This window comes from Urocitellus parryii, chromosome 3 (assembly GCF_045843805.1).
Source record: "Urocitellus parryii isolate mUroPar1 chromosome 3, mUroPar1.hap1, whole genome shotgun sequence".
NCBI classification, from domain to species: Eukaryota; Metazoa; Chordata; class Mammalia; order Rodentia; family Sciuridae; genus Urocitellus; species Urocitellus parryii.
The window spans coordinates 67,602,934-67,891,291 of NC_135533.1; the positions used below are offsets into that span (position 1 = coordinate 67,602,934).

The 288,358-nt window shown below is 36.5% G+C and overlaps 1 protein-coding gene and 1 pseudogene across 1 annotated transcript; both read right to left on the bottom strand.

Annotated features, from left to right (window-relative positions):
• Positions 1–18,413: 18,413 nt before the first annotated feature.
• Positions 18,414–172,136, bottom strand: Elapor2 (endosome-lysosome associated apoptosis and autophagy regulator family member 2). The gene is made up of 21 exons (XM_026414568.2): positions 171,933–172,136; positions 90,009–90,129; positions 68,394–68,589; positions 65,686–65,833; positions 62,438–62,524; positions 59,895–60,000; positions 58,737–58,889; positions 58,060–58,148; positions 49,920–50,100; positions 49,285–49,413; positions 43,042–43,132; positions 42,133–42,235; positions 40,410–40,547; positions 38,674–38,937; positions 37,807–37,980; positions 34,620–34,809; positions 33,079–33,175; positions 32,334–32,435; positions 21,885–22,011; positions 19,613–19,791; positions 18,414–18,597 (listed from the first exon to the last, which is right to left on the bottom strand). Exons 1-21 carry the CDS (start codon positions 172,134–172,136, stop codon positions 18,414–18,416), a joined length of 3,063 nt encoding a protein of 1,020 aa, XP_026270353.2.
• LOC113201003 (catalase-like) lies at positions 83,038–89,837 on the bottom strand (annotated as a pseudogene).
• Positions 172,137–288,358: the final 116,222 nt, after the last annotated feature.

Consider the following 288,358-nt stretch of genomic DNA (forward strand, 5'->3'; position numbering starts at 1 on the left):
GTCTACTAAAAAAAAAAAAAAAAATACGGTGGCAATATTAGGTAACTTTTTTCCTATGAAGTTTTTTGTAGGTTCTTGTTGTAACTAATTTAGGATGAGTTTCTATGTTGTATATTAAAGTTACATTACGTGTAACAGATTGTTTTTCTGAGCACAAAATAAAAAGCATCTGTATTAATGTAAAGTTATTGGGAATAAAACCTTCAAGGTTTTCCAGCATGGTGGATAATGGTTTGTCCTTTTTCAATCACTTAATGTAATTTGAATGTATGTATTTTAGGTCACTTTTACTTTTAATGTTGGAACAAATTACCTGCTTTTCTTCATATTCATGCATGCTAGAAAGTTGTGAACAGATCTGGACTTCTCTACAGATAATAATGATCAGAAGTTGATACCATATGCACCTGGGTACTAAAGTGATTCCATACATATTAGTTTTTTCTCTTTTTAAAGCCATATCCGTATGAGAGCCCAGAATTGCTCAAATAGAGCTCTTAGGCAAAGAAAAATTTCCTAAATCCTAATATAGAAACTGGACTGCCAGAAAAATCTGATGACTCTCATTTCCAAACACAAACTTCATTACTAGGAAACAGACTGGAAAGCATCTTGTCCTTTCATGGAAAATCACTCTTACTATTCATAGTGGAATGAAGCAATAGAAATACAGGGTATCTTATTTCCCAATGTTTTCCCAAAGTCCAAGGAACAATGCTCAGGCACACAGGCTTGTCACTAAACTTGAACATTGTATTTTCCTAAATAAAGGAGTGAACAGGAAAAGTATGGGTAAGCTAAAACTGGCTTATTCTTTCCTAATACTGTCCTATTTCTGCCAACCTTGTAGTCCCATATCATTAATTAATGTGGGAACATTTACTGACAACATAACTATCTGCCAGATCCTGCACCAGGTGCCATAGATAGAGAAGATGTTAGTTTCCTGTGGCTGATATAAGAAATCACTACAAACTATGTGCTTAAAAATAATACAAATTTTATTCTCTCACAGTTGTGGAAGCCAGAGGGCTGAAATCAAAGTGTCAGGAGGGCATGCTCCTTCAGAGACTCCAAAGAATTCATTCATTCCACACCGTTTCTAGTGTTTAGAGGTTGCCAGGTTCCTTGGCTTATGGCCACATCATTCCAATTTCTGCCTCCATCTTCACATCACATTCTCCTCTGTGCCTATCTTGTCTTCTATGTCTCTTGAAAGATACAATTAAGGATGTCAAGATGAAACAATCTTGGATAATCTCAGTGGGCCCTAAATCCAATCTACATAAGTTCCTTTGTCTGAATAAAGTTAACACTCTTAGGTTCCAGGGAATAGGATATGGACATATTTTTTGAGGCCACTATTTGGTACACAAAAGCAAGAAAGATGAGTAAGATGCAGTCTCCACATTTAAGAAGCATAAAGACTAGAAAATATTTTAATGAGGTTACCTGTGTCCAAGGAAGATAGTGAAAAGAAAGCAGAGTAGAATCAAGGATATGAGGGACCCTCAAGCTAAATAGTCAAGGCTTGAAATAAGCAAGACACTGACAGTATTTTTAAAACATCCAGAAATTATGAACAGGTGTATAAAAGACAACAGGACTGGCCTTGGAGGAAATAAAGTATTCAGAAGTTAGAAATTCTCTTCCTTCTGAATGCATTTGAATCAGCAACCTAATCAATCAACCCAAAGCTCACAGATACTTGAAACAATAGTGTTCACTAGACCCTGAATTCTCATATTCAAACAGGAACCTGGAATTTGGGTAGTAATTGTGGTAGACTGAGTAAGACATTCAAAACCATTAAATGACAAAAATGAATTCTGCTGTGACTGAAACTAGCAGGAGTGCCAGATAAGTGCACTCTGAACGAGCATCTGTTCAGGATAAAACTGAGGTAAGGCTGATGGGAGAGAAAATAAACTGAATCCACTGATGGAATGTGACAGTCTGCGGAAGACAATATCAGATGGGTTGTGCAGAGATGCAGCTGATGCCTCAAACAATCAAAATGATCACCGACCTTTTAAAACAAGGCAATTGGGCTTGTGTACAAATCATGAGAAAAACGGTGGTTTTGAGGTCTGGGTTTTTATCTATGCTCACTTTATTTCATGCCCTGCCAGTACACTGAAAAGACATTAACTGACATCTCCTGTCATTTTCTCCTGCCTTGCTACATGACTTGTTTCAGATTTGAAGTGCATCACATAACATGTGTTGCCTAGAAATATTTTTTTAATTCCACATATATATGTGGAAAATAGCTGCTATAAAATATTTTTTAACGTAAGCCATGAAAACTTATGTTATTTTGGGGGGTTTTCTTTCTCTACATCAGAAACACTTTGTCCTTCTGTAATATAAAACTGATTGAGACAATCGATCTTTGAAAGACTTCCTAAATTTAGGGAACCTAAGCTAAATGAAACGTTCTATTCATTAAAAAAAATCAGAACCAAACTGTATATTTGATTAGCCATGATTTTCTGAGTATTTACAGATTCTGAGGTGTTCCATGTAACTCCAGTTTCAATAAGAATAGATTTTTCTGACCATCGAAGTTTATAATGATAAAATAAACCAGTTCCTATTTTTGAACTGTGAGGCAAGATGCTTTGTAGACCACACACAGAACAGTTTAAAGAATGGTGAGAAAGGAGGTAATTCAGCCAGTGGACTTTCTCCGCCTTTGACTACACATCTTCTTTCTGCTGGTTCCTGCTGTATCCATCTGCCCTCTGTAAATTTCAAGGCCAAGAGCTTTGCAAAGAAGGTTTGTGAACTTGGAGAAGCTATGAAACTGAAAGGCTGGGAAGCAGGATTATAACCAGAGCTCTAAAGACAAAGGGCCAAACCCACAGATAAGGCAGTTAGTTATCCATCCTGCTCTATGACAGAAGATTTTGATTTGCATAATTCTCACTGGTTTAACTCTTATTTGAAATGCAATCAATGGTCCTTGAAATCAGTTGTCTCAGATAAAAAAAAATTTCCCCCTTCAATCCAAATATGCCAAAACCCATAAGCTCTTTTAGACAGAGCTTTCCTTCTACAAGTTATTAATAAGATGAAGAAAATTCTAGCAATTAAAAGCCTTAATGGAGCATGTTGTACAGGAAAACTTGAAATGAGTTTCTTGAGTCACCAATCATTAAAGAAATCCTGAATGCCTTTTGCAGCTCTATATGTCTTAAAATAGAACTGGGGATGAAGGTGTACCCTTCCTGAATGAATGTAAATAAATTAGGGAACACTCTCCAGTGCCAGGTCTCAAGACTATGCTGGAGCTGTTTTTATGCATCAATATCCCCTATTTCCACATATTTATTTTAAATTAATCTATATAAAGGACTGAATATTATCTTTAAAACTAATTACATGAGCAGTAAATGTCATATTAACCTCATTGAGAGAAAGCTCAAAAATCAACTTTTCTAATTTTCTTAAAACTCATTCTCTTGCTTTAGTTTAACCATTTGCCAATTAATATTCATAATGGAGCCCAGAACTGCAAGAGGAATTCAGGAGAATCATTTGGTAGGTGACTGAATCAGTAAGGGCAGGTGATGGGTCATTTTCTTCATGAACATCTCAGGAGACTTGACAAAATTTAGGTGGTAAGCTCCAAGAAAGGAAAAAGAACCTGAGTGCAGAGTCTTCGGATCAGTTTTGCTTATACTGGTTTGATGTAATCTAAATGAGGGATTAGTAAACCCTAGCCCATAGGCCAAAGTCAGTCACAACCTGTTTTTACAAAGCCTGTGAGATAAGAATGCATCTACATTTTTATATAATTAGAAAAATATCAAAATTGTATTTCAAGACATTTAACAGAAACTCAAATTTTAGCATTCATGAGTGAAGTTTCACTGGGGTGCAATTACACCCCTTTTTTACATACTGTTTGTGGGTCTGTGGCTGCTTTCATTCTGCAATAGTAGAGCCAAGTAATTGCAACATGACCACATGTCCTGCAAAGCCAAAAATATGTACTGGGTAACCCTTAAAAAAATTTGCTGTCCTCTGATCTAGACAATTGCAATAGTAATATCAATCAATAATTCATTCCCACTTGAAAGTTTTACTTCTTTTATTTATTATCCTAAAATGGGCTCACCTCAAAATGATAAACCAAGGGGGCTGAAGTTGTGGCTCAGTGGTAGAGCATTTGCCTGGCATGTGTGAGGCCCTGGGTTCAATCCTCAGCACCACAAATAAATAAACAAATGGAAAGAAGATACACTGACAACTAAAAAATATTTTTTTTAAAAAAAATGATAAACCAAAAGAAATAAAATTTAACAAGAGTATAATCTCAAGCCAGTACTATGAGGGTGAACTCTAATTTAGCTTCCAAAGAATGATTTCGGTGTTGAGATTTATGAAAGTCTACCCCCATCTTATCCTTAGGAACTCTTATTTAAGGCAGCCTTAATTTAGACTTGGGTCTGTAAATATGGGATACTACTCATGACTTACCTAAAATAAAGATGAAGGATTTTAGGTCTTCTGAAAATCTCTTCTACATGTCATTAATGTAAAAAGATAAATATAAACAATATATTGACTTTAAACTGGATAATTAAGTCACATTTTCATCCTATCTCCCAGGAAATTTTACTTTCATGAGGAAAAGAGAAATGATCTATCTACACATTAGCCTCCCATTAAGGAACAACTATGAGCTGTGCAAAGTTCTATCAACAGACATCAAATGATAGTTGACCAAATGGGTCTTGAAGAAGTACAGTTGAGCATGACCTACCACCTGAGGACCCAGAGATCCCAGATGGTAAATGATGACCCAAGCAATTTTTCCACCATAACCGATAAGCCACCTTTTTTCCTTGGGAAGAAAATAATGACAAAGGTCTACACGAAAATAATACGAAATATTTTTAATCCTAGGAAGGATTTGATTATGAGTAACCAAAGGGGGAAAAATCAATAATAATAAAAGTCAGTCTTTTAAATCAAATGAACACATATCAAATTGCTCAACATCATTAAATGGCATGATATAATTTATCCATTGAAGACATGTTCTCATCCCGTGTAAAATTGATTTAAATAGTTTTCACAGAGTGCTAAGAGATGTTATAGGCGACAGTTGATTTAATGAAGTATTTAAGGCCTCAAAACTGGGCCTTTTGGAGAATAACAAATAACACCTTTTTCTACCACTTAGGGGGAAAGGAACAACAAATGTCAATTAAGTCACAGAAACATAATTAATTTGTTTATGTTTTCAACATTTCACTGAGCTTTGCAAAGGCCAGCTATAAAGTGAATTTTATAACCAGAATTGATCTGAATATTTTCCTCATAATATTCTGTCATTTTTCTTCAGCTCTTCAAATAAAATGACAAGCCACTGGAATCCAAAGGAAATAGGCAGCTCTTTCCAAAGCTGGGACTGAGCTGACAAAATCTATTTAGTATCTAAAATTAGAAATAAAATAAATAAATTCTTTAACATCAACTACATTTTCAGAGAGTTCATTAAAAATTTAAGGCATTTTTGACATGTCAGAGATTTTAGTCCAGTGACAAGAGAAGAAAGAAGCTACCTGGGAGCAAATCCCAATTATCTCTATGGCTTGAAACATACATGTTGAGCACAGCAGAAGATGAAGAGAGAGGTGACTGGTGACTGCGGAAACTTTCTGAGTCTGTCCAGTCTGTACAACTTTATCAGGGTTCCTCTGAAAGGGTGCATTTCAAGTGTATTTTCATTCTTCTGGTTAAATTTTGTCAAGATGGGGGAAGGCATACCAATAGTCTGTTAGTGGGATAAAAATGAGTAATGCCAAAATAATTTCTTCTTTATATAAAGATTCAAAAAATTAAGTGGAAAAAAAAGTTTTATACACTGTGATATCCTCTTGAAACCCATAATGAACAATGAAACAATGGCAACTTCCTCTATACCTGTACACAACAGCAGAGCTGTACACAAAACAAAAAATTCATTTAATGAAATCAAATGGTCTAGTGTTTTATCCACCAGTCAAATACACAATTATTCATTTTATCCCATTTTCTTCACAAAAATGACAAGACTGTCTGCAATATCAAAAATTACAACTCATACTTCATTGAAATATCTGGGGCAAAAACCTTATACCTATACCCTGCCTCCTTTAGCCAACACAGATCTTTTTTAAAAATCTGGATTAAGGTCTGTAAAGATAACTGTTTATTGGAAACGAACCAGAGCACCTTAGATCATCAATTGCCAGTGAACCCTCTTGTTTCTCAGTTCCAAAACAAAATTTACACAAAATTGATTAAATCTATCTTCAAACTTCTTTTAACAAATAATGTCCAAGTTGTGCTATGACTAGTAATCCATCATAAGAAATATCACAATTTTCTGGATCAGTTTTGAATAAGAACACTACTTATTTCATAACTGTTTATAGTACAATCACATTCTTATCATGAATACAATATATGCATTTCCAAAATTGAATTCCTGTCTATTGGCTTAGTGGGGGTGGGGGTGGGGTAAGATGCTTCCACCAAAGTCAGAATCCTCAAAATCTTGCAGCAGAAAAATAATCAAACCGCTGGTGCTTTTACGTGAAGGAAATGTCCCACTAACATTTTCTTGATTGTGAAATTATCCCAATACCTCTGTACAGTTATTTGGACTTAAGAAGAAGAAGCCCTTTCTTCTTCATGATTGTGTAACTAGTTTAATAACAAGTTTTCCCACTTATTTATTCTTCAGGCACCAACAAACTGTTTTAAGCCATTTTACTTTTATGATAATACCTGCTTATTTGCATTAATGGAAAGTCAAAGCCTTCTTACCCCCACGTGTTTTTTTTTTTTTTTAATATTCCTTCAAACTTCCAGTCAAGCTCTTCTTACCAATTCCAACAAGGATGGAATTTCAAAGGCAATTATAGGTTTAAATAACCCAAATACATGCTAATTCTTTCTAAAATATTACTGATGACATAAGCTTCGGAAACCAAGTAAAAATGCCCTATGTAAAAAGAAAAATTTATTGTCTTTCATTGCTCACCATTTTTTTTAATAGAAAAGATGTTTAAGGTCTGTTGAGAAAATAAATAATGGGAAAAATAATTATACCTTTAAATTTTTTTCAAATCTTCCCCCAAACATAAACAAAGACAAGACATAAACAAGATCACAAGGCTTATGCTCACATCTGCCCTCCAAAGCACACTTTTTATGTAGACATTATAAAGAATAAAAATTACCCAATAATTATATGGCATGCATCAGCAGTGCACTGGTGGGCTTAAACTTGGTTTTCAGTTATGTGTATATACAGATAAATCTCTTCCTGAGTTAAGTTTCATCTTCAGTTGAGACCCAAATCATTTGCTTTCCTTTGTTTGGCAAGGTACTTGACCATGTGATAAGGCAATCAAGCATTTCAACCTCTTTCTCATTTCAGTGCCAAGGCCTTCCTCTGTGAGATCACCAACATGACAGGTGTGAAGACACACCCTAACACAGGGTCCTGTAAAACCACAGAGACGGTTTCTTTGTTCATTAGTCTGAAGGCTACAGCACTGTCTCTTCATATATTGGGTGATCTTGAGGATTTCAATTGAACAGATTCAAAATGGTCTTCTTTTTCCTAGGGAAAAAATTAACAAAATAAATTTATTGAAATTCCAGTAAAATTTTGGGATCTTTTCCAGAAGGAAAGTTTCAAAAAATCATCTGAATCTATGTACCTGCCACTTGTAATTAGGATTTTACATCTAAGATAAGGTGGCAGACATAAAACAAATAGCATGCCTACCCTGAAGGGTGCTTTTGATGCCCAAGAGATAAGACAGACACATCCAAAATAGAAGCAAACACATGATTGCAATAGATATCAAAAGATGCAGCTGTAATTCCTGTAAAAAACCACTGAGAGCCTTCCTAAGGGCACGCCTGACCTTGATGCTGAAATCAATGACCTTGCCAGACTAATTGTGGGCAAAATAGAACTGACAGACACTAAATAATCTCAGGATAACAGAGACTAAAAAAATAAAAAGGACAGCAGAAACAAAGGAGTCAGAAGATCATTTGAGTTCACTGACTTTTTTTATTGTTTGGTTTTGGGAGTGGGGAGGTTGTTGTCTGTTTGCAGTACTGGGGATTAAACTCAAGAGCATTCTACCACTGAGCTACATAACCAGTCCTCTGTTAATAATTTTTTTTGTTGTTTTTAATTTTGAAACAGGGTCTCATTCAGTTGATTAGCCTGTCTTCAAACTTTCCATCCTCCTGTATCCGCCTCCCAAGTCCCTGGGATTATAGGCATACACAACCACACCCAGCACACAGACATTTTTAAAAAAAAAAATCTTCTGAGTACATGTCTACTAAAGATATTAAACAAGTCATATTAGATAATGCTTCAAAGTTTTAATCCAAATATATCATTGATGGTGCCATGCAATACATTCAAAATGTAGCCTATTAAATTATTTTTCTTTAATGGGTAAAAAGAGATAAAGAAGGTGAAATTTCTCCCAGTCTTAATTATTAAAACAGAGAATGTTTTCTGAAGACTTTTGAAATGAGAAGACGAGAGAACTAGGATTACTTTTAAAATAAAATAAAACAGGAAGTCAACAAGTCCTAAGTGAAAATAAATATGTGTCTAAAGTGGAAGGATAAACATAAGAAAATGACAGGAAGTAGACACTGAATAGCTGTCAGGAAGGGTTTCTGCTTTTGTGTTTGCTTTTACTTGGGGAGAGAAGTCCAAGAGCTTTAGGGTTACAGGGACAGGATTGTAAAAGAAAATCATAGGATAAATACCAACATATTGCTCCTTCCCTGGCTTTGCTGAGAGGACAGGCCACTGGGAGAGTAGACTACAGAGATCCTTAGTGCTTTTGCTGACAGGTTCTAAAAACTTGTCTGGAGTCTAGTGTTTATCAGCCTTGACAATTGTGTAAAATGACTATTGATAATTGAAATATGTATTAAGCTTGCATTGCAGTGTGGGATAAAACTAGACGTTAGGGATATAAAAATGAATATAACAAAATATCTACCCTCAGAGAGATAGGGCATATCAAAGAAAAGCACTTTAGAGTATCAGATATGAACTAACAAGGAAATCTGAGATTTCTGTGGTCATTTCTTGAAAAAAATTTAACTCAATATGTTCTTGAGGAGAGCTGAGCAAATACCTGTTGGTTATCCTCAAGGTTATTTATCAAGTAAAACACTTGAAAACCCTTCATCAAGTTATGTTTGGATCATAGGACTTGAGTCATATCCTCTGTGTTTACACAGGATTTTACTCCTATTGCTGATATGGTAGGGTATATACATAAACACATAAACGTGTGGGTGTGTGCATGTGTGTATAATTAGGAAGTGGCACTAATGGAGTTAACTTCCTGATAGTGGGAACTTTTTTTTTTTTTTTTTTTAATTTGCAAGGCAAGACCAAGGCATCATACATGGTGGATTGTCAATCCGTGGTTACAGCAATGTATTGAAACACCACTTCACATCAGGAAAAATACTAGATTGAACTCCAGAGATGTGAGATGTTCTAATCCCCATCTAGTTCCTTTGTACAAATAAGTGAGCCCCTCTAGGTCTTTGTTTGCTCATGCACAAAAGGATGCCACACAGGGTGGTCTTTTTAAACTCTAAATTAAAAAGCCGATTCAAAAGCCAACTAGTTACAAAAGATTCTCCCAAAAGATTCTCCTTACCTTGTTACTACCTCCGCTACTGCACTCCCTCTCCCCTGTGCTCCAATAGATCCTACTCTTTATTCTTGCCATACTGGAAGATTCTCTGGGTGCTTGGTGATATGTCTTCCCACAATATTCTAGATAGTGTCTGAGATAAGAAACTATGGCTAATTTGACATATCCCCAAAACCTAGCATATCACCTCATATATGTCATAAATGATTCTGGATTAAAGAAATAAAAGAAACAAAAAAATCAATTGAATAATTTTTAATTGCTGGGGAAAATCAAGAAAAATAAACACATATATAAGTATGTTTGTATGTAGTGAACTACTAAGGAAATATGAAGTAAGGTATAGCCTTTAGAACATGAATAAGAATATAAAGATAAAACAAGAATACATAAGATAAATCCTACATGATACGGCAGTTTAAAAAAATTTCTGCTCTCTGGAATCATGCATAAAAAATGTAACACGTAATAAGACTTCCACAATGATATTCACGGCTTTATTCATAGTGAAACACTGTAAATAGCACAGGTATCCTTTAAGAGAACAAAAAATATTATATCCATACAATAGCTTACTATTCCTGTATAAAAAGAAAAACATTACAGAATAACAGAACAAGATAGATGAATCTCAAAAATATATAAAAGAGTGAAAGAAAAAACATGTAATTGCAATTATATAAGATTCTAAAAACTAATCTATGGTTTCAAAGATTGATATAGTAGTTTCCTTTGGGATAAGAGGGATTAACAGCATGCAAAAAGACACAAGGTTAGTTTCAGGGGATGTTTATATTCCATATCTTGTTAGGATTTTTATTTATACTGGCAAATACATTCTCAAAATTCATCAAATTATATGTATATTGTGATATATGCATTCCACCATAAAGAAATCTTAAAATATTGAATTCTAATCAATGATATGTATCTTGAAGTGTTTGGTCATGAAGTATATCAAAGTCTTCAACTTACTTTGAAACATCAAAAAAAAAAAGCAGAGAGACTGTTAAATAGTTAAAGGGATGGACAGATGGATGCATATAATAACAAAGCAAGCATAGTAAAATTTAGATGGAAGTTTCTAAAAATTATTGCTTATTTTTTTCAACTTCTATGTAATAGCTAAAATCTAATTTTAAAGAGTTAAAAAAAGAAAGATTATTATGCTAAAATTGCTATTCAAAATAAAATGCTCTGGTCATACTATAACAACAGGGGAAGTACTGTAATATTAGGAAATACTTTAAAATTTATACATCATTTAACATCTCTCCTCTGAACAATTCCATTTTTTCTTTAAGATTCAGCTTAGGAATTACTTTCTCTTAAACAACTTCCCTGGTACCTAAATATTCCTTTCATTATTATAAGATAATGCCCTTACAAATGGGGACTCACAGGACCAAATCAGTACAGAGAAGTCTAAATTGACACTTGAAGTTTTAATCATGGATTTCTACATATCTTGTGAAGAAGATCACAGAATGCCCCTTAATTTAAATAAACTTTCAAAGATGTTAATACAAAACAAAAACAAAAACCTTGGATGATAGATAATGTCTCCTTTCAAAGCAAAGGAAAAGTTCACTTACTATCCTGAAAGGTGAGACAATGCCTCCCCGTGTGGAGAAAATAGCAAACATACTTACTGCCTATAATAAAAGATTCAGGCTCCACAACCCATGGGTTGCTCTTCTATAATACAATCCATTCTGTCATCTAGTCTTCTTCACTTCACTCTTGTGGGAAGTAAGGTTTGAGGAACCAAAACAAACAGTGATATTTTGTATACTATTGTTATGAATAATAAACTGTTTTATGCTTGAATCAGGAGACTTTTGTTCTCTAAAGGGCACATGAAACCATGGCAGACCAATTTGTTGGCTACAAGTAGAGAAAATTTTCAAAACCTTCAGAGTTCTTCATTGCTTTGCTAATGAGGATGGGTAAACGACAGAGACATGGTTTCTAGAAGAGGAAAGATGATAGCTTCACACCTAAGATTTGAGGGAGGAAGAATTACTTAGAAGCCATAGAAATTGGTAATAGATATGCTGACCAAATTCTGGTCAAAAAGGGCAATAATCGATCCCTCATTTTATTTTCCAATAATGAAGAGGAATTGGGAGGTGGTTGCAGGAAGATGGGAAGCAGACTAACGGGTTTACAGTTCAGCTTCCTGGAAACTGCTCTGAATGTTGTTAATTCTCCTCTGGATAGAAAGACTTCCTAACTAATCAGGTAATTCACCTCAGAAGTTCCCCAAGGAAATAACCAATACTAAAATTTATCCGGATAATAAAATAAGAATTCACTCTTTTAAGATAAAAGTTATAGAGATTTGTACCTACAATGAATAAGAAAGGGAAGAAAATGGAAACCGTTTATGAACAGAAACCTGGTGAATTGTTAGAGTCTTGGCTAAGAGGATATGTCAGGGCTTAATGAATGTTAAGGAAGAATGGCAACAACTAGTCCATTTTAGGTTTCAGCACCTCTTGCCACCTATCAAGCCAAACCTAGATACACTAAAAGTGAAAGATAAAGGGCTCAGAGATTTTGTAGTGGTTCCTGACTATAATTACAGAGCTTTGTTTTCTCTGAGAGGTTTCCTGAGACTAATTTACATAAGAATACTCTGTGAGATACTATTATTTGGACTTTTACTGCCACAATTGAGTTTCCAAGGTGAAATAAGACCACTGAAGAATAGAAACTGACCCAAAGGAACCTAGATAAATTAGTATGGTCAGCTGCACCCTGGAGATTTCTCCTATCCTTTGTTAAAACTAAGCATTAACTTAGATATATGGCAACCCAGCAAGACATATTCTGGATTAGGATAAGTTCTCTTTTAAAGAAGGTTCCAATATATAAGCCAAGTCTAGATCAACAAAAGGACATGAAACCTCCAGTGTTACCCTGAAAGAAATATTGATGTGGTCTCTGAGTCAAGGGATGCCAAAGCTGAAATAAATGATGTCAATAATAATAACCTTAACCCCAAACTCTGAGTAGACAAAAACTAAACCAATTAGTTCAATCATGAGCAGCAGATGTGCTTCTCAAAAGCAAAAGTCATATCTGCTGACACAGAGATTCTTTTTCTCTTTATACTTAATCTTTCCATCTCCATCTATCCTGATTTCAGCGGCTTCAAGAAGAAAGGTGATCAGCAGACAAACCGAAGTTTTCCTGTAACCAAGAGAGTTTAAAAATCATATACATCCATCTGAATCAGCTAGGAAACCTTGAGAGGGGGTTCTCAAATAGGATTCTTTTGATAGCAAGCAGCCAAGTCATCATCCTAACTGAACCTGTAGGAAGAAAGGGCCATACAAATAATGGAATGTGAGCAAGGATCAATAAAGGGAAAACAATGTAACCTGAGGCAAAGTTAAATCTGCACATTCAAAGTACTGTTGTTGCTTCTTTGTCTGAACATACAGTCGGACTTGATCTTATATGTAATAAGTACTCGGTAACATTCTCCTGATCGAGAACAGTCACTTTTAGAGAAGAGCTAGTAGACCACCCCAGTGGCTCTTAACTCCTCTGCATGAGTTAGTGTTTCACACAAGGTTTCATGCCTTCTGATACCCAAGGGGTCACTATTTAATTGGTATCCAATATTAAGCCTCCATCTTAACAATATTAAGCCCTACCTGGGTTATCACACTTCTACTTGAAGAGGAGGCTGATTAATCACGACAAAACTCAGGGACCCAGTAATAATGTTCCTTGGGACTGTGTAGGTGTATTTTGTAATGCTGAATCTATTCAGGAGTCAAGGAAAAATAGTCTAACTCCTGACTTGATTCTTTGATTCTAGAGAGAACATGGGCCTTTCCTGAATATCCTATTTGATCTTTTATATCATTTAACCCAAAAAGTAGCATCCTTTGAATTGGGCCCAAACAGGATATGTTATAAATTGTCCTAAATGCTGGGCCACCCTTTACCTTTGTGACCTTACAACTCTAACAACTTTGTGATACAATTCTCTGTGATTAATGATTTTGCCATTTGTAGACTCTGACAGTGGGAGGCAAACTCAACCCAGAAACCCCCTGTGGGGTTTTAAACTCATCACTCCTTTACATAGATGACAAATACAGTCCTTTTGAAGATCAACTATTAGTTTGTTACTGAACTTTATTTAAAACTTGATATTATTCCCATGCAAACCTTATAACTATATATTGGAATAAGTTTCATTTACAGTGGGACAACTACATGGGAAGGGCCCAATGAGCTTAGATTTTTCAAAGAAAAATGACAAATATTCAAGTGTAGCTGGTCTGTTCTCAGTGACATCCACCTCAAAAGAAAATATGGCAGCAAACCCTTTGGAGGCAATTTTATCACCTATTCTAGTGCTCCAAACAAATCCACTGGCTCAGTGGAACACTTGATTCATCAAATTGCTACTACCTGTCTGGGCCTGTTCACTGTAGAGGTAGTTGACCTGAAACCCAATGGTGTCCACTGGCTGCTTCAGCCTCATATATGCATAACTAAAAACTGACAAGATTGTTCTGTTCAGTGGGTAGACCTCCAAGGCATTTTCTTAAATTTAGATAATACTTCTCTTAATAAACTTCATATGTTTACCATTTCTTGAGCTATTAAAAATGACCTATTTTGTCTGCCACTTGAAAAACTTCAGACTGGCATATTCAAGTCAACCTTTTTTGCAGACACAGACTCCAGAAATAAATCTTTGCTTCTGATCACATCATATATGTTACTCGGAGCTAACCACAGTAAGGATCTATCTTACGAAAAGATCAAATAGAATCAATTTGCTGAGAAAGTCTGCACAAGACAGACTGCCACAAATGCTGTGTAGGTCGTCATCTCACCCTTTTATGGGTCTACTGCATTTGTCATCATATATTGGGCAAAAAGTGAAAGGACTCTATTTTTTTTTTTTTTGATAGAGGGCACCACAGCTTACCAGACTTGAGAATCCAAAATTTGATCAGTTTTTTTCTTGGGTAATTGATTGTATCATACCTTTGACCACTTTTTGAACTACTGGTTGTGCTTCACCACTTATCAGTTAACTCTAACCTTATTATTTTTGCCCTTGAAACAAAACTATATAAAGTTTATTTCAATAGCAATCCTATACTGCCTGGGTACAACCTCTACAGATAGCCCTAGTTCAAAGGGAGCCTAGAATTTTTGAATATAATTATGATTAACCACCACCTGTATATTGTCTTGTTGAATTTTTATGATTCTAGATCAAAAAGATAATGACAAATTATAGAGTATATTGCTTAAGCAGCCTCCCTATTATGGCCCACATGAACAAAAGTGGGGCACACACTAGGTCTCCAAAGTTTTTTTAAAATGCCTTTGTCCTTCTTGAACCTGAATGTTCTGGAAGTTAAATTTAGGTGTCAGTGGAGGATGAGCAGAAATAAGGTGAATCTGTAACAACAGAAATGGGATGGTGGCAGTGGATGGAGATAACAATACAGTCTGATAATGGGGCACTTGGAAGGAGATGCCTTAGACACTGAAAGGGATGAGGAAGGAGTGACACTAGCAATAATCTGGTTTTCAGAGCCATCTTGTCACTGTGCTACAAAGAAAAATGCCCATATGTGGCTCTCTCAAATTGTTGCAAAGAGCTTTAATTTAACTGATTTCTGGATCTGCCATACCCACCATATGCTCTAATCACAATTTGACTGCCATTATTTGTAAAAAAGCTTATTAATAAATCTATTAGATGTAGCAGGGGATGGCCCCAGCTTCTGCTCCAGAATAACATCAATCAACACCTCCAATCCCATAGCCTTCACTCAGTCATCACATGGATCGACAAATGTGATACCCCATTTGTAGTATGGACATGCAGGAAAAGTTGAACTGACTATCCTTAGGCAGTCTCCTGATTGATAATACACACACTTATTTGGGATGAACTGAAAACCCTAAAGTTTATTATTCAGCAAGTTTATATTTCAAGCACTGCCAACCTATGATGCTGGACTGATTTAAGTTCCACTTAGGGTCCCCAACATTTATAAATACAACTTTCCTTCCAGAGGCAGCATACACACCTCCAGGATTGTACTTCTTATGTGGAAAACAGGCATTACCTTATTTTAGCCTAAAAATATAGTGGCTTGTACCTTAGAAATAGTCATATCGAATTTTCATCTTTAGAGAAACATCCACAATAAATCATGTAACCCCTAGATAATTGTAAGAATCTTTCAAAAATGAGTGAATAATACTACTTACACTCATTGAATGGGTAGTTGTTCAATTAGAAAAGGGGTATGAAATTCATCCCTAACTTTGGCAAAAATAATCAATTATATCACCTCATCCATTGAAGGCATTTAGGGCAACATTAACTCATTCTCCATATGTTGTTATGAGAGACAATATAATTACCTTATACCTCCTCCTTGATGACTTGAAACAAAAATCTGTGCAGTCATTAATATAAACTGTTGTACCTGCACTGATATACTTGAATTGTCTTGTTGGATTGCTATGATTCCAGATCAAGAGGATAATTACCACTTAGTTGAGTAAGCTGCTCACTGAATCCCCTGACAGGGCCCATGTAGACATGGGAAGCATACTGGGTCTCTTAGTTTTTGAAACTTCCATCTTTCTTCCACCTGAATCTTTTTAATATTTTTTTAGTTATAAATGGACATAACACCTTTATTTATTTATTTATTTTTATGTGGTGTTGAGGATCAAACCCAGGGCCTCGAACGCTATAGGAAAGTGCTCTACAGATGAGTCAAAATCCCAGCCCCTTCCATCTAAATCTTATGGTGGAAACAACTTGGTGACAGTGGAAAGGTTTCAGGCTAAGTAGAAAGGTCAACCCAAGAGTAGAAAGGTCAACTCTTCTTTCAAGGAGAAAGCCACCTAGCTTTCTAACCTGGACCCTAAAGGTTTATGGCATTTGTTCAGCTAATCAGGTCTGGGACCCTGTGGGTATGAACAAGGTTAATAATTCAAGTTGGCTTCTTCTTGCTTCATGATGTCCCATTGATATTAGCTTTATTTAAAAGTTGTTTGAAGCAAATTGACCAGATTTGGCCTCCATCAGTCATGCTAATCAGAATACGTGGAGTTTCCATACTAAAGGGAATATTCATCAGAAGCCAAGATAGTAGATAAATGAGGTTTGTATTTTGTTAGGAGATAATTCTCCATGGTTTCTTCCATTTCTGCACATCTCATGAGCAAGACACTGGTTTCCTTTTGTTTTAGACTGTATTTTAAGACTCTTTGTATTAAAAAAAAAGTCTTAGAAGATATAAATATTGTCTCCTTTAAGAGTAAAGGGCAGGCTCACTACCTATCTAAGTAAAGTAAAGGTAATAGCCCCCATTGAGACAAAGGATGGGCATACTTACTTACTACCCTTTCTGAAAATTCAGATTTCCAAAGCTTTGGGTTTCTTTCCTGTAATTGAACCAAGTATTATCATTTCCTCTGCAAACAGCCTTGTGGGAACTGGCACTTTGTAAACTGATATCTCTGTCTAGTATCTCTCTGTGAGTACTAAACTGTCTTTTGTCTCTACCTAGTAGTCTTGTGACTTCTTAAGTATTCATGAAAGTCACTTGCTAGTTTACAAATATGGTAAAATTTTCAGTTCTTGGCAATCACTATGTATTTATTATTCCATAGCAATAGTACCTTCCCTAAACTCCCATATAAAAAATTAAAATTAAATAACCATTTGTAGAAAGGGAAAATGGTTTATTTATTATATTGTTAGATAATCCCCTATGTTTGTGTGCCTAAATTAGAATAATAAAAAGAAGATAGTTACTCTAAATGCTCTATAAATGTAATCTTATATGTTTTGTCTATCTTCCTGAAAAATCATTTAAAATTTATTTGCTTTCTTCTGGTTCATTCTAATTTTTAATCTTGAGTGGGTAAATTGGCCATTTGTATCTCTTAAGTCAAGGGTGAAAAATGCCAATAAAATGTGTTTTCACATAATATTCAAGGTTTCACATTATGTTTAGATACAATAGTCATTCCAAATCAGAAAAACATGATGGTATCCTAAACACCTCAGCAGTTTATGTAACTTCTGTTTTCTCCATGTAAGTTAACTTTGTTATAAAATAAACACAAAAATAAAAGTATGGACACAGATGAGATCTTTTATTAACCTAACCTTTTGTTTTTTTAAAATTATAAGATAACACATTATCTTTGTGAAAATTCAAATATTACAAAAAGGTACTACTTCAAAGACTATGTACTCTCATTATTTCCCTAATCTCAAAAAGCAGCTACTGTTATTATGTTTATTATGTGAATACTAACATAAATATGATAGTTTACTTGTTGTTTTTACTTTATCCTGGATCTACTATCAGAAAACATAGACATCTCAATTTTTAACAGCCATAGAGCCATAAAATATTCCATTACTTTGATATATAAAAATTTCTCATCTAACTCCTTATTGATGGTACATAAAGTTGATTCTACTTTGTTGACTAGTTAAAAACAGTCCTGCAGTGAATATTTTTGTATTTACATCATGTACTTCTAAGAGTGTTTCCGTTAGATACACATCCACTGAGAGATAAACATGATGAATGGCAGAACTTTGCTTGAATGCTATTAGACTAATACGGCCCCAATTTATAAATGCTCAGTAATTCCAGTCTAAAATTCTACTCTCACCTTTGTTGCCAAAGATTTGAGTTTTCCCAGTAGAGACTGTTTATTTGAATATACAACTTCCTCTTCATTATCTTCTCCTTCCATTATAGCACAACTGTCTGCAGCTGGGAGTTCACACTCTTTTGAGTTAGTTGTCATTACCAATTTGGAATATTTGTACTCCAGTCTAAGTGGTAGTAAATAAAACAAGCAAATAAATAAATAAAGTAGCCATTTACATCAATAATAAATTAATACTGTATGTGGTTATATAGCAGCTCATTAAATTGTCTTCTTGTACTATCAACAAATTTTCCTCACCTAAAGTCATGGCTTTACGTGTTCTCTTTTATCAACCATGTACATAAAAAATACTTCACAGAATGTCAGAGAATCAGTTCAACACAGTTAATTCTATCACTTACTTTAAATTGACTGAAGTGTCTGGTTATGAATAACATTTGAAAAACAAAGAAAAATCTTGAGGTCTGAATACATTTCCTTAATTTATTAATATGCTCATGACAATTCACTATCACGTTTTCCAAAGTTTAGTTCATAAGGATGAAAATATCAAACAGGCAAATGAGTTGATATTTACCGTCTCCCTGTATCATTCACACCTTTATGCTTAACTTAGCACCTCAGATATTAAGGTTGACCCTAGATGTTAGAATACAGATTTTTCTATAGCCCCACTGAGATGTAAATCATTGAAAAAGATTCAAGTTGTATAACAGATCAATATGCATTCAGGGGTTAGAATCAATATTCAATCCCAGACTCTTGGAGACGTGGGGTAAATAAATGTGATATTTGCCTATATACTTAGTCAGTTTCTTTGCAAATATCCTCCCATAAGAAATTTTAAAAGTGCATCAAGAAGACAGCATGATGTCATAAAACAAAAAAAAAAAAAAAAAAAACAGACTCAGAGGGAAATTCTGCCTTCAAATCTCAGCTCTGTTACAGTCACCTGGATAACTTGAAGCCTCCATTTTTCTGTTTCTTTTTAATAAGAGACTCTAATTCAATGAACTTTAATGTTCTATGATATTTCTACTGTCAGAGTAGAAATAACCACTTCACTAGAAGAAACATATCTCTGAGATAATGTACAAGATTTAATGATTAGGTCTAAAAATTTCACAACACAAACAGACCCTAGAGTTCTTACATGATGATGCAATGAGGATACTTACTTTTGATTCTTCTTCCAGAAGTAGCATGTTAGAGCCACCAGCAAAACGGCTGTGAAAGCTCCCACGCCTGCTCCTACTTTTAGCCAAAAGTCAACTGTTTCACAGGTTGACAGCTTTTTCTCAGGCAAAGAAATTCCTTTAATGCACCATTTAGGTTCATTCCAGACATATAAGGTTTCCTTTTAAAATAAGTAAATTGAAACAGAGATGAGAGAAGAAATAAGATTCAGATTCAGTTCTGAAAGCTAGATGGGTTATTGGGTCAATTCTCATGTAGAAGAATTTATTAATCCTTCATTCATATTAAACTTAGCTCCAGAGAAGGAAGAGATAAAGAAGAAAGTGAATAAAATAACAAAAGCAAATGTAAAAACTAAATAAAGACATGAATTGTCACATCAGAAGGGTGTACTACATGTTGAAAATGAATTCATCTAGACACATCTTTGGGCCATTTTCCTCAAATTTCAATAACACTGACATATTAATTTTGCTTTTAAATGAAAACTTTAGTCATCTAATATAATTAATTAGATGAGATTTTACTTTCCCACCACTTAGGCCCATAAGTCCAACAAGTCTCTCCCTTAAACAGAAGAGAGCCCAGGCCCAGGGCATGTATTTGCACCATGGCTTGCAGACTTGGTAGATGGTATGACAATAGACACACAGACTACACCCTTCTGCTGTGTGCCAAAATAAGAAGAGCATTACTCTGGGTCACCCCTTCCCACACCTGGTACTCTTGACCTCCCAAAGTAGGTGACTTAATTCCTTTAGAACAATGTTTCCCATACAGCAAGTTACACCTAGCCACTGAATAATAAAAGCAATATACTAGATCTCAACCAGGAACTTTTGAAATAAGTAGACCAAATAAGGCATATCAAAAATGAAAATCAAAGTGCAGGGCATGGTTGCTTATATATTTCAACATGTACCACTGACCAGTAGCAATTTGTATGATTATATTCAATGACATTAAATGACACAGGACATTATTGTGCATCCTTAAATTGTATGGCACATGATGATTACTTTATCCACACTTTAACGTAAGAATGACACCATAATTTTTACTTTTATGTCTTATGTGGATAAGCATATTTTTGCAGTAAGCCATGAAGTGATATGCAGAAGAATCTTTTTTACTTCAAGGAAAAGTTTCAATAAAGGTTTGAATAAGAACTTTCTGCCTGTGTTTTAGAATATTAGTGATTGAGGTTTTTTTTTTTAATAGATGATACCTGTGATATTTTCATTAAGCATAGAACAAATAAATTATTTTTTAAATAGGTTACATTTTTATAAGAATGATGAAGTGAAATGCAGAGGTATATTCAAATCTTGCTGCTGCATCTCTAAATGTAAATCAAGACAATACAGAGAAAACTGTAAACTCTAGGGAGCAAACACTGACTACATTTGAAGTGCATTCTACCAAGAAAAAAAGATTGTGCCAGAGTTTATATGGTTTTATAAAATGTATAACATTCAATGAAAATGGCAAGCTCTAATGTCTAGTGGCAGACTTATACATCTTAAAGCTTCAAAATTAAAGACACTTGTAAAACCAGTGCTTAACATCTTAATCAACTCATTAAATACAAAGAAAAAAAAACTCGAGCAATTGACAAAATGTTTTAGTCATTCTGTAACTATTAATTAGAAACTTTGTCCCTTTATCCAATCACATAGCATTGGAAACAAAAACAGCTGACACTGCAGCCAAAAGATTTATTCTTCCAACATGTAGGGATATACTTTGAACAGGATTAAGATAAATTTGATGATAAATCTAAAAATATTTCTCTCAGAGCTAACATGGTATCACTCAAATCTTTACTACTGCATGACTTTAGCTGCAACGCTTAATACACACTTAGAACCTGGGATAGATTTTTGAGATCCAATTTGATAAGAGCACTCTTATCACAAGCTGTACAGCTCTTTTTGTTCATATCAGCTATACAGGCAGGACTTAGATTGCATAAATTTAACTTTATTTTCATCTGCATTTGATATAGTTGTAAAACTGGGGAAGTGCATAAAATGGTCAGCATAAAGTAAAAAGTTATAAAAGACAGAACTGAAATAGTAAGATGATTAAAACTTAAAAGATACTCACTGTAATATTTTTCAGTAACTGTTTTTTTTTTTAATCATGAAGCTGGAACATCCAAAGAAATCCATTCCTATCATTGGCATAATGGAGAACTCAGCAATAAGTTGTAATTTGTCAATGATATCTATAGATTGGTTTGGTCCTTACCTGAAATCCTCTTTTGCAGGCTCCCTCAATCTCATGGAAGTCATGCTCGGTGCACAGAGGGCAAGCTTCAGCACTCTCCCACAGGAAATAGAATGCACATCCATCACAGGTGCCTGCTGGGCACTTGCTGAAATAAAAAATCGAAAATGCATTCCATGCATTTCAATCAACATTTGAGTGCCTACTGCATACTGGGGAGCACAATGTGAATGCTAAGGAAACACATATGAGGAAAAAAACTAAAGGAGCTGAAAACCACAATGAGATAACTCTTGGCACCTATTAGGATGGCTAAAATAAAAAAGATTATAGTAACTGTCATGAGAATGTGGAGAAACTTGAACCTTTATACACTGCTGATGGGAATATCCAATGGCAAAATTGTCAGGAAGAGTCTGGAAATGCCTCAAACAATTAAACACAGAGTGGTCATATGATCCAGCAAGTCTACTCCTAAGTATCTACCCAAGAAAAATGAAAGCATATGTCCATACAAACACTTCTACATGACTATTCAGAGTAGCATTGCTCATTATGACCAAGAGGTGGGAAATACTCAAATCTTCATCATCAGACACATGGATTAAAAAAATGTAATGTCAGCACTTGGAGTATCATTTAGGCATAAAGAGAAGCTCAGTACTGACACATGCTACAACTTGACAGACGTTGAAAATATTGTGCTCAGTGAAAAAAAAAAGTCACAAAATTCCACATGTTATATAATTCTATTCATATGAAAGACCAGGATAGGGGAATCTTTAAAGATGGAAAGTAGACAGGTGGTTGCTTGGGACTTGGAAGAGGACTAAGGTACAGGAAGGTGAGACCAAAAAAAGGTTAAGAGTTTCATTCTAAGGTAATGAAAATGTTCTAACATATGCCTCTACATGACACCACACTGTGAAAAAAAAACAAACATAAAAACCCCTGAGTTATATGCTTTCAATGGGTATATTGTATGGTATGTGAATTCTCTCTCTCTAAAAATCCATTTTTCAAAAAAAATTACAGAGTGACACAGATAATGACAGAAAGAGCTCTGGTAAGGTTCTTGGTAGAAGTGATGTCTAAGCTAAGTCTAGAATATTCAGTAGGAGACAACCTGATGAGAATGGGAGAAAGCAAAGGAATTCCTGCCAAGGGAATGGAATGATATGATGAACCGGTAGGAAATTACATCTGGATTATTGTTGCTGGAGCTTCCAGAGCAAGGTGGTGAGCATGTGCTGGACATGTAGTCAGGAACTAAGTGGTGAAAAGCCTCAGGTGTTAAGGAGGTTGCAGTTTCTATTGAAGGTAACCTGCTTAAGGGAGTGCTTTAAGAAAAAAAATGGCACTCAGGACCATGGTCTTTTAGAGAGTAGGCGAAAATATGATCACAGAAATGTCTAGAGTGAACCAACCAACCAACCATCAGGTCAACATGCAGCCCAGTGAGGCAAATGATTTTGCAGTCCCTGACTTCCTTGACCTAAGGGTTACCTTCACCACTGGAGATGATGGCTCAGGCTTAGACACAGGGGCAGGATGGCACTGAGCCAACCCCCTAGGATGGCCTGAATGGAGACTTTTTGAAATACTGCACTCTGATGGGCAGTTCCATTATATCAATCTGCCTCTTTGATTTTAGGAAGATAAACAGAAAGGTTTAAAATCAACCACCTGTATGTGAATAGAATCATTACTGATAGAAGCTATTTGGAAAGATTCTAGAAAGAATAGATATTTTGTTCATGAATTCATTAAAACTAAGAGAATATTATTAGTTTGTCTACCATGCTTCCAGCTCCCTTAAATCAAGTCTTGTAAATGCAGGCCTTCCCTGAACCTTTAGGGCTTGACTGGTGTTGAGTATGGGTCTCCTAAAACGCCAAATAACAACAAAAAAAGATGGATATAAAAAAATGAGAATGTTACATAATACATCTTTTTTGAGTTTTAATTGCAAATGTCTTTTTAACCATTAAAAAGATACATAGTCCAAAGCCAGGCACATTGGTGCACTCCTGTAATCCAGTGGCTTTGGAGGCTGAGGCAGGAGGATAGCAAGTTCAAAGCCAGCCTCAGCAACTTAGCTAGGACTTAAGCAACATAGCAAGACCTTGTCTCTAAATATCATGTAAAAAGGGCTGGGGATGTTGCTCAGTGTTTAAGTGTCTCCGGATTCAATCTCTGGTACAAAAAAAAAAAAAAAAAAAAAAAAAGATACCTAATCCAAAATTATTCTTATCTATCAGCAAAGTAAAATTTCATACTGTTATTTAATTAAAAATATTCTAAGACACTCTGGAATTGTGAATATTAAAAAAAAAATCTATCCGGGCTCATGTTTGGTAATCCCAGTGACTCAGAAGAACTGAAGTAGTAAGATTCCCAAGTTCAATGTCAGCCTCAGCAACTTAGCAAGGCTCTAAGCAACTCAGTGAGATCATGAAATAAAAAATTAAAAAGGACTGAGGATGTGGCTTAGTGGTTAACCACCTCTGAGTTCAGTTTCTTGTACCAAAATTTTTTTTTAATTTTTTAAAGAATTGATGTGTCTAAAACTTCACCATATTTCATATGCTATTTTTCCAAATGTCTGTGTGCTTTAGACTAAGTAGACACAGGCAGAAGGTAACTAAAGGCAACATTTCCTATAGCATGTTATAACAGAGGCCCAGGGTTTTGCCAACATAAGAACAATGGCAAACAGTGATTCTTTAGAAAAATGGCTTAAATCTTATATGTCTTAATTTATCTATTTGTAAAAAGGGAGCAATTAATATATTCTAACTGAGAACCAAAGAGAGGTTTAAAAAAGAGAAGTAAAAATGAAAGATGAAAACCATGCTACATAAAATATTATCCCTACTTTCCACTTTTTTTAAGAGTAGTAAAAGACTCAAAACTGTTCTTTTTAAAAACTATATAGCCAGTTAGAAAAAACTCTTCAAGAATAAAATTATTAATTTCATAACAATTATTTACAACATTAAAAGTAATATACTTTCTGTTCATGTAGCAAAAAGTACCAATAGGCCCTTCAACTCAAATATCTCCTCACATATTTTTTTCTACTTTATCTTCCCAACAGAGAAATTTTAAGGGAAAAGAAAATAAATTATTTCGCTTGAGAAAACAGAAGGGTAAGTCTATTTAAGTTTGAGAAAAAAGAATTTAGATGAGAGCAAAAAGGAAAAAATAATCAAGTTGCAAAACCTCTGGAAAAAAGACTCAGTTTACAATTCTAACTGGACTTTAAAATGAAAGCATATTTTCCCTCAAATGATTCAACTCCTCCTTTTCTCTGTCTTACTTTTGTAATTTGTTAAAATCAAATATGTGCTATGCTAACTTTACAGCATAGGTTTTTGATGTTGCTGTTTTTCTTGTTTTGTTTTGTTTTGTACCAGGCATAGAACCCAGAGGCACTCAACCACTGAACCACAACCCCATCCCTTCTTATTTTATATTTATATTTTGAAACAGGGTCTCACTAAGTTGCTTAGGGCCTTGCTAAGTTGTTGAGACTTGCTGAACGTGTGATCCTCCTGCTTCAGTCTCCTAAGCAGCTGGGATTACAGGTGTGCACCACCATGACAGCCTATAACATAGTTCTAATAAAATGAAAGAAAAATTTTAAAGCACTGGAAAAATTTAAGACTGTTACCAAGGCACATTACTTTCTGAAAAACTTATAGTTGCTACAGAAACTAAAAAAAAAAAAAAAAAAAAAAAATCAAGACACTGATGTAATTTATAAGACTGTCATTAAATGTCAAAACGCTACAATGCCTATCCTTGGTAGACTTCACTTTTTAAAAGATACTCTTAGGCTAAAAGGAGTTTAGTTCAGAATCAATTACTTAGTGCTTTTAACTCCATAAATTATTTAAAATGTGAAACATCCAAATTTGATCCTTTGTTACAAACCTAAAATGCACAGTTTAAATCAATGACAAGGATATATGAAGCAATAATAATTTCAACAGTGCTTATTTATAGAATGAAAACAGAAGAAAGTACAAGAGAAAAACAACAAAAAAATACTTTCTTCTACCAAGAAAACAAAAAAGCAAGTAGCAAAATAGATAAGTGCATTATTGCCAAACATTTGAAACTCATTTTTCCCTTTATTACCTATGCCACCACCATCTCCCTGACCTCCCCTAACTTTTAAAAGTAGGAATGCAGAGTTGTCATGAATTATGCTTCTTTGATAATCTTTGGGCTACTCAAACAGCACAGAAACCAGGAAGGAAATGTCTAAAGAGACAGTACGTGGTCATGGGTGGCTGGGGCATGTGAGGCCAGGGTTCTGCAGGATGACTACATGTGCTATGAATTCTGGGGAGAGAAAAGACTGATTCAAAGTATGACCAGGTCAGCCAAGAATAGATTTCCCAGTTTTCTTACTTAACCCTGATATTACCTTGTGAATTGGGGTGGCACTGATAATGTATAGGGATTAGGTGAATCTTTGTTTACAAAGGTAGAATTTGGATTCTAAAGTGGGATACATTTCTTGGGGGAATAACTAGAGGGAGAAATTGGCAATTGGTTTCATCTTTTAAATAAATCATCTTACTTAAAGAAGAATATATTTGGTTATGAATTCAGGGAGAAGAATCTTTTTTATGATCTAATAATACTCTATTATTAATTATTTGATGGTTTATAAGTGAATGTAAATTTGTTTTGCCAAAATTCCACTCAGAACCCAGAGTTTTAAAAAAATGTAGTTACCTTGCCAATATTTTTCTGATGATCTGAAAATTACTCTTGGGAGACAGTGGAAAGTTGACAGTCTTGTGCTCCTGGAACATTTGTCATCTGGTGTCAGGGCACTACCATTGCTGAGCATCTTTCACAGGGAGTTTTTGTGGGTTTGTTGGCATCCCCCAAAGCATAGGGGATGCTGTCTCTAACTTGCAGCTGGTAACTCCTCTCAGTTTTGGCATCTCACAAAACTTAGTTTTTCTCTACTAAGGATGTCTTGTTATTGACAGAAGGCCCCCTTGTGTGGAATCCATAAAACAACATCATATCTTACTTCAAATTTGTTTAGCTAAGGCTGGAAAAGTGTAAGTCACTCATGACTGTTTTAGTCTACTCAGGCTGCTATACTAAAATACACTAAACTGAATACATAAATACATCAGAAATTTATTTTTTGCGGTTCTAATGGCTGGGAAGTCCAACCAAGATTAAGGAGCAAGCAGATTTGGTATCTAGTAAGGGCTTGCTCTCTGTTTCATAGGTGGTGCTATCTTGTGACCTCACAAAGCAGAGGTGCTAGTTAGTTCCCTGGGGTCTCTGTTATAAGAATACTAATCACATTCTTATCATGGCATGACCTATTATCTCTCAAACCACTACTTTTGATATCAGCTTGGGTTTGGCATTAGATGCTGCTATTGCAGTGTGTGAACTGAGGAGGATATAAACATTCAGACCCTAGCAGACTGAGTAAGAACATAAGTTTTTTTGCTTTTTTTTTCTTTTACTGGAAGCTCTTTGATATAGGGATATTGAATTATACCAATCTCATGGAAAAAAAAATGTTCCTTTCTAAAGAGACTATCCTGGATTAATTATCTAAAGTCAGCATCTGATGAAGATCTAGACAAACTTAACTGACTGACTGCCCAGTTTTCTTTTATCCACACTTTCTTTTTCTTCTCTAATGGAAAAAAATTAAGTTTTATTATAAGTATTTCAAAATGATTCTAAAACTTTGACTGTCTTGTAATGTCATCATGTTGTATCTGAAGATTACTTGTTAGTGTTTGAACTATACAATTTCAGCAAGTATTGACTTCTCCAATTCTTGATCATAATGGCTTTCAGTTATCACATATGCTCCTAAATGCCATTATATGCTTCATACATTTTAATATTCTAATAAAATATTTGGCTTTAATAATTTGAGATCTATTGCCTTTTTAATTTACCCTATACAGACTTAGACATGTATTGTTTGTCCATAAAGGTTCAAAGGAAACAAGAAAATAAGGAACTCACTTAAACATCTTTCTTGGGCTCTTAACTTAAAATGGATAGACTTTCTGGCTTTAACAATCCTTTCCAAAGACCAAACAAAATACTACATTAGCATCCAATAATTCTGGTTATTTTGCTAAAATGTCTATAATTTAGAACCTGTGAAACACACCTCTGCAGTGCCCCACCTCTGAATAGAACTGTGAAGCAGCCCTTTCATGAGGTACAATAGCCCCAGAGACCACACTGAAAATTAAGATGGATTTGGGATTTGAGAAATATTTTGAAAAACAATTTTAGACTAATTTTTAAGCTACTCAAGCAGCTAAACAAAGTCATAAATTGGGAGGGATGAAGGGAAGGAAAGAGATCAGGATGATGCTTTAACAACCTTATTATAAAAAGGTACCAATATCTCGTACATCAGTTGATAAATATGCCACATGCCTCTTTGCTTAGTGGGATTCTATGCAAATCTCTGCCTATAAGGAAGTGGAAGGGAAATGGCAAGATGAAAGAACATGGAGTGACAAGAACCAGAGAGGCAGTCCGGAGATCACTGCATCGTGACTATGCCACTTCTTAGCCACACAACCTGGGGCCTTGTTTCCTGCTCTGTGAAGTGAAATGGGTTTGACTCAAGGATCTCATTGACACTATGGCAGATCTATTATGAGAGTAAAAATGGTTCCCACAGCCTGCTTTCTAAGAAGGACTTCATATTGTGATGGCAAAACCAAACCTGGTTGTGAAATGAAATTATAAAAACATTATGGTAAGAAACCAATGCCTGGAGAAAGGGTCAGTTCTCCTCCCCTCTTTCAGCCTTTCTCCAGGAAGCCTAATTAACCATGGGACCCTACCTTTTTGCATTGTAAATAAATGCCCTAGGAGTCTGACTACTCCTTCTTGCAATGTAACAGATGCCTGTGAAAAGACCCCTTTCTTCTTATCTGTTTCTGTGAGCATGCTTTATGTTAAAGACCCTATACAAGGCCTTTAGACCCATAGAGTAGGAATTTTTTTTTTTTTAAAGAGGAAAAAAGCCCTAGGGATAGGATGGGTCTAAATGATGCCAAATAACCTATCAATGTTGTGAGAAACTGTGGATGGGGCTCAGAATTTGGAGTTTTGTTTTCCTCTGGGCCCTCCACAATAAAATAGTTTGGAGTTCCCTCCGAGGACTGCTTGCTGCTTCTCAACCAGTGTGTTTCCTGCAACAATATAACCTTTTCACCTTCCAATAATTTCTCATGATTTTGTGAATAGGATGTTTTGTTTGTTTGTTTGTCTGTTTGTAGTACAGGGGATGAAACCCAGGGCCACTTGCTAGCCAGGTAAGCACTTTATACTGAACCACATCCCCAGGACTCATGAGTCCTTTGGACACACACTTAAGTCTGCATTACTCCTAATGAAAAAGGAAGCTTTGGTTTCTCCATGCACCTCAGATCATAACTTAGGTTTAGAAAGCCTGGAGAGACATCTATTTAGGAAGCTTGGAGGTTCATCTAGGGATCTTTATAGTCTATTATGTAGGTAATATATTCTCTACCCAAGGAGCAAACTTCACTACAAAAACTCAAAAGTCCATTCCAACTGTCAGATTGTACAAGGCAGACTCCAGGCTGCTAAATTTTCAACTAAAATGTCTCACACCCTCCACAAACTTTGTGGAATTAGAAACCAAATACATTTGCCAGACAAAACAGACAGGTTGGTGTTTTCAATTGCACAAGAGTAGGCAGCCCAGATGACTTGCTGCTCCTGTGAAGTTCACGTGCCACACAGAAAAAACACCCATTCCCTTTTTCTCACCCAGAGTGAACCCCCATTTCCCTTTCTCTCCACCCCACATTAAGACATTTTCACTTTTCAAGGGCTGAGGGTCTTTCAACAGTTTCCTAGGCCACTGAGATTCAAAATCTCAACCAACATTATTACTGTTAATATCCTTTGATTTGCCAGTATTCTTGGCCAAGAAGGAGAATTCCTGGGGATGGCATCATTTTCAAGCTACCAAGGTCTCCCTCTGAGACTTCTTAGTCAGTACAGTAGGCTTCTCAAGGACTGGGGTCTAGTTAGCATCTCTCAATCTTCCCTGGAGATCTTAAAGCTTAAAAAAAAAAAAAGTGCAAAATAAAATCTCTTAAAAAGCAGCCTGAGAAACCTGTTTGTAGGAAATCTTTATTCAGCCCTGAAGCTAAAAAAAAAAAAAAAAAGAAAAAGAAAAAAAAAGAAAAAAAAAAGAAAGAAAGAAAGAAAGAAAGGAAGAAAGAAATTCAATTATTTCAGGATAAGCTGCTGTTTCTCATATTCTGGTCCCTGAGCTCCCCCTTGTGCCCTGATGGGAAATAGATTCAAGGAAAAACTAGAGGTCAGCACATTTAGACTGTGGGATTTAAGCAGTTCCCTAGAGGAATGGTCTGTACACATCAGGATGCATCACAACTTCAGACAAAGAGCTCTCAAGATACGGTGAAGACTCTACTCTACTCTGAAGACCATGGCATTTTAAATCAGTTTTTCACAAAACCAAGAAGCAAAACTCTGTCTCTGGGGGGAAAAAAGCCATATCTAAAAATGTAAGTTAAGATAAATTATTCTCAAATTTTAATATGCAACATAATCACCTTGCGTTTTTAAAAATATTCCTGTGTTAACCTCCAGACATTCTGTAAGTTCTAGAAATCAGTTTTAAAAATAGAGACCCTAAGGTATTCTGTTGCAGATGATATTGAAAAACCCTGGCAAAGACAGTTAAGTTACCTAAGTGGCAAAGATTGCCAGAGGTGAGAAAAGAAACTTAACTGGTTTTCTCCTCTCAAGGAAAAGTTCAGTTTCTAGATGCCATCATTTAACCCTTTGAGACTATTTTTGTTATTGCATTAAAACATCAAGACGTACCTTAGCAGAGTCAGAGTAATAAATTCTCTTAAGGTGAGAACTATCCTTTAGGAGCATGATTTGTTTGAATCAAAGACCTAGCAGAGGCTTCAGAAGCCATCCAATTAGGCTCCCAGAGGATAGCCCTCAAGAGGTTAGTTGCAGGGTCCAAAAGGGACCTCAGATGTGCTACAGTAAATAGAAGGAGCACCTGAACTCTAGGCTCTCTGGCAGACTATCAGAGAATGATCAAAGACTTGAGCTTTTATCACTGTACCCTCTGAACACATCTTTTCATAAAGACAGTGTGGTTTGCTGCCTGGACTCTGGCTTAGAGGCTGCAGAAGGATCATCTGGGCCTACAGAGCATCTGTCTCTCCCTGCTCCTTTTTCTGTCATTTATTACCTTTTATACTCCTCTCATCACGTTCTTCTATCACCTTGAATAGGTGAAAAGAATAATTAATTTGTAGGTCTGTGAAAACCAGAGAGATGCAGTTGGTGAGATGTGAATGCTGGTATGCCTTTATACCCCAAAAGAAACTAAAAACAATGTGTTTCCACTATAGTTATTTTTAGGATACACAAAATGAAGCAATGCTTAGACTACTAATTTCCTATCCTGATGTGACATAAACAAAATAGCTAAAATTTCTCAGGGGTTATTATGAAATTATCAAAAAAAATCAATCATTTTCTTTTTCAAAATACATGACTTTGCAGTTTAATGGAGAAAAATCTGCAAGTTGAACTGCGATCCAAAGATACCTTAATACAATAAGATTAGAAATAATCTATATACTAAACAAAACATGTGAAAAATAATCTAAACACTGAACAATAAATGTGAAAAATAAAAATCAATAGACACCATGAAAGCAGCCTTTACTTAAGTTGACAGTTTTCTAAACCCAGGAAATTGCTTATGCTCCCCTACTGTGCCCGCACAAAGTGAACTGTATAATCATATCTCTAGACTGTGAAGTGCTGCTACCTCAATGCCAGTCAGTCAGGGAAATGAACTGTATTTTATCCTGTAGGCCAGACTCACCAGTGATTCCCCTATCATTAAACAGAAGTCTGAGGAGCTGTAAATGAATCTTACAAACTCTCCACCTTGGTCCCATCCTCTTTCAGAGAAAGAAACTATAACTCGGAGGTTAGATTACTTAATCAAGATCACCCAACTAGTTAGTTGTTAATCTTGTACTAAATCCAGCTCTCAAGGAAATTTAGATGAAACACTAAGAATAAATACAAGTATACAGTGTAATTAATTGTACCTAAATAACTTTCAAAAGAATTAGATATTCAAGGCAAATGGAATAAGGATATGTCATTAAGGAGATAGGGAAATATTGATATTGACCAGGTACCTATTCTTTCTTCTTCACCCATGCTTAGTATATCCCTCAACAAAAACCTACAGATACCTTTGTTCTCTTTCTGCTTTATTTCCATAAATAATGTTTTAAAATAATATTCTAGGTTTTGCCTCTAAAAATAAGTATGTATATATCTATTATGTGTATTATAAAATACAAATGTGGAACAATCACATATAAATAAGAATACCTGGGGACTGAAATCACGCCCGCTCCAGGTTTAGTAGGATTACACCTCATTTTCACAGCAGTTGATCGGCCATTAATACAGGACGTTGTAGTTGTGGAAGACCTATTATGAGGCAAATAGTATTTTAAAAAACAGAGGTGATACAGATCATGTGTATAATCATTCTCATGCTCTATGAAGAAGAAAAATGTATTAAAGTTTGCTAATTTAGAATACAAATTCAGGTCACTTATTTTGACTATGCAAAGTTGATAACTTTCCCAGGTAAAGTGACAAAGCTATAATCAAGGTGTTTGGTAAAGCTATAGAATTTTAATCAAATTGTAATCAAAATGTTCTTAAAGGGAACAGGGTTCAGACCTACTTAGGCTGATGTTTTGATGTGTGAATTAGAATTACTACCTAGACAATGAACTAGAGTGTCCTTATTGACTAATTTAAAAGTGCATATGTGTGCATGTATACACATAATATATACATTTGTGTGTGTGTGTGTGTATTTGAGAGAAATCACATAAGACTTTTTAAATATTCCAAGTTTCCTTCTTTTTACTAAGTCACGTAATGATCAGTTTTTTTTTTATTATCTGTTCAATTCAAGCTACCATGCTAGGCACCCAGAGGTGATATTATATATCTTCCCAGGAACTTAACAATAGAGAATGGGAAATAAAATCCATATATAGAGATATATATGCGTTCCTTTTGATAAAGAATAGTCAAGGAAAGCAGTATCTTCACTTACTTATAAAAGAAATGCACATCTGGTATTTGGCTTGGTGAAACTGGGAACATGTCTTCTTTTATATTAATGTTTTGCAATGTGGTTTCAACTGTTACGCCTAGATGACATTAAAAAAGAAACTATTAAGCAATATGGGAAAACTAGGTTTATTTAATTTCTGTACATCTGAATAGCAAATAGCTTTACTTTGATAACTGTCATTTCACCAGAAATACTGCATTAAATTAATGCATTCCTGGTAAAAATAAGGAACTTCCCAAACACTCCAAAAGAGAAAAAATCCTACTCCCTGGCCTTGCAATTTAACTTAAGTTACTTAACTTCCCTAGGTCTTATTTTTGGATCTGTTGAATGCATGAAGTAACCTAGATACTCTCTAAAGTACTTTCTAGTTCTAATAGTTCAAAATCTACTTTTTAAAATTGTTATCCTCTGGTGAGTTTTGTCAATATGCTAGGCTATTTTGCTAATATAGCTTCTTGATCATGGTTCAATATACACATATTTGACAAAGTAAATTTTCTGTGCCCAGCCTGCTGCAGCATGCACATCTGTAGTCACAGCTACTCAAGAGAATGAGGCAGGAAGATCACTTGAGCCCAGGAGTTCAAGACCAGTCTGGATAGCACAGAAAGACATATGCCATTTCAAAATACATACACTTCAATATATACATGTGTAAAATATATTTGTAATACATACATATTATATATACATATGTGAACACTAATAACTTCCAGAAAATAACTCTAAAATGTTCTTGATCTAATAAGCAGAAAAGCAAGACTTTTTAATAAGAGGCAAGAAAAATGATGATAGAACTGAAATGCCAGCATTAACAGCATCTTTGCTTCTAACAGAGTTCTGGTGATGAGTGCAAGCCAAGTGATGGGCCTTGACCTGGAATCTGAAGCTGCATGCCTATGAAGAAGAGAGCACGGATTCTCAAATATCGCTGTACATCACAACCACTCATGGCACTTGCTGGATTCCAAACCCTCACCCCAGAGGTTCAATCAAGTTCAATGAACTTGATTCCTAAGAATCACTACTTATAAATCTGGTTTCTTCTAAAAACGTCCCTATAGCTTTCAGGACCCAGACACCTGGAGCACATGGGGAGAAACTCAGCACCTCACATTTGCTACCAGTTTACTTTGGATCTCAGAAAAGATTATGTATATTAGTGGCATATACTATAATTTAGATTTAGATTATGTTTGTCTACAGTTCTTGCTTTGGTTTTTTGTTTTGTTTACTTTCATTTTAAAAATTATTTTGCTTTTTAAACTCTTAGAGAATCGGATGAAAGGCATAGAACATGATTTATCATATGAGTTAATATGTAAATTCAGAATCTTGTAGTCTCGGAGGTTGATCAGATCCCCCACACAAGCTTTTAAATCATTTTACAAAATAATGATTTAGAGTTACCTGTTTGTCTTAATCTTCTGTGGTAATCACCAGTGCCATAACAAATTACCATTACCATAATTTTAGAATAAATGTATTCATGCATATATTAACCATAGGGAACTTACCTAAAAATGTGTCTGCCAGAATGATGGACTGGGATGACAAGGCTGCTCGGAAACCCTTACTTTCAGAAGGGATAATTGTTGACTGGCACACAAAAGCCCCTACCAAGTTGGTGTAATCATCTGATCCTGCCACCATTTCCTTTACTGTAAAATCCGATATGTTATTAGTACAGAGAGCCATCTTCTTCCCCTAGGAAACAAAGTCGCAAGAGGTTTTACTAAAAGTCAGTCTCTAAACTGAATCTCAGTTAGCCGAGCTCTAGGAGAGTATGGCTCTCTCTTCATCACAGAGATTCTGACTTAAGGGATCTGGGGTAAAGCCCAGGCATTAGTGTTTTTAACAGCTCTCAAGGCAATGCAAATGTTCATCCCAGGTTGAGAGCCACTCCAGTTATTCAAGCTCTACTGTTCTTCATTCATGTTGGATGGAAGCCATATAACTAAGTCATCTATGAGAGTCCAGTTCACAGGATATGAAGGAATGCAAAGAGACCAACAAACTGCTGGTAAAGGTTTTAATGCCAAGGAAAAAGGCTTGCCTTGCCTTCTCCTTCACAGGCCTGAGTGTGGCATAAAGATAATATAAAAGCTGAAAAAGAAAGCCTAAAAGTCATATTGCAGCAAAAATCCAGCACATCCAAATTCTAAACAGTATCTTTATTCACCTACTGCAAGTATCTTTATTCACCTACTCTTAGATCCAGTGATGTGAATCTGTTTAACTATAAAATGAAGACAATATAAGAGGTTAATTTTTAAAATTATTTAGACATTAGCTAAAATGCAAAATTTATTTGTAAAAATTGAAAGATGATTTAAACATAGTATATTTAAATATACTGCTGTCCCAATGCAAAGAACTGTAGCTTGCTCCATAATTTCCAGAAAGAAATATAAAAAGAAAATAGGAAAACTATCTCATTTATCTTAGATATATAGACTGTGCACAGAAAGACATAAAGTAGAGCTGGATATGGTGGCACAAGTCTGTAATCCCAGCAGCTCGGAAGGAGGAGGCAGGAGGATCGCAAGTTCAAAGCCAGCCTCAGCACTTTAGCCAGGCGCTAAGCAACTCAATGAGACCCTGTCTCTAATGAAATACAAAATAGGGCTAGGGATGTGACTCAGTGCTCAACTGTCCCTGAGTTCAATCCCTGGTACCCCCCAAAATAAAGTAAAATAAAATAAAATAAAGACATAAAGTATACAGAATTTTCTTTCCTAATGCAATTTGCAATCACGACATATAAACTTTTCTCCCTCTACAAGTTCTTCTCACTCCAATAAGGATTCTATATATTTTTTGCTAATCTTAAATTGTTGAAGCTAAGGCAAAATAATGGAAAAGAGCAGAGAGAACGTACTGAGGAAAGAAAGGGAAAACAAAGGAAAGACTAAAATAAAATGAGTGAGAATAAAAAGAGCCAGGCACAGTGATGCATGCTTATAATCCCAGCAGCTTGGGAGACTGAGGCAGGAGGACGGCGAGTTTAAAGTCAGGCTCAGCAAAAGTGAGGTGCTAAGTGACTCAGTGAGACCCTGTCATTAAATAAAATACAAAATAGGGCTGGGAATGTGTCTCAGTGGTCAAGAGCCCCTAAACTCAATCCCTTGAACCCACTCCCCACCCCCAAAAAAGAAAAAAAAAAGAGAGAAGATGGAAGAAGAGACAGTAGGATAAAACTAGGAAGTGTGCTAGATAATGGAATTAATCTCATTCTGTGCCTCATATAATATCTGACATACAATATGTATTTAATATAAATTTACTGAATAGACTGGGTGACTAACCCATATAGTAAGTATGTTGGATCTCTCCATGTAAAGTCAAGAAAGGATAAATATACATCATGTAAAGTGTATAGATCTGTTGTTTTTTTTAACTTCTGTGTTCATCAGATCTCTATTTCCTTTTAACAAGTTTGATACAGCATTTCATAATGAAGAAAATATTTAGAAGTTACTATAGAAAGAGGCATGGAGGAAATGCCTTATTATATTCTCAAATTTGTTGATGGTATATACATATACATTCTTCCCAGCACCAACTTCATATGTCCATAAAAATATTGGACATATAGATCCACTAAAAAAAAAAGTATCACTTAAGTTTCTGCTTCCTCTGACAAAAATAAAATTCCATTATTAGCAAAGGCTATCTTATCAATTGATATTTGTCCCTGCATATCTCCTTTTTATTTTGTAAAACTTCCTCTTACAATCATTTTTCTTCTGAAGACATCAAACTGACAATATAAGTATGCTGGTTGATTTGTTAACTTGACTGGCTGGCTGAAGGAAAGCCTGGAGAACTGGCAAAGCATTAATTCTGCAGGTGTTTTTGAGGGTGTTGCTGGAGGAGACTGGTGTGTAAGCCAGTGGACTGACTGGGAAGATGCACTTCAAGGCAAGCGGGCACCACTAAATTAGCTGGGGATCCAGATAGAACAAAAAGGCAGAAGGAAAGGATTTCTTCTCACTTCTGGAACTGGGACTCTCCACTTCTCCTGCCCAGGACATTGGAATTTCAGGCTCCCTGGCTTTGGGACTCCAGGGATCACATCAGCAGCCCTACTCTCACCACCCACTCACCTCTGGGGTTCTCAGGCCTTCAGTTTCAATTGAGAATGATACAACTGGCATTCTGGTTTTGAACGTTTTGGACTAGGACTCAGACATGCTGCCAGTATCCCAGGGTCTCCAACTTAGACATAGCTTGTCATGGGATTTCTTGGCCTCTATAACCCCATTAGCCAATTCCCCCAATAAATCCTTTCTCATATAATTTTTTTCCTGTGTTTCTGGAGAACCATAATACAATAAGCAAGAATAAAACTCTCAAATAATAATTGCTTGCCTGAAAAAATAGATGGGGTTTAATAAGCCTCGCCCAATTTTATCAGGAAAAAGAAAAAGAAAACTTTCAATGCACTACACCACAGCTCCAAGTCTTGGGGTTCAGCTAACTGAATAATGCTTTGATGGACAGAGAACCAAATGATGTCAACCCTGGTAAAGAAAGCTGTAAATATGATAAGAAGGAACAGAGGATTTAAGCAATCAAAGCTCAGTTCCTGACATTGGTTTTTAGTTCCCAGGGAGATTTTACTGGTTTACCAACACAGAAAATATCAACTTAATCAGAGCTAGTATACAGCTCTGTCTCTTCTTGATATCTAAAACTCACCTCATGCCCACATAAACTGATATTGAAGAAATGGAAATATTTTGTTCCTTTGGAGGTGAAGCTGGGCCCATTCATTAAGGAACCCACGCTGCTGAGGTTGCTGAAGTCATAATGCAAACTTTGATTTTCTTTTTCATGGTAGAAAAAGCAGTCGCTATAGCAAACTGAGTGATCCTTTATTTAAAGAGAACAAGACACAAAGAAACAATATTGAAATAAAGAAAGTATTAACTACTACTAAAAATGTGTCCTTAAAAGTTCTAGGTATAAAAACTATTTCAGTAATTTTGTCTTTGTTATATTTTACCATCCTAATACAGAAAATTTCTACATTGTAAATTTTTTTAGGCAGAGTTTAGAGGCCTCAGATTCTTTTAAAGTCAGAGTAAAGTTATTCTTAAATAAGTTTCTTATAGGAAGGTACTTTAAGAAATAGTAAAAATTTCCTGTTATGCCAATTTAAAACTACTTTCACTTCCATCTGTAATATAACATTAACCTGTACTTTAAATGTTGTAAGATACACTTTCTACATCTCAGATAATTCCTACAGCCAACCTACAAAAGTATTTTATGTGCTCTACCTTAATAATGCATAAGAAATCAATTCTAACATTTTTTGGAAAACATTTCTTATTTGAGTTCTTTGCTTAACATTTTAAGTTCTTAGTAACCAGCCCATTCATAGCACGCATTCAGTGCTGCCTAAACATAAAAAGAGAGCAAACAGGAAAGGGAATTAAAAACCTCTTTTTTTCCCAGAATAAATAGCAACGTTATAACTTCTAGAGAAACATTAAGGGGAATGCTTGAGTTGACCTATTAAAATATGCTTCTCTGAGAATAACCGAAACACAGCCTACTTACCTGAGTGCTTTTACTCCCAGGCCCACAGGGAATACAAGCCTCCTTGCCATAGACCTGATGTATGGACAGGTAGGTGTCAGGTGGACACTCCTTGCACTGGTTGGTTTCTTTCTCAATGTAGTGGCCTGGGGGGCAGGGGACACACGATGAGCCCGACTGTTCAGAACCAAGGGCACAGGCACGGCATGAAGACGCCACCCCATCAACTGCATTAGTGGCTATGATAGAATAGATCTTCACCATGTCATTGATGAACCGTCTATTCTAAAAAGAAAGCAGAAAGTAATGACTTCTGCCTTGGAGCTTAGTTGTACAACTAGATTACATTTTATGTTGATATCACCAAAACAACTAAGTAGAGTGTTCCAACCTAATAGTTTGTAATTGATGAATTAATATCACTCTTATTTGGTTCTTCTTTTAAAAAATCCTAAATCTTGAATTTGGAAACTTGGAGTCTCACCACAATTGACATGAGATATGTTGTATTTGGTATAAACTCGAGCATATTTATAGACTTTTATGTTTGGAAGAACTGCTGAACTTTAGCAAAGGAACAACTTTTCTCTCATCATTGTTTATTCAGAGCTAAGTCTAAATCTAGTGACACACTGAGGTGGGGTAGAAAACCAATAGACTAGGGAACAGAAAATCCTGGAAGATTAGGACCTCTTGTCCCCACTCAGACACTAGCTGTGTAATACTGATAAAATCACATCACTCCTTTCAGCTTTCCTTCTCTTCTCTAGTGTTTTTTCTCATACAGGTATATTTATTTCTGCTGAAAGGATATGAAATAGGGAGCAAGATCCTGGATCTTACTATATTTTCCTTCTTGTGATATTGGGTTAATTAAGGTCTGGTTTTCATCAAGCAGTGAACTTAGCTCTAGTAGAATAATGTTTATCCAAATGGCTTTTTTTTTCTTTTTTTTTTGTGTGTGTGGGGGGGAACCTGGGCAAAGATAGCAAAGAAGTGAAGAAGTAAGATCCCATCACATGTTCATGACCCACAAGACGGTGATCTGAACCCTCCTGAAGAACAAGTGGAATCAGGTAAAATCTGGAGAATAGGTTCCCCACTGGAAGCCTCAAGGGAAGACAGAAAATGCACTAATTTGCCGCCATAGCATTAAGGCCATTTCTGAACAAGATATTCACCTTGTTCTCATCCTGCTAAGGTCATATGTATGAAGACCCCCAAAAATAACAATGCTACTACCATCAAAACACACAATGGAATTTACTTAGGGCAGCGGGGAATGAGGTCTATCTAGCCAGAAAGATACAAAAAAGGAAATGATCTTGTGTGTTAACCCAATTGTATGTACTGACACATTCCCTAAGAGATAACATCATAGAAAAATCAAACAGCACCAGATAATTCAGACAAAGAAGACAGTTACCAACCTTCTCAAAATCTCAGAAAGCTTTAATAGAGACAAGTTTTAAATAGCTACAAAATTAGATTTTCTCTTAAGCTTTAAGCAACTATAATTAGTTCAGAATTCATAATAATTCAAAGAAATATTGTTATTACATTTCAGACTTTCTTACTCTCAAAAGATAAAATAAGTTACCCATTTTTACACCAATCCATTACTTAGCCAGATAACTGATTCCACATGAATAAAAATCTAAGTCTTTTTCATCCATATTTGCGTGATCTCTTTGTGTACATCTCCACAAGGGGGCACCATCTTTATGTTTTTTTAAAAAAGAGTGTTTGGAACTTACATCTTGACCTTGATTAGTTCTCTGGAATGCCCATGTAAATGTAAATGTGGCATTCTTGAAGATGATGTGGGTGTATGCTTGTTTTTCTTTGGTTCCACCCCATGATTCTACCACATTGGTACTTTTTCTATTAATATCCTAAAAGAGTGGAAAAATATAAAATAAAGCACAAACTCAGTATTAATAGACATATAATATACCTTACAAATATAGACTGCTATGTCTCTTCCACAGAGCTCCTGTAAGTCTAGAATAGGGCCTGGAAATTTGCATTTTAATTTTGACAGCAGCATAGATGATAGACATAACAGCAAAGTAGGAGATTATTGACAGTCTAGTTGAAAGACAATAGTTTGAATTTCAGCAAGGCACCATCTAACAGATTATAGAAATAAAGGAATAGCACCAGAATAACTGAAGACCTATTGGTTATTTGTGGTAAATAGATGATGTATTGAAGATCATCCATAATTTATTTTACTGCTATAAAATCAATATTTTTTTCAGAATAAATTAGTCTCCATTTAAGTAGCTAATAATCACAAAACATTCAAATCTCCACATATCTTGCATATCATGGGGGAAGTCGTTAATGATTATTAACTAGTTAATAAAGGGTTGCTGAGGAAAAGCACAAACAAAAACAGAGCAGATCTATGAAGTCACTATTTAAATGTACTGTTAAGCCAGATGCCATGATGCACAGATGTAATCCCACAACTTGAGAGGCTGAGGCAGGAGGCTTGCAAATGAGATCATCCTTGGCAATTTAGCAAGACCCTACCTCAAAATAAAAAAAATGAAAATCACTGAGGGTGTTGTTCAGTGGTTACATGCTCCTGTGTTTAATTGCCAGTACTGCCCCAAAAAAGTAATGTTAAAATCTTAGCCAGCAATTTCCTAAAATCTATTTGAGGTCTTGGTGAGTTTTGAATTGTTACTTTTCTCAAGCTGGGAGTAAGAAAAGAAACAGGCAAAATTATGACATGTGGATAATAAAGTCCTTTTTCTAAATGTGTTAAATTTAATAAGAAAAATTTTCTTTTTTCCCAGTGCTCCACACCTTCATTATTTTCTGCTCTTACTTATTAATACACTTCTCCTTCCTAAGAATTTAAATTGCTGACTGGTAATTAAGGGAGAATTTTCATTCTGCTGGTGCATATTTTTACAAAGGAATTTTCTACAGGTTAATATTCCCTGGACTTTATCAGTCACCTGGGCCTCTTCACTTATTTCTCCCCAGGAGGAATAAATGTTTTCTTTTTTTTCATATATTACTTTTTAAAAAAAATTTTATTGTTGGTTGTTCAAAACATTACATAGTTCTTGACATATCATATTTCACAATTGGATTCAAGTGGGTTATGAACTCCCATCTTTACCCCCTATACAGATTGCAGAATCACATCAGTTACACATCCACTAATTTACATATTGCCATACTAGTGTCTGTTGTATTCTGCTGCCTTTCCTGTCCTCTACTATCGCCCCTTCCCTCCCCTCCCCTCCCCTCTTCTCTCTCTACCCCATCTACTGTAATTCATTTCTATTTTGCACAATTCTTAATGACTTCTTTAAACATGTTTAAATGTTTTCTAGAAACTTCTAATAATATCCAGAACAATAGGATTCTCATTCCAACTTGCATAAGGAAATTCATACTTGAAAGAATGAATGATAAATTCTAAAATCTGCCTTTGAAAGCTTCTCTTCGACTTACCACCATGAAGTACAGGACACAGTCCGCCGAACAGAGGGTCTCAAAGACAAAGGTTATTCTTCCTAGTTCAGAACCTGTGGCTCCAGTCATAGATGTTGGTGGTCTATTTGACAGATTAAAATTGCAATATTTACATTATGTCCTAAATATAATTTTACAACAAAATTAAGCAACTTTTCCTGTTAAGTTGAAAACTACGTAGTTCTTCTCTTTCCCTATTCTATAGCTTCCTCCAAAGCACAACTTCTTCCTCACTCAGATTCTGCAAGTCCACCCACCTTGTTCTAAGGTGAAGTCTACGCAGCCATGAAAATATGCCTGCATCTCCTGCTGTCTATGCTCCCACTGATCCTAAAGCAAGAATAAAGACCTCTTAGGGCTGGGATTGTGGCTCAGCGGTACAGCGCTCACCTAGCATGTGAGAGGCCCTGGGTTCAATCCTCAGCACCACATAAAAATCAATAAACAAAGTAAAGGTATAAAAAATTATTTAAAAAAATAAAGACCTCTACAGGGAAATCTCAACAAGGGGGACTAAAGCAAAATGAGATTAATCAATTTGTAACATCTTCCTTTACAGGTAGAACTGAGAAAATAAATAAATAAACCAAAAAATATTCCTGCAAACAATTTAGGCTAAGACTCTTCATTAAGCATCCAAGAATAATGGAAGCTTTTGATGTATTATTCTAAACATTTTTAGCTTCACTCCAGCAACACACAACTAAACATTTGTAGTTTCTCAGTCACTGATTCTATAGATATTCCTAAATTTAATACATAATTCTGTGACAGCTTATTTTTACTAAAATTTGCAATACTAATATATGCAATAATGGCAGCCATATTTCTAGAGGGAAGCAGGTGTGAAGATTCTTACAGAAAGGAATCAGAATTGGTTTTCCTTACTTAAATCCTGGAATATGCAAGTTTAAGATCAGGTAATCATTATCAGAACCTCCAGCTCCACTCTGGATATGATCTCCAGCCACCTCCCAACCTGTGAATTTAAAAAAGCCATTTTTATTAGTAAAAATTCCATTAATGATACTCAAAAATCATTTTATTTAAGGTAAAAGTTACAAGGGAATTAGTGTTTATGTTCAAAGTTAGAAATACTCCAAAAGAATTACCTGTTTTTAAGTCAATTGTAAATTGCATACATAGGGAAACTTGTAGATACCAATAAAGATTTTATGAATGTACTGTTCTGCATAAAATTATCTAATGGTAAAACCAACAATAGTTTTCTCACTGAAGCATGATTTTAAAAAAAACTAAACAGTCTTTATTCATTCTAATACACTGAGATAGAAAATCCTAGTCTATAGTAATCAATGTCAATAATCACTACTTCAAGAAGTAGGAGAAAGAAACTAAGGATTTATATTAGTGCTAGATTGGTGATTCAGTAGTTTTTGAAACACATAATCAACAGTTATAGAAAGGTAGCATGTTAAATAGACCTCAATCAAGCTAGTCTTTTAAATAATATATACTAATCTACTGTTTCTAAGTGCTCATTGTTCTGCTATCTAAAGGTTCAGGTGGTTAAAAGAAAAAAAAAAAAAGCAAATCAACTCCTAATGCTAAGAGTTAAATAACCATAAAACAAACTGGTCCAGTGGAAGAGATACCCATGGCTGCAGTGGAGATAATATGAGAGGCTTTTAGGTTTACTGCTATTGTATGGTGAGGGTGAAAAGGAAGACTTCACAAATGCTTCCTAAGAATGCCTCCTAACATTCAGAAATGCCACGAAGAAGGACAGAAGAGCAGGAAAGGACAAAGAAAAGGAAGGATTAAAAGACATATCAAGAGAACAGTATTTGGAAGGGATTACTATAACTGAGAGGAAACATCTCTTGTGTTTCGATATTGCTTATTGTAGAGTCCTCCAGGTTTTCCATGTTCTCTCTGAACTGACCAAGAAATACAGAATTCCTTGACTATCCCATGACCTGGCCAGATGCATGTTTTTCCAGCAAGCTTGAACCCAATCCAGAGGTGGTGACGATTCCCAAGCACTGATACAGTGTTTACACTGTTGCTCAAAACTCTGAAATAAACCAGCCCTGTCCCTAAGCCAAGTTCCTCAAACCCTCCTGTAAACTCTGTCCTAACCCTCAGTGTAGAAAAACCTAGGTAGAACCTTCCAAACTCACTGTGCCTTTGGGAAGTTATGTTGTAACACTCAGTATGTAAGTTTCCCTAAAAAGTGCTTTGGACCGATCATCCTAATATTTAGAGCTTCTTTCTTTGGAATTCCAACTGATCCCACTGTCAGTATAGTTTGGGGCACTACCTTGTGAGAACTCTGCTACTACTCTCAGGGAAACTCTAGCCAAACAGTAGGTCAAACAGATCATTTATTACTATGGTTTGAATCACAGAAAAGATTTGTTGGAATCCTAACTCTCAATACCTGTGAACAGGACCTTATTTGGAAATAGAGGCTTGGCAGCTGAAACAAAGTTAAGATGAAGTCGTTATGATGGGCCAAAACAGCTGGTCCTCAAGAGAAGAGGGAAATAAGGACAAACAGACACACAGGGGACAACACCAAGTGAAGACGCAGACATACACAGAGAAGGAGGAGGGCCAGGTGAAGAAGAGAGGTCAGAGTTAAATTAAACTGCCATAGCCAAAGAGCACCTGGGGGGTCAGGAGCTGGAAAAGGCAAGAAGGGATCTTCCCCTCCAGGCTTCAGAGAACATCACCCAGTAAAACTTTGATGTGTAGCCTCCAAAATATTGAGAATACAATTCTGTTGTTTTAAGCCATCCAGACAGGGGACTCTGTTGGGAAGTTCCCTGGGGAACTAATATGCCCATACCAATTTAAGCAAGAAAGACACCAACGACAGAAAATAAAGAGATCCAATGTAATTAATATAAAGAATTAGCAGACATTTCACTTTTTTCATACTGAAACACTGAATATACTTATGCTTATTTTATACTTGCAGTTCACATCAATTTGAACTAGTCACAATTCAAGTATTCAATGGCCACATGGGGCTAATGGTCACTGTGTTGTATGTACAACACAACTCAGGAATGTTAAACTAGAGCTCTGAAAAGTAGGACAGATCAAAATTGGCAGAAACCTAGGAAGCACTAGCCTTCTACTGTGAGGTAGTTGTCATTTCATCCATTCGCAATCATCACAACTATATGGAACACTATCAGCTAAAATGATCTAAAAAATTTGAAATATTACTCAGTTTTAAAGAAGAGTGAAATTATGGCATTTGTCAGTAAATAGTTGGAGTTGGAGAATATCATGCTAAACGAAATAAGCCAATCCCACAAAACCAAAGGCCAAATGTTTTCTCTAATATGCGGATGCTAATTCACAATAAGGTGTGTGTGGAGGGGGCACTAGGGAAGAATAGCATTACCTTCGATTAGGCAGAGGGAAGTGATGGGAGGGGAGGGGAGGGAATATGGGGATAGGAAAGATAATAGAATGAAACATACATTATTACTGTATGTATATATGTATGTATGTATATATGTATATATGTATGTATGTATATATGACCAATATGATTCTGTTACATGTACACTCAGAAAAATGAGAAATTATATTCTATCTATGTATGATATATCAAAGTACAGAAATGCATTCTACTGTCACATATAACTAGTTAAAACAAATTAAAATAATGTTTAAAAACCATTTACTTTTAAACTAACACCCTAATAATTGTTATAATTTTTAGACATTCCCTTCCAGGTTTTGTCTGTGTGTGCATTTTTACATGTGCAATTTTGTGTTTTTTCTAAGTAAATTCCACACTTTCCATCTTTCTGTATACACTTTATATTTGAATTTTTTGTTTTTTAAAACCATATTTATATTTGCTATAAAAATATTAAGGCTACAAAAAATTTAAAAGATGAAACCTAAAATTACTTATAATCTTATCAGAAACAACCAGCATTAACAATTGAGGTGTTTCTTTTACTGTCTTTCAGTGCATGTGTGCTTTTATACCCCTGAGCTCTACTGCAGATAACCTTGAATATCAGGTTTTATAAATGAATACCATTTCATAAGTATTTTATGTGTACTTACTTCATCAATATGTTAGTAACTACATTAACATTTTATGATCTAGACAGGTAAAATTGATTTTTCACAATTTACCAAATCATTCAATGTTGACCACATATCCATTTTAGCCATTTAGACTGTTTTTGCCTTTAATTAGTATAGATGATAATATAATGAATACATTTGGTGGTTTTTCTGTACTTAGGTATTTCTATTAAAAAGAATCTCAGTGAAGAAATTATCGGGTCAAATGGATATATTTTTCAAGCAATATCTCCTGCTGTTACTCTGATTCTGAAAGCAATATATGTCCATGAGGAACACTTACCAAATGTAGCAAAGTAAACGAAGTAATTTCATACTTCATAGAAACTTCCCACCCCAAGTTATATCCTCAATATTTTGGTGTTTCTCTCAGTGATTTTTCTATTGTATACTTTTCTTTAATACATCTAAGACTTACTATATAATCCATTTTATTTTCTGATTTTTTTCATTTAGCATTATCTATTCAAATCATTATATCAAAAATATTTCCTCATTAAAATTCCTCTTCTAGTTTTCATAACTTAATAATGTTAGATGGTTATTACATAATTTATTTAGCCATACTTGCATTGTTGAAATTTTAGTTTTTGCCTCTTTTCCCTCTTATAAATACTAAAATTAATATCTTTTGATATGATTTCTTTCTTTACATCACATTGTTTCCTTGGTATAAATCCCCAGAAGTTACTATTGAGTTGGAAAATAGGATTTAAAAATTCTTGAACCAGATTGTAAAATTATTTTTATATAGAATCCATACAATGACTGCATTGGAATTCCTTTTAAACATAATTCCAATACACAAAAATTTACTTCTCCATATCTGTTCTAAAACTATGCAGAATTCATACTGAAAATGATGAGCCTCAAAGCATTCCAAGCCACACAGTCAAGTCGGTCAAACCACACCCATTCTAACTCCATCACCATGGGCAGCAACTGTCCCACACAGGCAGGCTATCCACCTCTCACTGGATCCTCCTCAGAGTGCTGCTCCTCACACAAGGTTGATGCTATGACAGCACAGAAACATACTCCACCTTGTTATCTTTGTGTTCTTTACTGTTTACTATTTCGTTATCACACACTAGTACAACAGAGCTTCATGCTTTTAAAATAATTTAACATTTCTAAAACTTAATGGAAATATAAAAAATATACCTTCTAAGTAAAAGAGTAAGCAAGTAAATCAATATTGTCATAGAGAGTTAGAGTAAAGCCTTGGTAAGATCATGTAAAAGTTCTATGTAATCTCATCCACCAAGTGAATACACAACACACACACACACACACACACACACACACACATCTTAGTCCTTTTATAGTTCATTCAATACTCTGGTCCTCCTGATTTTATTTTTTCAATAGGTTTTAACTTCATATACTTAGAATTCAATCACAGCACATATTTTAGGAACATAAACCTTCATGGCCAGATAATAATTGTGATATCCCCCCCCCAGATAAATTCCTAAAACTGGGATTACTGGTTTAAAAAGAGGAATATTTCACATTTGATATATTAAGGTCTTATCTTTCCCTCTTTCACTCATCTGTAATCAATATTAATCAATATTATTTAAAGACATATTATTTGCCAATCTCACTATCCATGTGTACATATCACTTCCTACATCCCAAATGTGTCTATTTGGCAAGGTACTAACTTAAAGCATATGCATTTAAAAAGTGTGCCTTGTGTGAGTGTGCATGTATGTGTGTTTACATAATAAACAAGTATAATATGGAGAAAGGAAAGCTGATAAAAAAATATTAATGAACTGATAAAATTAAAGAATGCATTTCAGTGTGAAGCCCTGGTATTTTTAATACCAGTCTCTAGTGTCAAGTTTAAAAATACATAGGTTGATAATGTGATTCATTCAACCAACAAACACTATGGAAACAATAATATTGAGTAACAGTCCTACAGAACTCAGCCACATTTTCAAGTTTTTGATTAGTGGGGATCATACGTATTTAAATAACACACTCACAGACTCTATGGTTAAGGGAATTTGAGATCATAAATCCTTTACCATGGCACAGTATTGAGCCAAAGACAGAGATGTTGACATATTCCTCTTTAGGGTAAACAACACAGATTTTGTTATGTTGGCAATTCTATACTGGTATTTATAGTCATAAATGGTGATCTTCAATATCTACTTTGAAACTGACTCCAAAAAAAATGCAAAACTAATACATGCTCAGGGCATGTTCCAAGAACCCCAGTGGATGTCTAAAACTGAATAAAACTGAGCACCATAATTTAATGCCTTTCCATCTTAACTGAGCACGTATCATACACTGCAGCTGTAATTTTTGCAGCTTGAAATAAAATAGCAATACTAGAACAAATTTAGTTTTTTCTACCTTCACAATTTCACATCTTAGCAACCTCAGCATGCAACATTTTTCTTTCCTTACTTAGTTGAGAATGTTTACCTTTTCACCTAAAGGAAGCACTTTCTGGCTTCTCTCAAGCACATTTGAACTGCCAGCATCACTACTCAGCACCTTCTCTTTGGCATCCCTGAATTGTCCATATTACGTAAAGAGTTATTTGAACAAACACGTGGCACCTGCACAGTGGCTCTGTTAACTATGATGGCTACCAAGTAACCAGTGGACAGACTGTATAGCTGAACAGCACTGTAACAAGACAAAGGAATAATTCACATCCTGGGTGGGACACAGCATGATGGCATGAGACTTCATCAGCTACTTAGAATAGCATGCAATTTAAAACTCCCAAATTGTTTATTTCTGTAATTTTCCACTTGATATTTTTAGACCACTGCTTACTGCAGGTAACTGAAACTGCAGAAAGTAAAAGTACAGAAAAGGGGGTAACTGCTGCATTTTATGTTTTATATAGGAAGGTCATCTGCCTGTATTTACTGTTTTAATGTGAATCCTGGAAGATGGACACATAGCTGAATAAGACTGAAGTTCCTTGTGCCTATATTTGGCATGTTTTAAAGAGCTGAGTCTATAAAAGAATGGTATCTGCTGCCAAGATGGTGTCTCTGAACTCACCATTCATTCCATCACACTTGGAATTCCCAACATTGAAACAGGAAGTTTTCATGTTGCCAGGAAGGACATTCCACCATTTATATTCAAACCCAAGTGCCGGCTCCGTTCCCGCTGGACATGGTCTACATTCTACAGAAGACAAGTGGGGCAAAAAGAAAAAACAAAACAAAACAATTAAACTGCATCTGGACAACTTCTCATTCCTCTAAGCATCACAAAACCATAATTAGCAGAGAGGGAGGTGGAAAGGGGAGAGATTGGTCCATCAATTTCCTTAGAAATTGGTAAATTTTAAAAAGTGATCTGGAAAAAATTCTGGGTAGAATGTGTTGGTATGTGTATATATTTGGCATTTTTGCTTGCATAGTGGTATACTGTTCTGCAGTGTATGTGTACACATAACTTACACTTATTCCATTGAGAGAGTGTCATACAACATGCCATTAAAACAGATCACTTCATATGTTAAATAAGCCATTGTGGTCTCACAATGCTATTATCTACTTTGGTCTCAATAAGATAAGAAAATTGTCTCTTAAAAGAATTCTTCCATAAAAACAATTTAGAATAAGGTCACAATAGTCCAACAAGTTTATTTTGCTACAGGTTCAACTCATGGACCGCTGACATCCTACCCTTTGTTCCATCTGAAAAGGTCCCAGGAGGGCAGGGTTGACAAGAAGATGAACCATTGTTATAAAATCCAGGGTTGCAAGGTGGACAATCTTTCTTCTCTCCAGAAGGGGGCAATCTAATAGCATCGGTGAGATCTTCCCTGCAGATTTTGGGTTCTATCCACTTGTACATTATCTGCGTCTATAAAAAGTAAGCAAGCATACGTTATCACAAAAACATTATACTGGAGCCTAGGAAATGGGAAAACAGTGGCAGAATAGAAGGGCTAGCTGAAGAAAATCTAAAATATCAATGACAAAATAACAGAAAAAGCAGTTTGGTGGAGAAATGACCAATCCTTATGATTGTTTTTACCCTAAGCTACATACACAGTTTAGGGTCCACATACACAGCAGTTCCTCATGATGAAATCCCTTTTTAAAATATAGATAACCTGATTATTGTCCTTACCCTTCTATCCAGTCATTCACCTTATTCAATAACTGTGGGTTTCTATGCAGTGATTTTATCTTCTCATCTGAGACCTCCACTGCACTTTCCCTATCCTCTAGCCACAGCACATCACACCATACTTTGCACACAGTGATGGCAAAAGATCATTTTTCAAAATGAATAGAAAAGGCTTCCTATTTCAATCCTAATGGTTCACAAATATTTGTTGCTCTCTGGGTCTTTTTCAATAACTTGATGTCTGTCTAGCTATAGCTAAATTATTTTCTCTGGAGCTTCTAGGCCCTGTTTCATGTGTTCTGAATCTAAGGGTTCAGACAGCCTCTACCCTCAGGGAGAACAGTCCTTTAAACACCATCCTTTATCCTCTTCCACACCTGTACTCACCCCACACAAAACAAGATATAAGAAAATAACTAACTCAGCCATACCTAAAAAGCTGTTATCATAAACTTGATAGTCTCACTTTGAAACCAGAAATATCAAATGAATTAGCTATTCTAAAACAAAATCGATATGTTCCAGGGAAAACAATATTCTGATGTAAACAGAAAAATAAAAAAAACTCTTTCATAACAAAATATAGCTTTTGAAAATCAGACTAAACATTTCTCCCATATGTCTAATAATCTGCTGAATATGTTCTTAATCCTTTAAAACAACTTCTGCCATAGGAAGTCTACTACTGAACCAGAAGAATCAAAATTAAAAGCAATTTTCCACAATTATTTCTAGTTAGTAGAAAATTATGTATTGTAAGCCCTTAGGTCCCTCAATTTTATTCTCAAGTATTAGGAAGAGTAGATTGCCCAGTGAACAAGGATGCTTAAGAAAATGCTATAAAATTATATGTCTCAACATGATTATAAACAATATTTTTTTGTATCTCCCTTTTCTCACATTCACTTTATAACTGTATCATGATAAATTTTAACCAGCCATTTCACCCAAAGGCCTCTGTTACCATCTATAAAATAATGGCAACTCCAGCTGGGGCTTCCTAAATAGCTAAAAAAGTTAATTACATACTATCTCTATAATGGGTTCTCAACTTCCCTCCAGAACGGCAATGTAAAATTCAGTGATTCTAAGAAAATGAAACATCATTACATTTCAAGGGTTGGATTTTTTAAATTCTGGCTTAATAACAATAAATTTCAAATTCTGGTCCATTTATTTCCTGATTTATTTCAGCATTAATAAAAACATGAGCTACTATACAGTTGAGAATAGTTTGTAACCACATGCAGGGGATGGGTGTTGATACTGTGCACCACCATATAATCTACACAATCACTTTGTATATTATTTAGAAATGAGGAAACAATCCAGATCATAGCTTTTAAATAACCCACCCAAAAGCCATGTACAACTGGTAAATGGTGAAGTAGAACTAGTCAAGGAGTGACAGTTTGGCAAAGATAAAAATAATAAGATGTAAAAATCCATTTTGAGAAGTCAGCTAACCATATAACTTCCAATGCAAGTAAACTAAATTTTTACAAATTAGAAAATGTGTACTACCTTTAAGCATTTAAATATTGATTAGTCAAATTTTACATTTGACTCTGCAGCAAAAGTTTTATTTACAAAGCCCCTTGCCTCACATGGCAGATTGATTCTCTGCCTCTGTTTCTAATGGGAACAGATGCTTTCAACTTCAGCTGACTAGGAAAGACAATAATTAATATTAATGACACTTAACACCAGATGGCTTATAATGCAGGTGAAAATCAACAATTCATTCTATGATATATAATTATAAGATGTTTTTGTGAAATCACAACCCTAATAGAGTAAAATTTACCAGATTGCCATTAAGATTACAAAAGAGGTACAATGCCCCTGTATATTTCTGTAATTTAAAATACACACACAAATGCGCGTGTGCGTGTGCACACGCATGCATATACACACACACACACACACACACACACACACGAATCTATTGGAAACTGGCTCCCTTATTAAGTAAAGTTCAAGTCCAGGAGGACTAACATACATGCAACTTTTGAGACTGAATTTGCCCATACTAACTGTTTTCTTCTTTCAAATGTTCCTTTGTACTAACCCTTTATAGATTGGCTGAATTTATCAGAGCTGAATTACATGTGCTTTAACAGGGGTCTACCCATGGCCACTCACCTAGCTGCCTTGTGCTCCAGGTTATTCTGGCACAGGAGGTCTCAGCCAAGCAAGTTAATGCTGGCCTCCCTGTCTCTTTCAAACCTTGATATTTCCAGTTGCTAAAGGCATTCATCATTTGTCTCCTGAATGACCCACAAGATGCTGCCAGGTTGTATTTGACTCCTCTTTCAAAATCATGTTCAACATTCACTCCTGCTTAAAGTAAGTCCTCAGTCTACCTAGCTACATGGAAGCCTCTACCTGAATTCCTTTCCTACAAAGCTTTGCTGCTTTTCTGTTTTCCCATAGGGTTATCTCCTTCTTCCCTTTCTAAGCTCTTGACAACCTTGGTGGTCATCTTCCTCAATGACAGGGATTTAACTGGAGGTTCTCATCAGAACTTTAGGCAAGAAAATGTTTTAAATTAGATAATGATAAATATACTAAAAACACCACATTGCATACTTTAAGTGGTTAAAATACTGTCAAGAGCCCTACATGGATTATGTGTGGTGTGGACCGAATGTGCAGGGACGCCCACTGAATAAGAAAATCTGGTATTTGGGAACTTCCAGTGGCAATCGTGCTGGTAAGATTGCCCAGATACATGTGAGTCCTATTCAGCTCTGCCAGGTCCCACATAGCACCAGAGATGGGGTGACCTGCTGTAGCCACACAAGCTCTCAGAGATAGGTGTAACCTGCCAACATGCCAATCAATCTGTTGACTGCAAGACATCATGAAGCAAGATTCCACCCCTGAAACCTTATCCCTGCCTTTGATATACCCTCTTAAGTAACCCATCCAAGCCATTTTTCAATTGGTAGCTCCAGCTCCTGTGTGGGCTAGGCCTATCAGGTGCTCTGCCTTAAATCTATTCTTTCACTCTGTCTTTTATTTCTTCACTAATTATTTCAGACTGTTTTCTCAGGAGGCTTATCCCCTCCTGTGCAGGAGAAATTACCCTGGCAAGGCACTGCAGCCCAATGACAAAATACATTATGTGAGAATTCTCTTTCAATAAGCTGTTCTTTAAAATTTCTATATTTTTTAAAGACTAAATTTTTTATTTTAAACAAGTTCAGACACCCTTGGTTGCTGAGAAGTACCATATTGCTTCCCTACCATCTTAATTAAGCAACGTAGGCTCCAGGTATATTTAACTTGCTTAAATCCTATGTAAACAAAGTCAGATCAAATACTCATAACCATTTATACCCTATTTTTAAAATATCTCTTACACTTATCTCTACAGGATCATTCAGAAGTACTATGTTACAGATATTTTGGCATTTGCAATAATTTGTGCTATCTTTGATATCACAAAAAAAGGAAAGAAAGTACAAGGCAAATTGATTCAAAAATACTAGCAACTTATGATCCACAAACTTCCTGAACTCAAAGGTAAAACAGTTGTGCATGTAAACTGATGTCTACATAGTTTGTGTGTAAGGTGTCCTCCAAAAGCTCATGTGTGAGACAATGCATGAAGATTTAGAGAAGAAATGATTAGGTTACAAAAGTCTTAACCCAATCAGTGAATTAATCCCTTGATGGGGATTAACTGAGTGATAACTGAAGGTGGGTAGGGTATGGCTGGTGGAGATGGGTATTGGGGGCATGGTCTTGGGGTAAATTTTTTTTTGTAATCTGACAAGTGGAGTCTCTCTCTCTGCTTTCTGAACATCATGTGAGCTGCTTCCCTCCACCACACTCTTCCACCATGATGCCCTGCTCACCTTGAGCCCTAAGGAATGGAGCCAGCCACTTTTAGACTGAGACCTCTGAAAACTGTGAGCTCCCAGATAAACTTTTCTTTATCCATAGTTGTTCTGACCAGGTCCCTTAGTCAGAATAGTAAAAAAGCTGACTAAAACACCTCCTCTAAGAAGGCTTCCTTCTAAACCATTCTTCCCTACCAAGAGCTTTTCCACCCTTATAAAAAGTTCCCTATTTGACAAGACATGTCATTTTAGGAGTGGGCAACTATGCCTCTTAGAACACTATTACCTTTGGCTGGAGCTTACCTTCTGTAAGATCACCTGATTAGCCCAAAATTTGACTCATGAAATAACATTAAAAAGTATATTTCTTCTTTCTAATATTTCCCTTACGTGCTTAAAATAACTATTTAGGAAATTTTTCTGTACCTAGATTAGAACAAAGCACAGTGAGAGATTTAAATATTAATAAGACAAGTTGTTTGCTCCAAAAGAGATTATAGACTAATAGTGATGAGAAAGGTTCACAAACTGCTATAATATCTAAAATAAAATGCATGAAAGGGGATACAAAGCACTGGACTTGAAAACAATCTGGGTGAGAATTCCAACCTTAAGACTTTCTAGCTGTTACATTAGGGAAGTAACTTCACCTCAGTGTGCAGTTTCCTCATCAACAAACTGGGTATAATAATGTTTAAAGTGCACAACTGTTGAAATAAACAACTAGAGGAAATGTTTGAATGTGTGGACACACAGATATGAAGAGAGTACATGCATAAACATGTACATGACAGTGATAGTATCTTTTGGTAGTAATGCTATCATTACTATTACTATAATTATTGTCATCATCATCATTTCTAAGAGGAATACAAATGTCATGGGTATCCCCTGAGAAAGACCAAATCTCTGCAAGACAGGTAAGAAATGTCACAAAGATGGACATGATTCTTCCATCCTACTGTCTTTCCCCAACTAAAAGAAATAGCCCCAGCTTCTTCAATCATATTTTATATAAAATATACGGGCCTCTCTCCACTACATTTTGCCCATTTTGTCAAAATTTTTTCAAGCTTTATCCAAAGGACAGAATGTAATACACAAAGTGGTAATCAACATAATCAACATTTATTTACTAAGTCTCTCGTTCATTTGTTTAACATGTATCACTACCTCCTATGTGCCAGCTATTATTATACTAGTTTAGAGATGTTTTTTTAAATGAGTAAGAACAATTCTCTATCTATAGGAAGCTGAGAGATCAGTGGAGAAAATGGTCAATTTGCAATATAGTGATCTGATTTCAAAATTCTATCAAACCAATGATTACCAAGTATCAAGAGAGGCATGCAAAAAATTCTGTAGGAATTCCAAGTATAGACAGGAAATCTTATTAGACCTTCTCATGATATTTAAGAGTATATGCTTTCTATGTGCTTGACAGAATCACTCTTTTTGCAACACAAAAAAAGCATTTTAGCCCTCCAGGTGAGTCTGATGCACGCTGAAGTTAGAAAACTCCACATCTATGAAGATGTCTACATTTTTCTCTATCCTAAGCTCTGCCCTTATCACCCAGTACTCTGTGTGTAACCAGTGCTCAGTATAGATTCACTAAATAAATAAATGAGTAGGCATTCCACATGTTTAGAATGTTAATGAGAGCATCAAGATTAGAATAACTCCAATTACCTATTAGCATTTTTCTGAAAAAAAAATTCCTCTATAGGCAGAAAGCAATTTATTTTGAAATAAGATTAAAAATAAATACAGAAACATATATCCTATAAATTCTAAACTCAGAATATATATATATATATATATATATATATATATATATATATATATATATATATATCTCAACAGCTGCTTTCCTATTTAATCAATTTGATGATCTTCTCCAAGAAAGGAGAAAGAGAGGTCAAAGAGAGCATCACAGGACAAAGAGAACCAAACATATTTTTGAACAACATGTGAAGCATCTTTAAACTACTGGCAAATCATTAGGCTGGTCTCAGCAAAGTCAGAATACCTTTTAAAAATATGAAACTGGAACAAATGAAAGTGCTAGAACAAACAAAAATAGAAAAAATCCTGAATTCACTTCCATAATCTAAGTGTGTGTGTGTGTGTGTGTATCTGTATATTAGCACTGTAGCCACTTATTTCCTGTCTACTTCTGAAGCCAGAAACATTTATCTTAAAATAAGTCTAAAGTCTCTCTAAAAACAAAACAAAATAAAACACTGAATTTATAGAGTTCTAGTAAACTATTTTGTTCTATAAAAATCTACAAAGAACATGTTCAGAGCTCCTCCAGACTCAATGGGAAAACACAATTCACATGCATGGGCATGCAGTGGCAAGTGTGTGTGCGAGTGCATTCTACATGCAATACATTCACATATGCTCTCACTTCTGTTAGGCCCACAGCAACTAGATTTTGTCACGCTGATCATGGACACTGTACTCATTAATAAAATAGGAAATATAACTTTTGTATATTTTTTGTGTTAGCTCAGATAAAATCCTTTTGCATATTAGAATGTATTCAAGTCCCCGTAATGCAGAATTAATGATTACATAGAATAAACTATCTTTGCCTGGCTTATTGTTAAGTTTAGCCAATAAAAGTTCATCTAAAAATACTGTACCAAATCACTCTTCAATCCACTAGTAGTAAGTACTCTTACTCGGCCATTGGTGTAGGGCCACCAAGACCTTATTTTCCAACTCCTTGTCAATTAACAGCTGTTAGTTTGAGTCGCTGTTCTAATTGAAAGTGATATCTGTACTTCTTACCATTTTAAGTTTCCACTAATCTAAACTGGAATGTATTTGGTCTTAAGCATTCAAAACAAGAGTCCTTTTAAAAAATAAAGATTTAAGGGTAAGATAATCAATGTAAATATAAAAAGTACAGATTAGAATTTGGGAATGAAAAATTAAGGGGGGGAGGAATAATTCTTCTGACAATTATGTGTGTTTTCCAAAGTAAGTTTAAAACATGTCATTATTTCAAAGGTACAAATATGTAAGAAACATTACCTAGCAGCCACTTTAATCTCAGTTTCTCTTCTGACGTGGGATTGTATACGTTAATTATTTAATTATGAGAATGGTGAGTCATCTACGTAGCTTTTATTAATACAAACGCTGAGTAGCCAAATAATTAAATAAAAGTTATAAGATATTTTCATCTAGTGAATTGTAATACACATTTGAAATCTGATTTCTTCCTGACATTACTTATGAAAAAAAATATAACTGTTAAAAATAGCAGTCATCAGCTGGGTGTGGTTGTGCATGTCTATAATCCCAGCGACTGGGAAGGATGAGGCAGGAGGATCTTAAGTTTGAGGCCAGCCTCAGCAACTTAGTGAGGTCCTAAGCAACTTAGTGAGACCCTGTCTCAAAATTTAAAAAAATCAAAAATCAAAATGGACTGGAGATGTAGCTCAGTGGTAAAGCACCCCTGTGTTCAATCCCTAGTAGCAAAAAATAAAAAATAAAAATAGGACTAATTCATGGCTCACTAAATGCCAGGAACTGGGTTGGGAACTTTATACTGAATATCTCATGTATTCTCATAGCAGTCTCACAGTATTGATATCAACCCCATTTTACAGATGAAAAAACTGAGATTTAGAGGCATCCAATCATGTACCCACAGAACTAATAAGTAATAGATTTGGAAATGAAAGCCAGAAAGGCAGACTCCAACACCTAAACTCAGAAATCCTCTATAAAATCTCCCTCATGAACAAATTGGAGTGTGTCCAAATTGGGGAAACAGTTGGATAAATATGGGATAGATTTTTCTGAACACTGCTGATACCTTTCCATCTTCATCACATGGAGTATGGATCTGGAAATAGTCTTTTGTGGTACAGGGTGGGCGCTCCGTGCACTCACTGGATCCTTCCTCTGCAATGCATGCATACATACAAAAAAAACCAAAATTCATAAATGCTCCATTGTGACTCTAAGAAAAGGCAAAAATCAGAACAAAATAGAAAAAAGTTAAATAAAAGGTAATCTTACCAAAGCAATTTAGGTTGAATTAGCTAGACCTACAGAAAATAAAGGCCTACATTTTAATTTTCTCTAGAGTAATAAATCTATCCATGATATAGATGGAGCATATCATAGTGCTCCCAGGAGACATTATGTTTTGTTCATTATCATTGAATACTGGAAATTTGGAAAAAAATAAAAGTTTCTCAGTGTATATCTATGCCCACAAATCACCTAAAAGTAAAACATGGGTTAGATTGGTATAAACATAGCCATAGCTCTTACCTATGGAGTGTGGAATGAAAGAAAAACATAGACAAAGGGGGAGAACCCACATAGAAAGAGATGAAATGATAGATGTGTCTTTCTCCATTCAATATTGATTCTCTTTAGAACATTGACATCTGACCCACCATGGCTAGCCTGTGACAGTATACTTGATCAGTATACTTGATCAAGATAAATTTATAAAGAAGAGAGAGAATAAGCCAGCCCTACCTGAAAACTGGGCATCCTCTTTACACCTTATGCATTCTTTGGCCCCTTTCTCAGAATAGGTGTTTCTGGGACACACCTGGCAGTTGAATGAACCTGGCCTGTTGCTGAATGTCCCTGGCTTACATGGAAAACATTCTGAAGTGTAAGCCACCCCTGTGTGGAAATGAAACAAAAAAGGGCATGGAAGGAAGACCCACATCAGCAAGTCAGTCAGTGCCTGTATACTGATTCTACAAAGAAATGAGAGGGAAATATCAATAGTAAGCTCAGCCCAATCCTTTTATTTCATTAATTCATCACTAAGAAAGCAAAGAACTGGGATATCTACTGAATCAAACACAATTAGTACAGCAAACCCTTAAGAATTTTTATTGAAGTAGAGTAAACATATTAAATGATTCATCAAATACAAATCTACTATGTCAGAATGGGATAAACTCTAAGGTCCCCTACAATTCTCTGCTCTTTGTGGGACCTTTCTTCACTACTTATTAAGTAACAGATAAAACCTATAAGATCCTAGAAATGGCTGGTCTTCCAGTTTGTAATTCCAGTGTTGGCCAGCAGATGTCTGTATGACTAATTAGTTAACATCACCGGAACAAGCACAATTAGAACACAGTAAAACATAAGCCAAACTTTAAGAAGAATCACTACTTTAATTAAAAGCACCCCTGGTTGAGCATAAACTATAGTTGGGTTTATTAGATGTGCACCTGGGCCAGAAATGACCCAGATGGTCCAGAGAGGCCCAAGAGGCTTAGTGAAACAGTCTGGTGGAGATGTTTTCAAGATTATTATTTTTATGGATATAGCAGTGACCAGATTATTAACTCCCCAAGTAGGCTCAAAGTCTGGCACAGTAGATATTGAATGAATATAGTCTCCTATTAAGAGAGAAACTTCATTTACAGATACGTAAAATCATCATCATGTTTACGTCTTTACACAGATTAAATAATTCAGTTCAAAGGTATAAGGAAAAAGTAAACTATGAATCAATGAATTTTCTAGTACTAAAACCAGGGTCTCTAGACCTGTATGATACCTAATATAGTTCTCATTCTATGCACCTTCAGCCAGCCAGTACTGGTTAAAATAAATATTTTAACCATAAAACTGGATAAATGACTGCTAAAACAGAATGCTGTGAAATACCTTCAATTGTGATATTTTTCACCAAGACAGGCTTGACAGCCTTAGAACCCATAAGGATGCCTGTAGTTCTCCAGTACAGTATGTTTGTGCCTGATTTCAGCATTACCTGTGCAAAAAAACAACACACTCAGGTCAGATAAGCCAAGCTGTTTCCAATTCCAATCACACACAAAAGCTTCTCACTCACATACTTTTCTATGCATTATAAGGAACACAATTAATTTAAAACCAACAAATTTAAGCCTATAGTTAATTCTGACCTCAGCTCTGAAGAGAACATTTTCTTTAGAAAATAAAATAAAATAGTCTGTCAATCCACAAAATATACTAAGAAACAAGAAGAACCCTTCAAGTCTGAACAAAAAGACAAAATGACTTTCAAACCCTTACATGAAGTCTTATATTTATATTTAAAGAGGATTCATTGTAGAGAGTGAAAGTCACTCGGCCCACTTGCATATTTATAGACTGCCATTCACAAGTACATCTTTAAGCTCTGAAAACAAACAAGCAAGAGAATAAGCTTGCTTCTGCTATGGTTTGTATAGGATCTGAATGTGGTTTGAGTGTGTCCCCTAAAGGTTCATGCATTGGAAATTTGGTGGTGTCAAGAGGTAGTGAAACTTTTAAGAGGTGGGGCAAGTGGGAAGCAATTATACCATTGGGAGCACTGTCCTAGAAAGAGATTACTGCTTGTTTCATAGAGCAAGTTAGTTCCTCCAAGACTAAGCCGTTATGAAAGGGCAATCCTGGATCTCCCCTGGAATCTCTGGCTTCCTGTAAATCACTATCCTGTGATCATTATGCCACACAAAAGCCAAGTAGATGTTGCCACCATGCCCCTGAAACCTCTAAAACTGCAGTCTAAATAAACATTTTTTCCTTATAAAGTACTCAACCTTGGGCACATTGTTATAGCAATAGAAATAGGTTAATACAGCTTGCTTTTTAAATTACTTTAAAACAACACTGCAATAGCAATAAAATAGGTCTGTTCTTATAGACTAACTTAACTCTTACAATTAACTGAACCTCAGTGACACTATATCTAGTATTTGATCCCTTTGCACTGGAAAATTTTTCTAATTATAAATTAAACATAGAAAGAGATAAAATGATAGATGTGTCTTTCTCCATTCAATATTGATTCTCTTTAGCACATTGACATCTGACCCACCACGGCTAGCCTGTGACAGTATACTTGATCAGTATACTTGATCAAGATAAATTTATAAAGAAGAGAGAGAATAAGCCAGCCCTACCTGAAAACTGTTAAGTTTCATGCTGATACAGGCAAGTGAGCCAATTTTAAGGGTTTCTTGTTTTGTCTTTTGCTACTTTTATTTTTGTATGCACTCTTTGGCTGGTCAAATTCAAGCTATGTAAAATTAATCAACCCAACTACTTCATCAGGCCTGAGAGCTAGAGAAGTAAGTGGATTCAGTACTTTCCACGTGTAATCAAAAGTGAAGAAAGCATATCTGTTGCCAAGGGTTACTGTATTTTCAAAGCCCAGCTGACTGGGTGCTTAGATGAGTGAATATTAAGTGGTACCAATATTACTTTCAAACATACATATAAAAAGAAAACCTCTGCAAGGGTACACTGTGTTAATCATTCAAGGATTTGGTAACTGCCATAATCAAAAAGGCAAGAATGGATTCATTGAAACATAACTCAGTCTACATTACAGGCACTATGTGAGTCCCTTCCCAGACATCACCCCATTTAATTCAGCAACACTTTTCCCATTTCTGAAATGAAAAAAAAAATCAGATGCTAAGAGATTAAGCAAATCACTCAAAGAAATACAACTATAAGCCATAAATAGATTTTAAATACTTCCATACTCCAAAGGGTAAGTGCCTCAAGTAATAACAGATTCACCAAATCACATATCTGGTAATCCTGCCTTCAAATATTTAAAGAGATGCCCTGTGAAGAAATAGGTAGTTACTATACTTAATGTAACTGAAAGAGTAGAATTTGATCACTGGAGGCAAATACATATGAAGCAGGTTGAAGCCCAGTGTGGATGAATTTTGTGAAAATCAGAGAGCTGTCCAACAATGGAGAAAGCACAGTGCCCAACAAAACAAGCTTGAAAATCACTTGCAGGGGACACTGAAGAGAAGGTCAGATGAAAGAAATTCAAAGATCTTTTCAATGACAAGTGACTGATGATCATATTGTGTGAAACAGGCACATTTTAAAATTTACATACTTTTAGATTTTGTCAATTTTGTATATTGGTTTTGAATAGACTTCTTTCTTGAAAAGGGAAGAAAGTTGAAATATGATGGGAACAGAAAAAGAAAGAAATATAAGGAGAAAAGAAAATGTAGGAAAATATAACCTAAAAAATAAAAAAAAAATATGAGTTGATGAAACTTAGGAGCAATTTCTTCCCTAAATGGAAATTATCTTAATTAATAAAAAAAATTCTTTTTCTTTTCTTAAAATGAATGCTTAGAAAAGACTGGGAAAAGGAAGGAGGAGAATGGGATTAATAGAAAAGAAGAAGGAAAAACAAAGAGACTTACAGAATGAGAGCCCCATTCTCCATTGTCAGTGAGTTTTACCCACTTGTCTGTGGTGGTATCCATCTCCTGGCACTGATCATTTTGAATCTGTGGATTAAACACAGGGTCTCAGTAAAGATTCTGGAATAATGGCTTTCACTAAATTCCATAGTCCAGCACAGGCTGCAAGAATGTCTTTCTGTACATACTAAATAATGGTGGCCACCAGTAATTCTCAACAACTAAACACACCAGAGACCTCTGGAGACAAAGTGATAGCTGCACACATGGGTGAGCAGTTCTAAGTAAACCATCTCATTGAGACAAAAAGACTAGCCCATGAGGAGAGAGAGGGGAAACAATTATCACTGAAAGTCATTACAAAAAAAAAAATCTACCCAGCTTATCAAAATGTTTTAGCAGCTTGTATTTACCAGGCAAATCCAAGTGTACAAAAGTAAACAAGATGATAATGTGGATTCATGACAGTGAAATTTTAAGTTAGTAAGTGAAGACTGCTTTGTTTTCATTTCCCCAGGACTCAATGTACAATTTAAGTGACCACAGCCAAAATGAAAGTTCCAAATTGTTATTTGGGGGTGTTATGGCTTGGATATGAGGAATCCCCCTGAAGTCCTGTTAATGCAGGTGGTGAGATGATTATTTTATGAGAGATGTAACCTAATCAACAGATTAATCCATTTCATTTGTTTATATTTTGAAAGGACTATCTGGGTGAGGAATGTAGACAGGGTGTGGCCACAGGAACCAGGGTGTGTCTGGGCGGGTGTGACTTTGGGGTTTATATTTCATTGCTACAGCCTCCCTTGCTCTTGCTGTGTCCTGTTCACCATGAGCTGAGCAGCATTTCTCTACCATGACCTTCAGCCATGATGTTCAGCCTCATCTCAGGGCTACAACAATGGAGTCAGGACCACTCCACTGAAACCCTTGAAACCATTAGCCTAAATAAACATTTTCTATTCTAAGTTGTTCTTTCAGGTATTTTGGTCACAGCAACAAAAAAATCTAACACAGTGTAAATGTTAATTATTTGCCATTCCAATTCAAATGACTACAGATAATCTTTAATACCAAAAACCTTGACCTTTCCCCTCAGTTCTTGCAAAATGCTTAAGAGTTAGGACAATACTCTTTCAGGTCTATGTAGAAAACAAAGGTATCCAAAAGTTAGGTCAACATTTCAGTATTGCAAAGTAGTCAGTAACAGAGCCAAGTTAAAATAAGATCTCATTATCTGTACTTCTGCAGAAAGAAAAGGCTCTCTCTCTCTCTCTCTAAATTGTTTTGCTACTTTGGTCATCCTCCTGACTAATTTACAAACATTAAAATTTCTCCAGAAGTTATATTTTCTAAAGGCTTACTTATGAGAAAAGGGATCCCTTTACCATCTAAATACCAGAGAATATATGCTACCCAGGAAATTTACTTTAATTGAATTCTTGTCTTATTTATATCATAAGCATACTGACTCTTTTCATACTTCTTTCATTCGGGAGAGGACATGGGTCCTGAATGTTCCTCTGTTGGGCAGTATATAGACAAGCTGAGAGCTTTTTACAGCTGAAGGCAGACATCATGTGTTACCGTGACGTTCCACCACCGCTCAGATGACCTGAGCTCCATTACTCTTTCTGAAGCTAGTAAAGGTGTAATCTTGGTGCAATCACTTACTCTCTCTAGGTTTCAGTTTCAGCATTTTAAAAATTGGTTGGGATGAATGCTTCAAATTACATGATGCTCACATGTGTAATTGTCAGAGCACAACTATATCTTTCAGCCTTCAAATGCTTCTTTTCTATTAACCAGGAGCATGATGACTGTGAGGTATTAACACTCTGAGTCAATAAATTGCAACCTATAAAGCTGAAGCATCAATAAAAGGAGCATGAATTTCCCATCCCCTTTCAAACTAAAACCAAAAGAACAGAGGCACCATTGAAATGGAAGTAATGAAACATTATGCCCTAAGAGTACCCTTATTGACAGTTCTCAGGGGATTTATTGAGTATACTAAACTACAAAAATACACATTTATTCTAACAATTAGATAACTGTCTTGCCTTTCAACATTATTTTAGTTTTAGCAATACTGTTTAAATGTCCCAAGAAATAGAAAATCATTTACCCGGAGAAGAGTTTTGCAAACAAAATGTAGCTTAAAAGATAAATTTGTTTGAACACTGCTTAACATTTTAAGCTCATGGAAGGATATTAGCGCTAGGAGGCTCCTTCAAGTGTCCTCTCACACAAGGGAATGCCAAGGACCGGAAAGTTAATTCCATTGCTCAAGAACGCACAGTTAACAATTATAGAGACAGGATAGAGTCAGAGTCTCTTGACTTCAAATCTAAGGCTCATAGTTTCCTGGAAAATATCTATTGCCACCAAACTTTTGATGTAAAATACCCATTACCAATGACAATACACATTTGTTTCAGAACTGTTAGTACATTTGTTCCTTAAATCTGGCGCATGAAAACATTTTCCAAGATATTCTCCCATTTACTACTATAACACACACTATTGGTATAAGAAGTCAATCAGAAAACATTTTCTCAAGTGTTTTGAGTCCATGCCACAATAAATATTTGCTAGATTAAGTACAGTTTACATAAAATAGTTACATATCCCTAGTCATTATTCTGTTAATCTATCATAGTATTCTATATTCTATAATCCTATTTAAGATCAAATGCACCAACTATCGAATTCATAAATTTCTTTGGACTGTAAAAATCCACAGAATCAGAAAATATGGTAATTTCTCTTTTTTAAACAATTGCCCATGAAAACATTTAAGTAATTCTAATCAGTAAAAAAAGAATATATATGTATGTGTATAGTTATATATATATATATTTGAAACTATAAAGAGAAAAAATTAATTAAAAACTAAAATTGGCAAAATATATTTTTAACAAAATAGCATTTTCAGCCATAAAAAATTAAGTTAAAATGAATCTTGGGGAAAATATTTGTCACACACAGTCTAAACCAGTTGACTAATGAGTATAACCAGAAGCAAAACAAGCCAATATTACACTATAAGGTGAGAGTGCAAAAATAAACAATATTAAATATAAACTCAAATGCTATAGAAAAAAATTAACTTTTCCTATAATACTTACAGGGTCACTTACACACACAAAAAGGAGAAGGCATATAAAGTGGAGTGCAACAAAGATTAAGGGAAATTTAAAGGAATGTCTTTCAAAAAGTGGAGTCTAGAATATAAAAGGTCTTACGAAGAATTCAAAGAAGATGTTGTTGTCGACATACTGGTACTCAAAGAAGACATAGCCTGACTTCTTAAGGTGTACAGCATAGATTAGAGACACCGTACAGTCATCACGATTAGACTCTATGTAGTTTCCACGAGGGATCCAAGAAGAGCTGTGGAAACAAAGCCAAGATGCATTTTCTGTTAGTTTTCAAAAACCACTTCAGGTCACAAAGCTATACCCCAGATTCAAAAGTAGTTCCATCAGCAAAGCACAGCAGAAAACACCCCGAGCTTTTTCAGATGCTCTAAGGCCAACTCCATTACTGAGGGGAGGTTCATTTCTTGATAGTACATAACTTCCTAAATCATTGAAGGTTATTTGAGCAATTTGCTATGAAGCTGCTATTTTTTCGCCAAAAAAAATTTGATCACCAACAAGATGAACACTAACCCAGTAGCCTTAAGTGGAATTATTCTTTCAAACAACATCTTAAATTTTATTTATAAACATATACACACACACGGCAAATCTATGGAAAGGAAGAAAGAGTACCATGATTGTACATATTTAGATTAATATATAATGTGTATTTTTTTCATATTTTAAGTCATTTAGAAAGTTATACACCATAAGAAAGAAAACTCATCAATAACTGAGTTAGCATTTGAGTTCCTAAATCTTTTTGAGGTTGTGTCAATGACAAATGATTATTTAAAACAATCATTGTATTTCAGAGATTATGTTTCTAAATACATGACAATAGCACAAAAATGAGAGTATAGGTGTAACTACACTCTTATAAAAGTATAATAACTACCTACACTATGATAAGAACACATATTGCAATTTCTAGCCTTCACAACCCAGTGTTAGCAAAGATATAAGATTTAGCAAAACTACCTGTAAGAGATAAAATTGATAAACTATTATTTTTTCAAATTTTAACCTTCATATTATCAAAGAATATCATTAAGAAAATAAAAAAGCAAAAGCCACAGACTTGAAAGCAGTATCACAAACACACATATATGTATCTGTCTTAATATATAGTAAATATTATACAAATATACATGTACAAGAACGCATGTCCATAATATACAAAGAACTCTTTTGGCTTTATAATTAAATCTCCTATATGACCAAACCAAAGAAAAAGTAAACAGAATATAAGATCACCTGGGTGGGAAAAGGAAGGGAGTAGAGAAGGAAAAAAAGCATAGCAATATCAAACTGAAATTTCATTGAGAAAATTATACCAAAAGACACTACTTTGAAAAACCTCTGCTTATCATTGAATTTTTTTGATAAATAAACTATTCCATAGGGTACATGAGGAAGCCGTGTCCATATCCTCTGATCACCAAAACAAAGATATGAGGTTTTGTAACATCCTACTAGTACTCTTCTCTAAGGAAATATTTTATTTAAAACACAGTGTGTGCACACACATTGCTGAAGTTTTGAAGGTGGTTTGTCCCTGCCAGATCCAGACTGAAATTAATAGCCAACTTAAATTGTGCTCTATATGTGTAATAAGGGTTGTAATGCATTCTACTGTTGTCGTGAATTTAAAAAATAATAATAAAATCAATTTTTTAAAAAAGTAGCAGAGCCACAAATAAGTGTTGGGTCATGGGATCTGAGCTCTCATGAATAAATTCATGTTTTTCTCGATATTTCAGGAGGTTGGCCCCTTTTTCTTCCTTTGCATATGACAACATGCATTTTCATTTTCTGCCTTGAGTTGAAATTGTATGAAGCCCTCCTCTGATGCCAAGCAGATGCCAGCACCATGCTCTTAGACTTCTGGAACTATGAGCTAAATAAACCTCTTTTCTTTATAAACTACTTAGTTTCCAGTGTTACAGGAAAAAAAAGACTAACAATTAAACATAAAGAATAATAATATTATGATCAGCGGAGAATGATAAATCAATGTTGTTTGGCACAGTGAGCTGAAAAGAAGAGTGAAGGTAAGAAGGAGAGAAAGAGGAGGGGAAGGAAAGAAGGAAACACATCATCTAGAACAACTAAATAATTGTCCAGCATCCTTAGATCACTGCCAACAGACTAAGAAGTAAAACTTCAAGGTTCTGGAGAAACCCCTCTTATCAGAAGTTAGCCAGGGGCTGGAAGTTTCATTTTCAAAACATGGCCACATAGTTACATAATCAATACAAGAGGACAGGAAAGGGCAAAGCCCAAAGAGAAATATTTGGCTTTTTTTTTTTTTCTGAAACAATTTAACATGCCTCCAACACTGCCATAGGCAAAGCTATAATCTCCCAGGAACTAAACAAAGGCCACATTAGTTATTTAAGCCACTTGCTCTTGCAGGAAATGATCAAGTTTAAATGAAGGTTATAAATTCTTCCTTTTGAAAGGAAAAAAAATTTTTGAATTTACCCACTAAAAATTAGAAAAAGGATAGTAGAAACATCACTGACTTAAGTTTGGTTTTAAATATGAGAAAATTATTTTTTTTCCTAATAGCTTTATTGCATTTTTGTATACAATATCTATTATATCCTGAGGGTAATTATTTTAAAGCTTCATGAAAATTTAGCTACATTATTTGTAATGACTATCCAAAAAATATGACTCTTTGCAATTAGCTTATCTGTAACCCCCATCAGTAGTAAGATTATCCTTAACTTCTCTCTGGAAAAGAGAAACTATACCCTTCTCAAGTACTCAGTCAAGATCCAAAGGCTCCTTTGGATTCTTACTTGTTACAGCCGTCTGGCCTGTTGTCAGAAGGGCCCACCACAGTGTCCATGAATGTTGCAACGTTGGAAAATCCTGCTGGCAATTCATCCCATTCATCAAATTTGATGCCACTGCCCAAGGAGTAGGTGCCTTCGGCACACTTACTGCATACCTGGTTCTTCATCTCTAGATACTCTCCAGAAGCGCAAGAGAAAGCTAGAAGGCAGAAGAATATACAACCCATTAGTCACTGGAATTCTCCATTAATTTTTTCCCTTTATCCCATCACCAGAATTATTTTTATAAAACTGATCACATTACACCCTAAGAAAAGGCTTCTAATATCTGCCTTGTCGATACATACATTGCACAATCTGGCCCTGATTTTATCTAGCTCATCCCCTTGTCTCACCCTCTTACAATCAACAAAATGCATATCATTCCCCAAATATTTCATCCTCCCTCTTGCTGTGATGGTCTTCTTTCCCAGAGATGTTGGCCAACTAACCTACTCTAACTGGTAAATTCTGTTCCCAGTTCAAAAAATGATTCTCTTCATGACTGAACACTTCAGTATACCAGGCAGTCATTTCTGCCTCCCTCCATGCCCCAAAGTACACTCTCCAGAAGACCTCCACGAAAGCATTTCTATCTAGAGAGACCACTTAGCAGGGAACATGTGACCTTCAGCTGGGGGGGGGGGAAGGCCATTATTTTTGGATTCCTAGCTGTATCTGGCACATACCAAGCCTAAATAAAATGTTCAGTTAGGAGTGAGAACTAAATATAAAGGGGCCACAGAAGGGCAATATGATAGCTAAACCAGTTATCTCCATTCTGAAGCCTCAAGCTTATGTTTTCAATGTTCTCAGCACCACCCTGGTCATATCTCCTGTCCACACCTACTTCTGATATCTTTATTCACTCTGAGAACTGCACCTAGAGATGGCAGACATGGGCAATGTAAGAACAGTTAACATAGTTAACAGGGAAAGAGGCAGTTCTTCTGCCAAGTCATTATGCATTCAACAAATGCAAATCAATGTCCCTGAAGCTAAAGGCTCTGGACAGGGTGGTATTAGTGACTCAAACCTAGAAAAGGGCTTTCTAATCCTTTAATCAGGATACCAAAGAAAAAAGAACAAAATAAAATGTCCAAATTATCTGATAAAGAGAAACAAATCTTCCAGCAGAGAGTGAAGCAGCAAAGCCTCACGTTCAGGCAAACTCCTCTTTCAGAATACACTAAAAACTTAGCCAGAGATAAAAACAAGCTAATTTTGAAAAAAACTAATTAAAGAATTAGAGCTAAAACCACATTCATCCACTTACTTATCCACTGAATTAATGTAATGCTTCTCTTCAAAAAACTTAATGCTGTACAATGAACTTTTAACATTCAGGTCAACATCCCCAAATAAGTAAAACATTGGACAATAAGGAAAGGTTAGGCAAAGAATATTGAATACCAGCTACAAGTCCAAAATTATCCTAGGGATGGAGGATACAACTCTAGGACTAGATTATACCTTGTCCTAATTTCATGATCTAGAATGAGTTACTTTACCTCTTTAGGCCTTTGTTTCTGTTCCTAAAAAATGAGATAATTATTACAATAGTTGTCTTATAGGGCCATGCTGAGAAAATAAATTATAGTATAAAGTGGTTAACTTAGTGCCTGGCATATAACAATTGCTTATCACATGTTATTATAATTACTACCAGGACAACCAGTAGAAACCCAGGTAAGGAATTTTTTTTTTTTTTTTAGCAAACTCAGAATCACATGCTATTTCCCTATTATGATAAATGATATCACAAACCAAGTGCCAATATTACAAAATCAAAAAATTTTGAACTATAGCCCACAGGCCAAATCTAGCCTGTTTTTATAGTCTTAATAAGACAGCTATGTTATTCATTTTCATATTGTCTATGACTCCTTTTATAATATAATGGCAAAGTTGAATAGTTGCAAAAGAGACTGCATCGTCCACCACAAAGCTGAACATTTTACTTACTGATAAAGTTACCTTTGAAGACAATTTAGCCTGGGGTTCAAAACTGACCTTTTAATTAATTAATAAGAATATCTTATAATATGTTGTTATAAGGGAGCATAAAAGCTAAAAAGAAGAAAAATTGTGTTTGAGGATCTTGTCTTTTAAACCAGTGATATTATTTCAGAGTGTTTATTGCCCTATTAAAAAGAACATCCTAAACTCTTTCAGAAGTACTGTTGAGTCAGAAGGAAAACTAAGAAAAAGTTGAAAGTGAATATACTGAGTCTTTATAATATACTAAAGTGTTGCACTTGCTACTTTACAAACAGTAAACTATTGTTATTCTTGCTAAATTTATACAGTCTCTGGGAACATGAAATTAGTAAACACTGAGCCACTTTTCCTAGTAAAAATTCAGGGTTAGCCTCTGGTCACAAGATCTCCATTTATTTCTGTTTAAAAATATTTTAGTAAGCTAGATGTGGTGGCACACTCCTGTAATCCCAACAACAAACTAGGGAGGCTGAGGCAGGAGGTTCACAAGTTTGAGGCCTCAGAAACTCAGGAAGACCCAGTCTAAAATTTAAAAAATGAAAACAGTTGGGACTATAGCTCAGTGGGAAAGCATCCCTGGATTCAATCCCCAGTAACAAGAATATCTTATTTAATATATATTGCTGATTTATTAACATTGAACAAACAGACAATAGCCCTACAACTCACTCCTCAACAAGGCTTATAAAATATAAGCCTTATAAAACATTTTCTCCAAAAGGCATATATCAGCCTTCTTTGCTTAGGATAACTATTCAGTACTTTAGCACTATACTTAGAGGGCTATTATAAGTGGCAGAATCTCCTAAGTAAATACTTAAAATGGTAAAATCATGGCAACTAAATGGACCACAAAGGGATATTTGTTTATCATATGAGAGGTCAAATAAGAAGTCATTCACCTTGTTCATGGGTAACTAAAATATCTTACAACTCTGTAAATGACTAAAAACTTTACATGTACTGACTTCAGGGTCATGAATAAATCACAGCAAATGGTCAAATTTGCAAATTCGGGATCCTTGAAAAATTAGGATCAACTGTATTTACAAGAGACCTGTGAGGAAGGTTTTATGCCCATATACCAGATGAGGAAAGTAAGCCACAGGATATTTAAATAACATGATTATAAAGGTAGCCAGTTAATAATCAGTAAAGTTCAAATCCTGGTCTCTCTTATTCCAAAGGTGTTACCCCAAAGAAAATTTAATTCGAGCAACCAACTGAATTCATGATTGTACTTCACGTCATTTTTCATTTCCTGTCCTTAAGTCTTAATCAATGTTCAAATAAATTATAAAGCAATAAATAAATAAAATTTCCCAGTTTTATATTTATTATGGAATTTTTAATGCATGGTACCTAAAACATGCATTTGAGAAATATTTTAGAAGTTACTAACTTCCATAAATCTAATGACTTTGCCTATGAAAGGAAGACCATAATAATAATAATAATAATAATAATAATAATAATAATAACTATCTCAAAGAACTTTGAGAATAAAATACTTCATTTAAAGAATCTCGCAGTGTACCATTCATAAAGACACAATAAATATTAAATACAACTATTAGTAATATAATACTAATACCTACTAGATATAGTTTAGACTTCAAGGGATTGAGTTCAGGGGCCTGGGAAATACATTTTAAAAAGATCTTGGCTACTGGATTGATGATATTGTATTTCTTCAGAACAATTATATGGTCAAAGTTAAGACTAGGCATAGGGCCTTTAATAACACAGGAGAACTAAAAAGTCTAAAGCTTTTCACACTTTAATCATTTGCTTCTCCTCAATATTTTCTTTTTCATCCTCATAGCCAACTTCAGAACCACACCTTCTGTGTTAAAATACAGTCGACTCCACGGGTTTATATCAACAGCACTGCAGACTCATTTGGCAGTCACCAGCTATAGTCAGATTTTCTTCTTCTGATATCTTCTATGTCAGCCTCAGTAATTTTGTTTCAACATTGCTACCTTGGCATTTGGTCTTTGAGTGGATTAAAAGAATCCTTTATTGTTATTTGTTATCTCAGGGACTACATTCTTCATTCAAATATTTTTAGAGTACCACTCAGGACATTTTCAATAGGCAGGATGATAGCTATTATATTATAGCTGTTAACTGTAGAGGGAACTGACCATGTCAATTTAATCAACTAGTCATATCTGAAATACTGTTTTTATTGTTCAAAAACCTTGGAATACTAGAGTAACTTAACTGAAATAAAGATAAGCAAACCCCAAAGTTTTGATACAATAGCAGAAAGACCTTCTTGGTTTAAGATCACATACTACTTAGCAGTGGGCTCAGTCTGGGATTTCACATTCTTTACTGAAGCATCTCATGGAAGAGAGATTTTTTTAAACTCAGCCCTTTGAAGTCGAACTGCAATCAGGAGGCCCTGGGCTGCACTCAACTGTTCTTTTATTCTTGGTTTTATGCCTCTTCTCCCATTATCTATTTCTGCTACTATGAATCTGTAAAGGTTCAAATATGCAGGTGTGAGGAATCAGATATAGAAAAAAGCATTTGTCCATCACCAAGTAGCAATGTCTTGGGCAATTCACTTAATCCTCTGTGTCTCCATTCACATGCATTTTATTGAGAACAACCCTATTCCTTTCTCTCTGGTAGGACTGCTTGTGGTGGTCTAGTGAGAGACAATGGAGCCACTATCTCTGTGGAAAGTAAAGAGTGATATGAAAATCCAGAGCATTGCTATGATCATGCATAGACCAGAACAATGAGCCAAATAAGTTACTGAACTGAATCATTTATGTGCTGATTTTCATCTATGATTTATGTCTAACAATAAAGAGCAACTATTTTTAATCTTTTTATCACAGGGCCTCTTAGATTTAGCTTTTCTTCCTCCAGAGACGTCATGCTTTGAAAGGTTATGGTTATCAATTACATTTATTCATAATTCATTCATTTTGCTATTTTTGTTCAATTTTTATTATTAAAATGTTTTCTAAACAGCAAATTGAAATAATATAAATAAAAGGACTTCTGACTTACTTGTTTAATGAGATGTTGATGATATAATGAACCTATGTAATTTTATACAAGAAAATATCTGGGAACCACACTATATTTAATTTATTCAGCAAAATGTCCTGAGTACCTACTATTTGTTAGGCAAATACTAGGCACTAAGGATATTTTGGTAAATAAGATAGAAATTGCCCCAACTCTCACAGAGCTTCTATGTTAGTCTGGACTAGACTGGTCTTCCTCAAAAGAGACCAAATTTACATTTCTCTAAGCTTAAAGTCATTGTAAAACCCATTTTATTTATCAACCTAAGATAATACCTAAGTACAAAATAATTATGTATATTTATGGGGAATGTTAAATCAATTCCAAAATCAGGAAGAGCCAGTATGTCTATTTTTATTCAATTAATTAGACTCATTTAAAAAGATGAATAAGATTAAAGCCATAGACATTTTGTATTTTGACTGTACGGAGAGGTACTCTTGCAACTATTATATTATTAGTCTCTACCATTAAGGGCAATACAAAGAAGAAATATAATGTGTACTTTGTAGGCCTCAAAAATAATTTTTACTTCTAGCATTCACATAGCCAGTTAATTATCATTATCAGATAATTAATATTTTATGTAGCTGTTGGGTTTATTATCATGATTCTTCTCATAGAAAACAAAAAGAAAGGAGGAAATTGTATCTAAGAAAAGCTGAACAGCACACTATGCCCAGCGAATCTCAGCTCTTCTTCCTTCCCCAGTGCCCATTATGAGGATGATATGTTATTGCTATCTTTTTAAGTTTCTGGTTGTGAAATTATTAATCAGAGAAAAAACATTTTTATCCCCTATTTTGCAAAATGAAAGTGAGACAGGAGGAAGCCAAATGCTACATTACAACAGGCCACTTCTTGCTGATGTTCTCTAATTCACTTCAAACCAGTTTTTCATGGCTTGTGGGAATATTTCTTCCTTTTCACTGGAAAGTTTTTTTAATCTTTTTTTTAGTATTTATTTTTTAGTTTTAGGTGGATACAATATCTTTATTTTATATTTATGTGGTGCTGAGGATCGAACCCAGTGCCTCACGCCAGGCGAGCACTCTACCACTGAGCCACACACAGCCCCCCCCCCTTTTTTTTAATCTTAAGAGGATATTTTCTTGTCAAAATATACAGGGTTGCAAGGAAGACTGGATCTACCATGCTCAATTTAAGGCTGGATGGAGATAATGGAAGGCAACACTGTTGAAATTCTAATAGTGGCAGACACTGCAATGTTCCCACAAGGGTAAATATTAATGAGCATGAAGAAGCTATGGTAGTACTTCCCTATAATTTACACATTATGGGGTTTGAGGCATGATTTTATTTAAGACAGATAAATCTGTGATACACAAATTCTATCAGAATGACCCAATAGGACTTCTGAGTTTATGTGATCCAAAGCATCCCGATTCAGATTTTTAGTTTTCTCATCTGTGTGACCTTGAGCAACTTTGTTTAACTTCTCTGAAATATCAGTATCTCCATGACTTCTCCTGGTACCATGCAACCCAAAGATTGTACTAAGCTGAGAAATCCAATGTGTTCATTTCAAGTGAAAAATAACAACACTAAAAAATCACTCTGCCCCAGAGGTCAAAAGACATCAGTTCTATTCCAGCAGTACCACTGAGCCACATTAAGTGACATGCGGAAAGTACTGTGTAAATTCAGAATGACACAACTAAATTAACAGAGCTGGATTGTTAGAGCTGAATCCTACCAATAACGTTCTGGGATTTTTCACTAAGAACTAGGGATAACGTTGTAAACCACAAAAATGTCACTTCTAAGTTCTTAGTTGTACAGTTCTTATAGAAGCAAGAAAAAATAATTTTCACCTCTCATTTTGCAAAACGAAAGTAAGACAGGAGGTACACAAAAGAACACATTAATAAAAAACAAGTTCTGGCTAACATTTTCTAATTCGCCATTCTCTGAAAAGAATATTTTAGCAAAAGTATTGCCTCTACATCTCTGAAACCTGAGCCTCACATCTGACATCCTTTCCAGTGGGTCCTCAGAGCCCTCTCAGGTAGAACTAAAAAATTACCACTGCACTTCATACAGAGGATGGATCAGTCACAAGCTTCAAAGAATTCAACCCCTGGCAGGGGGTTGAACATCACAGATAATCTACATTAAACTAGCAGAGCCTGTACAAAAAAAACTTTTCTCCTTTTAATAATCCATGCTAAAGTAGTTTTAAACTTTAAAAAAAATTAAAAATACAAATGTATTTTATTGTGGCTTCTTGACATCAATGCTTGATACAAAAGGAGACAAACCCTAGTTCATTGTGCACAGGATAACCAAAGAATGTAGAAAAAAGAAAACAGTGAAGGTCAGGGGGAAAAATATTCAGAATACTTGATGAGGTCACCAAGGGGAACAGATCCAAATACCTGTGAAGTCAGTTCTCTCAACTTCAATTCTGTCCCAAAATTTTGGTTCTTATCATGTTGAATGTTTCCTCTTCCTCAGAAAGTGCCAGTCACCCTCAACTATTCCTGATAGTCTCTCTGACCTCAATTGCAGTTTTAAGGACTCAGTTCTTTAATCTCCCTATAAAACACTTTTTTCAAAGAAGTTTCCTCAACTACAGCTCCTACAAAATACCACAATCAATATAAATCCTGCTTCTGAGCTGTTCCCAACAGTTTTTATCTCATGTCTTAAGGATTCCACTTGTGCCAGCTTTTTAACCACCACTGTGTTACTGAGAAGATTCAACTTCAACACTCTTCCCATCTGCTACTCAAACTCACCAACTAGGCCTATTGAGAATGCGTTGTTAAATAATGAAAGCATATTGTGTATCATTCACCAACAACATACTAGGCATAGACTTCCCAAACTAAGTAACTTCTTAAATGTTATTCTCTTTCTGAAAGTATATACAACTAAGAATAAAATCTATAGAAATAATTAATTTAAATGATCCTGTAAATATATGTGAGCCTTCAATGCCATCTTTTAAAAAGCCCATTTACCTATCAGGATATTAGAGTATCATTTCCATCAAGAAGGTAACGTTAAAAGAGCCTCCAGAAGGGTATGAAGCCTTGTTCAACATGCACATGTATTCCAAAGAGGCAGTGCCCTGGGATCAAGATGGATCCAAAATGCTCAACCTCCTCTTTTCGAATCTCACCTATCACCAAAATATATATTTTTAGGCTTTATTTCAGTTCCTCAACTGTATTTTTTAAGTAAGTAGAGGAGGTAATAAAAATACTTACTTGCATCATCAAATTACAGAACTTTCTTCAGTGTTCACCACAAAGATACCCACAGAATTAACACAAATTGACCAAAAAGTATGGCTGAATCCTAAATCAGGACCCAATTTTGCACATAAACCTTACCAGGGGTCAATTGTTTTCCAAGGTTATTCATCTGGTAACTGATGAATCTAAACTTCAAAGTTATATCTGCATTACTATAAGTTGTCTTGACTCTCTGAGCATCCCTTCCTCCTTGGTAAGATCAACCTTGATAACATAAATCTATCAGGCATTTTAACTCCTATGCCACAATTAATTTATTGTAGTTCTATTGAAATGAAAGGTCCTGAAATTCAGGATTTTTTTTCATTTACTTTGTACCCATCTTGTCAAGAATATAGGAAATATTCAACAAAGGTATATTCAATGAATGAAATAAAGCTCAATAAATAACTGGAATATTTTGCTCAGAAACAAACAAGTCAGCTACAGGAAGGGCTTTAAGCCCAGAGACATACCATACCTGACTACCAACTGTGGGTGGTTGTCAATTGAACAGTGCAAAAGTGCTGCAACTAGAACTCAAAGAAAATACATGAAATTAATTAAATCATAGCATAAGTAACTTAATACAAAAATTTACTAGATTAGCCAGGCATGTATGTTTCTTTTATCTTTTAAATTTGTTATTGGATAATGACAAATTATCATTGCATATTAAGTGTGGTATACAAAGTGATGCTAAAATATATATGTACAATATGGATGACTGAATCAACATACCATTTCAAATACTTATCATTTACTCATCCTGACTAACTGAAATATTGTATCCTTTGACCAACAATATCTGGTAACCACCATTCTACTATCTGCTTTTCTACCACTTCAATTTTAGATTCCACAAGTAAATGATAACATGCTGTATTTGTCTTTCTGTGCCTGACTTGTTTCGCCTAACACAATGACTTTCAGGTTCATTCATGTGGTTGCAAATTATGTAATTCTCCTCTTGTTCAAGGCTCAATATATTCAATTGTGTGTATACCCCACAATTTCTTTGTCTGTTCACTAGTTGATACTTAAATTACTTCCATAATTTGACTATGAATAATGATACAATAAATATGATGGATCAGTTATCTCTTCAATGTACTTATTTAAAATCTTTGGGTAGATGCCCAGATGTGGATTGCTGGATCATGTGGTAGTTCTATCTTCAGTTTACTGAGGAAACTCCATACTATTTTCTGTAATGGCTATATTAATTTACATTCCCACCAATAGTATACAAGAGTTTCCTTTTGTCCACATCTTCATTGATTCTTGTTATCATTCATCTTTCTGATCATAGTCTTTGGAACACATGTAAAATGATATCTCATTGTGCTTTTAAATTAAATTTCCCTAATGATTGCTGATATTTGACATTTTTTCACATACCTGATGATCTTCTTTTGAGAAATGTCTATTCAGGTTTTTTGTCAATATTTTTATTTGAGGTATTTATGTTTTTGCTATTGAGTTGTTTGGGTTCCTTATATATTTGAATATTAATCCATTATCAGTCTAAAACATTTTTTCTTCAATTCTTTTCACTCTGCTGTTTCCTGTACTGTGTGATTTTTCTCACTTGTTAGAATCCCAAAACTGTCTATTTTTTGGCTTCGTTGACTGAGATTCTGGGGTCAAATGTGAAAAGCCAGTGTCCAGACCAATGTTAAATGGTTTTCCCTATGGTCTTCTAGTCATTTCAGGTCTTACGTTTAATAAGTTTTTAGTCTATTTTGAGTTGATTTTTTTATATGGTGTGAGATAAGGGTCCGATTTCATCCTTCCACATGTGCTTATCCAGTTGTTCTAGCATCCTGTATTGAAGACGCTGTTCTTTTTTCATTATATATTTTTGGCACCTTTGTCAGAAATCATTTCACCACAAATGCATAGATCAATTTCTGCACGTTTTAATTCCCTTGGTCAATTTATCTATTTTGAAAGTATATGTATTTAAATCATGTTTTCTAAAAATAATATTCTTCAGAAATTAGCATAAGGGATCCTAATATACATTAGATAAAAGAGTGTATAATTGGGCTGGAGCTGTAACTCAGTGGTAGGCTTGCTTGACATATACAAGGTCCTGAGTTCTATCCACAGAACCAAAAGAAAAGAGAAAAAAAAAAGTCTTCAGTTCTCTGATCAAATACATTTGGAAATGGATAAAATGGAATGCACTTAAAACATATAGGAATGTTCTATAAGTTTCTTAGAAATTTCCTATAAAATTTAAATCTCTTTCTATCAGGGAAATGCAGTATGAACAATTTTCCATATGTTCCAGTACTTTACCAAAGAAAATATTGACACACATTTCTGGTTTACATGAAACATTACTTGGGATTAGTATTCCAGGGAGCAGACTAGGAGAATGATACACAATTGCCATTCAGTGTCAATGTGCCGATAAAACAAACAATGTATTGAATCCTGGGGAAAAAATCTGTGCTTGAAAGGTCTATCACTCTAAGTAGTGTATTTTTTTAAATCTCACCCAGTAAACCAAAATCAATTCTCTTATCGTGGGAATATTTCTCTTCTTTCACTTCCAAACTGGAATAAAAAGCTATTGACTCAAACTGCCACCATAACTCTGCTCGCTCCTTGAAAACAAAAACAACACAACACAAAACCCACTTCATTGACATATAACTTGCTGTATATTGTCAACATACACAGTATGATGAGTAATACACCCATGGAGTCATCACCACAATCTATTCCATAAACCTATAAATCTTCTCCAAAGGCTTTCACTCACTCTTTGTATTTGTTCTTCTTTTTGTATGAAATAACAGTTAAGTGTAAAATCTGCCTTAACAAGTTCTTAAGCATACAATACAATATTGTTACCTAGGCATGATGCTGTACAGCAGATCTCTAGGACTTACTCATCTTGTATAACTGAAACACTGTAGCTTTTGACTGCCATCTACCTATATTCCCCTCTCCTCAGCCCCTGAAAACCATCATTGCACTCTATGCTTCTAGAAGTTTGACTATTTAGACTCATCATGTCATACAATATTTGTCTTTCTATGTCTGGCTTAATTATCATAATGCCCTTCATGTTCATCCATGTTGTCACAATGGCAAAATTTCTTTATAAAAGTTAAATAGTATTCGATTGTATGTGTATACCACATTTTCTTTATCCATTCACCTCTCAATGAACATTTAGGTTACTTCTATATCTTGGCTATTGTGAGTAATATTGCAATGAATATGGGAATGCAGATATCCCTTCTATATCCTGATCTTAATACCATTGAATATACCCAGCAGTGAAACTTCTATTTTTTTGAGGAATCTACATTTGGTTTTCCATAATAGCTGTACCAATTTACATTCCCTCATTTGCATATAAAGGTTCTTTTTCTCCATATCCTTGTGAACATTTGTTACTTTTAAAATTTTTTTGGTCATATCCATTCTAATAAGTGTGAAATGATATTTCATTATGGTCTTGATTTGAATTTCCCTGATGACTAATGGTGTTAAGTTCCTTTTCACATGTCTGATAGCCATTTGTATGTCTTTTTTCTTTTTTTTTTTTTTTTTTTTTTTAACCAGGGGCACTTCACCACTGAGGTGCATCCCCAACCTTTTTTTTTTTTTTTTTTTTTTTTTTTACTTTGAGACATGGTCTCCCTAAGTTACTAAGGGCCTCATTAGGTTGCCAAAACTGGCCTCAAACTTGTGATCCTCTTGCCTCAGTCTCCCAAATCACAGGGATTACAGGCATGTGTCATGACACCTAGAGTATGTCTTCTTTGAAAAAAAAATGTTTATTTAGTTCCTTTGCCCATTTCTATATTGGGTTATTTGTATTTTTGCTATTAACTTACAGAGTTCCATATATTTTAGAAATTAAGGCTTTTTCAGATATCTGATTTACAAATATTTTCTCATATTCCATAGGTTGCCATTGAATTTCATTAATTATTTCTTTTGCTGTGCAGAAATATCTTAGTTTGATGTAATTCCAGTGGTTGATTTTTTTGTTTTCTTGCCTGAGCTTTTGGGTCAAATCCAAAAAAAATCATTGCCCAGACTAATGTTGTATATTTTTCTCTATGTTCTAGTTTTATAGTGTCAGATCTTACATTTAAGACTGTAATACATCTTGAGTTGATTCTGCTTATAAGGGTCTAATTTCTTTTGCATGTGGATACCTGATTATTTTGGAATCATTCTTGGAAGACACTGTTCTCTCTTATACTCTGGAAAATTAGCTGACTATATATGCATGGGTTTATGTATGGGCTCTGTATTCTGTTTCATCAGTCTACTACCTATTTATATGCAAATGCATGCTATTTTATTAGGATAGCTACATAAAATATTTTGATATTAGAAAGTGTAGTACCTCCAGTTTTGTTTTTTTTTCTTTTTGCTCAAAATTGTTTTGGCTACTCAGGATGTCCTGTTTTTTTCTGAATCTATTGTGGTAATTGTGAATCTTAAGGTGTTTTTTCTATTTCTTCTTTAAAAAATGACACTGGGATTTTGACAGGAATTCCATGGAATAAATCTGCTGGGTAATATGGACATTTTAACAATAATTCTTCCAGTCCATGAGCATGGAATATCTTTCCATTTTCTTGTGTCTGCCTTAATTTCTTCCATTGGTATTTTTAGTTTTTCAGTGTACAGATCTTTTATTTCCTTCATAAGGTTTATTCCTAGCTTATTACTTTTGGCATTTTTGCAAATGGGATTGTTTTCTTGTTTTCCTCTTTGGATAGTTCATTGTTAGTGTATAGAAATATAACTAATTTTTATATGTTTATTTTGTATCCTATAAGATTGCTCAGTTCATTTACTAGCTCTATAAATTTTTTGTGTATGGAGTCTTTAAAGTTTTCTACATACAAGATCACATCATTGTCAAAAAGAGATATCTTTACTTCTTCCTTTCCAATTTAGATGTCTTATATTTCTTCTTCTTACCCAACTGCTCTAGCGAGGACTTCTATTATGATGAATAAATGTGACAAGACTAAGCATTCTTGCCTTATGCTGATCTCTAAAAAAAAGTTTGTTTTTTTTACAATTGTGTATAATGTTAGCTGTGGGCCTATCATATATGGCCTTCATTGTGTTGAAGTAAGTTCCTTCTATATCTAATTATTTAAAGTTTATATCATAATGAGTGTTTATTCTTTCAAAATGCTTTTTCTGAATCTATTGTGATAACTATGATTTTTTATTCTTTGTTCAGTTAATGTCATATGAAATTGCATGTGTTACCATCCTTGGATCCTAGGGATAAATCCTATTTAGTCATTGTGTATCATTCTTTTAATGTGCTAAATAAATAATTCAGTTTTCTATTATTTCCTTTATTCTGCCAGCTTTGGACTTAGTAGTTTGGTTTCCTTTTTCTAGTTCCTTGATATGTAATATTAGGCTGTTTGAGATCTTTCTTCTTTATTAATATAGGCATTCATCACCATAAAATTTCCTAAAACTGCTTTTGCTGCATCACATAACTTTTAAAATATTGTGTTTCTGTTTTGTCTTGAGACATTCTCTGATTTCCATTTGATTTCTTCTTTGACCCAATGGTTGTTTAGGAGTATGAAGTTTAATTTCCATGTATTCATGAATTTTTCAATTTTCCATTTTTCTTCTATGTACAGACTTATTGTAAAAATGCAAGCAATTACAAATCAGTCTGTTGCAAAATCAATATTGTATTAGCATAAATTTAATTCCAGGTTTTAAAAAAATGAACCTGATCAATTACAGACAGCAATAAACATTAAGCCACAATGGTGCTAATGTTATCTTCTGCAGACACTGGTATATTAAACGTATTTTCCCTACAAGAACCATAGAAAAATAAAAATTTCTGAGTGCATCATTTTTGCCTTTTCTTATTTTACAATGACAGCCATATTTTTATATAATAAGCTATGTTAACATGCTAATTTCACCAAGATAATTTTCTTATCAAGTAAAATCATATTTCTGGCTAGAAACTTTCCTTGTACTTATTTTAATGAATAATTCAACCATCAAAAGCAAATATATATTTCTTTGAAATGACTGTTAAGCCCTGACCTTCATTTTATCCTAGAGAAATAACAATAAAAATCAGTGTTACATTATTTGCTATAGAAACCTGGATTACCATTTGAAGATATTAGCTTGCATTTGTGCATTTGAATAGGAATCTCCCATCCAGCCATGAGTGGGTCACATCCATCAACATTATGCGTTGTTTCAAAGGCAGACAGCTCCTTGGCAAAGCACTTGGCTCTCTGGCCTCACAGATTAGCTTCCTCTCTTACATCCAAGTAAGACTCAGACTACATAAAAGTCTGAATCATGTTCTCACACTTCTCACTGCTATATTTGTCCAAAACAGCCTGGACATAGCTCCATAGGCATCATGGACATCAGTGAAGTTCTTGACTACTTTCTTCTAGATGAAAAGTTATGTGTCTTCTGATGACCAGCAGTGTTCTCACTCAGGCATTCCTTCTACTCTTCACTCAACATGCCCACATAGAATGGTCATACCTGAGTGGCACTGTCATCATTGGCACTGTCAAAGCACAGAACATCTGCGGAACATTGGATACTCTTCCCCAGGGCAGAAGAGTTGTTCTGGAGCACCAAAGCTATTGAGAGAGTAATCTGGAGAAGCACGCTGATTGTTGTGCATGCACATGGGCACAGGCATATCATCATCATAGATGGCCACTCCAGCACAAAAGGGACAGTTCATGGGTATCCAAAGACATCTGGATTGCAGGTGGTAGAAGTGAATGCCAGGATAGGAAAAGGTGTCCCTGCAGCATTTTATAAGGACTGGGAAGCATGTTGCTTACACAAAGTCCATCTGTTCAATCTCAGCAAAGTAATTAACTGGATTCCAGTATAAGACCAATTTACCAACTGGGATAAAAGGATTATGAGGTCAAACCTTAGTGACATCAAATGGATTAAATGGAAAAGTTTCTGCCTGATTAAACAACATGACCAAGATGTAAAATTTCAAGAGGAGGAACTGTGGGTGGTAGTGGTGTTAAAAACAGATCCTGGAGGGGCTGGGTTGTAGCTCAGTGATAGAGCGCTCGCCTAGAGTGTGCAAGGCCCTGGGTTTGATCCTCAGCACCACATAAAAATAAATAAATAAAAATAAAGATATTGACAACTACAACTAAAAAAATAAGTATTTTTTAAAAAGATTCTGGAGGCCAGAGTCAGCATTTTCCTGAGAAATTCTTGCTGCATTTTTAACGGAAAGGTTTTTTAATGCCCTCATCAGTCTTATATTAGAATTTACAATAAAGTGCCTCTTCATTTGCATTAACCAGATTGAAACTGTGTGATCCATATCCACTCATGTATTGATGTCCATTAATCTCTTGATCACTGAATAAGAAAGAAACCTGATCAGAGACTCAGGAAGTAGGTTCTAGAAGTCTCAGACCATGTCCAGATCTTCAGGTATATTTGGGGATTTCTGTTTCAGCTATGATTCATTGATGGAAACAATATGGCATACCTGATGAAGAAAATCAGAGTATTATTTCCAACAAGATTCAAGTTATCTTCTGTGTAAAATTTCACTACAAACCCACAAGGTTCATGAACTCTGTCAGTTGAGCCCAATTCTCCAGGAACATTAGAGAATCAAAGTGCACTGAGAGTCCTCTTTCTAATATGCACAAATATCCTTGCCCCAAAGTATCTGGTGATGTCATGCATGAGCTCAAAGTAGCCAAAGGCCCCTGCTCCTTTAGTATCCATGACTTTCTAAGGAATTCTCTCTTTGTCAAAGTGAAAGTCTCTTTTTTTTTCATCAGTGAAAACCACATCCTGAACAAGAAGAGGCCCTTGGGGTCCTGCTGTAATAATATTAAGTCTATTTTCTATGGCATTGGAGAAGATAATGCCAAGCAAAGTCAGCCAATCCAAAAAAAAAAATGCCAAATGTTTTCTCTGATATAAGGAGGAGATGATTCATAGTGGGGTAGGGAGGGGGAGAGTGGGAGGAATAGAGGAACTCTAGATAGGTCAGAGGGGTGGGAGGGAAAGGGAGGGGCAGGGGTTAGCAAGGATGGTGGAATGTGGCAAAGTACATGTATGAAGACACGAATTAGTGTCAACATACTTTATATACAACTAAAGATATGAAAAATTGTGCTGTGTACGTGTAATAAGAATTGTAATGCAAAAAAAGTCTATCTTCTATTGAGTTACCACCTTGAGAGTAAAGACATCAGTTTTCTACATGACCCTCTGTTCCTTCTAGAGTTTCATCTGTTCACTGGCTAGATTCTGTCTATCTGCTAGATTCTATCTATCATGACAGATGCCTGATTGGCATTATGGACCATTGCAGGTGGTCTTGGGTCATGTGGCTCCCTTCCTTTTGTTACTGATTTCTAGTTTCATTCCACTATAGTCAGAAAAGATACTTGAAAGAATTTCAATCTTCTTAAATTTGTTAAGAATTTTTTGTGATCTGGCATGTGATTTATTCTGAACAATGTTACACATGTACTTGAAAATAAAGTATATTCTTTTGCTATAGAGCAGAATGTTCTGTATGTATCTGTTAGGTCCATTTTTTTTCTACAGGACTGTTAAAATCTGTTATTTCTTCATTGATTTTTCTATCTGGATAATATTTCCTTTATTGTAAGCGGGATATTGAATTTTCCTGCTATTATTTTATTTCTGTCTATTTCTCCCTTAAGATTTATCAGTGTTTGCTTTATATATTTAAGTGCTCTAATGTTGGGTATATTTATAATTGTTCTATCTTTCTGTTTAATTGGTACTTTTATCATTAATGATCTTCTTTGTCTCTTGTAACAGTTTTTAATTAAAGTATATTTTGTCTAATATAATTATGCATATTTCTTATGGATCATTAAACATGGATTTTAACAATAAATTTTAGAGAAATAAAAGAGAAAAAGGAATCTCTATCCAATGCAGATGCTAATTCACAATAAGTGGGGGAAGAACAGAGGTATTTTTGACTAGACAGGGGAGTGAAGGGAGAGCAGAGAGCATGAGGGTATGAATGATAGTAGAATGAATGAGACATTATTACCCTATGTGCATATATGATTACATGATTTGCATGTGTAACTCTACACCATATACAACCAGACAAACAAGAAGTTACATTCCATTTATGTATGATGTGTCAAAATGTAAAATGCATGCATTCTACTGTCATGTATAACTAATTAGAATTTTTTAAAAAATATTTATTTTTTAGTTTCAGGTGGACACAATATCTTTATTTTATTTTTATGTGGTGCTGAGAATTGAACTCAGTGCCTCACTCATGCTAGGCGAGTGCACTACCACTTGAGCCACATCCCCAGCCCCAAATTAGAATTTTTTAAAAAAATTAATATTTTTAGTTGCCAATGGATTTTTCACTTTAATTGTTTATTTATATGTGGTGCTGAGGATCAACCCAGGGCCTCATACATGCCAGGCAAGTGCTCTACTACTGAGCCACAACCCCAGTCCCTAAAAATTTTTTAAAAGAGAATCTATATCTAAGGTTTTAATTAACTAATCTGAACATAGCACTTAAGAAAACTAAATATTAGAAGCTTACAACCAAAGATTAGAATATAGATATATACACATGTAATCGTACTTATGTAAAAGTAATGTCTCATTGAAACCACATTAATTCACTAAATCCTATATGAGAAATAAAAAAGTAACTCAAACACATGTACTACACATTATATACATATACATGCACAAATATATCCATATAGACATCCATTTCACGTCATACATTTGATAATAATGATTATTTCATATGTATTATTGATTTGCATATTATGAATTCTGAAGTACAAGATTAAACAATATCCGCAAGACAATGACCCATTTAATGCTTACACACCAAGTGAATTATATTTAAATTGTCATCCTTAATTAGAATATGATGTTAGGGTTGTAACTCTAAGACTCAGAAATATTTGAAAGGGTAAGCAATACATGGCACATATCCCCCTTAAAAATGTGAGAATATAAAAGAGATATATTATGTTTATTTCTCTCTCAGTGTTTTAGACTTGTCTGAAAACACATAAAAGAGTTCTCTTCACATGTCACCTCCAAGGATATCTAGGTCTTCACTTCTAAGATTTAGTTTGAGGCCAAAGGGCCCTGTTTCCAAAGAAAGATTAAAAGAAGACTATCACCCAGGAAATCACTCCAGGAGGACCATTGTTTTTGATGATCTAAGAACATCAAAGGACACTTAGAAGGTCAAGAAGAGATGTTAGAAATGCTTGTGCTTCCAGGATAAAAGAGGAGATTGACCCAATGGTGGAGAAACCACAGGGTTCAAACTGGAGCTGTATTCTCTTGTTCTGTGATTATTACAAAGTGTTGTGATGCAGAAATGAGTGAAGTTAATGAGAAGTCAGATGTCAGTTTTTGTTGTGCTTGAACCCTGTGCATATAAAGTTTATATAGGACATAAATGAATTTTGTGTTTAGACTTGGGTCCCATCCCCAAGATATCTTATTATGCATATACAAGTATTCCAAAAGTCAGAAAAAATCTGAAATCCAAAACACTTTTGATCCCAAGTATTTCACATAAAGGACAGTCAACCTTGTAGTAGCTACCTCAGAGGGCTGTTTTAAGATTACAATGGAATAATGACATACAGCTCCAAGTACAATGTTTGGCACATAATCACAATTTCAGAAATGGTAGGTATTATTAGCAACAGAAAATCTAAGCCATTGTAATAATCAGTTATTATTACCCTACCATCCACAACAAAACACTAATAACTGGTAATGTAGTAACAACATTACAAATTAACTGTGCTTCTAAGTTAGCTAGATCAACTAATTTACTTGTAAAGTTTATAATAATTTCTTTACCATAACAAGGAAAAAGTCATAGACCTAAGGTCATATTACAAACTACCAGAGCAAATATATTAATTATACAGGAATATTTGAAAATTCTGATTTTAGACAAAAACAAAGATAAAAAATGTCCCAGAAATCACATAAGTATTATTGTTTTTAAAATAACTATCATTTTTAATGTAAGTAATAATTAAAAGTAATTTGATTACTAGTCAGAGATTTTAGAAAAGTTCTTGCTGGAGAGTCAAATTCAAATAATCTATGGACTATTACAATAAATAATGAACAAAAGGGTCTCAAGCATCATTCAGTTGGTAATAATTACTATTCAGGCATTAATTCTGTAACAGAATTTTGAAACTTTGGCAAATACACTTAATCAATAGTGTATTGCTAAATACTTAAAATCTGGCTGCCAGGGAAGAAGGCCTTTAATTTGGAGCAAATCTTCCACCATGGCAGATTTCAAACTGACAATTGGCTCTCCGCATCCAGTGGTAGCCAGAACCACCAGATCATGCAAATATGGAGTTACTACTCATAATGGTTAGATAGTCTGACAGAATTGAGTTGTTTAGAATGAAACCAAGACATCTGCCAAGTAAAAAAGTATAGATAAATACCATACAGATGTTCTAGGAAGGTAGCCAAAGCCAATTACAATAAACTGACTACATTGGTATTACTCAGGCTCTATTTCCCTTTCCCCCCAATCCTCCTTACTGAGAATTGATCTCTCCTCTGCACAGGAGGCTGCCTAGACCCTAGGCTCGCATCACCTTCTTCTCTACTGAACCTCCTGTCTCTTCAGGCTCTTGCTAATATCTTACAGGGAGAGGTACTCAAGTTCTCTCTGTATTCATTTAATATCATTCACCAAGAAATAATGGTGTTTTTCTCATAGAATTACTGCAGTCTCCCTGAGTGCAGTGAACTCACCACTTAAGCTTAAGCTCTCCCAGCTAATAAGAGAGAGGTGCTCTATGAACAAGAAAGAATTAGTTTTCCATTTAACAAATTTACTTACCTGTATTTTCATTTAGAAACAGACTGTCTAAACTTTTAGGAATACCATTTGGAACACTGCTGGAAAAAATGTAAATCCATCTGACTTTGAACCTTAGGCTACCCCTAGACTACTGTAGAAACTCCTGACACCCCTGACTTACCAAATTAAAGTTTTTTTAAAAAAAAGATAGAGTTTATGCATGAAAATAAATTCCACAATGTATTTCTCTGTTAACTCATAATGTTACACTTCAAATCTTCTTAATTTTCAAAAGTAAAGTTATTAAATATGACCTTCAGTAATTCTACAATCTCTTTATAGGTTATACTTACAAAAAATTACCTCAAGGTATTTTTGTGGCTTTAAAAAAGAAAGGAATCCACTACAAGATGAGTTTTGTGGATAGATGGTAGTAATAGTAGGAAAACAATATGACTATACTTAGTGCTACTATAGTTCTATATACTTATAATAGTTCTATACACTTAAAAATGTTTAAATGACAAACTTTCAGTGATATTTACCCAATTAAAAATTCCACAGCCACATCAATGTTTATAACAACTCAAACTCACAATAGCTAAACTGTGGAACCAATCTAGGTGCTCTTAAACAGATGAATGAATAAAGAAAATGTGGTGTGTATATGTACACAATAGAAAGTTACTCATCCTTAAAGAAGAATAAAATTATGGCATTTGCAGGTAAATGGATGTAACTGGAAAATATTATGCTAAGCAAAATAAGTCAATCCCAAAAATACAAAGGCTGAATGATCTCTCTGATATGTGGATGCTAACTTACAATAATGCAGGGGGCTAGGGAAGAATACAGTTACTTTGGATTAGGTAGAGGAGAGTTAAGGAAGAGGAGGGGGTGTTGGGTAGGAAGGATAGTATAATGAATCAGACATTATTACCCTATATACATATATGACTACACAACCAGTGGAATTCTACAACATGTACAACCAGAAGAATGAGAAACTATACTCCATTTATGTAAGATGTATCATAGTGTATTCTACTGTCATATATAACTAATTAGAACAAATAATTTTTTAATTTAAATTTTTTAAAAATCCACTAACGATAAATTCTTCCACTCTGCCCTCCAAAATTTCAAATAAAAAAATTTTACAAATAGCAATAATACTGATACTTAATACATCATGTCTTATCACGGACTTTGCACACAAGGACCCCATGTATTCTGCTAGACAGTAACAAGATACATTCATTTCTCCAAGGTCTCATTATAATTCATTATAACTGATACCCAGGGCTAATATTAAGATGTTATGGTTTAATGAGAAAAATAAATGATCAAAAAGTCAGCACATACTGCATTCTTTGCCCCTCACTGGGTCAGGCAGGCCGGAACAGTCCACTGCAGAATTGGGAATGGCAACTCTCCACCTGGAGCCACTGCTATCACATTCCGTATATTCAAAGTGGTAATCTTTCTGCAAACAGGCACAAAACAAGCCTTTGTTAGAGCTGATTCTAATGAGACAACTGTGCTTTATCAATCATCCTAACACAATTAGCTTGCAAGCCTCTATCCAAACGCCACCCCCTGTTTGACTTGAGTTCCTTTCCCACTCCACCCACTAAGCAGTTTATTGATCAAAAATGTATTAGATAGCCTGGCACAGTGGCACACTCCTGCAATCCCAGCAGCTAGGGAGGCTGGTGCAGGAGGATCACAAGCTCAAGGCCAGCCTCCACAATTAAGTAAGGCTTTAAGCAACTTAGGCCCTGTATCTAAATACCAAATTAAAAGGGAGGTTAAGCACCCCTGGGTTCAATTCCCAATACAAAAAAAAAAAATTATTATATAAGACATACAGTAGGCACTCAAGATATGGGGGAGGGAAGGTCAGACAACATTCTCAAGCTGTAACCTTTATCCTTTCATACCATATACCCCTAAACCCAAAGACTACAGCACATTTCTCCATCTCTTTTTCAGGCTTTTTAAGCGCTAAAGGATTGATAGACAGGAGTACAACAAAGAGCAAAATAACACTAGGAAACTAACTGCTGTCAGTCACTCCAAGTGTTTCAAAGAAATAAGAGAACCATTCCCATTGACCTAGTTCTTGCCCTGTTTAAAATTTAACAAAGTATAATAATTGATCATTCAAATACTAGAGAAAAAAATTACAGATTTTCTAAGCAACTCTCCCAAGCTCAATTCACATCCACCACAGCAGGCTGCCATTAGTCACTGAGTATTAAAATAGACCATTTATTACAATTGCCAATTTAAGGCCAACCCACTTGTCTCTGGCTTTTGGTTGCTTTGAAAATCTCACAATGACCTCCTCTGGTCACAGCACATTATACATGAGCAATGCTTGAATGGAGGGGAATCAGGATAAGATGTTACAAGAGCATTTCAAGAATAAGAGAAATCCCAAATCTATCCTCTATAGCCTATTAATTTAATCCAATACCCAGAATGTTGCTATTAGGACCCTCATCTATTTTGTTTGGCCTCCCTGACTATATTAATGACAGAGAAGCACAGAAGTACCTAATGACTTCACTGTGGGGAAGTAGGAACAGGAAGGCCATCACCCTTGCCTGTTTTCCACAGCAGCCTTTCCCAACAATTAATCTCCTGTTTTAATATATTTTTCAATCTGGATAAACATAATTTTCCAAATCCGCAGTTTGGGTTTTCTTTTTGTTACTGTACCCTTGGTTCATCTTTTTCTTCTCATATTTTACTATAAGCAATAAGAAGAAAGCAGCTCATCTGTACTTTTTACAATACTCTGTTTATGATAATTTACATACTAAGAAAATGTAGGCATTTTCTACCATGCTTCTCATATTTCCTGAGCCCTCACCAGCAGTCTTTTTCATCTTTATTTATTTATCAAGTTTGTTCAAGACAATCCAGTATTTCTATCATGTACTTAAAAATTCTTCCAGCCTCTGCTTGTTACCCCATTGTAAAGTCACGCCCCCTCTTTTAGGTATTGATTATAATAGCACTTCACTTCCAGTTCCCCCAAACTATAATCATTTCCTATGGTTATCTGTAGTGAATTACCACAAAATACATTTTGTGACAACAGAAATCTATTCTCTCATAGTTGTATGGGTCAGAAGTCGAAAAATAGTTCCACACCTCAAGGTATTGGCAGGCCATACTTCCTCAGAAAGCTTTAGGGAAAATCCATCTCTTTCCTTAGGCTTCTGGGGGCTGCTGGCATTCACTGTCCATGGCTGTGCGACTCCAGCCTCTGCCTCGGCCTTTTCTCCTCTTGTGATTGCACTCAAAGCCCATCTGGGTATCTTCCCTTAAGGTTCTCAATTTACATCTTCCTTTTTTTTTTTTTTTTGTCACATATGGCAACACCTCCGTGTTCTAGGGATAAGAATTTGGATATCTTTTGTTTTTGTGTTTCTTTTTCTTTTTGGGTGGAAGCATTATTCAGCTTCCCACAATCCTCTGATAGAGTAGCTTGACTGGTCATTCATTTGCATAATGGCTTTCAGGTTTCTCTGTTCCCAGTTATTTGTATTAGGACATCTCTCTTATTTCCATATCCCACTGAGAAGATCCTGGCCTCTATATGGAAAATTTAGGTTATTTCTTATCATCCTAGAAAAATAATGATGCTGGGAAATCTGGCATGAATTTCAAATGAAGCAAGGCCTCTGCATAAAATAAGGTAAGCTCCAGAAAGCACTCCTCCAACACTGCCTCTGAGTTATCCAGGCTGCCACATCCAAGATAAGAACAGTAATAAGTAGATGAAAAAGGCATTATGTTTTCTGGCTGTAATGTTGTGTGTCATACACCACTTAATTTCCCTAAGATTCTTTTATCCTATTTACCCTTTCCAAATTACCCAATGACTCCAAAGGGCCATAGCTACTGTTGTTATACCAAACTCTTAGGATGTAAGCAAGACGCATTGACATGTTTATTTAGAATTTTAAAATACCAAAATGAAAACAAACCTATTTCATGCAGAGGATAGCACAGGGGGTCAGGGATTTGGACTGTAGTCCAAGCCAGATGGAGTTTATTTTAAATTATATAATAGGCTATTTCATATGGCATGGTAACAAATAACAATTTAAAAAATCTCTTCTGAAGGAAACCCTTCAATCCACAGAAAGATCTAAGAAGTGGGGTTACGTAGTAAAATTACTAAAGAGACATTATATGACAGCCCCTCCCAAGTATTCTGAATGATACTCTGGGAAAGAGAATTACACCACATAAATTTTCAGATTTATACTTAACACTCAAGACCCTAACTAAACACAACTCAAATAAAGATTGAATGCTTAAATCAATCCTTCAGAAATGGGAATTTTCTGATGTTAAGGGACGAGTTTAAAAGAAAAGGTAAAGTCATTTCTTATACAAATATAAAATTAATACATGTCAAGGACTTCGTTTGTAATTTTTATTAGTATGTCAAATCAATAGGATGCTACCACCAGTTCAAAGAAGAACTCAAGGGACAATAGAAAATCAGGAAAGTGAAATGAATTTAATTAACATAAAAATGGTAAATATATAGAGGATAATAATCAATTGTGTTCCAAAGGCTAAAATGCATTCTAATGTCTTCATGAGAATCACTGGTAATGCTATCAATTTCCTAACAGTGTTGTGAAATCATTCAAAGACAAAGAAAGACCTCTACAGAAACTGATAATTCAGGAACGTGCACTACACAGGACACCCAGAAATTCTTTCTGCCTTTTTCAATGTGTTTCACAATTTTGCCTGACAAGGGGAAAATTCTTGGCAATTTTTCATATACTCAAGGCACCTGATGTTTTATTTCCAAACACACTTAAGTGAGTCACAGCACACTCTAAAAAACAGACATCAGCTCACAAGCTACATTTCTCCAAATTACAAATAAGAAGTAGTGCCTTGTGCACTTCAATGCGAAGGATGAATGTTATTTAAACATGTCTGCAAATCACTGAATATTGGGGCATGAAGACACTGCTCCAAGCAACAAAGTTCCCTGTAAGCCTAACATTATAAATATGTGGGAGCAGGAAACAACCCAAAAAGGAATAGAGCATGGAATTATGCCTGACCACAAAACACTTAAAGGAAAATTATCCTTCTATAGATATCAAGGCACCCCACATACACAAAACTACCCAACTATTCACATGCACTCACAAATCAAAATACAGGCACAGATTCTTAAATAACAACAAAAACATCAAATTGTATTGTCTTATTTCTAAAATAGAGAATGTCAGAATATACCCAAGTAAATATTGAATGCTAACAGCACTCCCAAACACCAACGTCATCTACCCTAAAAAAGGCTCATGGTATTCACTATAAACCTTGGGACTCATTTATCAATTCTGATAACAATATTTACTATTTAACATGTAGGCTAGACAGTGTTTTGAAAAGATCTCATGTATAAATTATATATGTTTACATATTGACAAAATACATATGTATTACTGTTATGGAGACATTGTATTAGTCGGTGTTCCATCATTATCCTGAAATACCTGAGATAATGAACTTATAAAAAGTGCATTGTGGCTCAGTTTTAGAGGTTCCACTCCATGATTGAATGGCCCCCTTGTTTTGGGCCTGTAGAAAAGCAGCAAAAGTACTCACCTCATCAGTCAGGAAGCAAACAAATGAGAGGAAGGGGTCAGGATCCCATTATCCCCCTTAAGGGCATAGCCCCAGTGACCCCACTTCCTACGGTTCCACCAACTCCAAAAATCACTACCCCAGGGGCCAAGCCTTTTTAACACATGGGCCTTTCAGAGGCATTCAAGACCAAAACTCTAGCAGACATTAACATATATTGTATTAAGTGACTTATATATATACCAATGTCATTTTTATATAAAAATATGTATTGTTTTTTATTCCCAGGCACTTAATTATTAAATAAGTAATATGGCCTAAAGAGTATGGGGTGATTTAAAACAATACACAGCTCCTATACTCAACAGGCTTATGATTTTGTTAGAGTGAACTAGACACACACACACACACACACACAATTTTATAAGAAAGTATAAAGAATAAAGGTTCCAAGAGGAATAGCAGTACTACAAGTCAGTGTGTCAATAAAAAAAACTATCTAGATGCCCTTCAGTAAATGAATGGATGATGAAAATGTAGTGTATATGTACTATTCAGCATTAAAAGATAATAAAATCATAGCATTTTCAGGTAAATGGATAGAGTTGGAGAATATAATGCTAAGTGAAGTTAGCCAAGCTCCCCCCCCAAAAAAAAATAAATGTTGAACTTTTCTCTAATATAAAGAGGCTGATTCATAGTGGGTTTGGGAGGGGGATCATGGGAGGATTAGATGAACTCTAGATAGAGCAAAGGGGAGGGAAGGAAGGGAGGGAGTATGGGGATAGGAAAGATGGTGGAATGAGATGGACATCATTACTCTAAGTACATGAATGAAGACACCAATGGTGTGACTCTACTTCGTGTACAACCAGAGATATGAAACATTGTGCTCTATATGTATAATATGAATTGTAATACATTCTACTGTCATATATAACAAATTAGAATAAAAAATAAAAATTGTAAAAACAAAATCTATCTAGTCAAAGTTACTACTAAAAGCCAGTGTGGTGGCTGTAATCTCCCCTGTAAAAGCACACACCTGTGATCCCAGTGACACAGAAGGCTAAATTAGGAGGCCAAGGTAGGAGGATAGAAGTTTGAGGTGAGCCTCAGCCACTCAGTGAGGCCCTAAGCACTTAGCAAGACCTTGTCTCAAAAAATAAAAATAAAAAAATAAAATAAAGGGCTGTGGATGTATCTCAGTGGGTAAGTATCCCTGGGTTAAATGCCCAGTACCCAAAAATAAATACATACAATACATACCAGTAAAAATCCCTTAAGTCTCATGTCACATAAGGTACAATGTTGTACCATTGCTCAATAATTTTAGTACAGCCCATTCTTCCTTAAGCACTCTATCACACACCCATTTCTTAGCACTCAGAGGACTTGCATTTTAGAAGACAAGTTTTCTAGAAAAATAAACATCTTTAAACATTTAGAATCACATTCTGCAGAATATATGTGGTAAAGCATGCAAAATGTGACTCCATTGTATTATTTTTACAGAGTCAAATGAAATCCCCATGAGATGGAATAGTCTGAAAAAGCATCAAGGAGAAGGCCCTAACAGATAGGCAAGATCTGTAACTATTCTGCTGACCACTTTCCTCATAAATAGTTAATGAATAAGGCACAGTAAGCAACAAGATCAACCTAGAAATGCATGCCTAGATGCATGCAGTGAAATAGGTTATCTTAGGGTGAACAGAGGAGAGAGCAAGTCCTCAAATGAATGAAGGAACACAGCGGCCTGGTACTCTGTACTGAGGTCTCTTCATTTGTGAATCACCAATGAGAAAAGTCAGCATTCTGAGGCTGTCTATCCTCCAAATGCTGAACTGGCTACAGTTAAAGATACAACAGAGGACCACAAATTCTTTTTTTTTAAATTTTTTTAATATTTATTTTTTAGTTTTCGGCGGACACAACATCTTTGTTTTTGTATGTGGTGCTGAGGATCGAACCCGGGGCACACACATGCCAGGTGAGCGCGCTACCTCTTGAGCCACATCCAGCCCGAGGACCACAAATTCTAGTATAGAATCAAAAAGAGCAGAGGAAGTTCAAGGCCTCTGACTTCAAAGCAAAGAAAATGCTGATACCTATAAGAACACAAGAGAGGGGACAAAAAGAAGCCAATGTAATTCATTGTCCTCATTTCATTTTCTTAATGTGAAGTTCCTTATATTCCTTTTTTTTTTTAATGCAAAATGTTGAGATTAGCACAACCTTGTATTTGAGGAGGCTGCTACTCCTCTGGGAGAAAGGCTCTTGAATATCATGCTCAGCAAAGCACTTGGCACACTTCCTTGAGAGTGAAACAGCAAGAGGGAAAGGAGAGCCTGGCACAAACCCTTCAGCTTCAGTTCCAGTGAGTGGGCCTGCTTCATTGTAGTGTGTAGAAAGGCCCCAAGCTTGAGAACACATAAGGAGACACGCAGGACTTACAGTTGGTCCTTAGCTGACATCATCAAGTACACGAGTGCAGAAAAATCGCACAGCGATTTTCAGATTTTTCTCTTATAAAAAGAACACAAGGTTACCATGGAAACCTACTGCTAAGTAATGTAAACATGATCTATTTATGACACATCTTTTTCACTTCACTTGTGGATACTGTATTGTTTTTTGGAAATTGTTTTGAAGAAGTTTCATATTTGAAACCTGACTTCAATGTCTATCTGGGTAAACAAGACCCTTCCTTTCTTTAATTCAATATATGTTTAATTCAATATATGGCACCTTGCATGTGCCACTGTGTAGATGTTGGAGATAGCTGGAAGCCAGATACTCAAGCCCTGTTCTCATAGGGCTTACATTTTAGTGTGAATGAAAGTGTGTGGGGTTCCTTTCTTAGAAGGACCTAGTTTAGAGGATTATCCTTTTATGGCCTCAATCCCAGCTTGTAAAGAGTTAGGTGATGAACTGGCAACGGGCCTAGAATCCAATCTCTCCTCTGCCATTACTAAATTTAAGACCCTTAGAGACAACTAACCTTGCTCCTCAGGCTCCTCTTAATCTTTGAAAGAAAAATGTTTGCCTTATATGCTATAGTCTATGACCTACATTTTCACTGTTCTTGATAAAAGGAAATGAACCACATCCAGTTATCAGGTACTGCCAGGGAAATTTTTCAAAAAAATAAATATCCTAAAACAAGTTTCCTCAGGAAAATTATAGGTTTCTTTAATTTTCTCAGGAAACCTACAGAAGGACAATATATAATATCAATAACCCTCATAGAAACTCTCACAGAAGATGCTGAAGAAAATTCATGTCTCTATATAAAATAGTCTTTAAGCACATGCAATGATTATCTTACTAATTGCATCTAAACTTACTGAATTAGATATATGCTTATCTCTGCTGTCTACAAACCTGTACAAGAACTTAAAAAATTTCTAAAGAGAACAGAGTGAAAGAATGAAAATGCTATAAGCATACAAAAATAAAGAGAACCGAAGGGGAAATGGCAATAGACGCCAGGTGTTAACAAATATTTCTGGAAGATGGGAAGCATTAGGTGAGTTCTAATTGACTGTTCAAAACAAGACAATCTGAAAGCTAAGGGCTACACACCCTTAGAATGAGAACAACAACAACAAAAAGGTGGAATTGAAGGCATTAGACATCCCAAAAATTAGAGGGGAGTAACAGACATAAAAGGACAAGACTGGTTGAAAATCTGTATGAGAAGGCATGCCTCTCAGTTTTTCTTCTTTAGCAAGCAAGAGAAAAAGAGCTATTTCCTCCAAAAATATTGAATGAGGAAGATTACAGATTAAAGGACATCAAATACAGCAAGAGGAAGGAAAAAAGCATCTTCCTGAACCCTGTGAATAACTAAATAGTGAGATCCAGCTCAGGGGCACTTCCCCCACACTTGTGGCCAGGCCCAGCCACTCCAACACCACTGTTGTTTCCACTTGGACCACCATCCCAAGGAAGGGCAGAGCCACCACCTTCCTGCTCTCCCAAAGGTGCCTTCAGTGGGTATTGCCCACACACTGGCTCCCTTTCCCAAACCATTTCAGCTGATCTGCATACTTGCTTACCCTAGAATTGAGATTAGCTGGAATGTATCTTTTATTCACACTATGATTATTACTATTATTGCTGGTAATAACAACATTTGCCTATAAGCTTTCCAACATAATTCTCATAACATTACCCCACTTGAATTGGCCCACAGAATAGTCCTACACAGTCAAGAAGATCGTCTTCCTGACCACTGCCCTATTTCAATGACCAGCTCCTGACACCTAGATGACTACCACCAACAGCCTAAGGGGCCTTCCAGCTTCTGCTCTTACCCACGCCCTCACACCCCACAGCTTGTCCCAAAGTAAGCATCTCACTGGCATCCGTAACATTTGTAGAACCAAGAGAAAATGTATAAATTAAGGCATTCCTTTCTCTTCTTTAGCCATGCCACATCTTAGGAGGCTCCTTTATATACAAGAGGTGACAACAGCCTGTCTGCTAGTGCCCTTCTACAATGGCAGCAGCACTCTCAGGCATTTTAGGCATATAATTCTAAAGCCACATTGCCCAGAGTGTGGTATGAAGGAGGCAAAGGGTGGGCTGTGGCATGCAGGTAGCACAGCTCCTGATCCACAGACGGTAGAAGAGGAGGAAGAACACAGTTGGAAGATGATCAGAGTGTGGCTATCTAAAGCAGAGATCAGATAGGTCTGGTCTGGAGGTGATGCTGGTTTCTACTACGTGAAAACATTTAAACAAACAGCAAAAAAAGTTTTCTACCCCTCAATGAATAAAATTTCCTGACAGGCAGAAGGGTCTGTCTATCTCTTGAAGGGATGTTGGATTTAGGTAGTTTTTATAGTTTGGGTTTTTGAGGGGTTTGTTGTTATGCTAACCCAAATAAAAATTGGATGATGATCTGCTGAAGCACAATTTTTCAAAAGGGGAAAAACAAATTCTAGTTATGGCTAGTTATATATGGTTGTAAGCTTACCTATATAAAATGTAAACTATAAATTCTTTAAGTTAATCAGGCTGAAACTGCAAAGGCACCTTTGCTCCTGCAAATTTTGAGTAACCAAACTATTTAATCAGCACCAAGATATACTGCATGCAAGTTTTAGAAATGCATTATATATATCCCATGACACATCAATTCCACTTCAAGGCACATAATACAAGAAAACTATAGTATGTTTTCATCACAGCATTATTTAGAGAAACCATTAAAACAATCAAATGCCACAAAAAGCCTGGTTAGTAAATTATAGTTCACACATGATGAGATTGGATTTTATACAGTCCATTTGTAAATGATAACAGCAAGAGATATTTAAAAACAAAATAATTTTATGACATATTTAAGTGTAAAAAATTAAGGTTGTGAAGCAGTACATCTGAATTTTAATTGTGTGTAATCAATATGTGTAAAAAGGACGACCAGTATATATTCTAAAGGGCTGATGATGATTGCCTGAGTAATGAGTATCATGGTATTGTCTTATATGAGCCTATATTTTCAAATTTTTCTACAGTTAAACTATATTATGTAATATTAAAATGTACTAATGTTCCCCTACTTTTAGGAAATTGCTTTGATAATCAGACACAAAAAATATTCACATTTCTCCTAACTTTAGGATAAGCTACCTAACTTAAGTTCTAACCCTAACTGAAGTTCTGTCCAGGTATACAGACACAAAGGAGACAAAGAAAAGTGGAACAGAATGGGAGAAAGGATGAAAAGGAGTTGAAAGAGAATGAACAACACACTTTACTAACCACAATTTGGTGCCATGCTGGGCAACTCCATGTTTGAATTCAGCTGAGCCACTGGCAGAATTCCGATGTAAAGGATTTATAAAAATACCATTTAAATTCAAAAGCTAAATCTTGTCCTTGCTGCTATTTGAAATTGAGCTTTACTTATAAAGAGCATCTACAAAAATAGCATAGGTGATAAGTGGCTCTAAAATTTTTAACATCCCAAATCATGTTTTTGCGTGCAAATTTTGTGAGCTAAATAAAAATAAGATATCCAATCAGTTGAATTTTTTAAAATGAATAGTATAACCCTAATAATACCTCTTGTCATAACTACACTTCTTAGAAAACAAACACTTATTAACAGGCTTCCTTTTCATTAGAAACAGTAGATATTTGGTGTTCTGTACCCAGCATTACTTTCCATTTCTTTGGGTAACATCATGCTTTCTACCCTCATTACACTTTGGGGAACTATTCTAAGACATCATGCAGTTTCGGCTGGCAAATTAATCACAGAACTACAATCCCTGGCTGGGTCCTAATGTAGACATGCTACCTGACCAATTATAATGAATTATTCACTGGTGACAGCCAAGATCGAGGAAGTCCATGATGGCTTCTCTTTCTACTCTGACAAAAATATAAAAACTGAGATTCTGCAAAATAAATAACAGAAGATAGATTGAGGGCTGGAGTTGTGGCTGAGAGGTAGAGCACTCACCTACCATGTGTGAGTCACTGAGTTTGATCCTCAGCACCACATTAAAAAAATAAAATAAAATAAAATAAAATAAAGAAGATAGATTGAGAGGAAAAGCCAAAACTTACTTTCTAGCAACTAACAATGGTAAATAAGTTTTGGCTTCTTTTCTTTCCTTTTTTTCTTAGCATTGAAAGGAAGATAAACAAATCAGGGACCCACACAGTGTAGGCTGGAAAATCTCCAATAAAAGCTTGTCTTTCTGGGTAGAAGATCAAAAAAAGGGATCCCTGTTAGCTGGAGAACTTGTGTACTTGGCAGGGGGAGGTGCACGTGCTTCTTTTCCCCTCTTCTACCTCTTCCAGCCCTGCCTCAAGGCCAGCACTGGTGGAGAAATGGCACTTAAAACCTGTGTCTCTGCATGAAGAAACAAAAATAAGGAACTCCTGCTATGGAAGACTGTGGGAGAAAAATCACCAAAATTCTTTTTCTCCCTTCTTTCTCCTGTCACTTTATCCCAGTCAAGTGACACTGAACTAGAGCATGGACGCTGCAACTACACAATAATCCATTTTTCTGGCCAGAGGAAACATACAAAGGAGTCACTGAGAAAAGATCCCAGAGTGTAAAGGAGAAGAGCAAGCCCCCCCCCCCCACCGCCACATTCTGTGTATGAACCAACACAAGTCCCAGGATGACCCACACACTGTGTCTGTGTAGAATATGCTCAAAGAGGCAGAGCAAAGGCAGAACTGAACTGTAATGGGAGCTACCACTCTGAATAAACCCTGAGTAGCTCAAGCAAGGAGCAGACAACACCCCCAACACCCCTGGCTGGGGTCCAGGGAGGGATAACAAAACCTCTGAACACTGAACCAACACAAGAACCACCATAGGTGAGAAGGAACATGTAGACTGAACCTAAGGAGGCTGACTGCCTGCTAAAACAAACAAATCAATGTTCTACAGAAGATTTAAAAGGATCTAGAGTCTCAGAAGATGATATTTAAAATATCCAAACACTACACAAAATTGCATGGTATTCAAAATTGCATGGTACTCAAAGATAAGCAACACATGACAACAAAATATTATTATTAGAATTCTCAAGAAAAGAATTGAAAGTAGCTATTAAATTTTACTCCATGAGTTACCCTAAGGCCAGAGGTCTCCAGTGCTGTCATACATTTCAACCAACTCTTTCATTTTCCCAGCAAATACTGCTTTGAAGTCAAAGAGGTATGAATTGGGTTGGTGTCACCAGCAACCAAGGGTTCTGACAGATATTTAAGATAGACAGTAGCTCTATAGAAGCATCTTATCTTCATGAATGTCTTAAGTCCTGACCAAGTAGAGCATTGGGGGTGTGAGGGCAGCTGCCATCCAATATTGATTAATATAGCATCATATATTTGAATATTCATGGCTTAGCAATGCTGTCCACTACCTTATGAGGTAAGAAATTTTAAATAAGGACACAGGAAAAGATTTTACCCCCACCTCAATATCATACAGCTGATCTAGGTAGCATATGTAGTTAGAACTTAAGTCTATATGTCTCATGATTACTGTAGCTGCCTTGTTAGATCCTGAGAACTAATGCTAAACATTAAAACTTCAGAAGCAGAAATAAAAATAAAAACTGAATGCTCACTATCCCTCTCTGACCCTCCCAGAAAGCAGAGTTTATCCAACAACAGCACCCTTGGCCCAATCTCTCTCAGTATCTCTCTCTACTCTCAGCACCACTATATTTCCTGAGGAGTCAATGACTCAAAATAAATTTTAAAATCACTATTCACGAGTTGTTTGCTCCAAAATATCTTTATTTTCTACACAAGCCTTCTAATTACTCAGCTTTGTCTATTTTCTTCATATGCCCATCATGTTTAATTGTTTAATTTTCCAAGTACAAAGCAATCCATATTCAGTGTGAAGAATTTAGAAAACAGAGAAACAAAGAAAATAAATATCTATCAAAATCCCATCAACCAGAAATAACCACTGCTAGGTTTTCAGTCATTTTCCTAAGTACATTTATTTTAAAATTATGATATCATATCATGCTTTTATTATTCTAGTAATAAGTATTTATGCAAAAAATATTTTAAGCACAAGAATGGCTTTCTTTGCTACAGCTTTTTCTGATCCATGTTTTTAAAAGCAATCTAAAAGATCTTGTCAAAATATCTAATTCACCTCTGTGCACCTCTGAATGAAAGAAGACAAAAAACAAAGGTTCACTGATTGGAAGTTATAAAGTCTCTTTGCCTTATTCTTTACCCTAAGACTTGTTCAGTTTTCCTTTGTAGGAAAAACGAAGTAATATTTTCTCAACGTTCTCACCCATCTCTGTGATCCATCTCAGAAACATAAAACAGGTGTATTTGTCTAAGGAGTCTAAGAAGAACTTGAATCTAGTTCCAACAGCCTCATGTTTTCAACTATATGCCCTAGAAAAGCTACCTGACCCCTCTGAACCTCAATTTTCTTGTCTATCTCTAATAAGATGCAATTTTCCTTCCTTATCTTATAGAGCTATAAGAATAAATAAGCTAACTGAAAGCACTACACACATATGAAATGACTATCCTCACATAGATATAGTAATATTTAAGTTTGTGTGCAGGTAAAGGCTTCCTAAATTATTGTACTTTTGGTCATGTACTCTACTAGATACTAGAAAGGAGGGACTGTAACAGCTAGCTCATTGCAGTTTGTGAAGATGTTTAACATATATTTTGTGATTTGCTCCTCCAGCAATACTATGATACAGACATTACTATGCATCCTCACTTTTAAGATTTCAAGACTTCTGAAATCCACATCGAAAGGAACTTGGGACAGGCTATGCAGAATGACATAACTGTCAATCTGTGCCTGAGCAAACTTAACAATGGGCCAACTATATGCTCATCTGTTATCAGTGAAGCTGAGTTATTTATATCACAAGAGTGATGCTTACAATATCTGAAAAGAAAGATTGCACAGTAATTCAGCAAAGAAATCAAAACTTACTGTGAGGAAAAAAGGCTGCCTCCACAAAAGGTAGTGAAATTAGAGGATCAGAAATTGCCGATTCCCTCAGAATACACCACAGAGTTTCAAAAGCTAGACTAAAACCACTTCATGCATCTTAAACGACTATTAGATACTATTTGCACAACACTTCTGAATAAACCCCAAGGGACAAGATTCAACTACAAGTGACAGGAATATTCACAAAACAGGACTCAAATCATTAACAGTAGGTAATAAATCAAAAACAACAAACAAAAATAGAGGGAAGCATAATATCATGGTCCAGCCTTAAACTACGAGATACTGTAAGAACTAAGGGAGGTTTTTGAGATAGAAAGAGATTGGTCAATGAGTAAAAATCTACAAATAGGAGGAATAAGTTCTGGTGTTCTGTGGTGTAGTAATGTAACTGTAGTTCACAATGAGGTACTATATATCTCTAAATAGAAGAGAGAATTTTGAGTGTTCTTACTACAAAGAAATGATAAAAGTTTAAGACGTTGGATATGATAATCACATTGATTTGATCATTACCCAATGTATACATAAATCAAAATGTAGCATTGTACCCCATAAATGTATACAACAATGAGTCAATCAAAAATCAAATATTTTCTTTTTTTAAAAAAAGAAATAATTCATTAAGTCCATAATTTGGCATATGCCTAAACCCTGGTGAGCCAAGGTTTGAGTCCACAAAAGAGAAAGTCTTGATAGTGGGAAAGCCAGAATGTGGAGGGAAGCAAGAAAAAGTACAGAATAATTAAAGGGCAATTAGTCAGAGACCACAGCCTGAAGGTGAGACAGAGGTAGGTGGCCTCAGGCCAAGCCAGTGCAGCCTAGGGTCCCACACACAGGTTGAGAAAAGAAATACAACACCCAATCTCACCAGCTGGGATGAAGAGAAGTGCTTCAGGAGAATCCTTAGACATTTCAGGTGAAGGCAGACTTGGTCTTTGACAGAGATATTAAAAATTATGTAAAATTATCTAGCAATTAGAGAAATGCAAATTAAAATTACACTGAGGTTCCATCTTACTAGTGACAATGGCAGTTATCAAGTATACAAGTAACAATAAATGTTGGTGAGGATGTGGGGGGAAAAAGGTACACTCACATATTGATGGTGTGACTGCAAATTGGTGCAACCACTCTGAGAAGCAGTATGAACATTCCTTAGAAAATTTGGAATGGAACCACCGTTTGACCCAGTTATCCCACTCCTCCACATATTCTCAAAGGACTTAAAATCAGCATACTATAGCAACTACAGTGACATGGCCACATCAATGTTTATAGCAGCTCAACTCACAATAGCTAAGCTATGGAACCAATCTAGGTGCCCTTCAAAAGATGTATAGATAAACAAAATATGGTACATATACACAATGGAGTAGAGAAGAATGAAATTATGGCATTTACTGGTAAATGGATTGAACTAGAGACTATCATGCTAAGTGAAATAAGCCAATCCCCAAAAAACCAAAGGCCAAATGTTCTCTCTGATATGTGGATGCCAGCACACGATACAGGGGATAAGCAAAGAATAGACGTTCACTGGATTAGACATTGGGAAATAAAGGGAAGGAAGGATGGAAATAGGAAACACAGTAGAATGAATCAGACATACCTTTCCTATGTTCATATATGAATACAACCCCAATGAAACTCCATATCATGAACAACTGCAAGAATGGGATCCTAATTAGAATAAGTTATACTCCATATATGTATAATATGTCAAAATACACACACTCTATAGTCACATATATCTAAAAATAACACATTTAAAAATTTTTTTTAAATAATAATGTAAAATTAAACTGGATACATGTTGCAAATTTTGGTTGGGGAAAAAAATGATCATACATTTAACACAGAAAAGATTTCTCTCACCCTCCAAAAAAGACAATAAAACTCTGGCACATTTTAGAATAAATGGTATTACAATTGAGATGGAGTATTGTGAGCCATCTGAGATTCAGGTTTCTGGGGTCTATCAGTATGGGTGAGGACAGCTAAGAGCCCAAAATAGCATAAGTCCTTCTTCACTATATCACAGCTGCTAATGTTAGCAATTTACTTATTAATGTGTACCATGAATATTTCCCTCTTCCATTACTTGCTTTCAGCACTATATAACTTCCTATCTCAGCCAAAGCTCTACCCCATCTCAGTCTTTTTGTGCATCTTCTCTTGTCAACTCAATTTCCCATACTCCTGATGAAAATTCTAGAATAAACAATATTTCAAGTCATATGCTAACATTCAGTCCCTTTGTTCACAACAAATAACCTTGCATCTTACCTTGACAAGAAAATGAATGTTCTCCAGGCACAAGTCTCCCTCCCCAGATTGTCTCCCCTCTCTGTGTATGGGAATGCCCACGTACACTCACATGCTTGCCTCCTTCCTGGGGTCTCAGGGAATGAGCCATCCTTCTGATTTTCCAAAATGAGTAACTCTGCCAACCAGATCTCATTCTCTCCTCACTCATTCCATTAGTTATTCTGCCTCTTTCTTCCTTCTATAATGCCTCTCTTATCTTCCTTTCCCCCTCAACAAATAAATGATTAATGATTCTTCAATTATTTTTTAAAAAGTCCCCACTGATGCTCTGTTAGTGATTCATCATTTGCTCTCCATATACATTCTCCACTCTAGTTTACTCCAAATTAGGCCTGGAGGGGCTAACCTCCCTGGACCATATCACTTGGGCTCCCCTGCCATGTGGATTCAGGTCCTGCTCTTCCAAAGGGAGGCACAAGAAGGAGTAGAGGGAGGGAAGCATTTATATTCCTCTCCTTTCCATGGCCACCAAGCTTTTAGAATGCCATTTTCTCCCCTTTCCCCTTCAGGGCTACCAGTGCCAACAGCTTTCAGATCTGTTCCTGCTGGTTATTTCCTAGTGCTTCCAGTATGGTGTTCCTTAAATCGGCCCACCTCTCCATAAGGAGTCTTTATTAAAATCTAGTGAGGTTTTTTTTTTTTTTTTTTTTTTTGTGTGTGTGTGTGTGTGTGTGTGTGAATTGTGCAGGACTCTAACTAATACACCTTCCGTACCTCTCCAACTTCTCTTCATTTCTTCCTAGCCATGCTTCCTGAAAAAGTGGTGTCTCATTATTGTCCCTCATTTATACCTTAAGTCACTAAGATCTGACTTCTGCCTCTTTGTGACTCCACAAAACTGATCTCTCATGCCATACAAGCAATGTGTCATCAAGGCCATTGATAAGCTCTGTCTTCCAGCTGTACCTCCCACCATGTGCTCCAACTGTAATGCATGACCCTGGCTGTCTTGAGATTTTTACATGATTCCCGCTCCCTGGAGAGTCCTCCTCTACCCCAGGCACCTAATGAGTTTTATAGGAGTCATTGTTCAAATCTCAACTCAGGAAATATCCTCTGGGGAGTATTTTCTTATCTCCCATCCTCTATCTATAATCCAGAACTAATTACTCCTTTCTTGTACCCCAGCTCCTATATACTCTCATACTCATCACAGAGTATCATTGTGATTTACAGTGCAATCCCACCAAGAGATTCTTTCAGAGCAAAATGAGACCCATTTTCCCAGAAAATAGACCTGGAGGCAAGAACATTTGAGATAACAGACTATAGATAAATCCAATTCCAAGGAAGCAGGAGTGAGGCAGGACAAAGAGAGAACACCTAAGAGTGTGTGTGTCAACAGCTGGCCACAGTTTCCTTACGAACTCTGCTTAGATTTGTAGATTGCCTTCATAGAGGCAGTCTGAAGTGACTGAGTCTCCAAATGGCCATTCCAGAATTTTTTTTAAAAAGGAAGACTATCCACTAACTTCCTTCTCACCTTGGTCAAAGTTTGGCCACACAGGATTTTCAACCTAAATAACAGAGAGAGATTCTCCAAAGAATAATTATATTTACTTGGGAAGAGTGGAACACAGCTATAGGAATATGCATGCCATAGTAAACTATGAGCATATTCAAGGAGACTGAGGCAAGGGGAAGTTTTTAAGGGGAAAAATATGGATGCTCAGATAAGATATTTAGAAACAATATCCTTGGCCATGAGGAGTAATAACAGGAAGATACAAGTCCAAGATTAAACACACAGTTGTTGGGCATTACCCAACATCCTCATCATAGTATTTTTTGTAGAAAGTTGTAGTGGCCTCTGTGAAAGACTGTAGTTCTGGTCAAGTTATTTGTGAATAGTTCCTGTAATCAGGGACACACACATGAGATTCCCCTCCTTCAAAACATTTCAGGTTTTTTTCCATATTATTTATTTATTTGGTCACTGTTGTGATACAAGCAATGCCATTTTGGATCTTACAACTTTCACAGGATGTCAACTCCTCAGAGCTTCCAGGTAGCATATATGTGAGTGCTAAAGAGGCCCCATCAAGTTTCAGTAGCAAAAGGGGAATCGTAGGGCAGGAAGTCATGGCATGGGAGTGAAGAAAGGTCCTATTGGGTTCTTCCTTCAGGCAACATAAAGGATTGTGCCTGCAGCACCCAACCCATAACTTTAGCAAGCAGCTGAACCAGACATTAAGACAAGAGCAGATCTGGGATGATGTATAAACTGTGGCTCAGGAATGAAGAACAGCTCTGAAAATCACAACAGGTCCTTGGTAAGCATTTATTGACTAACTTATTAGAAGAGGAGAATGTATACCTTTGCTTAACTAATAAATCTCAATTAAGAAGTCTAAGTCTCCCAGTGGGTAGGTCCATTATAGCATTAGTATCTTAAATTGCAATTAATTTGGGGGTTTGTAAGCTTTTGTAATTCAAAAATTAGAAGGAAAGAATCAAAAGTGCTGCAAAAAAGTTCAACTTTTATAGAGACAAGCCTAATACCCACAGCTAAATGTTTTCTTTATCCATCAGTGTTTCTCAATGATCTGGATGGAATAGTCTTCAATATATATGATTGTCCCCACCCAGATCAAATTAAGCTTATAATTAACAAATAAGGGACAGGGAAAGAGATCTCTCTCCTCCTCCTCCTCCCTGTTGACCTAGTCTAACTCTAATTATGTCCCAAAGGCCCCACCTCCAAATGTGCTCACACTCAAGGTCAGGGGATGGATACATGCATTTGCAGGGAAGCAAATATCTAGTCCATAAAAGTGCTGATATTTGATTTTAGAAGGAAGAGATTCTTAGAGATATGAAGATCCTTCTGGAAATTGCAGAGGAAACTCTGCTATTTCTGTTATATTATCTTTCGATCAAGAGACAGAATTTTTCTATGATGAAAGAAAATATAAGTCTCTGAAAATAGATTTGGTTTGCTTCCTGGGCAGTTTGCTGAACTATCTTTTTCTTGTAGAGTGCAGTTAATAATATCTCCCTTGCAGGATTATTGTAAAAATTAAGTGAATCATCACATATATGAAGGTACTCAGGACAGTACCCACAGATTAACTGCTATGCAAGAATGGCCACGACTATTACTAGAAAACTGTGTAACACTTTTTGCTACAAAAGTTTAAAAATTTAACTATAGTTTTCAAAGAACATGTCTGTGTCAAAATGACAATAAAATATTGTTATCACATTTACATTGTGTGTGTGTCTCCCTTCCTCTAAAGAATCCAAATAGCCAAGGGAAAGGATAATGACATTTCTTTAAAAATCTTATAAACCTATCATGGAACCTTAAACTGCACATAACTGATTCACAGCACATGTTTTTTTGCATGAAAAAATGAGCCAAAATATATCCCACTCATCCAAAAATAAATTTCTTCCTGAAGTTTAAACAAAAAGTAAGTTTATTTTTTTATGCATGCAAGCAACTTAAGTAGAAAATGAGCCATCCTAACTCAGAGTGTGACAAAACCATGAATAATTACAAATAAAAATTGTAAAGACCCCTTATATATAATGAAATATCCTCATGTTATTAAACTAAAATGAACACATGAAGCTAACCAATCATCTATTTTTGTGAGCTTCATAATTAGCAAGCTACCAGATTGTAGTTATTTTTTTAACGATTCAATTTTAATCAAGGTTGACTTTATTTCCTTTTTAAATTATGTAGGCTATATCCTCTGGGCTCCAAATATCTTTCTGTTTAGCTATAAAGAAGGGAGTAAAATATGCACAAGCAAAAATGTGTATTTTTAAATATCTTTTAGTTGTAGATGGACACAATACCTTTTATTTATTTATTTATTTATTTGTTTATTTATTTATTTATTTTTATGTGGTGTTGAGGATTGAACCTAGTGTCTTAGGTATGTCAGACGAGTGCACTGCCATTGAGCCATAACCCCAGCCCACAAAATATGCACTTAGAGACAAGATTCTTGCATACTGGCTTTTGGCTACCTGGGCTCCCAGAAAAGGAAAGCCTGAAGCAGGCTAGCCAACTGTGAGTGAGCAATGTTGGGAGGAGGGTGGTGTCTATGGATTGGCAGTGCATTTCAAAGACTTCTGAAGAATTATATATACAAGCAAGCATACCAAGAATAGAGACTGCCTTTTTAAAAGTTGTATTTCCACATACTTTTACCCCTTATATCTTAAGAAACTTCCACACCACTGCCAGTGAGACTTAATAGAAATGATCTTGTAATTTTTAGTTCCTTAGAAACAACTGAAAAGAAACTCATGAACCAGAACTGATTTTAATTTTTAGCTACACTTTTCCTCCCAATGGCAGATCTGACCACCATTTCTTTTTTCATTTTTTTTACTTTGGTTCTTTTTAGTTATACATAACATTAGAATTCATTTTGATATAATTATAAAAACATTACATATAATTTGTTTGAATTCAGTCCCCACTTCTTCCCCTTTGTCTCCCCTCCTCCTTACCTCTGTTCCTTTCCCTCTACTCTACTGATCTTTCTGGTATTTATAGTTTTTTTTTTTTTTAATTAGTGTCTTTTGGACATACAAGATGGTAAGATTCACTGTGGCATATTGTTATATGTGCATAGAAAATTAGATCAGATTCATTACATGGTCTTTCCCTATCCCATTTTTCTCCCTTCCCTTAACTCCCCTTTTTCTACCCCAGGGATCTTTCTTTTATTTTTCTTTAATCCCCAGCACTCTGAAATGTGGATTAGGTTTCACATATCAGAGAAATCATTCGACCTTTGACTTTTTGGGACTGTCTTATTTCACTGATCATTCGTTTACCAGCAAATGCCATAGGTGGAATGTGATAGACATCATTATCCAAAATACATCTATGAAAACACGAATTGGTGTCAACATACTTTATATACAACCAGAGAGATGAAAAATTGTGCTTTATATGTGTAATAAGAATTGCAATGCATTTTGCTGTCATTTATTTTAAAAAATATATCGATTTAAAAAATTCCATAATGTCATTCTTCTTTATGGCTAAGTAATATACCTGTGTATATATATATATATACCACAATTTCTTTATCCATTCATCTGTTGAAGGGCACCTAGGTTGGTTCCATAGCTTGGCTATTGTTAATTGTGCTGCTATAAACATTGATGTGACTACATCATTTTAGTATGCTGATTTTAAATCTTTTAGCTATGTACCGAGGAGTGGGATAACTGGGTTAAATGGTTCCATTCCTTGTTTTTTGAGGAATCACCATCCTTCTTCCAGAGTGATTGTACTAATTTGTAGTCCCACTAACAATGTATAAACATATTTTCCCCACATCCTTGCCAACATTTATTCTTATTTGTATTCTTGATAATTGTCACTCTTATTGGAGTGATAGAAATATTAATATAGTTTTAATTTGTATTTCCATGATTGGTAAAGATGTTGAACATGTTTTTTCAAATGTTTGTTGACCATTTGTATTTCTTCTTTTGAAAAGTTTCTGTTCAGTTCTTTTGCCCATTTGTTGATTGGGTTATTTTGTTTGGGTTGGTTTTTGGTTTTGTTTTATTTTGATGTTGGTATTAAGTTTCTGAATTCTTTATATATCCTAAATATTAATGCTCTATCTGAGGTGCAGATGGAAAAGATTTTTTCCCATTCTATAGGCTCTCTCCTCATACTCTTGTTTCCTTTGCTGTGAAGCAGCTTTTTGATTTGATGCCATCCCACTTATTAATTTTTTATTTTACTTACTGCACTGTAGGAGTCTTGTCTTCACTTCTTTTGTTAATTTGATTCTCAAGTTGTTGTTTTAGTTTGTCAATTGTGAATGGGACAGTTTTTCTAATTTATTTCTCAGCAGATTCATCATTGGAATATAGGAAGGCTATTGATTAATGAATATTGCTCTTGTGTTCGGCTACTTTGCTGAATTTATTTATGAGCTCTAGAATTCTGGTAGAGTTTTTCTGGGTCTTCTATATATAGGATTGTGTCGTCAGCAAACAGATAATTTGAGCTCTTCTTTTCCTATTTGTATCCATTTAATTTCCTTCTCTTGCCTGATTGCTGGCTAGAGTTTCAAGGACTATGTTGAAAAAGAGTGGTAAAAGTGGACATCCTTGTCTTTTTCATGTTTTTAAAGTAAATGCTTTCAGCTTGTCTCCATTTAGTATAATGTTGGCCTTGGGATTGTTGTATTCAGCCTCTACAATGTTGAAGTTCCTTCTATCCCTAGTTTTCTAGTGTTTTAAACATGAAAGGATGCTGTACTTTGTCAAATGCTTTTTCTGCATCTATTGAGATGATCACATGATTTTTGTCCTTAAGTCTGTTTATGTGATGAATTACATTTATTGATTTCTGTATGTTGAACCAACCTTGCAACCCTGGGATGAACCCCACTTGATCATGGTGCACTATCTTTTAATGTGTTTTTGTATGTGGTTTGCCAATATTTTATAAGGAATTTTTGCATCTATGTTCATCAACAATATTGGTCTACAGATTTTTTTCTTTATGTGTCTTTATCCACTTTGGGTATCAGGTGAAACTGGTTTCTTAGAATGAGTTTGGCAGTGTTCCCTCCTTTTCTATTTCATGGAATAATTTCAGGAAGATTGGTGTTAGTTCTTCTTTAAAGCTGACTGCCATTTCTGATGCTCTCTGCATGTGGCTTGCTTCCCTGATTCAACTTTCAAGTGGGAGTTTCATGTTGAGTTCCATTCTTTAAACCAAGATTTCAAGGAGCAAAAAATTAATAATAAAATATAGATGGTCCCCAATTATGATATTTCATCTTGCAAATTTTTGAATTCTGAATGGTACAAAACTGAAATGCTATCAGTAGAAACTGTACTTCAAATTTTGAGTTTTGATCTCTTCCCAGGATAGTGATCTAAAGTATGACACTCTCACTATACTAGGCAGCAGCAAGCCACAACTCCCAATTGGCCCCGTGACTATGAGGGAAAGCAATCCACACTCAGTTCACTATGTTCCTGAGCTGGGATGTTCAGTAATCTGTAGAATATGGAATGCACCTTCAACATAAAGGCTTTTAATTGTATTGGGTTTATTGGGACATATGGCCATCATAAATTGAGGAGCATCAGTATAAAGAAAATGATATATTATTAGTGTGAAGCAAGATTGTAAGCCCTCAAAATTCAAAATTGGACATGTTCCTATTCAACTTTGGGTAAAATTAAAGAAGAAACTTGAGGTCAAAAAGCAATTTAAGAATTGCTACATGAAGAAATCATCTTATAAATCTTTGTTCCTCAAGATTTCAAAGTTGTGAGATAGCTGTGACTCTCCTCCAAGATAAAAAGCAGGTCAGAGGTTCCTTGTTTTCTGAGGACCACTAGGCACACCAAGCCAACAGCAAAGTTAGAAAACAGCTAAGTGGGCCAAGAGCCTTTCTTCAGTTTAAACCTTAATAGTCTGTGGCCTCATCATAAAATAATTCTTTCATCCGTGTTCCCAAAGAAGCAGCAATAAGCTCTCTCATGCTATTTGGCTTAATCTCCCTGGAATAGGCACTTCAACTGCAAAGCTTTTATGGCCATAACACTTGAAAAATATGTCAAACGAAATTTTCTTTCATCTAGAGGATGTGTTTGTCATGAAACGGCTGAATTAATTCATCTGAACTGTAAATAAACTCACCAGCACTTTATTTTTGTGTTCATTAGTCTATGCCTCTATGTAATCATATAGATTTTTACCTCAAATATATCATATTTAGATTGATCGAATATAGAAGAAAACGATGAGCCCCACAAGTAAGATAGAGATAATATCTATAAGAATCCCAAGGCTAGTCAAAAGCCAGCATATAGATGGCACACAGGAAACACTGCTTCAAGGGACTGTTATTGGGTGAACACTGGATGATTCACTCTATAATTGAAGGAACAAGAGTACCCATGCTATTAAATTATCATGCAACTGAATAGCTAGCTGGTCAGTGACAGAATCCAGGCAAATGAGTTGGGTGCAGTGGCACATACCTGTAATCCCAGGAGGATCACAAGTTCAAAGTCAGTTTAACAATTTAATGAGGCCCTAAGCAACTTAGCAAGATCCTGTCTCAAAATTTAAAAAAAAAAATTAAAAAGGGCTGGGGATGTGGCTCAGTGATTAAGTGTCCCTAGGTTCAATCCCTAGCAACAAACAAACAAACAGACACTAGGCAAATGTTCCAAGATGTCTTGTGCACAAGCCTGATTTTTGCCTTGAGATTACTTAAAATTTATTTTTTGAATGATAACTTAAATCGTATGTATGTATTATGTATAGCATGGTGTTCTGAATGTGAGTACACAATGTAGAATGCTTAAATCTTGTTAATTAATCAAGACTCATGTTTTATCTTATGCACCCCACTGCCTATCTTTCCAGTAAAACAGATTCTCACCTCCAGATATTCTCATTTGAAGTCATATAATCATCATATGTAACCTGTGATAAGAATTTATAGTCTTCTACTTTGAAAACATCAGGATTTTCCTGGTTATTAAATTAATTACTGAGTTATTATTGATAGTTGGGAAAACTTGCCCCATTTTCTATTATTTCAGAGTTTGTTCTCTTAGGTAAAAGCAAGGAAATAAAAGCAGTCCAGAGCTGCATTGGATGTTCCATGAAACCCTGAGGCTCCTCCTGTCTTACTGCTTCCTGTTTCTTGGCTTCCATCCTCCAGGTCACCTCATGATCTAAGACAGCTACTGAAGTTCCAGCCATTCCATTTATATTACAATCAGCCAGACAATAAGAACTGAAGAGAAACAGGAGAGAACATGTGCCCTCTCCCTTTTAAAGAACCTTCCTGAGAATCTCACCTGACACATCTATTTATATCTCATTTGCACAAACTTAGTTAAAGGCCACAAGCTATAAAGCCTGGGAAAGAGTCTTCTAAATTGGCACAATGCTCAGGTTTCTAAAACTAAGAATGAATGGGATAATAGATATCAAAAGGAAACTACCTAATATGTTCTTTCCAATGTATAAATAAAAATAGGGTCAATGATGGAAAAGGAAATAAACTCCTACTACAACAGGAAGCTGACTCAAAAACAAAAAAGAAAAACAACAAAAACCACATGAAGACATGAGCTTGTAAATTTTAGTTCCTAATAAAAGAAATTTCTGAAACCAAGTATTTCTAGGTATAACACAATTTTTGGCAGGATCAAATCCTAATAAAATGGATGAGAGTTACCATAATCTTATACTAAAGTAATTAGACCCACATTATTTTCTAACCTACATTCACATGAAAAGTTAGCAAAAAATCATTTTGACTTAGCACTAACCTGCTCTTTGTTTTTCCCAGCAATAACCTGCTCTTTGTCTTTCCTAGCACATGAAAAGATGAATTTGCTCCTATTTACATTACTATGGAAACAGAACTATATTGTTCAAAACAGTAGTTTAGATAATGTCTTCTCTGATATTATGAAACAAAATAACTTAATAAGGTCAGATTTTGGAAATCCTATATTGATTTAGAACAGAACCTGCAATCTTATTTGCTTTAATATTTTTTAAAATGGACATAATACCTTCATTTTATTTATTCTTATATGGTGCTGAGTATCAAACCTAGTATGTCACACATTTGAGACAAGCATTCTACCTCTGAGCCACAACCCAAGCCCAGAACCTGCAATCTTTTCATTAAAGAATATCATGATCATAATGTCATGAGACATAATCTATCTCATCTTAAAAATGCTACAACTGTAAAAACTACTGAGAGCATAAACAAAAATCTTACAAAATGAAGTGACTAGAACCCAGGGTTTACTTACCCATCAGGTGGTAATCCTACACTATGCAATAAGTATTGGGAATATAACAGATGAGACATGGCCCTGCCCCATAGGCAAATGGCAGAATTAGAGATGAATTATTTTAATAAAATATCATAACTACCGAATGTTGATATTAAAAAAGAGGGAAGAAAATCAACCTTGTTTATTAAAAATGAGCAGAATCTTACAAGTATTGGGGGTAGAAATTGTTGCTGCTGATGAAAAAAATCTCTCATTTTAACAAATATAGTTTATATGAAATTAGAATTATACTTTTATCATTTTTTTCTACCAAACCAATTATAAATTTAAGATTATAATACAATCTAAACCACTTTTCTATAATTCCAAGTTCTCCAAAATCTAACCCTCAAAGCCTCTCAAAATCCAACTTGTACAAAATCCCAGTGTTCTTATTACTTACCTTATTATTAACTGTCAAACACACCATGTTCCCATCTGCACCCTCTATTATAAACACATTTCTCCTACTTACCACACACATACAGGCACTGTATTAATCAACTTTTCATTACTATAACAAATACCTGAGATAATCATCCTAAAAAGAGAAAGGGTTACTTTAGTTCACAGTTTTGGAGGCTCCATTCCTTGACTGGTTAGCCCCATTGTTTTGGGCCTCATGGCAGAGTCAAATTGTTTACCTCATGCTCAGGAAGCAAAAGAACAAAAGAAAAAGGGGCTGGGATCCCATTATTGTCTTCAAGGACAGAGCCCCAATGACCTAAGGACTTTCCACCAGGCCCCACCACCTTCTGACAGTACCATCCCAGAGACCAAACCTTTAACATGTGGGCCTTCAGAAGACATTCAAGATAAAATCATAACATCCATACAAACATACCATTTATCTAAATTATTTTGTTCTTAACAATATTTCTCCTCAATACTTCTCCTCAATGGAATCTACTGCAAGTTCAAATTTCTCCTTGACCTCTTTGAGCTTTTTTGCCTATACCACTGATGTGACTCCTCAGATTGCCTTTCTCACTACAACTTGTATGTTCAGGGCTAATTTTAATCTCTATAAGGGCTAGAAGTTTCATCCCTTTTTATCATCTGAGCCCAGTAGCAAAGATGTTCAATAAATATGAGTAATTTGGGTAATTACCAGCCATATCCCTTTACACTGTACTCAAAAGAAAGAGCACAAGAATAACCCTAGAAATGAGACACCTACATGGGAAAGAGGAGACCACATTAGACTTCCTTTTCTTCCAAACACACAGAGAATTGCAAAGAAAGGCTCAGACATTTGATTGAATTAGGAGGTATAACAATGATAAATAAAAGTCATTTATCATGTTTTTAAATTTTTAAACAAGAGCTGTCAGATTAGTATAAGCTACTCATCAATAATTTTAGATGCTTCAGTGATGTGGCAAAAACGTGAACAAATTTCATATCTCTGAGGAACAGTCCCATGAACACATATGTTTTTTTAAGAACTAAGTTGATTAAACAACCTTTGTCCATTGTCTAAGTATGACATAAGTTTTCTTTTAGGGTCACCTAACACTATAATAAGAAAAACATTCCTAAGGAATTTTCTCAATTTCAGAGAGAGAGAGAGAGAGAGAGAGAGAGAGAAGAGAAGAGAAGAGAAGAGAAGAGAGAAGAGAAAAGAAAAGGAAAAAAAAACAGACAGGGCTATACTCCATGCCTCATTCACTCATTCATTCAATATGTTCAGCATCATTGTATCTTGGGCTACAAGTAACAAAAAATTCCTACTCAAACTAGTTTTAAAACAGAAATTGAATTTTGTCTTACAACATGAAGTCACCAAGGCGGAAGCTTTTTCAAAGTTCACTGATTCAATCATTGAAGGATGTCCTCAAGATGTCTACCTATTTTTCCAGCAGGGCTGGCTTCATACTTAAATTGGCAATGAGGTGGTTGTAGTAGCTCCAAATGTCACCTCCAGGCAAGACAGTATGCAGAGAGAGAATAAATTATCATTTCTTTCAATTTTCCTTTATGACCAGGGAAACCTCACCTCACTTTTACTATTTATGAAAAAGCCCTTAGTAGGCACTAATAAAGGAAACACTTATCATGTGATAGGCATCTCAGGAAGCAAACAACTAGACCCAGTCCTCGGGAGCTAAACAAATTAAACCACAAAAATATAAGGGTGAACAAATATCTATGATGAATATAAGGTATATAACATGCATGTACATATTTAACAAAAACATGCTGCTCCTTTATAAACATAACATGGTATGTGAGGATATAAAACAAATATAAACCCAAGACCTCTCTTTTGATATCAATCATTATACAGAAAATTCTGATTTCATCAAGAAGGTGTTCTGGTTAACCAATGATAATATCAAAACACTCAAATGTGTTTACTTTATCACAGAATTTGTAGAATGTATTTTAACATCCATTAGTGCATAGTGATCTTTACTGCAAAGCTAAAAAATAATAATTATCTGTATTTCTACAAAGTTGAGGCTCCAAGAACATAAAGAGTTTGGCTTAATGTTTGATGTTTAGAGAGTGGTGAGCTAGAATTCACATCCAGGGTTTTCTACCTCTGAGTCTAGTGCAGAGTTTGTCCATAGTTGATTCTGACATTTGGGGATAGAAAATGGGTGTAGCGGGGAGCTGCTTCATGCACTGCAGGAGGTTTAAAAGAATCCCTGACCTCTACCCACCAGTAGCTGCTCAAATCACCACCTAATCACAACAATGGAAAATGTCTTCAGAAATTGCCAATTGTTCTCTGGGGGAGAAACTCACACACCCTCCAGCTCAGGACCACTCATCTAGTCTACTTTCAGGGTTCTATTCAGGTTAATAGAAGCTATGGATTTATAGTATATGGTAATTCTGATTTTTAAGATCATCAATTTTCCATAAATCCAATGAAAAAAAATCTATTCTACCAATTTTTTTTTTTTTAGAATTTCATACTGTTTCATTTTTCCCCCCAAAGAACCTAAGAGAACTATAATGCCTCATGAACAATCGGATCATCAAGCTATAGATGCAGGAAAGTGATAATGTATGGAGTTTTCATTGAAGAGTTCTGGAACTTTCAAGACTTATAAAAACACGTTTTGTCTTAAATTTATTTATACACTAGTCAGATTAAAAATATATCAAGGGGCTGGGATTGTGGCTTAGCAGTAGAGCGCTTGCCTAGCACGGGTGGGACCCGGGTTCGATTCTCAGCACCACATTAAATAAATAAATAAATAAATAAATGGTATTGTGTTGTGTCCATCTACAAAAAGATATTCTCTCTCTCTCTTTTTCTCCCTCTCTCTCTCTCTCTTCCTCTCTCTCTCTCCCTCTCTCTCTCTCTAAAATATATATATATATATATATATATATATATATATATATATATCAAATTCGTAATCTCCACCCCCTTTCTTCCTACTTCTGGTATTACTCATGTTTCATATCAATGAAATGGAGGTAAGGACACTCCACCGAGGCAGTCAGCGGCCACCATCCGGTAAAGCTGAAGGATACACCGCCACTCTCCCACAGACTGCAACATCAAAACAGATTTGTGTCATTCAGCTCACCCCCCAGACAGCGGGAATTCGCATAAAATCTCTCCTAGGCTTGCCGGGAGAGGGAGTATCAAGCTGAGCCTCCATAAAGACTAGGGGGAAACTAGAGACACCTGACCTCCAACCCCTCCTCCCAGTAGCAGCCAAAATGAAACCTGGCTAGCCAGCGCTGGGGGAGGGGCAAGCAGAAAAAATCAAAGTGATAGAGTGCCAGGGATCCCAACAGCCAGCAGCAGGACCCGGGAGATCCAGGCCAACTGATTCGAGCGGCCTGCCCCGCGGCTACAGAAGACGTGGCGCCTCAGAGAAGCCATTAATTAGCAAGCAGGGAGGTTAGGGCCTGCCATTAGGTGGAATCCCGCCAGCCAAGCCCACACGGACCCTTGGGCCGAGTACGGGATTTCAGAAGGGGAAGGAAGCAGTACAGTCCCGTCCCATCCCCCACAGCAGTCACTCCATCCAGGCAGTCAGCGGCCACCATCCGGGAAAGCTGAAGGATACACCACCACTCTCCAACAGCTTGCAACATCAAAACAGCCAGCAGCAGGACCCCGGAGATCCAGGCCAACTGATTCGCGCAGCCTGCCCCGCGGCTACAGAAGGCATGGCGCCTCAGAGAAGCCATTAATTAGCAAGCAGGGAGGTTAGGGACTGCCATTAGGTGGAATCCCGCCAGCCAAGCCCACCGCCCATGCCCGGAACAGGCCCAGCGACCTGCCAGCATGGTAGTCACAACACCCCAATTGGAATAGGGGCAGAGCTGAGCCGCCTTCCACTCCCGGAACAGGCCCAGAGAGACGCCAGCGTGGTAGACACATCACCCCAATTGGAGTAGGGGCACAGCCGCCGCCCGCACCTGCAAGGGAGACTTTTCAACTATACAAGAGCAACATAAATAAATAGGGGGTAAATTTCAAAAACACAACAGTTGCACCAAGCAGAAAGAAACGCGAGCAGTATGAAAAGACAAGGAAAGAAAGGACCACTGCCGCAAACTGCCCGGCCCCGGGCCGGCTGAGTCCCGCTCCTGCTGCCGAGCACTGCCTGCGGCACCCCTGCTGAGCGATTCCCTGCTGAGCTGTCAGTGCACGCGGGCTTGCAATCTTGCAACCCGGTTGGGCACAAAAAAACAAGCCAGTCAAACTGAGACAAAGTTTTATTTAGAGAGAGGCCGTGTGCGTCCCCTAACAGGTGGGTCCGCCACGTGTGTGTTCTACCTGAGCCGGGGGGTTTCCCCTTCCCCCAGAACACCCTCCTACCATCCTTTCCCAACCAATGGGAACTCTCCCATTACAAGAGTGACATGAGTAACCTGAGTCCTGAAAATGGGCCCAGCTAGACAGCATGAGTCCAATTACCATATGAATGTGAATTGCTGGCTGGCAGTCATAAAATCCAAAGGTGCCTGTATCAATATTTTTGCTGTGGCTCCTAACAGACCACAAGTAATGCAGGTCAACTCAACTTTAGAAGAGGTAATAGCTGCAACAGATGGAATATCAGATAAAGAGTTCAGGATATATATGCTTCAGATGATCTGGAGTCTCAAGGAAGACATGAGACAGCAAAATCAGACAATGAAAGATCACATTGACAAACAAATCCAGGAAGTAAAAGATCAATTTCACAGGAAGATAGAGGTAATGAAAAACAAACAAATAGAAATTCTAGAAATGCAGGAAACAATAAACCAACTTAAAAACTCAATTGAGAATACTACCAGAAGAGAGAACATCAGACAATGAAGACAAAGTATTTCAACTGGAAAAGAACATAGACAGCTCAGCAAGTCTGCTAAGAAACCATGAGCAGAACATCCAAGAATTATGGGATAATATCAAAAGACCAAATTTAAGAGTCATTGGGATACAGGAAGGCACAGAGCTCCATTCCAAAGGAATAAACAGTCTATTCAGTGAAATAATATGAGAAAACTTCCCAGAATTGAAGAATGAGACAGAATCCCAAATCCTAGAAGCCTACAGGACGCCGAATGTGCAAAATCATAAGAGATCCAGACCTAGACACATTATAATGAAGATGTCCAACATACAGAATAAGGAGAGAATTTTAAAAGCTGCAAGAGAAAGAAAGCAGATTACATTTAGGGGTAAACCAATCAGGATAACAGCTGATCTCTCAACACAGACTCTGAAAGCTAGAAGATCCTGGAATAACATATTTCAAACACTGAAAGACAATGGGCTCCAACCAAGAATCGTGTATCCGGCGAAATTAAGCTTCAGGTTAGAAGATGAAATTAAAACCTTCCACGATAAACAAAAGTTAAAAGAATTCGCAGCTAGAAAACCATCTCTTCAAAAAATCCTTGGCAAAACATTACAGGAAGAGGAAATGGAAAATAACATTGAAAACCAACAATGGGAGGTAGGACAGTAAAGGGGGGAAAGTAGTCAAAGAGGATAACAAATCAGGTTTAGTAACATCAATAAACAAATATGGATAGAAGAACAAACCATATCTCAATAATAACCCTAAATGTTAATGGCTTAAACTCACCAATTAAGAGACACAGGCTAGTAGAATGGATCAAAAAACAAGACCCAACAATATGCTGTCTACAGGAGACGCATTTGATAGGAAAAGATATACATAGACTGAAGGTGAAAGGTTGGGAAAAATCATATCACTCATATGGACCTCGGAAACAAGCAGGAGTGTCCATACTCATATCTAATAAAATAGATTTCAAGCCAAAGCTAATCAAAAGGGATATAGACGGACACTTCATACTGCTCAAGGGAACCATACACCAACAAGACATATCATAAATATATATGCCCCAAATAATGGTGAAGCTGTGTTCATCAAGCAAACTCTTCTCAAGTTCAAGAGTCTAATAGACAACCATACAATAATCATGGGAGACTTCAACACACCTCTCTCACCACTGGACAGATCTTGCAAACAAAAGTTAAATAAGGAAACTATAGAACTCAATAACACAATTAACAACCTAGACTTAATTGACATATATAGACTATACCACCCAACATCAAGTAGATACACTTTTTTCTCAGCAGCACATGGAACCTTCTCAAAAATAGACCATATACTATGTCACAGGGCAACTCTTAGACAATACAAAGGGGTAGAGATAATACCATGCATCTTATCTGATCATAATGGAATGAAACTGAAAATCAATGATAAAAGAAGAAAGGAAAAATCAAGCATCACCTGGAGAATGAACAATAGGTTGCTGAGTGATCAATGGGTTTTAAAAGACATCAAGGAGGAAATTAAAAAATTCCTAGAGTTAAATGAAAACACAGACACAACATATCGGAATCTATGGGACACATTGAAAGCAGTTCTAAGAGGAAAATTCATTGCTTGGAGTTCATTCCTCAAAAAAAGAAAAAACCAACAAATAAATGATCTCATACTTCATCTCAAAATCCTAGAAAAAGAAGAGCAAAACAACAGCAAAGGAAGTAGAAGGCAAGAAATAATTAAAATCAGAGCTGAAATTAATGAAATTGAAACAAAAGAAACAATTGAAAAAATTGACAAAACTAAAAGCTGGTTCTTTGAAAAAATAAATAAAATTGACAGACCCTTAGCCATGCTAATGAAGAGAAGAAGAGAGAGAACCCAAATTACTCTCATACGGAATGAAAAAGGCAATATCACAACAGACACTTCAGAAATACAGAGGATAATCAGAAATTACTTTGAATCCTTATACTCCAATAAAATAGAAGATAGTGAAGGCATAGATAAATTCCTTGAGTCCTATGATCTGCCCAGATTGAGCCAGGAGGATATAGACAACCTAAACAGACCAATAACAATAGAGGAAATAGAAGAAACCATCAAAAGACTACCAACTAAGAAAAGCCCAGGACCGGATGGGTATACAGCAGAGTTTTACAAAACCTTTAAAGAGGAACTAACACCAATACTTTTAAAGCTATTTCAGGAAATAGAAAAAGAGGGAGAACTTCCAAATTCATTCTACGAGGCCAACATCACCCTGATTCCGAAACCAGACAAAGACACTTCAAAGAAGGAAAACTACAGACCAATATCTCTAATGAACCTTGACGCAAAAATCCTCAATAAAATTCTGGCGAATTGGATTCAAATACATATCAAAAAAATTATACATCATGATCAAGTAGGATTCATCCCTGGGATGCAAGGCTGGTTTAATATACGGAAATCAATAAATGTTATTCACCACATCAATAGACTTAAAAATAAGAACCATATGATCATCTCAATAGATGCAGAAAAAGCATTCGACAAAGTACAGCATCCCTTTATGTTCAAAACGCTAGAAAAAGTAGGGATAACAGGATCATACCTCAACATTGTAAAAGCAATCTATGATAAGCCACAGGCCAGCATCATTCTGAATGGAGAAAAATTGAAGGCATTCCCTCTAAGATCTGGTACAAGACAAGGATGCCCTCTCTCACCACTTCTGTTCAACATAGTCCTCGAAACACTGGCCAGAGCAATTAGACAGACGAAAGAAATTAAAGGCATAAAAATAGGAAAAGAAGAACTTAAATTATCACTATTTGCAGATGATATGATTCTATACCTAGCAGTCCCAAAAGGGTCTACAAAGAAGCTATTAGAGCTAATAAATGAATTCAGCAAAGTGGCAGGATATAAGATCAACACGCATAAATCAAAGGCATTCCTGTATATCAGCGACAAACCCTCTGAAATGGAAATGAGGACAACTACTCCATTCACAATATCCCCCCAAAAAATAAAATACTTGGGAATCAACCTAACAAAAGAGGTGAAAGATTTATACAAGGAAAATTACAGAACCCTAAAGAAAGATATAGAAGAAGACCTTAGAAGATGGAAAAATATACCCTGCTCATGGATAGGCAGAACCAACATCATCAAGATGGCGATATTACCAAAAGTTCTCTATAAGTTTAATGCAATGCCAATCAAAATCCCAGCAGCATTTCTTGTAGAAATAGATAAAAGAATCATGAAATTCATATGGAATAATAAAAGACCCAGAATAGCAAAAACAATGCTAAGCAGGAAGTGTGAATCAGGCGGTATAGCGATACCAGACTTCAAACTATACTACAGAGCAATAGTGACAAAAACAGCATGGTACTGGTACCAAAACAGGTGGGTGGACCAATGGTACAGAATAGAGGACACAGTAACCAACCCACAAAACTACAACTATCTTATATTTGATAAAGGGTCTAAAAGCATGCAATGGAGGAAGGATAGCATCTTCAACAAATGGTGCTGGGAGAACTGGAAATCCATTTGCATCAAAATGAATCTGAATCCCTATCTCTTGCCATGCACAAAAGTTAACTCAAAATGGATCAAGGAGCTTGATATTAAATCAGAGACACGGCATCTGATAGAAGAAAAAGTAGGGTATGATCTACATACTGTGGGATCGGGCTCCAAATTCCTCAATAGGACACCCATAGCACAAAAGTTAACAACTAGAATCAACAAATGGGACTTACTCAAACTAAAAAGTTTTTTCTCAGCAAAAGAAAAAATAAGAGAGATAAACAGGGAGCCTACATCCTGGGAACAAATCTTTACTCCACACACTTCAGATAGAGCCCTAATAACCAGAATATACAAAGAACTCAAAAAATTAGACAATAAGATAACAAATAACCCAATCAATAAATGGGCCAAGGACCTGAACAGACACTTCTCAGAGGAGGACATACAATCAATCAATAAGTACATGAAAAAATGCTCACCATCGCTAGCAGTCAGAGAAATGCAAATCAAAACTACCCTAAGGTACCATCTCACCCCAGTAAGATTGGCAGCCATTAGAAAGTCAAACAACAATAAGTGCTGGAGAGGATGCGGGGAAAAGGGCACTCTTGTTCATTGCTGGTGGGACTGCAAATTGGTGCAGCCAATTTGGAAAGCAGTATGGAGATTTCTTGGAAAGCTGGGAATGGAACCACCATTTGACCCAGCTATTCCCCTTCTCGGTCTATTCCCTAAAGACCTAATAAGAGCATGCTACAGGGACACTGCTACATGGATGTTCATAGCAGCACAATTCACGATAGCAAGATTGTGGAATCAGCCTAGATGCCCTTCAATAGATGAATGGATAAAAAAATGTGGCATTTATACACAATGGAGTATTACTCTGCATTAAGAAATGACAAAATCATAGAATTTGGAGGGAAATGGATAGCATTAGAGCAGATTATGCTAAGTGAAGCTAGTCAATCTTTAAAAAATAAGTACCAAATGACCCCTTTGATATAAGGGGAGTAAACAAGGACAGGGTAGGGACGAAAGTTTGAGAAGAAGATTTTCATTAAACAGGGATGAGAGGTGGGAGGGAAAGGGTGTGAGAAGGGAAACCGCATGGAAATGGAAGGCGATCCTCAGGGTTATACAAAATGACATATAAGAGGAAAGGAGGGGTAAGACAAGATAATACAAATCGAAGAAATGATTTACAGTAGAAGGGGTAGAGAGAGAAAAGGGGAGGGTAGGGGAGGGGAGGGGGGATAGTAGAGAATAGGACAGCAGAATACATCAGACACTAGAAAGGCAATTTGTCAATCAATGGAAGGGTAACTGATGTGATACAGCAATCTGTATACGGGGTAAAATTGGGAGTTCATAACCCACTTGAATCAAACTGTGAAATATGATGTATTAAGAACTATGTAATGTTTTGAACGACCAACAATAAAATAAATAAATAAATAAATAAATAAAAATTGCAAGAAACTCTCCCTTTAGTCTTTCTCCACCTGGATTCTGCAAGAGAATTAAGCTCCATTGCCCTGAGCAGAATGTTGTATGCAATGAAAGAACTTCTCTCTCATGCACCCAGACTAGTAGTAGCCATGAACCATGCTTGGTATGCTCATTTTCTATGTTCTGTGGTTCAGATGAGAAATCCTGATTGAGAGAAGTTACAAGACTAAATAGAATCCTTTGTGTTAATTGCATAGATATTCTATATTTGTTTTCTTAAGTATCTCTTATTAAATAAGTATTTGATGAACTAAGGTTAATTTCCATGTATAATCGGTGCCCTTCCCCCATATAATAAAAGTTTTCTTTGTAAGAAAAAAAAAAGAAAGGGAGGTAAAAAAATTCTCCTATAAAACCTAGTCAGCATCAGCCAAAAAAGAAAGAAAAAACAAAACAATAGAAAAACAAACATTTGACAAAGTCTCACTTTGGCACCAATAGCCTTTAAGTGGCAGTCCCCAGTGTGGTCACTTCAGAACATCCCACATATAATCCCACTCAATTCATGTAAGATATTTAGTATTTTGATTTTCTAGCAATTTTTAAAACAGAGCTTGCTTTAATCACTATATTATGTGCATTACTTGGCTATAAGGATAAAGAAAGCTTCCCAACAACAATCCCAGAGGGGAAATAGTTAAAATGAAAAATGTTTATCCCCATCAGTAAATTTTCTAGGGTAACTCTTAACTAATTTTAATAATGAAACTTCCTATCAATTACTCTCTTGATTATTCAAGTATAAAAATCAATTGCATATATAAAATGCAGAGTAAAGCATCTAAATGATTTGGAATTATAGCTTCAAGTAGAAAATTAGGTCAGTTTCCATAATCATATATTCTGAGTCTCTGTTCTGCTTCTGTTTATTAGAATTGTGCAATGGCTTCTGGAGACAGCACACCCTGCTTTATCAACACTACCTGGTAAAGCACCAAGCCTCCCCAGGGAAAACTGAGCAATAACTAGCTCTGCCAGTGGTAGCAAAGTTCAGTATGGTTTCAGCATTATATTTTACCTATGTTTTGGGAAGATGGATCTAGTTTAGGTTGAATGGATTCTATTCCTCTGTGTAAATTCTTTTATGTTTTGGAATAATTTTATGGCTTAAAGCACTGAGGATAAACTGTTCATAACAAAGATCCATATACATGAGATGATTCTCATTCATATTTCATCTGTTTTCAGAGCAGACTAATTTCAGGTCTAAAGGTCAACACCTAGATGATGCAAGAATAAAAACAGTGCCATATGGAGCTTCCTGAATTTGACTGAAAATACATCCGAAAGAGCCAGATTAACCTCACAGAGAACAAACACATCACTGTCCATTTGAAGGCAAAATGCTGCATGAACCATGGAAAGCTAAAGTGACATTTGATGACACCCCTGCAAATAGTCACACCACTCCTTGTGAAATTGTTCAGGTTAATGCTCATCATTCCTTTTACCAAGAAACATCTTTACAGGGTGGAGGGGTGGGGGGGAGAGGGAAGTAGGGGAGGAGAAAGAAGAGAGGGTATATAAGTGTAAGGTGAAAGTGGCCCATCAGGATAACTGCAGTCTTAATAGGGGCTGTTTAGGAAAAGTCCCTCCTTGTCCCCCAGCCACAGACTAAAAGGCTTAAATCTTCTTTTTCTCTTGGTGGTTTTCTAAGCCAGGAAAAGAAGTTCCTGGACCCCCATATTCCAATAAATATTAAGGTGTCATGTAAACACAGTTGCTGCAGATATGCCTCATGGCCTTCGGGAGCAGACTAAATTCACCCACTGGCCCTGACTCGGCAGCCGACTCAACGCTGCAATGTCACTGGCTTCCTGGAGATTATGAGCCAGACATTTATTTTGCTGCTGTTTTCATTATACTTCCTTTGCTATTAACCTAAGCAAGTGCCAACCCCATTCTACATATTGTACTGAATATAAAATAGATGAACCCCAACCATTGGCTTCATATCACAACCTTCAGCTTTGCTAATTAAAAACGTAGGGAAAGTACTATTGTTTCAGTGTTTTCAATCACAAGAACAAAACATCAGCCACCGACCCATAGCAAAAAGGAGCTGCAGCTGCATTGCTGAATTTCTGGCAAAGTTGGTGTCTCCTGTAAAGAGAGCTGAATTAGAGCAGCCACACATTCTGGACAAGAGAAGAGGGGTCAGTGCCATGAAGTGAGGAGCTTAAATCTCAATTCTGTGTCTGATTAAATGTGTGACCTAGAAGATTGCCCGGATTTCCCTGAGCTTCATCCATAAATGTCTCTTCATTTATAAATGGAAAGACTGTAACACAGAATTGTGGGGAGGATGAAATAAGATCACTGTATAAGAACAATAGTGCTCTGTTTATGCTTTTATCATAAAATAGGTTCCACAGAAACTATTCTACCAGGAATGACATAAAGGAAATCCTGGTCCAAATAGAAGAGGTAGAAAGACCCCAGATGATTGTGAGGAAAAAAAAGGGTGGACCCACAAGGGAAAGGTGTGTGTCTAAACCACCCTTGGTTGAGCTCAAGGCCCGAGGCTAGGTGTGTGGTCAGACAGGTCGAGAGGAAAGCCTAGCTTCCTGTGTGGATCTTGGGCATAAGATCATCTGGCTGGATACCCCTACAATAATCCAAGACAGCAGTGAGGTCGATGAGAGAAAATGCCTAAGTGTGCATAATCTGGCCTCCTTCCATTGGGTGAAAGATGGAAGGGACCCAGAAATCTCTACAGGTCCACAGGGGCAGACATGAAAACAGCTCAGCATTTGGCTGGGTAATGTGGCAGAGAAACTGACATGGTATATGTTTGAAGAAATCAGAGCCAAACCTCAAAGGCTCACAGCACCATGCCAGGGGATACAGATCCAAATTAATAAGCAGAACCACTGAGCCCTCCCTAATAAAGCAAAGAGAGAGACTGCAGGTTCTCTAACAAATCTGGTGTCTTCAGTTTTAGAAGTCAAGAGAGGACAATGCTATAATTACTGAGGAACCATCAAACAAAACAAGGACTATTCTTATAAAATCAACTACCCATCTTTCCCTCCACTGTAAGATCCCCTAAACCCAGCTCCATCCCAATTCACACAAATTCCCCTGCAGACAACATGGGCTCAGATCAAAAAGAAAGAACATATAACCAAACACATTGAGCTGCTAAAAAGACCCTCTTAAATTTGGGAACCAGATTAAATTTGCCTAGATGTTCTAAAATTAGTCCACCGGGTCACCTTTTATTCAGCAGTCTGGGGGTCATCTGAGGGAGGCTCAATTATGAAAAATAAAGAAACTCTATTTTTCCATGCATACGTTAACTTAATGAAATAAAATGTGTCCCCAGAGAGCTGCAAGTCAATGCTGATTGGCAATTATGTCAGTTTTGGCTGAAGAGTCTCCTATATAGCATAGTACCTTTTTATTAAATATTACAATCCTATGTCAAGGAACCCACCAGCGGGGCCCCAAACTTTAACTTGCCAATTAGACATATCTCTGACTAAATCAATAATATATCTAGTCATTTTCAGTTTAAATTGTGGCCTAAACAACTTCAAAGCCAGGGTACCCTTCCGCATAGATTATACTCGTGCAGTGTTACTAGTTGCTACCTAAGATGGAGAGGGAGTGACCTGCTCTTCCTCCCTAGTCCACACACTGGCTCTGTTGAGGACAGCCAGGAGAAACCAAGGGGGTTATACAGCAGCAGTCCCTTCTGTAGTATCTGATCCAGTATCGGGTATTGAATAATCATCACCATCATCAGCATGGGCTGCGCCCCTTTATGAATGCTAAGTAGTGGTGCCTTTTACCACTCAGATCTTCTTGGGCTAGGCAAAGCATTCCACCTTGTACTATTCCCTCCAGAAGGCACACAAAGTTCTGAGAGGAGAGTTTTTGTGTCTCCTCTAGATGCCCCCTATTAGGGGTAAGCAGAATTCTCCCTGTTTGGGCGTGTGCCTCCTCACCTAGTTGGAGTGGATCTCCCACAGTGACCCACCTATGCCTCCTACCCAGTCAACTTTGTATCCTTATCACTGAGGACTTTAGGAAACATAGCCCCACCACTCCTAGTCTTTAGGGATTTTGTGACGCTTTGGCACAAGTGGGACTCCATCTATCCGCCAGGCTCGTCATTCCAGCACAGTAATGGGGTCACTTAAACTCCAGGTGATAAGTGAAACCCACAAAGGAAACAATTAAGAATGTGATGAGAGAGCCTATAGAATGGGAGAAAAATCTTTGCTGGTTACACTTCCCAGCAAGGATTAATAATCAAAATACATAAAGAATTCAAAAAAAAATAGACCAAAAAACAAATAACCCACTCAATAAATGGGCAAAGGATCTAAAGAGACATTTCTTAATAGAAATAAAAATAGCTAACAAATAGATGAAAAAGTGTTCAACATCCTTAGCAATCAGGGAAATGCAAATTAAAACTATACTGAGATTTCATCTTGCCCCCAATTAGAATGACAATCATCAAGAATACAAATGCCAATAATTGCTGCTGAGGATGTGAGGGAAAAGGTACACCTATACATTGTTGGTGGGACTGGAAATTAATACAACCACTTTGGAAAGCTGTATGAAGATTCCTCCAATGACTAGGAATGGAACCACCATATGAACCAGTATCCCATTCCTTGGCATTTATCCACAAAAAAACTAAAATCAGCATACTATAGTAATACATGCATACCTATATTTATTGCAGATCAATCCACAATAGTCAAGCTATGGAACCAGCCTAGGAGCCCATCAAAGACAGATGATAAAGAAAATGTGGTATATACACACAATGAAGTTCTACTCAGCCATAAAAAAAGAATGAAATTATGTAATTTTCTGGTAAATAAATGGAACTGGAGAATATCATGCCAAGTGACTCAAAAAGTCAAGGGTCAAATGCTCTCTCATATGTGGAAGGTAAACAGAAAAAGGGAATAAAAAGGGGGGATCTGGTGAAAACAGAAGGGAGTTCTGTAGAAGAGAAACAAAAGGACAAAGGGGGAGGTAGAAAGGGAGGAAATGGGAAAGAACTGGGGAATGAAGTTGACCAAATTATACCATATGCATGAGTATATCATAATTAATTCCAATTTTATATATAACTATAATGCACCAATTAAAAAATAAATTAAATGAAGGAAGACCAATAGTAAAGGAAAGGGATCAGAGAGAGTATGGAATGGAGTGAAAGAGGAACTTCTGGGGATTGAAATGAAGAAAACTATGTTATATGCATTTATGAATATGTGAAAATGAATCCCACTACTACATGTAACTATCATGTGTTATTAAATTAAAAATATTTTTTAAGCCATTATAGAAGTGGATTAGATGTTCTCCTGGATTTTGGGCTTAGTTTTGGTTGGAAAACATGATACTTGACTCTCCAAGAACTAAAAAGTAATAATTACTATGTCCTCCCTACAGACTTTTCATTCTTAGGTGGCCACAGAGAGTTCATGAGTTCTACAGGCCTGCTTTCTCTTAGCAAATGCTGCTTTATGGGATTGGTAGAACAAAAGGATATTTTTCTATTCTAAAACATAAGGAATGTACCTCCTGTGCTCCCCATCGTGAGTTGTCTCCAGAGCAGTATCAGGAAGGGAATCTCTTAGTTCTTACCCATCATCATGTAACCTCTTTATTATGGGTAGTTAGAAACCTAGGTCGTCATCCCAGTCTTAGCCACACCAGCAGGGTAGTCTTCTTTGAGAGAGTCCTCTCAAAGGCTGGATTTACACTCCCTAAAAGAGATAATACCATCTGTCCAGCAAATCTCATAGGATTTATATGGACTAATAAAGTCATTCTGAAAACCAAAATGTTGCAAAAATTCATGCTAGTATGTCAAGAGAGAATTCCATCTTGTTTATTTTCAAAGAAAGATGAAGAACAAGCAAGATTCTGCAAGATTCTGCCCTATTGACAAAGGCAAAGGCACACCCGTTACAGGGGCCAGCTGAAACCATAAATTACCACAACCATAATACATGTGGTACCAGCCAGGAGTCCCTTTCCATGGACTTTGGGGCTTCTGACATTTTGGCTTTTTACTTCCTAGGACCCCAACTGTCAACAAGGTATCTAAACTTAGAGCTCAAAAGTCTGAAAACTCATCATGATTCAAATGCCTTCATTTGAAAATAAAGGCACTGGGGCTCTTAGAATAAAGCATTCTCTAGAATGTGAGCTATGCTATGCTGGAGTAAAGAGTGGTTTTCTTCTCCAAAGCTGGTAAAAGTACAGTGCAAAGGAAGCACATGAAGTAACTTAGAAAGTCGGTCTCTGTTACATCAGAGTCAGGCAGGAACAATGGTGCTGGGAAAATCAGTACCCCTGCTCTCTACTGTGAGATGTGAGCATGGCTCTAAGGAAGTGCACATACTCTCAGGCTGCTCCATTTTGCTTTAGAGGTGCTCATCTACAAAGCCACCTAAGAAGCTAAGCAAGTTGCAGCCTGGACATGAGCTCACTAATTAAAACGTATTTACAGCATTGAGTCCTAGAATCCTTTCTAAAGGGAGAGAGCCAAGCTGGCCTCCAGCAACAGAAAAGATAATTAAATAACAGTGTTTCTCACAGATAAATAATGGATATGACAACAGATGCCCCTCTCTCCAAGACAGGTGGGGAAAACAAAAGAAGAATGTGCTTGTTTCCAAAATGAAGGCACAATAACTGCAGGCAAAAGATCAGCCCCCATTCAAACACCAGAGCAGAGAACAGGCCTGGCCTCTGTGCTCCAGTATGAAACAAAAATCAATGTTTCCACACACGTTACTTATTTCATTATGTACTTTCACTTTGCCTTACAAAAGAAGCTAATACAAATTCAATTCATGTTCACATTCCAAACATGATGTTGCTGCCCTGTCAGCCTTGTGGAGCCCCTACCACAAACTCTAAGCATGTTTGGCAGGCTCTTGTGCACAAGATGCTACAGAAACCAACTCTGTGTGGGAGCCTTGAGCCTGCCTGCCCTGTCATCTGCCATTATTCTTGCTCAGCTGTGAGGAACTAGAGATAACAATAGCTGCCCAACACATTTCTTCTAACACTTGCACGCTGTCAAGGCTACAGGCTGATGGCTACTGGTGGCACATCATCAGCTGCACACCTAATTGCAGGCTACACATTCTTACCATGAAAACCACTGGAATATTAACAGGAGAGAAAGACCTAAATTGCTGTGCATGAAAGAGCGAGAAGAGAAAAATGAGACACCTTTAAATATCTTCTTCCAAAGAATAAATATTAAGCCAAAAAGAAAACTGCTGACCATGGGGAAATTATTTCTATATAATAAGCAGTAAGAAAGAGAGCAATGACCCCTCTTTGCAGTAGCCTAGAGGTACAAGTAATGAGATCTCCAAGGTAGGTTCCTATTCTTCCTAGTAGTAGGGGAAGTATATATTTGTGTATCTCATACAGGCTAAGTGCAGGTACATTGTGGGAAATTTCAGCCTTGTCTATATGCTCAGTGGTTAGGTCGAGTTTATGAAATGTGATCACAAAAAATGCAACTGCCATTTATCCCACAGACCCACAATGATGCAGTTTATAACAGAATGTATAAATATTGAGTAGAGAAAAGGCAGGGGGTGGGGGAGAGAAAAGCATGCTGATTTTATTGTATTTACCACCAGCACCATGGCAATAATGTACTGATAGAAAGGACAGACTGATTTAATACATTATAAAGCTATTATTTCCTAAACAAGATTTTAAAAATGGAATTACCCAGGAAGGCTTCTGTGTTAGCAAAGGACATAGTTAAAAAAAAAAAAAAAGCAAATAGCACAAGTGCTAGACCTCAGTGATAAATTTCACCCCAGAGCAAAAAACACTCCAATTTTTCTTGGTGTTTGAAGAAGAGTTGGTCAAGCCACAACAAATTATCCCTAGGAAGAAGCTGAGAGGAAGTTTTATGAATGCCACTTGGAATATAAAATAACAGCTCAGTGAATATCAAAGCCATGGTTGTAATTAATTATTCAGAAAACTCACACTTATATGGGCAATTGATTTTTCAAAATGGTGCCAAAGTAACTCAATGGGAAAAGAAAAGTCTTCTCAATAAATTGTATTGGAATAACAGAATATCTATATGAAAAAAAAAATAGAAACTTCATTCCTACCCTCATACCTTTACATAAAAATTAATTCAAGATAGATCATAGACCTAAAATGTTACTTTTAGAAGATAACAGGAAAATAAATACCTTCACAATCAAGAATAGATAAAGATTTCTTTGACAGGTTACAAAATATAATAATCATAAAAGAAATAATAAATAGGTAAATTGGGCTTTATTCAAATTTAAAATACCTGTCCACCAAAAGAAAACATTAAGAAAAAGAAATAGGCAGGTCATAGATTAGAATAAAATATTCTAGAAACACACTTCTAGCAAAGAATTCACAGTCAGCATATATAAAGAGCTCTTATAACTCAATAGTAAAAATAACCAAACTTACAATCAGCAGAACACTTCAATAGAAATTTCACAAAGAATGATATGCAAATGACCAATATACACATTTTAAAATGCCTGCATCTTTTTTCATCAGGGAAATGCCAATTCAACAATGAGGTATTACTACACATTCATTAGAACTGTTATAACTAAACAGATGAAAGCTCAGAAGATTGACAAGGATGCAAAACAATTACAGGTCCATTTACAAAAGGGAGTGAAAAATAGTACAATCACTTTGGAACAAGAATTTGGCAGTTTCTTTGGCAGCTCAGTAAACATCTACCAATGATCAGTCATCCTATTCCTAAGAGTATGACCAAAAGATATAAAATCAAAATGTGAACAAAAACTTGTATAAAAATATTTATAGCCATCTAATTTATTCATAATAGCTAAAAACTGGAAACAACCCACATGTAGCTCAACAGAAGAATGGATAAACAGATGTGGCCTAGTTAAATAAGGGAATATGGCTCTCAGCAATTAAAACAAGTTAGCTGATGATATACATAACAATGTGTCTGAATGTCAAAAACACCATGCTGAGTGGAAGATGTCAAACACATAACATAATATATATTGCATGATTCCATTTACATAAAGTTCAAGAACCAGCAAAGCTACACTCTTGGTGAAAAGAGCCAGAAAGTGATTGCCTCTTAATGGAAGGGTTGTAGAGGAAACTGGGGAAAAAATATTTTGAAATGAACACAAGGGAAACTTTTGAGTGATGGAAATAGTCTCAGTCTTAACAGAGATATGCCTTTGTTAAAACTCAATTGTACACTTAAGATATGTGCATTTGTGTGTACATTGCACCCCAAAAAAGCAAACAAATATTGAACTCTAGTTGGTAGTTTGGTGTTTTTTTTTTTTGTACTAGTATATACTACAAATTATGAAACTTCTTAGTGTATTGTAGACTTGAGCAAATGAATGTAATTGCACCCAGGTTTCTCACTGCTGGAAAAAGGAGTTAATAACTGAAGAAAGGAGGAAGACATGAATGTACCCAGAGATGTTTGGTTAGAATTGATGTTACCAGTACACACTGGTATTTTTTAATATGAACAGATATAGAAGTAGGATATGTAGATAGAAATGTACATGTGTATAAGCATGCACAAACACATTTTCTAGCTTTGTCTACTAAGAATAACTACAAAAAATGACAGAATAGAACAAACATGCTCCCATATCCCAGATCTAGTTTCAAAAATATCATACTCTATTAAAGAAATCAAGGCTTCTTAGGGAAAAAGTTAATTCAAAGGCTAGGGCAGAAAAAGTTTACAATGAATTTAGAACATCTTGTGCAAAAAGTAAGGAAATGTGCAAAGAATTAATGAAACAGGTAAAGGTAACACAGTACCCAGCTTGAAGGGGCTTCAATTGGATGAATTTGGGCCTAATAGTTCATCAAAATAATCAAAATTATTGACTGAAATAAGCGTCCATCAGTGCATATTGATTAAATAAATAAATGAAGAAAAAGGAATAGGCCTTCTTTTCAACTCATGGTCAACTATTAAGCCTAGAAGTTATAAAATTATTAATGATGGCTAAAACTAGTGGGTCAAAGTTTGATAAGAACAAAGATATTTATAGTCTGAATATATCTCTCTACAAATTACTAATTGACCACAAAGAGAAAATAATAATGGAAATTCCTGGTAGGCTTAACCAAATGACAAACCCAGGGACTGAATCCTGATATGGTACACAGGGAAGGACAAGCCTCTGCTTCCATGCTGTTTGTGTCAAAAATATAATTTCAATCTAGACCTGAAGAAATGTCACATAAAACAAATCTGAAGGAAATAGTATAATCTTAATAACAATACTTTTCAGAAATGTGCAGAACAAGCAAGATGTGACTGCTCCAGATGGAAGGCAGCTACAGAGGCATAACAGCCTCAGAACATGGACCGTAGACCAGAAAGGAATGACGGGTCTATGTAAAATGTCCTGATTTTAATCATTGTTCTATGGTTGAGTCAAAAATTACTTATTATTAGGAAATATGTACTGAAGTATGAAGTGACAAAGGGCCATGATATCTCCAAGTTATTCTCAAATAGTTCACAGAGAAAGAATGAATGCAAATAAAATATTGGGACAAAATGCAACAATTAGCAAATATGATCTTCTCATCTTTTGTCATAAAGAGGCTCAAAGTAACCATCAATTAGTTGCCAAGCAGGCTAAAGAGTATCAAGTGGCTCAGTTCCTTGTACTATCTTTGCAAATTTAAGTTTAAAATAATTTTTTAATATTTATTTTTTAGTTGTAGTTGGACGCAATACCTTTATTTGTTTTTATGTGGTGCTGAGGATTGAACCCAGGGCCTCATGCTTGCTAGGCGAGAGCACTACCACTGAGCCACAAGGCCAACCCAGTTTAAAATAATTTAAAAAATGAAAATCTACCACAAAAAAAAGTAATCAGGGAAACAAAAGTAAGCCATTGGAAAACTAGTTTATAAATGGAAACTAATACACAAAAAGCTATACAATGAATTTAGAATAATTTAGAAAAAAAAAAGAACCTATCTGAACTTACTGATTCATGACTTCAAAATATATCTGGGTCCTTGCTTTTAATTATTCCAAAAAAGACCTATAAGACATGGGTATTTTCTCTTTTATACACTAAATAAGACTAGCCAGCATGGAAGAAGAAGAATTGTGATAACTACCAAAAGAAAAGTATACAGTTGACTAAATAAGCCTGCAAGCACATTGACTTCAGCCGGAGGGAGCCATGGTGGCTTCATGGAAGAACAGATTTATTTCAACGCACAGAATAGAAATAGGGAACCAAGGACAAAGGTGTTCTACACAAAGGAAACATTAAAGAAAAATAGTGAGAAGCAAATTGTGGGATTTATTATAGGAATTGTGAGGAGATTATTGGGATTTAAGTACAGAGTATAAAAAGGAGCAATACTTTTTAAAATACATTCAAAAAGTAGTTTAAGGCCATATCATTTAAGAGCTTTGAATACCAGGTATTCAAAGGTATATGAATTCAGAGGTATATGAGGTATATGAATTTAATCTTTTAGTCATTGGAATGCCCCAGTGCTTTGGAATAAGAAAAGATGGGTGGGGGTGGCTACTTGATATAGATTAGCCTCAAGTAAACTGCTAATCTAACAGACAAGTAAAGCAACAATTCAAAAACTCTGTTAAGAGAAGTCAGTCAGAAAGACTTCTATTCCTGAACCCTTTCTCTGGATCTCACCTCTAGGCATAAAGAGCCTCAAGGTAACCATCAGTTTGTCAAGCAGGCTAATAAACATTAAGTGTGCTCACAAAACATTTTATAAACTTATCTCTAAAGAAACCTATTAATGCTCTCCACACTAGAATGAAGTTATGTGTACAGATTTATAAACTTTTCTGTTTTTCTCCAATACACCTATGAAAGATTTAAATAACACCCTTTAAAATCTCAGTGGGTAAACATCCTTTTATAAATGCTGCCTTTGAAATATCTTTCCAGGTAAACTCACTTTTAAAAAAATAGGAAGAAAAAGTCAAGTTCAAAAGCATTTCATTTCTCCAAAAGTCTCTTCCCAGATTAAGAAATAAAATGAGTGCCTGTAGCTATTGTGAAACTTCCTAGTGAAATTCACATCATCACTTATAGCTAGCTTTAATTCTTATAAACAAATATGTTCTTTCCAAGGGGAGAATAAAACAATTAAAATTCTTGACACTTCTCATCTCTGCCAATAACTTTGTCAGCTTTCCAGTTGGGAATCTTTGAAATTTGGATTCAAGTAGTACTAAGCTGATTTAGTAGATATGAATGGAATAAAATGAATCTCCAACATGTGAAGTGAAAAAGCACCATTGGAAATACCATGTAAGCCCAACAATATGCACTCATCTCATAGGAAAAGACATCCACAGATTGGAGGTGAAAGGATGTGAAAAAAACATCCTTCACATGGACTGTGTAAACAAGCAGAGGTTTCCATCCTCATATCAGATAAAGTGAACTTCAAGCCAAAGCCAGAAGGGATAAAGAAGGACATTTCATACTACTGAAGGGAATCACACATCAATAAGACATAACAATCATTAATAGTTACACCCAAAACAACAGAGCATCCATGTACATCAAACAAACCCTTCTCATTATCAAGAATCAAATAGACTACAACACAATAATACTGGGTGATTTTAACACACCTCTCTCACCACTGGAAAGATCTTCCAAACAAAAACTAAACAAAGAAACTATAGAGCTCAATGATAAAATCAATAATTTAGACTTAATAGACATATATAGAATATTCCATCCATCAATGAGCAAATACACTTTTTTATTCTCAGCTGCACATGGATTCCTCTCTAAAATAGACTAAAAGTTATGCCACAAAGCAAGTCTTAGCAAATACAGACAAATAGAGATACTACCCTGCATTCTATCAGATCATAATGGAATGAAATTAGAAATCAATGATTAAATAAAAAATAGAAACTACTCTAATACCTGGAGACTAAATAATACACTATTAAATAATGAATGGATAGCAGAAGACATCGGAGAGGAGATAAAAAAAAGAATTCTTAGAGATAAATGAGAATACTGACAAAACATATCAAAATCTCTGGGAAACTATGAAGGCAGTGGTAAGAGGAAAGTTCATTGCATTGAGCTCATTCATTACAAGAATAGAAAGTGCAAGTTACTTAGACTGTTATTACTTCAGTTTCTCATTTATGAAAATATACAACTGGAAGTAGTAATTAAAATAAACAATTCTAATAAAACAAATAATTGCTCTTAGATTTAATACTCAGATAAATATGATATAGTTGAAAATTAGATACTATATGTAAGGTTTTCTTCACAACATTCAGCATGTCATAAGCAGGAGGGATCCATATGCATCCATATCTACACTGCATGAATACACCCTCTTGAGGGTATTGAGTGGTCTTGAAATCCAGTCAACACTGTGATGCTGAAAGCTATGTCCACAAAGAAGCCACTCCCCTTTATATTAATTCACAAAGTGAAACAATCTAGGTTTTCAATGGTCGTAAATAACCATTCAGTAAATAGTAGCTATTATTCTTAAACATGATTAGGCAGAGGATGGGACAAGCAGAACTCAGGAACCACTTATCTTCAAGAACATCTCAGATAACACAATAGCAAAATTTAAAAAGCCAATTTCAAAACAGGCAGAAGACTTGACTATACAGTTCTTTGAAGACAACAAACAAATGGTTACCAAGTATATGAAAGAGTGTCCATTATTTCTAACTGGAGAAATGTACATCAAAACCACAATGAGCTATCACTTCATACCTGTTACAATGGCTATTATATTTTAAAAAGAAAAGGTATTTGCAAGAATATGGAGAGACTAGTTTCTTTGTTTGGGAATGTAGAATGGTTTGACCATGATGGAAAACAGCATGGTGGGGTGAGGGGTGTCCTTAAAAAATTTAAAAAGAACTTCCATAGAGTCCATTAATTCCATGTTTAGGTATAGGTCCAAAAGAACCTAACTCAGGATCTCAAAGAAATATTTTCACATTTATGTTTACTGTAACATTATTCACAATAGCTAAGCTATGGAAACAGCCCAAATTGATGAACTGATAAAGAAAATGTGGTATATATATACACTGGAATATCATTCGTCTTTAAAAAGGAGGATCTACTATTTGTAACATGAATGATCTCAAAGGATATCATGGTAACTGAAATAAACCATTCACAGAAGGAAAACCACATAATTCTATTCATAGGAGGTATCCAAAAAGTCAAACTGGAATGGTGGTTGCCAATGAACGGTTGGAGAGAAGGGGAAATTGGAAAACTGTTGTTCAATGGGTGACAACTTTCCACTGTGAAAATGAGTAAGTTCTAGAAAATGCTAATAGTTAACAGTATGCTGTTCACTTTAAAATGTGTTAAGAGGATAGTACCCATGGTAAGTATACTTACTCCACCCCAAATAAAAATAACATAAGGAAATTTTTGAGGTTTGGATGTTTGATCCTTTCATTGTGATGATGTAATCAAAAATACATACATAAATCCAAAGTCATCACGGTACACACGTCAAATCTTTGCAATTTTTGTGTATCAGTTATACCTCAAAAAGCTTTAGAACAGAGTATTCTAATCTATAACTGATATGTTTTATTAATGGAGGAATAAGCATAAAATTTCTAACTTCACAGATGCAGTTACCTAGTCCTCTTGTTTAAAATATGGAGTTAACAAACATTCCACGAGGGGTTAAGGAACAGTGGTGGAGAATGTACTCAAATAAAACTTTAATTTAACTACTAAATTAAAGAAAGAAAACTACCAAAACAAAACATTTTATGTTCCTTTGCCCATGACATTCTGTTCCTTTCTTTGATTCTTCCCTCCAAGAAAACAACTGGAGAAGCCACATACATAAAATAGATAGCTCACCATTCCAGTTTATTGACATTACAAACACTGACCCAGCATAGTGAAAAACTGCATGAATAAGTAGCCAAGCTTGGGATGAACACGATACTAAACTAAAATCATTTGTCCCAAGTCATTTTTTTGCCTAATAAAATTAACCAATCCTAAAATGAATGAAAAGTCCAAATAAGACATTTTATCCAAAATGAATTCAGAAGCAATGATAAAAGTCAAAGCAGCTATTTAAGGAAAAATATGAATAACACTGTAATTGTCACTAAATAAACATTTTTCCTTAGCCAGACTATGTGGTGCTTCTCTCTACATTCAGAAAGCAAGTGGATGAGACCTTCTCTCTTTTAATTACTAAATATTTTTCATCCCCACATTGTACCAAATATTAAATGAATCAGAAAATATTAGAGACTGATTTCAATTATAGTCTGTAAGTCCCTATATATGCTCAATTATTGTTTATATTGTCAATTATTGCCACATCCCTATAATCCCATTGGAGGCAGGAGGATCATGAGTTCAAAGCCAGCCTCAACAACTTAGTTGAGACCTTCAGCAACTCAGTGAGACCCTATCTCTAAATAAAATAAAAAATAGGGCTGGAGATGTGGCTCAATGGTCGAGTACCCCAGAGTTTAATCCCCATTACCGCTCCCCCCCAAAAAAACAAAGACTACATACTACTATAGAATATGGAATATACATCATTTAGAGATTTGTTAAACTGTAATAGACATTAAAATTATATATACATAATTTTAAATTGTCCAAATTTATATGAGCAAAAATGGTACTTTTATAATAAAGGCTTTAGAAATTTTAAAATATCACCACAAACCATGTTTGCAAAGGAACACTGGGCTTGATGCTATATCAAGCAAAGTTAAAAAGGAGAGAAACTTTTCTACTCTGAATCCACCTCTCTAAATTTCATTCGGGATTTTAAAGTTCTTTATACTGCTGAACATCTTGAAAATATTCAGTTCTTTTTGACTTATAGTAACAAATTTCAAGGTAACTCATACTTGAACAAAGATTGCAGTTTGGTGTTTTGTTTTGTTTGTAGTACTTCAAATTGAACCAAGGGGCACTCTACCACTGACTACATCGTCAGCTCTCTTTATTTTTTATTTTGAGACAAGGTCTTGCTAAGTTGCTGATGTTGGCCTGGAACTTGCCATCCATCCTCCTGCCTTACCCTCCAGAGTCACTGGGATTACTGGCATGTGCCACCACACCTAGCACATGTATTTATTTTAAACTCCTTTTAATACAAATGCTTTTAATACAAATACTCCATCTATATTAAATACATGCAATCTTTTTTCAGTTTGCTAGTTATCAAATTTGCCAGTTGACTTAACCTTGCCATATAAAAATATTGTGTTCTATTATCCAGCTCTTACTAATTTCTTATCTCAGGAGCTTTTACAAAAGTACATAACAACTTCTATAATGAGAAGTGTGGTAGGTGGGTCGCTAGGAAGTATCTGTAAATAAACTTTTTATATTTCTTTACTTTCTACTCAACAGGATTAGATTATAGGTATATTTATAGGAAAGGAAGAAAGATGAGAGAAGGAAACAAAAAACACTGTCTCTACAATTTAAATGTTTGGCATAACATCTTCACCAGCTATGTATGATATACATGGTTCAACAGAAATATAAGCTACAAATATAATTAACACACGTAATTTTAATTTTTATAGGGTAAAAAGATCAGATAAGTAATTTCAGTAGGATACATTAACCTCATATCATTTGAACATGTAAGAAAATCAACAGGAAACTACATTCTTTTATTGTACTCAATCATTTAGGTCAGGGTGTACTTCATACATACAGCACACCTCGTTTGAACTAGCCATATTTCAAGCAGCCAACAGTCATACATGGCTAATGACTAAGGTATTAGACTGTCTAGATCTACCCTTTCTACTGGCAATCAGTAAGTTTTAATTCAGTTATGCCCCTCCATCCCAAGCTAGTGGTCCTTTTTGCATTTAGAACATCTACATCACTCTGAAGATACCACAATGCAACAACAATGTAATAGAAGCTAAACTTTAAAAGACTATCCCAACTGGAATGAATGAAGTATAATGAAAGTCATATCTTCAGTGGGCCCTTTGGCAGAGGTAGTTTTAAACTGGGACTTTTCTAAGAAAGGAAATTGTTCACATAGTCTCTCACTGCTGAAAAGACCAGAGCACAAGGCATGGGATAAAGACTCAAGATATGCAATGATTAGAAAATCATCAAAAAAATTGACTATAAAATTTTTAAAATTGACCTGAGTAGGAGGGAAGTAAAGCGCAAAAACCATGCAGATGGGGTAACAAAGCCAATCAACAGAGCACAAAGGCGTATTTGGCAAGTGTCTTTATCAGCTCTACTGTTACTCTAAGACACTTAGCTCGTTTTCCAACCTTAGCTTCCAATATTATAAAATGAAGAAAATGTAACCTAGAAGTAGGAATATATGCCAGAATAATTAGCAGGCATCTGCTTCATATCACAGTTTATATTCAATACAAATGGGAGAGAATAAAGCTGAAGATATTAGCCCGAGCTTGACAGATCATCCCCTGTCAGACCTCACAGCGAAGGCTCTGGCATTCTAAATCTTCTCATTTATCAGGGAAACAAAATGTTATTAAAAGCTTCTCAATCAGAAGGGGGAAACTTTCCTAAGAGTAAGGTACTAAATTTCCCTCTTACCCTCATATTAAAGTTGATTGAGTTTAACTCATCTAAAAACTGATCTTAATCTTATCATGAGCTTTTTTTTTCCACTTTCTCCTAAGATCCCCAGGATGTTCCTAGGTAATAGAATTCAGTTTAGGAAAGCAAGAAAGGGAAGGGGAATGTTAGATGCCTAAAATCTCCCAATTGAGAAGGACCAGGTGGGAGAGAAGGAGGGAAGAGCAGGTGTTGAAAAAGGCATTGTGAACTGAGCCACACTAGGAGCAGCAGTGACAGGTTCTCAGTAAACAGGTTCTCAGATCTACCCTTTACCTTCATAACAATCTCCATAATGATTACCCTACATCATCAAGATGTGTTTAAATTATTTCAGTCCTATTTCACTTTAGAAAAATTTCCAAGCAGCTGCAATTGATTCTCATCATTTGTGGATTACATACTTGCAAATTCTACTAAAATATATTTGTAACCTTGAAACCAGTACTTGTGGTACTTTCCCTGTCATTCATGGACACATATAAAGTGGCAAAAAGAAAGCCACCTTTTTTTCCAGCAAAAGGTAAATTAGGTGATAACAATGTGATATTCTGCCTTCTTATTTCAGCTCTCATACTATAAGTGTCCTTTTATCAGTTTACTGTGTGTCATTTTATTTTTCACTTTATATGGGTGATTTTTCCATATAAAATGCTCCTCACAATTTTCCTAGTGTTTCTAGAAGGCTGTGAAGTTCCTTACAGAGAAAATACATGTGATTTATGGTGTTGTTGGTTGTGGTTTAAATGGAACAAAGCACAATATTTATTAAATAAGATGTCTTTAAACAGAAATACACATTTAAAAAAAGCTATGTTTCAGTCTGTTGACAAAAATATGATGAAAGTCTCTGCATTCCCCTTGGAGTAACTGTCCAGTATTGGCTACTTTAGTCTTCCCAACAATTTGACAGACCATGACTATAGTAGGTAACAAGAATTAACTGTAAGTGGTAAAAGTCACAGTGCTTATTGTTATTTCCAGATAATTATTTAATAATCTGGATTTGGTTAAGATGTGACTATCATAAGAAGTGAAAGATCATGGACAAATGGGTTTATTTCTAGAATTTCAAGCATACCAACGTCAACAGCACATCTACTCTATTCATAAAACAGTCACAATAATGATATTAACAAGTTATATGAAGATTAAAGAAATAACTAAAAACCCCTTTACTGGATGAAATGAAGCAAATGAGGGTATGTGCCTTAAACTTTAAATTTTTATTTACACAAATCAACCATTTAATACAAGACATGGATAAACTTTTTCTTTTATCTAAGATATTTGAAGAGCTCTTAAATCTTGTAATATGGCATTATATTTAAATGAGAAAATGATGACACTGTATATAATCTAACATTTTTAATTCACTTCAGAAAGTACCTGCTGTGGAAAGAAACTTTTAGAGGTGATGGATGTATTTACTATATGGATTGTGATGATGGTGTCACAGTCCGAACTCATAAAACTCTATGCATTAAATATGTGCAGTTTGTTGTACACCAACTATAACTATTGATTTTATATAAGTAAAACTGGTAGAAAAAAGAAAAAATGGGTAATATGCTATAGGAAAAGACAGAAAACACTATGACTATAAATAATCACCATACAAATTATATCTGTGCATGCTCATGGACAGATTTTTATTAGCATTAACTAAACAGTCAGTGAGATCAGTTTTTAACCTTTTGTAAATATTTTTGCAGCATAAGCAAAAAGCGATGTTTTTACTTTAATCTTTCCTTTTAATATTCTGTATCAAAATACGGTACCACAAATATAATTGATAAGTTCATTGTGAACTGTGATGCTTTTCTAAAGGTCATCTCTATTAGACACAAACAGATTATTTGCTTTAGAAGTTAACTGACACCAATTTTAATCCCAGCTCTTTTCTCCTCTCTGTCTAAAGTTTCTTCAATGAATATAAATTTTAAATTTCTCACTAAAAGAAAAAATTTAAAGTTATTTATTGAAAGGCCTTCTGTTATAGGTCTTTAAAAATGAAAAGTATTTTTCAGATACTAAATGTGTTATACTTTTGTACAAAGGCAAAAAAGGATTATTCAGAGTTAAATAGAAAAGAGAGAAAAAAGGCTAAATGATTTGTCATTAACATCTGCCTGAAGTAAACAGATGTTCCCATTTCATACCACCAGAAAAATCACTTTCAATTTCAACATTTAATGAAAGGAGAAAATGCTAGACTCTTACCTATGTTAACATCAATTCATATAATTTGTTTCCCTGGTAGGTAGGAATATTTTACCAATATACCAAAAGAATTGAGTATCTTGAAAAATGAGGTGTTCTGGTTAAATGATTTTCTAAGGGTAAAAACAATTTCTTCTGAAACAGAATCAGTTCAATTTCCTATAGAGGTACATGCAGTATGATGAACGAAATTCAGTCTCTCTTTGATGGAGGAGACTTATTACCTCAAAGGGCAATATAAGTGGTAAGCCTCTGGATTCAGACAAACACAGAGAGGAAGCCACAGAAATGTGTTCTGCCTCTAGCACACACCGTAGAAATGGGTTCCCTGAGCAGGTCCCAGATGTGCCCTTGTTTCCTAGTGGTATGTGTCTATCTCTGAAGTATAACACAGAAGATCCTAAGCTGTGGTTCAAATAGCTCTCAATTAATTGCAGTTTTTCAAAGCTATTGCAGAAAGCTCAATGTAGCAAAGTAAATACTGAGACAAGCAGCATTCCTGTTCAAATAAGACACTATTAGGATTTCTGCTCATATTCAAACATATACATAAGTAACCTAAGACAGAAAAACATGTAAGCAAAGGCAGAAACCCAAAAGAACAAAGAATGACCAATTATATTACATTAAAAATTATAACTGTCCTGGGGCCAAAATTTCATAGACCGAATGAGAAAAAAAAATAGTAACTTAGGGGTAAAAATGTAATAGATTGTTAAGATTTACATCTTCACTATATTTTTAAAAATACTATTCTACTCATTAAGAAAAACTCACTACAGGTCATGAAGGAGGCATACACAAAAGGAAGAAAACAATAACATCTAATAAAACATTTCATATGGGTATAAATTTAAAAAATACAAAAGAGATACTATTTTGTTTAAATGAAAATTATTATGAATAAAATTACATGAGGAAACAAAAGTAGACACATACAAAAGTAGAAACATTCAAAAGTTGCTGGCAGGAATGTAGGGAAATTTGGCAATGTGTGTCAAAATCCTTATAAGCATGTAATCATTGAAAAAACAATCCTATTCCTAGGACTTTATCCTTGAAAAATAATTAAGTGGTATTCTGTATAAAGCAGTACTCATCACAGCACTTAAAACAGGATCAAAAGCTAAACTTTTATCAGTAGATATTTATAAAATAAATCCTGTTAAAATCATGATGTACTAGAAACTTATAGACATTAGAAAATATTCAAAACTATTAGATGGTAAATAGCCATAAACAGAATATATACTATAATCTCAGTTTTTCACTTTTAAGAAAATGTATTTTTGTTCACAGCTGTTTTTACACACAATACATACTCACATTTAAAAAAACATCTAAAAGAACAATATGAAAATGTAAATTTATATTATTTATGTTTCTGTATTTTCTAAATTTTCTATGATAAATATACTACAGAAGAATAAACTGTTCAATAAAGGCAAACATCTATTGATAGGAGCATTTTGCATAATAGCCAAAGGTAGAAAGAAACCAAGTGTCTATCAATGGATGAATAGAAAAACTGTGGTTTCTGCATACAATGAAATATTATTTAAACACCAATAAAGTACTGATACTAATACAAAGTGGATGAAGCTCCAAAACAGTAATACTAAGTCAAAGAAGCCAGACATAAAAGGCACATATTATAAGATTCTATTTATATGAAATATCCAGTAGAAGTAAATCCATAAAGATAGAATGCAGATGAGTGGCTGCTAGGAAGTGGGCGGGCATGCTATGAAGAAAAACTGCCTAATTGTTATAGGGTTTTATTTTAGAATTTACATAAAGATGATGATTCCACAACATTATGAATATAGTATAATAAATGCCACTGAACTAGTCACTTAAAGTGGTTAATTTTACAATTTTGAATTCCACCTCAATAAATTATTTTTTATTTAAAATTTTAAAATAGCAAAGGAAAAAAAAGTAAAACATCTAATTATCACATTCTTCTTTAAAGTTTACCAAATTGTTTCAATTACTTCCTCCTATAATTTCCTCCACCCATAAATTCTATGCATGCTAGTTGGTCTCTCTTGCTATTTTTATTATAGAAATAATTACTGGTGATATTAATATAATACTATCGATTATTCTAAAGAGTGTGTGTGTGTATATATATATATAAAGTATGCCAACTCCTCACAACAATCCTATAGAGTAGGTATTATTATTTTAATTGTTATTATATCTCCAGATGAGAAAGACACAAGCAGAAATAAAGTAATTTTCTCTAGATTACAGTTAGTTAAGTAATAAAATTGAAATTTTTAATCCCAGCCAGAGTCTATTCCTCTCCACTGTTGCAAATATTATGCTGTATTTCCTTTTAAGAATTGCTGCAGAAAAATTAGAAATATAAGTAAGTCTATGAAGTAAGGAAAAGACCACACATAACCTTGCAATCAAGAGAAAACCACAGTTAATAATTTGGTGCATATTTTACCAAATATACATACATGTATATAAACATATATATGTATATGCTTATGTCAATGTTTTCATAAAATGTTTTGTAATCTACTTACCATACTGTAAAACCTCTTGTATATAAATAAACATGCTTTATATCATCACATTTAAATGCCCTGTGGTATTGTATTTAATAGAGGAAACTATATTTAACCTGTCTACTACTAAAAATTTGGGTTGTTTATGAATAAATATAAGATAAACATTACATGTATGCTATTATTCAATTTACTTAAGATCATCATAGAAATAGAGCATTAAATCAGGCATGGTGGTGCATTCCTCTAATCCCAGCTACTCAGGAGGATAAAGCAGGAGAATTGCAAATTCAAGTCCAGCTTGGGCAACTTAGAGAGATCCTATCTCAAAAGTAAAAATGGCTGAGGATGTAGCTTAGTAGTAGTAGACCTCTGGGTTCGATGTCTAGTATTAAAAGTAAAAGATGTAGAAAATTTGGTGGCATTATGTGTTTTAAAGCTCTTGGTGAATATTACCCAGCTGTTTATGGAAAGTCTATAATACTCCTATCTGTAGGCTATGGGAGTTCTTTCCCTTAGCACTCTTCTTTCTCAGAATTTTTTCAGCTAGTCTCGGAACAAAGATCATCTTAGGAATCTGAGGATCATTTTATTTTCTATTTCAACCCTCCAACATACAACTATATTTGGATTTCGAGAATTATTTTTCATGTGTAATTTAAAATTGAGATGCACACATACCCCTACAATGTTAGGCCGTTCCAGTTAAGAGTACTGTAGAATCTCTACTCAGGAGTCATTCTTTTAAAACTTCCCTGTGGGCTACAATCGCTTTCAAATGAGAAGATAAGGGCTCAGCAGTTGAAGACCATAGATTATTGAATAAGGAGGATTCAAATGAAAAGCAAGTATCACCTAGATGCCTGCCTCAAGTCACTAGCCCAAATATTTTCCTATAGGAAAAAAAAAAAAAGGCCAACTTTCATGGATATAATTTACTACTAAAGTGAATTCTCCTTATTATAGGGTCACCCTATAAACCAAGGCTGAATTATATAAGCCTGAGACCTCTAAGGCCCCAAACCTTGTCTTGAAGAATATTAAGTATCTCATGCTAAATGTCTAAATTCAATTGACTTAGATGACTAAATGAAATGAAAGAACCAATCATCTATTGGAGAAAAAAGTCGTAAATGTGGGGGAGGGGGAGGAAGTGAGAGAAAAGAGAAACAAGAAAAAAAGAGTGGTCAGGGAAAAAATAACAGGCCAGATTTGAGAGCCCTTCCTGCTATTTGTAGAAAACACTTGTTTTCTATACACTATCAAGCTACATCCTGGTAGAACCATAATGAACAGAACTCAGCTAAGAGTACCTAATGAGAAGCAGACATAATTCCTGTTTCTCTAAAAATATAAAACTAGAAGGGAAAAAGTCACAAGAAGTCAAGCTCAACAAGACTTTATAGATGAGCTACATCAATATTCTTCTTTTCCAAATAAAAATATGGAGCCAAGAGAAAGCAAGAAATTAGCAATTAGCAACAAGAAAAGGCCCATAACAGGGTCTCCTAACTCACAGTCCAATGGTCATCCCGTCTCACTCTCATGCACACATAACCAACTGTGTAACACCTCTCCATCGATTCATTTAAAAAAAAAGTGATAAAAGCAAAATTTTTCTTCTGAGTAATTGAAATTAGGCTGTTTTTCAAGCTGCAGTAATGCCAATTCTGTATATAGTATTTAAGAATCATTAAGTTTCTAACACTCAGCAATTAATTCTACTAAATTAAAAACATTCAATTTCAAACAAAACCAAACTTGAGCACAATTTTTCAAAAAAACTCAACATGTTAGACATACATCTTGCATTTTCTAAAGAGCCAATTAATTTTCTGAAGGGAAAAAAAAAAAAACAACTGTTAACTGAAAATTTCTGTGAAATGTTCTAGAAATAAAGGTGCACATTTCTGGCAGGCCAGGCCAGGAAAAAGAAAAAACAGCAGCTGGCACAAAAGAAAACTTTAAACAAACATGTTCTCCTGTGTATTTGCTTAAATAAACAGTCTACCAAAACATAAAATCAAGACCTACGCATATATCTGCCTCCATATGTTCTTTGAAGTTCCATCAGTACAGTCCCTGAGAAAGCAGTAAGGAAAACATGTCTCTGCAGAGTCACTGGACATGAGGAAATAAGGGAGAACCTGCAAGGCTGTGATCTCATGAATGCAGAAGATCAGATTCAGCTGTCACTGGACAGTGTCCCTGATGAGGTAGATAATGAAGCCAAGGCAAGACTATCTTGTCTGCTTGCTCAGTTAGCATCTCCTCTACACCAGGTTTCATCTGTAAAGGAACCATTGAGAATATGTTCAAGCTATCTTAATGCTAAAGAATTTGGTCTCATGAGTCAATTTTCTTTAGTTTAAAGTTAAACAATATGATTTTTTTAAAAAATATTTAAACCAAGTATACAAAGTTAAAATATCAAGCCTCTCTCAAGAGATTTAGTCAGTGGCTATTTTAGGGCATTGCTAAAGGTTAGGTTGCAAAGTCAGAAAGTAAGTGAAAAATATCCAAATAAGGATTCTATTTAATATGTATTTTCATCACAAATATTTTGTTCATTTATGTATTATATTATTAAGACTATAAGAAAATGATAAGTACAAAAAAATGTATCCTCTATTTCACAATTAAATTTAGATTCTCTCTTCCTTGTTGCATTAAAGAACTTAGAGCTAATGGGTATGTGTGCTGACATCCACAATCATCAGTTATGATCTGTGTTTTACAATTTCCAAATAAATCCTATTAGAGTCACAAACTGCTTCATAAGGATGCATCCTAATGGCCTATATTTTCCAACACAGTGCTGGAAAAGAAGCAACTCTATAGAGAGAAAAGGAGATCACACACCTAGTTATACAAATATGACCCAATTTCTATAATACTTTCCTTGGTGCAACAACAAAAAATTCTTATAACAAGCCTAATTTCTCTCCATATGAAAGTGATGTACTTTCAGGTGAGATGTTGGCCTTTATTTAGAACTAGACTGTGCTGCCATCCTGATAAGAGCAGAGAGACAGTATATTATTTAATACATTTTTTTCCATAGGCAAGACACCTTATCTCTTCTTCCCAAGGCAGGAAAAAGTTTCCATCCACTAGCTTACTGGTTTTACTGTTTAAATTTTAAGAATAAATGAGTGGTCTAAGAAAGATCTGACCATCTGTTCATAGAAACTATTAAGAGACCACCTCCCCAATTCATTTTATGTTTCTCTTTTAAGATAAAATTATTTTCTAATTTAGCAAGTGTTCATTTTATAGCAGGAAACCTATCTCCTTTCCAAGTTGTCTCCAATGTCACCTAATGTCACCAAGAATGGATGAAGAATCCAGTAACTATGCCTAAATATCACAGCAGACATGATTGTAAATGTTATTAAAATAAAACAGAAATAAGCATCTGGGAAAGTAAAGGTTTCATGAGTTGATCTGTATTTCCCCAAATTCATGTATTTAAGTTCTAACCTCTAGTACCTTAGAATGTGACCTTATTTGGCTTTTATAGACCAACTCAAGTTAAAATGGAGTTATAAGACAGGCCTAAATCCAATATGACTGAGAACCTTGTGTAAAGAAAATTTGAACCAAATGACAGTCAAGAAGGGAAGATAGATGTGAAGGGACATAAGGAAAAGAGGATCCCCTACAGCCAATAGAATAGGCCTGGATAGATCCCTCCTCCGCCCCTTAAAAGAACCATCCCTGCCAGTACCTAGATTTGAGACTTCTAGCCTCCAGACTTTATAAGATTGTGTTCCTTAAGCCACCCATTTTGTAGTATTTTGTTATAACTACCCTAGAAAAGCAATACAAAAAGATATATCCAAACTAGAATGCAGGGGAACTGTCATGTAACATAAATAAAGTGGCTGAAATGATTAAAATGTCTCTGATTAAGATTGAAAATTATAGGTATACCTCATTTTAGGAGATTCTTAAACAAGATATCATAAATTTAAAAAATAAAACTAGAGTTGATATTCTTAGAATAAAATCCTGCATTTGGAAGGAACATTAAGGTACACTATACTCAGCATTACTCTCATCAAGTAACTATACTTTCCTCTTCAGTCAACTTCACCCTGACTAGCAAAGATCCTGCAAAGAACAGCCTGTTCCCAGGGTCCACCTCCTTCCTTCCCATTTTCTCCTAATACACTCCAATCAGGTTTTTGCCTCTCTCACTCAACCTAAACTGCTCTCTTCAAGACCTTTGAAGACTTCCACCTTGTTAAATCCAAGAATCAGTTCTCAACATTCCTCTTCTAGCTCTAGCAACCATTTTCCCTCACTCTAAAACTCTCTTCACTAACACCATTCATTTGGCCTCCAGAATCCCCTTCTCGCTCTAATCTCTTAATTAACTCTCCCAAGGTGACCCAGTGCTTGGTTCTTGACCTCTCCTTTCTCTAGCTAAGGTCACTCTAAGGGAGATCTTAATAAAGCCTGTCACCTCTTTCAATACGTGTGAAATACATATGACATACAAAATATGTCATCCAAAATCAAATTGCTTCTTACCACTTCATTCCTAAAACCTCTAAGATGCCATAGTGCCTCATCTAGATTCCTATAATAATCTCACTCATCTGTTCTCAGCCATATCTCTGACAGCCTATTTCACACATAGCAGCTTGAATGATCTTTTTACATGTAATTCATGTTATTTCTGTGCTCCAAACTCTCCATGGCTTTCATCTCATTCAGATGAAAAGGCAAAATCGTTAACTTGTTCTGAAAAGCACCTTGTGATCTGCCACACTCCAACCATCTGACCTCTGTGTCCTCATCCCTACCATGTCTCCCTTTTCTTTGACCACGCCCATCTGTATGCTCCTTGCAGGCCTTTGTATTTGTCATTCCCTGTGTCCAGGAGCTCTTTCTCCAGTTATCTGCATTGCTTGACTCTGCTCCTCACTCTAGCATTGTTCGTTGATATCACCCCATTCTGTAACCTATTTTTCTTTCTAGACTTATCACCACCTGCCATGTATTTGTATAATCTCTATCTTAGTCCATAGGAACAGGAACTCTTGTGGTTTTGGTCTCTGATGTATTCCTGGTATCTGGATCAGGGATAAACATAAGAAGGACTGAATAAATATTTGCTGGAAAAATGAGTGAACACCACATGGCTTGGCATAGATTCAGTGTTAAATAAACAACAATTTGAAAATTAGCCATTAGACAAGAGATTCTTAACCCTGACTACACATTGAAACCTGGTGCCTGGACCCTCCTCAGAGATTTCTAATCTGGAAATATACTACTGATTTATCATTCTAATATGCAGTTGAGCTGACAATCACTTCATTTAGACTATGAGTTCCTAAAAGAAAAGAATTATTTTTTTTCACAATTCTTTTCATAGTTTAAGGTGTTATAAATCTGCTTTTGGAACTTGATAAAACTAAGCATTGAAGGTTCAGTTTAGCAGTCATTTAAACAAAGGATGCAGGTAAAACACACAATTAGATGAAAAATTATAACTATGCTTCTCCACGGGTAAGATTGCAGGTGATTGTCATCTCTTCTGCTTGTTCAAATTATTCAAATTGTTTATAACAAGTATATTACTTCTGTTTACAGAAAAATGAGAATTAATAAAAGTAAATGTGGATATGATCACTCAGACAAGACATACACAATAAAAAGAGAAAAAGACCAAAAGTACAACTCTGACATAACTGACATTTTAGAAAACGCAAGGCAACTATGGCTAGCTAAGAAAAATAGGACATAACAATGAGAGATACAAAATTGCAGACTAGGAAAGCACGAAGGAGCAGCCTAGAAGCAGGGGCAAGTGCTACAGAGAGATAGAGTACACTGAGCATTAAAACAAACAAACAAACAAACAAAAAACCCACTGGTGGAGATTTAGGAAAAAACCACCAGAATTAAAAACTAGACTTAAGGACTTGAAAGAGAGGAGCAAATTATGGAAATAAAGGTAGAGTCTGGTTTTGAAAGGATGGCCAAGACTCATAACTGAAAAGAAGGTCAGGTTAAATACTAGCCTGCCTTTACCTATGTTCACCATAGAGATGCAGAACTCACCACCATCATGTCAAGTGAGCTACGCACATTCTCCCTGTCCTGCCAAGGTCATCACCTTCTGCTACAGAAGGTGAACTCTAAGAAGAGATAAACCTAGATTGAGACATGTCATCCAGTCATAGGATGTGTACCAATATGCTTTGTTTTCCAGAAACAAAATAATATTAAGAAGAAGAAAACCATTTTGGAACTCCCAAACTTGCAGAACTATCATTAATCTAAAAGAATTCTTATCCTGCTCTAAATTCAAACATATCAACCAAACTCTCATCACTTCCACCAAAAATAAATAGATAAAACCTAGCTATTTTGCTGTATTTACTTATAGCAATATAATTTCAAATAATATACATATATATTTAATTGTCCTTCCAATTAAACACAAAATCTGCTTTCATTATCCAGAATATGCAACTGCCCATTACATTACCATGAACTACACAAAGTCCTCCTTTTAACCTCTGAAAGAGTGCTATGTGATCCACCATTCATACCTACCTGCACTCTGAGAGCATGTGTTCATTAATTGATAATGAAATGATATATAGGCAGTCAGGCAGACTACTCAAAACAAGCATATGTACACTGACTAACTGAATGATTAGTTCTTCAAAAATGAAGAAAGCAAGAGAATATATCTGAAAAGCACTAAATACAGAGTGAAGCATAAAATCCCCTCCAGAAATGACTCCCAGAATTTCATCATTCCCACAGGGCTTACATATTGTAGACTGCTGCTGCTGAACTTAATAAACAACCTATTTGGATAATGAATGTTCATGGATTAAATTATCATATTGGAGTTTAATAGATAGCTTATGGAATAACAAATTGTGGTACAACCATTAATAGAATACTAGCCAGCAATAAAAAGAAATGAACTTGATACACATCACAATAGAATAAACTTCAAAATTATTAGACCAAATTGAAAGAGGCCAGCCCCTCCCCCACAAAAAATGCATGCCATATGACTCCATTTATCTATAATTCTAGAAAAGGCAACTGCATCTGGAATAACAGAAAGCATATATCAATAATTGGCTGCCTGGAATAGAGGGAGGGTTTGATTACAAAAGGAGCCAGAAATTTTTTCATGATGTTGAAAATCACTATCTTGAGTATAATGATAGTTTCATAAGTGTATACAATGTCAAAACTGACCAAAATGTATACTCCAATATTCATAGTTTAGTATACTTCAAATAGTCTTCTATAACCTCTTTTTAAATTGAAGCAATGGTGTAGTCTACCCATAATTTATGCAACTAACACTTTCAAGGATTATTATCATTCACTTAAGAATAAGGAGCTGGGCACAGTGGTGCATGTCTATAATTCCAGCAGTTCAGGAAGCTGAGACAGGAGGATCTCAAGTTCAAAGCCAGCCTCAGCAACTTAGGCCCTAAGCAATTCAGTGAGAACCTGTATCTAAATAAAATGTGAAAAAAAGGACTGGGGATGTGACTCAGTTGTTAAGTGCCCTGGAGTTCAATCCTCAGAACAACAACAAAATAATACAAAATGTTTGAGAGGCTGAGCCAGGAGGATCATGAGTTCAAAGCCAGGCTCCAAAACTTAGGAAGGTCCTAAGCAACATAGCAAGACCAGGTCTCAAAATTTAAGATAAATAAATTAATTAATTAAAAATAAATAAAACAGGCTGGAGATGTGGCTCAGTGGTTATGTACCCCTAGATTCAATCCTCAGTACAAAAAAAAAAAAGATTGCATGCGGTTTTATAATATGGTTTTATATGATACTGCATGCTTTTCTTTCATTCAAAGATTTCTCAGCTGTTCTTGCTCATTTAGTCTTCTGGTTCAACCTCAGAATACTTTCGAAAAGTTTTGCAATTTCCTTTGGATTCTCTTAAATCTGCTTATTTAGGAAAAATGTCATCTTTGTAGCAGTATCGTGGTTTTGAGGGCATAGTCAGCTTTAGTATTTATTGAGACATTCTGTATCTCTCGGCCTTTGTATTTCTCACTATTTTATTTGGTTGATGCCCCCTGCAATTTAACCTTTTAACTAATTTTTCCCTGAAAAGTCCTTGAAACAATGACTAAACATTTAGAATAATGCCTGGACTATAATTACTGTGGAAAAATCTCAAAAGAAAAAAGGAATAAAAATAACAAAAACATTAAAATGTGATAAAAAGAACTACAGACCATCAACTTTTTTCTCTGATTTTTCCTTAGTATACATTGTTTTTTCAACGATGGTGTTCTGCCTTTTTGGTTTTGAAATGTTGCATGTCTGGTTTCATATGACATAGTCCTATCATACACTTGTTCCAACTTAATTTACCTTTTCATTATATCCTTTATTTCCAGAACCGTACAGAAAAAAAAAAAAAAAAAACAGTACCAGAAAATGCCCTTAGTCTACTACTTATCACACGTTGCTTACATGGTAGAATCACAGACAGCTCTGTTTTTTAGAACAAATTCTCCAAAATCAAGAATCTGGTAGAGACAGAATGAGACCACCTCAGCTCATCAGCAAAACATGAGAAGGAAGTCTGTCTGCCAAAAGACATTGGGCTAGGGACTCTGCACAGAGAAGCCATCCTCAAGAGAAGAGGCTCAACAGCCACCTCACACCTTGTATTTGGGTAGCGCAGCAGTACACAGAGCTCTCCTTATTGAAACATGTGGAAAACTGGCATCTACCCTGGAGACAAAAGATTTCTGAAACACATGAGAAAGGAAGTACTACTTTGAGAAAAATGAATGATTGGAAAATGATGACTACCAAGGAAAAAGTTGTAAATAGCTGCTTGGTGCACAATACATAGCTTCTAAGAATCAATTATGCCAAATGGTGAACATGTATCAGTTCTGTAGAGGGAGAGGTAGCAGGAAGACAAATACATCCAATCTTTATGGCTGGCCAGTTTTGTCATTTTTTTTGCAAGTTATTAATTACCTTTGAATTTCATTTTCTTCATCTCTAAATGTAGAGATATGTATTGCTGTGAGGTACTATTAATATAAGTAATATGTTTCATGTGCTTAACTTCTCAATAAATGGTACATGATGTCAAGAAAAACAAAGATAACTAATCAAAACATTAGAATTAACAAGACAGCTCTGTAAGAAACTAAATATTCATTTGTAAAAAAAAACAATGATTTTTCAGGGAAAAATCAATTAAAAGGTTAAATTGTAGGGGGTATTAACCAAATAAAATAGTGAGAAATACAAAGGCCGAGAGATACAGAATGTTTCAATAAATACTAAAGCTGACTATGCCCTCGAAACCAAGATAATGCTACAAAGATGACATTTTTCCTAAATAAGCAGACTTAAGAGAATCCAAAGGAAATTGCAAAACTTTTCGAAAGTATTCTGAGGTTGAACCAGAAGACTAAATGAGCAAGAACAGCTGAGAAATCTTTGAATGAAAGAAAAGCATGCAGTATCATATAAAACCATATTATAAAACTGCATACAATTTTTTTTTGGTACTGGGGATTGAACCTAGGGGTACTTAACCACCAAGCCACACCCCCAGCCCTTTTTATTTTTTGTTTTGAAACAGGATCTCACTAAGTTGCTTAGGGGCTCACTAAGTTTCTGAGGCTGGCTTTAAACTTGAAATCCTCCTGCCTCAGCCTCCAGAGTCCCCGGGATTATAGGCATGTTCCACCATGCTCAGCTTTTTGTGCTATCTTGGTCCCAAAAACAGTCCAAAAGAAATCATATTAATGTGTATCATGTGATAGATATATATAGATATATAGATATATATATCACATATATATATAAAATAGTATCATGTGTTTTATATATATATATAATAGTATCATGTGTTATATAATAGATTTTAAAGAATATATGTTCATATATACTCACATATAAAAACATGGCATAGAAAGTAAGTCAAAAGAGAAAGAATGAATTATATATTGTTCAAATTACTGATTATAAAAACTGACTATCCAGAGGACAAAGAGACTCATAGTATCCCTAAAAAAATTTTAATGAGTCAAAATATGGAAATAAGTTTACAGTATATTTTTAGATACAAAAGAAAATCACACTATATTCATTGAATATTCCCATTTTGTGAATGTGTAGATGTGTGTAATGTAATATATGCAAAGAACACTTGATAACATATGATAGAGGCAATACAGATTAAGAGTAGATGCTAGGTAGCAGCTTGGGATCATAAGTAACAGTCATACTAGAAAATGTTAGGATCACACTCATTATAGTTTGCAGGATGAGTGAGTTAATACACAAAAAGCACTTAAAATTTTACCTGGCTATTGTTTTTTTTTATTATTTATTATTCCTATAATAAATGCTAAACTATTAAGATTAGTATTATTTAGTGGGGTTATGCATATTTTTATTGCTTCATTTTTCTAGAATGCTCATATATTGCTTTTCATTTTAAAAAGTGACAAATGCAAAAAAAAATGAAACAAAAAAGAGCAGATTGTGCTAATATTTATCTGCTCTTTAGCTAGAGAGGCACTTTCCTAGCATAACAGGCTCAGAAATGTTAAAGCATCAATTATTATTTTGGCTCAAGTCATTTCCTAGTAAGCATTATTGATAAGTTCAAGAACTATCAAGTAGAAGTATATATTAAGCTTACATTTGACAGAGCCAATTCTTTCCGTTCTCAATTTTAGGATATGAGATTAATGTCAAAAGGGCATGTTTTATGTTTACATTGTTGCAATCTTAGAATAAAGTGCTAAGCATGACAGAATAAGAAAGAATGTTCTAGGACTAAAGCTCCAAGGACAGATTGAATCCACCCTGGTAATAGAGGCACAGGGCAGTAACCAAAACTCATTGTTTCCATGGACCCAACCCAGGCCAAAAGGCCCTTCAAAGCAGGAACCCTGAATGTTCAGAGTACAAAGAAGCAGTTCCAACAGATATAAAACACTTTCCTGGATGAACTCAGTCCTGCATTCTTCTGTCTGCTACCTACTAATCCAAATCTTGTACTCTAAATTAGCATGATACCAATGCCTCTTCCACACTGCACTTAATATGTTTGAAGCTCATTATTGTGGCCCCTTAAGTCTTCTCTAAGCTAAAATCCCAATTCCCCTGACTAGTCCTCACATGACACACTTTGTAAATAAGTCACCTAATTTATATCTGAAGCCAATATCACCTTATTTCAATATCCCTCTGCAAATATCATACCTAAGTTGAATTCATAACCCAAGTTAAATGTCTACCTTCCATGAATCAATCACCCTGTTCATATCAACAGAACAGAAGACTCTCCATCATTGCTCTTAGCAGTCGTGTGACATCTGTGACTTCAAAAGTACTTTTAAGTAAGATTTCCCCATCCTAAAACATGTAATTTTCAGAATAAAAAAGAACAGTCTACTTTTAAAATAATTATGTTTGTTTGCTCATTATTCTAACCTTTCAAAATCACTTTGAATCCCAATTCTTCTTTCCAACTCATTAGGCATGCTTCCCAGCTTTTGATTTTAAAAAAATTTGATAGCCTTCTCAAAAGGAAAGTATTGGTTTAAAATGGTAGTAGTAAAACATTTACAGGACAGAGATTAGATAATAAGGCTAAAAATACTGCATTGGCAAATTTCCTCCAGCTTAGCATCAATTCCTTAAATTAATAACCTCAGTGTACATTTGTTTAAAAAGCCAAGAATCTGCCCAGTATCCCACCATTGATCACAAATTTCTATATCTTGACCATAAGGATATGAGACCAATACAAATGCCTTGCTGAATATGAGAAAAACCATGTCTATATCATACTCCAGATTTACTGGTGCCCTCCCCATCAACCTCTAGCAAGTTCCTATGCTAATTAATCACACTCCACTAGCTGTGCCTCCTCAGTATCATCAAATGCTTCTCACTCTGCTTGCTCCTTAAATGCTGGCATTTCCCTAAGCACCCTCCTCAATACACTGCTCTTGCTATATGCTCACAGCCTAGGTGATCTCGTCAACACCCATAGCTTTAATTGCCTCTCATGAACTCATGGCTCCCAAGCTGTCCCAGCTGCATTCCTGTACCTCTAACTGTCTCCAGGAGACCATATTTTAAGTGTCCCATGGGCATTTAAAACTCTGAATGTGCAACACTGAACTCATTCCACTTTTGCCCAGCTTCTTCCTACCTAGAAGTCATGGGAGACTGAAATTTATCACTCAGTCACAGACTCCTAAAGATGGGATCTCTTTAATAGCTGTCAAATCCATCTCCTCCCACCCTCTCCATTTGCTGAGCTCTGGGTTTTCATTTGTCTGCTGCTTCTCCCATAAGGAGAATAAAACAGTCGCCTAACTGATCTTCCTGCCTTAAATATAATACCCTTTTTATCTTCCTCTACTCTCAGAAACAACAATCTTTCTGCCTTACAAACCCCTCAGTCTCTGCCTTCCTCTTCACCTATGCACCTCTTGCCACTCCCACCCACATGCCATTCATACTGGCCCTTGAACTGGCCATATTATTTAATTCCTTTCTACTGTTGCACACCTTTATCTTCAACTGCCATATGTGGGCTGCTGCATATCCTATAAAGCTCTTCTGAAAATCCTTCAAAACTGAGTTGAAACATCACTTGTGCTGCAGAGCTCCTTAGTTTGATTCATTTGCTCCTTCTGTGGTTCTTTACAACCCTGTGCACAACTTCATATCTGCATTTAATAACCATCTGTCCCATAATCACATATTTTCAGTTTTTCTATGAGAAATATATGATATGAACTTATTAAATGCTAGATAAGCAAATAAACACATGACCACTGAAAAAGAAATAACAAAGAATTAAATACTTCTATTTTGAAATTTCAAAAACACACTTATAGAAAAAAAATGCCAACCCAAATCCAAAATTTCTTAGACACCCTGCAATGGCTTCAACATTTTTCTTACCCAAATACACGAAAAATTTCATATATTTCAGAAATTTAATAAGGTACTATGTACCAAATATTTATTTCTAAAAAATTAAAATATTTTTAATGTCAATTTGATATGTTAAGGGAATAATTCCATATTATTGTATAGTCTAAATAAATAATTGCTTTTTCTAGGATTTATATATCTCAAAACACCTAGAAGAAAAATCAAAGGAATATTTTCAGTGCACATATGTTATCTGTACTATAAAATAAGAGCCACATAATAAGAAAAACAAAAATACCTAAGTAAAAATTCTATAAAAGGGAAATATGAAAAGCTAAGTGACATTTCTCTAAGCACACTAACAAGTGATTACATTACAATGACATAGCATTTTCTACCATCAAATTAGTAAAAAAGTAACAGTTTTCAATATTGGCTAGGGTATAGTTTATATCCTCCAGAATGAGGCTATCATTCATATCCAGCAGAAATCTTAGATCTATCTTAGTAATCTTAGATCTATAGTAATAAATCTTAGTAATCTATTTAGATAATTAGAAACTCAGATAATTGGGGAAGGGGATGTTACTGGGGACTGAACTCAGGGGCGCTCAACCACTGAACCACATCCCCAGTCCTATTTTGTATTTTATTTAGAGACAGGGTCTCACTGAGTTGCATAGTGCCTCACTTTTTCTGAGGCTGGCTTTGAACTTACAATCCTCCTGCGTCAGCCTCCAGAGCGACTGGAATTACAGGCATGCACCACCACACAGAAACTCAGGTAATTTTTCACATTGCTATTTATTGTAAACATCTTATACTACAATTAAAAACAACCTACTTATCAAAAATTAAATTTATTCACACACACACACACACACACACACACATACATATAGTACCAGGCACTGTCCAAGTATGTGTGTGTGTGTGTGTGTGTGTGTGTGTGTGTGTGTTTACACATACATAAACATTTTATGGAGCTTACAATTACTGAGAGAGGGAGGAGTCATAAATAGTATAAGTGATTCAAATATATTTTATTATGGATACTGAAAGTGCTACAGAGAAAACTAAAAGCATGAAATGGATGTAGAGAGGAAGGGGTTGGGATTTTAAACAGGTGGCTAAGGAAAGCCTGACTGAGAAGGTAATGATTGAATAGAAACCTGAAGTACATGATGAAGAAAGCCTCCTAAAATACCTGAGGGAAGAGTGTTCTAGGTAGAAGAAAGAGACAATAGAAAATATGTTATATGAGAAAAGAGCTCATATAACATTTTCTAGAAAGAGCAAGGAGACCAGGGTAGGTAAAGCAGAGTGAAAAATAGGAGGTACTTCTATTTAAATGTGCTTCCCAAAGTTCATGCATTAGAAACTTAATCCCTAATGCAGTGTTCTGGAGGTGGGGCCTGAACAGGAGGCATCCAGGTCATGAAGGCTCCACTCTATGAAGGGACCATGCTATTATCACAGGAGTGAGTTTGTTGTAAAAGGGAAAGTTCAGGCCCCTCTTGCTCATTCTTGCTCTCTCTTACCACTTCACCTTCAGTGGTACAGCAAGAGGCCTTCACCAGATGCAGCTCTTTAGTTTTCAACTTTTTCACCCCCAGAACTGTTAGCCAAACATTTTATTTTTTATAAATCAACCCATCTGTAATATTCTGATGTAGCAGGACAAAACAGAGTAAGACAGGGAGAGTGATAATAGGTGATATTCAAGGCTTCAAAAAGGCCCAAAGGACCACCATCAGAGCTGTGATTCTGAATGAAGTCTTATAAGGGTTTCAAGCTGAAGAATAACATGATCTTACATATGTTTTAATGTGATCTCTTGGCTGTACTGAACCATCAAAATGGGAAGTTATCACAAAAGCTCAAGTAAAATATGATAGTGTTGTAATCCAGAAGTCACAGGCAAAGTGGTACAAGTCCCAAATCTAGCTATTTTAAAGCACAGACAAGAGAAACTGCTAATAGGTTGGATGAAAGATACTGAAGACAAACAAGTAGATGGAGCCTCAAGGGAGCTACACCTAAATAAAATAGGGAGGAGTTGCACCTAAATAAAATAGGGAAATTCTGAGTAGGTTTGGAGCAAGTATTAGGAACTCAGTTTGGGAATATGAGATTTGAGCTACCTATTCAAGTGTTAAAAGGCTATGTTTGATAGGAATCCAGGGATGGTCCACACAGGAGATGTAAATTTGGGAGCTATCCACAAGTCAGTGTTATTTAAATCCAAGAGGCTGAGTGACATCGCCAATAGTGTGAGAATGACAGAAAAGATGGAAAGGCCAAGGATTGAGCCCTGAAATGTGCCCATGGAAAGAAGTCAGGGAGACAAGGAGGCCCTTCAAAGACTAAAAAGGATGATAATGGGGTAAGAGAAAAACCAGGAGTATTGTTTGCCTGAAACCAAGTGAACATTTTAGTGAAGACAGGGCAATTTACTCACTACTTTTATAGTTAGGAAAGAGTACTCCTAAAGAATACTTTGGTAAATAAATAATTAGTCTACCTATATTCTCTCTTTCTTTCACCCTTCAACCCAATACCATAGAAACATTGCTCTTCACTTATGAGAACTATAACCAATATTACCCATTGCACTGGAATTCATAAAGAATTTTCAAATGCATTAGCTTGATCCTCACAGCAACTCTTAACACAGAAGAGGTAGGATTTATTATCTGCATTTTCAGCAAAGAAAGATATAGAAAGGTTGATGTGTTCAAAGGCGCATAGACCAGTGGCAAGACTCAGGTTTGAATCAGGTTCTTTAATTATTATCAATACTGCTTATACTCCATCAAAAGACACTTGTATCAGGGAAAAAATGTAAACACCCACACACCCACACACACACACACACACACACCCACACACACACACACACACACACACACACACACACACACACCTGTAAGTAGCAAACATTGGAAAATATTTATCAAGAAGACTGCCCATCCTCTCTTAATATTACTAGGTATTTCTATTCTAATACATTTCTAGGGAAAGATATTTATTGATTTCCATGATTGCTGCTTCTATCAGCCTGTGAGCTCCTACAGCTTAGTAACAAAATCCTCTGCATCTTATTTTAAGTGTTTTGCATGGATACTGGTATATAGAAGGTAACACAGAAACACTGGCTGAGGTTCTTCATAAGAACAGGAGAGGTCTGGGGTTGTGGCGCAGTGGTGGAGTCTGGCCTAGCACATATGAGGAACTGGGTTTAATACACAGCACCAAATAAAAATGAATAAATAAAATATAGATATTGTGTTCATCTACAACTAAAAGAATTTTTTTTTTTAATAAAGGAGATCTCATGGCCCACTTGATGTAATTACTTAACAAATTTCTAAGATGCCCTGCAGAGCAGGAAATCAGGTGGGTGACAATTTAAGGAATTCTAGCAATGAAACAGCTCCCTGGGTTTCAGGCCACTAAACTATGTATCTTTATTCTGTGGTCCTTCTACTTCAGAGTGAAGCATATACCAGATGGGCTGCTTGTAATACAGAATGCTGGGTCTCAACCCCAGAGTTTCTGTTTCAGAAGGTTGTGTGCAGAGCCCATGAATTTGCATTTTTGATGATTTGGGGGTAATTTTGACACTACTGATCCTCCACACTTTCAGAATCAATGACCTAGAAAAGAGCCTATAAGAGCAAAGCTTTGAGTAAGGGTAACACATAGTATCTTCAAATCCAAAGTTGTAAACTAAGAATAAATTTCAGTATATTCTTATCCCTGGGTATCTATTTCAGAGTCTTAAATCTGGTTCAATTGAGAGAAGTACAAATTATGATTAAATGTACCATAAAGATCAATTCCTTCATATAGCTGAAAAATCATAAACCAACTACTTACTGCAATTTTAAGGCAATGATTAGTTCTTCCAGAGAAGAAGACCTGTGTTTTTACTTAGTTTTAAAACTCTTAAAGTGCCTTAAACAAAAATATATGTAGCTGGGTGCAGTGGCACATGCCTGTAATCCCTACGGCCCTAGAAGCTGAGGTAGAAGGATCGCAAGATCATAGCCAGCCTTAGCAAACTTAACGAGGCCCTAAGCAATGTAATGAGACCCTGTTTTTAAATAAAACATAAAAAGGTCTGGGGAATATGGCTCCATGGTTAAGCACCCTTATGTTCAATCCCTGGTACCAAATACACACACACACACACACACACACACACACACACACACACACATATATATATATATATGAAGGTATGTATATGTGTGTGTGTATGTGTGTATATATACTATACATATTTGGGGGAAACAATGTATGCGTGTTCAAAGTCTCTGGTGAAATACATGGTATCTTTGTGTGATTTTTAAAATTGTGCCCCCTTTGGGATATTAATTGGAACAAGGTACCCCTTCCTCTGAATGAATGCTGGCCTATGCCATGGCAGATGGCTGGGCACACTGAGCTCTGAATAGCTTCTAGTTCCTCCTTCCCCTCAGCTGTGTGCCCTTATACAGAACACAATTCACCAATCCACACAGGGTGACCCTATGTATATGCAACACTGTAGGACAGCATATGGATGCCAAAGAGTAAATCAAAGGTTCTTACTAAAATTCAGATAGGAAAAAAGATCTATTGCCTTTTGTAGTTCAGTAAGAGTTAAGGGAGGGTCTTGGAATTGATCTAGGCCAGGAGGCTTCTTCTGTCTGAGAAGTTCTATCACTATCAGCAATGACCTTCATACAATAAACTCCTATTCATCCTTTGGGTATTAGCTTTTCCAGAGGAATCTCTGGTCTCTTACCCCAGCTAGGGTGGCTACACTCCCACTGCACACAGTGATTTTTTTTGTTATCATGCTTGCAAATGTAAATACAGGATATGTGGGCTTGTTTTTAATCTGCCAAGAGATTACAAAACTCTATGTGGGCAAGGCCTGTGTGTGTGTGTGTGTGTGTGTGTGTGTGTGTGTATTTATTTTAGTATCCATACCTGGTACATAATTACATAACAAATATGTATTGAATACTAAAATACTATATATAACATATTCAGAAAGACAAAATAGAATTATGCATGGTTTCTTCAAAGGGAATTAAAAGGCAACCAAAATTTCACTTGTATTTTCTAACAATAAAGAATAAAAACCAAGACATTGCTGAAGAATACACTGTGAAAGGAAAGCGTGCCACTCTGTACTATGTTCTGCTATTTCCATCCCCTGTGCTAAAATATGACACTTCACAGATCTGTCAACTCTTAGTTTTACATTGTAAATATTGATGGTGTGAATACTTGCTCACATTTGCCTAAAACATGAGAAATGGTTCTGAGCATAAAAACTCAAAATGGAAAATTCACCTCCACAGGGATAACAGGCAAGATTAATTATGTTAACTGCTTAAAAACAGAAGCAGAGTCCTAACTCCTTCAGTGACAGTATAACTCTAGAATTTCTGTCACCTTTCCCCATAGCCCATGACTTACAGGGATTTCCTGCACAAAGGATATTTCTCAACTGTTTACCTCAAAGTGTGGAATAGAAAACATGGCCATTTATCATCCTTCTGATTTATGTAGACTTAGAAGCCCCACTATCTTACCAACTCTAGGAAGGCCATGTAACACAATTCTACCCTATCATCATGGCCTTACCTCCCATTAATGTTAACTCATCTCCTCTACCCCCCAGGAATTATTCTGGCACAAAGTACCAGAGACATAATTGCCAAATTCAATCTTCTCTTTTCAGTCCTCATTTTATCAGGAAGTCTTTGGGCAACTGACACAAAACCAGCCCTTTCTTCTTCAAAGCTGTTCTCCCTTACCTCAAAACTTCATTCTGTCACATTTCTCCCTTTCTAGTCATTGCTTTTGCATTTCCACAATTAGCTCAAAACCAAGTCCTATCTTTGACCTTTGTTCTCCCTGGATGATTTTGATTTCTGCTAACCCAATAGTTTCAGTGCACCTTCCCATCAAGTGATTCTGAGATCTCTGCACCAGTCCAGACCATGCTCCGGAGCAACAGGGCCTGACACCCTAACTGCTGATTTAACCACTCAAAGTCACACTCTCCAGAAGGAAGTTCCTTATCTCATCCCCCTCATACTGGATCACCTGGAGGTTAGAAGCAACTTTCTCTAATCACGCCAGAGCATCTTACTCCTTCAATCTTATATCCATTTACTGTCAATTCTATCTCCTAAATTAAGCCCTCTTACCCCCTTCATTGCTACTCCTTAATTGAGGATCTGCCATTCTTTACCTGAACTATTACAATCACCTCCTAAGAAGTCACACCTCTTTCCACCGCTCTAATGGGGCCTCCATACCATGGCCAAACTAAAGCATGTTACCCTGCTTTTTAAATCCTTACCTACCAAATGAAGATCAGCTTCTCAGCATAATAAAAGGTCCCTTGGGATCAGCTCCTGCCTGCCTCTCAGATTCATTTTCATTAAGCCTCTCATTGTACACTGTACTCCAGTGATAACCAATTATAACACAAAGCAGTTTTGTACTTCTGTCCTTTTTCAGTCTATGCTCTATATGGAAACAGCTTTCCCCAAACCAGCACACACCTGAACCTTGTCTTTTGGCAAATTCCTACTCATTTTTCATGTGTCATTTTCTTCCTCTGTAGAAAGTGTGAGTAGGATCTTTTTTGATCCTTCCCAGGAGATTTGACTGCCCCTCTCCTCTTTTGTGGCACCAAATCCCTTAATTTCAGTTGTTCATTTACATATCTGTCTCATCCTTACCTATGCATATTTTTTGTGTGTGTGATTTTACATCATGACATTTTGCCTGCAATACAGTATAAGCAGAATAAATATTTGTGAAATAAAAACTGTTGGCAAAAGTCATCATTCAATAAAGATTCAAACAGACCAGTAGAATCACATTATGCAAGATTTTAGAGCAGTGAACTAAGAATCAGCTATCACGTGATTTAATTTACCAAATTTAAATAATGCATACATAATCCACTTAGTTCTGTTCTTTTTCCTCTCATGTACTCTATCTTTTAATACCCTACTCCAACTCTGAATCATCTTCTGGCCTTTTTATTTTTTTCTTCTGGCAGCCCAATTAAGTCCTTTTATTCACTGAGTCAAAAATCCCATTTCAATTCTCAGATAGACCTATCCTCTGAACCTTTGAAGGCTGGATGTAGACCCTTGCTGAAATAATAGCATCTAGCTCTGCTAATCTAACAATAAAGAACTCTTATATTTATATAGATGTTTTCCTTTAATATATTAATCTCATCCTCACAATAAAGTAAGTAGGTCATTTTGTATTACTTTTATTTTACAATTGAAAAACAGATACCCAGAAAATACCTTCTGTAAATTCCTCCATATGAAAGCTCAAGTACTTCTGATGTATGGTCCTTTTTTTCTTTGAATACCAATTACCAAAGTCACATCCCATTCTTGTTCTTTATCTGCTGGTACATTGACTTTACATTTTTTTTTCTCTCTTCCAAACTATCACTTCCTGTTTGTGCCTATACTTCCATCCTGTTGATTTGATCACCAGCTGAACATTCCAAAGCAATCATATTTTTCTCTCCTTTTCAACTCCATAATCCAAGGACACTGATAAAGGAAGCTGATTTTTTTTTTTTTTATGAATTTCACCCCAGAGTCCAATCCTTTGCAAGAGTTTAAGTGAAACTTTTACTCATACCCAGTTGTCTTTTTGAAGGGCCTTTTTCTGCTCTCAGGCAATCATCACTAGATTACTCCCAGGCCAATTTTCTGTGCTCCCTTTCCTTTCATTGCTCTTCCCTACAACTAGGCAAGGAAACTGCTAGACTTTGTAACTTAGGTAAGCAGGAGTACTTTTATAAATGATGATGAGACAAACAAGGTTTAGAATGACCTCCAGATTTTTCCATACTCCTCAACATGCTCTCATATCAAGAGTTGGCTTTAGTTTCCATCCTCAAAACTCTCACTTTAACTGGTCTTACTCTCTTCCCCACCTCATAGCCCTATCCTTTGTATCCAGCTTTCACTTCCTCTAATATTAACAAAGAGTGCAAAGGGACAAACTCGCAGCAGTGACACACAGCAGTTACTGTAACTGTGCCTTTGTTCACAGGAGTTGGGCCCACACTTCCACAGCTGTATATCAGAAGAAAGCACTAAGCTCAAGGGCATGCCCCTCCAAATAACCTTACCCTTAAAGCCTGAAAATCCCTTGCCTTCCGTGCTTTACTCTTAAAAACAATGCCACTGTGAAACAATAAAGTTTACATATTAGCTCAGCTGGTAAGACTAGGGAAAAGCAGATATTGTCCCTGGAAGGCCACTAGGCCTTTTCTATTTCCAAAGGAACTCAATTCACAGTTAATGGTCTTAAAATTCTGTTAGTCATCAAGAGGAATATAAATGGAACTGTGACCATTTCTAAAAACACAGCTAGCCACCACAAGCAGGCTCAGTAGCATCCTCCTGTACATTTTACTATTCCTATTGTCAGAGGGAAAAGTCAAATTTGAGAGCTAAAAGGATAAATCACAGGCAATTTCTAAAAAAACAATAAAAAGCTGGGATTGACTTAACAAGGCCTTCCTGAGCCTTCTATCATCTCCCTACTTCTCTTTTCATGCTTCTGCCTTGGGTTGTAGACTTATACTCTGTTCCGACTGGGTACATGTGTATAGAACATTTGCTCATCTAAAGGATTAGTCTGGTTGTAGTGACCAAAGTATATCCTCTACTGCCCTTGACCTTCACCTATTTTGAACAGATTCTTCATTACTTAAGAATTAATGTTACAAGAAGCTTGAAGACTTTTCACTTCAGAAAACACACATTCTGCATATTGGGACTGATGGGTGTTGGAGGATGGGGGTGAAGGATAAAGTTTCTACTGTCACAACTGTTCAAACTGAAGATGTCCAAGGAGCACTCTTGGTAGAAACCTGGAAGAATGGATTATTCCCAGGTGATAAAGTTGTGGAATACATATTAAACTAATTATACTAAAAACTCTGAAATTAAATACAGCTGTTTATTGAGAGCATGCCCTGATTTCCCCTATTACAACACTTCTGTGTCTTCCCACACAAGCCTTTGATCTAATTCTCTTTCATTTCAGGCTGTCCTGGGACTTGTATTATGAGAAAGGAAGCTGAAAATCCATGGATGATGGTGATGTCAAGAATGCAGATCCTCTCTCAATCAAACCTGGGTAAAATTCAGAAGTTATAACAATCTACACAAGGAATAAGCTCTGGACTTTCTTCCCAGAGGGGATATTGGCTAACTTATTTTTGCTGCTTAAGTTCAAATGCCCCATCACCCTGATTCCTAGCAATCTTCCTAAAACCAGGACCCACCTCTCATATCCTCTTCAACATAATCATTCAAAGTAGGTCAGAAATGTTGCTTCCTTCCCCTCATTGATTTTTATTAAGAGGATGCACTTTCTAGAACATTTAAACGATAAACACCTAATACAAGTACCAAACGATGACACCCCCTGTAAATTTTTGGCACACTAAGTCATGTTCCCCTAAAACCTAGAGGAAATCTCATCACCCATAAATTATCCTTGGCTGTAAATTCACAATAATCTCAATCTATAAAATGCACAGCTGCACAGCTTCAGCCAGGTGATTAAGCACCTCCCAAAAGGAGCATATTCACTCTGTCTTTTCTAATTTTCTACATCACCAGCCCGCCTCTTCCCCTAGTACACTCTTTTTTTTTTTTTCCTAACCAATTTATATCCATATTTTGCCAGAAGAATGCCAAATGACACTACACACAGGCTTAGCAGTTCCCCAGGGCCTTATCAGGAAGGTGAGCCCAGGGAAGTAAGAGGAAAACCTTTGTAGACACTTGGGAGTGGAGAAAAGGGGGAGGCGCGGGAAACCCTCCTGAGTCTGTATCTGGGTCTCAGGAAAAACTGTAATGAGATAGTTCTCCAATTCTCACTGGCCGGGCTTCCCCAGTCTCCTCCCCTTGACGAAACGTCTCCCTCGACCCCCAAGTCCTCAAACCTGACTCTCCAAAAGAGGGCACCGCAAAGTCCTTCAGAGCCGCCCCCCCCCTGCACCCGCCCCCGAAAAAAATAAGCGCGAACAGAAAACATCACCAGATAGGCATCAAAGCCACACACCCTCTCCAGGCCAGCTACCAGGGGCGGTCAACTTCATCCCTTGAAACAAAACGAAAACCCTGTCCTCCAACAAGGAAAAAGGTGACGAAGGCAAATGAAGAAATAAACAGTCAACCCCTCCCCCGCCCTCTCGGCAAACTCCAGGTAAGGGACCAGGTGCTGCTCACCTCCTGGCAAGGAGGAAGCGGGCGGCTGGAGGAGGAGGAGGAGGAGGAGGAGGGCAAGTCCCCAGCCCAGGCCGCCTGACAGCCGGCGAAAACCCAGCAGCAAATCCAGGCGAGGCTCCAGGGCGGCGCGCGCCCGCGGCGGGGCATCCCCGCCGGCCGCCCCCGGCCCCCGCCCCGCTCCTGCAGCAGGGCGAGCAGCAGCATCTCCGTCCCGCGGTGGTCGGCCGGCGGACAGGAAGGCAGCCTCCCCGGGTGGGGCGGCAGCTCCGGTTCCCAGGCTGCGAGGAGGGTGCGCTCCCTGGGCTCCGCGCTCGCTCGCCCCTGTCAGTGCGCCTGCTGACAGCTCCGCTGCGCTGGCTGCCCGGGCAGCTGGCGCCGGTGCTCCCGTCACGCCGGAGGGAGGGACCGCGGGACGCGGGCGCGGCGCGGGGGCGGGACGCGGGGCGGGGACGCGGGCGCCGGGGAGCAGGTGGCGCGGGCAGGGGCTAAGGCCCAGCGCCGTTTGCCTGGAGGGGATGCCCTGCCACCGGAGCGGGGAGCTTCGCTGCAAGACAGAGGATGAGACAGGCCGGTGACCCCCGGAGTGTTTCCTATATCTTGGTCCCCACGGAGCAGCAGTAGGGACGCTCCAGGGATGAAGCCCGAGTAATACAGGTCGTCAGGACATTATTTTCATACGGCGGGTCTTTAAAATCTCCCCAGTCATGCACACAGAGAGAAGTAACCTAGGGGCCAGCCTCGGATCCAATTTCTAGGTGATTAGGGTTTGTAGGAAATGGCGGGTAGGACAGAGGACTGAGGTAAAAGATGTAGTGTGTGATTCCGTTTCTCGCCTATTTAGTGAAAATAATAACAATACTGGAGGATTGTTGTAAGTGTTAAATAAGTTGATGCACATAAAGCACTTACAAGAGTGCCTGGAACGTAGTAGATGTGATAAGTACTACTAATAATAGTAATCCCAATTATTGCTGATACTGGTGTTATTTTCCCCGGGGATGTGTAACCTTGGGCAAGTAAGCCGTTTTGTTTCTGGAGAAAGCAGCTTCTCCTGTACAAAGATTGGGATAACTGAACGAGGTAGTGGGAACCAAGTGTGAACATGATGGACAGACCTTGGTAGCTGGGATCTCCAGGGTGGCTTCTTGGTCTAAAATTCTGTGAATGAGTTAGTTATCCTGTTTAAAAGAAGCCCAAATTTTTGACAATTGATTACCTGAAGAAATCTACCTGACACACAAAACATAAATTGACCTGATTCTGTCTGCAACCTTCTCTCTAATATCAGCTTAATAAACATTTTCAAGTGAAACACTCTCTATATACATATGTGTATGTTCAGATATATGTGGAGAGAGAAAAATAGATTTATCTAGATATAGGTATAAACATATAGTTATAAATATGTAGATATATAGTGCAAAATATATGTGATGCATATGTATTCTGTTTATTGTAAACATTTTGGAAAATACTAAAGAATATTAGGAAGAATATAAAAATCACCAGGGATCCCACTACCCAAAGAAGACACCACAGTTATTGATGGTATTAATATTTGTAGAAATTTCCTTCTTGTTTTATTAACTCTGTGTATACTCCAAAATTGGAATAATAATTTGTAAATAATTTTGCTTTTACTTTTTACTTAAAAACACGAGTACTTTCTCAAGTGATTAAAGTCTCCAACAACACAATTTTAATAATTGCATAATATCTTCTACTTTTTGGAAATACATAATTTACTATTGGCTCTTAGGCAGTGTTTCTCAAGTATTCAATGTTATAAATAATTCTAGAATGAATGTCCTTAATACATAAACTATGTGCATATTTTTAAACTTTCTTTTTTTCACATTTTTCAATTTTTCGTGATACTTTTCCAGAATTGATATCATTAGATCATAGGGTATGTACATTTTTAAAGTTTTTCATGAACAATGCATAAATTCTCTCCAAAACAATACTATCAACTGTTTCCAGTAGTTTATGAGTATTTATATCACATCACACTAGATTATGATACTTTAAATATTTGCCATTTTGGTAGAAGAGAAATATGCTCTTATTAGTATTTTTAAATGTATTTTTATTATTAGTGATTATGTTAGCTTTCTAGTACTGTGACAAAATACTTCAGAACATCTACTTAAAGGAGGGAAAATTTTATTTTGGGTCGGGTTTTAGAGGTTGTACACCATGAGCAGCTGCCTCCATTGCTTTGGGCCTGAAGCAAGGAGGGACATCATGGCAGGAAGGGTGAGGCAGAACAAAACTGTTCATCTTACGGTTATCAGGAAGGAGAGAGAGAGGGAGACAGACCAACCGTGGAGGGGGCCAAAAACAAGAATATACCCTTTCAGGGCACATTCCCAGTTACTGCTTCCTCTGACTAGGCTCCACAATGTCCATTCAATCATGAACCCATCAATGGGTTAATCCATTCATGAAATCAAAGCCCTCATAATACAATCACTACCCTTAAACCCCACCTTTAAACCTTGCTGCATTGGGGATCAAGCCTTCAACACATGAGACTTTGAGGGACAGTCCAGATCCAAACCATGACAGTGATACTGAATAACCTTTAATATATGTTTACTGACTACTTGTATCTATTTGCACCTCATGTCAGCATGTATAAACTTTTTGTTGGTACTCTGGCCATTTTTGAATCAAAGTTTTTGTCTTTTTTATTGATTTGTAAGCAATCCTTATAAGTTTTATGCATGTTTTCCAAATATGTCAAAAGCATTTTCCTCAGTTTATAATCTTTCTTTTAATATACTTTCTGGTAACCTTTCCTGAAGAAGACTTCATTTTTATGTTCTTAAATATAGTGACATTTCCTTTTATAAGTTTTTCCTTTATTTTACACTTATAAGTACCTGGACCTCTGCAAAATCATACAGATGCCTGTATCTTCTTCCTTTGTCATTTTCTTTATGTATTATTTTTATTCTTTACTTCATTGGAAATTTACATGGGTCAAATTATGCTATTATTTTGGAACATAACTACCAATATAGCTAATGAATTGAAGACAATTTCTTCCCTTGTAAAAATTAAGGTCATCTTAGTCAGTGTACCTAGGTTAAATGATAATTACAGATTTTCCTAAGTAGGTCAATTTGTAACTCACAAATAATTTTCTCTTACTGATTTCACCTATAGAAAAAAAATCTTAACTTTAGGTAATTAAAATCAGCATACAGAGAAAACAAATCCCTCCCAAAACTCTAAGGTCTTCTTGAAACTATTATTTTATAATCTAACAGCAGATTATTCAAGTAGTTGGTGGTTAATCAATAATTTACTCTTAAAAGTCTAGTTTCTTTAAATATGTTTTAATAAAAATTCCTAATGGAATTCTTTGGGAAGGTTTTAACTATGAAGATTTAAACATTTTGAAGGCACTAGATGATCATCAGCTTTCTTTTTTGCAGGGTGTATCTGAAAATTGAGCTTAACTTTGTTAAAAAATCAAGAAAACCTTAGCTAATATGATGCTATACTTGTAAGTTTGTTTTATTTCTTTTAAAATTTAAAGCTGACTGCTTTAAGTTTATAAATAAGTTTATATATAACCCCAATTTTTTAAAGATTGGCTAAGCACAAAGTTAGGAAAATAATCTAAATAAATTCAAGTAACAAATTTCTAAAAAAAAATAAATTTTATAAAGTCAGAATGAAGACATTAATATAAAGTATTTCTACATTAAATTAGCAAAAATGTAATAATTAAGGAAAATGTGTATTATAGATTACACATGTAGGAGAACACGTATTTCTGGAGAACAATTTTACAACATATTAAAATGTTTATGCCTTAACCTAGTAATTTTTACTTCCAGGAGTCCAAGGAACCAGTAAATAATGAAAACAAAGGTACTGAATAAGAATACTCACTATTGTTACATTATTAAAAATGAGCTGGGCACCATGGTGCTCACCTGTAATCCCAGCCTCTTGGTAGGCTGAGGCTGGAGAATTTCGAGTTCAAAGCCAGCCTCAACAAAGGTGAGGTGCTAAAACAACTCAGTAAGACTCTGTCTCTAAATAAAATATAAAGTAGGGCTGGGGATGTGACTCAGTGGTAGAGTGCCCCTGGGTTCCATCGCTGGTACCAAAAAAAAAAAAAAAAAAAGACTTAAGTGCCCCAAAAGACAAATGGCTAAATAAATTATGCTACTTCATGTGGGAGAAATACACAGATATTAAAAATTATGTTTTCCATAGAATATTAAATGAATTGAAGAAATGTGATGATATAATAAAAGCTAGAAACAAATCTTAAGGAATATGGTGGTAAAGTGAAGACGTCAAGTATGTTTTGTGGAAGGAATATGATTAGAATAAAATAAACCAAACTTGTTACAAAAATATATTCTCTACTAACTGGTGGCAAAACAGATGTTTTTCTTTTCATTTTTACAGCCACTCTGTTTTCACTTTTTCCATAATTATCATGTTCTTTTTATAATCATTAAAAATTACTGAAAATAGTTGTGTTCTTTGATGTCAATCAATTCTACCTGATGAAATCATCAAAGTTGTATACTAAAACGTAAGAATAAAGATGCACTTGTAACACAGTAAATGAAACCTAAATATCTAATACTAGGAAAACAAGTAAATAATGCTACGTGATAAAAGAAAATCTTTAGATGAATGTAGCAGCATTTGAGCAAAGAAACCATTCATGAATCAGGCAGCATCCTGAACCAGTAAAGGTTCAGAGAATTCCACCCAGCAGCATGAGCACGTTGTATTAATAGAAAAGGAAGTGACTTATAGAAATAGCCTGATTGGTTGTAGCTCTGCATTTGCCTTGTATAGTTTGCAGCCTTGATTGGCTGAAAACTGGGCTGCTATAATTAGCCAAGACTCAGCTACTTTTACAAAAATATATTCTTAAGTTAGGTTGCAGTTTAGTACATAAGGAGGCAGCATTAGGCCAAATTTAATTTAATATGTTCAATCATATATTATCCCAACACAAAGAAATATTTTATGGAAGGTGTCTGTCAAATGGAAATGCTTAAGAAAATGCTTTCAGTAAAGTGGGGAAAATCAAGATACAAAATTTATGCAGAATAGCTATACTGAATATAATAAAAGTATAAAAACATGTGCAGATGGATATGAATCAATTTCAGGATAGCAATTTCCTAGAAGAGAATAAAGAAAAATGATATTGGGAAGGAGTTAAAAACAAGGGGGCGGGGGGCATATCTGCACTTTAATGCCTTATTTCTGGAAGGGAAGAAGGATGAAAGGGAGAAGGAGGAAAGATGTGAGCATATATGAAAAAAAAGTTGAAGCACACATGTTTTATTTGTTTGGGTAGCAATTACTATAACAGCTAACATTTGTTGAACACAGATGAACTAGTAGTACTTGTTCTACTAGAAGTACTAGCACTGTTCTGAAACCTTTTCAAGTACTACTTCATTTAACCCTTAAAACAACCCTTTAAGGTAGATGCTCTTATTATTCTCATTTTATAGACGAGGAAACAAAGATGCAAATTCCTCAGGAAGAGACAGTGTGGATTTTCAAACACAGGTAGTTAGATTGTAGCATTCACCCACTTAAGAGTTTTATTGTCTTTTGTACTTTTCTTTATTTTTTAAAATTTTTAATAATTTAAATTATTGCATAGAATATGATCTTAACTAGATTTACAAAGCCATATTGAGGGGCTGAGGTTATAACTCAGTTGGTAGAGCACTCGCCTAGCACCTGTGAGGCACTGGATTCTATCCTCAGCACAACATAAAAATAAAATAAAGGGGTTGTATCCATATACTACAAAAGAATTTAAAAATATTGAAAACAGTGAAAGGGCTTGAGATGGAGGTCAGTGGTAAGTGCATCATTAGTATGTGAAACCTCTGATTTCAATCCCTAGAAGACTGAGAAGATAGCTAAAATAATTAATAGGGGTATTTTCTGTGTAATATGAAGTAGGTAATTTTTGCCAATTCTTTATTTTTTTCTACACTTTCAAATTTTTTACAGAAAACATTTGTTCAATTTTTAAAATAAGAAAACTGGAGTACATTAAAAATTAATATGGTACTTGAGCTATTTTTCCTATCATATTCTGCATTTTATACATCATTAATTTTCATTTCTAGGGAAAGAGGAATGGGGAACCCAGAAAGATAAATTGAGGGGATTTTAAAAGGAACAGAAGAGATTTTTTAAAAAATGGAAAATAGGTCATATGAGGAAAGGCTAAATCAGAGTGCCTTGATTTCCTTTCTCTAAGTCCATGAAAGCCTTTTACCAGTGGAATGTATCTACCTTGCTCTCCACTTCCCTCAAGGATTAAAACAAAATTATTTGTAGATAAAGAAGAAGTGTTTCCCTTGAATAGAGAGTTGAATCTGCTGTGAGAGTTTGTGGAACTATTCAAGGAAAATGTTGCATTAGGGTTCTACTAAGAAACAGATCTAATAGAAACTAACAGAGGAGAGAGAAATGTAAGTAGACATATGATAACTGATTAACATTAATAATGGAGGCCAATAAGTCCTACAATTTGTCCTCTGCAAGCTGAAGATACAGAAAAGCCAGTGGTATGATTCAGCTCAAGATTGAAGGCCTTGAGCTGGGATGTTTCAGGGCAGGAGAAAATAAAGGAGAGAATTCACCTTTCCTCCACCTTTTTGTTCTATTCAGGCCTCCATAGGCTGAATGATGTTCATCCACATTGGTGAGGATGGTGATCCAAATGCTAATCTCTTCCAGAAACTTTCTCACAGATATACCTAGAAATACTCAGCTGTCTGGGTATCCCTTAATCCAGTCATGTTGACACATAAAATTTATAATTACAATGTGAGATCAGATAAACCTGTGTTTTAAATTGAAACTCCCCTCTTTCTGGCTGTGTGATCTCAAGAACATTACCTAATCACCCTTAGTTTCAATTTCTTCATCTGAAAACTAGAGCTAAAAATACCTGACATCATAAGTTGGTGTGCAATGAGTTCATGTACATAATGAGTTCATGTTCCCAAAACATCTGCTATGGTTTTTCTTCAAGTGTAGTTCCTTCATTATATACACCTGTGTTTCTCCTCTGGTGTCCAACAACTCCTAAGATGCACAGTGTCTCCAGTGTCTTCTTAGACCAGGAGTTTTCTCTAAGAATTTTTATGGGTTTTTTTTTTTTAACATTTTTTTGATAATAAGAAATTACACGTATTAGGATACTTGTATGTTGATCTTTAGCATAAAATTTTAGTACCTTTGCACTTCTGTGTATGATCTCAAAGGCACTTAATTTCCTGCTTCCCAGCCATTCTGGCCTCCTTGTTCCTTCAACCTGCAGGATGTGCATCCATCTCAGGGCCTTGTATTTTTGTTCCCTTTGCCCAAAATGCTCTTCTTTTTATCAGATCTTTACTCAAATGTCATTTCTCAGTGACTTTTTCCCTAAAATCCCTGAAAAGTCCTATCTCCTTTCCTTGCTTTTCTTTTTCCCCTGAGACTATCAACATCTTACATGCTGCATATTTTACTTATTTGCCTGTTTCTCCACAGTATATTGAAGCTCCATGAAAATAGGGTTTTGTTTTGCTTTTAATTGTTGTAATTGCAGATCTACCACACAAGCATTCCATAAATATGTGTTGCATGAATAAATGCATTGTGTGCTCACTATACATGAGAGCAAGTAATTTTTCGTTGTTAAAATGAAATACTTCAAACACACTACAATTAATTTAGTACTTTCTAAAATGTATCCAAAGATGAGTTAGGGAGGAATCCCCAGATTCTCAGTTTGTGAGATGGAGAATTAATTGCAGATAACAGAATCCATTTCATCCAATTTAAAGAGAAAGAAAACTATTGCATATTTATTACATTACATTATACAGTATATATGGGTGCTTTATAGAATTTCTTGGAAAGATATTGAACAAAGCTTTCATCTCTATAACCAAGTGAATCATAGTTTATCAGGCCACAAAACTACTGTAGTGGGAATTCCACTGCAAACTTCACATGCCATTCAAACTTCTGTGCCTACTAGAATAGAAGAATCAAATGCCCCTGTTGCCATGTTTTCCAGAAGAATTAATCTTTGCTTATGAATCTGCTGCCTCATGTTCCTCACTTACTCCTTCCAAATTTCCCTAACAAAACCTACTTTTATTGTAGAATCTAGATGAGAGAGAGTCTTGGTGATGTTTTTACCTGTTTAACCTCTTTGGTTCAGGAAGGCACACTTAGAAAGGGACAAAATAAGTAAAAGAGAAACAAACTACAATTTCTACAGCAGTTCACCCTCTTGCCATTCAACTTACATGAACACTCTTATTCCTGAATTAAAACTTTCATCTCTAGGCAATGTTCATTTCTCTTCTAGTTCAGCGACAATACAATCTTAATATCCTGAAACCTACTGGGTAAATTATAAAAATACCTACCCCCAATCCACCACATATTAAAAACTTGGGGATTATTATTCAACAATAAAAGGGAATGAAATTAAAAAAAAAGGGAATGAAATTTTAACTGAATGAATCTCGAAGGCATTGAGCTAAGAAAAGAAAGCCAGTATCAAAAGATTATGGAATATATGATCCCATTTATATGGCTTTTTCAAAAAGACAAACTCTAATGATAGAAATCAGTGGTTGTCAAGGATTGGGATTGTAAAACGAAGAAATAACCATAAAGGAAAAACACAAAGGAGATTCATAGAGATGATGAAACTATTTTGTATTTTGATTTTAGAAGTGGGTACCACAGGTATTAAAATTATACCCATCTGTTAAAATTTATAAAACTATACACCAAAAAGTTAATTTTACTATATGTTTATTTAATAATTAAAACCTTAGGAAGGTATCACAACCTAATGATCTAAAGTTATCATTCACTAAAGCTGACAATATATTAAGTTTTATAGATATGAAAAAATTATTTTGGAAAAAACTAGAGACCCAAAAGAAGAAACATGTTAATATATAAATTATACATATAGGAGAACAAGGAAGAAAATATGAGTAACTACAATAATTTTTCATTTCTATAATTACTTTTGGAATTCTCTATCAATAACTTTCTTCCAATATATAATGAGTCATCATCTCAGTTGGTCACAATTCTTTGTCTGAAAGAGTAATTCAAAGTTTAATTCCTGAGTGATCTGACCATTAATAATACTAATTTATAAGCTGTGGTCTTTCACTTATTATTATCACTGGATATTACAACAGGAGAAGGCACTCCAAAAGAATCCCTGTTTTCAATCGTAGAGAATTTCAGGAAACTATCATAGTAAACTTTTTTTTTCTTTACTTCCTAGTCTATTGGTTAGAAAAGTCCAAAAGGGATACATGGCAATCTTAACTTCCAGGTCAATTTTGTCCTCTGGTGGTATATTTCTCTAATGAATACCAAGACCTCCAAACTAGCAGAGGCTAAAGTAATGGCATTGGAAAGGAAAATTTTTATAGAATGTCCATTTAGTGTAATAATGAGAAATACCACCCCTACTTCATTTCCCAGATTTTGGCTCTAAGAGAAACAGCATCATTTATTATTTACCAGTTCAGAGAATACATTTTATTCTGAAAGACACCACCCCAATGTCAAAAGGTATTGTTTACAAGTTGATGCTGTAAAGAATTCTTCCTTAAATTATTCTGCTGTGCCATAAACCAGCTGCTTCTGAATGGAGGTTTTGTGGGAACACCAATGAACCCCCAAAACACTGAACTTAATTATTTTGCTATAAAATTAGTTTCTTGATTAAAAGTAATATTGCACAAGAAAGCAATAAATGAGTGAGGTATTCATTAAGTCAAAAGAAGCAGCATGGTAGCCCCCAACATAAGTGAATTGTCCAGTGAGGACAAAACACTATTCACTGTATAATAGAGGAAACTCAATACAATCAATCAGAAGAAAAGCTTGTCCCCTTATTGTGGCATGCAGTATTGAGGGCTCACTCTATTGGTATCCACCATTGACAAACTAGGCATTCAGCCATGGCCATAGCCTGGGAGAGAGTTCATCAATTTTTATGGAGGCATGTGCCACTTCATCACTGCTATGATGTATCATTCATTGTTTATGACCTCCCTAACATAGGCTACTAGGGAAAGGAGTTAAATCAACATGGTGGGTGATCTAGTTCACTTGGTTGTTGAACAGGTGGTGAAAATTCACATGGTATATTAATATTCTCACATGCTGGGCCCTTCTCAAGAGGTTTATTTGATATTATGTCCCAATCTTCCTTCTCAGAGAAACTCTAATCCTCTTCTTCACAACTCCTTCATTCTTTAACCAAACCTTCAGCTACTGCCCATGATTTGGTTGGTATGATCTACTATCAGGTTACCTTCTTCTAGGAAAAGTATACAAGAAGTTCCCTTCTCCATTGCCCTTCAGGGCCACTTAAGATTTATTTGTTAATTTATGCAAAAGCAGAGGGCTAATCCTTGGGTTTTTAAAAAACATAATTCTTAGGCAAGGAAGCATGAACTAAAAAGCAAGAAAAATTATATCACTGGGAAGTAGAATGTAATGGTGAATAAGATAGTAAATGTCAATACAATTTTTCCTATGAGACTCATTGTTCAAAGAATGCTTTTCAATAACAAGCTTGTTTGTGAACTATATGCCCAATATTTGCATACCTATTAGCTAATATTGACCTTGCTGGGGACACAGGAGCAATGCAGGATATTAAAGCTGAGCCATTAGAAATCTTGTGACCCAAGAGTTCTTTAACCATTTTACCAACTTTCCTGTTTTAAAAGAAATGTAAGTATGATTGACATGCACAGATTCTGCAAATCCATTTCCCCCGATATCTCAAATAAAAGCAATGAAGGAAATAAATTTTAGCCCTTAAAGGTCAGGGCTATGCAATTTTTACTTAGTATGGAATACTTCAGTCAAATAATCTGAAAGAAAAGACTAGGTGACTGAGCACAAGTTTTTAAAAAGGTTTTAAATGTTAAGCACTGTAAGGAAGTCAACAGCTATAGAACCACAGAAAAGGATTGGCCTTTAAAGTTCACTGAGCAAATCCCATCTCAAATTCCTGAATCCTCTCTGCAGCTCTCCCTCAAATGACTTTTCAACCAAAAAATAAATAAAATAAAATAAAAACAAAAAACTTTCAGTGACTGAGTAGTTACTCTCTTCTCTTCAGAGGTCCACCATTGGACAGCTCTCACAGTAAGCCTTTCTTTTGAGGGGCCAAAAATCTCCCTATTGTCAGTCTAAGTCTAGGGTTCACACAGGGCAAGATTCATTCCTCTTCCAATTACAACCCTTCAGAGAGCTTCCTCACTTCATAATCTCTTCTCTTAATAAATTTTCTCTCTTTTTACCATTATTTTCAGGATTTAATTTTGTGTATACCTAAATTTTCCAATATTCCTCTTAAAATTTTCACTCAAACTGACATAGTAGCACAGATTTAATCTGTAAAACAGTATAATTTCCCTTATTCTAGAGAGGTTATTGTTCTATCTTTGAAGTTTAATGTCAAAGTGGATTTTCTGGAAGTCACACTAATGCTCAGTATAATTGATAGCATTCATTAAGAGCTCACTAGGTGCCAAGCACTTCAAAGGGGCCTCACATTATCTTCTCACTTAATTCTCATGACAACCACCTATGTGTTAGGAAATATTTTTATCCTTATTTGCAAATGAAGATTACAAAGGACAAATAACTTACCCAAGTTCAAATACCCCAAACTTGTATTCTATTCCAGGATTTCTGGAAAAATAATTACTAGCATCTATTGAACATTTACTATAGGCCAGCACTATGCTAAGCCTTTATCTCAGTGAGAACAATTATTATTTTACACATAAGGAAACTGAGGCTTAGGGAAATATAGTAAAATGGTTAGACATTAGAACTAGCTTACCAGAATAAGTTTATATTACATCCCCAGGCTCAGGATCTTATATTTCTCTTTCAAAAGTAATCTTACTGGATTCGGTGCCTTGATCTACCCTGTCAAAATTGTTAGAGATACTGAATTCATCATCTAAAGTGTTTTGACCCCTGTTACTTTTTATAACTGCAAATATTATAAGAAAAGTTTCCCTGTGTTCTAGTTACCAATAAATTTCATGATGTGGAAGAAGGCCACAAGCTGCTAAAACCTTTTCTGCAGATGCCATCAGTTCACACATCACACAGTATCAACACAATCATTCAACCCCTGATACACTCACTTGTTCAGTCCATATTTCTCCATTTTTCCACAAGGATGTGATACGTTTAAGTATCCTACTGAAATATAGATTTGTCATCCCAGCTCATATATAGTAATTCTATCAAAAAAAATCATATTAGTCTGAAATAATATACAGATAGTAAATCCATTTTAGATCTTAGCAATTACCATTTAAGTATTTAATGTTTTATATTAACTACTTATTAAGTATTATTTACCTATATTCAGTATTCGTTATGTTTTGAAAAACAAAAAGCACTATTAGTTTTACGTTATTTTTATATTCATAATACCATATATTTATTCACATAATTGTATGTAGTGCTTTCTGTATCCACATCAGATTTGAGTCCCCATGTCTTCTCAGTCTAAAGAGTGTTCTGAATTTATTTTAGCCAGGAAACATGACATGTTGCTTTTTGGAATTCATGCTTGTGATCTTGACCTATTGGACATCTTTAAGATCAACAGTATAATTGTAGGGTTTTGTTTACATTATCTATTTAGCCAAACTAATAGTTTTACTTTTTCCTTTATAGAATTAACCATCCCAAGTGAATTACCTTTTCTAGAAGGTTATCCAGAGCTTTCAATAGATGCTTGGCAGCCCAGTATTAATCCATAAAGACCACAAACCTGTCCTATAGTCTTTCCTGGCTTTGACATGCCATAATACAGTCAAGAGATTTCACAATTTTCTATTATCTTTGATTTCATTGTTTAGCACTTAATAGACTTTTAATAATGTTTCTTTTCAGTTCTACTTTACAGTTTTGTCTCTTTTTAAAACAATTCAAGCAACATTTAGGATGCAAACTTAAATTAAAATTCAATAATCTGAATATTGCCACATATAACTTTATTAATGCTTACAAAAATGACCTCATAAATTTCTTTTGACATTACATTTTGGGAAATACCCAGATTTCAAGTAAGTTAAAATGTCAATAATATGTAACTCTGACAACTGAAGAAAAATAATTGTTATTCTTGTTATGGAGGGCTTTTGTGTCCATATTTTGAAGACATACAAAATTGAGAATTTTGAATAGTATATTTTTGCTCTTTGCTCTCCACCTACAAGCTAAAACATAATATGAGCTGTTTGACTAAGAAGAAATAAAGGTCATGCATCTAAATCTAATATTGTGAAATGTTTCATTTAAAATACTTTGTATTTTTTAACTGAAAATCAAACTTCCCCCATGTATTTTTGTAAAGCTAGTGTTACAACTACTGTCCTATCCCAATTAGCTTTATCTTAAATAAATCTGTAATGTGATTATCCCTCTGGGAGATACAAGAGGTCACTTTCCTTTTCTAAAACACAGAATTATTCAATAGAGCTTAATAACCACACTGATAATGTAATTCTTACTACACCTCTGAGAGAAAATTCTCCTTGAGATACATTCAGACCAAGTTTCATTTGTAATGTTAATGTATTTTGCCTGAGAAAGACTCAGCTGTATCATTTCCCCACATGTTCGCCAGATCCTAATGAGGTTCTGGTAATTGAGTGGGGAAAGACACACATTCTCATTTTTCATCTCAGTTCAGAACTAAAAATTACATTAGCCATTTGTGGTATGCCTATTAGTGTTCCTTTGATAATTCTCTGATCCTTAGCATTTATAAAGTGAAGCTTGAATTTGGATACCGCAAATCCTGACTGGCATTTAATGATTTTTTTTTTTCTGAGCAACAGAATAAGGGAGCCTAAGAAATTTATAGGAATGACCTGTGAAATGAATCACATAACCTATTAAAATAAAATAAAATGACTGAAACTATTTGATCAAGAACCAGTTCTGCTCTTCTATTTAAAAAAAGATTTTTTTTTTTTAAAAAAGAGCTTCTAAATATTGTGTCCTCAAGGTTACAACTCAGGCTTGAATCTTTTTCAGAGAAGGAAATAGCAAGATGTGGTTTCAAACCTATTAAGAAAATAATTTTGTTTTGTAAGAAATAGGAGAAAGTAGTAATTATGTAAACAATATAAAGCCATCATCAGAAATAAAGATTATTCATATCAGAAACTGAATAAAGCAACAATATTTTACATGTTTCACACTCCTGTACTTTATTCCTTTCTCATTTTATCTCTGCTTATAATTGCTAGAGTTCAACTGAATCTATCTTCATTATACTGTCACCCTTGTATAAATGACATATTACAGATGGTAAAAAATTAAGAGATTTATGTGTCTATTAGTAACTCAAGTTAATATTAAGTAATATTATATTAAACATACTTTGTTTTTAAATTTCTTTAAATAAAATGTTTGTAAAATTTATTTTGTAAATAATAAAAACACATAGTATTTAATTAAATATTAAATTAGTCCTCCTGCTAATTTAAGTTCAAATTGCTTCACCTAGAACTCATGGCCCTTCATAATCTGACTTCAGTCTGGATTTTCTTTCTTACCATTAACCATTGCCCTAAAATCACTTGCAATCCCGGCCAGGCATGCAGTTATCTAAAATCATTCTATGCTTTTTTACTTCCACATCTTTGCTCAGACTCTTTGTTCCTTCTACCTGGAATGACTTTCCATTCATTCCCTACATCTAACCTGTAGGTTGAGATAAAATATCACCCAATGCTTTGCTTTATTTCATCAATGGGGTATGAGTATTTAAATTATATCATTTTTATTAAATTCATCACGTATCTATAAAGTCCTTGAAATCCAAGAGCTATTCAATGTACTTATTTGTGTCTCATACGGTGCAACATGGCTCATTACATAACAGAGTACTCAGTAAATATATATATGAGAGTGAGAAAATGGATAAGCATCTGGTCTATGATCTTGTGTTTATAATATCTTTTATTCATAAAAAATCATCCCATTCTTTCTATGCCAAATCTTAAATTCATCACAGAAGTAAATAATTTTCAAAGACTCTAAAAACTCCATTTTCCAGTAACATGACACACTTGACACTGTGACCCCCTCTCTTACTGAAAATAATTGAAATAATAAAATTATTTTAAATGCATTGTTGTGTTAAAAAGAAATTTAACCAAAAGCTAAGTGAAAATAGGAATCCAAAGAGGTAAGCTAAGTGTGAAGCTGACTTTCCCCTTGAGGACATTTGCCCATGAAGGTGAACTTGAGCTTCTGTACTCACAGATAACAGGAGATAAATCCTGGGAACAACTTGCCCAAGATGAGGAATCTGGTAAAATATGCCTTAATAAATCAGGAACCCCAAAGGTCTGAACCCTCAAGGTATATGTGAATGAGAAATAAATTCAGAAGACAGTAAAGAAAATTGCCTATTATAAAACATGGCATCAGGGCTAGGCATGGTGGTGCAGACCTATAATCTCTACAACTTTGGAGGCTGAGACAGGAGTATCACAAGTTAAAGACAGCCTGGATAATTTAGTGAGATGCTGTCTCAAAATAAAAAATAAGAAAGACGCAGATGAAGCTCAGTGGTGGAGCACCCCTGGGTTCAGTCCCCAGTTCCACAAAACACACACACACACACACACACACACACACACACACACAAACAAACACATACAAATGGCATTGGATAGAGGGAATCCAAAACTGCCCCTTGGAATTCATATCCACAAACTGGCACTCACCTGAACTTGCGGCCCCATCTCATGTCATGAGTATATTCCAAAAATCACCAGACAAGACAATTTGAAATGCTTCTGTTAGTAGAGTAACTCTGCTCCATGACCACCTCTACTCATCCCATGTTTGGCAGAAACAAGTGCAAATAAGTGTTCTCTGGAGATATAAATTGTCAATACAGGTCTTCAAAACTTCAAACAGATGGAACTCCAAAAACAATATGAACTTGTAGTTAAAATGCAAAAATGCACGAGGAAGTAAGTTACCTCAAGTGGAAAATAGAAGCAGCAACAAAGACCAAGATTAGACACATATGACTTTAAATGTTGAAATTATAAAACAAAAGAATAAATGTCAAATATTTTAAAATGTTAAAAAAATTAGAAGTCCCTGAAAATATAAAGGGAAAATAAGAGAACATTAAAAAGACAAAACTGGTTTAAAAGAAAGGAAAAGGGGAAGAAAGGGGAGGAGTAGAAGGAAGGAGAAAGATAAAAGAGTGAGGGAATAGAGAAGAACATAGAACAATAAGAAATTAAAAATGAAATAGTAATTGAAATTAAAATGAATACATTTTCCTTCTCTTTCCCTTGTTCCAGTTCAAAGTTCAGCACTGATAGTTACTTAGTTAGTTAGTTAGTTAATTTTTTTGGCTCACAGATTCAGGGGTTAGTCCATGGTCGACCAACTTCAGAGCTCTGGGCCCAAGCTAAGGAAGAATGTCATGGGAAAAGGGCATGGCAGAAGGAAGCAGATCAGGACACAGCAACCAGGAAGCAGAGAGAGCTCACCAGGGACAAAAATTAAACCCCAAAGTCACTCTCCCAATGATGTACTTCCTCCAGCCATACCCTAACTGCCTATAATTTCCACCCAGTTAATTCATTTCTATGGATTCATCCATTAACTAGGTTATAGGTCTCATGATCTAATCATTTCACCTCCAAAAATTCTTGCATTGCCTCACCCATGAGCTTTGGGGGATACGTCATATCCTAACCATAACATTTCAGCCCTGACTCCCAAAAGCTCATGCACATGAACAATACAAAATATTTTTAGTTAATTTCCATTAACTAAAAATTAATAAAATCTCTTAACAATTCCAGCATTGCCCAAAGGTCCAAGTCTAAAATCTTATCTGAGCTGGATGCAGAGGTGCATGCCTGTAATCCCAGCAGCTCAGGAGGCTGAGGTAGGAACATCATGACTTCAAAGCCAGCCTCAGCAAAAAGCAAGGTGCTAAGCAACTCAGTGAGACCCTGTCTCTAAATAAAATACAAAATAGGACTGAGGATGTGTCTGAGTGGCATAAATAAATAATAAAAGAAAATAAAATCTCATCTGAGATTCAAGGCAAACTCTTGGATGTTTTTCCCTATAAAGATCAAAAACAATTTATATACATACTATATATAATGGCACAGAGTAATTATTTCCATTTCACAATGGAGAAATAGGGACATAAAAAGAAAGAAAGGAACCAAAGCAAGAGTGAAATCCAGCTAAGCAAACAAGTCCTGTAGCTCCATGACCAGTACCTAAGGCACATGACCTTATGATGTTCTCTCCAAAGGCTTGTCTAACTCTGCCCTTATGGCCTTGCTAGGTGCAGCCCTCATGGATTCTCTCTTGGCTTATCTCTGCTCAATTTCTACAGCTTTCCTCAACAAACATTTTGTGTTACTGACATCTCTTAATCTCAGGGATATCCACTATAGCATCAACTTCCTTTTCACATATTCAGATATCACCCTCTCTGGTTGTCTGCAGGGATTCCAATTCTGATGTATTTTGCCTAGCCTCCTAGGCCTTCCTTTGAAATATTAGTTGAAGCCTCCTTGACTCCATAACTCCAACATCCTGCATTCCCATAGAACCTGACTTATGTGTTCAATTCCAGGGTTTGCCACCACCTTGAGCAGTAGGAAAACCTCCTGAAAGCATGGCTGCAGCAGTCTCTGAGTACCTTGGATGCAAAGCATGGTGAAACAACTTCCTTGGACCACCTGTGCAAGCAAGGTGCTCCTATGTTCTCTTCTCAAAGGAATTTTTACTGTTATCCCCTTGAGCATGAGATGGGTATGGTCCTGCCAATTTCTGACATGCCCTCAAGCAATTTTTCCTATTGTCATTGTACAAAGTTGCTCACTTTAGATACTAGGTGTCCCACAAAAGCTCATGTGTGAAACAATGCAAGAAGATTTAGAAGCAAAATGATTGGGTTATGAGAGCCTTAACACAGTGTGTTAATCCCCTAATAGGAATTAACTTAGTGGTGACTGTAGGCAGAGAAGGTGTGACTGGAGAAGGTGGATCATTGGAAGTATGCCTTTGGGGTAATATTTTGTATCTGATGAGTAGACTGACTCTCTCTCTCTCTCTCTGTCTCTCTCTCTCTCTCTCTCTTCCCCATATCTCCTTCCTAGTAATGTCCTGAGGTGCTTTCCTCTACCATACCCTTCCACCATGATGTCCTACCTTATCTTTGGCACTGAGGGATGAAGTTGGCCATCTACAGACTGAGACGTCTGAAACCATGAGCCCCCAAATACAATTTTCTTCCTCAAATTGTTCTTATCAGGTATTTGGTCACCAACAGAAAAGAAAAAATATACATTTTGGTTCACGGTTTCAGACGTTCAGTCCATGGTTAGCAAACCCCATAGCTATGGGCTCAAGGTGAAGCAGAACATCATGGCAAAAAAATAAAACCAAGGTAGAGGAAATCAGCTCAGGACATGGTGACCAGAAAGCAGATGGAGAAATGTATTTTTTTTTTGATTTTTGTTTGTTTTTTAATTAACAAAATTTCTTTACCTGATAAGGAATAGCTGCAAAAACAACTACCATTAAACAAATACAGTAGCACTAAACTTAATGGTAAAACATTTCTTTTCATCTTGGGAAAATGATCAGAATGTTCACTTTATTCAGCCTTGTACTGGAGTTTCCAGCCAGTACCAAAAGGAAATAAAAGGAAATAAACAGAAGAAAGAATTAAAGGAAAAAAATATTATTTTCAAGTGATGTAACCTTTTTATTTAAAAATAACAACAAAATCTATAGGTAATTTCTAGAATTAAGAAAAGAATTTGCAGAGTAAAAATATTTTACATTTTTTCATACCAACAATTAGAAGTTGGAAAGGAGGGGTTTGTTTATTTATTTAGTTAGTTTTAGTTTTTATAGTGTTGAGGATAGATTAAAAAAGGAAGTTTTTTAAACCAAACTAAAAATGTATGGAATTTGCTAAGCATGGTGGCTCGTACCTGTAATTCCAGAGGCTAAGGAGGCTGAGGAAGGAGCATATCAATTTCAAAGCTAGCCTTAGCAACTTAGGAAGACCCTAAAGCAACTCAGCTCAGTGGGTAAGCTCCCCTGGGTTTAACATTTGAAATGTTTTAACATTTGAAAACAAATTTGAAATTTGAAAGCAAATTTGTAAAAAAAATAAAATAGGGAAAACTATTATTGACAAAAATATAAAACTATACTTAAAAATATTAAAGAAGACCTAAGTACATCACAAGTTACACAATATTCATAAAACTAAAGGACTCAATATCATGAATATTCCAGCTCTACAATTCATATATAAACTCAATGCAATAAAAACTCTGTTTTTTCCCATGTGTAAACATAAATTGACATATTAAGTCTAAATTTATATCAAGGTCCAAGGTCAAAAAATTGTCATAATGCTACTCTATGAAGAGAGGAAAAAATAAGGTTTAAGGACTTGCCTATCCAGACATTGAGATACCTTATAAAACTACAAAAATTAAAATCAAGTGGTACTGAAATGTCCAATAAATAATAGAGAAATAATAGAAGATATCTTAAGTATAAAAAACAGACTCATATCTATCACTATATATAAAGATATTGAAAATTAATTGACAGTAATTAGGTTTTAATTAGATGGTGCTGGGACAATTTGGTATCATTTGGGGGAAATTATATTGTATTCCTTCCTACCTGATGCCATAAATCTCAATTATTTTCAGTTGGTTTTGTTAACTATATGTGACTACAAAAACTATAATTAGAATATAAGAAAATACTTTCATGATATCATTATGGAAAGATCTTTTAAATAAAATGCGCAAATATAAAGGAAACTATTGATAAAATTAACTACATAATACTTACAAACTTCTGTTCACAAGATGCCATAAAGAGATTTAAAACAAACAAAAAGACATAAACTGGAAGAGGATATGTGTGGGAGAAGGATTAGTATCCAAAATATATAAAGAATACTTCTGAAACAATAGGAATACTTTGAGAAAACAACAAGAATTCTAAAAACATCCCTCCAACAGATTTAACTATCAATTATACACATATGCTTCCTAAATCTCTACCTCAGTATCCTGGAGCCACATCAATTTCAATAAATTTAGCATTGAAATTAAATTAAATTAAATTAAAGCCAATGTCATCTAAGCCCAAACTTGCAGTAATACTTAATACCTAAATTACTTTGTTTTCCATATTCAATTACCTAGTAAGTGCGATGAGTTCTTCCTTTGCTACTTTCCACATTTTTGTCCTGTTGCCTTCCATATCACTGTCATGACTCAGAGTGTTATTTTCTTGAAACTGACACACTTCTTACTGGTCTCCCTGCCTCAGATTTTCTGCTAAACAATTGCACATTGATCCATAATAGACAAAATTTATTTTTAAATGAAAACAATTTAATTGTAACATATTGTTGAGATTGATCTAGAAATGAAGAGTGGCTTTTTGATTATACAAGTCATAAAACTTGATATATGACAGAGAAGCCCAATTTGGTGGAGAACGTGTATACTCAAGTTGGATAACCATGTGAAAAAAATACAATTATATTCCCCCAAAATACCAGATATTTTAAGAATTACATGACTAAATAGTTAAAATAAAACATTTTTGAAGAAAGTATTTTTAATACCTTAGGGTAAAAGGGGTTTAACTAGGACACAATCAAAGCAAACTATATAGGAAAAGGGATAAACTTGACTACATTAAAATGTAATACTTGTGTAAATAAAAGAGAAATCCATTTAACTTGAGAAGAATTTGTTTGATGAACATAGATGCTCCATTGTTTGGGGCATATATATTTATAATTGTTATGTCTTATTAGTGTATGATTCCCTTGAATGGTATGAAATGTCTTTCTTTATCCCATTTGATTGAAGTCTACTTTATTTGATATGAGGATGGAAACCCCTGCTTGCTTCCACAGTCCATGTGAGGGTATGATTTTTCCCAACCTTTCATCTTCCGTCTGTGTATGTCTTTTCCTATCAGATGAGTCTCCTGGAGGCAGCATATTCTTGGGTCTTTTTTTAATGCAATCTGCTAGCCTATGTCTTTTGATTGGTGAATTTAGGATATTAACATTCAAGATTATTATTGCATTGTTGGTTATAATGAAAACCTGTAAACAATCCAAGTGTCTGTCAACAATAATGTTGCCTTTAAGAGACTCATCATATAAGAAAAGACACCCACAGACTAAAGGTGAAAAGATGGGAAAAAACATATTACTTACATGGACTATATAAACAAGCAGGGGTTTCCATCCTCATATCAGATAAAGTGGACTTCAAAACAAAGTTAGTCAGAAGGGGTAAAGAAGGTCATTTCATATTGCTATCATTTATCAACAAGACATAACAATTGTAAGTATCTATGCCCCAAACAGTCAATGGAGTTTATATATATATATATAAAACCCTTCTCCATTTCAAGAATAAAGTACACCACAACACAATAATACTGGTTAACTTTAACACACCTCTCTCATTCCTAGATAGATCTTTCAAACAAAAACTAGACAAAGAAACTATAGAACTAAATAATACAATTAATAATTTAGACTTACCAGGCATATGTAGAATATTTCATCCATTAACGCCCAAATACACTTTCTTCTCAGGAGCAAATAGATGTCTCTAAAATAGACCATATGTTATGCCACAAAGCAAGTCTTAGCAAATACAAATAAATAGAGATACTACCTTATATTCTATCAGATCATAATGGAATGAAATTAGAAATCAATAATAAAATAAAAAATAGAAGCTACTTCTAAACCTGAAGACAAAACAATACACTATTGAATGATGCATGGATAAAGAAGACATCAGGGAGGAGATAAAAAAAAATCTTGGAGGTAAATGAGAACTCCTATACAACATACCAAAGTTTCTGGGATACTATGAAGACAGTGCTAAAAGGAAAGGTCATTGCATTGAGCTCATTCATTAAAAGAATAAAGATTCAACAAATAAACAACCTGACAGTACATCTCGAAGCCCTAGAAAAAGAAGAGCAAATCAGCACCAAAAGTAGTAGAAGACAGGAAATAATTAAAATAAGGTGTAAAATCAATAAAATTCAAACAAAAGAAATAATTGAAAAAAATTGACAAAACAAAAAGACTGGTTCTTTGAAAAAATAAATAAAATTGATAAACCATTAGCCACACTAACAAAAAGAAGGAGAGAGAAACTCAGATTACTAAAATTCATGATGAAAAAAGAAATATCACTACAGATACTACTGAAATACAGACTATAATTAGAAACTATTTTGAAAATTTATACTCCAGTAAAGTAGAAAAGCTCAAAGACACTGGCAAATTTCAGCATATTAGAGGCATATTATCAGCTCAAACTGAATCAGGAGGACATACACAATTTAAACATCAATTTTAAGCAAGGAAATAGAAGATGCCATTAAAAGCCTACCAACCAAGAAAAGCCCAGGACTAGACAAATTCTCAGCAGATTTCTAAAAGATGTTCAAAGAAGAATTAATACTAATACTCTTCAAATTATTCCACCAAATAAAAAGGGGGAAACACTTCCAAACTCATTCTATGAGGCTAGTATCACCCTGATACCAAAACCAAACAAAGACACACCAAGGAAAGAAAACTTCAGACCAATATGCCTGATGAACATAGACACAAAAATTTTCAATAAAATTCTGGCAAATTGCATACAAAAACATTTTTAAAAGATAGTGCACCATGATCAAATGGGGTTCATCCCAGGGATGCAAGGTAAATTCAACATATGGAAATCGATAAATGTAATACATCACATTGGTAGATTTAGAATCCCATGTTTATGTCAATAGATGCAGAAAAACCATTTGACAAAATACAGCACCTCTTCATTTTCAAAACATGAGAAAAACTAGGGATAGTAGAAACATACCTCAACATTGTAAAAGCTATTTATGCTAAATCCAAGGCCAACATCATTCTAAATGGAGAAAAATTGAAAGCATTCCCTCTAAAAACTGGAACAAGACAGGGATGCCCTCTTTCACCACTTCTATTCAACATAGTCTTTGAAACTCTAGTGAAAGCAATCAGACAAAAGAAAGAAATTAAAGGGACACACAAAGGAAAGAAGTAATCAAACTATCACTATTTATTGATGGCATGATTCTATATTTAGAAGATCCAAAAATTCCACCAGAAAACTTCTAGAACTAATTAATGAATTCAGCAAAGTAGCAGGATAAAAAATCAATACCCGTAAATCAAATGCATTTCTATACATAAGTGATAAATCCACTTCCAGAGAAATTTGGAAAACCCCATTTACAATAGCCTCAAAAAAATACTTGGGAATCAATCTATGAAGAGGTGAAAGACCTCACTGGGTGCAGTGTCATATGCCTGTAATCCCAGCACTAGGGAGGCTGAGATAGGAGAATCACAAGTTCAAAGCCAGCCTCGGCAATTTAGAAAGACATTTGCAACTCAGTGGAACACTATCTATAAATAAAATATTTTAAAAAGGGCTTGGGATGTATCTCAGTGATTTGGCATCCCTGGGTACAATTCCTGGTACAAAAAAAAAAAAAAAGAGGTGAAAGACCTCTACAGAAACTCTAAAGAAACTCTAAAGAAAGAAATTGGAGATCTTAGAAGATGGAAAGATCTCATATGCTCAGTCAAAATGGCCATACTTCCAAAACCATTATATAGATTTAATTTAATGCCTATTAAAATTTCAATGATATTCTTCACAGAACTAAAAAAAAAAGCAATCATGAAATTCATCTGGAAAAATAAGAGACCCAGAATAGCCAAAGCAGTCTTCAGGAAGAAGAGTGAAGCAGGGGGCATCACAATAACAGAACTTAAACTATGCTACAGAGCAATAGTTAATAAAAAAAAGGCATGGAATTGGTACCAAAATAGACATGTAGACCAATGGTACAAAGGTACAAAGAGGAGACACAGAAACAGTTATCTCATACCAAACACACCAAAAACATACATTGGAGAAAAGATAGCCTATTCAACAAATGGTGCTGGGAAAATTGGGAATCCACATAAAACAAAATGAAATTAAACCTCTATCTCTCTCCATGCACAAAACTCAAGTCAAGTGGATCAAGGACCTAGGAATTAAACCAGAGACTTGCACCTAATGGAAGAAAAAGTAGGCCCAAATCTCCATCATGTTGAATTAGGCACCAACTTTCTTAATATGACTCTTGTAGAGCAAGAATTAAAACCAAGAATCAATAAATGGGATGGATTCAAACCAAAAACTTCTTCTTAGCAAAAGAAAGAATGAGTGAGGTGAATAGAGAGCCTATAGAATGAGAGCAAATATTTACCACAAACACATCAGATAGAGCACTAATCTCCAGGATATATAAAGCACACAAAAACCTTAACACCACAAAAATCAAATAACCCAATCAATAAATGGGCCAAGGAACTGAACAGACACTTCTCAGAAGAAGATATACAATCAATCAACAAATATATGAAAAAAAGTTCAACATCTCTAGCAATTGGAGAAATGCAAATCAAAACTACTCTAAGACTTCATCTCACTCCAGTCAGAATGGCAACTATCAAGAACACAAACAACCATGAGTGTTGGCGAGGATGTGGGGGAAAAGGCACACTCATACATTGCTTGTGGAACTGCAAATTGGTGAAGCCAATCTGGAAAGCAGTATGGAGATTCCTTGGAAAACTTGGAATGGAACCATCATTTGACCCAGCTATCCCACTCTTTGGTTTATACCCAAAGGATGTAAGAACAGCATACTACAGGAACACAGCCATATCAATGTTTATAGCAGCACAATTCACAATAGCTAAATTGTGGAACCAACCCAGATGCCCATCAGTAGATGAATGGATAGGGAAACTTTGGTATTTATACACAATGAAACATTACTCAGCATTAAAAGAGAATAAAATCATGGCATTTTCAGGTAAATGGATAGAGTTGGAGAATATAATGCTAAGTGAAGTAAGCCTGTCCCAAAAAAACAAAGGCCGAATGTTTTCTTTAATATGAGGATGCTGATCCATAATGGCGATGGAGGGGGAGCATGAGAGGAATAGAGGAACTTTAGATAGGGCAAAGGAGAAGGAGGAGAAGACAGAGTTGGGCAAGGAGGTAGGGATGATGATGAAATGAGTTAGACATCATTACCCTAAGTACATGTATGAAGACATGAATGGTGTGAAAATACTTTGTGTACAATCAGTGACTTGAAAAATTGTGCTCTATATGTGTAATATGAAATGAATTGCATTCTGCTATTGTGTATAAAAAATTAGAAAAAATAAATAATTTAATTTTTAAAAAGTGAATCAAAGACATAGACACTAGAACAGAGATCCTGTGCCTAATAGAAGAAAAAGTAGTCTCAAATCTTCATCATGTTTGCTTAAGACCTGACTTTTTTTTAACAAGACTCCTAAAGCACAAGAAGTAAAATCAATAATCAATAAATGAGATGGATTCAAATTAAATACCTTCTTAGCAAAGGAAACAATCAATAACATGATGAGAGAGCCTACAGAATGGGAAAAAAATCTTTACCACACATACCTCAGAGAATGAGTCTGCAGGACATATAAAGAACTCAAAAAACTTAACACCAAAAAGAACATAAACTAATCAATAAATGGACTAAGGAACTGAAAAAGACACTTCACAGAAGAAGTAATACAACTGATCAACAAACATATGAAAAAATGTCCATTATCTCTATCAGAGAAATCCAAATCAAAACTACTCTAAGATTTCATCTCATGACAGTCAGAATGGCAATTATCAAAATTTCAAGCAACAGTAAGTGTTGACAAGGATGTGGGGACAAAGGTACACTCATACATTGCTGGTGGGATTGCAAATTGGTGCAAGCACTATGGAAAGCAGTATGGAGATACCTCAGAAACCTTGTAATAGAACCACCATTTGACCCAGCTCTCCCACTCCTCGGTCTGTACCCAAAGGAATTAAAATCGGCTTACTACTGGGACGAAGCCACATCAATGTTTATAACAGGTCAATTCACAATAGCTAAACTATGGAATCAACCTAGATTTAACGGACAAAGAAAATGTGATACGTATACATAATGAAATACTAGTCAGCCTTAAAGAGGAATAAAATTATGGCATTTATAGGTAAATGGGTGGAACTAGAGAACATCATGCTAAATGAATTAAGCCAATCCCCAAAAAACAAAAGCTGAATGTTTTCTGTGATAAGCAGATGTTGATCCATAATGGGGCCAGAGGGTAGGGAAGAAGGAAGAAACTTTGGTTTGTATAGAGGAAAGTCAGAGGAGGGGAAGGGTTATAGGGAGGGTTGGAGATGTGGGGATGGGAAGGATGGTAGAATGAGACAGACATTATTACCCTATATATATGTATGATTATACTACTGGTGTGACTCTACACCATGTACAGCCAGAGGAATGAGAAGTTATGCTCCATTTGTGTACAATATGTCAAAATGCATTTTATAGTCATGTATAACTAATTAAACAAATAAAAAAATTTTAAAAAATTAGAAAAATTAGAAAAGAGGGCTGGGGATGTGGATCAAGCGGTAATGTGCTCGCCTGGCATGCGCAAAGTGCTGGGTTCGATCCTCAGCACCACATAAAAATAAAATAAAGATGTTGTGTCCACCGAAAACTAAAAAATAAACTTAAAAAATTCTCTCTCTCTCTCTCTCTGAAAAAAATTAGAAAAGAATTACAATAGTAAACATAGATCTTTTTTTGTAAGTCCCTGTGTGACGCCTAACATAAATAGAAACTAAAAAAATATCAATTTCCTACTTCTGTTACTGTACTAGTGATTATATGAATCATTTAAAAATAAAAAACAAGAGCAAAATTGGACTTCAAAAAGCAAGCATTTGCTTAATTTTTTCTCATTCCATAATTATGAGGGCACCAACTCTGTTTAAATATATTTAAAAATCTCTTGTAACCAAAAAAAGAAGTCATAGTAATACTAATTTATGTGTCCTTTTCCTTAGCTATAAATATCACAACATATTCAATAATCAAGTTTATTTTCCTTCCTTGTTTTATATAACAGTCCTTTGACAATTTGATGATAATCATCATGTTGTCATTTGTTTCCTGTTTTTTTTTTCATAAAATTTTCTCATGATGCAGATCCCAAACTCCTAATTTGATCCTCCTTTAGGTTTCTAAGCTCTGCTGAATGTGCAATATCTCCTTTTGTGCCTCTGAAAAGAATTAACCTACTACTGGTATACCTGACTTCCTACATTACCTAGGTCTCCTATTTCTATTGCCCTAGCTATTGAACATGGAGGACTGTCTGCAAACACCACCAGGCAACCTCTGGGAACCTTAAAATTTGACCCCAGAAAATATGTTCTGTCCTGTTTCAGATACTATTCCCTCTTTGAAAGCATTTGTAGTAGGCAAAGCAATGTACCCTATAAACCCGATGATATCTGTGTACTAATCCGCAGAATTTATTAATATATTGCCTTGCATCCAAGAAGTATTTTAAGATTGTGATTAACTTAAGGTCCTTGACAGGGGAGATCATCCTGAATTTTATTCAGGGTGGACCCAATATAATCACAGATTTCTTATATGTGGAAGAGGGAGGCAGAAATGTCAAGGTCAGAGATATGAGGCAAAAAACACTTGAAAGGTCATCTTTGGCTTTGAAAACAGAAGAGGGCTATGAGAGATCCCTAGAAACTGAAAAAGGCAAGAAAACAGATACTCCCCTAGGGCCTCCAGAAAGTAGCTGAGCCTTGCCAACATCTTGATTTTACCCTAGGGGAACCATTTAAGACTTGTGACATCCATAACTGCAAGATAATGGATTTGCATAGTTTGAAGCTTCTAAATTTGAGTCATTTGTTATAGCAGCAATAGGAAACTAATACAGTAGTCAATGAAGGCCTCTTTAAAAATGTAAACATGATCTTATTTTGTATAAAATAAGGCTAAGTAAGAATCAAATCATTATTCAGTCAACATATTTGTTCAATTACTGGAAAAGAGGCTTTTGAAATAGATCTGAAGGCTGGCACGTTTTCAGGTATTACATTCATTGCAAAGCATTCCAACAAGACATGCCCTATCTTGTGGACAAACGTAACTGAGAAACTGTGGCAAAGTTCCACAAGGAAGACAAAGGCAGGTGACTGAGGCACCAAAATGGAAAATCATGCTATGAATTTTTTTATGTTTCTGTTCCCATCAAAGATTTTGAAAATATGAATAGTGGGAAAGGAGCAACCTAGAAAAATATGCAGGCCTGTGGGATAATGAAAAAAATCAATCATCTCAGAACAACTGTACCTTTAGTATGACTTCAATAATTTAGGAAGTAACAACCTGTCTTAGACATAAGCATGCTTCTTGGCTTTCAGAAAATATATACAGCTTGACATTTCATATGAAAAAAAGGGGGAGATGATAACTAGTTATCTATTGACTAAATATAAATAGTACATTTGATGATAATTTAAAAACAATCATAAAAATGAATGAATTTTTATTTATTTAACCTTTTTAAATTAAAATTAAACATTTTAATTAAAATTGATGCTGAAAAAGAAACCACAATTCTAAAAATGATTTTCTTTAAGTGATGGATCAATAGTTATAATTTTTCATCTTTATATTTCTTGATATATTTTTTCCAGTTTTATATAGTAAATGTGTATTTTTATCATTATTATTGTGATAGGAAAACCTAATAACACTTGATAAAACTTTAAGTGTGCAGTAAATGGTTATTGATTATAGATACAATGTTGTACACCAGATCTCTAGAGTTTATTCACTTTGTTTGACTGAAGGTATATTTTGTTGTTTAGTAATTCCCCATTTTCTCTCTCCCCAGCCTTAGGTAATCACTATTCTATTCTTCAATTCTACAAATTTGATTATTTCAGTTGCCTCATCTAAGTGCAATCATGCAGTATTTGTCTTCCTGTGTTTGGCTTATTTTACTTATCATGATGTCCTCTACGTTCATCCACATCTTCACATACTGCAGAATTTCCTTTCTACGGCTGAGTAATATTCCATTGTATGCATATACCACATTTTATTTATCCATCATCCTTCAATAGGCATTTGTTTCTAAAATCTTAGCTATTATGAATAATGCTGTAATAAACATAGAAGTGCTAATATCTCTTTGAAGTCCTGATTTCAATTTGGGGTAAATACCCAGACATTTGATTGCTGGAGCATATAGCCATTTTATTTTAATTTTCTGAGGAATGTTATGATTTGGATATGAGATATCCCCAAAAGCTCATGTGTGAGACTATGCAAGAATATTCAGATGTGAAATAATTATGTTATGATAGTTGTAACCTAATCACTGAATTAATCCCCTCTCTCTCTCTCTCTCTCTCTCTCTCTCTCTCTCTCTCTCTCTCTCTCTCTCTCACTCTCATTCTCTGTCTCTCTCCTTCCTGGTCATCATATCCTAAACTGCTTTCCTCTCCCATAGCCTTCGGCCAAGATGTTTTGCCTCACCTTGATCCCAGAGCAATGAAGTCAGCTAACCATAAACTTTTCCTACTTTACTTTATGTTGTTCTTGTCAGGTATTTTGGTCACAGTGATGCAAAAGTTGATTAACAAAAGAAACCTCCAAAGACAGTAGAATGAATCAGACATAATTTTCCTATGTTCCTGTATGAATACACAACCAGTGTAACTCCACAACATGTACAACACAAAAATAGAAAGTTATACTCTATGTATGTATAATATGTCAAAACACATTCTACTATCATGTATAATTATAAATAAGAAAATTTGTAAAAAAGAATAAGATAGCAATAGTAAAAAAAAAAGGGGGGGGACCACCATACTATATTTCAGAACACCTACTCTACACCATTTTGCATTCCTAAACCGTACGCAAAGGTTCTAATTTCCCCACATCTTTCCCAACACTTGTTGTCTTTGGGGTTTGGTTGATAACAGCCATTCTAACACGTGTGAGAAAACATCTCCTTGTAGTTTTCATTTGCAAATCCCTGATTACTATTCTCATTGAGAATATTTTTCAAATACCTATTGCATATGTATGTTTTTATAAATTGCATGTTATTTTTAAATTTGACAAATTAATAGGCCTTAAAAATTAATGAGGGAAGAGTTTTTAATATAGTTAATGTTAGCAATTGAAAATGTAAAGTTTCATCTTAATTAATACTAGGAAGTCACTTTACAGTAAACTGTAAAAGTTCTCTACAGTAACTAAATTCTTTAAAGTACACCTTTGAAAAAGGAGACCAAGTAGCCCACATTCTTTAGCAAAGAGTCATTCCAATCTGTCTTCCAGTAAATCTGCCCATTTTCCATGGCAACCAGAGAAATGATAGGTTATTAAAATCTATAAGTAATCTACAAATATGGAAATATAATCTCACAGAATTTATATTGACAAAAAGAGGGGTGATCACAAGGAACTTAAGCTTTACCTATAATGCTTTTAATTTTTAAAACAAGGATAGGCAAACTTAATCTGTACAGGGCCAGATAATAAACATTTTAGGCTTTGCAATTACTTAATTTTGCCTTTGTAACTTAAAAAGAGCATAAATGTACTATGACTGTAATGGATCACAATTTGTGTTCTTGTACATTACAGAATTTTCTCATTGTTTTCTATCCATAAGCCCTATACATGAATCATAAGATGTCAAAGTGCAATTCGTATTAACAAAGTCAATATTAACATATTAATAAAGTCAAAGTGGACTTCAGAATTGAAGAACAGACCAGAACAATAAAATGGGTTTTGGCTTAAATAAGGTCAAGGACAAATGAAGAGAAGTTTCAGATTGGAAGTTGAGAGATATGGGTTCCAGTTCTACCTTTCCAACCAATTTAAATTTGGAGGGCCTCAGTGTCTTCCTGTGTGAAATAAGTCAAGCATTCTGATTCTACTTCATTCCTGCTGCCAATTATAGCAACTGTGCTACCTTATCTCTGGTAGTTAAGTGCTACTACCTGTACTCTGCCTTTCTGGGATGCCAATATCCTCACTATTTCAGTGGAAGACTCTACCACCAGCAGCTCTCATCTACAAAAACAGATCACCGCAGTTACTTTTATAGATGCTGGAACCCCTCTCACTAACATATTTCTCAAGACTTCATGAAGAAAGTTATCTTTGAGTCTTCTCTAGTAAGGTGGAGGGCATGGGGAAATATGAATATTCCTACCTCCCTAAACGTTTTAATTCCTTCTCCAATTTTATGTCCAGAAGTTCAAACACATTGAACCTTATTGAATGTAGACTGCCACAGAACCCATGTTTTAAGCAAGCAAACAGTTACAGCCACTTCTAGATAGCAATGAAGTAATATCAATAAATTGAACCTAATTCAGTGTTATATTTCATCTAATTTAATCTAAAAACAACAAAAAAAATTATTCCCACAAAAATTCACCAGGTTTCTGCCAACATATATATGTTAGTCAGTTTCTGTGTCACAGTGACCAAAATACCTTGTAAGAACAAATTTAAGCAGGAAAAGTTTATCTATGTTCACGATTTCAGAGGTTCAATCCATGGTCAGCCTGCTCCATTGCTCTGGCTTAAGGTGAGGCAGAACATCAAAGTGGAAGGCATAGCAGAGGAGAGCTGCTCAGCTCATCACAAAAAGATGGAGAGAGAGAGAGAGAGAGAGAGAGAGAGAGAGAGAGAGAGAGAGAGAGAGAGAGAACGTGCGTGCGAGGAACCAGGGGCAAAATGTATTATTCCCAAGACAGGCTCCCAGTAACCCACTTCTTCCAGTCATACCCTTCCTGCCTACATTTATCACCCATTAAAATAGTCCTTGCTAATTTTAGTCCATCAAGTGGATTAATCCACTAATTAGGTTACAGCTTTCATAATCTATTCATGAGCTTTCAGGGGACACCTCATGTTCAAACCATAACACTATATATTAGCAAAATTTTGCAATTGTTTCAAGTATAAATTGTATCCCCTGAATCATATCTTGTACAATATCTGACTTAAGTTATGGAGTTATAGGCCAGGAAAGGTGGTGCTGGTGGATCTTAACAAGACCAGGCGTTCCCTTGTAAGGCTGCTGCCTCAGGCAGGATTATTACCCGGACTTCCAGGAAGGGAAGGCCAGTCTGCTCAAATACATTAGGAGAAGCTCATTTTGTTTCAAGGGAGGCTCAGAAAAACTGAAGGGTTAATTATTTAAGCTTTGTCTGAGTCTACCCAGATACCCTATTTCAAGTATCATTCCTTCCCAACAAATATCTTAACTTTCAAGTAACAGATTGGCAAATCTTTAAATCTGAGTTGTAATTCTGCAAACTACACCATCAAATTCTGGACTGACCTGCAAAGTCAGCTCAGTGGCTACAAAAAGATAAGAAATTCTTTTGTGGCTGCTTCAGAGACTCTGGTTTGCTGGCAATGTCTTTTGTTGAGAATTTAAGAAGCTGGACTTACCATTTTCTCTCTGCAAACTCTCCAGTGCAGTTGAAGTCAGTAATGCTAACTTCTAGATTTGGGGTTTTAATTACAGTAGTTCTCCAACACCCACCCATCTGCAGTTTCACTCTCCATGATTTCAGTCTCCCAAGGTCAACTGCAGTTGAAATTGTGAACTGGAAAATACCAGAAATAAACAATTCTTAAGTTTCAAATTATGTGCTGTTTTAAGTAGCATATGAAATCCCACGCCATCGCACTCTGTCCTGCCTGGGACATGAACTGTCCCTTTGCTCCACATATCCATACTGTATACCCTACCACCTATTAGTCATTTAGTAGCCAATTTGATCATCATCATATCAGATATGAGACAGTCAACCTGATGATCAAATTGGCTACTAAATGACTAATTACTTAATAAATAAATATTAAAAATGGTTACTGATAAAATATAATTACTTAATAATGACCCTAAAACATGGGGAATAATGCTGGCAAATTTTTTATAGTATATTGTTATAATTATACTATTTCATTGTTCATTATTAATCTCTTTGTTCCTAATTTATCAATTAAACTTTATCATAAATATGTATATATAGGAAAAAATGTGGTATATATAGGGTTTAGTAGTTAGTACCTTTGGTTTCAGGCATCCACAAGAGATATTGGTATATATCTCCTGATGATAAGTGAGGACTACTATACTACCAGAAAGATGTATATACTACCTGATTTTGAAGACATTTTCTTCAATAAACACTTATTTACAACCAACCATAAGAGATCATTTAATCAATCATGATATTAATACATGTCATAGATTATTAAACTCAATTTTTGCTGATAAGGAATTTAGCAGTACATTTAAAGCTAAGGGCATAACAGAACCAATTCCAGAATCCCACATTTTAGAGTCTTTTTCTTGAAATCATTCCTATTATTGTACATTAGGATCTAACCAGGAAAACAGACAACATAGTAAATATTTCAACAGAGGTAATTAAATATAAGGAATTGGTTAAATAGGTGTGTATGTACAAGAGGACATTTGAAACCTAGAACACACTAATAAGGAGTGATCAGCAGTAAAAATTCTCTAAAGAAAAAAAAAGCTTAGGTTCAGATGTCTTTACTGCTGAATTCTACCAACCTTTTAAAGAAAAGCTACACTAATTCTTTTCAAACTATTCCAAAAAATTAAGAGATGAAACTCTCACAAACTCATTCTATAAGGCCAGCATTCTCCTGATATCAAAACCAGACAGAACACAACTAAAAAGAAAGACTCCAAAACAAAGACCCCCAATTGAACCTAGATGCAAAATTGCTCACAAAAATATTAGCAAACTGAATCTAGTCACATATTTTTATACTTTTAGTTGTAGATTGACACAATACCTTTATTTTATTTATTTTTATGTGGTTCTGAGGATCAAACCCAGTACCTCATACATGTGAGGCAAGTGCTCTACCACTGAACCACAACCTCAGCCCCCAATTACAGACTTTTTAAAAATACCATGATCAAGTGGAATTTATTCCAGAGGTGCAAGGATGATTCAACATACCAAATCAATAAATATAATACAGAAATAAATCCACACATCAAACCAACTCCAACAAAGCAACTAAAAACATATATTGAAGAAAGTACAGCCTCTTCAATAAATGGCTCAGGAAAAATTGGAAATCAATATACAGAAGAATGAAACTAGACTCCTATTTTTCACCATATACAAAAAATCAACTCAAAATGGATGAAAGACCTAAATGTAAGACCTGAAATTATGAAACTACCAGAAGAAAATATAGGAGAAACACCTCAGGACCTTGATTGAGGAAATTATTTTTTTTTATATATTTTTATTGGTTGTTCAAAACATTACAAAGCTCTTGACATATCATATTTCAAACATTAGTTTCAAGTGAGTTATGAACTCCCATTTTTACCCCAAATACAGATTGCAGAATCACATAGGTTACACATACACATTTTTACATAATGCCATACTAGTAACTGTTGTATTCTGCTGCCTTTCCTATCCTCTACTATCCCCCCTCCCCCCATCTTCTCTTTCTATCCCATCTACTGTAATTCATTTCTCTCCTTGTTTTTTTTCCAATTCCCCTCACAACCTCTTATATGTAGTTTTTTATAACAATGAGGGTCTCTTTCCATTTCCATGCAATTCCCCTTTTCTCTCCTTTTCCCTCCCACCTCGTGTCTCTGTTTAATGTTAATCTTTTCTTCCTGCTCTTCCTCCCTGCTCTATTCTTAGTTGCTCTCATTATATCAAAGAAGACATTTGGTATTTGTTTTTTAGGGATTGGCTAGCTTCACTAAGCATAATCTGTTCTAGTGCCATCCATTTCCCTGCGAATTCCATGATTTTGACATTTTTTAGTGCTGCGTAATACTCCATGGTGTATAAATGCCACATTTTAATCCATTCATCCATTGAAGGGCATCTGGGTTGGTTCCACAGTCTAGCTATTGTGAATTGTGTTGCTGTGAACATCGATGTGGCAGTATCCCTGTAGTACGCTCTTTTAAGGTCTTTAGGGAATAGTCCGAGAAGGGCAATAGCTGGGTCAAATGGTGGTTCCATTCCCAGATTTCCCCGGAATCTCCATACTGCTTTCCAAATTGGCCGAACCAATTTGCAGTCCAACCAGCAATGTACAAGAGTACCCTTTTCCCCACATCCTCGCCAGCACTTGTTGTTGTTTGACTTCATAATGGCTGCCAATCTTACTGGAGTGAGGTGGTATCTTAGGGTGGTTTTGATTTGCATTTCTCTGACTGCTAGAGATGCTGAGCATTTTTTCATGTACTTGTTGATTGATTGTATGTCCTCCTCTGAGAAGTGTCTGTTCAGGTCCTTGGCCCATTTGTTGATTGGGTTATTTGTTGTCTTATTGTCTAATTTTTTGAGTTCTTTGTATACTCTGGATATTAGGGCTCTATCTGAATTTATTATTATTATTATTATTATTATTTTGATAAGTCACCAAAAGCACAGACACCAAAAGCAAAAACAGACAACTGGAATTATATCAAACTAAGGAGCTTCTGCCAAGCAAAGAAAACAACCAAGGGAAAAGACAATGTACAGTAAGGGAGAAAATATCCACAAAATATTTATGAATTTAGAATACACGGAACTCAAAAACAAAAAACAATCTGATAAATATGGGCAAATGATCTGAATAGACATTTCTCAAAAGAAGATGTAAAAATAACTAACAAATGAAAAAAATATCCTGCACTACTAATCATCATGATGAAAATAAAATCCACAGTGACTTATCATCTCACTTCAGTTAGAATGGATATTATCAAAAAGAAAAAAAATAGTCACTGCCGGTGAGAATGTAGAGAAAGGAGACTTCTTAATACAAAATTGGTGGGAATGTCAATTAGTATAGCCATTATGAAAAATGGCATGGAAGTTTCTCACAAAACTAAATATAGATCTATCATATGATCAAGCAATCCCACTTCTGGGTACTATCCAAAGAAAATGAAATCAGCTACCCAAGCTAACCTGCAATCCCTTACTTATTGTAGCACTATTCACAACAGCTAAGATATGAAATCAACCTAGGTATCCATTGACAGATGAACCAATAAAGAATATGTGGCTTATAAGAACAAAAAGAAAAAAAATCCTTACCATTGTGGCAAAATTGTTGGAAATTGAGGGAGATATACTGTTAAGTGAAATAAACCAGACACAGAAAGGTAAATACTGCATGTTCTCACTCATATGAGCAAGTTAAACAAGTTGATCTCAAAGAAGAGAATAGATAAATGATTACTAGAGACTAGGGAATGAAGGAGGAAGGAAGATGGAGGAAGGTTATAAAATAGGTACAAAATACAGTTAGATAGGCGGAACTATCTAGTGTTCTATAGCACATAGGGTGACACAGTTTATAACCACTTGTTACAGATTTTATGAAGAGCTAGAAGAGATGATTTGAAGGCATCACATGCTCCAAACAAGAAATGATAAGGCAATAGAAATGGTAATTATCCTGATTGATCATTACACATTACACACATGTAATGAACTACCACACTGTATTTCATAAATACATATCAGTATTATGTGCTAATTAAATAAAAAATAAAAATATTAAAAATTATTACTGACAAGATATACTGAAACTTTCAGATATTGCTGTTAGAAGTACAGAATAGTTCATAATCATTGAAGAAAACAGAAAGTTTCACATAAAGTTAAATACTTATGCTATGACACAGCAATTCCTCCCCTAGGTAACTACCAAAATGAAATGAAAGTATATATCTATTTAAAAAAGACATTTGCAAGAATGTATAGCAAAGCAATACTCATAATAACCAAAATTATAAAACAAACCAAATGTTCATCAGGAGATGCATAAACATATTGTTATATTAATACAATGGAATACTACTCAGCAATAAGCAAGTACGAACTCCTGATGCCCACCACATTATTTGTTCAACTTTATGTTAAACATAACAGAACACACACACACACACACACACACACACAAAAAAAAGAGTGCATACTATATGATTCCACTCAAGAAAAAAGAGGTAATGATAAAAACCTATAATTGCTTTGGGATTTATCAGGCCTTTATCAGACTTATTAAGTTGTATACCTAAAACTGGTATTTTTTCCCTGAATATAAATCTAAATTCTACTACAATGTAAAAAAAATCAATGACATCTTAGACATGAGAAAATTGACAACCGTCTTTGGAAGTTTAATAAATGACTCACTTTTTTGCCACACTGTCTATTTTTGGATACCATTTTACATATTAAATGTATTCTACTTTTATATTAAAATACATAATAAATCTCTCTATAGAAAAAAATCTCAAAAGACAATTTATAATTTTTTTCTGCATTAATATCTTAATTACAACATTTTTTTTTTACTTTTAAGCAATCAGTACAATATCCAAAGGAAAAAATACAGCCTCATAGGCATATTCTTTAAAATGAACTTTCTCAGGCACATAGTGATGTGTGTTCCCACAGAGTGGAAAAGCCAGCAGATTAACTATTCCGCCTGAAGGATTTGTCAGGTCCTGTTGCCTAGCATGCTGAGGGCACAGCCACCTGGCCAGCAAGGATGCCCATGAACCAACTAAGGAGACTGAAGCATTAAAATCCAAATGCCAAGTTCCTATTATACAATAAAAAATAATTGCCCTGATCCCAGGATGCCTAAAGTCAATATAATTTGCATGTTCTCTCATAGAGGCAGTTGTCCTTGAGGGAAAACAAAAGAAGTTTTCACCCTCAGTTTGAATTCAAAAGTTGTGTAAATACTAGCTAACTTTCATAATTCAAAATAAAGATTTATCTTCTTATTTTAATTATATAACCTAGTACATATCACCTGGGCTTTTGCCCTCTAAAATCAGGATAATGAATTCTACTTCTCCAGTTCTTTGGTTTCTTCTCAAATTTCTTCTTTTATTAAATAGAAAAAAAAAGATTTTGTTTCCTCCCAATCATTTGGACTGACGGGTCAGGAATCTTCCTAGTTACAAGTGTCAGAAACTCAAGTAAAACTGGCTTAAGCTAAAAAGTAGAATTCACTAATTCATACAAACACACTCTGCTGTTGAGGCGTAAGAGAGAAGCATAGTGAAAATTCCTACTGTTCTCGCCTACTGTCAATTTCAGGTGTCTGCCCTGGATGCTCAGTAGTTTGCCCATAATCATCTCCTCTGCTGCAGTGACTTCATATTATCAAATAAGGTGCTCAAATGAATATCTATACACTAGACCCCAAGGATGGATTGAATAGTTTTTTATTCATTGGTTCAGGTGAAAATCACTCATCACAGGGAGTTTGGAGTGCTTCCTGGGTCTCCAATGCAGTCCTTCTTTCCTTCTGTTGCGCTAGTTTGAGGAGAAGCTTCCCCACCAGCCTGGGGCCTCTGCCTTTCTGTACTCTCTTCCTTCTCTCCAGAAATTCCTAGGAAAACACCCTCATTTATCCCTTCACCCTATTGGAGTCACCACTTCCTGTTTCCATAATTTTGAAAAGGTGCTTTCCCTCTCTTCTTGTTTCTTACAAATTTTGGTGAATGTTGTTTTTTCCCACCTGAATTCCTTTGGCTTGGCTGGAGGAGTGACCACAGGTCACAGTGTCTATTGGCTCCTTTGGGAATAGGGGCAGAAAGAAAATTTTAGGTCTATGGATAGAAGAGAAAGAATTGGGAGGGGATCTTCTAAAATCTCACATCAAGGAATCATAAAAATAATTGCTAATATTTATAGAATATTTGCTAAATTTCAGGCACTGCTCCAAATATGTTACAGATGTCAATTTACTCCATCCACAAAAATTTTAGTTCTGGTCCCCTAGTAACTGGAATGGGAGCAAATCCTCTCATGCCAGTGAGCATCAGCTGTAAAATAAACACAGTGAAGATATCAACCCCATGGCTCATGGGGTTCGTGTGAGAATGAAATAACAAAATATGTAAAGCATTTGGCACAGAGTAAGCACAAAACAAATCAATACTGTTAAAAAGAGAATTATCATGCACATCTTACACTGGCCAGATTAATTTCCTTGCTGAATCTCCACATCTTCCACAGGAATGATTTGTGTAGCTCCACAGTTTCCCCACATTTCTTTTGGAGTCTTTCTCCCCACAGGGTGAATGGACAAGGGGTGGGGAGTGGGGATCTCCTCAGGGACACAGCTTGGAAGCTCTCCTTGATCTTCCTTCCCACTTTCTTTGCTGTCCAGTCCAAAGGATGTTTTCCTTACCTCGGGGTCTCCCTCTGTAAGAGTAAAAGAAATTGAAGTTAAAGTGTAAAAGTTAAAGTGTAAAAGACCGGGCATTGTAAAGTTTCCAAGCTGCAAGGCCTGAGTTAAAAAGTAAAGGACCAGGTATTGTTAAATTCCTCTGCTACCTCTAAAACCTGAAATTCCTGTAGCTGTTAGGACAATACCTGAACTGCCCAGTAAATATTTCTCCTGGTCCCCTGGCTGTTTAATAACTAAGGGCTCTGTGTAGGCCGGCACGTAGGTATCCAGGCCCCAAAACCAATCAGTTTGAATGTGTACCCCGCTTAGAAGTGACCAATCACCCCTGTCCAGCCTGTTCCGGCCAATGAATGTACTAATCACGTCTAAGAGTTGTTGTTCAATTTTCCTGAGCCTCATGATGATTTGTTCTGATGTATGCAAAGCCCCCCACCCTCCCCAAAAAGTGTACTTAAGCATTGTTCAACCCCTGCTCTGGGCTCTGGGCTACTCTTCTTTCTTGAGTGGGCACGGAGCCCCAGCATGCTGGTTCAATAAATCCCCTTATGCATATTGCATGAAGCCGGTCTCTGTGGTCTCTTTCTCCGACGCTTCGCTGGACCCTTACACATCTAGTCTTTCAAAGTCTTAGTTAACTAAGTTCTTTCCTGTTTCCCCAAAGGCTTTTTAGACAGGAAAGATTCCTCTTCCCCATTTTTTCTCTATATTCTTTTCCTCTGTTTTAGTCATATTTTTTACAGCTGTGATTCAAAGACCCGACCAGAACAAGTGTAGAGGAGGAAAAGTTTAAGGGCTCATGGTTTCAGAGGTCTTAGTCCATAGAAGGCCAGCTCCAATTCTTGGGGCTCAAGGTGAGGCTGAACATCATGGTGGAAAAGAGTGGCATAGGGAAGCAGCTCACATCATGATCAGAGAGCAGAGAGAGGGACTTCATGCTCCAGATACAAATATACACCCCATAGCCACACCTGCAATGAACCACTTCCTCCAGCCACACCCTACCACTTCAATGGCCACTCAATTACTCCTTATCTAAGGACTAAGTCACCAATTGGTAAAGACTCTTACAATCATTTCTCTTCTGAACCTTCTTGCATTGTCTCACAGGTGAGCTTTTGGGGAACACCTTACATACAACCATAACACCATCTGAACTACGAATATAAAATAATGACCACTTGGTACTCCAAGTGTGGTGCTTACTTGGGAACTTTTTTTTTAATTGTAGTTGGACACAATACATTTATTTTATTTTTATGTGGTGCTTAGGATCGAACCCAGAGCCTTGCATGTGCTAGGCAAGTGCTCTACCACTGAGCCACAACACCAGCCCCACTTAGGAACTTTCTAAATGTATGTACCCACATCAATGTTTATAGCAGCTCAGTTCACAATAGCTAAACTATGGAACCAATCTAGGTACCTTTCAACTGATGAATGCATAAAGAAAATGTGGTATATATACACATGGAATATTAATCATCCTTAAAGAAGAATGTAATCATGGCATTTGCCAGTAAATGGATGGAACTGGAGATAATTATGCTAAGCCAAATAAGCCACTCCAAAGAACCAAAGGCTGAATGTTTTCTCTGATATTGTGGATGCTAATTCACAATGAGGGGGGAAAACAGAGATACTTTGGATTAGACAGAGGGGAGTGAAGGAAGTAGAGGAGACACAAGGGTAGAAAAGATAGTAGAATGAATTGAACATTATCACCCTGTGTACATATATGATTACATGACCTATGTAATCCTATATCATGGACAACCAGAATAATGAAAAGTTATACTTCGTTTATGTATAATATGTCAAAATGCATTCGGCGGTCATGTATAACTAATTAGAACGAATTAAAAAAATTTTAAAAAGTGTGTGTTCCTTTAGAAAGATATATATGTATCTTTTTTAAGGTATACACACACACACACACACACACACACACATATATATATATATATATAAGATATATCTATAAATTTTATATGTATATTTTTAAGATGCATTCATGTTTATGTATCATTATATATGCATATACATTATATACACATATATAATATATATGTATGTATAATATATTATGTATTATAATATATTAAATTTATCATATTAAATATAATGTATATATGTATTATATTATAATATATATTAAATATATACATTATATATTGTATAATATATATTATATATGTTAATATGTTATATGTGTATGTGTATAATGTGTATATGAAAAGGAGCATTACACATTTGAAGCTTTTAAAAAATCTAAATATAAACAATTAAACCTAAATTTTGAGGATGGGGGAATGTTATTTTTAATGTCTGTGTTAGTTAATTTTACATATCTACTTTTTTTTTTTTTTTTAGAGAGAGAGAGAGAGAGAGAGAGAGAGAACCTTTAATATTTATTTTTTAGTTCTCGGCGGACACAACATCCCCGCTGGTATGTGGTGCTGAGGATCGAACCCGGGCCGCACGCATGCCAGGCATGGCTCGCTACCGCTTGAGCCACATCCCCAGCCCTTACATATCTTCTTGAAAGATATTTTTGGATGAGACTTAACATCTAAATCTGTAAACTTTGAGTGAAGCAAATTATCCTTTAAAACAGTGGAAAGCCTTGTTCAATCAACTGATGGCCTGAACAAAACAAAAAGACCTATCTCCCTGAGCAACAGGAAATTCTCCAGCAGACCACTTTGGACATTTTCTGCACTGTCAGTTCTCCTGGGTCTCAAGCCTACTGCCACATACTGCAGATTTTAGTGTTGCCAGCCTCCATGATCACATGGGCCAGCTCTTTATAATTAATCTTTTTTATACATACAAATATGTACACATACACATACACACACACACACACACACACACACACACAAAGTATTCCTCCTTGTAAATAGGATTCAGAGTACCACTCAGTAAACCTCACTACCTTAATGTCTCTTAAGTGCTTCCTTTTTACAAACTGCGGGAAGTGTACTATTCTGTACCAACTAAATGTGTATACAAAACTCTGATTTCTGAGTCCTTCTATTTGAAATTAAACAAAACTAGAGATTGAGTTGTTTATTGAGTTATTTATTTATTGCCTAATGCTATGTATGCTGCAGACCCTGGTAAATCTTAGTTAATATCAATTAAACTTGGATTTAACAATTCTAGTTAAAGAAAGTATATTCTTACTAAGAATGCTTCATTGTGGATTTTAGTGAATTTTACATTTTTCCAGCTGTGCATGTATCTTTTTCACAATTTTTACTGATATTGATATGATGCCTTGCACAAAATACTATAGGGAAGTCAATGTTTTATTGGTCCTCTTAACTCTCATAAAAGAAAAATCTCCTTTTTTTCCAGTGAGTTGATATGTATTTATTTCTGGGATAGAAATCTTAAGAAAATAATAACAAAACAAACAGATTTTTTTATTATCATCCTTCAGTGTTTTTTAAATTAATTTTTTCCAGTTTTAAGATCCAGAGGCACTCTTTGTTGGAATAGAACCAACTTTAGGAAATAACCAATTCCACTGGAGATACCACAGTGAAAATTTGTATCATTCACTTATTTGGTGCATATATTTTGTAAGCTGGTAGGTTTGGAGAGCACACCAGGCTAAAAACTGAAAAGATGCCACTTAGATCTGGCTCACCCTTATCGACTAGTTAGAAGTTCTAAAAACTGCGATTTTCTTCTTCAATTTCATGACCAGTTCTTTTGCCTGCCAAACTTGGTTTCAGCTAGTAATGAGGCTATTTATAGACTTTACTGTTTCCTCTTAATTTGAATACTTATGTATCTCACTGCCAAAATATTTATGTATTTAACTGCAAGGTGCAGATCCATACCCACTGAAGATGTTTCATAATAGTGTATGTAAATTTTCCAAGAGGTAGGAGAAGAAGAATCATGGTATGAAACACTTCTGGCTTTAAGCATTTCAAGTGGAGATTGTGAAAATGTTCCTAAAGAAAAGACCCACGCAGGGAGGAATAGAAGAACTCTAGATAGGGCAGAGGGGTGGGTGGGGAAGGGAAGAGGCAGGAGGTAGAAATGTTGGTAGAATGTGATGAACATCCTTATCCAAAGTACATGTATGAAGACACAAATTGGTGTGAATATACTTTATATACAGCCAGAGATATGAAAAATGTGCTCTATATTTGTAATATGAATTGTAATAAATTCCACTGCCATGTATTTTTAAAAATCAATAAAAAAAGAAAAGACCCATGCATATCAGAATCACCTGATCAGAAGTTAAAAATTTTCAGTGCTCAGTCCTCACTCAGGATCTTTTCCCTTTTTGCAGAGCATGTAGCAAGGCAAGTGTTCTACTGCCGAATCACATTCCCTGGCCCTGTAGACATCTTTTAGAACAGAATTGATGGATGTAGCGTTAATACTCTTAAAAAGCTTTCCAAGCTTGAGAACTGCTATAATTGCAAAATTAGGTATGGAATGACAGGATACTGGTGAGGTAACTTTGGGGGTGCCTACTGGAGGTAAGAATTCCTTTCTTTAAATGGAATCTGTAAAAAAAAAAAAAAGTAGATTATATTAAGAAGAGAGTAACCAGGGAAGCAGGAAATCATGACTTGAGAAGTTATGATATCAGAAAATAACTCAAGTAACTAGAAATATATGATGGAGAAGACTTCAGCAAATTGCTTATAATTCTAACATGCAGGAATTGCTTTTGTCTGTTAACACAAAAGTATAGCAAATTCTAATTCAACCAATATTTATTAACAGTCTCTTAATACTAAGATCTATGCCAGAGAATTTCATGTATGTCCCAATTTATTTAAGTCTCAATGTTATTCATACTGTAATATTATGAGTTAGGTATTATTATTTCTATTTTGTAAATGAGGAAACAGAAGCCCAACAGAAGCAGAACAAATTTCTTTTTGCCTAAGATCACAAAATGATTTGGTTATAGAGTCAAGATTCAAAGGTGATTTTTCCAAACACATTTATTGTCCTTTCTGTAACTCCCCACAAGAGTAAAAGACAAAAGAAGGCAGATTTTAGGGTATTATGTCTGGGAATGGCATGGGCATTCATTGGATATAGTGAGTTCTCCATTATGGAGGTCCAGCAAAATTAAAGTGACTACTCTGCAAGAATATTGTGGAAGCATATCCATGTCAGATATCACATTGAATGGCACAGATCTTGAGTCTCTTCCAACTCTGTAACCCTTAACTTTATGACTCTAAATATATGAATGGAAAGTTAAGTAACAAGTTAGTGTACAACTAAAAAATGAAATATCCAAGAGATATAGGAGTTTAAGATGGAGGTACAGGGAGACTCTGTGAACACTGTGCACCAGAAAGGACTTCTTAGAGATACCTCAAAAAATGGTTTGGATTTGGGCAGGGTATTTCAGAAGAAAACAGCATCTCTGATGCACAAAGGACAGAAGCTTGGTGAGGAGACAGGGATTGTATCAGTCCATCATGAGTAGGAAGCTTCTCTAGAGATTGAGGAATATGTTTAGAGAAACAGGAATGGCTAGGGTCCTCTGAGGTTTTAGCTTTTATTTTTTTTAACAATGGAAAATCTTTAGAGTCTTTAAAGGGGTAACATGAATAATATTTTTAATCAAAAAATAAGGAAAGACAGAAAGACAAATTAGAAAATAACTACAATTATACCTGGCCCAAAAAGATAGAAACAAGAAAGGATTAGAAAGAAAGAACTCTCAGAACCTTTACACCACATGAATTTTAAATGGATTAATAATGTACTTTCAAAACTTAAACTATGACTATTCTAGAAGAAATTTTAGTTAAATCCCTTTGTGGAGAAGGATTTTCTAAGCATAATTTCTCAAGTAAGAAATGAAGAAAAATATTGACAGATATTACTACATAAAACTTCCAGTTGGATAAAATACAACATGAAGTTCAAAGATCAATAGCATATTGGAGAAAAGATTAGCAATATATATAATACTAACTAGGAGTCAATGCACAGATAAATCCTTGATATAAAAGCTCTTTAATTTTTAAAGAGATGAATAATCCAAAAGAGAAAAATATAAAGGACATGAATAGACAATTCACAAAACAAGTGAAATATTAAAAAGACTAAATGATATCCAGGAGAAAGGAAGCACTTCCATAAACCAATGGTGAAGGAGATAATTTTTTTAATTTAGCAATAATTACAAAAAAGTAATGTATACAATTTTTGGCCCAATAATTTCACTTTAACAATTTAGCTTAAGGAAACCATCAAGTATATTGTGGTGTTGTGTATAGCAGTAAACCACAGACATAAGCTTAATATTCTAAAAGAGGACATTGGTTAATTTTAATAAGGTAAATCCATTTATTTGAATGTTATGGAGCTAACATGAAAACTATCCACAACTAACAATTAACATGTTAACAAGAGAAAATTACCAAATAGCATATATAGCCTAAGACCATTTTTCCATATTTTATTGGTGCATTATAGTTCTACATAATGGTGGGATTTATTGTTACATATTCATACATGCATACAATATAATGTGATCAATATCATTCTCCAATATTTTCTCTTTCTCTCCCATTCTCCCTCCCTTTTTTCCCCTCCTCTACTCCACTGATTTCCCTTCAATTTTCATAAAACTGCCCCCACCAATAACCTTTCTTTTCCTTTTTCCTCTCTAATTTTCACATATAAGAGAAAATGTGTAATCTTTGACCTTCTGAGTTTGGTTTATTTCACTTAATCTAATGGTTTCAGTTTCCATTTAACTTCCTGCTAGAGGCATAATTTAACTTTTTTATAGTTGAAAAAATTATACACACACACACACATAACACACATTCATACACACACTTTCTTTATCATCTGTTGATGGACACTTAGGCTGGTTCTACAGTTTGGCTATTATGAATTGTGTTGCTATAAACATGGGTATACATGTATCACTATCATATGCTGACTTTAACTCTTTAGGATAAATACTGAGGAGTGGTAAAGCTGGGTCATATGGTGGGTCCATGCCTAGTCTTTAGAAAACTCCATACTGATTTCCACAATGGTTGTACTAATTTAAAATCCCAACAACAGTGTAAAATTTCCCTTTTTCTCCACATCCTCTCCAGCATTTTTTATTATTTATATTCTTGATGGCTACTGTTCTGACTGGAGTGAAATGAAATCTTAGCATAGTTTTGATTTACATTTCCCTAATTGCTAATAATGGTGAACATGTTTCATGTATTTGTTGACATTGTGTTTCTTCCTTTTGAAAGTGTATGTTTACTTCATTTACCCATTTATTAATAAGATTATTTGTTGCTGTTGTTGGTGGTAGTGGTGGTGGTGATGTCAGGTCCTTTGAGTTTTTTTTAATATTCTGGATATTAGTATGTCAGAAGACTAACTATCAAAGATTTCCTCCCATTCTATAGGTTCTCTCTTCACATTCCTAATTGTTTCCTTTGCTGTGCATAAGCTTTTTGATTTGATGCCATACCATGTATTAACTCTTGGCATTATTTCCTGAACTTTAGGGGTCCTATACAGAAAGCCATTGCCTGTGCCTAAATGCTGAAGTGTTGGCCCTATGTTTTCTCCTAGGACTTGCATAATTTCTGGTTTAATTACTAGATCTTTGATCCATTTTGTGTTGATTTTTGTAGGCTAAGTCCATTTTTAAAAATATGTTTGGAAGAGCAAACATAAAGTACCTGGAAGAATATATGCTGCAATATTAAGAGAGGGAGGTTATCTGAATGGTGAGATTAATGATAAATTTTCACTCTCTTTTTAATAGGTGCTAAAATATATACAATTTTATTTCTCAGTGTTTTAATTTACAAAAAATCCCAATGAAATCGTTTTTTACTCAGGAGCAAGGGAAAGAATTAGCCTGACTTAAGAACTGGATATGGATGACACAGGAGACAGCAGTGATAATAATGGTAATGAAGTTTTGAATTGATGGAAGAGTAATATTATAACTAAAGAAGGTGACAGCAACGGAATCACCTTTGAATTGGGATGTTGAGTACCATGTTAATCCTTATATTTGAGATGACATGAAAACCAAATGGAAATATCCAGCAAGCACTTCATCATTCATTGGGCCCACAACAAAATGATGAATGTAGGAGTCACACAGATTTCAGCTAAGTGTGCTGAAATTAGCATCCTAGACTGATTTTGAGGCAGGGCAAGGGCTAAGGTGAGGCAAATCAGGTGTAAAATGTAAGGCATGCCAATAATCTCAATAATCAAGATGAATCTATTTTATACAACATTTTAAGGAATAAAAATAATGCAAAAATCCACAATAAAATATCAAAAGTTTAAATAAAGGAAGGATCAGTATTATTAATTCTTTGTTACTTTTGCACCATGTTTTAAAATATTCAGCAAAAATATCCTGTCCTTATTTGAAAAGTGATATCTTGTTTGGTATATATTTTTAATTAATTTTTAAAAATTTTAAAAAATTTGTTCTAATTATACATGACAGTAGAATGCCTTTTGACACACTGTACACAAATGGTGCACAACTTCTCATTCCTCTGGCTGTACATGGTGCAGAGTCACACTAGTAGTATAATCATACATGTATATAGGGTAATAATGTCTGTCTCATTCTACTGTCCTTCCCATCTCACAGCCCCTCCCTTCCCCTCACTCCCCTCTGCACAATCCAAAGTTCCTTCATTCTTCCCTACCCATCCACCCCCATCCCGCCCCACTATGCATCAGCTTGTGCTTATCAGAGAAAACATCTGGCCTTTGGTTTGGGGGGACTGGCTTATTTCACTTAGCATCATATTCTCTAGTTCCACCCATTTACCTGTAAATGCCATAATTTCATTCTTCTTTAAAGCTGAGTAACTAATATTCCATTGAGTATATATGCATATTTTCTTTATCCATCCATCTGTTGAAGGACATCTAGGTTGATTCCATAGTTTAGTTATTGTAAATTGAATGTTGATGTCCTAACTATTGTATTAGAATGTTATTATTACTGAGAGGCATTTTGGTGCTTCTTAAATTTTATGCCTCACTTGCTTCACCCTAGTGCAAACCATGTTTAAGAGAAATCTAGATAACAGTGTGTATGTGTGTGTGTATGTGTGTGTGTGTGTGTGTGTGTGTGTGTGTGTGTACATGCTTTAGTTTTTCAGCACTGCCATAACTAAGTACCATAAACTGGATGTCCCAAAAAGCAGAAATGTATTATCTCACAGGCTGGAGGTTAGAAGTCCAAGATTAAAGTGTCAGCAGAGTTGGTTTCTTCTTAGAGCTATGTTGAAAATTTATTCCATGCCTCTCTTCTGGAAGAGATGGTTTGCTGGATATTTTGTCATTCCTTGGCTTATAGATTAATTACCCAATATCTGCTTTTGCATTCCCATGATGTTCTTTCTGTGTGTGTATGTGTTTGCCTCTAAATTTTTCTTTTTTATAAAGGACACCACCCATATTGAATTAGGGTCCCTGTGTTGAACTAGAGGATTAAAATGATCATTAGATGATCATACAGGAGCATGGTGTCATCTTAACAATCATATGCGATATAATATTGTTTTGATTAACAATGGACAACATATACAACAGTGGTCCCAAATTATAATGAAGCTAAAAAATCCCCATCACCTAGTATTTTTATTGTACCTTTTCCATGTTTAGCTACAAAATACTTAGCATAGTGTTACAGTTCCTACAGTATACAGTATTGTGACATACTATACGTGTTTGTAGCTGAGGAGCAATAGGTTATACCATATAGCTTAGGTGTGTAGTAGGCTATACCATTTAGGTTTGTGCAAATACCCTCTATGATGTTCATATAACAATAAAATCACCTAATGATGAGTTCTTCAGAACTATCCTTGCCATTAAGGGGTGCATGACTATAATTACATCTATAATCACTCCATTTCCAAATAAAGTCATATTCTGAGTTGCTGGAGGTTGAAATGAACATATGAAAAGACTGGGAGGAAAGACACAAATCAACCCATAGTACCACGTTTGCTAAATTTCCTATTTGATTCAGTCTTTTATCCTAGAGAAATTTGAACACAGTAAAATCCCAGAATCTCTACTCTGGACTCAGTGCTGGTCTACAGACTCTGGCCTCTTTTTGAGAATATTTAAATCTATAATTATCTTAAACAAATATCCTGTAGAGGGGATATATACTCATCTCAGTGTTGTCTACTCATCAGTTCATTATTTCTAACTCTTAAACTCAGGCTCTGGGAAGGAAGGAAACAAAGAACATTAAGAAGTCAGGGGCCATAGGAACTCAAGGGTTGTGTAAAATTCTAGGCAGTGTAGCCATATTGTCTCCTAGGCACACAATTGTCCTCTTCTACTCCCTAACCCTCATCCCAATCTTTAGGAGAGAATGGAAACATCCATGGTTACATCACTAAAATAACAATAACTATCCTTAATGGAGCCTTTATAGACATGATTAATTTAACCTTCAAACAACTCTAGAAAGCAAGATCGATATGAAAATTGAGATTCAACCTTCACATAACTAGTGAGTGACAAACCCAAGACTTACTTCCAGATAAATCTGACATCAGAGCCTTGAGACCTAAAGCTCTAGTCAGCATCAAAGATATATATCTTAGAGCCAGTTGTCAGACTCTGTCAGGGTGGGATGATCTCTACATACACAAGGACCCTCAAACAAGCCTCAGGTTGATCCGTTCTGTCTCCCTCAGAGATTGCCAACATGCTGACCACTCATGCTCCCACCAATTACATAGAGAATGAATTTGGAGCTCTTTGGAGTAGCACTTTTGCTAGGGTTAGTAACTTTCTAACAGAGAAACTATAGCACAGTTGCTGTTAATAGAAATTGGCATATGTACAAACATGGTTTTCTTAAAGGTCCAAGCAGTGGAGCTCTGTAATCTCACCCAAACTAAATTTGAGCACTATGGGGACTTATTATGGATCAATAATTACTGTGGAGTTCTGCAGTGGTGTGAAGATATCCCTCAAAGTTCTTAATTCTCAGTGCAAGAGTGTTGAAAGATGGGACCTTTTAAGAAGCAATTAGGTAAGAGAACTCTGCCCTCATGAATGAATTAATGTCTTTATCATGGGATGGGCTCATTATCACAAAACAGGTTTATTAGAAAAGCAAGTTTGACCTTCTCTGGCTCACTGTCTTCCCATGTGATGCTTTCTGCCATGTTATGATACATCAGGAAGGCCCTTATCAGATACACCCCTTGATCTTTAACTTCTGAACCTCTAGAACTATGGAACAAATAAACTTCTATTTTTTATAAGTTACTAAAACTCTGGTATTTTGTAATAGCAACACAAGCCAAAGATGAGTTACTCAATTGTGTTTTTTAAGAGGCTATATAATATGTAGGTTTCACTTCTCTCTTCAAGACCTTTGTACAGATAGTTGTTCAAAAACAAAGGGTGCAGCATAGTGTATATAAATGAGCAAAACTCATAAATATTTTCCATCCTAATATGATTTAGTGCTTTAATGAACTCACTTAATGATGTGTATAGCAGAACTTGTGTCTCTATATCTTATGATAATTAGTTCAAGGGGTAAACAACTGGAGCATTTAATAATTATGTCTTATGACTGAGCAAAAGGGTAGGAGAGGAATGAGAGAAAAAAATGTAAAACTTGAGAAAACTCAAACTATGCTGTGGTACTGTTCATTTTATTAAGGGTCTTACAGGAAGAAACCGCAATGAAATTAACAAGAAAAAATAAATGGACCCATCTCCTTGTTATTTGTTTGTTGCCATCTTTTCATGACAACATAAAATTAGACATGGTAGCCCTCAGAGGAACTTGGCCTACATATTCAGGGATATCCCATGCTTACTCACTTGTACCACTCTGAGTTGTGTTAGGTTGGGTCTTAATTCCCAGTGCAAGAGTGTTGATTGTTGCTAAGGCCTTGTTGTCATCCTTCATATTGTTTCCTGATGCTCTAGAAAATATTTTTTTCTGGCAGTTTCAGGGTAAGAGAATGAAATGTCCCACTTAAAATATTCTTCTTTCCCATTACTGACCCTTCCTTACAGCCTCACAGTACCTGCTTCCCTGCTTTCATTATGCTACCATCTGTCAATCTAGTTTTGGTCAAAGCTCGAGAATGCTGTGTCATAGATTTGGATAATCTTATCACATCTCCAATGATTTTCCAGGTCCTATTCAACTTATGATCCTAACTTTCCAAAAATGCACAATATGCCTTTTAAATTCTTTAATCCAGGGCTGGGGTTGTAGCTCAGTGATAGAGCACTTGACTAGCATGTGCAAGGCACTGGGTTCAATCCTCAGTACCACATAAAAAATAAATAAAAGGTATTATGTTCATCTACAACTAAAATGTTTTTAAAAAATTAATCCAATAAAATTTTAGAGTCATTCTGGAGTTTTAAAATGGAACATAGAACCAAAAATTAAGCATAAATATGTGTTTGATGTAAATTTTACTTCTTTGGAGGAGATAACTGTGTACTCTCTACTGTGCTCCTTTCTACTCATATTATTTCTGAAAGAATGTCTACAATCAGACACAAGAAATAGTCTCTTTTTTGGAAAAATGAATTCATCCTTGGACTATAGTCTCTAAACTCTCTTTGTTACCCACAGGAAGGATGAATAACTCAATCTTTTCCTGTTTCCTGTGATGTCTGCCTCTTTATTCCCCTCCTTTAAGGATGAAAGGATTAGGATTATTCATTTCCTAAGTGGAAACTACTCATTAAGTATACCTGGCTTTAAAAAAAAGATGCTCAATACCATAAAATGGAAATCTACATGAAATGAAATAATTCACCAGAGTTTTAATTATTACTCAATTTATAAAATTACATTTACAAAAGAATTTTCAATAATTATTAGAAGTATTATCTATAATGATGGAAGTAAGGATTTGGCACCTCCAGAGGGACCCTTCCCTACCAGCATCAGGCAAAATAATAGTGACTTAGAAATCATTAACATTAATAATATGTTCAAGGTTGAGGGCAAAATTGTATACTATAAAGTTTTTTTCCTATGTTCAAGGGAAAGTGCTACCATATCATTTACTGAATAAGCACCATTTTTTAAAATATAGTAAAATCTTCATGAGATTGTATCAATTTCCCCAAATAGAGTATTAACAAAAGCCTTTGGTCACCACTAGCAGAACTGGCCTTCTATCTCCTAATATTCAGGTTCTTCGAAGGTCTCTGGAATACAACATAAAATAGACAAGCATCTAAACAAGGTGCAGTGGGATACATCTGCAATCTCAGCAACTTCAGAAACTGAGGCAGTTGGATGCAGGTTCAAAGCCAGCCTCAGAAACTTAGCAAGATCCTGCCTCAAAATAAAAATTAAAAATGGCTGGGGACTTGTTATTGGCTAAGTGGAATTAATACTGTAAAAATAATCATACTCTCAAAAGCAATATACAGATTCAATGCAATTCCCATTAAAATGCCAATGACATTCTTCATAGGACTAGAAAAAAAATCCTTATTTTAGTTGGCTTTTTTCAATGCTGTGAACAAAAGGCCTGATAATAGCAATATTAGAGAAGTTAATTTGGTGCTTACAGTTTCAGTGGTCCATATACAAAGTCAGTCAGCTCCATTGCTCTGAGCTCTAGATGAAGCAGAACATCATGGTGGGAGAGTGTGAGAGAGGAAAGCATTAGGAAGGAGAGAGAGAGAGAGAGAGAGAGAGAGAGAGAGAGAGAGAGACTCCATTCACCAGAAACAAAGTATAGATCCCAAAGGCATGCCTCCAATCACACCGTCCAGTCACACCCTTCTTGCCTTACAGATACCACCTGTCAGGGGGATTAATTCATTGATTAGGTTAAGGCTCTCATAACCCAATCAATTCATCTCTAAACTTTCTTGCATTATCTCATACATAAAATTTGGGGGAACCCCTAATATCTAAATCATAATAGTCCTTAAATTCTTTTAGAAGAATAAGGGATCCAGAATAGCTGGAGAAATTGTGAATAAGAAAAGTGATGCAAGAGGCATCACAATGTCCAATCTCAAAGTATACTACAGAGCTATAGTAGCAAAAACAGCATGGTATTGGCATCAAACTAGACATGAAGAACAATGGAATAAAACAGATGACTCAGAAAGAAGCTCACATACTTAAGGCCATCTGATACTTGACAAATTTATCAAAGATATGTGTTGGAGAAAAGAGCCTTTTTAACAAATGATGCTGGGAAAACTGGATATCTATATGTAGAAAAAATAAATTATATCCCTATCTTTCACCCTATAAAGAAATCAAATCAAAATGGATCAGAGTCTTAGAATTAGATCAGAAACTTTGCAACTGCTGGAAGAAAACATGGGTCCATCATATAGATGCAGGCACTGACTTCCTCAACAAGAACCTTAAAACTCAAGAAATAAGACTAGTAATAAGTAGGATATTATCAAATTTTAACAACTTCTGCACAGTGAAGGAAATAAGAGCATGAAGAGAGCCTACATAATGGTAAAAAAAGCACTTTGCCAGCTACTCCTCTGACAGAGAATTAATACCCAAAATAAATAAAGAACTACAAAAAAACCCTCAGTGCCAAAAATATATGTATAGCCCAATCAATGGGCAAAAGAATTAAACAGGAACTTTTCAAAAGAAGAAACAAAAATGACCAAGAAATATATGAAAAAAAAATGTTCAACATCACTAGCAATCAGGGAAACGCAAATCAAAACTGCACTAATATTTCACCTGACTCTAGTCAGAATGGCAATGATCAAGAATATCAATACTAATAAATGCTAGCAAAAATTTGCAGTAAAAAGCACACTCGTACATTGTTGGTGAAACTGCGAATTAGTACAATCACTTTGCAAAATTGTATAGAGATTCTTCAAAAAAAAAAAATAGGAATGAAATCACCATATGGCCCAGCTATCCCATTCATCAGCATTTATTCAAAAGAACCAAACTCTACATACTATAGAAATATAGCCAGCTCAATGCTTATAGCTGCACAATTCTTAATAGCAAATTATGGAATCAACCCAAATTCCCATCAATAGATGAATGGATGAAGAAAATGTGTCATGTATACACAAAGGAGTTTTACTCAGCCATAAACAATGAAATAATGGAGTTTTTGTCAGTAAACGAAGAAAATCATGGTAAATGAAATAAGTCAGACTCAGAAAATTAAGGGTTGAATGTTTTCTCTCATATGTGGAAGCTAGAAAAAAATAAGGGAAAGAAGGTGTGAGGGATTAGATACAATAAAGAAATAAAGACACAAGAAAGATCAGTGGAATAGAAGTAAAAGAGTGAGAGGTAAAGGAAAGGGAAATGTGAAATGAATTTAACAAGATCATGATATATATATATACACACACACACACACATACTGTATATCCCATGCTATATGCATATTATGTACATATATAAATGTACCCGTGTGTGTGTGTGTGTGTGTGTTTATCAAAGGGAATCTCACCCTTATGTATAATGTAGAAAATAACAATCAAAAATAAATAAAGGAGTAAAAAGATCAGTAGAAAAAAAGTGGGAAGGAGAAGGAAAGAAAAAGTGGGAAATAAAATTCTTTGCATGTATAATTTGCTAAAATGAACCCAAATACTGTGTAAAATTATAATGCTCTAATAAGTTAATTATTAACTGACGTTTTTAAAAAATGGGCTGGGGTTAAGCTCACAGATAGCATGTTCCCAGTACAAAAAAAAAAAAATAGCCAAGAGTCTTCCAGGTGGAATTTTTGAAGTTATTATACAATTCAGCCTACTGATAACATGGAAACTGCTAATGAGATACCTCAAGCAGAATTCAAAGGCAAACATTCCTAAAAAGTGTCTTATACAGGTTCGAAACCTGCCCACATTTCATTCTTTACTCAAAATTCAATACTCTACTCATTGTCGTTACACTCTTTTACAGTAAGCACTGGGATTTAAAAAGAAAGAAAGGGAAAAATCCCAATGTGGTTTTCATCTATCATTCTGACATTGTCCTTACTGGGTAGTGGGGCTCTCAGCCACCAGCCTCATCTTCTTTCCAAGGTGTTTTGACATATAATGGAATCTGGTGCTATTAGTACCAGAATTTTCCCAGATAGATGAGAACACTCCTGACATCGTTATCACCGGGATGTTACCTATCTCTATATGCTTCCTTCCCCCAATATTTAGCTTAAAAAAAAGAAAAAAGAAAAGAAAAACTAAAACAAATAAAGAACCACCAAAATTACATAAATCAGCACAGAAAGGTAAAAAGTAATAGGAATCAAGGTGGAATCAAACTATCCCCTATCTGTAGTCATTTGTTGCTTAAACTGAGTACTAATATTTCTACTTGAAAACTCGGTTTTAAAACCACTCTAAGATACCATCTCACTCCAGTAAGAAAGGAAGCCATTATGAAGTCAAACAATAACAAGTGCTGGCAGGGATGTGGGGAAAAAGGTACACTTGTACTTTGCTGGTGGGACTGCAAACTGCTGCAGCCAATTTGGAGGGCAGTATGGAGATTCCTTGGAAAGCTGAGAATGGAACTACCATTTGACCCAGCTATTCCCCTTCTCCAACTATACCCAAAAGACCTAAAAAGAGCATACTACAGGGTCACAGCTGCCGCAGTCTGGCTGGGCACAAATCATGAGCCACTGAAGCAGGAACAAACTTTATTTCTGAACTCCACTAGCACACTCCACACACGCTCCCCGGGAACTCTCCCGAACGCCACACAGCTCCTCCAGGAACCCACAAGCGGAAATCCCTCTTCCGGAAATCCCTCCTCCCACACTTCCCCAACCAATGGGAACTCTCTGGGAATCCCCACAAGAACTCCAAAGTAGCAGGCCGAGGCGGACAGTAAAAGTCTAATATACAACCGAATCAACCCAGCATCATCTTAATGGCTTGCCTCTCAACCAATACTATTGGCAAAATGCCAGGGGCCATTCTGACTCGGCTGTGGCTCTCAACACACAGCTACATCAATGTTCATAACAGCACAATTTACAGTAGCTAGACTGTGGTACCAACCCAGATGCCCTTCAACAGATGAATGGATTAAAAAAGTGGCATTTATACACAATAGAATATTACTCAGCACTAAAAATAACAAGATCATGGTATTTGCAGGGAAATGGATGGCACTAGAGCAAATTATGCTAAGCAAAGTTAGCCAATCCCTAAAAAACAAATGCCAAATGTCTTCTCTGATATAAGGGAGGTGATTCAAAACAGAGTAGGAAGGAAGAGCATGAGAAGAAGATTACCACTAAGCAAGGAAAAGTGGAGAGAGGGAAAGGGAGGGAGAAGGGGAATTGCACAGAAGATGGAAGGAGACCCTCATGGATTCACAAAATACATATACGATGGTGTCAGAGGGAAGGGAAGAAAAAAAGAGAGAGAAAGAGAAAGATAAGTGTCACAGTAGAATGGGTAGAGAATAGTGATGGGAGGGGATGGGAGGGGAGGTGGGGATAGGAGGGCAGCAGAATACAACTGACACTAGGATTGCTGTATGTATACACATGGATGTATAACCAATGTGATCCTGCAATCTGTACACGTGGAAAAATGAGAATTCATACCCTATTTGAATCAAATGTATGATATGTCAAGATCATTGTATTGTCTTAAGCAACTAATTTAAAAAAAAAAACTTAATCTAGATATGTAGAGGAAAGAATCCATTTGCCATTCTACCCACTTGATGCCAATCCCCTTCTTCCAAAGTGAAGAGGACTTGCTAATCAGAATGATAAGGCTGAAAGTACTTATTTGGTTATAATTAAAAGAATTCACTGTGCTGGGGCTGGGATTGTGGCTCAGTAGTAGAGTGCCTGCCTAGCACGTGGGAGGCCCTGGATTCAATCCTCAGCACCACATAATAAATAGATAGATAGATAGATAGATAGATAGATAGATAGATAGATAGATTGTAAAGGTTGGGCGAACGTCGGAGGAAAAGACCACCAAGAAACTGTCTCATGCAACAGCAAAGAGTTTATTGGGGGTCCAGCATGCTGGGCTCAGAGCTCACTTGAATAGAGCAGAGAGCCCCGAGTACAACTTAAGCAGAGTTTATATACATTTCTTGGAAAGGGCAGGGACTTTGCATACAGCATAGCAAATCATCGCACACTGCGGGAAAATCAAATAACAACTCTAAAATATGATTAGCACATTCACTGGTGGGAACAGGTCAGGTAGGGGTGACTGGTCAGTACAAAGAAAGGTGTACATTTGAAGTAATTGGTCTGAGCCCTGAGGTGTGTACGTGCTGAACTGCACGGTTTCTGGGAGGGGGTGTTTTCTTAGAGCAGCCAGATAGTCAGAGGAGATTTCAGCATACACCTAGTGGGCATTTCCGGGAATTATTTTTGACTTCTACAGGAGTTTCAGGTTCCAGGAAAACAGAACTTAATCTTAAATCTTATCCTTTACATTCCAATCTCTTTTAACCTTTCAAGATAGATAGATAGATAAATATATTGTGTCCAACTACAACTAAAAAATGATTTTTTTAAAAGAATTCACTGTGCATTTAAAATGCGTATGTTGGGCAGGGGTTGTGGCTTAGTGGTAGAGCGTTTGCCTGGCATATGTTTGATTCTCAGAATCACATATAAATAAATAAAAAAACAAAGGTCCATTGACAACTTAAAAATATTTTAAAAATATAAATAAATAAATAAAATGCATATGCTATGCAAAGATTCTCTCTTGACATTCTTTCTGCTTGGGGCTGGCTCTGTAAAGGAACCTGGAATTACCTCCAAGCAGAGGCAGGCCCTGCCAGGTCTTTTTTTTTTTTTTTTTTTTTTTTTGTTTCTGGATGTTTTTTTTTTTTTTTTTTTTATTTTATTTTTTTTTATTGGTTGTTCATAACACTACATGGTTCTTAATACATCATATTACACGGTTTGATTCAAGTGGATTATGAACTCCCACTTTTACCCCATATACAGATTGCTGTATCACACCAGTTTCCCTTCCATTAATTGACATATTGCCTTTCTAGTGTCTGATGTATTCTGCTGTCTGTCCTATTCTCTACTGTCCCCCCTCCCCTCCCCTCCCCTCCCCTCCCCTCCCCTTTTCTCTCTCTACCCCTTCTACTGTACATCCTTTCTTCCATTTGTATTATCTTGTCTTACCCCTCCTTTCCTCTTATATGACATTTAAGAGCTGGTCATTGTTCTTGGCTATTGTAACTTGTGGCTGCCCAGAGGGTGACAACATACCAAAATATAGGCTGGGGTGGGAACAGCAAGTGGGAGTTCGTGCTTAGGTTTACACTGATGTATTTAAAACAAACACTGATAAACTGGAGAATGTCCAGAGGAAAGTAATTCTTTGAAAAAATACTGATCTAGGTTATATGGATCAGATAAATTTCCTGGGCTTACTGCCATTCACCTTCTCCTCTCCTCTTACTGAAAGGTAAAACTGAACTGTAAATCAAGGCAACAGCCATGGGGCAAAGCGGAAATTGATTCTGCTGACTGATCAGACCTAAATTTTTAAAAAATATTTTTTAATTTTATTTTTATTGGTGTACTATAATTATATATAATCATGGAATGCATTATGACATAATTTGATCAATCTCATTCCCCAGTACTTTTCCCTCCTTCTCCTTCCCCAATCCACTTGTTCTACTCTATTGATATACTCTACTGATCACCTTATTCAGGCCTAAAACTTTCATGAACATTGAGTGTATCGAAGCGCATTTTTATCCTCCTTTACAGAGCTCAGCTAGAGTAACAGCCTCTCACTCACTTCCTTGTACCATCCACAGACCTTTTAGAAACTCATCAACAAGGCTATCTGTATTCCTCACAACCTGATAGCACTAGATTGACAAGGTTGGTGGAGTAGAGAAAGGGACTCATACTATGATTTGCCCTGGGCCCTGTACCCCCTACCCTGGCCCAAGGGCTGCCCACTTTCTAGAACTAATTAGAACCAGTGCAATCAATAACACATCAGCCAGCCTTTTGAAATTCCTCAAGGGTCAGCAGGCATGGGGTCCACTGAATTTTACACTTGAAATGTTAACCAATTCTTTGTTTTACTTCAAAAGTCTCAATAATAAGAAAAGTACTTCTTTCTTTTCCAAGAAATTCATTAAAGAATTGACATTTTACACATAATAATATCACCTACAATAAGTTTGGAGCTACAGTAAGAGAAGCAAAGTCTTCTCCATAATAATCTTTCTACTGATCTTTGGAAATCCTCAGGTATTCATTTTAATGAATAGTAATAACTTCCTCCTACTAGCAATATCAATCACATAACACAGTTATTTTGATAAAATGTCATTCAAATACACATGTATCTGAAATAGTAAAATTTTACAAGAGAGAATCAAAAGATACTAGTATGAGGATATTCATTGCCATGATTAAAAAAAAAATGGAAAACCTAGAAACATCTAAAATATCCAGATCAACAAAGAAAGTCATAAAAACAAAACAAAAAATTTAAAAACTAGATTGATCTGTATATGTTTCTTGGAAAATTTTCATAACCCAATTTTTAAAGAAAACATATCATGACCCCATAGGTGAAAATGTCTTATTAAAGTGTGCATGTGTCCTCATAAAGGTATGTAAATTAACTCAACAGATAAGTAACATTCCCTATTGTGTGCCATGCATTGTTCCTGTCTTGATTTTATGGAATAAGACAAAATCCTTATTCACACAGAGTTTTCTTGTAAGTGGAGAAGATGGCAAAAAGTTAAAAAAAAAAATAGATACTTTCACATAGTGATCAATGCTATAAAGAAAAAAACATGGACTTATAGGACAAACCATACAAAATATAGTGAGGTAAGACCTGAAAGCCAGACTTAATTGGGGAAACCTATTTCAGGCAAAGAAAGCACGACTATAAGATGTTAAGCACAAAAGCACCAAGGTGGTATATAGCCAAGGAAGATGGCAGAAATTAAAGAAGCAGGTAAGGCCAGATCATGAAGTATCTTTTAGATCATGTGGAAAATCTGACTTTTTATTTCATATATAGTGGGAAGCTAATGAGACTGTGGCTAGAGAAAGATAACCCAAAATTACTTACATATTTTTAAAATGCATAAATACCTCCATGCATTTAGGGGATAAACCAGAAACATTAGTGTTGAGAGAAAAAGTTTTTCCTTGTTTTTGAAGTTATATTTACTTAATTTTGAAAAGCTTAATGAAAAAGAGGTCTGAAAATATAAAAGGTGACAAACTAATCCTGAGAAATTTTATTTCCTTGTGGTTTAATATTCAATGCTTTTTTCTAAGCATACCTATAATAACATTAGTTCTTATCAGACTATGCACAAGAATAATGTCATATTAACTTCAACTAATATCTTCAAGTTTCTAAATCTCCACCTATTAATGCAAAAATCACTGTTTTAAGCTCCTTGATCTTTTGGGTTTCTGAAAAGCAGGAAATAATATCTACCACAGGGATGATTTGTTAATGCACTTGTTCTCAAACTTGAATGTATATTAAAACCACTCAGAAAGTTTATAAGGAATACACAGGCTCAGGAAAGTAGAATAAAACCTAAATGGCTGCATATTAAACAAATTTCCCAGGTGATTCTGATATCTGACTAAAGCCAAGAACTATCAAGTTAATATATTCATCCAATCTGATGCCACTCTTGGCATGTGCAAGCACTAAAAAGGGTCTGATCCTCACCCTTTTCTTTTCCACTTATAGCACAGACTAGCTGTTTTCCTTCCTATTATCCACCTCAGCAACTCTTAAAATTAGCAAAATGAAAATATGCAATTAAAATGTAAGATTCTGGACAAATTTAAATACACACTTACAAATATTAAATATTATGTGCTCTATTATTACAGCCATTTTTATAATATGATTATGCACAAGAAGTATGGGAAATGCCTATGACCCAACCCTTCCAATGAGTGGCAGTGGATAGTAACAGATCTGCTCCAGCCTCCCTCTGCATTCCCCAAATGGGACACAGTCGCATCTGTGTCCAAACCAATCCAAACTGTTGGCAGCATCTCCCAATATCACTGGATGACTCAGCCTCCCCAGAAGTAAGGGACAACCTCTGACATGCTGGCCACTTTGCCCACAACAACAAAGCTGCTCAAGTTTTTGTATCCCTGCCAGACTGACAGCACCCATTATGGTTCTGGCTCTTCCTACAACTTCAGCTCAAAAGAGATGCATGGGATCTGGTTCCCCACGGGGCAGGGGCCTGATAAATGCAACACACAAGTTACATTTTGTTAGAGATGAAACACATAAATCAATCAGCAAATAAGCTCACACCTCTGGGCCCACCCCCTACCCTAATTCCATATACGTACCACCAACACCTACCCCGACACTGGATTAATGTCCAAGATTCAGTCCCTAAAGCCATCCCCAGGTTTCTAAACTGATACCAACTGGAAGAGAACTGTTAAAACTGGACAGTTGACCTTACCCATTGTTATTAATTATAATGAACTAGTAGTTTCCTCTGTATCCACCCTGAAAAGTATCAGGGGCTGTAGAACAGAGCCCCCAAAGAGATATTTTGCAGGAAATAGAAGTAGAACCTGTTTGATTGGCAGCAACCTGCTTACCATCGCAGAGAATCCTTGCCACTTCTGCCCATTAGAATTTGATATTTTCTACAGACCAGTGACAGCTGGATGTCCCTTTCCAAATGGAAGCTTATTGTTAACATTTTCTCCTGTTTCTTAATCATTGTATATGATTGTGCTGGGAACCAGAAACATGTATTTAAGTTTATTTTTTGTCAACTGACCTTAGTAAAACACAAGGAGACCTAATGGAGAGGAATGAACAGAGAGCTTGAACTTTGAGAAGACAGAGTGTTCCATAAATAGGAAGAAATATGGACTATCAAAGAAGTGGACCATGACAATTCACTTCTACCAGCAATGTTATGAGCATACTCTTGGTTCCTATATCCTTGCTTGCAATAGCTGTTATAGTTTTTAAATTGCTTAATTTAATATTTGCCTATCTTGGATATGTAAAGCAATATGTTAATTTAGTTTGCATTTTTATGACTGCTAATGCATTACAGCATGTTTTAGTATATTTATTGGCTACTTGGATTGTCTCTTTTGTGAAATACATATTTATTTGTGTTTATTTTTCTACTGAGTTGTTTTGATTTTATTTCAAATTATAAGAGCTCTATGTATATTTTAGTTACAAACCCTTACAAGGTCTGCTTTATAAATGTTTATTACAAATCTAATGCTTATCTGTAGACATTGCTTACAGTTTCTTTGCCATAAAATTTATTAGTATTTACATGCTCAGATGTGTCAATTTTTTAAAATAAATTCTAGAACTCTTTTTTTATTATTGTTATTAAGGTATTCTATCCTCTGGAACATATATGTTGTTTCCTAATTTTTTTTATTTTTTTTTATTTTTTTTTATTGTTGGTCGTTCAAAACATTACATAGTTCTTAATACATCATATTTCACAGTTTGATTCAAGTGGGTTATGAACTCCCAATTTTACCCCGTATACAGATTGCTGTATCACATCAGTTACCCTTCCATTGATTGACAAATTGCCTTTCTAGTGTCTGATGCATTCTGCTGTCTGTCCTATTCTCTACTATCCCCCCTCACCTCCCCTCCCCTCCCCTTTTCTCTCTCTACCCCTTCTACTGTAAATCATTTCTTCGATTTGTATTATCTTGTCTTACCCCTCCTTTCCTCTTATATGTCATTTTGTATAACCCTGAGGATCGCCTTCCATTTCCATGCGGTTTCCCTTCTCACTCCCTTTCCCTCCCACCTCTCATCCCTGTAAATCTTCTTCACAAACTTTCGTCCCTACCCTGTCCTTGTTTACTCCCCTTATATCAAAGGGGTCATTTGGTATTTATTTTTTAAAGATTGACTAGCTTCACTTAGCATAATCTGCTCTAATGCCATCCATTTCCCTCCAAATTCTATGATTTTGTCATTTCTTAATGCAGAGTAATACTCCATTGTGTATAAATGCCACATTTTTTTTATCCATTCATCTATTGAAGGGCATCTAGGCTGATTCCACAATCTTGCTATCGTGAATTGTGCTGCTATGAACATCGATGTAGCAGTGTCCCTGTAGCATGCTCTTATTAGGTCTTTGGGGAATAGACCGAGAAGGGGAATAGCTGGGTCAAATGGTGGTTCCATTCCCAGCTTTCCAAGAAATCTCCATACTGCTTTCCAAATTGGCTGCACCAATTTGCAGTCCCACCAGCAATGAACAAGAGTGCCCTTTTCCCCGCATCCTCTCCAGCACTTATTGTTGTTTGACTTTCTAATGGCTGCCAATCTTACTGGGGTGAGATGGTATCTTAGGGTAGTTTTGATTTGCATTTCTCTGACTGCTAGCGATGGTGAGCATTTTTTCATGTACTTATTGATTGATTGTATGTCCTCCTCTGAGAAGTGTCTGTTCAGGTCCTTGGCCCATTTATTGCTTGGGTTATTTGTTATCTTATTGTCTAATTTTTTGAGTTCTTTGTATATTCTGGTTATTAGGGCTCTATCTGAAGTGTGTGGAGTAAAGATTTGTTCCCAGGATGTAGGCTCCCTGTTTATCTCTCTTATTGTTTCTTTTGCTGAGAAAAAACTTTTTAGTTTGAGTAAGTCCCCATTTCTTGATTCTAGTTGTTAACTTTTGCGCTATGGGTGTCCTATTGAGGAATTTGGAGCCCGATCCCACAGTATGTAGATCATACCCTACTTTTTCTTCTATCAGATGCCGTGTCTCTGGTTTAATGTCAAGCTCCTTGATCCATTTTGAGTTAACTTTTGTGCATAGCGAGAGATAGGGATTCAGCTTCATTTTGATGCAAATGGATTTCCAGTTTTCCCAACACCATTTGTTGAAGATGCTATCCTTCCTCCATTGCATGCTTTTAGACCCTTTATCAAATATAAGATAGTTGTAGTTTTGTGGGTTGGTTACTGTGTCCTCTATTCTGTACCATTGGTCCACCCGCCTGTTTTGGTACCAGTACCATGCTGTTTTAGTTACTATTGCTCTGTAGTATAGTTTGAAGTCTGGTATCGCTATACCGCCTGATTCACACTTCCTGCTTAGCATTGTTTTTGCTATTCTGGGTCTTTTATTATTCCATATGAATTTCATGATTCTTTTATCTATTTCTACAAGAAATGCTGCTGGGATTTTGATTGGCATTGCATTAAACTTATAGAGAACTTTTGGTAATATCGCCATCTTGATGATGTTGGTTCTGCCTATCCATGAGCAGGGTATATTTTTCCATATTCTAAGGTCTTCTTCTATATCTTTCTTTAGGGTTCTGTAATTTTCCTTGTATAAATCTTTCACCTCTTTTGTTAGGTTGATTCCCAAGTATTTTATTTTTTGGGGGGATATTGTGAATGGAGTAGTTGTCCTCATTTCTGTTTCAGAGGATTTGTCGCTGATATACAGGAATGCCTTTGATTTATGCGTGTTGATCTTACATCCTGCCACTTTGCTGAATTCATTTATTAGTTCTAATAGCTTCTTTGTAGACCCTTTTGGGTCTGCTAGGTATAGAATCATATCATCTGCAAATAGTGATAATTTAAGTTCTTCTTTTCCTATTTTTATGCCTTTAATTTCTTTCGTCTGTCTAATTGCTCTGGCCAGTGTTTCGAGGACTATGTTGAACAGAAGTGGTGAGAGAGGGCATCCCTGTCTTGTACCAGATCTTAGAGGGAATGCCTTCAATTTTTCTCCATTCAGAATGATGCTGGCCTGTGGCTTATCATAGATTGCTTTTACAATGTTGAGGTATGATCCTGTTATCCCTACTTTTTCTAGCGTTTTGAACATAAAGGGATGCTGTACTTTGTCGAATGCTTTTTCTGCATCTATTGAGATGATCATATGGTTCTTATTTTTAAGTCTATTGATGTGGTGAATAACACTTATTGATTTCCGTATATTAAACCAGCCTTGCATCCCAGGGATGAATCCTACTTGATCATGATGTATAATTTTTTTGATATGTATTTGAATCCGATTCACCAGAATTTTATTGAGGATTTTTGCGTCAAGGTTCATTAGAGATATTGGTCTGTAGTTTTCCTTCTTTGAAGTGTCTTTGTCTGGTTTCAGAATCAGGGTGATGTTGGCCTCGTAGAATGAATTTGGAAGTTCTCCCTCTTTTTCTATTTCCTGAAATAGCTTGAAAAGTATTGGTGTTAGTTCCTCTTTAAAGGTTTTGTAAAACTCTGCTGTATACCCATCCGGTCCTGGGCTTTTCTTAGTTGGTAGTCTTTTGATGGTTTCTTCTATTTCCTCTATTGTTATTGGTCTGTTTAGGTTGTCTATATCCTCCTGGCTCAATCTGGGCAGATCATAAGACTCAAGGAATTTATCTATGCCTTCACTATCTTCTATTTTATTGGAGTATAAGGATTCAAAGTAATTTCTGATTATCCTCTGTATTTCTGAAGTGTCTGTTGTGATATTGCCTTTTTCATTCCGTATGAGAGTAATTTGGGTTCTCTCTCTTCTTCTCTTCATTAGCATGGCTAAGGGTCTGTCAATTTTATTTATTTTTTCAAAGAACCAGCTTTTAGTTTTGTCAATTTTTTCAATTGTTTCTTTTGTTTCAATTTCATTAATTTCAGCTCTGATTTTAATTATTTCTTGCCTTCTACTTCTTTTGCTGTTGTTTTGCTCTTCTTTTTCTAGGATTTTGAGATGAAGTATGAGATCATTTATTTGTTGGTTTTTCCTTTTTTTGAGGAATGAACTCCAAGCAATGAATTTTCCTCTTAGAACTGCTTTCAATGTGTCCCATAGATTCCGATATGTTGTGTCTGTGTTTTCATTTAACTCTAGGAATTTTTTAATTTCCTCCTTGATGTCTTCTAAAACCCATTGATCACTCAGCAACCTATTGTTCATTCTCCAGGTGATGCTTGATTTTTCCTTTCTTCTTTTATCATTGATTTTCAGTTTCATTCCATTATGATCAGATAAGATGCATGGTATTATCTCTACCCCTTTGTATTGTCTAAGAGTTGCCCTGTGACATAGTATATGGTCTATTTTTGAGAAGGTTCCATGTGCTGCTGAGAAAAAAGTGTAGCTACTTGATGTTGGGTGGTATAGTCTATATATGTCAATTAAGTCTAGGTTGTTAATTGTGTTATTGAGTTCTATAGTTTCCTTATTTAACTTTTGTTTGGAAGATCTGTCCAGTGGTGAGAGAGGTGTGTTGAAGTCTCCCATGATTATTGTATGGTGGTCTATTAGACTCTTGAACTTGAGAAGAGTTTGCTTGATGAACACAGCTGCACCATTATTTGGGGCATATATATTTATGATTGTTATGTCTTGTTGGTGTATGGTTCCCTTGAGCAGTATGAAGTGTCCTTCTATATCCCTTTTGATTAGCTTTGGCTTGAAATCTATTTTATTAGATATGAGTATGGACACTCCTGCTTGTTTCCGCGGTCCATATGAGTGATATGATTTTTCCCAACCTTTCACCTTCAGTCTATGTATATCTTTTCCTATCAAATGCGTCTCCTGTAGACAGCATATTGTTGGGTCTTGTTTTTTGATCCATTCTACTAGCCTGTGTCTCTTAATTGGTGAGTTTAAGCCATTAACATTTAGGGTTATTATTGAGATATGGTTTGTTCTTCTATCCATATTTGTTTATTGATGTTACTAAACCTGATTTGTTATCCTCTTTGACTACTTTCCCCCCTTTACTGTCCTACCTCCCATTGTTGGTTTTCAATGTTATTTTCCATTTCCTCTTCCTGTAATGTTTTGCCAAGGATTTTTTGAAGAGATGGTTTTCTAGCTGCGAATTCTTTTAACTTTTGTTTATCGTGGAAGGTTTTAATTTCATCTTCTAACCTGAAGCTTAATTTCGCCGGATACAAGATTCTTGGTTGGAGCCCATTGTCTTTCAGTGTTTGAAATATGTTATTCCAGGATCTTCTAGCTTTCAGAGTCTGTGTTGAGAGATCAGCTGTTATCCTGATTGGTTTACCCCTAAATGTAATCTGCTTTCTTTCTCTTGCAGCTTTTCAAATTCTCTCCTTATTCTGTATGTTGGACATCTTCATTATAATGTGTCTAGGTGTGGATCTCTTATGATTTTGCACATTCGGCGTCCTGTAGGCTTCTAGGATTTGGGATTCTGTCTCATTCTTCATTTCTGGGAAGTTTTCTCGTATTATTTCACTGAATAGACTGTTTATTCCTTTGGAATGGAGCTCTGTGCCTTCCTGTATCCCAATGACTCTTAAATTTGGTCTTTTGATATTGTCCCATAATTCTTGGATGTTCTGCTCATGGTTTCTTAGCAGACTTGCTGAGCTGTCTATGTTCTTTTCCAGTTGAAATACTTTGTCTTCATTGTCTGATGTTCTCTCTTCTAAGTGATCTACTCTGCTGGTAGTATTCTCAATTGAGTTTTTAAGTTGGTTTATTGTTTCCTGCATTTCTAGAATTTCTATTTGTTTGTTTTTTATTACCTCTATCTCACTGTGAAATTGATCTTTTACTTCCTGGATTTGTTTGTCAATGTGATCTTTCATTGTCTGATTTTGCTGTCTCATGTCTTCCTTGAGACTCCAGATCATCTGAAGCATATATATCCTGAACTCTTTATCTGATATTCCATCTGTTGCAGCTATTACCTCTTCTAAAGTTGAGTTGACCTGCATTGCTTGTGGTCCTTTCTTTCCTTGTCTTTTCATACTGCTCGCGTTTCTTTCTGCTTGGTGCAACTGTTGTGTTTTTGAAATTTACCCCCTATTTATTTATGTTGCTCTTGTATAGTTGAAAAGTCTCCCTTGCAGGTGCGGGCGGCGGCTGTGCCCCTACTCCAATTGGGGTGACGTGTCTACCACGCTGGCGGCTCTCTGGGCCTGTTCCGGGAGTGGAAGGCGGCTCTGCTCTGTCCCTATTCCAATTGGGGTGTCGTGGCAACCATGCTGGCAGGTCACTGGGCCTGTTCCGGGCGTGGGCGGTGGGCTTGGCTGGCGGGATTCCACCTAATGGCAGTCCCTAACCTCCCTGCTTGCTAATTAATGGCTTCTCTGAGGCGCCATGCCTTCTGTAGCTGCGGGGCAGGCTGCCCGAATCAGTTGGCCTGGATCTCCGGGGTCCTGCTGCTGGCTGTTTTGATGTTGCAAGCTGTTGGAGAGTGGTGGTGTATCCTTCAGCTTTCCCGGATGGTGGCCGCTGACTGCCTGGATGGAGTGTCTGCTGTTTTGATGTTGCACTCTGAAGGAGAGTGGCTGTGTATCCTTCAGCTTTACCGGATGGTGGCCGCTGACTGCCTCGGTGGAGTGTCCACTGTGGGGGATGGGACTGTACCGCTTCCTTCCCCTTCTGAGATCCCGTGCTCGGCCCAAGGGTCCGTGTGGGCTTGGCTGGCGGGATTCCACCTAATGGCAGGCCCTAACCTCCCTGCTTGCTAATTAATGGCTTCACTGAGGCGCCACACCTTCTGTAGCCGCAGGGCAGGCCGCGCGAATCAGTTGGCCTGGATCTCCAGGGTCCTGCTGCAGGCTGTTGGGATCCCTGGCACTCTATCACTTAGATTTTTTCTGCTTGCTCCTCCCCCAGCGCTGGCTAGCCAGGTTTCCTTTTGGCTGCTACTGGGAGGAGGGGTTGGAGGTCAGGTGTCTCTAGTTTCCCCCTAGTCTTTATGGAGGCTCAGCTTGATACTCCCTCTCCCGGCAAGCCTAGGAGAGATTTTATGCAAATTCCCACTGTCTGGGGCGTGAGCTGAATGACACCAACCTGTTTTGATGTTGAACTCTGAAGGAGAGTGGCTGTGTATCCTTCAGCTTTACAGGATGGTGGCCGCTGACTGCCTCGGTGGAGTGTCCGCTGTGGGGGATGTTTCCTAATTTTTATATCTAAGTTTGTTTGTTTTTTTGTGGTGCCAGGGATTGAACGCAGTGCCTTGAACATGAGAGGCAAGCACTCTACCAACTGAACTATATCCCCAATCTATATCTAAGTCTTTTAACAGTAATTTATTTTTGTATGTATGAAACACAAATGTCCAATTTTATTTTCTGATAAATAGTTGAATCAGCACCAATTGTTCAATAAATCTTTCCTCCCTGAATTGAAATAATCTTGTCATATGGTAAATTTTCATGTTTCTTGATATATATTTGGATGAACTCTGTATCTTCTCAATACCAGTTCTATATCCTTGGGTTACAGTGGTTTCAAACTATGTTCTGAGTTCTAAGAAATGCCTCTCACTATCTTTAGATATATTACCTGGTTATTTCTAAAGTTTTTTCCTTCAAGTTGAAATTTAAGTCATTGAATGAGTTCCACACACACAAAAAAAATCCAAGTTGGTATTCTAATTGGAATTGCAAGAAATGTATAAATTAATTTTAACCTGTTAATAATTAAACCTTCTTATCTAAGAATATGGCATGCCTTTCATTTGTTTGAAACTTGATTTTGCAATATGTATAAAATTCTGAGTATATAATATTCAGAAAATGCTATAGTTTTCTTGTATAGCCTTCTATTTAAAAAAAATCTTGGTAAATTGATTGTATTAATGACATCAAAAAAGGAAGACCACATTTTCCCATTTCATGAAAACTCCTTTGATTAAAAGAACAAGGAAAAAGTGTAGTATGATAATTTATTGCCTAGGCCTCAATATGTCTTGAATTTTTATTGTCCTGCACTCTCACCATAACCATGGAAAGAGCTTCCCAAGCTGCTGCCACTTGGATCTGGAGAAAGATGCTGAGACAGAACCCACGCAGCCAGGCCTATCCAAGAATGATGGATGACAGATCTCAAAAGACAGTCCCTTGCAAAGGTCCTAGCTTGCCATTCTCATTGCAATGTTGTGAGGAGAGCAGCTCCCTGCTATCTCTGCACAAAGTTGCTGTGACTTATCCCATACCAAGCACAACCACAGCAAATTGAACCAGATATTATTGTGTATTCCAAAGGAAGACATAGTACACTGAATATTAGAAAGAGCTAATCCTTCAAGAAGGTTGGAGTGAAACTCTGCCCAAGAGGGATGTTCTGTGTCAGATGCTAATATCAACATAATTTATTCCTCTTATTAAGGAGAAAGTCATATACACACAGAAGCAAGACACTGACACCCCTGTATGATAAACACCTGTTCCATTTCTCCATGAAGCTTGCTCACCTGCCAGTCTTGGATGTGCTGGCTATTCTCTTTTGGTTTTGGCCTATGAGTCAACAAATCTCTATCCCCTAACCTGATATTTTCTAACAACAACAACTAAACTTTTCAGTATTTTCCATTCAATCACTGAAGATATCCAGCATTTTACAATATTTATATAACATATTTTGCTTAATCTTAACAAGCTAATCTATGAGATAATTATTTTTCCTTTTTTAAAAATCAGTAAACTGAGATTTAGAGAGATAAAATGACTCCATCAGTGTCATATAGCTTGTAAATAGAGGAACAGAAATATAAGTTATGATCTACTTGGCTCCCAGGCTGGTTTTCTATGCTCCTATAATAGAGGTTCTCAAAGTATGGTCTCCTAACCAGCAGCATCAACATCACTTGGGAACTTGTTACAAATGCAAATACTTGGGTTTCACTCAGATATACCAAATCAGATCTAGGGTGGGACCTAGGAAGCTAGGTTTTAACAAGCCTTCCACACCAGATTATGATATCTGTTCAAGTTTGAGAACCACTGCTCAATACCCAGGACCTCTACATAACAATATTAAAGGAAGAAAATAATTATGTGGGGAAAAATTATTTTAAAGACTTTCTGAAGAAAGTGTGCTGTAAGCTGAGCCTTGGAGGATAGAGAGAATAAAAGAGGATGTAAAAGGGATGTGACATTCTTTTTTTAGCATTTACATCTGTTTTCTCAAATTGTGCTATGAACTCTAAAGGAAGCAACTGTGCTCAGCTCAGTACTGGTGCATATAGATATTCAATATATTTGGTTCAAAGAAGAAAATTTTCTATAAAGGATAACCAAAATACAACCTATTCCAGGATTTCAGTGAGATACGTTTTTGTATTCCTGTATTTTTTGTGCATACTTTTCTTATATTTAAAGTTTATCTCTGTACTCTTCAATTCCTCAGTGCAAAATGTTCATTCCCTTATCTCACATGGCTCACAACATAAGTACCATGTGTGCCTGTATCACTGGGAAGATAACATGGACAATTATGTTATTGCCTGAACAAATAAAAGAGGAAATTCCAAATTTAGACTTGTTAAACTGAGAACTTCCAAGAATTTTTTAAAATGTCATACAAAAAATTAAAGTAATACAATTCTTCGTAAGGTGTTAAATACACCTAACTCATTAAAATCTGAAGTGGGCACAAATTTAATAAGTACAAGACTATAAGTACTGTTCTCATTCTAATTCATACAATGCTGAAATGTTAAGATTGCTAATTCTCTTCTACTAAAGATAGTCTTACTGGTAAAGCTTTCAAAATGGAAATAGAATATATTTATTTTTCATGATGGCAATGTCCTTGCTATGGTTTTGGTGAGCACTTTCTAAATATGCATTAACACATAAATAACTATATGATTTGAATTCATTAAGTTCTACCAGAAAGAATGCCACCTGCTCAAAAAATTGTGCCCAAAGTGATTCTGAGTGATAAAAGATTTCCTACCCTGAAAAAATGTTCAGCTCCTCCAAAATTAGTTAAAAAATAAGGGCAACAACCAAACAAGAGGCAGATAAGGCAAGTCCTAGTCAAATACAAATATGAAATCTTAACTATAATATTACTTTTTGAAAGACAATGGAACTTTCTTAGAAAGATGTTTATTTTTGTTAACATAAAAATTTATATCATGGGCTGAAGCTGAGGCTCAGTGGTAGAGTGCTTGCCTAGCCTGTGTGAGGCACTGGGTTCAATCCTCAGCACTTCATCATATCAATAAATAAAAATAAAGGCCTATTGACAACTAAAAAATTACTTTTAAAAAATATATATCATCACTTCTTGTAGGATCTATATTAAAAGGGGAATCAAATTTGATTCAATCCAGATGATTGAAAAAAATTAGCTCAGGACTAAGATAAATAAACAAAATTTAAAAGGCAAAGATAAATATTTATGAAATTCAAGACACATTCTTAGAGCCATCATCCAAAGGCTATTACAGCCTATGGCTCAGGACAAAGAAGTTCTATTTAAAACAAATAAGAAATGCACTGTTCCAGGCAAAGTTTGCAAAGCCTTCTTTTATGTGTGGGCTCAACCCAGCGACTTGCTTCTAACAAATAGAATATGGCTAAAATGGTGACATATCACTTCTGATAAGACTGTGGCTTCCACCTTGGATGCTCTGTCACACTCACTCTTAGGGTAGTTAGCTGCTGTGGTAGGAGGCGTCCTCTGGAGAGACCTGCATATCAAAGAACAGGTGGAGACTAAAGTCAGCAAAAAGCAGAAACACTCAGACCAACATTCCAAAAGGAACTGAATCCTGCAGACAGCCACACAAATGAGGTTCTTCCTGTGGAGTTTCAGATGAGACTGTGTCCCCATCCAACTGCTTACTTCCCATCAGGAGAGACCTGAAACTCAAGGCATCTAGCACCTGATAAACAGAAAGCATTATACAATGTTTCTTATTTTAAGTCACTAAGTTTTAAAGGTAGTTTGTTAAGCAATGACAGAAAAGTGAAATAAGGAGTGATTTGAAGTCCTTAAAAAAAAAGCTAAAATAGAACTCACAACTATAGCTTAGCATTGACTCAAAGGTTAAAAGGAGAATGTATTTTTGATGTATGCAATTCAAAGGATCAGTCCTTAGACGAGAGAGAAAGAGATCTAAGACTAAAAGGTAACAGTGGGTTAAAAACACCCCATCCCACCACAGAGCAGATTATATTTATAGCCAGAGACAAGAAACTGGGAAAAAAATGGAAGGTACAGAGGTAGCTTAACTGGATACAGCTTCTGTCTTATATGAATATGGTCTGAACAGCTGGCAACTTGTGATTGGCTGATACTCCATTACAACAGTAGGTTACAGTCTTACAGAAGAAGTGACAGTTCACTATATATGAAGGACATTTAGGTCAAACTTAAAATATGTATGAAGGCAGATTTAGACCAAACTTGATTGGATTTAAAAGGCATAAACCACTATTTCTGCACTGTTTTCTCTGCCTGGCCTGCTAAAACAGTTTCTATCATTCTCTCCAGGAAAGAACAACACTGGAGTTAAGAGTGGTGGGTTTCTGAAACTAGATTACCTGGGTTTGAATCACAGCCCACTTCTTTCTAGACCTTGGAAAAGTTACTTCACCTGACTAAAGCTCAGTTTTCTCATCTGTAAAAAAAAAAAAAAAAAAAAAAAAAAAAAAAAAAAATCAGGGAACATTTATTCCTATCTCCTTAAATGAGATGAATACTGAATGACACCCTGACTTACTGTGGGGAAATAAAATTCTATCTACCCTTAAACTGAACATCTAAACTTTTATTTTTGATAGATAACCTGTAAATGTGAATTTCAACAATAAATATAGGACATTTACCCTGAAAAAAGGAGGGGGGGAATTGTGGCAAAAAAAGATAGAAAAAGATGAATCTAGATTCTACATCCTTCACAAATAACTCAGTAAGGTGAGAGTTCACTTTTAATTTTGCTTCAAGTGTATGCCTTGCAATTTCTTTGTGAAATATAAACATTTAATGGTGTCCTGGAACCAATTGTTCTGGACTAAATTAAAGAAAAATGCTCAGAGAAAAATGAGGAGCCATAAGACAAAAGAAGATTTAGAAGACATTTGTTCCAAAGAGCCTTCAAAAGAAAGTTCATTGTTTGATCTTTGTCAAACAAAACAAGACTTTTTGGAGCACTTACTCTGTACTACAATTACTGATTTATCTGTCTTCTGTACCAAACAATAAGAAGTTTAGGTAGAAATTGGGCCTTATATTTACATGTAATCCAACACATTTTGCAGAGTTTGGAACATTGTTGTCATTCAAGTGTTTAGTAAATAAATAAATCAATGAATAAGTAACTCTAATGGATTAGGGTTTCTGATATCATCATGTCATATTGAATTTATCAGATCACCCAGGAATGGGACATCTCAATTTAAGGGATAATTAAGAACTCTCTGATTCCATTTAAAATTGAGTATCCCACTACACCCTAACTCTCCTACTGATTACAATTAAAACCCCTCAAACAATACAAAAAGCAACTCTCTGAGGACTCTGAAAATAAGTAAGAGCAAGCATATTCAGAAATTAAACCAAACCTCAAAGAATAACCTAAACAGCATTGAATTTTCTCAACTTAGTCTTAATAATATCCCAATTTCTAGAAGTGTATAGCAATTGTGGGAAGGAAAATCTCCAAGAGAAACACTGAATCAGAGGACTGGGTAGGAATATGCCAGAAAAACAAGAGAGAATTCTCTGGTCTATTTATTTATTTATTTATTTTTCTCCATCCCAGCCTTGTTTCAAAGCAAGACCCAGCATGAAGGCAGTGATAGTTGTGGTCATATTGACTTCCAAAACCCATATCTTATCTCCAGTCAGAAGACCAGGAAACAGTCCACTCCTTACCTTACAGGGTAGGATGGGGACAGGTTTTTCTTTTCTCTCTCTTGCTACTATGTTCCCAAAGAAAATCTATTTACAGGAATTGTGAGACAGTGTGAGGAGGCTAAAACTCTGATAGCACAGTAGTCTAACCAGGGGATTGAGATAAGGGATCTTGGTGTTTTAGTTAGTTTTTGTGTCACTGTGACCCAAATACCTGATAAGAGCAACTTAGAGAGGGAAGTTTACTTGGGGCTCACAGTGTCAGAGATCTCAGCCCATAGATGGCCAACTCCATTGCTTTGAGCCTAAGGTGAGGTAGCACATCATGGGGAAAGGGTCCAGCAGAGGAAAGATGCTCAGTACAAGGTGGGTCAGGAAGCAGTGGCTCAGGAGCCACAGGGAAGATATACCCTCCCAGGGCATTCCCCCAGTGATCCACCTCATCCTACCATGCTCTACCCACTTAAGTTACCACCCACTCAGCCAAACTAGGATGGGCTGATTAAGGTATAGCTCTCACAGTCCCACCTTTTCACCTCTGAATATTCCTGCATTAACAGGAAGTTTTGAAATATACCTCATATCCAAACCATAACACCTTGGAGGCTGGGGAAATCACAGGAAAGGGAACCAAAGAAGGAGATTCTCTGAATACGTGGACCTCTGTATGAAGCGATGCAAGTCTTGGGCACACTACTGAGATGTACGTGCTCAAGACAGAATTAACACAACACAGTGAAGGCTTTAAAATTGAACTACAGTGTAGGCCCCACCCAGGTTCCAGATTGGCACCCAATGGCACACACAGCCATTGTCACGTGGATCCAAACAGCTGTAAAGGTTCTAAAGAACACTGCCATAGGCAGTCACATCAGGTCAGCTGTCTGCTAAAACAACAAGAACAACAAAATCCACAACTTCCAGAGGATTTTCACAAGACTCAGAAACTCATAATATAAACAAAATTCAAAATGTCCAGGGTGAAATCCAAAATGACTTGGTATACACAGGACCAAGAAAATCTAAACAGCTTTCAAGAGAAATTGCCAACATCAAGATGCAAAATCCAAGATGTTAGTGGATAAATGTCTTAATGAAGTTATTGTAATCATCTCCAAGAAGTTTGTTTGTCTACTTTGGTTACTGTGATTTCTCTAACAAACTTTTTTCCCCCAGTACTTGAAATTGAACACCAAGCTATCTAAAAAGGGCCAGCCTTTTTATTTTTTATTCCAAGACAAAGTCTTTCCAGGATCTATACAACTATAACAGACTTTACAAGTAAAGTCTCAGATCCTTCATGATTTCTGACTTGACAGTTTAATAATCAAGAATGACAGAAGGAATATCACTATAGAGCTTACAGACATTTAAAAAATAATAAAGTAGTATTATGAACAACTATATGTTCATTAACTCAATAATTTATGTGGAACAGACCAATTCCTGTGTTTTTCACACAAAAATAAACCAGTAATATATAGAAAGAACAATATATTGAGCCAAAAGTACTTTCTTAGAGAAATTCAAGAATGCTATAAAATTTGAAAGTCGATCAATGTAATTCATCATATTAACAGAATAAAGAAGAAAATATATATGACCTTCTTGATACTAAAGAAAAATTATTTTACAAAAATTTATGAAAAATAAAATCCCACCCATCTAAAATAATAAATGTTTGCTTTGAAATAGATGGAAAGATTAAAGAATATAGAGGTTTCCTGTAAATCTACAATTATACAAATTTATTTTATTAAACATTTTCACAGACCAAGAACCATGATAAGAAAGCTTCTGATCAAAAAGCAAGAACTCTTAGAAACCACCAGGACCTGGAAGCCTGCTCAGGGTGCTCACACTCCAAGACACTGACAATACAGGATTGGGCCTAAGGACCCAGACTCTGCTATCTGATATCATGGATCCAACATCTGCTCCTTTGCCAGCTCTGTAGTCTGCCCACTTGCCAACTCTATAATCATAGAGCTACTCTTAAGTAACTTCTAGGTGCCAGTTTCTTATATTATAAAATGTAGATAACAATATCATTACCTTATAGGAGTTCTGTAGGGTGAAGGGAATTAAAACAAGTGTAGAACTTAGAACAGTTCTTTGGGAGACCATGGACTTTGCAGGAAAGAAGGCAAACAGATAGCATTTCTTGTAGACTCTTGCACTTGCCCCTTCCTGCTCCATTCCCTCTAATCATGGTGAACATTTACTGAGTTCCTATTAAGCAGCAGGTGCTGTACTAAATACTTCACAATATTGTTCCATTTAAGCATCCCAATGCTACTATGAAATAGGTACAGTTATTATTTGCATGAAAATTGAATTGACTCACTCCATTTATATAGACACCCACACCATTAACAACTACTAGGTTTTCATCATATCTTTTATTTGAGAATCTTTATGTCATTTGGGGTAATCTTTTCTATGTCTGACATATATATATATATATATATATATATATATATATATGAATTTTATAGGTTAAATCTCTAAAGAAAATTTCATTTCTCCTGGATTTTAAAATTTTCTTGGTTGTCAATCCACCATTGCCTCCATATATTGCTCACCTGATTATTGACTACTTTTACCTTAAAATATGAAATTTTATGGACTTTTTCTGAGGCTGGAAGCCCCAACTCTCTGGCTTTTGTGCCTGGTAATGGGCAAACCATGGTACATGTGTAGAAATGTGGGCCAGTAATGTTGACTACATACAGAAGTGAGTATTCTTGGAGTCCATGTGGGGACAGTTTTCAGTAGCTGTTTCATATATTAGTAACAGAAGGATAGTATTAGAGGACAACTTAGACTCTCCCTGGTGTTTGAAACAGACTTTACTCTTTTGGAATACTTTCTTAGAAATAAATTGATCAAGTCTTCTGTAGTTTATGCCAATGGCTATGTCAGCATGGCTGATTTGGAGGCTAATTACATGATTTCATAGCTATTCTGGGAAAATGTGAACATACTGGAAATATATGGGGGAGGGTTTGAGAATGTTGACTGAAAAATGGAGACAAGCCAGACTGTTAATGATTTCCATGATACTCAACAGAAATCCTCTCCCATGGTCTCACAGATTTTCAAATTACAGTTACTTAAGAAGAGACTGCATGAAGTCATTTCTTCCGGTCTTTAAAAAAAGAAACTAAAATCTACTTTAAAATAAATAATTTTTATTCAACAAACACTTTATTGACCAAATTTTGCCTTGAATCCTATGTGAAGGAACATAGTAGATCTCACACAATAGTAAATCAGATGTAAGGGCATAATAATCTCAGGAAGTTCTTCAAAATTACACAGGAGGAGAAGGGACATGTTAGGGAACATGAGATCCTATCTATTCAAGAGGATGAAGGAACTCAAATCAATCATTTTAAGTGACAGCTTCCTATGCCTACATTAATATACAGGTGGAATTATACTGCATACATCCTTTAAAATAATTTAATTATTGAATTCATTAACAATAATTACATGTGAGAGAGAAACTAACTCAACATGGTTTAACAACAAAGCAGTCCATGTTATCAAAGACTCAGTTTCTCTCCATCTCTCCACTCTGCCTTATATAATACAATTTTTATCCTCCAGTCTATGTAATGGTCTTACTGAGAAACTTTAGTCTTTCCCTGATGATAGCAGTATATAGCTACAATAAAACTAACTTTATTTTGCACATCAGTATCTAAAGAAGAAAAAAAAAAGATGCCTTTTCTGGCATTTTTCCAAGAATTGAATTTTTTCTTTGTTATCTTTCTTTTTGAAAGATAGCTCAGAAAGTGTCATCTTAAACATTATTATTCTAGTACAATTATGCACCACTGTCTGAAACTATCACTATGATCAGAGGATGTGATACACTGATCACCTTAGCCCAACATGGACTATGTGTTGCACAACAGATATGTTTTGAGCTCCAGTGTGCACTCATGAACCTCTACCCTTTGATTATCAGACCATTTCTTCCTTCTCTAATGATTAGTTTCGCTTTGGGGATGGTGGGAACATTCTATCAAATGTCCTCCATCAGGACCAATGCAATCCAATTAAGAGTTTGATATTTCAATTTCTACCTTCCCAGGATGCTTCACTTTTCCTATATAGATTACCCATATGCCAAGAGTGGTGGTACATGCCTGTAATCCCAGCCTCTCAGGAGGCAGGAAGATCACAAGTTCAAAGCAATCTCAGCAACTTAGAGAGGTCCTAAGCAATTTAGTGAGACCTTGTTACAAAATAAAAATAAAAAGGGCTTGGGATGTTGCTCAGTGGTTAAGCACTCCTGGGTTCAATCCCCAGCACATAGATAAATAGCCCATATCAGTGAGCAGCTTTGCAACACCAAGGATTATGGGAGACATTGTCCTTGTAACACCACATTTCGTCCAAAGAAATGGATACCTATTGACTTGTCTTTGTATAACTTTCACTTTCAACACAGATAGGAACCCATCTATTGATCCAAATGAAATCATGCATGTTCACTTTTAACCTTTTAAAAAGTGTAATAAGAGAAAAGAAAACAAATCATTATTTATAGCTGACATCTCTCAAACACACTTTGTGACCACCATATAAATCAAGATATTGAACATATGCACAATCCCAGAAATCCCTCCACATGCCCTCTCCCAAGCATTAAATCCTACTAAGACCAATTAGTATCGTGTTTTCTTGCACCATAGATAGGTTTTGCCTATACTGACTTTATATTAAATAGAACCACACAACATCTTCTCTGCCCAACATCTTTAGTTTGACATTATGTTGTTTTATGTAGTTATAGTTTCATTCAATCTCATTTATATTGTGATAAAGAAAAATAACTGGTGAATTTATCATTTCACATAGCAAAATAAACAGGTTGGGGTTTCAAATGACATAAACTTCTTTCAAAGATGCAGCACTAAATTTGATACTGGTGCTTAGTCAGATGGCAGCTCAGCCCACTCTATTCAGACCTAAGGATAACAGCTAAGTTATTAAGTGTAGTCAAAAATTGTAACAAGCACTTTATATAGATTAGCTTAGTTAATCCTCAAAATTTTAGATGCTTACTGTTTTATAGAAGACGAAATTGAGAATTTAAAGAGGTTATGAGATTTTTCTAAGGCCACAGAGCTATTGCATAGTATAGTTGAGATATGAATCCTGAGTCTTTCTTTTCTTTCTTCTTTTTCTTTTTTTGTAGTTGTAAACAAACAGAATGGCTTTATTTGTTTATTTTTATGTGGTGCTGAGGATGAAACCCAGTGCCTCACACATGCTAGGCAAGCACTCTGCCACTGAGCTACAGCGGCAACAGGAATCCTGAGTCTTTGGGATCCGTGTTCTTTGCCATAAGCCATACCCTTCTCTGAGACACTCATTGACATAATAACACTTTCTCACTATTCAATACAATGTTAACATTTATCTTTACTACTCTCCAGAAGCTATGTCACATCAGGAATAATAATAAAAGAAAAAGAATCTTAAATAAATTTCTACTGCTTTAAAAAGTAATATCTGTCATTTCAAAGATGATATTTGATTAAGTTTGTCAACTTGTTAAGGAACTTAAAAACTTGGTTTGCAACCAATAATGAAATTCCCTCTTTCTTCCTCCTTAGAGCTTCACAGTTTTCATTCCAATATACTTCCTCTCCCATGAAGTCCACGATTCCTGAGTTTAGGTCAAATACCATGTCTCATCATTCAGTTATAGTAATTAATTCAGGGCAGGGCACATCATCCAGTTCAGGTGAAACAACAAAAGTTTTCTGGAGGCTTGGGGAAGAAATCTTTCTTGCTCTCTTGTTGAAGTTACTTGTAGGGTAATCTTGATTCTTCTGGTCAGTGGGAAATGTGGATGGACTAAAACTGCAGCTGTTCTGCTACCATCAGGGAAGTCAGCCTGAAGATGAAGCCCCGGTATAGGGGAATTAAAATCCAAGATAATTACTAATGAAAGAACAGCCCAGATAAAGTCACACCTGAAGTTACCTACCCGCACCTTTCCACCAAAATCATTACATAAGAAAGACCACACTACCAAGGCCATACAATAATGCCCTACAGACCTATAGTAATGCCTCTCAACATCATACATTTAATTGCCCTGCTCAAAAACAGCTTCTCCATTTTCTTCTGTAAAATACTAAGACCCTTGTCCCCCTGAACCCCTCCCCTCTCTGCTCCACACTTTTATTCCCATCAGTTGAATTGTGTTGTCTCCAAGTCAGAGTTGGGTTTGCTCAAGACTGCTCATTCCATTTGAGTTTATTATAGTAAATACGCAATTCAAATAAATATAAAATAAGTAACAAAGTGTGGGTTATTACAAATAAATCTAAGATTAACTGAAAACAATGATGTCTTACAGAGATATATTGTTTTTCATTATCTTATATGTCTAAGAACTGTAATATCTCTTTACTATTAGGAGATCAAAAAGAATGAAAATCCAAGATAATTACTAATATAAGTAATTTCTTGTTAAATAAATCTTTTCCTGGGAAATAAGCTATTTTTGTTGAACACTGGCATTTAAACAGCTGAATGTCAATAAATCATTGGACAGATAAGTCAACCTTTATCTTATATTCTAAGAGGTCTGAGTTTTTTCTTACTGCTTTTTCAAAACTCTAATATACAAAATAAAGCTAAAAAAAACTTTATTCTAATTATTCACTTCTTTCTTCATTATATTCAGCCTCATCTTCAGTTATTTGTCTTACCAGATAGAATCTTTCTAATGTGGTTATTGTTTTACCATCAGGGAAGTCAGCCTGAGGACCATGTTAAACATTCTAATTTCAATATAGTTATCTCATTTAATATCAAACTATTAAATAGCTACAAATTTATTTGTATTACAAGAAGAATCACCTATTTTATGTATTTTTGAGTTAAATATGCTAATTAAATACTTGAGTTTAAATTTAAAGTTCTGGAATAAAAAATTTTCAAAGAAACCAAAATAATAGAGAGCAGAATGTGAAGTGATTCCCTTTCACAGAGGAATGGTTTAATGCTATTCCTGTTCACATTTTTGATGGGTTACCTAGAGTTACAAATACATTTGGACTTCATTTTTAAATTTCATTAAAATAAAACCTTAAAATTTATATTTCTCAAAAGACTTATTTATGCTTCCTATTTTCACTTCCCTGCCTCCAACATATACTTTAACTGCCTAGAATCTGACTTCTTCTCCATCATTATTATCACCAGTAAGCTCCTTGTCATTAAATTCAACTGGTATTTTTAGGTTCTCAAATTTCATTATTTGATTTCTCAAGGGCTTTTACCCTTGATGAACCAGTTTTTTGACTCCACATTGTAATGTGATCTTATCTCTCTAACCACTCCATTGTGTGTGTGTGTGTGTGTGTGTGTGTGTATGTGTGTGTGTGTGTATGTTAGGCTTATTCTTTTCTACATGGCCATTTAATTCTGGTGTTCCTTCGATGTCTGTCAGTCCTAGAATCTCTTTTCATCTCATTCCTCACTTCTTTTCTAGGAAATGTCATGCATATGTGATGCTTTTTATATACCCTATTGCACTAGCCATTGCATGAAGATGGATTGCAATGTCTATCATTATACTGGGCAAGTCATCTGATTCCCAAACCTGTTAACTAATTGTGGCAAACACTAAGCTTAGATTCTACTCCCTTCAAAAAATAACCCAGCTGCAAAGAATGTGGCAAGCTGATATCCTTTGATTCTTGGCCACATCAGGGTCCATTGCAGGTTTCAAGGCAAAATACTACTTTTCTTGGGATAACAGTGATGATGCAGCAACGTAATGGTACAAAGATCTGTCCATATCCACACACTACAGATCTCCTCTGACAGATAATCTTTTGTTCCATCACTATCCAATGGGCCAACAGAGGTTCTGTCAGCTCTGTATCATGGTATCAGAGCTTCCCCTGTCCAATCTAGCTTCCTCCATTCTCCTTCACAAAGTTATGTTCCAATAAAATCTTCTACTCCATTTCAGCATCCACTTCCTGGAAAGCCCAATATTTTATACCAGGACTCATCCAAAAAAACCTGTGTAATAGACATATGGGACTGAGCACATAAGATCTTACTAGTAAGTATTAAGACCCAACAGAAAGTATTAACTTCACAGAAGGGACTAAACAACTTAGGTAAAATGGGCTGACTGGTTGATATTAGCCAGATTTTCTCAGCAGACATCCCAAGGCTGGCTAATAGCTACAACATCAAAGAGTCAAAATAACAAAAGTGGAAGCTGTGCCTTGCCCTATTGAATAAACTCCCATGGTTAACTCTGAACACTTTCCTGGCAGCACCAGTGACCAAAGTTAAGACCCTAGTATAGCACTAGTCTTCAAGAGACCAACTGTCCACTTGGTAGCAAGTTGACTCTTTTAGATCCCTTTCATTCTAGAAGGCCAGCAATTTTTTTCTCATGGGAATAATCATCTTATGGATTTGTTTTTTCAGTCCTCAAAGACCTAGTCAGCACCATTATGCCAGATGTAAAAACATGGATTTTCTTATAGCATAGCATCTGACCAGAGAACTCATGTTAGAGCAAAGAGATTATGTAGGTGAATACTGAGCATGGGATACACTGGCCACCCCAAATCTGTTATTCAGATGGCATTATGAAAAAGCCTTCTAAAGGCACAGCTAAAACACAAGGTTGAAGGCAATAATTTGTTAGAATGAAGTATCATTTTATTAGGATAAAATGGCATGCTGTGTCAGAGATCTTTACATAGTTCTACATCCCCAATAAAAGACAAGGATATAGGAACCAAGTATAGAAGAAGGAATGATCCCATTTCATCAATTCCAATGACCCACAGAGGACTTTAAGGCTTTCTATTCTCTCCTCTAGGTCCTACAGGAGGCACACTATTGCCAGGGGACACAATTAAGGATCCTATTGAACTAAAAGTCACAAGCACCACCTGAGCTCTTGAAGCTCTTTGTGTCTCAGAACCAGCAAACATGGCAAGGTGTTACATATCATTATAAGCGAATGACTACAGTGGACAAGAGATTAGGGCTCTGTGACATAGTCACAATAGGAAGGAGTAAATATAAATCTCAGGAATTCACTGGGGTACCTCTCAGTTTCTCTCTCTTTCCCAGTTATGACTATGAATGGAGAGGTGCAGCAATTCTAGCCTGAGAAAGATTGCCAGGAGCTCAGATCCCTCAGGAATAGTAGGTGGCATAGAAAAAGGGGGTCACCACCAGGCAGCTCACCAAGAGCAGTAGAGATGCTATCAGAGGTTGCAAAATGATACTAGCAGGGAAAATTAGTGAACGGGTTAAAATATCAAATGATAGGGATACTAAATTCAAAAGAATCTATACCATTTATGACAATATCACCTTATTATCTCTTGTTGTTTGACTCACTTGGTTTTGTTAAATTTCTTGTATTTAATTTGTAAATTCATTTTGGGTTTATAAATGTGTATCATCTATGTGCATAAGGTTAAGTCTAGTTCTGTGGTTGCATTTATAGAGTAACATTTGTCATCACCAAGAGGCCATGAAAGTTTTTTTGAAAGGGACTTTTGATGAAATTACATGGGTATGAGAAAACACTACACAACATTAATACTTGAATATTGAGACGTGCCAGTTTCCTTAAATTTTCTCTGAATCAGAATAAGATCAGATTGGAGCCTGAGCTAAAAAAGCTCTCCAAGGGAAATTACTCTGGGGCAGGCATTAGAAAGCCAAAAAGGCAAGCCCTAGACCAGGCTCTGCCCTTCTGAGTTTTCTTGATTCTAGTACAACAAAAACAAATTGTGACAATTTGTTACTACTGAATAGTTGCTACTCAGCCTGGAAAGTTTAACTTTTCAACATGAATAAAACCACATCTGTTCTTGCAGCTTTCCTGCAGGTACTTCTTTCTCGTGTAATTTTTAGTTGCAGTTGGACACAATACCTTTATTTTATTTATTTATGTTTATGTGGTGCTGAGGATTGAACCCAGAGCCTTGAATGTGCTACCTCTAAGCAACAACCCCATCCCCTTTCTCACGTAATTTTTAAGGATTTTACTTAACTCATCTGACAGTAAACGTAAGTATGTTTTTCCATATGACTTGAAATATGGTCCTTCCCAAAATCCAAAGAACGCTGTAATTGCAGTCAGTTAATCCACCCAATTACTCTATTTTGCTCTTAGTTTATGGGAAACTAAAGCTTAAACAATTTCCTTATGGTCCCCAAATGTCACTGAATAGCATGATAATAACTAAGATAATCGTTGTGACAATTTGAAAACTGCCAGTGACACTGAAGAGATTAAATGATGATCCATATCAAACAAGATGGTCACAATGTTACAAGTTGCACTTTGATTCAGATGTTTCCATGAAGAAAAACCGGAATATAATCAAATCAACTAGGTTTCTCTTATCAATATGGATTCAAAAAATCAGCAAAACTCAGTTGCCTAAATTTTAAGTGAATAAACTATTAATTTCCTACTTTCACACCTAAGTTTGTGACAGAAAATTGCATCCCCCAAACCAACTAGCAACCTGCAGAGATTCTGACTCCAAATGATACTTTTAATATCAATAAACTTGAAGATCTGTGGACTAGAAGAACAGTGTAGAGTCATCAGACCTGACTTTCCTTTTCCAGAAAAAGAAAACAAAAGATCTATTTCAGGAAAATTGGTGTTGAATTCTTTTCTTAAAACAAATAAACGAATTTATTAATTCAAATAAGAAAGTTTTGGACTGTTAAGAACCAAAACTGTCTAAAAAACTATAGTGTCAAACTACAGTGGCTTAAATTCACAAACATCTCAATCTTTTTCATGTTCTGAGCATGCAGTTAGGTAACACTAAGTGATCCTACCAAGTCATAAGGGACTTAAACATTGTATTTCACCATTCTTATCTTATGGCTTCCATTTTCTGATGGTTAACTTTAACCAGGCCATTGGGTGGCCAGATTAAGCATGATTTCTGGGTGTGTCTGTGAGGGTGTTTGGGGATGAGATTTAAGTCAGGGAAGCAGTAAAGTACACTGCTTAGTGTGTGCAGACATCATCCAGACAATTAGGGGCCCAAGAGAATTGGAGTTTACACCATCAGCTCCCCAGGTCTTCCAAATCAGACTAAATTATACCACCAATCTCTTTCCTAGATCTCCAAACTTCACAGCTTTCATAATCTCATGAGCCAATTCCTCATAATACATATAAATAAAGATTACCTATTGGTTCTGTATCTCTGGAGAACCCTAATTCATACTCTGAAGTACATAATGGTGGTCAGACAGAAAGGACAAGACAAGGCGCAAAAACCTCTCCTCCAAGTTGATTCAACCCAGCACTGTTAGAGTCTGTAAACAAGTTAGGATGGTGCCTGGCATTTTGCCAGAGGGAGTGGTTTGTGAAGTAACGCCAGCAAGAAGCCATTAAGTGTGGAGATTCCTTATTGGTTGACTGCTGTATCTAGTTTATGCTAATTAAGATAAGCTGTGTGGAATACACACACACACACACACACACACACACACACACACACACACACATATATATATATCCCTCCAGTCCTACAATAAACGACTCCCACTCTAGCTGTATCAATCTACAGAAGTTGCTTGTCACCCCCCCCCCCCGTTATTTTGCTTCAGCCGGACTGAGGCACAGCACCTTTGTTGTTTTTAATTGTATTGAAATTTACATTGCATGTCATGAAATGTTCAAATTTTACATATACAATTCAATGGGTATTCTATATAGCCAACATCTCTACTAAGAGATTAAAGTACCTTTATGGAAATAAAGGCAACAAATTACTTTCTCTTTCCACTCAATTCCAATCCTGCTAGACAGGCACTCTTTTGATCTGTCACCATAGTTTAATTTTGCCTGACCTTGAGTTTCATACAAATGGATTCAAGGAGAGTGTTCCTTTCTGTCTGGATTTTTTTAATTCAACATAATTATTTTTTTAAATATTTTTAAATTATTGATGGACCTTTATTTTATTTTTTAATTTATTTACATGTGGTGCTGAAGATTGAACCCAGTGTCTCACACATGCTAGGCAAATGCTCTACCACTGAGCCACCACCTCAGCCCCCTAATGATTTTTTTTTCAATACTGAAGATTGAACTCAAGGATCCCCTCCCACTGAGCTAAATCCCCAACCCTTTTTATTTTTTTAAATTTTGAGACAGAGTCTCCCAAGCTGTAGAGACTAGCCTCAAATTTGCTATTCTCCTGCCTCTACCTCCTGAGTATTACACCCAATCCTCCTGAGGATTACACCCAACTCATTCAATATAATGACTTTGAAATTTATTTATATAATAACATGTATGATTTGTTCATTCTTTTGTCTTTATAAAAAATTTTTTAGTAAGCAGTATTTCATTGCATGAACATATCACAAGTCTTATGCATTCTCCTAGTGAAGACAATTGTGCCGCCTCCAGCTTTGAGCTTTTATGAATAAAGATATGTAACTATTCTTGTGCCAGACTCTTTCAAAGATATTTATAAGATTCTGCTCATGGAGAAGGCCTGGGAATAACAACTTTTCAGTAGTACTAATCACATCTAGTGTCCATTTATTTGTTTCTAAACTCCATTCTTCACTAAAAAAAATCAGGGTTTCTCAAAGAAATGACAGATTTAAGGTGTGAGGCAGAGAAAGTGAACCTGAAACAAGAGGTTTGCTGATACATTTATTTTATAAATAACAATTTAAAGTTTTGTTTTACAATACATAAAAGATCATGAATCCATACTGAAATAAATAAATAATTCTATAATTAATGGAATCTTTACAGTCTCAAAAAATTTCCTCGATAGAAGTTATTAATTACAGTGGAGAGGGAGAAAGTAATTTTCCAGTGCAGAAAACTGAAAGACACTACCTTCATCAAGCAAAAACGGGTATGGTAAGCAGAATTATGTGCCCCCACCTGCCCCTGAAAGAAGTCCACCTATTTCCAGAATCTATCAATATGTTACCTTAGATGGGAAAAAGACTTTGCAGATGTGATCTTGAGGTGGGGAGACTGTCCTGAATTATCAGGTAGTCTTAATATAATCACAATGGTCCTTAAAAGTGGGAAAGAAAAGCAAAAGAAATAGAGAAGAAAATGCAATGAAAACATAATTTAGAGTGATATGATACTCAATTTGAAGATTGAAGAGGGCCGCAAGTTAAGGACTGCAAGCAGCCTACACAGGCTAAGAAAGGAAGGAAACAGATTTGGCATTAGAGACTTTGGAAGAAACACAGCCGCACAGATGAATTGATTTTAGACTAGTGAACCCATTTCAAACTTGCCATCTTCTGAAATGTAAGATAAAACATTTGTGTCCTTGTTTTGTTTGTATTTTTTTCTCCAGCACTTTCCTGCTTTCTCCCCTCCTCCCACCTGCTGGTTCCTTTCCTCTACTGACACATTTGTGTAGTTTTAATCCACTAAATTTTTGGTAATTTGTTACAGCAGCAATAAATGAATGCAATAAGATAAACTAAAATTTTATGCCATCTGATAGGATACAATGGATGGAATTGGGAATTCCTTCTACAATATATGGGACAAAGGCACAGAACCTAAATTTAGTTATATAGGACACATTAAACAAGCCCAGATGGAAGGACATTTTACATAATAACTGGTTTGTAATTTTCATAAGTGTCAAGGTCATGAAAGTCAAGGAAAGATCGAGGAACTTTTTTGTTGAAGGAAATTAAAGAGGCATGACTATTAAATGCAGCATAAATTTTGAACTAAATTCTTTTTATCAAAGTCATGTTAGGAAAACTGATGAAATTTGAATGAAATTTAAAGATTGGAAGGTAGTAATATATTGATTATAGTTATAAAGGAAATACACTATAGGTAATATACATTGGTATTCATGGGTAATGGTATATTGTATAAGCCACTTATTTTCTTATCTTAGATAAAAAAGTTCATTATACTATACTTGCAACTCTTCTATTTTGAATTTTTAAAAATTGGGGGGACAAGGGCTGGGGTTGTGGCTCAGTGGTAGTGCACTTGCCTGGCATGCATGAGGCACCACATACAAATAAATAAAATAAAGGTCCATCAACAACTTTAAAATATTTTTTAAAATGGGGGACCAACATATGTGAGTTATCTTTAAGTTTTCAGAACTGTACAAAAAAGAAAACTGACTTTCAAGTGCAAATTAACCTGTCCAACAGTAAGTAACCAGAAAGTGACAGAATATTCCATTAAATAACAGATGAAAACTTATGGACTAGATTCATAAAGATCTTTCCCTTTAAGAGATAACTCTATTACATTATTTGGGGTCATTTAAAATTGTCCAGGCCTCCTTCTCAAAAAATTTCAAGTGTTTCTGTTTTCAAAGTTGAGTTTAAATCTAGTTTCTAATTCTATTCTCATTGTGTTGTTCAAAGCTAGCATATGGAGATCTTTGATCTCTTGAGGTTTAGGTCATCCAAATCCAGTTTGCCAGTAATAGCAGGGAGAGGCTTCCGGGAAGAGAGATGGCAAATAAGGAAAGATATTCTTTTTCTCCAATTTAACTTGGTTTCTGTTTCACAACAATTTTCCCACCTTCCATCTCCCAACATTTTCCCAAAATGAAAATCCCAAGCTGGTTGTGCACCCAAATGTGTGAGTATAGTAAAGAGTATTACATTTCCTTTTCATCAACCTAAAAAGTATAATGACATGGCCCATATATAATTCTATACATTTTTTTACATATTGTAAAAGGTAATTTTCATTAAGACTTTTTCATTTGAATATATAAAGTGCCAGTGTCTTCACAGTATTCTCTGAATACCTTCTGCAAGATCATAATAAAAATGAAAGCATGATTTAATATGCTTTCATTTTTATTAACAGCTCATCTCAGTGTTGACAGATCAAACAAACAGCATATGTTCTTCATTCATTTTTGTCTCAAATAATTATTTGAGCAAACAATTATTAGTTACTAATTTGCCATTTGTCAGAAGGTATTTTATTTATTTATTTAACCATCCAATCCTTAGTGTGACGCTAAAGCTAAAATATTGGAACTTCTTGCAAGTATCCTTTGGGTTCAATGCACTAAATCTCTACCTCTGCCAAACACTCCACTAGCTCCTATTGCATTCTGTTGCACTTCTATGCAACTGTGAAACTCTCTATATCTTTAGACTTTTCAGGTATAATAGCATAGTCAAAATCTCTCTTTTCCCTGATAATATCTTTAGCCTTAAAATCTACTGGAATGGGCTGATTCTTACTATCTCCAATTCATATCAAATCCCCAGTCTCTCTCTTTCTCTCTCTCTCTCTCTCTCTCTCTCTCTCTCTCTCTCTCTCTCTCACACACACACACACACACACACACACACACACACAAACTTGAACAAACTTAAATTTAAATAAAGTATGGACTTTTGTTAAAAATACTGTATCAATATTGGTTAATTAATTATTATAAATTTACCATATAATTGCAATATTTTAATAATAAAGGATATCAGATATGCTTCTATTCCCATTGCTCTTATCTATAAAGTTCAAGATACCCCATTATGATCATTCACATAATCCAGCCAGAAGGAAGACAGAGAGGTGAAAAGGAGGGCAGGTTCATTTCTTTAGGGAAAAAAGAAATGTTTATATCACATTTTCCAGAGTAGAGTCATAGACTTGGCTGCACAGAAAGATAGGAAATGTAACTGTTACCTTGGCACTCAAATGTCCCATTAGTATAGAAGGGAAGCATAAATACGGAGATCAATATAATCACTACTACAAGCAAGAGTGTTTTAGTCAGCTTTTCCATCATTGTGACCAAAATACCAGAAAAAACAACTTAGAGGAGAAAAAGTTTATTTGAGGTTCACAGATTCAAAGGTCTTAATATTTAGAGAGTCAACTCCATTGTACACGACCCAAAATGAGCACATCATGAAAGGAAAGCAGATCAGCTCATGGTAAGGTCAGGAAGCACAGGGAGTGGGAGTCGGGAGGAGGGCCACAAGGAAGATACATCCTTCTAGGGCAAGCCCCTAGTGACCCAACTCTAGCAACCATGCTCCACCTGCCTACATTACTACCCAGTCAGTCCATTCAAACTAGGATGAATTGTCTAGGGTGCCCTCTCATAATCATTTACCTCTGAAAATTTCTGCATGAACAGGAGCTTTGGGAGGATACCTCATATCCAAATCATAACATTCCGCCCAGGCCCCCAAAAGTTCATGTTCATGTCACAATGCAAAAACACATTTAATCCATCTCCAAGAGTTCTTGTAATCTTAATAGGTTTAGCATCACTCAAATGTCTAGTCCAACTCCATATCTCCTTTGAGATACAAGGCAGATTCTTAGCTGTTAACCCCTGTAAAAATCAAAAGCAAATTACATATATCCAGTATACAGTGGCACATTTTCATTCCAAATGGGAAGAATAAGGGCATAGAAAAAAGGATGGGGCCAAAGGAAGAACAAAACCCAGCCAAGGAAACAAACGCTGTAACTCCACTAATATAACTCCTTGTATTGCATCTAGGAAAATTGACTCCCATATGTTATTTCCAAAGGGCTGGAGCTGCCCCACTCCATTGGTTTTGCTGGTTACAGTGCACACGGACTCTCTTTTAGCTAACCTTCCTCTGCAGCCAGCAGCTGTTCTCTGTGAACAGTCCACATTACTGGCATCTCTTAATTCCTGGGGTCTCCAGTCCACCTTCAGCTTCACCTTTATAGCTCTACACATTGCCTGTTCAGGGGCAGCCTGTAGGAACCCCAGCTTTGCTATGTTTTGCCTGGCCTCCCAGGTCTTCCTGTGGAATCTCAGTGGAAGTCAAATAACCTCTTAACTTTAGCATCCAGCATTCCTGTAAAGACAGTACTTCAAGGAAGATATCAAAGTCTGCTGCCAGCTGACGCAATAAGGGGCCCCTGGAATCAAGGTTGCAGCAGCTTCTGAGTGCCTGTGCAATTCAGCATAGTAAAATAACTTTTTAGGCCCCCAGGTGGGAGCAGGGGACCCCCATGATCTCTTCTCAAAATAATTTTCTCTTCTGAACCATGGATCCTGTAGTGATTGTGGTTTTGAAAATTCCTGAGCTGCCTTGAGGAGTCTTTCCTACTGTTTCTGGGCAAAGTACTTAGCCATCTCTTTAGGGGATTATAATCTCTTCCACAATCACACTTTCCCTGGTCCCAGCTTTACATGCACTCTTCTAGACAAGATGCAAGTTTTAAAATTCTTCAGTTTTCTGCTACTAATTCTCACAGCAAATCTGGTTAAAAGCTGAAGAAATAGCCATGCTACTGACTGAGTGCCATGTTGCCTTGAAATTTTCCCTGCCAGCTTAATTAGTCCATCACTTTTAAATGTAGCCCCACACAAAGTCTCAGGATATGGGCAAAATGTAGCCAAGCTCTTTATCAAAATATAACATGAATAGCCTCTAGTCCAATTCCCAACAGAGCTCTCATTTCCCTCTGAAACCTCATGAGCATAGTATACATTCCTATTGGCTGTCACCAGAATCACCCACTAGGCTCCACTTAACAACATTCTAAAACTTTACCAGCTTGTATCTCTAAACTTTTCAAAATTCTTCCCACAAATCAGCTCCAAAAGTTTCTGAACCACATGGTCCTCTTAGACACAGCAATGACTCACTCTACTTCTTGGTACCAATTTTGTTTTAGTCATCTTTTCAATCAATGTGATCAAAATACCTGAAAAGAACAATTTAGAGGAGAAAAAGTTTATTTGAGGATCATGGCTTCAGAGGTTTATAGATTGCTGACTTCATTGTTGGGGGCCCAAGCTGAGTGAACACATCATGGGGGAAGAGCCCAGCAAAGGAAAAGTTCATGGTGGGGTCAGAAAGCAGATTGGGGGTTTAGGAAAGAAGCACCCTTCTAGGGAAAGCCTCCAGTGATCCTCCTCCTGCCATCCCCCACTGCCTACACTTACCACCCAGTCAGTCCATTCAAACATGTTACAGCTCTCATAATCCAAACATTTTACCTCTGAATATCCCTACATTCATAGGAGCTTTGGGGGGACACCTTGTATCCAAACCATAACAAAATGCAAATATGTTGGCCTGCTAAAATACTACATATAAGGTAGGAAGATGAACTGATATTGTTCCTGAGTAGTGGGACAGAGATTAGGCAAGAAAGAAGCAAGAGAAATATTGGAAGGCTATGTTCCCCTTGACACCTCCAACTCTCCTATGAATTCATTCTAAATCCTTGGAATGAGAAAACTTGTGGTAAATACTGAAGAGACAATTCTTCAAGGTAAAATAGAGTTTATGTCTGGATACTAGAATTAAAGAAAGAGAGAGTATGATAGTATGAAAACTTTAGAACCAGAAGATTATGGAAAGTTTTGAATATAACTCAACTCTGAAATTGGGCATTAAGAAAATCTTCCATTGTTGAGAATCACAGCCTCTGGGATAGGAGTCCCTGTGTTTCCCCTTTGGTAGCAAAGCAATAAACCATCTTTTTCCTTTTCCTCAAAACCATGTACTCATTATTGAATTGGCATCAGAGACAAGGACTGAGGTTTTGGCAACAAATTTGGTACCCCAGGAGACACCTGAGAGCAGCCTGTTCCAGCTTTCTTGGGCAGGCTTGGCTTTCTGAAGAATCGCATGCTGAGGATGCAAGGTAGCTGGAGAACTTATTGAGAGCCACTGTAGGATAGCCACCCACTGGAGATGGGTGAGTTTGCCTCTTGTCAAACCAGAGAAGCTATTCCTGTGAGTAAAGGGAGGGACTGAAGGACTGTCCTAGCAGCTGCCAACAATACTTTTGGCTTCAGAGAACTCCCACCTTCTCTTCCTGAATGGTACAGTTTGCTCCATCATGGTCTGCTTTGAGAATAAGGAAACAGAACTCAGTAATTTCACAACACACCTGGCCATTTGGGAAGTCCCCCAGTGTATATGACAAGACCCTTGATTCCACATATCTGGTCCCTCTTTCTGGTGACATCTGTAGTGTCACTGTTATATGAATAATGGTTAAGTGGTACTCAAGCACCTAAGGATATTTCTGTTCTAAGTTCTCATCTGTTTGTTTGTTGGCCTTGGGTTTGGGAAGTCCCTCTGGTGGTCTGTCTGTGTTTTTGCTTTGTTTGTATTTATTACTTCCCTTTTTAAGACACAGCTAATACTGCATTGATCCTATAGGGAGTCTCTTGGGAAAGATCTTGGCTGGCCAATTTAAAGGTTCCCATCTGTTGGCCACGGTTTGGGAGCTCCTCTCTCATTGTCTGTCTCTGTGTTTCTTTTTTTGTACAATCTTGAAATTGGAGTTGGTCTGTCATAGGAAAATTGAAGGGCTATCTTTAGGTATAGCCTGTCTATGATAATGTTCTACTGTAATGATCTGGTTTTTGAATAGCTTTCTGGATTATCATACAATCTTGCAGTTGGAGTTGGTCTGTCAGGTCTGTCTGTTTTAAATGTTCCATCTGTCAGCCCTGGTTTTGGTGATCCTCTTTTGTCTTTTTGTCTTTTTTCTTTTTTTTTTTTTTTTGTATCTTCTGTTACTGGCCCTTTAAGTCATGCTGTGTTGACCAAGTCTCTTGAGCAGAGAGATCTTGGCTTAATGGGCCACCTGTAGGTATAAGCCTGTCTAAGAGAAAGACATTTTACTGTATCACAATGTGGGCTTTGAATGTTTTTTCTGGATTATTATATAATCTTTTCTTTTATATGACCACGAAATGCATTACAATTCTTATTACACATATAGAGCACAGTTTTTTCACATCTCTGATTGTATACAAAGTGTATTCACACCAATTCATGTTGTTATACCTGTACTTTGGATAATAATGATCCTCACATTCTACCATCATTAATAATAACCATGCCCCCTCCCTCCAACTCCTCTGCCCTAGCTAGACTTCATCTATTCCTCCCATGCTCCCTCTCCATATCCTACTATGAATCAGCCTCCTTATATCAAAGAAAACATTTGGCATTTGATTTTGGGAGATTGGCTAACTTCACTTAGTTATCTTCTCTAACTCAATCTATTTACCTGAAAATGCCACGATTTTATTCTCTTTTATTACTGAGTAATATTCCATTGTATATATATGCCACGTTTTTTTAAATCCATTCATCTGTTGAAGGGAATCTAGGTTGGTTCCACCATTTAGCCATTATGAATTGTGCTGCTATAAACATTGATGTGGCTGTGTCCCTGTAATAGGCTGTTTTTAGATCCTTTGGGTATAGACAAAGGAGAGGGATAGCTGGGTCAAATAGTGGTTCTATTACCAATTTTCCAAGGAATCTCCATATGCTTTCCATATTGGCTGCACCAATTTGCAGTCCCATCAGCAGTGTATGAGTATACCTTTTTCCCCACATCCTCACCAAAACTTATTGTTGTTTGTCTTCATCATAGCTGCCATTCTGAATGGAGTTAGATGAAGTCTTAGAATGGTTTTGATTTTCATTTCTCTAATTGCTAGTGATGATGAACATTTTTCCATATATTTGTTGATTGATTGTATATCATCTTCTGAGAAGAGTCTGTTCAGGTCCTTGGCCCAGCTATTGATTGGGTTATTTGTGTGTGTGTGTGTGCTTAGATTTTGGAGTTCTTTCTATACCCTAGTGATTAGTGCTCTATCTGATGTGTGAAGGGTAAAGATTTGCTCCCAAGATGTAGGCTCTCTCTTCACCTCACAGATTGTTTCTTTTGCTGAGAAGAAGCTTTTTAGTTTGAGTCCATCCCATTTATTGATTCTTGATTTTAATAATCTTGACATTAAAGTTGATCTGTCAGGGATAAAGAATATGAAAGAGATTCTGTATGTAGATGCATTTATGCAGCTGCATGGTATGGAACCTGAATCATCAGGAACTAATGCCAAAAGGCACTGCCTCTGGTGTGAGTGCAGGACACCAGAAGAAAGGGTTAAAAAAGATTTAAATCCTTAAAACCCAGTGCTGGCACATCCTGCACTGTTTTTCAGCCTGACCCCAGATAGCCACATATCATCTCATTGTGGTCTCAGATTTGTGTACAAATAGCCCTCAACTGGGAAAAAAAAATCCCAGAAAAACTACCTGGGCTGTAGAAAAATGCCCAAAGAGAAACTGGCCTCTTCCCTGTCTTCCAGCCCCTTTTGCCCATGGAGGGTAGCAGCTCCTGGCCACAAAGGATGTTGCAGTAGGTTTCAGCACTGTTAGTTGATGACCTGAAGACAGCAATAGTATCCCCTTTTAAGACCTGACAGGACACCCCGTTTGGCGGGAAATATTTATCACTGGGAAAAGGAGTTCTTGCTTTAACAGTATCCTATCAAACTAAATGCCTTGGGAGACTGAGAGAATAAATAACTACACCCAGAAAAGAAAAAGAAACTAGGGGCAATCCATATTTTGTAGGGAGCTTCTGCAAACGGGATCTTCAAGGAAGCCTAAGAAAAGTATGGAAAGGGGCCTCCTCTATTGCATATTAATATGTCTGGTATAAGAAAAAGGAGCCTCTAGGTACAATTGACAATGGGAAACTCACTTAAAGTTGATGGTATCATGATGATGATATGGCAGACAGGTCAAGTTCAAAAATATCCTGTGCTCCAACCCTTGAATGTCAACTGGGAGAGAAAAGATTAAGATACAGTTTTTGTATATGACAGATTTTCTGATCCCTCACTTGGGGTAAAATTTTTTGTGAAATTACATGCACTGGTAACATTCATAAGGATTGTTTCAGAATATAAATTTAAGAAAGGGTCTAAAAAACTAAAAAAGTTAAAAGAAAGTTATAAGTATGGAAATATTTTAATATGGAAAATTATAAGATAAAAAATGTTTCTGGATGAGAAAGCATTTTGTGTGGTAAAGTAATATTCTTGTGCTGAAGTCCGAGATGAAAGAGGACAAAACTAAGGGTGTAAAGAAGTTGTGAATGTTTAAGTTGCAGAAGATTTGAGGAAGGTAAATAACAAAAAACTTGAGTTTGTGATTAAATTATCTGTCATTAGCACATTCAGTTAAAGTTATTTTAACTTTAATATACTGATATGAAGCAAAGTTTGAAACATTGATTTGCTCTTATCTATCTAGATAATTTTCAAATATTTTTTAGGTCTTTATTACTTGGGAAAACTAAGTCTTAAAGGAATCAGGATTTGTATCTGCTTTAAAGTCTAAAATGATTACTTTGTAACTGGATAAAAAAACAATTGTTATTTAGGTTGTAACAATATAGTTGACACTCAAAATATATGTAACTAGGTATATGTATGCATCTGAGAACTATATCAGTCTAAGCCTTGTCTGATATGTAAAAGTCTATAAAATGAAAGCTTATGTAAGTTTACTTGCAAGAAAATCAATAAGTGCTCTCTTTTATTTGTATCTGACATAAAAGGACCATATTGTCATTTAAAGACCTGTCTTATATATGCTTGCTTTGACTAAGTCAATCTATGATCATTAACACTGTTTCCTAAATGTATAAGAGACTTAAGGCTATCCTTTGATTTTTACTGGTAATGCTAACTCATGTAGACCTGTGATTACTGTTACCGTACATTATGGATTCTAAATTGTACTTTAAAGTTAAACTTAGTTAAATATAAAGCTTAGGGGAGAATACTTTACCAAGTTGATATTCTCCAAACAAAAAATTATCTATAGCAATAGTCTCAGATTTGTATACAAATAACAAATTTGCTTGGTATTTTCATGTAATTTGATGACAAAAGTAACCTGTTCTCAATAAGTTATATATACAATTTTGTGTTACTCTTCACACTGAAATAGTGGGAAGATCTCAGAAATAGAGTGGAAGATCTCAAAAATGACTATCTCCCAAATTAACATGTAAATTATAACTCCAACAGAGAACATATGAAATGTTGCCTTTGAATCACCTCTTTAATAGCACCCTGTTCCTGCTGATGGGCAAAATCACAGCCTTTGGGAAGAAGTCCCTGTGTTTCTTCTTTACTAGCAATGCAATAAAACTTCTTTTTCATTTTTCTAAAAAAAAGAAAGAAAGAAAAGCTTACATTGCTATGTACAATTATAGTGTATCAGTAAAAAATATGAATAAAAAACCCTTACATTGATTTTTATGAGATAGGAGACAGGAGGTGCTAGCAGACATCTGCATATTGCCAGTTTCTTTTTAAAGCCACAACATTTAAACAAACAAGTGTTAAAAGCAAAAGTAAGTATAGATGAAAAAAATTTCAAAATTATGTATAGAATTCCTAATTATGCTATTTATAACAACCACAAAGCTTGCAATTTAAGAGAGATTTAGTTAGACTTAACATAGAGTTTATTTTAGCTACTGAAAACAGACATGAAGTATGAATCCCTTTCTTAAATGAAATGTAGGTTAAATGAAAACAGATTTTAAGAATATCACCTAATTTTTTTTTTCCCAACCACATTTTGTGTACTGACACTGAGACATCAGTAAGGGAAACAGGGTGAACTGGTCAATTTCCAACCTTTTCAAAAGAGCTCAAGTGGACTACGGTTCTACTGTTAATGGGAACAATACAACAAATGGATTAATGTGTACTTCTAACAGATTGCAACATGCCTGGCTACAAAATAATTCATTGCTGAATAGGCTTCATTGTCAATAGAAGATATCAAGGAGAAAGATAATTTAGATTCAAATAAACCTAAAACAAACTTTATCAGAAAAACCCTATGTAAGTCTCCATATGATGAAAAAGTGATCTTTCATGTGTTGGCTAGATTTAACACAAGACAGCCCTTATAGAAGAAATTCCTTGTAGAACAAATTAGTTCAGTGTCGCCTATGTAATCTATTGGAGAACCAAAGTTGAAAGTACCTAGTCAACTAAGAAATGCTGAACATTGCCATTCTATTGGAGCTATTGGTGGGTAGTAGGGTTTTCTGTCCAGATATTCAGGTTACCTCTATGGTGCTATTACTGATTTATAGAAATAAAGTAATTTTGGGGATGGGGTCATGGCGCAGTGGTAGAGCACTAGCCTAGCATGTGTGAGGCACAGGGTTCGAGTCTCAGCACCACATATAAATAAATAAATATCCATTGAAAACTAAAAAAATTTTAAAAATAAGTTAATTTTTATAAATGTTTTACTTTATTGGCAATAAATATAAGAATATTTATTACACTGATGACATCCCTTTTCTGCACATACTGTGGCATGTAAGTGCTTGCATCCATTATTTTAAAAATATGTTGAAAGTAATATGCAACAATGTTTTCAGCCTCTAACATATAACACTTACAAAATTCTAATACTTTTAATCCATTCATCTCCTGTGATGTGAAAATATAACTCTGACTTTTTCCCCATAACCACTTCTGGTCTTGATCCTCTGTTATTAGAAAAAACTCAGATGAATATTCTATTTCCAGCCCTCTGGAATATCCTCAACTTGCTCATCTCCTAAAAATACTGGTATTTTCCAGAAACATGCTTCTTCCAGTCTCCACTTACTGTGGTGCAGTGATATAAACTAGAAATCCAGTCCTGAGTATCATTTCAAATTGCCCAAATTCCAGAAATATGTCACAAAAAAGATAATGGATTATAACATATATACATACTTTCTGCAAACTTTTTTTAAAAATGTTTTATTAGTTGTTGGTGGCCATTTATTTATTTTTATATGGTGCTGAAAATTGAACCCAGTGCCTCACACATGCTAGGCAAGTGCTCTACCACTGAGCCACAACCCCAACCCCCAAATTTTATTAATTATGTAAAAGAAAATAATATAAATGTTGTGTGTCAAATTGTCCTCTAGCATAATTTTTGAGCTATTAATTATAGCTACTCCTTACTATACCTCTGTGTACTGATTTTTTTTCCATATACCATGAAGGAAGATTTGATAATTTTTCTATACATTGCCTAAGAGGTAAAACAGGCATAAATTAAATTTTTTTTCTATTGTACTGGGGATTGAATCCAGGACTTCAACCCTGGTAGACAAGTGCTCTACTTCTGAACCATATTTTCAGCCCTTCAATAAATTTTTATAAACTAATATGATAATAATATTAAAATCTAGAACATTTGATATTTAAGAACCAGGAAGCATAGTAAAAAATTGGTTTTGGAATTTAAAAACTAAGAGAAGGGACGAAATGACCTAGATCAGAATTTATATCATGAATCAAATCATGGAGAGAATGCTGAAGACATAAGAGCAGTTTTCCTAACAAAATATGAAAATTTTGATAAGCTGACAAGTACTGGTGGTACCTGAACAGGATTCCCCATATGCTGCTCCCTTTTTGGAGTAAAATTCATAGGGCAGAGGGACAGAAAGGACTAGAAACACCAGATATGTTTACAAAGATCTCAAAGATAAGAGACTACTATTTAAATTTCTGGTATTTAGTCCAGAAGACTTCATGTTTTGGCTTTTTAGTACTGAAAAAAAATTACTCTAAAACATAGTAGCTTAAAACAGTAATAATCATTTTATTATTGCTCATAGTTTTTGTGTATTAACATTTGGGAAAAGGCTGAGATAAGCAGTTCCAAGTTGTGAGTTTCTCATGTTTTTGCAGTGAGATGGTTGGAGCCGTAACAGTGTAGGGAGAAGTATCCACAAATCCTTTCCAAAAGTGGAGCCTAAATGGCATCAAATATATACTTTAAGGTTTAACAAATCATTAATCATAAGGGAAAAGCAAAACAAAGCCACAATTAGATACCATCTCATCCCAGTTTGAATGGCTATTATAAAAAAAATAAAATAAAATAAATAAATGCTGGTGAGAATACACAGAAAGAATAACTCTCCTACATCCTGTGTGGGAATATAAATTAGTGTAGCTGTTATAGAAAACAGTGTGAAGTTTACTTAGAAAAACTAGAAATAGAGCTGCCATGTGATCTGGCAATCCCACTGGGTATATGTCCTAAGGAAATGAAATTAATATGTTAAAGAGATATCTCCACTACATGGTTACTACAGCACTATTTATTATAGCCAAGATATGGAATCAACATAGGTGTTCATCAGTAAAAAAAATAGACAAAGAAAATGTAGCATATATACCCACTAGAATATTATTCAGCAATAAAAAAAAATGAAATTCTGTCATTTACAGCAAATGGGCAAAACTGGAGGCATTGTGTTAAGTGAAATATGCCAGGCACAGAAAAAGAAATACTATATGTTCTCACTTATATGTTGATGCTAAAAAGTTGATCTTGTTGAAGTATACAGTAGAATAGTGATTACAAGATCCTGGGAAGGGTGTGGGGGAGAAGGTGATGGACAGAGATAGTTAATGGGTGCAGGAGTACAGTTGGGTAGGAAGAATAACTGCTAACATTCCATAGTACAGCAGGCTAACTATGGTTGACAAGTAGATACTTCAAAATAGCTAATAGGATTGTGTGTGTGTGTGTGTGTGTGTGTGTGTGTGTGTGTGTGTTAGAGGGGATTTAACTCATGGGCTTTCTACCACCAAGGTGTACCTCCAGCCATTTTTTATTTTTATTTTTGAGACAAGATCCCACTAGTTGCCCAAGCTGGCCTCAAACTTGCAATTATCCTGCCTTAGCCTCCTGAGTCACTGGAATTACAGGTTTGCAACACTGCCCCTTGGTGCTAATAAGATTTACCAACACAAGGAAATAATAAATGTTTGAGGTGATATATATATATATATACCAATTAACCTTATTAACCTTATCTCTGATCATTACACATTATATACATGTATTGAAATGTCACACTGTGTAAAGATGTGTAACTACTGTGTGTCAACTAAAATTGAAAGATAGGAGCTAGGGATGTAGCTCAGTGGTAGAGCATTTGCCTAGCATGTGTGAGGCACTAAGTTTGATCCTCAGCACTGAATGTAAATAAAATAATGGTCTATTGACAACTAAGAAAATATTTTTTAAATAATAAAATAAAAATGAAAGATAATCTCTATCCCCTTGTGTGGCCTTAGTGACTCACTTCAAATGTATAAAATAAAGTGGAAGTAACAGTAAACTTTGAAATTAGGTCATAAAGGCATTACAGTTTCCTATTTGCTTTAGTTCTTGGATCATTTGCCCTTGAAGAAGCCAGCTCCCCTGTTGTGTAGATAGTCAAGTAATCCTGCAGGAAGGCCTACCTTGGTGGAAAATTGAAGCCTTCAGCCAACAACCAGGGATGACACATTCTGCCAACAACCATGTGAATGGGCCATCTTGCCACTCCATCTTCCAGATGATTGTAGACTTGGCTGACATCTTGGTTGCAACCTTACAAGAATCCTTAAGCAAATCACACATCTAAAGCCACTCTTGAATTCCTGACCCCAAGAAACTCTGAGGTAATAAATGTTTTCTGTTTCAAGCCATTATATATTGGGGCATTTTGTTATGCAGCAATAGATAACTAAGATGGAGGGAAGGCTAGAGGTCTATTCATCCCTCTTTATTCATATAGTCCATATGGTTTTCTACATGGGCTAATTTGGGCTTTCTCCCAGTATGACAGCTGACTCTTTATAGCAGCTGATAACTTCTCCTTGACCTATTTTCAGAAGTCACATAGCACTACTTCCTGTGCACTCTGTTGGTTAAAATAGCTACAAAAGCTGTCTAATTTCAAGGGGATTTAGAGGTCATGCTCACTGGAAGAGTATCAAAATCCCATTTTATGAAATGTTTGTTGGATGAAAGACATAGTCACAGCCATCTTTGGAAAATACAATCTACCACATTGCAAGACTCATAGGGAAGTTCCAAATGCAACAAGATAGTTGAATAACAGATTAGCAGAGTTATAAATTTAGGAGTTATTAGTGAATAGAGAGCAATAGAAGATATTGGAATAGATGATATCATTTGGGGAGAATGTACAGAATGAGAGACATAGGCCTAGGAAGTGGTCATAAGGAATCCTGAAGTTTGAAAGTGAGCTCAGCAAAGGGTGTAGGAGGAATTCCGGAATATGTATCACAAAGCCAGAAAGAGGGGTAATCAACGAGGGAAAATGTTGTCATTCAGGAGTAAACACTGCTTGGCAAATTAAGTAAAATCAGTATAGAAAATTGTTCATGGGATTCAGCAATGTGGAAGTCTTTATAAATTTCAGTGGTATATTTGGGGCAAAAACCAGTGGTTGAAGACATAAAAGAAGGGATACAAATAATCCTGGAGGGAGATGAGACCAAAAGTACAAAAGAAGAAATTAGCCTGAAATAGCAGAAGGGATATCTTTATGATTGGAATGAAGGAGATTAGAATGAACATATGAATGCAAAAATGTGAGGCAGGCTGTTGGGGGAGTTCATGTGTAAAAGTCTCTGTAAAGGTACAGAGACCTGTATCTTTGAAAGAAGCATAAGAAAGAGTCATCAAGTTCTGAGAAGCACTCTGAAGGTTTGTTACAAAGGAAAACACAAATATAATCCTTGCAAACATATACTATGTTGTACACGATTTTTAATAGTTCATTGAAATTGAATTTCCCCCTTTTACTTGTTTAAGCAACAAGAAGAAATGAATTTACCCATATTGCTTTCCATTTAAAATTTAATAAAAACAAAGGACTTAATGAATATCAGGCTGTAATACCAAGTGAATACAAGAATAGTAGAAAGATCCTGGTCAATTATAAGCACTTACATAACAGAAATCTAATATTTTGTTTTTTAAATGTATTTGCTTAACTTATACATTAAAACACACACAAAATATACATATTAGTGGGATACCATGTGATGTTTCAATGTATACATTGTAGAATGCTTAAATCAAGTTAAACACATTTATCTCCTCAAATGTCTGTCATTTCTTTTGTGGTTAAAAAAATCTTTCAAAATCCTTTCTTTTAGCTTTTTGAAATTTATAGTCCATTATAGTTATCTATAGGCTCTCTAATAGAACACCAGAACTTCTTGCTCCTACATTCCTGTAACTGAGTACCCATTGATCAACTCCACCTTCTCTCCCTAGTCTCTGGTAACCACCATTCTACTCTCAACTTCTATGAGCTTGATTTTTTAGATTTCACATTTAACTGAGGTTACGTGGTACTTTCTTGCCTGGCTTATTCCACTTAACAGAATGGTTTCCAATCACATCCATGCTGCTGCAAGTGAGAGGGTTTCATTCTAGTTATGGCTCAATAATATTACATTGTATATATGTGCCACATTTTCTTTATTCATTAGTTGATGGACTCTTAAGTTATTTCCATATCTTGGCTATTGTGAACAGTGCTGCAATGGACATGGAAGTGCAGATGTCTCTTTGATGTACTTATTTAATTTCTTTTGGAGATATACCCCAAAGTGGGATTGTTGGATTATATGGTAATTGTTATGGTTTGGATCTGGAAAGTCCCCCAAATGTTCATGTGTTGAAGGCTTAGTTCCTAGTTAATAGTACCATTAAGAATTGGTGGAAACTTAAAAAGTGAGGCCTATTTGGAAGAAGTGAGTCACTGAGAGTGTGTGCTCAAAGGGTATATCTTGTTCCTGGCTTCAGGCCCTTGCACTCACTCCCTATCTCTTCTTCCTGCCCATGAAGTGAGTAGCCTCCTCCACCACAAACTTCCTGCCCACGATGAGGTGAGCAGCCTCCTCCACCACACACTTGTCAGAGAAGAGCAAGGAAGGGCAGGGCTGGGCAGGCAGGCAGCACTAGTGGACTGCAGTGCAGGGAAACCAAGGGGAGAATGAAAGTGGCCCAGGCAAGGAGCCTGCAGTCAATGTCCAGGGATACACTGGGCAAGAAGGGTCACCAGAGGCTCAAGCAAGGAACCAAGCCAGAGAATGGAGAGCCAAGAACTGAGGCTGGGGCAGCAGGCTCAGGACAGTGGACAGGGCTGGGGAGGGAAGGCAGAGGATCTGGCAGGGGGAAGCAGGCTCTAAGCCCAGGGCCACTGCCACGTGTCAGGGTTTTGGGTACAAGACTAAGGCCCCAGGGAGAGCAAGGGGCCCAGGCAAGGGGCAGAGCTTTATTTCCCCTAAGGCACTCTGGCCCAGATGAGAAACCAGAAGTAGGGACCAGGCAAATGGAGCCTGGCAAGGGACAGGGGGCTGGGAGGAGGGGACAGGAGGGCTTGGGGCAGGGTCGTGGTAAATGCAGAGAGGGGCAAGAACCAGGACCCAAGCAAGAAGCCCAGGCAAGAGACCAACCTGACCTAGGATGATGAGGGACCCAAGGAGCAGGGGGACCACACGAGGGGAGAGCAGGGAAGGGGAGGAAGGAGCAGCTCAAGGATGAGGAGACAGCGGACAGGCAGTGCAAACAGCACCAAGAGGAGCGAGGTAGGGGGCCCAGGCAAGGTGTTCCCAGGTCCAACCACACAGGAAGCAATGTCACACGAGGAGGACTGGCAAGGAGAGGGGACCAGGAGGAGGGCGATGGGAGGACACACCAAACAGGATAAATGCAGTCAGGGTCCCAGGTGAGGAGCCAGGCCTGGGGACTGCAGCACAAAGAATCAGGATTCAGGAGGGATGGGTTGGGGAAGGGGCAGCAAGCAAGGCAAGAGGGCAGGAGAGGGAAGGGAAGAGATCATGCAGAGCAAGGTCCCCTCAAGCCCCACGTCCACTGCCAGGTGTCAGGGTTTGGGCAGCGAAGGGGGCCCAGGCAAGGGGCAGGGCTCTGTTTTCCATAGGGAGCCTTCAGGGTACAGAGGCCAGCCAATTCCTCTCCTCTGCCCCAGATGAGTAGTACCTCAGCGATGGACTGGGACCAAAGGATGGCCAAAGGAGGGCACTGTGTGGGGATATCCTCTGACCAGAAGCAGGGGCAGGGGCTGGGATGGCTGGTAGGTGAGGAGTCAGGACCTATTGGAGGATCCCAGGCTAGGGAGAAGCAGGGGGAGCAGAGGGTCTAGGCAGTGCTAGGATACCACAGCACAAGGGATACAGATGGGAGACACAGGAGGGGGTGTGAGCAAGAAGCATGAAATCAAGGGGCAGGGAGAGGGACAGGGTCCTCAAGATGGGTGGCTGAGGACTCAAGCAAGTATCCAGGCCCAGGAATGGAGAGCCCAGTGCCAGGGACAGGGCAACCCACAGAGGGGAGCAGGTCGCCCACAAGGAGGTAGGCTCAAGGCCCAGGTCTACTGCTGGGTGTCAGGGTTGGGCAGCAGGGCCTGGGCTGACAGAGGCCAAAGGGCCCAGGTAAAGGGCAAGGCTACGTTTTCCCCCAGGGAGCTAGAAGGGCTAAGAGGGCAGATCCACTCCCTTGGCCTGGGTGTGCATCCTGAGAAAAAGATCAGGAAAGGGGTTCTGGCAGGGACAGGGGCAAAAGGAAGGCCAAAAGAGGGCAGAGCAGGAAGGACCGGAAGACGGGTGCTGGTGGGGTGAGGGCCATGACCACAGCAAAGAGCCCAGGCTAGGGACCTAAGGGAGGGCCCAGGCCAGGAGAGATCAGGAATGGGCAGGGCCAGGTGGGCAGATGGCACTAGTGAACTGCAGTGCAGGGAAACCAAGGGGAGCTTGGAAGCTGCCCAAGCAAGGGACCTGAAGTCAATGCCCAGGAACGTGCTGGGCAACAAGGTGAGAAACTGATGTGACTCCCTATTTTAAAACAGCTTCTACCTCAAGTCCTGTCCAGAGGGAGGGGGCATGACCCTTGTCCTTGGAAAAACCCACAGAGCACTCCTAGGCAGATAGCCACCCTGCTGAGTTGTTTGTCTGTAAATAAGGGAGAGATCTGCAGTGTCAGGTTTCCCTGACTCAGTTAGGCTAGGTGAGGACCCATAGCAACCCCCTAGCAACCACCAATCAGCATGAGACAGGGAAAATACCTGGAATGCCAGATGACCCTCCCTCCCCCCCCACCCTGTAGTCTTGGTGGTTGATAACATGTTAGGAAACCATGTGGTTTAGCACGTACACCCTTCACAAATTAAACCAATCAGTTCAAATGAATCCCCCTCTTGTGCTAATCAATCATCCCTACCCAACTTCTTCCTGCCAGTGAATGTGCTAATCAATGTTAAGAGTTGTTGTTTGATTTTCCCGAAGTGTGAAATGATTTGCTGTGTGATGTTGTGACACATAGAGTATCCCTCAAAACCTATGAAATCTCACTGAACAAAGGACCTGGACTCACTCCTCAGGACCACTGCATCCGAAACGATTGTGAGTCCAGGCTCAAGCTTTCAATAAAGACTCTTGTGTGATTGCATCAGATTCGGCTCCTGGAGGTCTATTGGGGTCTCATGAATCTGGCATTACAAAGGGTCACCAGGGCCTCAAGTGAAGAGCCAGGACAGGGAATGGAGAGCCAAGGGCTGAGGCTGAGGCAGGGGACTCAGGACACAGGACAGGGTTGGGGAGAGAAAACAGGGAATCTGGCAGTGGGGAGGCAGGCTCCAGGCACAGGGCCACTGCCCGGTGTCATGGTTCCTGGTGCAGGAAAAACGGTCCAGGGAGAGCTGGGGGCCCAGGCATAGAAAAAGGCTCTGTTTACCATAAGGCACCCTGGGCAAGATGAGAATCCAGGGCCAGGGACCAGGCAAAGGGGGCCTGGCAAGGGAAGGGGGCCAGGAGGAGGGAGATGGGAGGACATGGCAGGGGGTCATGGTGGGTGCACAGAGATAGGACCCAAGCCAGGAGCCCAGGAAAGGGACCCATCTGACCTACGAGGATCAGGAGGCCCTCCCACACCAGAGAAAAACTTGAGGGGAAGGGGAGTAAGGAGCGGAGCAAGAATGAAGAGACAACGTGCAGTGCAAGGGGCACCAAGGGAAGAGCCCTAGGTCAAACTCAATACAAAGTAAAGCCACACTACATCACATGACACGAGGAACACCGGTCAGAGGCTCAGGCAAGCAGCCAGGCTGGGGGATTAGACTACAAAGGATTAGGGTTAGGGAAGGCTGGGTTGGGGTAGGGGCAGCATGCAAGGTGAGAAGGCAGTAGATTGAAGAGAGGGGTTCTCACAGACCAAGGTCTGCGCAAGTCCCATGTCCACTGCCAGGCATGAAGTTTTGGGTGGGGAAGGGGACCCAGGCGAGTGGCAGGGCTGTGTTTCCCATAGGGAGCATTCAGGGCACAGAGGCCAGCCAATTCCACTCCTCTGCCTTAGGTGAGTAGATCCTCAGAGAGGGACATGGACCAAAGGAGGGCCAAAAGAGGCACTGTGAGGGGATACCTGGCATGTGGAGGTCGGAGGGTTGGTAGGGAGCCAGGACCCATTCAAGGAGCCCAGGTTAGGGAGAAGCAGGGGGAGCAGAGAGTCCGGGCAGTGCCAGGATACCACAGCACTCGAGGAACAGAGGGGAAGCACAGGAGGGGGCCAAAAAAAGGGGACTGAAATCAAGGGACAGGGACAGGGTCCTTGAGAAGGGCAGCCAGGGGCTCAAGCAAGGAGACAGGCCCAGGAATCCAGAGCCAAGTGCAAGGGCCTAGGCTAAGGTGCAAGAAAACCAACAGAGTGGGGGAAGGGAGGGGGGTGAAAAGGGAGCCAGTGGCGCAGGAGGGGGAAGGCTCAAGGCCCAGGTCCACTGCTGGGTGTCAGGGTTGGGGAGCAAGGCCCGCAATGAGAGAGGCCAAAGGGATAGAGTGACGTTTTCTCAAAGGGAGCCTGAAGGGCCAAGAGCCAGGTTCAGTCCCCTGGCCCATATGAGCATCATGGGAAGGGGATCTAGAAATGGGGCCTAGCAAAAACAGGGAAGACAGGAGGGCCAAAAGAGGGCACAGCCTGAAGGGCCGGAGGACAGGTGTGGGTGGGGTGATGGGCAGGACCCCAGCAAGGACCCCAGGTAAGGGACCTAGAGGAGGGCCCAAGCCAGGGGAGACCAGGAAAGGGCAAGTCAGGGAAGGCGGGGCTGCAATAGCGTTCTACAGTCCTGGGAAGCCAAGGAGAGCAGGGAAGCAGCCCCAGCCATGGGCCCACAGACAAAGCCCAGGAACTCAAAGAGCAAGAAGGGCCCTCAGAGTCTCCAGCGAGGAGCCAGGCCAGGGAATGGAGAGCCAAGAGCCAGGGCAGGGGAAAGGGGCTCAGGAAAGTGGACAAAGCTGAGGAAGGGAGGCAGGGTATCCAGAAGGTGGGCAGGATCCAGGCCCAGGGCCACTGTCAGGTGTCAGGGTTCCAGGTGCAGGACCAAGGGTTCAGGGAGAGCAAGGGGCCCAGGCGAGGGGCAGGACTGTTTCTCATAAGGCACCCTGGCCCCAGTGAGAATCCAGGGCCGGGGACAGGGCAAAGGGAGCCTGGCAAGGGAAGGGGGCCAAGAGGAGGGCGATGGGAGGGCATGCAGGGGGTCGCAGTAGGTGCAGATAGGGGCAAGAGCCAGAACACAAGCCAGGAGCCCAGGCATAGGACTCGACCAACCAACGGAGGATGAAGGACCCAAGGAGCAAGCAGGAGGCCCTCCCACACCAGGGGAAAGCACTAGGGGAAGGGGACTAAGGAGTAGTGCAAAGATGAGGTGACAGAGGGTGGCGCAAGGGGGAAAGATGGGAGGCACTAAGGGGCCCAAGCAAGAGGTCCCTAGGTCAGAACCAACATGCAGCAATGCCACGCTAAGCCACGCAACACTGAGGAATGCGGTCAGGGTCTCAGGTAAGCGGTCAGGCCCAGGGACTGGAGCACAAAGAGTCAGGGTTAGGGAAGGCTGGGTTGGGTATAGGGGAAGCATGCAAGGTGAGAAGGCAGGGGATTGAAGGGAGGGGATCACACAAAGCAAGGTCAGTGCAAGACCTACCTCCACTACCAGGTGACAAGGTTTAGGTGGGAAGGGGACTCAGGTGAGGGGCAGGGCTGTGTTTCCCATAGGGAGCCTTCAGGGTGCAGAGGCCATCCAATTCCACTCCTCTGCCTTAGGTGGGTAGATCCTCAAAAAGGGACCTGGACCAGTGGAGGGCCAAAAGAGGGCACTGTGAGGGGAAACCTGGTGTGCGGAGGTGGGGGGGGTTGCTCTCTGGGGAGCCAGGACCCATTCGAGGAGGCCAGGCTAAGGAGAAGCAGGGGCAGCAGAGGGTCCAGGCAGTGCCAGGATACCACAGCACAAGGACAACATAGGGGGCCAGAAAAAGGGGCCTGAAATCAAGAGACAGAGACAGGGTCCTTGATAAGTGTGGCCAGGGGCTCAGTCAAGGAGCCAGGCCCAGGAATGGAAAGCCAAGTGCGAGGGCTGGTGCACCATGCATGTAAGTGAACATAGATTGGGAGGTGAGGAAGGAAGAAAAGGGAGCAGGTGGTGCAGAGGGAGGAAGGCTCAAGGCCCAGGTCCACTGCCAGGTGTCAGGATTTGGAAGCAGGTCCTGGGCTGAGGGAGGCCAAAGGGCCCAGGCAAGGGGCAGGGCTATGTTTTCTCAAAGGGAGCCTGCAAGGCCAAGAGGCCAGATTCAGTACCCTGGCCTGGGTGAGCATCCTGGCAAGGGGATCAGGAAGAAGTGTCTGGCAGGGACAGGAACAACAGGGGAGCCAAAGGAGGGCACATCCGGAAAGGCCTAGGGTGTGTGTGGATGGGGTGGGGTCCAGGACCTTAGAAAGGAGCCCAGGTTAGAAAACTAGAGGAGGGCTCATGCCAGGAGAGAGCAGGGAAGGGTGGGGCTGGGCTGGGCAGGCGGGGTGGCCCTTGGGTACTGCAGTACAGGGAAGCCAAGGAGAGCAATGAAGCAGCCCCAGGGAGGGGCCCGCAGTCAAATCCCAGGGACACACATGGCAAGAAGGGCCACCAGAGGCTCAAGCGAGGAGCCATGCCAGGGAATGGAGAGCCAAGGGCTATGGCTGGGGCAGGGGACTCAGGAAAGTGGACAAGCTGTGCGGGGAAAGCAGGGGATCCAGCGGGGGGAGCTAGGCTCCAGGCCCAGGGAGGGACACTGCCAAGTGTCAGAGTTCCAGGTACAGGAAGGGCCCAGGGAGAGCAAGGGGCCCAGGATAGGGGCAGGGCTAAGTTTCTCAAAGGGAGCCTGCAGGGCCAAGAGGCCAGGTCAAGTCCCCTGCCCAGGTGAGCATCTTGGCAAGGGGATAGGGAAGAGGGTCCTGGCAGGGACAGGGATGACAGGAGGGCGAAAGGAGGGCACACCCTTAAGGGAATAGGATAGGTGTGGGTGGGGTGGGGGCCAGGACCTTAGCAAGGAGCCCAGGTTACATACCTAGAGCAGAGCCCATGCCAGGGGAGAGCAGGGAAAGGCGGTGCTGGGAAGGCAGGGTGGCACTAGGGTACTGCAGTAAGGGAAGCCAAGGGGAGCAGGGAAGTGGCCCCAGGAAGGGCCCACAGGCAAATCCCAGGGACACACGGAGCAAGAAGGGCCACCAGAGGCTTAAGCGAGGAGCCACGCCAGGGAATGGAGAGTCAAGGGCCAAGGCTGAGGCAGGGGGCTCAGGAAAGTGGACAAGGCTTGGGAGGGAAAGCAGGGGATCCAGCAGGGGGAGCTAGGCTCCAGGCCCAGGGACACTGCCAAGTGTCAGAGTACTGGGTACAGGACCAAGGGCCCAGGAAGAGCAAGGGGCCCAGGCAAGGGGCAGGGCTCTGTTTCCCATAAGGCAGCCTGGCACCAATGAGAATCTAGAACCAGAGATCAGGCAAATGGAACCTGGAGAGAAAAGGGGGCCAGGAGGAGAACGATGGGAGGGCATGGCTGGGTGTTGCAGTGTTTGCAGAGAAGAGCAAATGCCAGGAGACAAGAAGCCCAGGCAAAGGACCAACCCAACTGACCAAGGATGAGGAACCCAAGGAGCAGGAGACTCACAAGCACCAGGGGAAAGCATGAGGAGAAGGCGATAAAGGGGCTACACGAGGACCAGGAGAGACAGGGAGGTGCAAGGGACACAGAGGGGAGTGCACCATGGGGCCCAAGCAAGGGGCCCCCAGGTCAAACCCAACACAAATTGAAGGCAAGTTCCACCACTCGACATAAGGAACAACGCAGTCAGGGGCTCAGGCAAGTGGCCAGGCCCTTGGAATGAAGCGCAAAGGGTCAGGGTTAGGGAGGGCTGGATTGGAATAGGGGCAGCATGCAAGGCAAGAGGGCAGGTGAGGAAAGGGAGCGGATCCCTCAGGGCTGGGTCTGTGCAAATCCCACCCCGTCTGCCAGGCATCAAGGTTCGGGCTGTGAAGGGGACCCAGGGCTGTATTTTTCATAGGGAGCATTCACGTCACAGAGGCCAGCCAATACCACTCCTCTTCCCCAGGTGAGTAGATCCTCAGAGAGGGATCTTGACCAAAGGAGGGCCAAAGGAGAGCACTGTGAGGGAATACCTGGCTTTCAGAGTTGAGGAGGGTGGGTGGGGAGCCAGGACCCATTCTAGGAGCCTAGGCTAGGTAGAACAGCAGGAGCAGAGGGTCCAGGCAGTGCTAGGATATCACATCACAAAAGGAACAGAGGGGAGGCACAGGAAGAGGCCAGAAAAAGGGGCCTGAAATCAATAGACAGGGATAGGGTCCTCGAGAAGGGTGGCCAGGGGCTCAAGCATGGAGCCAGGCCCAGGAATGGAGAGCCAACTGCAAGTTCTATGGCATGGTGCATGTAAAGGGACAGGGCTGGGGAGGGAAGGGAGGGGGGAAAGGGGAGATGATGGTGCAGGAGGAGGAAGGCTCAAGGCCCAGGTCCACTGCCAGGTGTCAGGGTTCAGGAGCAGGTCCTGGGCTGAGGGAGGCCAAAGGGCCCAGGCAAGGGGCAGGGCTACTTTTCCCAAAGGGAGCCTGCAGGGCCATGAGGCCATGTCAAGTGCCCTGGCCCCAGTGAGCATCCTGAGAAGGGGATCAGGAAAAGGGTCCTGGCAGGAACAGGGACATTAGGAGGGCCTAAGGAGGGCACAGCCTGAAGGGCCAGGAAAATGGTGTGGGTGGGATAGGGGCCAGGACCTCAGCAAGGAGCCCAGGTGAGGGACTTAGAGGAGGGCCCAGGCCAGGGGAGGGCAGGGAAGTGCAGGGCTGGGCAGGTGGGCACCACTAGTGGACTATAGTGCAGGGAAACCAAGGAAATCAGGGAAGCGGCCCAAGCAATGGGCTCGCAATAAATGCACAAGGACGCGCCTGGCACCAAGGGCCACCAGAGTCTCAAGCGAGGAGGCAGGCCTGGGAATTGGGAGTCAAAGGCTGGGGCTGAAGCATGGGGCTTAGAAGAGCGGACAGGTCTAGGGAGGGTAGGCAGGGGATCCAGGAAGTAGGGAGGCAAGCTCGGCCCAGAGCCATTGTCAGGCGTCAGGATTCTGGGTGCAGGACCAAGGGCCCAGGAAGATCAAGGGTCCCAGCAAGGGGCAGGGCTCTCCTTCCCATAAATCACCCTGGCTCAGATGAGAATCAAGGGCCTGAGACCAGGCCAAGGGGGCCTGGCAAGGAAGTAGTGCCAGGAGGAGAGTGATGGGAGGGTACAGCATGGAGTCGCAATGGGTGCAGAAAGGGGCAAGAGCCAGGACCCAAGCAAAGAGCACTGGCAAGGCATGCACCTGACCAAAAGAGGATTAGGAACCCAAGTAGCAGGAGACCTGCTCTTCAGGGGAAAGTGCTAGGTAAGGAGAGGAAGGGGTGGTGCTAGAAAGAGGAGACAGAGGGTAGGGCAAAGAGAAAGGGGAGGAGTGAACTTGGGGACCCAAGCAAAGGGTCTCCAGGTCGGACCTGACACCAAGAGACACCTCATGGAGCCACGGGATATCAGGAACGCCATCAGGGGCTCAAGTGAATGGCCAGGCCCGGGGACTGGAGCAAGAAGGGTCAGGGTTAGGAGGGCTGGGTTAAGGTAGGGGAAGCACGCAAGGCTAGAGGGCAGGGGATTGATGCCCAGGGCAAGGTCAGCGCTAAGCCCATGTCCATTACCAGGTGTCAAGGTTTGGGCGGTGAAGGGGGCCCTGGAGTGCGGTATGGCTGTATTTCCCATAGGGAGACTTCAGGGTGCAAAGCCAGCCAATTCCACTCCTCTTTTCTAGGTGAGTAGATCCTCAGAGAGAGACCGGGACCAAAAGAGGGTCAAAGGTGAGCACTGAGAGAGGATACCTTGCATCGGGAATTGGGGGTGGGAGTTGTTGGAGATCCAGGACCCTTTTGAGGAGCCCAGGCTAGGGAGAAGCAGGGGGAGGGGTGTGTCCAGAGTGCCAGGATATCACAGTACTGTTGTAGGGACAAAGGAGTCAAGGCACTGAAGATAACAGGAAACAGTTTTATTTGGTTGCAGCTAGGCTCAGAGGGCACAGCTTTGCTGTAAGCAATCAATCCCTTGAATCTTGAATTCAGGCAGTTTCAGAATTTTATACCCAGCATGTAAGGGGAGGGACTCAGAAGTTTACAGTCTGCAGAATTTCACGTAAAATCAGTTTTTCTTTCACTGTTTTGGGCAAGTTAACTCTTCAAGGACAACACCTGAGAAGGGAAGAACTTCTTTTCTCCTTTTTCCTCCCCCTGCCAGTTATTACCATTTAGCCCAGTTTGTAACTTATCTTAAAAATATAGACATCTCTGTGAAGCCTGGCTCAAGGCCAGAGGCTTTGTTTGCACATTTCTACCAACTACTATACTGGATATGTTTGTGAAAAACTAGTAAGGGAGTGTTCAGCATCTGGAGTACTGGTATCTTCTCAGCCAGTGGCCAAGTAAAACAGGGCGACATGAAAATAGAAAGTTTATCTACACTGAACTCTTTTGCAGAGACTCTTTTGCTGACAGTCCTAAAATCAGCCATGGTAAAGATTTCTGGAGAAGCCCATGTAAGACTTTTCTGTGGAGAAAGGGAGTGCCATTTTGATTCCCCCCTTTAATCATACTCCCCATAATTTAATTCTTTAAATTTAAGAGCATCATTACCATTATCTTGGCTTAAAGCCTTATATAATGTCAAAATCTTAGTTGTTATCATCTTTTCAATAGCAGCTTCTATAGTGGACCCAATAATTATAAAGCACAGTGGAGCCAACTATGGGAGCAATCAACAGTTTAACAGCAGAATACCCACTATACCAGTTAAGCTTTTAAATCTACAAAGAGTTGACAGCCATCTCCCAAAAGTGTGTCTGGGACCCAAACTTTAATGCCCTTCTAAGTATGGACTAACACATGTGTTAGTTCATTGTCTGTTCTCTTGTATTGTTGGTTGTATTCTTAACTGTTTGTCTATTGTCATCCATTTGGATGCAACAATCTGAGATGTTGAATTCTCCACATATTTTTCTTTCCTCAGCCAGTAGGTAATATAATGCCAAGTGGTTTTGATAGTTAGCCACTCACATCTGGTCTGTTGTGTGGCTAGGAAGTCAAAGGCTGTGGCGGTGTGATTAATAATAATTTCTAGTACAGTTTGTAAGTGAATAATACTGTTTAACATGTAAATAGGATTTCTATAACTCCAACTGCCATTTTGTGCTCAGGTAGCAGGACCATAAGAGGAAATAATCCTCTGGTGTAGCCAGTTATCTTCACCCCAAGATTGGTAACCTCCTAAATCAAGTTTCTTCCAATGGACCTCTTTTGTCTTTCCAAACAGTCATCCATTCATTGCATTCCTCTGGCGGGACAGGTTCAAAATATATGTTCTACCACCTCTTGGTTATTGTGGATTGTCTTGACATATGGTTCACATGATCTTGACATATTGGTTCACATGATCTGTTGGAAAAGGAGTAGGACAGAACCCCTTAAGGTTATCAAAGGAAACCAAACTAAATAATAGAATAACATTTTGGTTAGCATAGGTTAAACAGCTTAAATTAACAAAACCAAACTAATAACACCAAACAAATCCTAGAAACTTTATATAAGCAAGATTTTTTTTTAAAAAAAAAGTATAAATGAATTTTTTTTCCAGTGTCCAGTCAGTAGGAGTTACTGTTCTCAAACCAGTATCAAAAAACAGAGAACTATGTATATATCTAGAAGCAAGGAGTGGCAATGCATTATAGTTTAAGAACTATCTAAGAGGTTGAAAGAGTTCATTATTCCTGGTGGGAAGTTTATCTTTCACCATTCATTGATCAGCCAGTCCCTCCTGTGTGGCTGAAACAGGGCCATAGCCTCCTCAAGCTTCGGCCATGCGTAGACCAGTCAGCTTCTGGAGTGACTGGAGCAGGGCTGTTGTCCTTCTGATCCTCAAGCTTTTCTGGTGCTTCTTTTTCTTTGGGATGGTCAGCTTCAAGGGTGTAGCAGAATCTGGAGTGCATTTCCAGTCCGCAGCTATAGACTTGAGTCTGGTGTAGTAAATCAGAGATCTATTTCTGCAAACTTGACTGCAGTTAGGGTGGATAAAATAACAGGGAAAGGGCCCTTCCAAAGAAGTTTAGGTGTTTGAATATTCCATTCCTTGACCCAGACTCAATCTTGAGGCTTGAAGGAGTATGTGCCTATGATCAAACTTAGTGGCAATCTTTCTCTAACCCATTGGCTGAGAATCTATAAAGTTTTTCATAAGGCCTGAAGCTG

Coding starts and splice junctions, on each gene's coding strand:
- Elapor2 (XM_026414568.2), bottom strand. CDS start 172,136: ATGCTGCTGCTCGCCCTGCTGCAGGAGCGGGGCGGGGGCCGGGGGCGG. Junction 37,981..38,673: donor CTGGGAGTAAAAGCACTCAG/GTAAGTAGGCTG, acceptor CTTTAAATAAAG/GATCACTCAGTTTGCTATAG. Junction 32,436..33,078: donor GATGTGCATTTCTTTTATAA/GTAAGTGAAGAT, acceptor GCCTCATAATAG/GTCTTCCACAACTACAACGT.